At 42.4% G+C, this 288,358-nt stretch overlaps 1 protein-coding gene across 3 annotated transcripts; it reads right to left on the bottom strand.

The window, feature by feature from the left end:
• Nucleotides 1-97,583: 97,583 nt before the first annotated feature.
• Nucleotides 97,584-251,792, bottom strand: LOC126184978 (TBC1 domain family member 22B). Of its 3 annotated transcripts, none has more exons than XM_049927678.1 (11): nt 250,927-251,792; nt 239,534-239,780; nt 219,441-219,571; nt 196,245-196,400; nt 184,077-184,310; nt 167,264-167,403; nt 144,355-144,483; nt 120,020-120,206; nt 118,641-118,823; nt 112,406-112,629; nt 97,584-97,976 (listed from the first exon to the last, which is right to left on the bottom strand). In XM_049927678.1, exons 2-11 carry the CDS (start codon nt 239,593-239,595, stop codon nt 97,839-97,841), a joined length of 1,584 nt encoding a protein of 527 aa, XP_049783635.1. In that variant the 5' UTR covers nt 239,596-239,780; nt 250,927-251,792; the 3' UTR covers nt 97,584-97,838. The 3 variants fall into 3 exon arrangements, with proteins under 3 accessions (XP_049783635.1, XP_049783636.1, XP_049783637.1); XM_049927679.1 differs by having other exon boundaries at nt 251,441-251,792; XM_049927680.1 differs by lacking the exon at nt 250,927-251,792 and adding an exon at nt 250,812-250,916.
• Nucleotides 251,793-288,358: the final 36,566 nt, after the last annotated feature.

The following is a 288,358-nucleotide window of genomic DNA, read 5'->3' as shown; positions in this document are numbered from 1 at the left end:
TTGGAACTTCATTCGGAAATTTGTCCCTGCGACAATAGTTACTCCCATGCTTTCCTAGAAAACATATTCCCAAACCTATCCTCACACGTGAATCGCCTATCGTACTGTCACTATCAACAGATCGAGAGGTTGTTCTGCTTATCTCTCTCGCTGTAGTGCTAATCATAGACTGAATGCCTTTCGAAATGATCGGCTTTCTGGTACCCCTACTCCCCCGAAGCAACTTCCTGGTGCGTAATGACACTGTATCACACAAATTAAGCCTCGGGAGTTTTGTTCGCAGTTTAATTTATTTGTACCTTAACATAGACGAACCTTGCGCCAGTATTTCACTGGCGACTGGTCACTGTTTTACAGAGGTGGAATTTTGTTACTTAATGTTCGACTGTGCGTAGCCGAAAGTTAATTTTTTCATGCTGCTCGGGGGGAAAGTTTATTCTCGGGGTTGCCTCGTACCCAGCACCTGCGTTACGCCAGTCGCGCACGTCAGACTGCAGCTGCATTGTAGACAGCTCGCAGCACGCGTCGTCAGCTTGCTGACCCAGGGCTTGTGCTGCTGTTACATTTCGAACCTCAACGTACACTCCTCAACAGATTCAGCCTTGTCAGCGCGATCACTAACTTAACGAGCTCGTCTCCTTTTCCTTTTCCTATGTTGTTAACATCGAGTATAGATTTAAGTGTCAGGAAGTCATTTCTGAAAGTATTTGTATGGAGTGTAGCCATGTATGGAAGTGAAACATGGACGGTAAATACACTCCTGGAAATTGAAATAAGAACACCGTGAATTCATTGTCCCAGGAAGGGGAAACTTTATTGACACATTCCTGGGGTCAGATACATCACATGATCACATTGACAGAACCACAGGCACATAGACACAGGCAACAGAGCATGCACAATGTCGGCACTAGTACAGTGTATATCCACCTTTCGCAGCAACGCAGGCTGCTATTCTCCCATGGAGACGATCGTAGAGATGCTGGATGTAGTCCTGTGGAACGGCTTGCCATGCCATTTCCACCTGGCGCCTCAGTTGGACCAGCGTTCGTGCTGGACGTGCAGACCGCGTGAGACGACGCTTCATCCAGTCCCAAACATGCTCAATGGGGGACAGATCCGGAGATCTTGCTGGCCAGGGTAGTTGACTTACACCTTCTAGAGCACGTTGGGTGGCACGGGATACATGCGGACGTGCATTGTCCTGTTGGAACAGCAAGTTCCCTTGCCGGTCTAGGAATGGTAGAACCATGGGTTCGATGACGGTTTGGATGTACCGTGCACTATTCAGTGTCCCCTCGACGATCACCAGTGGTGTACGGCCAGTGTAGGAGATCGCTCCCCACACCATGATGCCGGGTGTTGGCCCTGTGTGCCTCGGTCGTATGCAGTCCTGATTGTGGTGCTCACCTGCACGGCGCCAAACACGCATACGACCATCATTGGCACCAAGGCAGAAGCGACTCTCATCGCTGAAGACGACACGTCTCCATTCGTCCCTCCATTCACGCCTGTCGCGACACCACTGGAGGCGGGCTGCACGATGTTGGGGCGTGAGCGGAAGACGGCCTAACGGTGTGCGGGACCGTAGCCCAGCTTCATGGAGACGGTTGCGAATGGTCCTCGCCGATACCCCAGGAGCAACAGTGTCCCTAATTTGCTGGGATGTGGCGGTGCGGTCCCCTACGGCACTGCGTAGGATCCTACGGTCTTGGCGTGCATCCGTGCGTCGCTGCGGTCCGGTCCCAGGTCGACGGGCACGTGCACCTTCCGCCGACCACTGGCGACAACATCGATGTACTGTGGAGACCTCACGCCCAACGTGTTGACCAATTCGGCGGTACGTCCACCCGGCCTCCCGCATGCCCACTATACGCCCTCGCTCAAAGTCCGTCAACTGCACATACGGTTCACGTCCACGCTGTCGCGGCATGCTACCAGTGTTAAAGACTGCGATGGAGCTCCGTATGCCACGGCAAACTGGCTGACACTGACGGCGGCGGTGCACAAGTGCTGCGCAGGTAGCGCCATTCGACGGCCAACACCGCGGTTCCTGGTGTGTCCGCTGTGCCGTGCGTGTGATCATTGCTTGTACAGCCCTCTCGCAGTGTCCGGAGCAAGTATGGTGGGTCTGACACACCGGTGTCAATGTGTTCTTTTTTCCATTTCCAGGAGTGTAGTTTGGACAAGAAGAGAATAGAAGCTTTTGAAATGTGGTGCTACAGGAGAATGCTGAAGATTAGATGGGTAGATCACATAACTAATGAGGAAGTATTGAATAGGATTGGGGAGAAGAGAAGTTTGTGGCACAACTTGACCAGAAGAAGGGATCGGTTGGTAGGACATGTTCTGAGGCATCAAGGGATCACCAATTTAGTATTGGAAGGCAGCGTGGTGGGTAAAAATCGCAGGGGGAGACCAAGAGATGAATACACTAAGCAGATTCAGAAGGATGTAGGTTGCAGTAGGTACTGGGAGATGAAGAAGCTTGCACAGGAGAGAGTAGCATGGAGAGCTGCATCAAACCAGTCTCAGGACTGAGGACAACAACAACAACATGTTCTCTATGTGGCTTGTGGAGAGCAGTTCGACCATTGCAGTCCATTCTTTTTTAACTCCCCACAAACAGTCACTGTGCTAATTCGATTCTGACAGCACTTTGGAAATCAGCTGATTTCATCCGATTTTTTACAACCTTGTCCACCACTACTTGAGGTTCGCTTAGTACTGTTTTAACTGTGGTTGTTCCTTCACGTTTCTACTTCACAATCGTGTCACCGATAGTCGACTTGGCCTCTGTAGAAGAGCTGAAATGTGTTACTCAGGTGTCATCCAGTGACTACACCACGTGCAAAGTCAGTGTGCTCTCCGGACCGACCCATTTTGCTGTCATTACTTCTCTACAGGCAACACAATGCTCCCCGCTTCCTTTTGTACTGACTGGTGCGCCTGTCGTCACAACTACTGGTCAGTTCCGCGCTACATACGGTTGTCCAGATACTTTTGATCAGGTAGTGTACAGGGTGACCCAATAGTCCGCAAACATTTAAAGATTCATCAGTTCACGGAATAATGTAGGTGGAGAGGTAAATATTCACACACATAGCTGAAATGACATGGGGTTTTATTGAAAACGAAAATGAGTGCAAAAACTGGCCAACAGATGGCGCTGGACAGCAAGACGTCAGTGACGCCACATGAGGAACTTGTATAATACTCGCTGATAAACACCTACGGAAGGTGCGAATTTTATGCAGAATGCCGCTCCACCCCATATTGCTACACGTCTGGAAGATCGTTTGGAAAAAAAAAATCGCGTGCTGAGCCATCACGTCCATCGCGCGTGGCCTCCCAGGCTCCCAGACCTCAGTCCGTGAGATTATTGATTGTGGGGTTACCTGAGGGCACAAGTCTACCACGACTGTCCGACCTTGTTAGGGATGCTAAAAGACAACATCCAGCGGCAGTTTCTCACCATACCTACTGATACGCTGTACAATGCTGTTCACAGGATTGCCCCTCAATTACAGGTATTGTTGATAAATGACAGCCGACATGTTGCGGGTTTTTTCTAAGGAACATCGTCTTATTAAAACTCAGTTATGCTAATTATTGATTTTGTTCCTGTGAAGCGCCATAAGTTGGACATTTTGTGCACATCTGTTTGGTTTCGATAAAAACCCATGTCATTTCAAGCATGTGTGTCAATTTTTACCACTCCTCCTACGTTATTACGTCAAGTTTGAATTTTAAAATGTTAAAGGATTTTGAGTCACCTTGTATACGCTAAAAATCACCCGTCGTCCCGCATATACCTGAAACGAAAGATGAACCCATTTCCCCCTGAATACGAGTCAAGTCCTTTGATTACATCATGTCGTTTAGTGGCAAACAAAAACTTGGAGGTATTGTTAGCATCATAGCGGAGACATTCAGCTGAAGACGTGAACGTTTTTTGAAAAGAAATTGAGAACGCGAGACGGGGGTCAGAAACGTATATTCGGACAATGGGTCTCCTCAGCTGTTATATTACATAACATAGGAGGCATCAGCAAGGACGAGAGTGATAAGCTTTGCAGGGGCGTTTGCGGAGGATGATTGGCTGGAAATGGCTGACAATATGCTCCGTTTATTCAAGCCCACACCGCGTGTGTGGTGTACTTCCTTCCAGTCCCGTCGACGGGACGAGGTTCTCCTCACTCGGCTTCGAATAGGCCACAGCCCTATGACGCACGGCTTCCTGCTCCGGCGAGAGGACCCTCCAATGTGTGCTGCTTGTGCCGTCCAGGTCACTGTGTGCCACGTTTTATTGGATTGCGCTTTATTTTCTGACCAGCGGACCGCGGCTGACTTGCCAGCGGACCTGCCATCTCTTTTAGGAAACACTCGAATGAATGTGGTTAAAGTTTTAAACTTCTGTGCCTTGCCAAATGTTTTTACAAAGATTTTAGGGAGAGGGTCTTAATTTGCTCACTGTGTGACAAGCTCGCCCATATTTCACGTAAGTGGCCAGCCAATGACAATTTCCTGTGGCATTCTTGCTGGTACGTTTTCGCTTTCCTTCCGTTTTACTTTCTTATGTAGCATTTTCCTTCTTTTCCTGCTTTCTTTGCATGTGTGCTTCGATTTTGCTAAGTCTGTCCACATTCGTTCCTTTTAATGTGTGTCAGGGCGCTGATGACCTAGGCGTTGAGCGCCCATAAGCCCCAACACACACACACACACACACACACACACACACACACACACACACACACACACACGTAGTGAAGGGGCTGGTAGCGTCTTGTCACCGATATAATTTAAATGCGACCGGAATCTCTTTGGATCTTCTGTGAGATTTCGGGACAGGGATCCGTTGTAGTAACTATTACAAGCAACTCTCATTGAAGTCCGTGCTAAATTTCGAGCTTCGATAAAACATCGCCAAACTTGGAGATTTTGCGTTCTTTTAAACATAATATGCTTTTTTCATTGCTACTGCGACAGTGTCCTGAACTGTTTTGTTTACTGTTGACAACTGTTCCGTCTCTTATTAGTAATTTATGATTGGTTCTCGAGATGTGTACTTTCCCGTCGAGGATGCAGTGTGATGAATTGTCCCTTGGATTACGATGCAGAACTCGGCGACCCATTTGGTGCCGTTCAGGAGGAACAGGGCTACAACGTACCGGTATCATAGTTCACTTTCCCATTCTTTACAAACAATAGAAAATCTACAGTAAAACATACACGTATTCGCCAAAGTCATCTAAACTAAACAGATGCATTCTGTCATAACACACAACGCCCAGAAATAGACGGATGTTCGCGAATGAAGAAATCTTTTCCAGTTAACTGTCAATGTTGTGCGACTCGTCCTTTTGCACTGAAGACATTGACACCTTTCAATGAGACAGGCAGTATTAGACTCCATTTGGGATGTCCTTCGGATTCCTGCCATCGTAGTAGCAGTGGCTGGATGAGGAATAGTCGAAGTCTCCATATAGCTCAACTAGTATGGCTATGCTGGATCAATAGCTTTGGGACATGACAGAGTCCTAGACAGAGCGATTTCAAGGCATGTTCGTATTGACTTATTCTACACTCGTCCACGCGAGCCGCCAGTAACGCTGAGTATGAATAATTGTAGCGAAAGTTAGGGTGACAATAGCTGGAATACTAGTGATGCTTATGACAATGACATTAACGACGCATCTTTGATAGAAGTTGCACAAAATTGATTACGTATTAACTCTTTCTGACGACGAGGTCATAAGAGACGTAGTAGAAATTCGGATTCAATCAGGAAGGGAAACGAGATAAGCCATGTCAATTTCAAAGGAACCATCCCAACCTCTGGAAGGGCATGGAAATTTGTCAAATACTGATTTGAACCTCAAGCCCACGAATCCGAGTCCAAAATCTTAACCACTGTATCACCTATCTCGCTGAAGTACAAACTGAAGCTTTTCACAGTATAGGTTATCATAAACTGAAACGCATGAAGATAACAAATAAAAAAGTTAAGTACAGCGTTGTCCCGCATTTCAGGTTATGAAGTAATGACGACTCGACGTTTCAGTCATCAGAGACGAATGCTCGGATTAGACAAGAACTAGTAAACCCTCGATTCTCTAAAGAATCTAATTCCCCTGTATAAAAAAAGCTTAAAACGTCTGATTGCTTTATAAATGAGTTGCTGTGCTAAATATTTGCCTGTAAGTATGTAAATGAGAAAAAGTTTAGCAAATGTTTCAAGTTACACTTAAAGTTCTTTGTAAGTCGCGAAGTGCTCACATTAAGAAACTCTAGGTGAATATATACTGCGTAATTTGCGCTCGATTGGAAGAAAAAGCTAGTTTTTGCCGAATACATATATTTATGGAGTCATATGTTCTAAACTACGTCTCGTGTAACGATATTACCACATTCTGTGCTACATGTGAAAACTGACTGCGAACTGTGTTGTCACTAGAGTCAGTTGTAAAGAAGTCATAAATTAAAACGTCATAGCTGATTCTGAAATCTGACTTCACGAACAGTGAAGCTGTATTAAGCAGTGGCCGGCCGCTGGTGGCCGAGCGGTTCTAGGCGCTTCAGTCTGGAACCGCGCGACCGCTACGGTCGCAGGTTCGAATCCTGCCTCGGGCATGGATGTGTGTGATGTCCTTAGGTTAGTTAGGTTTAAGTAGTTCTAAGTTCTAGGGGACTGATGACCTGAGATGTTAAGTCCCATAGTGCTCAGAGCCATTTGAACCAGCCATATTAAGCAGTGGAGGTTCGTGCAAACATATACCAATGTGCTACAATGTGGCGACCTATAGCCTTTTGACTTACAATGCTAGTAATTATAACTAAATCGAATGTAGCAATTTTATGTATATAAACAGCACTGTTATTTTTAAATTTTATAATTAATAGTTTAACATTGTGAGAAATAAAATAAAATGAAAAAGTTGGTATTAGCTGGAATGGAACCATGGTCCGCAAACTACCAGTCTATATTTTAGATGACTCGCAAACAGCACCGCCTCGTCAATAGATCTTTAAACAGTAGTCATAGTTTAGATTTGCACAATACGCTACATGCAATTTCAAAGAAATACTGGCCTGCTGCCGTGATCAACGTAGTGCCAAAAGGGATGACGTCACATCAGAGCATGCGCAATAGAAAACAGACGGCTGCGTCCCTTCTCTGAGTCGATCGTAGCGCGCCTGATCGTCGTTTCAGTATTCGCCATTGGTTTCTACTTACCGCAGAGAGAGCGCTGCAAAATGTGTTTTCATTCATTTTATTGGCATGCATTCGAAGAAAAATAGCGTAATTTTAGTGCGATTTCCGGCTCTCATTCGAAGAGAAATGGTGTCATTTTAATGCGATTTTCAGTACGCATTTGAAGCGAAATGGCATAATTTTGATGTGATAGTTACAGTGTGCTGTAGCACATTAGCGCATGATAACCGGCCGCCACTGGTATTAAGAGATAAACTTTATTCCTTTCGTCATTTTGTGGGGGGGGGGGGGCGAGGTGTCAAAGAGAAAAGTGTCGTCAAGGTTTGACATTATGTGTGAAGGTTATTGGAACCTCTTAGTGCTTTCATTTCTAAATACTGAATGACTGAAGTTCGTGTATTTGCGCGCTACCAGTTACACTGTCTCAGGACAAACACACTGTTTCTAACTGTAACACTTGTCTTGTTGTGTAAAACTATTAACATAATAGTATACATCTTAATGAGTGGATTACGACAGCATTTTTAATTTTATAACTTGCCCAATAATTAGCGAAATATTCAAAATCGATTTTTCCCCCCTAAGTTGCAAGTGGTACTGCGTTTCTAGTTCCGTATTCCGGGTTCCAGGATAGCGTTTTGGTAATATGTGGGGCTTATATCATTGGCGTCGATAAATGAAGATACATCGATGGCAGCAACCGTGGACATCGTTCAGTTTAGCGGCTCCCCCACTAGCGGCACTGACTGCGCAAGTCGGCCGCCTGGAGAACTACGAAGCTACATCTCCGTTCAGGGTAATCAGAAACAGTCTGGAAAGATCGTAAGGCTTTTGCAGATCAGGTTGTGCCGAGAAATAATTGTTAAGAAAAAACTCGATACGTTGTGCCATTTCTGAGTTAATTAGCATTTATTTTAGCCAACTAGACCCTTGCAAGCACAAATTCAAATAGTCCGCCAGAGACGGTGCCACCAAACGTGTGCTTTGTTTGATTTCTTAAAACCGAACAAGAGAACGATACAAGAATTAGCCATGGGACTGTAACAAGGATTGAACCCGAGCCAAAGGCTGAGCAGTCTCGTGTGCTATCATACACTCTGTGAGAACAGATGACACTAATTGTATCGTGTGGATTGCTTGAATTTGCGCGCACAACAGCCTTATTGTCTAATTTCAATGCTAATTAACTCAGGAACAGCGCTGCAACACCCTTACCAGTTTATCACAGTGTTCTTACTACCCTGTATGTATCTGTATATTATAAAAGAGGACGTATGTATGTTCATTCAGCATCTCCTCCTAAACTACTGGATCGATTTCAACTGATCATAGTACTCATATCATTTGCTATCTGGAAGGAAAGGGTGATGGATTAAGAACCACCTACCTCTCAATCGTGTGGGAGTGGTGGTGAAAACAAAGCATAACATATCGCGCCAAATACCGACACTTTCTACGCCCATTGTTTGAGAATGAGATCACTTAGGAACTTGAAACATACATAATTTCAAACTTTACGAAACTTTCTCCCGCTGACACCCTTCACAAAATGACGAAAGGAGGGTAAATTTATCGCAATTCATATAGTAAACCTGCCGCATCAGGCACAACCTTTCAATTTATTTCTTCTTTACTACTAACTCTGTTCGCAACATATTTCTCTGATAGTATCCATATATACTACAGAATGTGTCTCCAATGTTAGATCATCGAACGAGACACAGTTCAGAGTAGATACGATGTTCTGAAAAACTGTTTCCTCTTAGAACAGAGCTCAAATTACCCAGAATATATTCAGCCAGTGTTTGATAATGAAAGAACTTGGCAACTGCCAACAAACATTGACCATAATAATAAACTTTCTCTACATTTTTCTCAAACCCATGACTTAATGACAAATATTTAACACGTGACCTCTTTCGTAAAGTAGTCAGAAGTTTGAAATTTTTCGTAAAGGCGAGTTCGATTCTTTAAGGAATAGGTAGTTCGTTATTTACTTACGATCTGAAATGAAGCACTGTGAAGTAAATAACCACCTATATCACACTGGGGTGGGAATGAAAAGGGGTGATATTAAAGCATATCTCAGGAACATCTGGTGCAATTTCAACTAGGTCTGTTACGAACATTACTCATTATTTGCATAAAAATACTGTGGGAGTAGGTTTCCCCACTACCACTAGGAGTGGGGTTTCTATAAGAAGTGGTGACGTAAAACTGTTCGAAAACAGCCTGTAGATATTTATTTCATGTATTTGTTGATTTGGAATACTTTAAAAGTGTGAAGTGCTATTTGTCTTTCATTTGAGCTGTCCAGTGTGTCATTGACGTCACGAGAATGGGTCAACAACTTTGTCAACTTGTTTCGGAAACTAAGATCAACCAAACAGCTGAATACCAGACACAAATTTAGCATCCACTCTGCAGTCGTATGGCGTAAAACAACAGAGAATAAGACAAATGCGTGTGCAACACACTGAGGTGACAAAAATTATGAGATAGTGATATGCACATACAGATGGTGGTAGTATTGCGTGCGCCACATATAAAAGGACAGACCTTTCATTTGTACTCAGAAGATTCGTGTGAAAAGGTTTCCGACGTGATTGTGGGCGGACGACGGGAAGTAACACACATCGAACGCGCAATTTAGTTGGAGCTAGACGCACGGGACATTCTGTTTCGGAAATCGTTAGGAAATTCAATATTCTGAGTTCCCCAGTGTCAACAGTGTGCGGAGAATACCAAATTCAGGCATTACCTCTCACCACGGACAACGCAGCGGCCGACGGACTTCACTTAACGACCGAGAGCAGCGGCGTTTGTAGAATTGTCAGAGTAAACAGACAGGCAACACTGTGTGAAATAACGGCAGAAATCAACGTGGAACGTACGACGAATGTATCGGTTAGGACAGTGCGTCAATGGGCTATGGCAGCAGACGACCGACGAGAGTGCCTCTGGTAACAGCACGACTTCTCCTGCAGCACCTCTCCTGGGCCTAGTGTCCATATCGGTTGGACCCTAGACGACTGGAAAATCGTGGCCTCATCATATGAGTCCCGATTTCAGTTGGTAAGAGCTGATGATAGGGTTCGAATGTGGCGCAGACCCCACGAAGCCATGAACTCAAGTTGTCAACAAGGCACTGTATAAATAAGACTTGTGCCAGTCACTGGGCCGCAATTGTTCGTGACTGATTTGAAGAACATTCTGGACAGTTCCAGTCAATGATTTGGCCAGCCAGATCGATCCAACATGAATCCCAATGACCATTTATGGGACATAATTGAGAGATCAGTTCATGCACAAAATCCTGCACTGGCAACACTTACGCTATTATGGACGGCTATAGAGGCAGCATGGCTCAATATTTCTGCAGAGGCGCCCATGCCGCATTGAGTTGTTGCACTCTGCCGGCCAAAAGAAGGTCCGACACGATATTAGGAGGTATCCCATGACTTTAGTCACCTCAGTGTATACGTCACCTCCTCCTGCGCCTCTAGCTCGATTTCAACCCAACTTGTTACACATAGTTACTTACTACCTGGAAAGAAATACTGTGGGAGGAAAAAATCGGTAACCCACCACTGGAATGAAGGTGGGGGTGGTAACAGAATGGTTGGCAGAGAAGTATGAGAGGAGAAGGTGGACTGAGAGAGGGGCATGAGGAGAGGGACATACATAGAAGGGGGGATGTGGTGGACAAACAGAGAGGTAGAAGGAGGAGATGGAAGAAAGAGGGGAAGGAGAAGATGAACAGAGAGGTGCAGGAGGAGGAGATAGATGGATAGGGGGTAAAGGAGATGGACAGATGAAGGGGGGATGAATAGAGAGGGGGTAGAAGGAGATGCACAGAGAGAGTGGGTTGGAGGAGATGGAGAAAGAGAAAGCAGCAGGAGTTGCACTAATAGAAGCCTGAAATAAGTAAATACCTGGGCAACACTCGGTTTCTAGTCCTTATCTGTTACATATATAAAGTACAGTGTATATGTGTATGTCCGGGATCTCCTCCCGAACCGCGGGATCGAATTCAGCTGAATTTGGAGCAGAAACAACAGACCTCGTGTATAACAGCAGTGTGGTGTTTATAACATCCTAGCTTCAGTAGGAGCAGAGATAAGGGCAAAAACGTGTTTTATCCTACATCTGGCATATAGGCTACCCTGCATGACAGGTATGTTGTGGGGGAACAGTACCGGCCTGACAAATCAACGTGCTTCATAAGGCAGCTTATAACACTAGCCTGCCGTGAAACAAGCTGATGTTACCCTCTGAGAGGACTTTGAGTTTGACAGCGCACATGTCTGTAATGGATAAAGATATCGGATTATAATTTTGAATATGGTGAAATTAACAGGAAGAAACAACAGACTTTAACCTTGGGAGTTAATGAAAGTGATAAAATTCATATCTGAATGAAAAAATGAACGGTCACCAACCCAATTGTGCAAATTAATTTGGAAATATATGTTTAAGAAAATTGGATAATGGTTATTAAAGTTGCTTTCATTAACATTTCCCTTTGAAAAGCGCACAGGATACAAACTGACATAGGGTACTCAGAGCTATATGCAGCAGTTATCAATAACGCACACTCCAGTAATTATGGAAAGCAAATTTGCACTACACTCATACTAATAACAGCTACACGGAAGATCTTTAATTAAACCGAAATGTTACTGCATGAAATTCAGAACTAAATTTGGACGTGTGGGGTCTCAATCTTAACCAACAGGAAAAACACAAATAAAGATAAATAATATCATAATTACACTATTTACACTCCTATATATATATATGGCCATTAAAATTGCTACACCACGAAGACGACGTGCTACAGACGCGAAATTTAACCGGCAGGAAGAATATGGTGTGATATGCAAATCATTAGCTTTTCAGAGACTTCACACAAGGCTGGCGCCCGTGGCGACACCAACAACGTGCTCACATGAGGAAAGTTTCCAACCGATTTCTCATACACAAACAGCAGTTGACCGGCGTTGCCTGGTGAAACGTTGTTGTGATGCCTCGTGTAAGGAGGAGAAATGCGTACAATCACGTTTCCGGCTTTGATAAAGGTCGGATTGTAGCCTATCACGATTGCGGTTTATCGTATCGCGACATTGCTTCTCGCGTTGGTCGAGATCCAATGACTGTTAGCAGAATATGGAATCGGTGGGTTCAGGAGGGTAATACGGAACGCCGTGCTGGATCCCAACGGCCTCGTATTATTAGCAGTCGAGATGACAGGCATCTTATCCGCAAAACTGTAACGGATCGTGCAGCCACGTCTCGATCCCTGAGTCAACAGATGGGGACGATTGCAAGACAACAACCATCTGCACGAACAGTTCAAGGACGTTTGCAGCAGCATGGACTATCAGCTCGGAGACCATGGCTACGGTTACCCTTGACGCTGCATCACAGACAGGAGCACCTGTAATGGAGTACTCAACGACGAACCTGGGTGCACGAATGGCAAAACGTCCTTTTTTCGGATGAATCCAGGTTCTGTTTACAGCATCATGATGGTCGCATCGGTGTTTGGCGACATCGCGGTGAACGCATATTCAAAGCGTGTATTCGTCATTGCCATACTGGCGTATCAACCGGCGTGATGGTATGGGGTGCCATTGGTTACAGGTCTCGGTTACCTCTTGTTCGCATTGACAACACTCTGAACAGTGGATGTTACATTTCAGATGTGTTAGGACCCGTGGCTCTACCCTTCATTCGATTCCTGCGAAACCCTACATTTCAGTAGGATAATGCACGACCGCATGTTGCAGGTCCTGTACGGGCCTTTCTGGATACAGAAAATGTTCGACTGCTGCCCTGGCCAGCACATTCTCCAGATCTCTCACCAACTGAAAACGTGTGGTCAATGGTGGCCGAACAACTGGCTCGTCACAATACGCCAGTCACTACTCTTGATGAACTGTGGTATCGTGTTGAAGCTGCATGGGCAGCTGTACCTGTACACGCCATCCAAGCTCTGTTTGACTCAATGCCCAGGCGTACCAAGGCCGTTATTACGGCCAGACGTGGTTGTTCTGGGCACTGATTTCTCAGGATCTATGCACCCAAATTGCGTGAAATTTAATCACATGTCAGTTCTAGTATAATATATTTGTCCAATGAATACCCGTTTATCATCTGCATTTCTTCCTGGTGTAGCAATTTTAATGGCTAGTAGTGTAGTTTATATTTTACTTTGCATGGGAAAACATTCAACACTGAGCTCAAATAAGTTAAAAAAAAGGAACAATCTGGCACTGTATTCTTGCAAAACTATGCTTTGCAATAAACTGAGAGTACTTTAGCAAAATCCTTCCAGACTTAACTTCTGTGCTTTTAGCTTTAACTTTTGTTACTACTTTCACATTTGATAAACAAAAAGAAACCACTTTGAATCACTTGAAAGCAATAATTGTTCATTTAAAAAAAGGATACTCGGTTTTAGTAGCGCTTAGGAAAGGACCCTGCATAGGTTCGTGATCAGGATAGAAAATATGATTCTGAACACCGATTTATAGCATTTGGATTATTATTAAAACCACTCACACCAGTTAACTGGCCCATGCTCATACACATATGTGGATGTATGAGGTTAGTGAAGCAGTGGCGACGTTTTGGCGGCAGGCGACATGGTTCTTGAGGTTCGAATGCTCTATAAAATCTCTTCTTGGGGTCGGATTTTCAACAAATTAGAGCCATTCCTTTTTTCCGGGAATACCAAGTAATAGCCAGATCCACATCCGAGGAAAAATTCCTTGCAAAGCAACTTCCAATTTTCTCTCTTGGCACCGTCGAAGTGTACCGTGCTATGGCTAGCCACTTACTGCGTACCATTCCCACCAAGGAGCCGCCCAGTTCGACCGTCAAAACCACGTTGTACTTCGCGCCATGCCATATCTGTTGCGAAGGGACTTCACTACTTCTATAACATTTTACAATACAAGTACCCTAAGCATGAACCAGCTTCCAATGAACATTGTCTTTCTTATAAAATACCCATATTGTAAAATTTCATTATTTTAACAAATCATTTTTCTTTTTTCATATATATATTACAAAACTCTAAATTTCCTGTTACAAATCAATGACTTTAAATAACAAAATACATAATTGCTGATACACAGTTACATAATATAAACCTACTTCTAATCGATGTAAGTGTTACACATGCTCCATGTTTCATTGAGGTTTTCCTACAGGAATACATCAATAAAACATCAATAACACTTCAAAACAGTGTTGGGCGATAAAAAGATTTTGCAACTACATTACACACAAACACTTCACATGACAAGCAAAAGAAAATGAAAGTCTGTTGCATTCACAAAATATATAGTTTGTATACATGAGTCCATCTTATATATATATATATATATATATATATATATATATATATATATATGTGTGTGTGTGTGTGTGTGTGTGTGTGTGTGTGTGTGATTTTATATATTGCTTACATACACAGTTTTCAGTACATGTGGTTAATCTAAACCTATTTGTCACTGTGTTATTATTAAGAAACTATGTTTTGTCTGTTATAAAACATTTATGCAGTTTATTAAGAAAACACAATACTCTGTACTCTATGGAAACTTTTCACCCTTTGTCTGCCTATTGACACATTTGGCAGTCCTTCGTTATTTCAACATCAACACTTGTCTACCTATTGACACATTTGGCTGTCTTTCTCATCATGCTGCAGTATTCAATTGATGCAGTCCTTATGTAAGTCATAGCCTGGAGTTTACGTGTAATGTATATCCAATTATGTTATACTGAATCTGAAACTTATAGACAGGTATCAGTAGTCCTATAACAGAAAAGGTCCAACATAACAACGCTTAGCAATACATCAAGAACAAGAACATATATAGTAAAATACTACTTCATTAAATACATATACACTTTTTCATTTTGCCCCTTATTAGTCATTTCTGTGGACATAAGGTTTTAAATCTACAATGTTACAAACACCTAAAGGCTTCTTTGACTTAGGGTAAACAAGATAATAGGCTTTAGTGTGCGGAGTTCCTTGGACTACAAAGGGATCATTATAAATATATTTGAACTTAGAAGTTTCCTGGTTTGTTTCACTAGATTTTTCGTGAGTTTTTGCAAGAACAAAATCACCAGTTTTGAATTTGGTCACTTTAGGCCAATATCGTGCCCTTTATATCTGGCTTCCGCTTTTTCTTTCATTCTTTTTCTTACTAAGTCTTTTTTCTCTTTCAGATCCAATTCTACATACGGCGGATTAAAACTGTGTGCCCGATCGAGACTCGAACTCGGGACCTTTGTCTTTCGCGGGCAAGTGCTCTACCATCTGAGCTACCGAAGGACGACTCAGGCCCGGTCCTCACAGCTTCATATCAGCGCACACTCCGCTGCAGAGTGAAAATCTCATTCTGGAAACATCCCCCAGGCTGTGGCTAAGCCATGTCTCCGCAATATCCTTTCTTTCAGGAGTGCTAGTTCTGCAAGGTTCGCAGGAGAGATTCTGTAAAGTTTGGAACGTAGGAGACGAGATACTGGCAGAAGTAAAGCTGTGAGAGCGGGCCTGAGTCGCGCTTCGGTAGCTCAGATGGTAGAGCACTTGCCCGCGAAAGGCAAAGGTCCCGAGTTCGAGTCTCGGTCGGGCACACAGTTTTAATCTGCCGGGAAGTTTCATATCAGCGCACACTCCACTGCAGAGTGAAAATCTCATTCTGGGAATATTTAATTGTACGAGTTTTTTGTCAGCCAGGATCGCCTCATCCACATTATCGAGGATTTCATCCTCCTCCAGATTCCTATTTATACCGACCATTTTTCTGTTCCTAGCACCAATTTCTCTAACATCGGCAGCTCGCGTGCTTTGCGCGGCGCCTTCCTTTCTCTTACCAACCCCTTCCTCTAAAATTGCTGCTCGCGCACCTTGCGCGGCGCTAACTGCTTCCACCTCCTTTTCATTTTAGGACAACGCCCTTTCTCCAACGTTTCCACTTTCTTTTCTCCCTTTTATTCAATCTCTGGCCATATAACCCTTTTCAAAGTTTTCCTGCTCATATTGCTTTAAACTGTAAAACAAATCATCACGCCATTCTGCGATCCCTGAAGACTCCTTTTCGCACAAATTGTCTGTCTTTTTGCTTTTACTTCATAGGGTATACGATTCCTTTCTTATTTCAGTGATATTCCCCACCTAAACAGGTCCTCTGAATCCCCTCTTCCTACTGCCGTTACTGCAGCCGCACGATGGACAGCTAATCGCTTTACCAAGTTCAATGTACGCTGTGGCTTAGTTCGTACGCTATCGCCTGCAGCATAGCTTCCCGTACGTGACTCATTCGTGCCCGCCCCTGTTGTTCTGCGCGCACCGCCTCGATACACAGCTCTGCTGTCTGCTTGTGTCTTAAATGCACTTTGATTTAGCTGGTATGGTTTCTTTAGTTTGGGCCCATAATATTTGTCCACACAAATCTGGCCCGTAGGACGTGGAGGCCTTAGTTTTGCGCGTCATTTCGATTTTGATAGTTTCGCGGTGCAAATCCTCTACCGCGAAATGACACGTTACCGTGACCTCTGCCGCTACCGCTTTGCATCATATTTACATGGTAATGTTCGTTCTCATTTTTTCCATTATTCTTGTGATTATCCCAACTGGAGAAGCTTTTGTGATTACTTCCCACGTAGTATTTTGAGTCCTCCGGAAGCTTTTCCCGTAGTTCCCACACTATTTCGGATTCCATTCGTCTATTTCTCACGTGTGTCAATTTTCGATACCACATTTCGCAAAACTCTTTCATTGAGTTTCTGCCTCTGTTGTCATACAACCTAGCCATGATAAATTCCCGCCATAGGCAGCCCTATTTTTGTTCCGACCAGTATTCCTCTATAAATCTTCGTTTAAATTCCCCAAATGACATTTGTTCTGTAACCAAATTTAGTCCCCATCTTTTCGCATCGCCAGCTAACGCGCTAATAACCACATTGATCTTTTCCTGATCTGTTATGTAATCAGGAAAATTCCTTTCAGAGTTTTTCAAAAAATCTAATGGGTGCCATCCATTATGTCTTTCTACTGGATCGAATCGTTCTTCGCCCTCCAGCAATTTACTGTAAATTATTCTGTCAGTATCATAATTCGGTTTTTCTCTTATTTTCCGTTCAAGGTCGCTGACTTTACCTTCAATTTGGGAAGTGTTCTGTTCACACTTCTTTTCGTATGTTCCCACTTGTTCACTCAGTTCCTTTTCGGAATCATTCACCTTTTGTCTCAATTGAAAAATTTCGGTTCTACATCTGTTAACTAATTCAGCTTTAAGGGCGTAAAACTTTTTCATCAGCTTTTGTTACAACCAAAGGTTCTACAGTGTCTTGAATTTTCATTATTTCGGTATCGAACCTATCGTTGATGTCATTAATCTGTCCCTGCATAGTGGCGACGTTGTTGATAGTATCTATCTCAGTTTTTAAGTCCTTGATCGCATTACCCACGACACTTACTTTTAAGTCTGCTTCTTCGATCTGTTTACTGATTTTAACACCTTACATTTCAATTTGATGACCTTGTGCTTTAATTTGATGACTTTGTGCTTTCTCAAGTTTTTTAAGCTGGTTGTTAATATAACTACCTTGTGCTGTAATTTGTTTGTTAATATTACTACCTTGTGCTGCAATTAGTGCAGACAACATTCTTTACAAATCAGTCATATTCAGTGGTTTTCCGCTTTCTTGTTCTAAGGTGTCCTCATATTCAGGTTCTACTCCTCGCATTTCGCTCGGCTCGCTTTCGACTTTCGACGAACTGAACATATCCATCGAGTCATTAACATAACCACTGTCTTCGATCGTATCGTCTTTCCTACCTTGTTTTATTTGTGACAAGCTCATCATCCGGATTTGATAGTTAAAGTGCGTATGGTACTCCACGTAAGCCAGTTGCCATCCCGTGGCATCATCTGTGTTCTCGTCTAGTGAACTACTGCCACTTAGTACACTAGGTACTTTTTCGTCTCGCCCGTTCTGACCCCAGTCGTCTTCGTAACCATGTTAATTTTGTTAATACTTTATATTTTATCTTTTAAACATGTGTGAAGTTTTCTGTTAATTATTTTGCCTGATCTATTGCAAGTTCGCGACGCTGGACATTCAGTACTCCGCTTATAATTTTTATGCCTAATATTTACGTTATGAACTGTATTTTAGTGAGTAAAACTGACGAACGTCCTGCCACGCAGCACCACGTATAACACTAGCCTGCCGCTAAGGTTACCCTCTGAGATGATTTTGAATTTTGTGTCTAATGCATAAAGGTACCAGACTAACAGGAAAAAGCTAAACAGACTTTAACCTTGGGACTTAATGAAAGTGATGAAATTCATATGTGAATGAAAAAATGAACGGTCACCAGCCCAATTGGGTACATTAATTTGGAAATATATGTTTAAGAAAACTGGATAATGGTTATTAAAGTTACTTTCATTAACATTTATTTTTGAGTAGCGAACAGGATACAAACTGACATAGGGTACTCTGAGCTATGTGGAGCAGCAGTTATCAATAACACACACTCCAGTAATTATGGAAAGCAAATTTGCATTAAACTCATACTAATAACAGCTACACTCAAGATCTTTACTTAAACCGATACTGAAATGTTACTGCATGAAATGCAGAACTAAATTTGGACATAATGGGCTTCTATCTTAACTGATAGCTAAAAACACAAATAAACATAAATAATATCATACTTACTCTATTTATACTCCCATATATATACATCAGATTTCCTTAGCAGCAGTAATAGTCCAATTATATTTCTAACATGTGAAGAATATGATGGGGGCCCATAAACTAGTATTGTGTCACATTCAATTCTATGATTATTTCATTACAAAAGACTAATACAAACGAAGCTAATCCTTAACTTCACTTTTACTTTGCAAGGGAAAATATTCAACACTGAGCTCAATTAACTTCAAAAAAAGGAATCATTCGTGATAGGAATCAAGACTACATTATGTTTAAAATGAGCTTAACTTATGTACCTTTTTTATCACGTGTGAAGCAGGTATTTTAGACAATAACATTTACACAATCTGGCACTGTATTCTTGCAAAACTATACTTTGCAATAAACTGAGAATACTTTAGCAAAATTCTACATGACTTCACTTCTGGGGTTTTAGCTTTAACTTTTGCTACTCCTTTCACATCTGAGAAGCAAAAAGTAACCACTTTGAATCACTTGAAAGCAATAATTGTTCATTTAAAAAAGGATACTCGGTTTTAGTAGCACTTAGGAGAAGACCCTGCATAGGTTCATGATCAGGATAGAAGATATGGTTCTGAACACAGATTTATAGCATTTGGATTATTATTAAAACAACTCGTGCCCATATACATATCTGGATGTATGAGATTAGTGAAGTAGTGGCGAAGTTTTGGTGGCAAGCGTCATGGCTCTTGAGGTTCGAACGCTCCATAAAATCTCTTCTTGGGGTCGGATTTTCAGCATATTAGAGTCATTCCTTTTTGCCAAGAATACCGAGCAATAACCAGATCCACATCCGAGGCAAAATTCCTTGCACAGCAGCTTCCAGTTTCCTCTCTTAGCACCTTCGAAGTGTACCGTGCTACGGCTAGCCACTTACTGTGTACCGTTCCCACCAAGGAACCGCCCAGTTCGACCGTCAAAACCACCTTTTACATCGCACCGTGCCACTTCTGTTGTGGAGGGACTTCACTATAGCTTTTACGTTTTACAATACAAGTGCCATAAGTATGAACCAGCTTCCAATGAACATTATCTTTTTTATAAACATACCCATATTACAAAATTTCATTATTTTAACAAATCATTTTGATTTTTTCATATATATATATATAGTACAAAACTCTAAATTTCCTGTTACAAATCAGTGACTTTAAATAACAAATAATACATTCTCCATAATTGCAGATACAGAGTTACATAATATAAACCTACTTCTAATCGATTTAAGTGTTACAAGCTGCCCTGCACAACAGGGATGTTGTGTGGGAACGGTATTGGCCTGCCAAATCAACTTGTTTTGCAAGGCAGTCTACTCATCAGGGACAAGAAACAGTTTCCATGGCCCTGACATGTGGGCTGCCCTGCATGACAGGTGTGCTGCAAGAGTAGTATCAGCCTGCTTTATTGAACCGTATTGCAGGTACTGCATGTACCGATGAGCTTGGATAGGGACAGGTTGATATGATAGAGGGGCTGGACAGAGTGAGTGGTCAGAGGAAAAGGATAGAGGGAGGGGAAGAAGAGAAGATGTATGAGGCAGGTGGAATGTGAAGAGGGAGTGTTGGCAGTAGGAAAGAAAGAGTGGGAGATGGAGATGGAAAGAGAGAGAGAGGGATGACAGAAGGAATGGGGAAGAAGAGATGGACAGATACATGCACGATGATGAGGTGGACAGAGGGAATGAGGGAGGAGAGAATAGAGAGACAGAGAGGGGACAGGCATGCGATGAAGACAAAGGGAAGGGTAGGAGAAGGTGGATATAAAAAGAGTTGCATGTGTATATGTCTGAATGTATATCCAGCATCTTCTTCTAAACCACTCAATAGACTGCAATAAAATTTGGCACACGTATTAACTGCTATCTGGGAATCAGCACTGTGTGATTAGAACCTCCTACCTCCCATAGGAATGGAGCTACATGCGAACATGGTTTTCAACACCTAATCTCTAGTCTGCACTGCACAACAGACATGCCGTGTGAGCAATATCTGCATGCAATGCGTGGGCTGCACATGTGAACAGGCATGGTGAAGCAGCGAAAGCAGTAGGGGAAGATGAATAATCAGAGGGAGAGGATGAGATAGACACAGAAGCAGGGAGGAGGAGATGGATAGACAGAGAGATGATAGTAGGACACTGACATAGAGCAGGAGGAGGAGATGGAGACACAGAGGGAGAGAGGGAGTGGGGGTAGAAAGAGACAGGCAAGAGAAGGTGATGGACAGAGAGAGGGAGCAATAGGAGTTGGTCTGAGAGACAGGGGAGGAGCAGATGGCAAGATACAGTGGGGAGGAAGAGATGTACAGAGAGACAGGAGGAGCAGATAGTCTGAGAGAGGGAGAAGAGGAGATGGTCAGAGAGCGGGGGAGGGGGAGTAAGAGAGGGGGAAGAGATGGATGGAGGAAAGGGATGACATGGATGGACAGAGATAGGGCATGAGGAAATGAACAGAGAGATAAGATGGGGGAAGGAAGAGCTGGACAAAGAGAGGAAGGAGAATTAGATGTACAGAAATAGGGGAAGACACAGAGGGTGAGAGAGAATTTACCTGAGAGACTGTGGAGGAGATGCTTGGCAGACAGAGTGGGCAGGAGGAGTGGACAGAGAGAGAGATAGGGAAGGAGGACGCGGTCAGAGAGTGGGGAGGAGGAAATGGTAAGATAGAGGGGAAAGTAGGTCATGTTCAGAGAGAAGGGAGGAAGAGAAGGAGATGTGTGCAATATATGCATCGAATGAGTACGTGGGTGAAACTGCAAGCAAGAGGTCAGTCTATTATAAGATTAGATTGTATATGTACGTGCACCTCTTCTCCTAAACCACTGGATTGATTTCAACAAACTTGGTAGACACATCATTTACTATCTGGAAAGAAGCACTGTGTGAGTAAAGAAGCCTCTACCTCCCACAGGGGTGAGTATGGTGATACATCAGTCGATAGTTGCATAAAAGATATCCAGTTAGCAATTACTGAACGTGTTTATTTATAAACGATTAATAGTACATCTAATCCGTTGTTAATTGAAACAAAACGCAAAATAATACACTTCTTGAAATAGAACAACGATACTTCTGGCAGCTGAAAGCCAGTCTGATTGTCACTGAGTCTAATTTCATTAAAAACACACTTATAATAGTCGACGTCCCAGTATGCTCAGTGTTAAAGTACAAACTGCAGGAAAAAAGTACTGTAGGGAGCAAAACTGTCTAAGTCCAATATGTAGCCATTTGAAATCTGAACAGGAATTAATTTAGAAATTCACAAGTCTGCTGTCATGACAGAGTCACCATATTTTTTCGGCGGAGAGGCCACAAACACTCTAAGTCCACAGCTGGCAGCTTCTGGGATCATGAAATGAGATATGAATGGCAAGAACAACGTGGATGCATCTCTTGAGTGATAATCCTGAGTGATGGAATCATTGTAGAATTGGCGCCTAGCCCACGAAACTCATTCCGAGTGAAATTGGCCCAGTTTGGCCCAAGCACTGCCCTAAATACCATTCGGCACTAGGGTACAGCTGGGCCTATTTTCTGTCACATGCCTTACGGAAGAGAATAGGATCATATTGGACCATGGCCTCTAGTGGCACTTAAGTAGCCTCATGATGGATGGTCGGAGCATAGCTGTCTGTCTTCTGGAAAATTTTCCCCTGTTTGTTAGGCATCTTCAAAGCACTGTTGTGACGTTTGTTGCTGACACTGCAGATATTAAGACTTGGTACACCATCCCAGCCTCTCCCTCCACCTCACCCCTACAGAGCAAAGAAGGTAGTGAAGTTCATCTCGATGTCCCTCAATAAGGCTGTTTCCATGCTGGTGGCCAGGCTGATGATGTCCACATCCACTGGTATCGGTCCTGACGCGATGTGTGCAGATGTTGAAAGCCCATTCAGTGAGCTGGTTGCTGGCAGGGCTTGAGATGGTTCAGCATGTCCAGGGTGGAGACAACGAGTGGCCCTGTCTCTGAAAAAAGGGATGTGGTTGATTCTCAGCGTCAGGAGAAGGACCACAGTGAAGTCACAATTGGTTAACATGGTTGGGGCATAGTGTGCCATCCTGAAGGGTCATGTTGGCCATTGATATTCCTAGAAATTTGGGAATTACTGCCAGAAACCGATGTTGGCGTTCCTTAGTAAAAACAAGGGCCCACACTAGTTCTTTAAGTGAGAAATGGTGGCAGCAGTACAGGGGCTGTGAACTGTGGGGCGAAGGATAGGAAATTGGGACTGATGAGATAGGTCATGAAGTTGCTGAGCAGGAGAGGAGCAGTCATGTAGAGCTGACCTGTTGGATGACACAGAAAGGGTGAGAGCCTCATCCAGAGGATGGTGATGGTGAAGTTTATACATTTGAGTTCTAAAAGTGTGGATGAAGTGTTCTGTTAGTCTATATGAGGCAGGGTGGAGGGCGCTGTGTGTACCAGTGTGATGCCATTTTTATCGCAGAAAGTGAAGAAGTCCTTCAATCGAAAAAGTTAGAGATAATGTTTGTATAGTTTGATTAGCTGATGTGGCAGACACGTGGGAAACATATGGGAGGCCATTGCCTGAGTTTATTGCAAAGAGCCAAGTGTGGCTTAAGGAACGTCCTATGAAGTCCAAATGAAGCATGGCTCAAGGACTGGAAGAGTCTGGCCAAGAGAAGAAACAGCTTTAGGGAGGCCTACTTGCTCAGGCAGGTGGTGCAGGAAGATACCATCTGAGCAATAGCAGTGTCCATGCCACATCTATAGACGTGATGGAGAGCCAGACATTTAGTGAGACCACACCTCAGTGCTCATCGTAGAGAGGCTACAAAATGTGTTTCTGGACAGATGCAGGGAAAACCTCCCAACTGTGGCCATCTTATTCCGCGTGGGATTAGCCGATCGGTCTGAGGCGCTGCAGTCATGAACTGTGCGGCTGGTCCCGGCGGAGGTTCCAGTCCTCCCACGGGCATGGGTGTGTGTGTTTGTCCTTAGGATAATTTAGGTTAAGTAGTGTGTAAGCTTAGGGACTGATAACCTTAGCAGTTAAGTCCCATTAGATTTCACACACATTTGAACATCTTTTTCCTTGGAGCAGCAGCATGAGTTTCAGTGTTGACAACTCATTCCAATGTTGCCAACAGGCCTGAACCTCCGACTGCTGGATCTGTTTGCAGTCTGGTGGCCAACCATGACATACCAGGTGGAGGATCTAGCTGAGGGCGGAGTTGTTTGTGGTGTGACATGCGATGAGCTTTGAGGCCAGTGGGTGGTTTACCATGGCTTCTTCTACACAGATGTCCAGGTGGAAACACATTTTGGGATCCTTGTCGAACAATGAGTTCCAGGGTAGGCAGGAAAGGAGATTCCCCCTGCAGGTTATCCCTGAACGCAAAAAGAACATTTATAGCCATAAGAAAGGGCCATTTGGGTTTCAAAGTCAGGTGTTAACTTGAATTTTTTTTAAAAAAAGGATTTGAGGTATGTGGTCGTACACAATGAGTTGACTGTGCGGGCAGAGTCGTGAATTTCTAACCCAAGTGCATTAAAAATATCCGTGCCTAAGAGACTGAAAGTACTCCAGGTATCCACCACCAAAATCCAGGCCACGATGTTGTGTGACCGATGCCGTACTTTGGCTATGAATTGTCCTTTAATTTTTATAAACTCATTGCTATAACTTCACATCAGGGTATGAAGGGGCTGGAGGGGAGGCGACAGGATGCTATAAAATGATTCTGAATCGATAATGGTCATGGCGGATGACTATCTATCTGCAAGGAGATAAGAACAGTATTTATTTTGACAATGAACGAGAGACTTTATGTACAGTGTGGCAACACTAACTGAATACATCCTACGTCAATGCACAGTTCATCCACGTTGTCTGTCTCCATGGCTCAGGGATCCATGTGGGTGCATTCCACTGACATCTTCAGAGCTGACTCACATACTTCAGCCCTGCATCTGGAGTTCCTTCAGTAGGTGCACTATGCTCTCCAGTAATGGCACCGATGTCACTGATGACCGATAAAACACTGACTGAAGGAAGGAAACTGATGGAACCAACATGCATGCAATTTCGAAGGAACATTGCATCTAACTACACAGGCACCGTAGAATACAGACACTGCCCTACTGTATTGCATGCCAAAGCAAGGCAGTCTGACGAGCAAAACAATGTCCCTCCCTGTGCGGAAATCGTACTGTTTGTATGCGAGCACTACAGGATATAGCCACTAGAAAGTATGGAAGTTTGGCTCGTCCTGGAGCGTGCTCGGGTGTCCAAGGCTGTTAAAACATCGCTCACGTAAAGTGGAAAATCTGGGTTCGAGTCTTAGTCCAGCAGAAATTATCATATGTTACTAGTAAATCATATAGCCATTGTACAATAGTATTCACAATCGAGTCAGGGTCCAGCACACATTTTTATATTTTACCAGTAAATCGTATAGCCATTATAAAACAGTATTCACAATTTGCGAATAGATTTAATAATTTAACACGGCTGTCAATTGTCAATGGTATCTGTTCCATCGGACATGCGTGCATGTCTGAAGGACCATTGCATCGAACTATACGAACACCGTGAAATTCACACACTGCCTTACTGTATTCGATAATGACCAATATTAGTATCAGATCGAAACTGGTGGCAGTCCTGCTGACGTTTCGCCCCTAAATGTGTGTATGTGTGTTTATGGGGGGGAGGGGGGGGAGGGGGGGGGCAAGAGGGTACAGACAGTTACATATCAGCCCATATACTCTGTAATGCTTCCAGCAGTTAGTACCAAACTGGGTAGACGTATCACATGCAGACTGGAAAAATTACTGTGACAGTAAACCGCCTAGTAACCTTACGTTTTAGGATGGTGGTAAAAAGCGGTGATACAGAAGAATAACTCGGGGACGCATGGGACAACGTCAACCCAATTTGGTATGCACACGACTCATATCTCTGTAAAAATACTGTGGGAGGAAAATATCTTTATTCCCTCTAGCGATGGAAATGAGAATGAGAAGGAGGTGATAGGAAAAAATGATGTAAAACGACCTGTTGATATTTATTTCCTGTATTTGGTTGACGTGGGATGCTTTAAACGTGTCAACCAGGTCGAGAGGATGGCAGTGACCCAATTAAATTGTCAACGTGTTTCGAGACCTACGATCGTGCCCACCGCTGAAAATAACAGATAAATTTGACATTCTTTCTCGAGTCTTACGGTTTAAAAGAGGAGAGAATAAGATATACAATGTCCATTCGCATTAATGTGACCACTGCCTACGTTCGATGTCAACATGCGATAACCACTGACTAACGACAGGTCGTAGCACTAGCAGTGCAGGGTATACAAAGCGTGCCGGGAGGACGCAGAAAACAGTGCAGTCGTTGTTGTAGGGAAACGGGGAGATTTATCTGACGTTCAGAAGGGCAAGATCATTGGCTTTCGGGCCAAGGGTGGAAGCATTTCCGACATGGCTAAATTTTTAAACTGTTCACTAGTGCCACGGTTAAAGTATACCGTACAAGGGGAAATGGGTACTATCCAAAACCGGCGGCGAGCCAACTGTGGTGCACCTCGAGCGATAGATGAGCGGGCGAACAACGGAGCGGAGATGTGTACAGACGTGTCTGACTGCTGTTCAGCGGCAACGGAGGGTGGAATCTTCACGCCGGTACAAAAAATTGCAGGCAACTGGTATATTTTGTGATCTGTCAAAGGCATTTGACTGTGTAAATCACAATATCCTTTTAAGTAAACTAGAATATTATAGTGTAACAGGAAATGCTGCAAAATGGTTCAAATCTTATATCTCTGGCAGGAAACAAAGGGTGTTATTAGGAAAGAGACATGTATCAAGCTATCAGGCATCATCCAACTGGGAACTAATTACATGTGGGGTCCCACAAGGTTCCATTTTGGGGCCCTTACTTTTCCTTGTGTATATCAATGACCTTTCATCAGTAACATTACCAGATGCCAAGTTTGTTTTGTTTGCCGATGATACAAGCATTGCAATAAATAGCAAATCAAGTGTAGTCTTAGAAAGATCAGCCAATAAAATATTTGTGGACATTAATCACTGGTTCCTAGCCAATTCTTTGTCACTAAACTTTGAAAAAACACACTACATGCAGTTCAGAACTTGTAAGGAGTGTCCCAAGAGTATATGTCTAACATACGATGACAAGAAGATAGAAGAAGTGGACAGTGTTAAATTCTTGAGATTACAGCTTGATAATAAATTCAACTGGGAGGAGCACACCACAGAACTGCTGAAGCGTCTTAACAAATCTCTGTTTGCAATGCGAATTTTGTCAGACATAGGGGATATAAAAATGAAAAAGCTGACATACTATGTTTACTTTCATTCCATAATGTCATATGGGATTATTTTTTGGGGTAATTCATCAAGCCAAGCTAAAGTTTTCCGGGCACAAAAACGTGCAGTAAGAATTATATGTGGTGTGAACTCAAGAACATCCTGCAGAAGCTTGTTTAGGGAACTAGGGATACTAACTACAGCTTCCCAATATATTTATTCCTTAATGAAATTTGTCATTAAAAATATATCACTTTTTCAAACCAACAGCTCAATTCATGGAATCAATACTAGAAATAAGAATAATCTTCAAAAGGATTTAAAGTCACTTAGTCTCGTACAAAAAGGTGTGCATTATTCAGGAACACACATTTTCAATAACTTGCCAGCAGCCATAAAAAGCTTAACAACCAATCAAATTCAGTTTAAGAGAAGCCTAAAGGATTTATTGGTGGCCAACTCCTTCTACCCCATTGATGAATTTCTTAGTAAAACCAACTGATTTGTATATAAGTACAACATAACTTCTGCACAATTTCAGTGCAGTAATGTGTTCACTGAAAATTTGTGTGTCTGTGTGTGTGTGTGTGTGTGTGTGTGTGTGTGTGTGTGTGTGTGTGTGTAAGTATAATCTAACTTCTGCACCATTTCAGTGCAGTAATGTGTTCATTGTAAATAAGTACACTCCTGGAAATTGAAATAAGAACACCGTGAATTCATTGTCCCAGGAAGGGGAAACTTTATTGACACATTCCTGGGGTCAGATACATCAAATGATCACACTGACAGAACCACAGGCACATAGACACAGGCAACAGAGCATGCACAATGTCGGCACTAGTACAGTGTATATCCACCTTTCGCAGCAATGCAGGCTGCTATTCTCCCATGGAGACGATCGTAGAGATGCTGGATGTAGTCCTGTGGAACGGCTTGCCATGCTATTTCCACCTGGCGCCTCAGTTGGACCAGCGTTCGTGCTGGACGTGCAGACCGCGTGAGACGACGCTTCATCCAGTCCCAAACATGCTCAATGGGGGACAGATCCGGAGATATTGCTGGCCAGGGTAGTTGACTTACACCTTCTAGAGCACGTTGGGTGGCACGGGATACATGCGGACGTGCATTGTCCTGTTGGAACAGCAAGTTCCCTTGCCGGTCTAGGAATGGTAGAACCATGGGTTCGATGACGGTTTGGATGTACCGTGCACTATTCAGTGTCCCCTCGACGATCACCAGTGGTGTACGGCCAGTGTACGAGATCGCTGCCCACACCATGATGCCGGGTGTTGGCCCTGTGTGCCTCGGTCGTATGCAGTCCTGATTGTGGCGCTCACCTGCACAGCGCCAAACACGCATACGACCATCATTGGCACCAAGGCAGAAGCGACTCTCATCGCTGAAGACGACACGTCTCCATTCGTCCCTCCATTCACGCCTGTCGCGACACCACTGGAGGCGGGCTGCACGATGTTGGGGCGTGAGCGGAAGATGGCCTAACGGTGTGCGGGACCGTAGCCCAGCTTCATGGAGATGGTTGCGAATGGTCCTCGCCGATACCCCAGGAGCAACAGTGTCCCTAATTTGCTGGGAAGTGGCGGTGCGGTCCCCTACGGCACTGCGTAGGATCCTACGGTCTTGGCGTGCATCCGTGCGTCGCTGCGGTCCGGTCCCAGGTCGACGGGCACGTGCACCTTCCACCGACCACTGGCGACAACATCGATGTACTGTGGAGACCTCACGCCCCACGTGTTGAGCAATTCGGCGGTACGTCCACCCGGCCTCCCGCATGCCCACTATACGCCCTCGCTCAAAGTCCGTCAACTGCACATACGGTTCACGTCCACGCTGTCGCGGCATGCTACAAGTGTTAAAGACTGCGATGGAGCTCCGTATGCCACGGCAAACTGGCTGACACTGACGGCGGCGGTGCACAAATGCTGCGCAGCTAGCGCATTCGACGGCCAACACCGCGGTTCCTGGTGTGTCCGCTGTGCCGTGCGTGTGATCATTGCTTGTACAGCCCTCTCGCAGTGTCCGGAGCAAGTATGGTGGGTCTGACACACCGGTGTCAATGTGTTCTTTTTTCCATTTCCAGGAGTGTATTTCAGTTGTGGTATTACATGTTTATTACCTTATAAATAAATAAAAATCTTTTTTATTTTAAATTCAGTGCATTAGTATTTGTAAAATGACTCTTAGTGTTCATTAAAAAATGACGATCATTCCACTTGGGACCTGTGGAATGGTACATTAGCTTATTTGTTTTAGTTGTAAATATTTGTCATGTATTGTTGTTTTTCTGACATGTTCCACATCCTGGAGGACCTCCTCACTACGGATCAATTGGAATGAAAGTAAATCTAATCTAATCTAAACCCCAGCTTCACATCCACCAGTGGCGTCAGCCTGCCTTCTCAGATCCATCACGTTTTATGCTGCATTGGAAAGATACAGCCCCGCAACAATCGCTAGATGGGTTCGAGCCGGAGGAGGGAACGTTATGGTCTGGGAAATGTTCTGTGGCATTCCCTGGGTGATTCTCCTCATTCTGCACAATGGATCAACACGAGACTGCATCTTTCCTTGTTGACCGTGTCCACCCCAGCATGCAGCTTGTTTGTACACAGTACGATTGCATCTAGCACAAGGACGATGCAACATGCCACACAGCTAGCAGTGTACGTGCCTGGTTCGGACACGACCAAAATGTGTTTGCTGTACTCCTCTGGCTCCCAAACTTCCCGGATTTAAATCCAATCGAGAATCTGTGGGACTCTCTCGATAAGATTCTACGCGCCACGTTTTCTAAACAGAGTAACTCGGAGCACCTGTCTACGGCACTGGAGTCGACACGGCTCTACACCCCTCGCGGTAGCTTCCAGAACCTCTCTGACTCTTCCTGCACGACCGCGCTGCAAAAGGTGGTTATACAGCCTTTTGAAGGTGACTGGATCGTGTATATGTGTGCAATATACGTGACATTCGTGAACGTGGGCGAAGCCGCGTGTAAAAAGCTCGTGTAGCAATATAATCAGCCGCAGTAACGTCAGAAGTAAGTTCCCTTTAGTCAGCCGCCTCGAGCATATCATTGCCAGTTACGCTAAGCAACCGTCTTCTCGCCACATATACCCCTGGACTCTGAGAACAACATCGTTCCGTTCAACTGGACTCGACCGAATTCGTCGTCTCGCTCGGCTGTATCGATACGGGACTTGGTGTTAAGTAACAGTTGACTTGGAAATATTTCTTCTGAATATCTGTGCTACCGTATGTTGTGTGGAACACTCTGAACTTGCTAGATTGATAGATGCTGAACTTCGTGTATCAGTTCCGTCTAAAGGGTGGGAAAAATATAACACGCAGTTAAATGAAAACGGGACATATGAAAGAAACGTAAGTCAGCTGTTTATTATTTCTAAAATAATCGCCATAGCTGTCGATACGCTTGTCGCACTGTGAGGCAAGACGGTGAATGCCTTCGTGCAAACATGTATTAACCTTTATGGTGATTACTTTTCAAATACAAAATGTTTGCTTACTTTTTTTCCATCTGTCTCGTTTTCATATGACTGTCACAACACTGGCCAGCAAAATATTCTGTGCTTCTTAAAATAGAGAACCCAAGTTACATCATCATCCTCCCCGGGAGTAGATCGTGTAAGTTGGGTTGCATATCTTAATGTTCAGTAAATACACCGACAGAAAGAACCACAACACGAAAAATATATACTGCACAGTAATGAAGTTTCGGGAATACATTTGTCTAGATAACATATATAAGTCATTAACATTGCAAGATCACAGGTTAATATCAGCGCGATATAAGTCACTGCAAATGTGAAACGATGGTAGATTAATAACCGGTGTAACCGCGAGAATCTCGGCTGCAAGCGTGCAACCGTGAATGCAGTGCGCTGTACACGTTTCTAATGTCACCTTGCTGGATGGAGTTCCGTGCCTGTCACTACAGGTACGCTTAATACTGTTTGTGGTCGACGCTGGAGTTATCGTCCGACGATGTCCCGTACGTGCTCGACTGGAGACAGATCTAGTGATCGAGGATGCTACGGCAACATGTCAACGCTCCGTAAATCGTGTTGGGTTACAACAGTGTTATGTAGCCGTGGCGGGTGGGATAACCACGAGAGCGTTCCTGTCAAACTTAGTCACTACAGGTACGCTTAATACTGTTTGTGGTCGACGCTGGAGTTATCGTCCGACGATGTCCCGTACGTGCTCGACTGGAGACAGATCTAGTGATCGAGGATGCTACGGCAACATGTCAACGCTCCGTAAATCATGTTGGGTTACAACAGTGTTATGTAGCCGTGGCGGGTGGGATAACCACGAGAGCGTTCCTGTCGAACTTAGTCACTACAGGTACGCTTAATACTGTTTGTGGTCGACGCTGGAGTTATCGTCCGACGATGTCCCGTACGTGCTCGACTGGAGACAGATCTAGTGATCGAGGATGCTACGGCAACATGTCAACGCTCCGTAAATCGTGTTGGGTTACAACAGTGTTATGTAGCCGTGGCGGGTGGGATAACCACGAGAGCGTTCCTGTCGAACTTAGTCACTACAGGTACGCTTAATACTGTTTGTGGTCGACGCTGGAGTTATCGTCCGACGATGTCCCGTACGTGCTCAACTGGAGACAGATCTAGTGATCGAGGATGCTACGGCAACATGTCAACGCTCCATAAATCGTGTTGGGTTACAACAGTGTTATGTAGCCGTGGCGGGTGGGATAACCACGAGAGCGTTCCTGTCGAACTTAGTCACTACAGGTACGCTTAATACTGTTTGTGGTCGACGCTGGAGTTATCGTCCGACGATGTCCCGTACGTGCTCGACTGGAGACAGATCTAGTGATCGAGGATGCTACGGCAACATGTCAACGCTCCGTAAATCGTGTTGGGTTACAACAGTGTTATGTAGCCGTGGCGGGTGGGATAACCACGAGAGCGTTCCTGTCGAACTTAGTCACTACAGGTACGATTAATACTGTTTGTGGTCGACGCTGGCGTTATCGTCCGACGATGTCCCGTACGTGCTCGACTGGAGACAGATCTAGTGATCGAGGATCCTACGGCAACATGTCAACGCTCCGTAAATCGTGTTGGGTTACAACAGTGTTATGTAGCCGTGGCAGGTGGGATAACCACGAGAGCGTTCCTGTCGAACTTAGTCACTACAGGTACGCTTAATACTGTTTGTGGTCGACGCTGGAGTTATCGTCCGACGATGTCCCGTACGTGCTCGACTGGAGACAGATCTAGTGATCGAGGATGCTACGGCAATATGTCACCGCTCCGTAAATCGTGTTGGGTTACAACAGTGTTATGTAGCCGTGGTGGGTGGGATAACCACGAGAGCGTTCCTGTCGAACTTAGTCACTACAGGTATGCTTAATACTGTTTGTGGTCGACGCTGGAGTTATCGTCCGACGATGTCCCGTACGTGCTCGACTGGAGACAGATCTAGTGATCGAGGATGCTACGGCAACATGTCAACGCTCCATAAATCGTGTTGGGTTACAACAGTGTTATGTAGCCGTGGCGGGTGGGATAACCACAAGAGCGTTCCTGTCGAACTTAGTCACTACAGGTACGCTTAATACTGTTTGTGGTCGACGCTGGAGTTATCGTCCGACGATGTCCCGTACGTGCTCGACTGGAGACAGATCTAGTGATCGAGGATGCTACGGCAACATGTCAACGCTCCGTAAATCGTGTTGGGTTACAACAGTGTTATGTAGCCGTGGCGGGTGGGATAACCACGAGAGCGTTCCTGTCGAACTTAGTCATTACAGGTACGCTCAATACTGTTTGTGGTCGACGCTGGAGTTATCGTCCGACGATGTCCCGTACGTGCTCGACTGGAGACAGATCTAGTGATCGAGGATGCTACGGCAACATGTCAACGCTCCGTCAATCGTGTTGGGTTACAACAGTGTTATGTAGCCGTGGCGGGTGGGATAACCACGAGAGCGTTCCTGTCGAACTTAGTCACTACAGGTACGCTTAATACTGTTTGTGGTCGACGCTGGAGTTATCGTCCGACGATGTCCCGTACGTGCTCGACTGGAGACAGATCTAGTGATCGAGGATGCTACGGCAACATGTCAACGCTCCGTAAATCGTGTTGGGTTACAACAGTGTTATGTAGCCGTGGCGGGTGGGATAACTACGAGAGCGTTCCTGTCGAACTTAGTCACTACAGGTAGGCTTAATAGTGTTTGTGGTCGACGCTGGAGTTATCGTCCGACGATGTCCCGTACGTGCTCGACTGGAGACAGATCTAGTGATCGAGGATGCTACGGCAACATGTCAATGCTCCGTAAATCGTGTTGGGTTACAACAGTGTTATGTAGCCGTGGCGGGTGGGATAACCACGAGAGCGTTCCTGTCGAACTTAGTCACTACAGGTACGCTTAATACTGTTTGTGGTCGACGCTGGAGTTATCGTCCGACGATGTCCCGTACGTGCTCGACTGGAGACAAATCTAGTGATCGAGGATGCTACGGCAACATGTCAACGCTCCGTAAATCATGTTGGGTTACAACAGTGTTATGTAGCCGTGGCGGGTGGGATAACCACGAGAGCGTTCCTGTCGAACTTAGTCACTACAGGTACGCTTAATACTGTTTGTGGTCGACGCTGGAGTTATCGTCCGACGATTTCCCGTACGTGCTCGACTGGAGACAGATCTAGTGATCGAGGATGCTACGGCAACATGTCAACGCTCCATAAATCGTGTTGGGTTACAACAGTGTTATGTAGCCGTGGCGGGTGGGATAACCACGAGAGCGTTCCTGTCGAACTTAGTCACTACAGGTACGCTTAATACTGTTTGTGGTCGACGCTGGAGTTATCGTCCGACGATGTCCCGTACGTGCTCGACTGGAGACAGATCTAGTGATCGAGGATGCTATTGCAACATGTCAACGCTCCATAAATCGTGTTGGATTACAACAGTGTTATGTAGCCGTGGCGGGTGGGATAACCACGAGAGCGTTCCTGTCGAACTTATTCACTACAGGTACGCTTAATACTGTTTGTGGTCGACGCTGGAGTTATCGTCCGACGATGTCCCGTACGTGCTCGACTGGAGACAGATCTAGTGATCGAGGATGCTACGGCAACATGTCAACGCTCCGTAAATCGTGTTGGGTTACAACAGTGTTATGTAGCCGTGGCGGGTGGGATAACCACGAGAGCGTTCCTGTCGAACTTAGTCACTACAGGTACGCTTAATACTGTTTGTGGTCGACGCTGGAGTTATCGTCCGACGATGTCCCATACGTGCTCGACTGGAGACAGATCTAGTGATCGAGGATGCTACGGCAACATGTCAACGCTCCATAAATCGTGTTGGGTTACAACAGTGTTATGTAGCCGTGGCGGGTGGGATAACCACGAGAGCGTTCCTGTCGAACTTAGTCACTACAGGTACGCTTAATACTGTTTGTGGTCGACACTGGAGTTATCGTCCGACGATGTCCCGTACGTGCTCGACTGGAGACAGATCTAGTGATCGAGGATGCTATTGCAACATGTCAACGCTCCATAAATCGTGTTGGGTTACAACAGTGTTATGTAGCCGTGGCGGGTGGGATAACCACGAGAGCGTTCCTGTCGAACTTATTCACTACAGGTACGCTTAATACTGTTTGTGGTCGACGCTGGAGTTATCGTCCGACGATGTCCCGTACGTGCTCGACTGGAGACAGATCTAGTGATCGAGGATGCTACGGCAACATGTCAACGCTCCGTAAATCGTGTTGGGTTACAACAGTGTTATGTAGCCGTGGCGGGTGGGATAACCACGAGAGCGTTCCTGTCGAACTTAGTCACTACAGGTACGCTTAATACTGTTTGTGGTCGACGCTGGAGTTATCGTCCGACGATGTCCCGTACGTGCTCGACTGGAGACAGATCTAGTGATCGAGGATGCTATGGCAACATGTCAACGCTCCGTAAATCGTGTTGGGTTACAACAGTGTTATGTAGCCGTGGCGGGTGGGATAACCACGAGAGCGTTCCTGCTGTTATCGAAGTAGCATTTGACACCATAACTACAGTGTCTAGCACTAGGTCGGTTGCATCCTCCTAAGCAACATAGGCCCGTCACTGGCACCGACCCAGTGTGCATTTCGAGCAAAAATAATTTGCACCTATCCTCATAGTGACTCCACTAGAGCCACTCTTATCTGAATAGATATCATCTTTCAGATGTAGAAACACACCTACTAACGTTCGTTCGTGTCGCACAACCCATTCTTTATGGTGCGATTTTTTTCCGTCAGTGTATTTTCGCGACTGGTTATGTTCTGTCCACCCTCTACTTCGTTTATCTTGTGAACTTCATAACCATTTCCTACATACAAGGATGCAATGTTTTAAGTAATATTAGTGTTTCATAACTAGCCGATACTGTAGCTGTAAAAGTGCTTATTTACTGCTGTAGGAACAGCCAGTGGCAGACCCAGGGTTCGGTTCTCCCTCCCTCCCTCTCCTCCCCAAGACACACCTAGCCCTCCCCCCCCCCCCCCCCCAGATATAATTTGCTGTCACCTCCAGATTTAACACGCCACAAATTCGTAAGATTTTAATAACAACAATAAAATATATAAAATGTTCTCATATAATCAAAATAATTTGCTTAGAGCAGTGATCAGTGCAGCCCTTTTCTAATTTCTTTGAGGGGTGATCCCAAAGCTGGATCCGTACGTGGTACAGCAAAGGTAATTGGCCCCGACCTTCTTTAAAGAACTATAGTGGCATCCGACCTACGTGATTCCGGGAAATCTGTGAAAAGCTAAAGCAGAACTGGTGGAACTCCAGTGCGCTGCCTCTGTGCAGAGCAGACGGAGCGCGGCAAGTGTGCGGAGCGTATTGTTTCCAGCAGCCCGAGGGAGAGGCCGAGAGGGTGCCCGCGCTAAGGGGACTGGCCGACGAATCATCGTCAATTGTGCCATATGCCCTCACTTGATGCGCGCAGGGGAGAGGTCTGGGATTTAACGCACACCTCTTGTGGGCAGGAGACGCGCGCACTCACCCCTCGCAACCTGACAGTTCCCCTACCGCGGCTAAAAATTTCTCCTCGAGTACGTACACAGCTGATCGCTCCGACGGCAGGATGATTTCAGACGTGCGGTCGTAGTACAGCTTTTTCGAGCCACTGAGAGTTACAAACACAGTGTCTGAAAACTTGACACGTCTAACGCAAGATCAGGGACACTTTCGGATCGCCCATCTGGTAGGTTGGTCGATTTGGGGGAGGGGACCAAACAGCGAGGTCATCGGTCCCATCGGATTAGGGAAGGACGGGGAAGGAAGTCGGCCGTGCCCTTTCGTGGGAACCACCCCAACATTTACCTGAAGTTATTTAGGGAAATCACGGAAAACCTAAGTCGGGATGGTCGGACACGGGTTTGAACCGTCGTCCTCCCGAATGAGCGTCCAGTGTGCTAACCACTGCACCCCCTCGCTCGGTGCGCCCATCTGTCGACAACTGGTATTACCAGAGTTTTTAGATATTTCTCCAACACGCCTAGATACGAGGGTCATACTGAAACTCGAGAACAACTCTTTGTTACAACTTCCATTACAATTTTGTAATAAAAACTACTACGTTATCGTAATGGACAGACTTGACATCCTGTGCTGGCACATTATGTCCCGATTAATTCTTATCTCCTGGGCGCAGGCTATATTTACAAAATGGCCGACAACAGTTTTTCGTTCGAACAGTAGGCTGTCATCGAATGCTTTGTTCGAGAGGAAGAAGCTGATACTGCAATTCATCTCAGACTTCAGAGAGGACAAGGAGATATAAGCGGTGGACGAAAAGACGGGACCACCAAAAAACCTTCAAGTGGTCTCAGAAAGGATAATTACAAGTTCTATAGCGTTTCCGAGGGAATCTTATACCATTCTTCCTGCAAAACTGTGGCAAGTTCAGGTAACAATGACGGACGTGGATAGCAATCACGCACCCTTCCTCCAAAGTAGACAAGAAAGGCTCAATAATGTCGAGTTCTACTGGCTTCGGTGGCCAAGGGAGATGCAGCAGTTGATCATCGTGCTCACACGAGCAGTCCTGAACGATTTGAGCTGTGTGAACAGGGGCCCTGTCGTCTCGTAACATAGCATAACCACTGGGAAACAAACAATGTACCGTGGGAACAACTCGATTACCTTTGAAACGTCCCCTTTGCGCAATTTATACACGACTGTGCTTAAACTGACATAGAATATTTAGAGCGCAACGCAATCTGACTATCAAAGATCCCTGCAAAAGAATGGCCCTGAGTAACATTAAACTATACCTTTCACAAGTAACTTACCTCACAAAAATCTTCATTACTCGAACTACTGCAATACAGCGAGCGCCACTACTACCAGCTAAATAAAAGATTCAAACTACGGAAGTCACTAACTACTGATAGGGATAGTTAGCAAATGAAAGATTTTAATAGAAAACAAACACTGTATTTACCTTAATATCATCAAAAGTCATAATATATGTAATTTCAAAACTCCGCCATTTCCTTCCACACATCCACCACTGGCGGAAGTTTCGAAATTGAACTGCTATATATATTATGATTATTAAGGTAAATACAGTGTTTGTTCTCTATTAAAATCTTTCATTTGCTAACTATCCCTATCAGTAGTTAGTGCCTTCAGTAGTTTGAATCTTTTATTTAGCTGGCAGTAGTGGCGCTCGCTGTATTGCAGTAGTTCCAGTAACGATGATTTTTGTGAGGTCAGTTATTTGTGAAAGGTATAGTTTAATGTTACTCAGGGCCATTCTTTTGCAGGGATCTTTGATAGTCAGATTGCGTTGCGTTAACTACTGATAGGGATAGTTAGCAAATGAAAGATTTTAATAGAGAACAAACACTGTATTTACCTTAATATCATCAAAAGTCGTAATATATGCAATTTCAAAACTCCGCCATTTCTTTCCACACATCCACCACTGCTGGCGGCTCACCTCCAACTGCCCAACGCTATGCGCTGTTAACATCCAGCTGCCCAACAATACAATGGCAGACAACAATGCAAACTAGCCACAGACTGCACACAGCACAGCCAGTGATTTTCATATAGAGCGCTACGTAACGTTGCCAATAAGAAAACATAAACAGCCTACTTACACCTTATATGGTCATATAATTCTTCGCAGTAATACGACCTTGCTGTTCACTCTTTCGACGTAAACTCAGCCAGGAGCTGGAAACAGTCTGAAAGAAGACACATCCGACCAAATGACTTACTTCCATTGCTCTACAGGCAAAGTGTCACGGGCATTCGCATCACTGACTGGTGGTTTTGGATTTCCAGTTCGCCCTGCAATTCTCTGCTTATGAAGCTCTCTTCGTGTTGTTTTGATGCTGACACGGTTCGCGAGTGCGACATTCAGTTCTGCAGTGACTTTTGCAGCTGTCGTCCTCTTGTTCTAAATCACAATCGCCTTCGACGACCATCTGTCACGATCATTCGAAACGCACTTTATTCCGCTTAACTGATGATGTTCTTCCGCTTTCCGTGTGTGCGGTATTTTGATACGGAGCCTCTCGAAGCACCAAATACTTCGTCTACCTCGGGTACGGAAGTTCCCACTGTACGAGCACCGACAATTTACCCGCGTTCGAATACACTCAGATCCGATATAATGCACTCGCAACTAAACACAGCACAGTTCTGGCTACGGCTGGCACTTGCAACGTAGTGAGGGCATTGCATAGGTTCTGTACGTGCTCAAACACGACACCGCGATCTGCAGGTTTGGCTATCGTCTCAATTTCTGTTCGAGGATGCATTTCGCTCAGGGTTTCCATACTTTTTTTCCAAACCCTGTTTGTGCGTGGGTGCGAGCAGTGGTAGCATGTGGGTGAAACGCTTCCGAGATGGGAACACGAGCGTTCGAGACGAGCCTGGACGGAATACCGCGAAGTTTGAAGAAGAAAATGTTGAAGAACGATAACGGATAGCCTCACACTGGTTAATGGTAGGACATTTCGGTGGTAGATTCTTCTGTGCCCTCCTTCATCCCAACTTTGTGCCACCTTCTCAGTTCTGTGAAAGAAGCTCTGCGAGGCCAGCGTTACGAAACGGTGGAGGATGTCGAGAAAGCGGTGCGGCAAGTACTGTGGGCAGTCGGAATGGTTTTCTACTGGAAGGTAGTTTTCAGACTTACAAAACGGTGAATGAAATTTGCACAATGAAAAGCATATAGATGAACATGAGGTACACGGTTTCTTTGGAAAACAACAATTAACATTCACAATAATGGATTGCTTGTGATTTTCAATATGACCAACGTAACTGCTTTAATCAATGAAACTGGGTGTGCACTCCCTGCGTTTTTTGTCTCCCTGTCGCCTAGCTCTCAATTTGCTGACTCCCACGACATACTGTAACTATTTCACCAACTGCCAAGGTTAAATAAAATCCAAACGTGATAACCTCGATTGCCGAACATCTCCAATTCCACGTTATTATTTTTCTCATGAATGGTGTTTACTTTGTGGCAATATAGAGGATCTCAAACAATTACCGTCAAAATTATACATATACATGAAATGTATTCTATCGCAGAAGAAACTGAGTAGCACCGTGGGTGTAGTGGTTATCATAAAAAACTGTTGCATGGAGAGTCGTGAGTTCAAAACTGATCTAGACTATACAATTTTAATTTTTACATTCGATCGCGTGCATTTAGAAGTATCCACAAATGTCAAATGGTTCAAGTGGCTCTGAGCACTATGGGACTTAACTGCTGTGGTCATCAGTCCCCTAGAACTTAGAACTACTTAAACCAACTAACCTAAGGATATCCCACACGCCCATGCCCGAGGCAGGATTCGAACCTGCGACCGTAGCGGTCACGCGGTTCCAGATTGTAGCGCCTAGAACCGCACGGCCACTCCGGCCGGGACACAAATGTCAAGAATCACTGCAATGGACTGTTGTAGCTGTATATATACTGTATGTGTTCTGGCCCGAGGCAGTTCGCACCGCGCTATTGTATGTGCAAGTGCTGATTAAACCTTCGTTAAGTGAAATTAGTGTTCGTCATTCGTCTAATTACACCTCCTTCTACGTGAAATTATTCTGGTGGAGGCGCCGGGTATTGGAACTTGTGATAGCGCACATTAGCGACGACACAATGGCTCCAATCAGGCCACGACAGAGCCGCCGTTTACGTGGCGAGAAACACAAGTTCGAGCCATATTCAACAGATCGCAATCTATCGGAGAGAGAAGAAGAACAGGACGTTACGATGACAGCAACTGTGTGCCACCACATGAGACATCTTTCCGGGTTGTCTGGTGACGATGGCCCAGATCCAAACAAGTGGCTGAAGGTATATCAGCGTATAGCCAAATTTAACAAATGGGATGACACAGTGTGTTTGGCTAACGTATTTTTCTACTCGGAAAGGTATGAGAACAACGAGGAGAAGTTCACAAGCTGGGAAGTATTCCAGGCGGAACTGCGCAAGTATTTCGGCGACACACAACGACAGAAGTCCAAGGCTGAATATAAATTAAAGAACAGGTCACAGCGTCCAGGAAAAACAACAGCATCATACAGTCAAGACGTATTGGAGCTGTGTAAAATAGTGGATCCTAGAATGAAGGAGGAAGATAAGGTTGCACATCTCATGAAGGGTGTTGCTGAGGACATGTATCAAGCCCTACTCCAGAAGGAGGTTTCGACAGCAGACGTCTTCGTAAAATCGTGCCAGTATATCGAGGCAATGCATCAAAAAAGAATTACAGGCAAGAGGTTTGAACGGCTTCCATGTCTATGATGGAGGAAGCAACCGATTTCACACGTGTCCTTCGTCAGATAGTGAGACCCTTCAATAAGTCATATGGGAGGAAGTGGAACAGACATTGAACCCAATCTCTCGTCCTTCATTTCCCTTTAAAACGGTGAAAAAGTCGAGACCCGGGCGAAGTTACGTTCCTAAAATGCCGCATGAGGAACCTGTTTGGGCACCAAGGACGACTGAGGTCTGGAGGACTCAGCATAGCCAACAAGTATGTTTCCACTGTGGACGACCAGGACATGTGGTGCGCTATTGTCGAAAAATGCGGCGGATATTTGATGACGCCCGCGCCAGAAGACAGCAGACCGATCTTAGCCGACGCCAACTCCGGGACGACGAGGATGAACAAGAAGATTTGGGTACAGGACGACGTAGGTCACCATCGCCGCAAGCTAGCCGCTGGAGAGGACGCTCCCCAACATGCCGATCAAGGTCTCCATCACCGTTTAGAAGCTCCAGCCGATCACCTAGCCGCCGAAACCTGGAAAACTAAAGGGTGCAACCTTCCTTAGAGGTGAGGGCGCCGAAGAGAAAAATCCTCCGCCGACGATCACTACAAAAATGATAGGAAACTACGTCGATATCCTCATGGATGGCCGACCAGCCCAAGCTCTTGTGGACTCTGGAGTATCATATTCATTTCGGAGAAGTGCCGTCACCAGTTGCAGAAAACCGTGTTCGTCGACAGCAAAACATCTCTGTTGAAGGTGGCTAATGGGAAATATGTAAAACCAACAGGAAGTTGTACCATTCGTGTGGGTATAAGTGTCCATACACAGCCCTTAGAATTCACCGTCTTACAAGAATGTAGTCATTCCGTCATTCTCGGATGTGACTTTTTGATAGCTTCTCAGGCAATTGTAGAATGTGGTCGCTCGAAGATTATGGTAGACGGGGTAAGATACTGTGGACAAGAAGATGCGCAATCGAGTGTGTGGAGACTATGTGTGCTGGATGAAGTGATCATTCCTACAGTCAGCGCTACAAAGGTAACTGTCAGGTGTCACGCCATGCATAAACCCATGGATCTTGTAGAGGAATGTAAGAGAAGCATACCACTGAAGAATAACTTGGTCATCCCAGCCTCTGTCGTCTCGTTTAGGAACGGATTCGGTGAATAGTGGATAGCTAACTGTCGTCGAAAAGCGCAGATCATTCCAAGACGTAAGTGCATAGCAAACGCTGAGCCATTAATTGCCGAACGCCTGAGCCTCATAGGTACCATCCATGCCGAGTCTGTGGACTAAATTGGCGCTACCACTACGAGACAAGATCATCTAGCTCGACTATCACCAGATCTCACTAACGAACAACGGAAAAAGCTAGTTGCCATTCTTCAAGAGTTCTCTGAATGCTTCAATCCACAGGTGAAGAGCAAATTAGACAAATCGACGGTGAAGCACCGGTTTAGCACTGGAGACCATCAACCAATAAGCCAGAGAGCATACCATGTGTCAGCAACGAAACGTCGAATAATTCGCGACGAGGTAGAGAAAATGATGAAGAATGACATCATTCAGCGCTTTTGAGTTGATTACAGGAAGGTTAATAAGATAACTAAAATGGACGCTCACCCTCTTTCACGAATTGACGATACACTAGATTGTCTGAAGGGGGCTAAGTTTTTCTCAACCGTGGACATGTACTATGGATACTGGCAAATCGAAGTAGATGAGGCTGATCGCGAGAAAACTGCATTCATCACCTCTGAGGGACTGTATAACTTTAAGGTAACGCCGTTTGGTTTGTGTTTTGCACCAGCAACTTTTGAACCGATGATGGATAATCTTCTAAGTCACCTGAAGTGGACGATGTGTCTTTGTTGTTTAGATGACATTATAGTGTTCTCAGAGACATTTGATGAACACATAAAAAGACTGAGGGCCGCTCTTAAGTGTCTCCAACAAGCCGGACTGAAACTTAATCCAAGAAAATGTCTCTTTGGAGCAAAAGAAATCAAAATACTTGCACACCTTGTGTCAAACAAAGGTGTGCGGCCAGGCCGAGAAAAGGTGAGATCTATAACGGAATTTCCTATTCCTAAAAGTATTAGAGATGTGAGAAGCTTCCCCGGATTATGTTCTTATTGCCGTCGTTTTAGCAAAGACTTTTGTATCAAAGCCAGGCCACTACAAGAGTTGTTAATAGCTAATGCTAAATTTATCTGTGGTGGTGCTTAATAATATTCTTTCGATGTTGTGCGAAAAGCTCTGACGACTGACCCTGTACTTGGTCCGTATGATGAGAGAGCACTTACAGAACTACACACAGATGCCAGCGGGTATGGGACTGGTGCTGTTCTGGTGCAAATTTCCGATGGAAAAGTGAAGGTTATAGCCTATTTTTCTATGACACTTACAAAAGCCGAGAGAAACTACTCAACTACAGAAAGAGAATGTCTTGCTGTGATGTGGGCCATGTGCAAATTCCGACTGTATCTCTATGGAAGGCCATTCACAGTTGTTACAGACCATCGTTCACTTTATTGGTTGACAGGTCTTAAGGATCCAACAGGATGACTCGCCAGGTTGGCACTACGTCTCCAAGAGTATGACATTACCATAGTGTACAAAAGTGGAAGAAAACACCAAGATGCCGACTGTCTCTCAAGGAACCCTGTGAAAGACCATCAAGTCTTTGATGAAGATAGTCATTGTCTCGCTGCGCTCCAGGATCTCTCTGCTGAGCATAAGAAGGATGCCAAGATATCTGAAATTATGGTTGCCTTAAATCGGTCAGAGGATGTGAAAGGATAATTTAAGGTAGTTAATGGATTAATTTGCAAGAAAAACTTTGATCCGTTTGGAAATACGTAGCTACCTGTGAGTCCTAAACACATGCGCTTAGATGTTCTACAGAAAGAGATTTTTCTGGCCAGGTTTATTTAGGAGTGTTCGTCACTATGTGCCGCACTGTCGAGAGTGCCAGAGGAGAAAGATAATTCCTCAGAAACCACCTGGCCGACTCATACCAATTCCACCAGCCGAAACGCCTTTCCAGAGTGTTAGGATTTATCTCCTCGGACGATTTCCAACGCCTGCTAGTGGCAATAGATGGATTATTGTTTGCACTGATTACCTGACACGCTGCGTCATTACAAAAGCCGAAGCATTCGAGGTAGCCAAATTCATCGTGGAAGAGACTGTATCAAAACACGGTGCCCCAAGGTCGTTAATTACAGATCGAGGGAAAGTTTTTCAATCGAATCCTGTGACAGAGATAAACCGTCGTTGCAACATTACTCAACACATGACGATGGCCTACCATCCGCATACTAACGGGCTTACTGAACGCCTTAATAAGACCTAGGCCGTTATGCTATCAATGTTCGTCAATGTTGAGCAGAAGAACTGGGATGAGGTGCTACCTTTCGGGACGTTTGCCTACAACACCGCCAAACAAGGCACCACAGGATTACGCCATTTTTCCTGGTGCATGGGGGTGAGGCGACTACGACGATAGACACTGTGTTTCCGTTACTTCTGAACGACGTGGTCGACGACTACATCGGCCAGTTGTTAACCACAGCTCAGGAAGCTCGGCAGTTAGCTCGACTCTGCACGCTGCAGGCTCAAGAAAACGATCGCCAAAGGTATGACCCAAGTCACCGCCCTGTTGTCTACCAGCCCGGTGACCTCGTTTGGATCTTCACTCCTGTTGGGCAGGTTGGTCTCCCTGGGAACCTCCTCAGGCTCTACTTTGGACCTTGTAAGGTTGTAAGACCGTTATCTGATGTTACTTATGAAGTTGAAGATTTCGACCCCGACACGAGACGACGAAAGATCAGAGATACGGACCATGTCCTTCAAATGAAGCTCTATGAGGATCCTGCAACCCTGGGTATATTCGATGTTCCAGCGTCAGGCAACAAGCGGAAAGGTGATGAAGAGCGTAGTGGCAAGAGAAGTTCTAAGAAGATCACCGCCAGGGTGAGCATCAGTCACCGGCTGTCGGAGTATGCATGCCCGATGACTCGTTCCCGGACTAGGACGACGTAACACCGAGACGCTGTTCTCTTACGGATCTAGCAGTCTGGCGCATTTTTTGGATCGGTTACTGCTGCTACAATGACAGATTATCAGGATTCAAGTGAGTTTGAACGTAGCGTTATTGTCGGCGCACGAGCGATGGGACACAGCATCTCCGAGGTAGCGATGAAGTGGGGATTTTCCGGTACGACCATTTCAAGAGTGTACAGTAAATATCAGGAATCCGGTAAAACATCAAATCTCCGACATCGCTGCGGCTGGAAGAAGATCCTGCGAGAACGGGACCAACGTCGACTGAAGAGAATCACTCAACGTGAAAGACGTGCAACCCTTCCGCAAATTGCTGCAGATTTCAATGCTGGGCCCTCAGCAAGTGTCAGCGTGCGAACCATTCAATGAAACCTCATCGATATGGGCTTTAGGAGCCTAAGGTCCACTCGTGTACCCTTCATGACAGCATGAAACAAAGTTTTACGCCTCGCTTGGGCCCGTCAACACCGACATTGGGCTGTTGATGACTGGAAACATGTTGCCTGGTCGGACGAGTCTCCTTTCAAATTGCATCGAGTGGATGGACGTGTACAGGTATGGAGAAAACCTTATGAATCCATGGATCCTAATTTTTAGCAGGGTTCAAGCTTGTGGAGGCTCTGTAATGGTGTGGAGCGTGTGCAGTGGGAGTGATATGGGACCCCTGATACGTCTAGGTAGGACTCTGACAGGTGACACGTGTGAAAGCATCCTGTATGATCACAGGCATACAGCCGGCCGCTGTCGCCGAGCGATTCTAGGCGCTTCAGTCAGGAACCGCCCAACTGCTACGGTCACAGGTTCGAATCCTGCCTCGGGCATGGATGTGTGTGATGTCTTTAGGTTAGTTAGGTTTAAGTGGTTCTAAGTTCTAGGGGACAGATGACCTCAGATGTTAAGTCCCATAGTGCTTAGAGCCTTTTGAATCATATGAACCATTTGAACCCGCATCCATTCATGCCCATTGTGCATTCCGACGGACGTGGGCAATTCCAGCAGGACAGTGGGACACCCCACAGTTCCAGATTGCTACAGAGTGGCTCTAGAAACACTCTTCTGAATTTAAACACTTTCGCTGGCCAGCTAACTCCCCAGACATGAATATTATTGAACGTATCTGGAATTCCTTGCAACGTGCTGTACAGAAGATATCTCCAGCCCTTACGGATTTATGGACAGCCCTGCAGGATTCATGATGTCATTTCCTTCCAGCACTACTTCAGACATTAGCCGAGTCCTTACAACGTCGTGTTGCGGCATTTCTGTGTGCTCGCGGGGGCCCTACACGATATTAAGCAGGTGTACCAATTGATTTGGCTCTTCGGTGCATTTATGAAGGCGGTGTACAACTTCTGTTTAGCTATTTTTGGTGAGGTATAATTTTATTGCAGTCTTGTAATTCGATGTGACGGGACATAGTGGGTCAACGGATCAGATTGCCTGAGAGTGTTACATTTGTATGTTAAACTCAATGTACTATCGTGCGCAAAAGTATACGAACAACCTGTGTTGTAATTCGCCTGATTTCCATGCAACCAACATAACGTAGCTGTCTAGCGGGGCCTATAATCGCTTTGCGGTACAGTCGTTCGACTATACAAAATGGATATCACGAGACACCACTAGACAACACTGTCCTTTAACGCAATCAGTGCGATGTAACATCACACCATGGTACTGCAAAAACTAGAAAAATAAGTAATTAGAGATGAGTTAGCCCGTAACGCTTGTACAGGTTACAATGTTTTTCAAATGCTTTATCATCTCATTACAATCTGAAACAACTAACTATGTCACATGCTCTATGTACCAATCGTTAAACAAAGCAAATGTTTGCATGAACAGGATATTCTGAGACAATTTCTGGACTAATAAAGGTCTATGACAGTTCGAAGTATTTGTCCTCTGTATAAGGTTTTCCCGCGCCTGCTAAATGTCCCAGTGACGACTGGTTTTTGCATAAACTGGTCCTTAAAGCATCTAGTTAAAGGAAACGCGATTAACAGCGGTAAACTCTCTATAGAAACCGCAGTATTAATGGAGTATAATCAGTAATGTCACTGTACTAATTATTCATGAAGAATTATTTGCCCACATGTTTGAACTACAAATGACATGACGAAATTTTTTGTTCTGGATATGGACAGAAACCCAGCAGACGTAGCCACTACTAACCAAAATACACTTTCCCACCTGCCCGGGACTTGGTCAAGGCAACGATAATCAATGCTGACTAGCCGTAAAGAGACGTGAAATATAAAGGTTTTCACCAGTATTAGTTAACACATCTGAACTTGAAACGAAATGACGAAATTATTTCTACTGCATCTAAACCATTATCGCCCTGTTGACTAACCACGAAAGACGTTTCATAAACTCTCCTTCAGAAGTGACCAAGTATGCATGTGCTGAAAACTGGAATGCTATGATTTAAAATGTTGTGACCGGATTTTCTACCCAGCACGTTATAGGATTGTTAACTAAGTAAAATCAGATGTTAGAAATAGAATTTATTTACCTGCAGCGATCTGTATCAATACGAGATGAGGGTACAATTTGTTTTGCTTGGCCGGGAATCGAACCTGGCGCGTACTGTCGCTGTTTCCCATTCATAAATAGACGTTAAGTATCAAGTGCTTGCTCACCAGTAGTGAAATGCTCGCACGTTTTACTAGAAGTAACGGTACCTATCATTATTGTTGACTATTCATGAACAGACATTAAATACGCAAATTATTTTTCGGTGGCAGGTCAGTGTGCACATGCTAGGGCGTGAAACGAAATTATGAATATGTTTGTGCTGGACCAGGATTGCAACCCAGATACGTTCTATTCCTAGAGATCCGAATTAGAATTCCAGTCGAGGACCAAAAATTGCAGTGTGTCAAGTTCAATTTAAATATAAACACTGTGAACGAAATAACCATTCCTTAATTAAATGAAATAAACTTTTTATTGCTAGTTCAATGACGACAGGGTTTGTGTCTTCCCTTTGTTATGGCGCCATTTAAACAGACTCTGACGCTGTTGGTAGTGAAGGGATATTGTGTTCAATGCGGATTCTTAACCTCTGTGCAACCTAACATTCTGGACCTGGCGTTTCCATAGGTGAATCAGATCTTTTAGTGAATCTTAAAATGGAAGCCATTAGTGAGAACCGAACCTATACCCCGCAGTTATCAAACCACGATCAACCTAGCACACCACTGCAACGCACAATTAGTAACGTCCTGATTGTGTTGTTGTGTCAGACGATGCGCCTGGAAGCTGTGAAAAAATCCGGCTCCCTCGATTAACTGGTTAATTACCTGCTAGTTTCTAATGCGGGTATTATTCTAATCTCATGACTGCGTGTTATAAGGACCATTCTAGTTTTCATAGCTCCGATTTGATGCCAATATGAAATTTTTTCTATGACAACTAATGTTTTAGTTCGAGAAATACAACTGCAGCGTGTGAGATTGATAGATTATTCGATGATTACTGTCATGATTGTTATTATTATCTTCATGATGCTGCTACTACACATGTGACTGAAGGAAAGGTATATGCTGTTTGTTCATTTTTAGAACCATCTGCCCAAATATAGTAATTATGTAGTTCCTTCCATGTATAGGGAATACTTTTCGATTTAATGTCGGAAATCTCCAATTCTTCGTTAACCACATTAAAATTAAATTAATTGCTGTAACCTCTATTTGAGAGCAGAAATCGTGTTGCTTTTATTTATTTATTTGCGCTTAGCGACGATGCTTGTAAAATGCGAGATATGGAGGTAAAACACTATTCGAAATGCAGGGATGTTAATGTCTGCCGTTAAATGTCAAGTGTATGCTATACAGATGACTTGGTCAGACTGTGGTGAATCACATGGGAGTTACATTGCTGCTGCTTAATATCTCCCTCACTTTTGTGTGTCGTGTTTAATAAACTACCGAAAAGACCATATGCAGTATGCAATATAGTAATAAAAATTGATTACAACTTATCATGATAGCGGTACAAAAAAGTCTGCCTTCTTAAGGCAGAATACGCCAAATCATTACGAATTAGCAAGAAAAAGTTAAAAAAACATTCAGTGCCACACTTAAGTCAATATTATTGACAGAAGCAGCAAGAAAAGGATTAACATGTGTGCATTTCTGTAAATGTTGTGCCTATACATCCACGGACTAGAGAATAGAGGTAGTGATATAATGGTGGAGAAGTTTTCATTCGATGTCTTTACTGATTGTTAATCTGCCTTCGAGATTCTATTTTACAAAGGAGGAAAACATATTGTCGCCACCAGCATCTGAACCGACAGCAAGCACAGTTTGCAATTTCATGTCCAAACACTTTACCCCTACGCTAGAAGCCATCTGCAACATATATGGCCTCCTTGTCTCCTCAATCGTAGATTCGTCTGCTAAACAGCGATGTAAATAGCGAAACCAGCTGCAGTTTCTGTTGGAACGAGCTTCCTGGAATCAAAATTGTTCATTTGATACCTTCTATATCATCCTCTAAGGGAGAATCATTCAGGATATTTAATGAGAATCAGATATTAGTGAGTGAATTTAGAAGGAAACTTTTGCACCAGTCCCGGGAGTAATTTGAAGGTCGCATTGCTGCCAAATGTATGCTGCAATGTTGCCCATTCTCCATTATACTGGTGACAGGCAGAAGCCACATGCTAACGCGAGAAGTCTCTTCAGCTCGTAACCATAGGACGAGCTCGCACAACACAGACGTGCCAGGGCCGGCGTTGGCGCTAGCGCCGGTTGCTACCACTTTGACGGAGGCCTAAATTAACAAACGTAAAAGTCAATTAGCTACCGACTGCAACTAGAACATCAGATATAAATATCGGGGAAATAATTTACGGGGCCCTCCTTTTAAGTAGTTGTCGTAGCAATTTCTGTTATTATGTCTTATAAGAACTGAAAACTAAAAAAAAATATTCTCCAGAAGCGATTAGGTTCTGCAGTATCACCTGACGCCGTTAACAGCATGAGTAAATAATATTCTTTTTGCTAATAAATACGTGAAAATAATTTTTATTGCGTAGGATTTCTTTGGCACTACTGGTGATACATAATAAAACAGATGAAACCACAACATGACACTGATTACAAAACGCAAACGTCAACAAAGACATTTCATAAACTGCGAATAACGCATTATTTCATCTACACCTCACAAGCCGTGTGTAATAGAGGGCACTTTCTACATCACTATCACTTCTCCAATTGTTTGCTCCAGGCACGAATGTTTCGTGGGAAGGACGATCGCTGGTAAGTATCTATGTGCGTTCTAATCTCTCTAATTTTATCTTCATGGTCTTAAAATGGTTCAAATGGCTCTGAGCACTACGGGACTTAACATCTAACGTCGTCAGTCCACTAGAACTTACAACTACTTAAACCTAACTAACCTAAGGACATCACACACATCCACGCCCGAGGCAGGATTCGAACCTGCGATCGTAGCGGTCGCGCGGTTCCAGACTGAAGCGCCTAGAACCGCTCGGCCACTGCGGCCGGCTTCAAGGTCTTTCTGCAAGATATAAGTAGGAAGAAGCAATTTATTGCCCGACTATTCAAGTTGCCTACGGTCTAGGTATTAAACGGCAGACCATACCACCGTGGAGGCTGCCTCTTTTGCAGCGTCTTCACCTGGAATTGAATGAGCAACTCTCTGACGCTTTCGTGCTTACTAAATAATCTAGTAACTAAAGGATTTGTTGAATCTTCTCTATTTTGGCTATCCTACCTGGTACGGATCTCAGAATGATGAGCAGTATTTAACTATTGGTCAAACGATTGCAAGAAGTCAAGATTGTAAGAAGTCAAGGAACATAGCATCTACCTGGTCACCTGTGTCTACTGTTTTCTGGAATCTCGTGGGCGAACAGAGCGTTCTGAGTTGCACACGATCCTTGTTTACGGAAATTGTGTTGATTCTTACAGAGTAGATTTTGAAATGTGCGAGCATGAAACATATTACTAAGTTCTACAACAGACCGACGTCAGAAAAGTAAACCTATAGTTTTGTGCCTCTTTCCGACGACCCTTCCTGAAAATGAGAATAACCTGTGCTTTCTTCCAATGATTAGGATGGCTCATCAGGACATCTAAGGTAAAATGATGTTAGGAAAGGAGCAAGTTCTTTCACATACTTTGTGTATAATCCAGTTGGTATACTTGCAGGTGCAGTGCCCATTCTTCTGATGAGTGATTTCTGTAGCTTCATCATCCCGTGGTCACGTAGTTCTATATGCAGCTGTCTACTGGGTTGATCGTAGTTTGATAACTGCGGGGTATAGGTTCGATTCTCACTCATGGCGTCCACTTTTAACATTCACTAAAAGATCTAAATCACCTATGCAAACGCCAAGTCCAGAATGTTAGGTCGCACAGTGGTTCAGTACCCGCATTAAACACAATATCCCTTGAAACTTCCTGCCAGATTAAAACTGTGTTCCGGACCGAGAATCGAACTCGGGACCTTTGCCTTTCGCGGGCATGTCCACACTGACCTACCACCGAAAAATAATTTGCGTATTTAATGTCTGTTCATGAATAGTCAACAATAACGATAGGTACCGTTATTTCTAGTGAAACTTGCGAGCATTTCACTACTGGTGAGCAAGCACTTGATACTTAACGTCTATTTATGAATGGGAAACATCAACAGTATGCGCCAGGTTCGATTCCCGGCCAAGCAAAACAAATTGTACCATCATCTCGTATTGATACAGATCGCTGCAGGTAAATAAATTCTATTTCTAACATCTGATTTTACTTAGTTAACAATCCTATAACGTGCTGGGTAGAAAATCCCGTCACAACATTTTAAATCATAGCATTCCAGTTTTCAGCACATGCATACTTGGTCACTTCTGAAGGAGAGTTTATGAAACGTCTTTCGTGGTTAGTCAACAGGGCGATAATGGTTTAGATGTAGTAGAAATAATTTCGTCATTTCGTTTCAAGTTCAGATGTGTTAACTAATACTGGTGAAAACCTTTATATTTCACGTCTCTTTACGGCTAGTCAGCATTGATTATCGTTGCCTTGACCAAGTCCCGGGCAGGTGGGAAAGTGTATTTTGGTTAGTAGTGGCTACGTCTGCTGGGTTTCTGTCCAAATCCAGAAAAAAAAAATTTCGTCATGTCATTTGTAGTTCAAACATGTGGGCAAATAATTCTTCATGAATAATTAGTACAGTGACGTTACTGATTATACTCCATTAATACTGCGGTTTCTATAGAGCGTTTACCGCTGTTAATCGCGTTTCCTTTAACTAGATGCTTTAAGGACCAGTTTATGCAAAAACCAGTCGTCACTGGGACATTTATCAGGCGCGGGAAAACCTTATACAGAGGACAAATACTTCGAACTGTCATAGACCTTTATTAGTCCAGAAATTATCTCAGAATATCCTGTTCATGCAAACATTTGCTTTGTTTAACGATTGCTACATAGAGTATGTGACACAGTTAGTTGTTTCAGATTGCAATGAGATGATAAAGCTTTTGAAAATCATGGTAACCTGTACAAGCGTTACGGGCTAACTCATCTCTAATTACTTGTTTTTCTAGTTTTTGCAATATCATGGTGTGATGTTACATCGCACTGATTGCGTTAAAGAACAGTGTTGTCTAGTGGTGTCTCGTGGTATCCATTTTGCAAGTCGAACGACTGTACCGCAAAGCGATTATAGGCCCCACTAGACAGCTACGTTATGTTGGTTGCATGGAAATCAGGCGGATCACAATTCTGGTCGTTCGGATACTTTTGCGCATGACAAATGGTTCAAATGGCTCTGAGCACTATGCGACTTAACTTCTGAGGCCATCAGTCGCCTAGAACTTAGAACTAATTAAACCTAACTAACCTAAGGACATCACACACATCCATGCCCGAGGCAGGACTCGAACCTGCGACAGTAGCGGTCACTCGGTTCCAGACTGTAGCGCCTAGAACCGCACGGCCACTTCGGCCGGCTGCGCATGACAGTACAGTATTTACCAATCATTTTCTGAACATTGCTGATGTATTAAATAAAAACTTAGTTTCCACAGCGAATCATATAACACTCTTGGAAAATGTCTTTCCGAGACTGATGTCTGAAATATTCCTTTGTGATACTGACAAGGGGGAGACTGAGTTAATAATTAAATCACTGAAAACGAAGGACTCTCATGGATGGATATGATGGAGTGCCTAGTAGAATATTCAAGTACTGTGTTAGTCATGTACTTAGCTATATTCGTATCTTTTCCTTTAAGAATGGTCAGTTTCCTGAACGATTAAGGTACTCAGTAGTGGAAATGGAAATGATCGTTTGGCGTCAGTGGCCGGGAATTCCCAGGTGGGAAGTTCGCCCGCCAAGTGCAAGTCTTATTGAGTGCGACGCCGCATTGGGCGACTTGCGCGTCGACAGTGGGATCAAATGATGATGAGGACAGCAAACACCCAATCCCTGAGGGGGACGATCTCCCACACCAACCGGGAACCGAACCTGGGCCCCCGTGCATGGCATTCCAATACGCTGACCGTTCAGCTATTGGGGTGGACTACTCAGTAGTAAAGCCACTTTATAAAGAGGGAGAAAGGGATAATGTAGACAATTTTAAACTTATTTCTATGCCATCAGTGTTTGCTAAACTTACTGAAAACGCTGTGTATATAAGGATATTTGATCATTTTATATCACATAATTTGCTATCAAATGACCAGTTCCGCTTAAGAAGTCGTTTAACAACTGAAAATGCTGTATTCTCTTTTCTCTGTGAGGTACTGAATGGATTAAACAAAAGGTTTCTAACGTTCCTTTGATTTAACTAAGGCATTTGAGTGTGTTGATCACAAAATATTGCTCCAGAAATTGGACCGTTATGGAATACAGGGAGTAGCTTACAATTCGCTCACCTCTTACCTTAACGACAGACAGTGTTGAGAATGGCTATGATATGGGGTCTGAGTGGGGTACAGTCAAATGGGGGGGGGGGGGGTGACCTAAGGATCAGTGTTGGGGCCACTCCTGTTCCTTATTCATATACATGATATGCCCTCTACTATTACGGGTAATTCTAAAGTATTTCTGTTTGCTGATGACACTAGCTTTGCAGTAAATGATGTAGTGTGCAACAATGGCTCTATTTCAAATAATGCGGTTCATGACATAAGTTCATGGTTTGTAGGAAACAAACTAACGCTAAATCACAGTAAGACTCAGTCTTTTCAGTTTCTAACACACAATTCAACAGAACCAAACGTTTTAATTCACAGAATAGGCATATGATCTGAAGAGTTCAAATTTCTAGGTGTTCAGATAGATAGTAAACTGTCGTGAAAAGCCCACGTTCAGAATCTTGTTCGAAGATTTAATGCTTCCATTTTTACTGTTCGAACGCTATCTGAAGTAAGTGATCGTTCGACAGGAAAGTTAATCTACTTTGCTTATTTTCATTCGCTTATGTTGTATGGTATTATAGAAACACCAAAAAAGGTTTTGCGTCACTTCGGTTCCGAGAGTTCCGGAACCTGTACAGAAAATTGGAATAGAGATCAACATAAACATCATTTTAACCCTTGTTATTGCTCTTGAAACCATACATTGCATGTTGTACCACCATACAGCGAGACCTTCAGAGGTGGTGGTCCAGATTGCTGTACACACCGGTTCCTCTAATACCCAGTAGCACGTCCTCTTGCATTAATGCATGTCTGTATTCGTCATACTATCCACAAGTTCATCAAGACCCTGTTGGTCCAGATTGTCCCACTCCTCATCGGCGATTCGGCGTAGATCCCTCAAAATGTTTGGTGGGTCACGTCGTCCGTAAACAGCTCTTTTCAATCTATCTCAGGCATGTTCGATACGGTTGATATCTGGAGAACATGCTAGCCACTCTAGGCGAGAAATGTCGTTATACTAAAGGAAGTCATTCACAAGATGTGCACAATGGGGCCGCTAACTGTCGTCCATGAAGACGAATGCCACGCCAATATGCTGCCGATATGGCAGCACTATCGGTCGGAGGATGGCATTCACGTATCGTACAGCCGTTACGGCGCCTTCCATGACCACCAGCGGCGTACGTCGGCCCCATATATTGCCACCCCAAGACAGCAAGGAACCTCCACCTTGCTGCACTCGCTGGACACTGTGTCTAAGGCGTTCAGCCTGACAGGGTTGCCTCCAAACACGTCTCCGACGACTGTCTGGTTGAAAGCATATGCGATACTCATCAGTGAAGAGAACGTGATGCCAATCTTGAGCGGTTAATTCCGCATGTTGTTGGGCCCATCTATATGGTGTCGTAATTGCAAAGATATATCTCGCCATGGACGTCGGGAGTGAAGCTGCACATCATGCAGCCAATTGCATACAGTTTGAATTGTAACACGACGTCCTATGGCTGCACGAAAAGCATTATTCAACATGGCGGCGTTGCTGTCAGGGTTCCTCCGAGCCATAATCCGTAGGTAACGGTCATCCAATGCAGTAGTACCTCTTGGGCGGCATGAGCGAGGCATGTCATCGACAGTTCCTGTCTCTCTGTATCTCCTCCATGACTGAAGAACATAGCTTTGGTTCACTCCGAGACGCCTGGACACTTCCCTTGTTGAGAGCCCTTCCTGGCACAAAGTAACAATGCCGACGCAATCGGTGTTGGTCGTCTAAGCATGGCTGAACTACATACAACACGACCCGTGTACCTCTTTGCTGGTGGAATGACTGGAACTGATCGGCTGTCGGACCCCCTCTGTCTAATAGGCGCTGCTCGCATGGTTGTTTACATCTTTGGGTGGGTTTAGTGACGTCTCTGAAGAGTGAAAGGGACTGTGTCTGTGATAAAATATCCACAATCAACGTCTGACCTCAGGAGTTCTTTGAGCTGGGGTCTTGCAAAACTTTTTTTGATGTGTGAATTTTGGGGTAACTCTTTGCATACTAAAAGGATATTTTTGGATCAGAAACGGGCAGTTCGCGAACCTCGTGTCGACCCCTGTTCACTAGTCTGAGTATTTTGACATTGGCCTCTCAGTATATATGGCCTGTAGAAAATAAACTAAGGCTAAATCACAGTAAGAGTCAGTCTTTTCAGTTTCTAACAAACAATTCAACAGAACCAGACATTTTAATTCACAGAATACACATATGATCTGAACAGTTCGAATTTCCATATATTCTTTACTGTCGTTTCTGCCAGCCGGAGTGCGTAGCGATTCTAGGCGCTACAGTCTGGAACCGCGCGACCACTGCGGTCGCAGGTTCGAATCCTGCCACGGGCATGTATGTGTGTGATGTCCTTAGGTTAGTCAGGTTTAAGTAGTTCTAAGTTCTAGGGGACTGATGACCTCAGTAGTTAAGTCCCATAGTGCTCAGAGCCATTTGAACCATTTGAACTGTCGTTTCTTTTTGACAATATCAGCTTATTCCCAAGAATTTGCATCTTTCACTCAGTTAAAACTGGGCAGAAATCCAATCTGCATTTAGATCTCAGAAAGGTGTGCAGTATACTGCTGCACCCATTTTCAGTAAGCTACCACAAGAATTCAGAAATCTTAGCAGTAATCCACGCGCTTTCAAACCGAAAGTGAAGAGTTTCCTCATGGGTCACTCCTTCTATTCTGTTAAGGAGTTTGTTGAAAAATAAGCTGATTCTTATGGTATATTGTTGACTGCGCTTACTTAAACTTATGGCTTAACGTTTTTGGATTCATAAACATTTTATTTTATCTGTTATTAGTTTTATGTTGTAACTTCATGTACTGAAACGTTCCACGACCTTGCAAATTTGCTCCTCAATCTGTAAATAAATAAATAAATCCTAACACAGCATCTTGGAATGCATCGTGTCGCCGCCGAGTTCTTCCCACGGCTCGTCAGTCAAGACAGGTAAGACCTGCGCCTCGCAATCTGTGAAGAGCTTTTGGATCATGCAAATGAGAACGAGAAGTTCCTTAAGTGAATCATAACTGTTGATGAGATGTGGGTCTACGGTTATGTTGTTGAGACCTAGGTTCAGGTCGGGATAGGTTCTCCAAGACCAAAAAAAGCTCGTCGGTCAGGTCAGATCAAATGTCAAACCCAAGCTGATAGTTTTCTTTGACTTTGAAGGAGTAGTTCATCATGAATTCGTGCCACGGGACAAATTGTTAATCGATGGTACTGTCGGGACGTGTTGCGGCGACTGCGAGAAAATGTGAGAAGTAAAAGGCATGAAATGTGGCGAGACAATTCGTGGGCCTTGAAACACGATAACGCACCCGCACATTCATCCCTGTCGGTGCGTGACTACTGCACAAAAAACGAAATCACTGTGCTGCCTCAGCCTCCGTACTCTCCAGACCTGGCCCCTACGGATTTTTTTTATTTCCAAAGTTGGAACCCCCGTTGAAAGGACGAAGATTTGCAACGATAGACGAGATAAAAGTAAATTGGCAGACGGCGCTTCGCGCGATCCAGCAAGAAGCGCACCAAGACTGCTTCCGGAATTGGAAACTGGGCCGGGAGCGTGAAAATTGTGGACGAGAGTATTTTGAAGGAGACCGTGCACAATAAGTAAAAGGTAAACGCAGAAAAATTTTGTGGACAAATTTCCGTTTTTTTTTTTTTTTTTTTTTTTTTTTTTTTTTTTTTTTTTTTAAGACAGAGCTCGTAATTCGTAAGTATACAGATCGTGTCTTGGGTTATTGATGGTCGCTTTCGAAGTAGTACACATCAGTATTCGATCCTTCGATGGTCATTTCGGTCCTTTCGTGTTTATTTTGTTTTTGTGCGTTTCTTTACTTATTGTGTTTTATAACACTGGAGCAACTCGGCAACTTTTGTCGTTTTTTTCCACTTCACTGTTGAAGTTAACCTACGTGTCTGACAAACAAGAGATTTCTGGAAACACGAAACACGTTAAAGAAAGAACAAATAAAGAAAATCGACTGAGGATATTGTAACTACGTCGAAACATGTTGAGGCATAGAACAAGTAAGTGCGCTTGTCAAAGACGGCCCTCCATTAGCACATTTCTTAAATTTCTGAAGTTTATGTTTTGATTAGTACGGGGTGTTCTGTGTTTTTGCCAGTACGACGACACGTTCCGAATATTTTTCCGTTTCTTCAGAGTGGAGTTATCAGCTGGAAGCCTGCACGGCCCACCGAAGCGAATGAAGTAATGGCCGCGGACCGCGCGGCGGCTGCGGCTGAAGAATGCGCAGGAAGATGAGCATCTCAGGCGGCTGCGTCGGAAAAGCGGCCCGTGATAAAAGCTTGCTTTAACATCCCCTACCACCACTGCATGGCTGATCGCCGCTCCTGATTAACGCACAATAGACTCTTCTTTTGATGTCAGTTGCCGCGCGTGGCGGATTTCTGTCGACGACCATCTATTCTTTCTTGGCCGGTGGGGGAAAAGAAAAACTTAAAGAATACGGACATTATAATTAAAAGGACTCTAAATGCCCATGTTTAAAGTTTTGGCGTAGTGTTCCTAGGAAAGACCGCAAGACGAGGCGTGTATACATCAAGTCGAAGAAACTGTAGCAAGAAAAAATCAGAAGTTAAATTTGACACACAACTACCACACAGTCCGGTGATACAAAGATGAAAGAATGAAATATTAGAGCATTTTTTAGTCTGCGGTGGAAGCTTCAGCTAAACGAAACTAACACCACGTTTTATCGTGGTCATAAAATGTCGTGATATTCATGGGGACTAGCATGGGAAAGGTAGCTACTTGTAACTGTAAAAGCTGAAATTTCAAATCAAAAATATTTTTTCTTGTATTTAGACTTCCTGTAATAATTTGTAAAAAAATGCTGTATTGTTGTTAATAAATTATCATGACATGCTTTATAAACACCACAGGTTTAAAATATGCATTTTCCTAGGTAACTAAATGTCGCCCGCACGAGTGGCCCTTCTCGTGTATCCTTTGTGTGACTAGGACATGCAAACGGTTTCTAAAAGCGCACATATTGAAATATGAATATGGTGTACACACTAAACGAAAAAAAACCTATTTCTTAATCCTTATCTATACATAGTGACTACGAAGATAACCGAAAAATTTTCGGAGGTTTTTCGAAGATATTTTCTAAGTATTTTGGTATAAGGGACGCGTTGTCTCCGGTGGTTCTTTACAGAACAATAATGTAATTGCGATTTATTCGGTTTGTTACCTCAATTACCTTTGTTACTGTGAAAATAGCTTCGCGACAGAGAAAAAGCTTTTAATGCGCACTCACCAAAGCGCACTATACAAATGCAGAATACTGTAACAACCCTGGGATGAAATAAGTACGTTCTCTGCCTCGTGAGGACTGGGTGTTGTGTGATGTCCTTAGGTTAGTTAGGTTTATGTAGTTCTAAGTTCTAGGGGACTGATGACCATAGATGTTAAGTCCCATAGTGCTCAGAGCCATTTGAACCTTTTTTTTTTAAGTAAGTACACTTTTATCACAGTGTCGTTTACTCTGTTCTGTCAGTATCCATTTCCGTATGCAACAAATGCAGGATTATTTCCTTACAGGTATTGTTCAAAATGTCGATCACCACGATCATGACAGAGTAGACGGTGATTGTCAAAGAAGCAATCAAAACCGCGGGACAGACAAACCCGAGGCAGAATGCAATACAACTTGAGGGCGATGTATAAAGTGGTCATTACACTTGTCAACAGCAAGTTTCGCTAGTGAATGGAACAAGTTTGTTTCCATAAAACGCACATTCTGCACACTGTCGACATTTGCACTGTTGTGCAGATATTTTCAGTGTAGTGTATATACATGGATGAATGTACCGGAATACTCACAAAATATCCCTGAAACAACTCCTAAATTTTGTAGTTCGAATCCGGGTTCAACCTGTTTTATGTTGTGTTGGGAAACAGCATTATTTATTCCCTTGCTCAGAATTCTGATTTTTGGTCCTTTCGAAATTCTAAATAGGTTCTGCCTCTTCTATTTAATTTCATATTTTGTAAATGGCGATCAAATAGTTTCCATTCGAAGGCTGTAAGTAGTAGGGTAAGGGCGGCACTAGCGCAATTTTGATATCAAATGGGTGTCCAACTGATATGTAAATTAATTACACTGCTCAATTAAGCACCCTCACCCCCACCCTCTGACACGCCCCTAGGTGACTTCATGTGTCTTCCTCAGCTGGCACATGGGTCTCTGCCCCCTCCCCCTCCCTCCCACTCTGCCTCCCCCACCTACCCTATTGGTGGTAATTTCGAATTTTCGTGGGAATTTCTTTGTCCCAGGGCTGTGCTCATGTTCCACCCCACCCAGAAATTGGCGGGAAATTAAAAATGGCGGTGCTTTTTCTGGGAGTCGAACTCTGGTCCTTCTGGACAGAAAGCCGAAGTGCATCCGCCAACAAACGGAAACTGTCCAGATCCAGAAGAGGGAGGTTAGCTTAGTGCACTTGATTTATTTTGGTTGGGAAGCTGAAGTGATCGGTCCTAATTACGTAATTAATCATAAAGATTGGCCTCAGTTACACAACCATATGCATAGTGCTAAAAAAGTACTGTCTAAAATCGCAAAACAACTCAAAAATTGACGATGCCATACAACTGATGTCATCCTGCTGGGAAAAAAATGTCACAATATGACTCGAAACTAGTGGCAGACATACACTACTGGCCATTAAAATTGCTACATAAACGGGTATTCATCGGACAAATATATTATACTAGAACTGACATGTGATTACATTTTCACGCAATTTGGGTGCATAGATCCTGAGAAATCAGTACCAAGAACAACCACCTCTGGCTGTAATAACGGCCTTGATATGCCCGGGCATTGAGTCAAACAGAGCTTGGATGGCGTGTACAGGTACAGCTGCCCATAAAGTTTCAACACGATACCACAGTTCATCAAGAATAGTGACTGGCGTATTGTGACGAGACAGTTGCTCGGCCACCATTAACCAGATGTTTTCAGTAGGTGAGGGATCTGGAGAATATGCTGGCCAGGACAGCAGTCGAACATTTTCTGTATCCAGATAGGCCCGTACAGAACCTGTAACAAGCGGTCTTGCATTATCCTGCTGAAATGTAGGGTTTCGGAGGGTTCAAATGGAGGGTAGAGCCACGGGTTGTCACACATCTCAAATGTAACGTCCACTGTTCAAAGTTCTATCAATGCGAACAAGAGGTGACCGAGACGTGTAACCAATGGCACCCTATACCCGGGTGATACGCCAGTATGGTAATGATGAATACACGCTTCCAATGTGCATTCACCGCGATGTCACCAAACACGGATGCGACCATCATGGTACTGTGAACAAAACCTGGATTCATCCGAAAAAATGACGTTTTGCCATTCGTGCACCCAGGTTCGTCGTTGAGTACACCATCGCAGGCGTTCCTGTCTGTGATGCAGTGTCAAGAGTAACTGCAGCCATAGTCTCCAAGCTGATAGTCCATGCTGCTGCAAACGTCGTCGAACTGTTCGTGCAGATGGTTGTTGTCTTGCAAACGTCCCCATCTGTTGACTCAGGGATCGAGACGTGGCTGCAAGATCCATTTCAGCCATGCGGATAAGATGCCTGTCATCTCGACTGCTAGTGATACGAGGCCATTGGGATCCAGCACAGCGCTCCGTATTACCCTCCTGAACCCACCGATTGCATATTCTGCTATCAGTCATTGGATCTTGACCAACGCGAGAAGCAATGTCGCGATACGATAAACCGCAATCGTGATAGGCTACAATCCGACCTTTATCAAAGTCGGAAACGTGATGGTACACATTTCTCCTCCATACACGAGGCATCACATCAACGTTTCACCAGGCAACGCCGGTCAACTGCTGTTCGTGTATGAGAAATCGGTTGGAAACTTTCCTCATGTGAGCACGTTGTAGGTGTCGCCACCGGCGCCAGCCTTGTGTGAATGCTCTGAAAAGCTAATCATTTGCATATCACAGCATCTTCTTCCTGTCGGTTAAATTTCGCGTCTGTAGCACGTCATCTTCGTGGTGTAGCAATTATAATGGCCAGTAGTGTACTTAAACTCTACCCTTCACCTAAAAACTGGCAGGAGAAAAGCTGGGGTGGGAGGTATTATCTTTATTTTTTTTATGGGAATTGCATTCAACTGATGAGACGCTGGTTTGGACAGAGAGGATTTTAATAAGTGTATTACCTGTAAGCATACAGCAGAGGACTTTATCGGTTTCTGATGTCAGAGTTCGCTACAGGCACCTGCTTAACAATCACCCTGCAGCCCAGGTAATAGAAGACAATACACACTATCACAACTGATGGAAAATGCTCCACTGTTCTAATTACACATCGAAACCGTCGTGAAAAATAAAACAGTCATAGTCAACAGGTCATAATGAAACAAAGGTACTGTGGATTGAGTCGGAACCAACCCACCGCCGTATCGCCGTATGTCATTTGGATGCAGTATGGAGGGTAAGGGCTGGCACACTGCTCTCCCCACTGTTGTCGGCTTTCTTCACTTCGGAGCCGCTACTTCTCATTCAAGTGCTTCCTCTACTGGCCTCACCGGGCTGAGTGCACACCGTTCCAGTCCTCCCACCATGGAAAAATCCCTCCCAGCACTGGGAATCGAACCGACGTACCACATATAACAGCCAGACACGCTCACCGCTCAGGTACGGAGGCAGAGGTAATATACACTCCTGGAAATTGAAATAAGAACACCGTGAATTCATTGTCCCAGGAAGGGGAAACTTTATTGACACATTCCTGGGGTCAGATACATCACATGATCACACTGACAGAACCACAGGCACATAGACACAGGCAACAGAGCATGCACATTGTCGGCACTAGTACAGTGTATATCCACCTTCCGCAGCAATGCAGGCTGCTATTCTCCCATGGAGACGATCGTAGAGATGCTAGGTGTAGTCATGCGGAACGGCTTGCCATGCCATTTCCACCTGGCGCCTCAGTTGGACCAGCGTTCGTGCTGGACGTGCAGACCGCGTGAGACGACGCTTCATCCAGTCCCAAACATGCTCAATGGGGGACAGATCCGGAGATCTTGCTGGCCAGGGTAGTTGACTTACACCTTCTAGAGCACGTTGGGTGGCACAGGATACATGCGGACGTGCATTGTCCTGTTGGAACAGCAAGTTCCCTTGCCGGTCTAGGAATGGTAGAACGATGGGTTCGATGACGGTTTGGATGTACCGTGCACTATTCAGTGTCCCCTCGACGATCACCAGTGGTGTACGGCCAGTGTAGGAGATCGCTCCCCACACCATGATGCCGGGTGTTGGCCCTGTGTGCCTCGGTCGTATGCAGTCCTGATTGTGGCGCTCACCTGCACGGCGCCAAACACGCATACGACCATCAAGGCAGAAGCGACTCTCATCGCTGAAGATGACACGTCTCCATTCGTCCCTCCATTCACGCCTGTCGCGACACCACTGGAGGCGGGCTGCACGATGTTGGGGCGTGAGCGGAAGACGGCCTAACGGTGTGCGGGACCGTAGCCCAGCTTCATGGAGATGGTTGCGAATGGTCCTCGCCGATACCCCAGGAGCAACAGTGTCCCTAATTTGCTGGGAAGTGGCGGTGCGGTCCCCTACGGCACTGCGTAGGATCCTACGGTCTTGGCGTGCATCCGTGCGTCGCTGCGGTCCGGTCCCAGGTCGACGGGCACGTGCACCTTCCGCCGACCACTGGCGACAACATCGATGTACTGTGGAGACCTCACGCCCCACGTGTTGAGCAATTCGGCGGTACGTCCACCCGGCCTCCCGCATGCCCACTATACGCCCTCGCTCAAAGTCTGTCAACTGCACATACGGTTCACGTCCACGCTGTCGCGGCATGCTACCAGTGTTAAAGACTGCAATGGAGCTCCGTATGCCACGGCAAACTGGCTGACACTGACGGCGGCGGTGCACAAATGCTGCGCAGCTAGCGCCATTCGACGGCCAACACCGCGGTTCCTGGTGTGTCCGCTGTGCCGTGCGTGTGATCATTGCTTGTACAGCCCTCTCGCAGTGTCCAGAGCAAGTATGGTGGGTCTGACACACCGGTGTCAATGTGTTCTTTTTTCCATTTCCAGGAGTGTATGTACTTACAAGATGAAATAAGCTCCTCCAGAAACAAGGTAAAAATTAATTGGAACATAGTAAAAAAAAATTAGACAGGAAGAATAAAGCGAGGAAATGAAATGTTTGCTGATTAAATTCGATGAAAGTCCGTCCTACTTAAGCATCATTACGCCATGCACACTACCGCTCATTATAGCTGCAACACCATGAAAGTAGCCTGCAACATACGTCAAACTGGCTTGCTGCTCGCGTTGCTCAGGATCCCACGAGTGCCATGCAAATATGGGATCTATGGGTTCAGGAGAGTCATACTCAACGCCATTCGGGCGTTTTTCATTGCGGCGAGATCTTTATACGAAGCTATAGTCACAAATGTTATGCCGAAACGTTTTGTTCGTGTCCACCTTAGGAGCAAGAAATGACTACATTGATAAAATAAGAACAGCGCGGGATTAGCCGAGCGCTCTTGGGCGCTTCAGTCATGGACTGTGCGGCTGGTCCTGGCGGAGGTTCGAGTCCTCCCTCGGGTATGGGTGTGTGTGTTTGTCCTTAGGATAATTTTGGTGAAGTAGTTTGTAAGCTTAGGGGCTGGTGACCTTAGCAGTTAAGTCCCATAAGATGTCACACACATTTGAACATTTTTTTGATAAAATGAGAGGAATTAGGGCTTAGAAATACTTAGGCGTTTGTTTTCCCCACATTGTGTTCGAGAGTGGAACGGTAGGAAAATAATCTGAAAATCGAGCTACGAACCCTCTGCTGCACACTGTAACAGTTCTGACACTAAATGTAACTCGGTTTTCTCTTTTGATGCTAGTCAATTGTCAGGATGAGCATTACTGCAAAGGGCATTTGATTCTAAGGCATTATGTCAGGGTGAAAATACAAAATAAATTAATTTTTCTCTCTTAACAACATGTGGGCAGGGTGGGTTCTTCCTTGGCTCGGGTATGAGGTAGAATGAAACAGCATTTTTACATCAGATAACTTTTATTGAAAGTTTCGTACAACTGTATCTTACTGGATGTTCTGGCTCGGAGAGCGGCAGCTGTGTCGTTTGCGAAGCCTTCTGCTGTGGCAGCGGCGGCAGCGGCGTCTGATTACGCGTAGCGGTGTGTATCTCGTGTCTCCGTCTCGCCCAGTTGACTGGAGACGCGCAGCGCGAGGTGGCCCGTTTAATTATTGGGAGTGAAGTCGTGCATCGGATGGTGATACCTTGGATGTGGCATCCTAGTGTTTCTCTTCTCTAAGCAGCCGCGTGTGCTGTGCGTCAGCCAGCGGAGCGGCGCGGCGGGCGAAGGCCAGTGTCCCGGACTCGAACAACGGACCCCCGCTTGCCAGTCTTCGGCTGTCAGATCTTCATCCCAGCTCACAGGTGACTGCTGATGTGAGGCCGTCTCCTTCCCGTCCTCACGAGTCACCCGAGTACGTAAAAATCAGACTTCAAATACTTTTTAATTTCTGTCTTCTGGCGCCGAGGCTCCTGCTTCCTATTCCATTACAGCGGTGGACTTGGTGCGTCTGTGCATGGTGTAGTCTCTTCTTGCATGACGGTCTTTAGCACCGAAACTGACTGAAAACTACTGCTACTCTTCTCTTCTTCCTTCGTCTTCTTCGTCTCTCGGCTCTCCGGCCCACTGCACCTCGCGTATTTATTCACTTCAGTTTACTGGAGGTGAACGACTTCATGGTCATTGCCTCTTCTGTCATGCTGAGAAGCTTCTCGAAGAATCTTCTTAACGTCAGGCATTGGCTCTTGGAATGTAGGCGAGGGCCTTTGATCACATGTGACGACTGAGAAACACGTGAGCCAGTCATCGCCTCTTCTGTCACGTTGAAAAGCTTCTCAAAGGATCTTCTTAACGTTGGTCATTGGCTCTTGGAATGTAGTCGAGGGCCTTTGCTCACATGCGACAACTGAGAAACACGTGAGCCGGTCGGGCGATGCCCTGATGGCTGAATCGACAGTGCCCACTTATGTGGAAGTTGCTGACTTCACGGTCATTGTCTCTTCTGCTCTGCTGTTCTGCCCGCTGTTTGCCAGTATGTAACTCTCTAAACTAAACCAAGTTTTTATTTATATTCTAATTTCTATTTCACTTTGATTTCACAAATTTATTTACTTAAGTGCCACTCAACAACACGTAAGTGTGAGTTATGGGAGAATCGTGAAGATGTAGCTGTAGATCTCAGAGGCACCACATGACTAGCCTGTAAGGGGACAGACATATTGTTCACTCAACTGTAGAGGATCACTTACCAAGAGTCAGACCGTGGGTTTGTTTTCAGTAAGGCAAGTATCAACACGGAAAGTGCGACAACATCTACAGCACCACGGACAGTCAGCACGGTGGTCACTGTTGTGGCTTCCCTCGACGTGACCAACAACAACACTGGACACACGAATGGTACCACGTCACCACCTCGTCCTTCCAGATGAGTCATCACACCTCTGCACGCAGCATCACAATGTAGACATAGATCTGTAGAAGCACCGAGCAGAATAAACATTGACAGAACGCATTCTCCAGCGTCGTGCGTGCCTGGCTTAATGGTATGGACCCAATTGGATACACAACGCGAACGCATACGGTTCACTTAACCAGTAATTTGGATAGCAGAAGTTAAATTTATGATGTAAGGCCAGCTGATATGCCTTATCTTTGAGGTCACCGTGACATTATCTTTAATCACCGTAAGGTAACACCGCATGTTACCTGTGCTATGCTAACCTAACTCTGTACAGAGGATGTTGCTCTGGTCAGTATGTTCTCCAGATGTCGCCTCCATTGCACTGTGTAATTAATCATATACAGCTGGTGTTCCTGACACATATTGAGTCTCACTTTTACCATTGTTTCAGCCTACATCATTATCATAGGAATGTTTAATGTTACTATCCAGGCATATGCTCCTCGCATTTCGTGCCCCTTCTGCAGAGAATCCACACTTAAATATAGTGTGTAACAACACTTCAGTGTTCCCTTAGACCAGGGCTTCACAACATACTTGCTCGCGGAGCAAGCTGTGAGCAGCAAGGCGTGAGCACGGAGCAGCACGAGCACGCTACCCCCACTACCGGACCAGAGCGGAGAGTGGGGAGAGTCACGTGGGGCACACAACAGCTGCCGCCAGTCAATGTAAATCCGCGGCCACCTGCAGGGATATCACTCACGAATTATTACTGTGGCAAATGAAACAAATAAGGGAGAATGTACACATGCCACATAATTTTATTAGCTTAGTGTATGCCTCTACATTCGTATTAATTTGTGAACTGTTACACAATAAAAGGTGTCACTGAAGTGTGGGATTCTCTGTTATCTTGTACTTTTTCCCTTTACAATTGCGCCTATGTTCGGAGTAATTGTTCTTGTGCATCGTAGGCGCAGCGTGCAGTTTAAATTTCGATCACACAATGCGTTTCTCAGGCGCGTCTTGTTACATTTCATTGCAGAGAACAGTTATTCACAAACATACATGGAACCGAACATTGATATTATTGTAGCCGCCAGTTTTTGCAAATGAGGAAATCTATCCTGAGGGAAGTGTCTGTAAAATTCCAAAATGTTTTTTTTGTTCTGAAATTTGTCTCTGTATTCTCTGTCACACGGCAGGTCAATAATTTCTGGTTGCAGCTCAGGACGAATCTCTTCAATATTCGCTGAATATGGAGAGGAGAACAGATCAGAATCACTGTCTAGTGCTGTCAGATCTTGAAAGCGTTGATCAAATTCTTCCTTAAGGGCAACTAAACTATGTGAATAACGTTGACAGTCTTTGTGAACATCTTGCATGGATGATAATTTAGGAAAATGAGCTAGATTTTCTGTTTCCAGCTGACTCACCCAAAGTGTCAATTTCATTTTAAAAGCTCGTATTCGATCTATGAAATGAGTAATTAGCAGATCTTTACCTTGTAGCGAAATGTTCAAAGCATTCAGATGGCTAGTTAAATCTGCTAAGAACGCGAGATCACATTTCCGTGAAGGCTCTTTCCATTCAGGAACACACATGTTATTTATTTCCATGAACATATTTATCTCATCTAATAGGCAAAAATTCGATTTAATAATTCGCCACGACTAAGCCAGCGGACCTCGCTGTAATAAGGCAGGCTACCATACTGGCTTTCTACATCCTCAAGAAAGCTTTTAAATTGTCTGTGTTGTAGCCCATGCTTCCTTATATAATTGGTTGTACGAACAACACTCATCACATTTTTTAGAGTGATACTCTTTGCACATAAGTTTTCCTGGTGGATCACACAGTGAACTCCCCTTATTTCATTCGGCACGGTCAGTTTTTGCATTTTCTCCTTCAACAGCGCAACGAAACCTAATTTTTTCCCTGTCATCGCTGGTGCACCGTCTGTAGACACTGAAACTAAAGAATTCCACGACAATCCTATATTTTCAACACTTTCTTCAACACTACTTAAAATATCACCTCCGGTTGTAGTGTTCTTCATGGCTACTACATCGAGGAGCTCCTTCCTCACTTGAAGATCTCTATTAACACTTCTAATAAATATGGAAAGCTGCGCTGTTCCAGTGATATCAACACTTTCGTCCAGAGCTAGAGAATACGCCATAAAATCTGTATAGATATTTGCAAGCTGGCTCTGGACGTCGTCTGTCATGTCCTGTATGTGACGCATAATGGTCATGTCAGATAATGGCACAATCCGAAACTGTTCAACTTGAGATGGACACAAATGTTCCGCTGCAACTACCAAACTTCTTTTATTAAATCGCCATCAGTGAAGGGACGCAGGGATTTTGCTAAAAACAAAGCAATTTTGTAGCTCACTCTGAGAGCTGTCTCAGTTGATTTTTCTTCGTCATTCAGATCTTCTTTGGATAGCTTCCTTTTAAGTTTAATAACTTCCTGTGCACGATCTGGTCCATCACATTTTCCACTTCCGTAGTCTTTCGCGTGGTACGACATATAATGTCGCTGCAAATTAAATTTCCTAAAAGAATTCAGAGTTTTATACTAAACATTTTGCAACACCATCTTTTTCTGTAAACAGATACAATTCCTCCCAATGGGGGTTGAACTGCGAAAGCATGGTTGGGGTTACACAACGGCGACTTGACATGATTCTTAACCAGCGAAGTGACTGTTAGAGCTGATCGTAGTACTTTTAACGTTACACAGTCGGCGCGAATTCAATAGGCACGCTGCGGTCCTATTCATACGTGCGCGCGCATTTCCCCTCCCTCCCCTCCCTCCCTTACCCCTCGACCGTGCACCTGCTCGCGAGCACGTGCCTGAGCAGACGCGAGTACTCGCGCTCAAAACCGGCCAGACTGAAGCTGAATTTGGTTGTAAAGTGGTAGATGTGCAAAATGTTATGTACAGGGTGTCCCATATTTTAGGGTCAAATTTATATAGACGACAGAAGGTCATAAAATGATTACTTTTAGGTAAGGAATGTTGTATACATGGAAGAAACCTGGAGGTACTAACAGATTTCCGTGGCTATGTCCTTAATTCCGGTAATAGCTTCAACTTTCAAGATGTTAATACACAAGCGCACCGCGCTAATCTCGTGCAGACCCTTCTCCAAGAGAAAGGAATCAACTGAATGAAATGACCTCCGCTAGCTACTGATCTGAACCTAACTGAACATTTATGATACCAGTAGAAACTTCCCCTTGAAAGTTGTCTATCAGATTTTCTACATCCAGTAGTGCAGACACTCTGCAAAGGTATATTCTCTACCGAGGATCCAGCTTGAAAAGCATGACTATCTCTAATACGCTCTACAGGATGCCATGAGGGAACTCTTATGAGAAGACTCCACGAAGAAATCAGGACGAGCGACGTGTGTAACTCAATCGAGAAGGTTTGGTTTGTATACACAAAACGGTTCAGTTGGTGGCAGATGCTTGACAGGTGCAGGTGCGGTAAACACTGTTATATTTGAGCACGATTTATGTAGAATTAAAGTCAGAGCCTGTCGTACACCCGCAAACATGGTGCTATAAATGTGAGCCTATTTTCTGGCTCATGTTGAAAGGCGTGGCGTGGTGGTATTTCCGTATTTACGTACAGAACTTTAGAGAGCACTTTCTGTTTTGAAACGGTACATTCGTGGTTGCTTCGAAGCAAGGTACAGACTCGAGTTAAATTAATGCATTAGAATACTAGGACTTTTGAATTCATCACATTCCCTTTGAGTGAGCTTTTCCCAGCACATTCTAATACATACAGGTTTTCTTTTGTTCAAATATTTCACGTGTAGAGATCCATTGAATCAAATGTTTTGCAGACAGATGGCTTTATTTAGGCTTTAAATACTGTTATATAGAGTGGTCAGCAACAGTCTGAAAAACTTATAAGGATGTTGCAGGGTAGATGCTAAGAAATGATGCTAAGAAATAACCGTTAAGAAAAAAAAATCGATACGTTACATCGTTTCCGAGTTAATTAGGTCTGCAGTTGACCAATCAGGTCGTTGCGCGTGCAAATTCAAGCGGCCCGCCAGTTACAATTATTGTCAGTTGTTCTCACTGCGTAAACGATACGCTACTAGACTGCTCAGTCTTTGACTCAGGTTCGATCCTCAATACCGTCTCATGCACAATTTCTGTATTGCTCTCTTGTTCGGTTTTAGGAAACCAAACAAAGAACACATTTGGCGACACCGTTTATGGTGGGCCACGTGAATTTTCCAGCGCAGCGGTCTGATTTGCATGCAAGCCACGTGTCCAGCCCACTTTAGACTCTTCCTTCTGATTATTCCTGCGATATTAGCATCTCCTTGCACTTCATGTAGCTCGTGGTTTGTCGTAGTCTCCAATTACTCGCGTTTGAGTTCAACATCAGACTAAAGATAGTGCGCAGAACTTTTCTCTCAAGTACGAGAAGTTTATGAAAGTCCTGCTACTCCACGTTTCACAGCCATATAGTACCACGAGTTGGATCGTGGTTTTATATATAAGAATCTTCAACCGTCTCGAGAGATATTTGGACCAAAGGAGTTTTTTTAGGCTGCAGAGGGATCGGTTTCCTGCCTGGATCATGGATTCCAGTCCAGCTGCCAGGAATCAGATTCGAGGCACGTGTGGAGGTACCATGAATCGATTGGTCAGAATGGCTGTTGAACAGTTGCCTCGATCTACACGAACACATATACTCTGTACGTCGTGGTGCAGTGCATGGCGATGGGTACCTCGTAACAATATTAACGATTTTCTGTCGTAATCGACATTGTCTGACAAAAAAAGTGAAGCATCCAGAAGATACCGGTATGTTCAGATTAAAATGTAACTTTGTACACATGCACACAATCAGCGGGCATGTAAACAATAAGAGTTGCAATTCTCAGTGACTTACAGAACGTTCAGCCTGCAATAGTGTTGATCGTGCTTAGTGTTGTTGCGAGGCCTGATAAGATATGTAAGGGGAGTGAGCAGCGTCAGATCTTGAGTGATCACTGTGAAGGACGCGGAGAAACTCGTGTTAGACAGCGTTATCAACACCTGGAACAATTTGGAAAGGGCCTCACTGTTGGTCTCCATTTGGGACAGCTGGTCGAATCGTGTAATATCGAGATTTGTGGGACATTCAGATGTGACAGTGGCTCGATGCTGGTTTGCATTGCAACGTGAAGGCAGGCATACTCGTCGTCAAAGTTCTGACTGGCCACATGTGATCACCACAAAGGAGAATTGCTCTATTGTGCACCAAGCACATTATAAGCCCTTCACATCTGAACCTGTCATCCGAGAACAAGTAATAGATTTCCTGCTACGCTCTGTGTCTTCCCACACCGTTGGTCTGACACCAGCAGCAAACAGGCCAGAGAATTATTGGTTCAAATGGCTCTGAGCACTATGGGACTTAACTACTGAGGTCATCAGTCCCCTAGAACGTAGAACTACTTAAACCTAACTAACCTACAGACATCACACACATCCATGCCCGAGGCAGGATTCGAACCTGCAACCGTAGCGGTCGCGCGGTTCCAAACTGAAGCGCCTAGAACCGCTCGACCACTTCGGCCGGCAGAGAATTATTGCTCCGTGCGTATGCTGCCACTGATATCTCAACACAGACAGCTACATTTGGAGTGGAACCGTGAGTGGAAGCATGGACTGCTGATGAACGGTGTCATATTGAGCTCAGCCATGAATCGAGAATCTGCACTAAGCCCTGCTCTGGTGAATGTTCCCATTGTTCAGAGTGATTCGCAGTTCCTGCAATATGCCATCACCGACGAATATGGCAATGACATGGGGAGAAGCCACATTCTTCCAACGTTTTGGAGAAGCACAGCAGCAGCAGAAGCACAGCACAGCAGCAACAGGACAATACTTATCCACATACGATACATGTTTCTATGAACTGTCAGTGTGATTTTAGTGACTAATTTAAAACTTCTTCAGTTACATTCATTTGAATTTACTGTATTAGAATTTACATAACTGTTTGAATATCAAAGAGTTATGACTATACTAACCTGGCTGTAAGCCATTTTTGCAAAGAAAAAAAAAAGTTCAAATGTATGTGAAATCTTATGGGACTTAATTGCTAAGGTCATCAGTCCCTAAGCTTACATACTACTTAACCTAAATTATCCTAAGGACAAACACACACAGCCATGCCCAAGGGAGGACTCGATCCTCCGCTGGGATCAGCCGCACAGTCCATGACTGCAGCGCCTCAGACCACTTGGCTAATCCCGCACGGCTTGCAAAGAAAAATTGAATTATTACTTCCATATTCGTAAATTAAGAAACATTTGCTTTTTTGCTAATAATGAAGAAATACTCTTTCATACATTTTAACAGTAGCTAATTTTTACATTCGAATGTTTTAAAAAAATATGTTTGTTTTTGAATTTACTGAGGGTTGTATCGTGTAAATGTTGATAGCTAAAGGTTATAATTGTTTATGGCTAAATAAAATAAATAAATAGAATTTTACTGTCGTTCAACTATTACAGCAATAGATAATGTCAAGTTACAAACGTACACACATCAATAAAAGTTTTGCATCGCCCCAGTTCCCAGAACTCCTGAAGATAGACGTTGACTGTGGATATTGTATCTCAGACAGAGTCGCCTTGACTGTTCAGAGATGTAACTAAACCCTTCCAAAGATGTAAACAACCATGTATGAGCAGCGCCTATTAGACGGAGGGGGTCTGACAGCCGATCTGTTCCAGTAATTCTACCAGGAAGGAGGTACACGGCTCGTGTTGCCTGTAGTTCAACCATGCCTAGACGGTCAATACTGCGGTTCAATCGCATTCGCATTGTTTCTTTGTGCCTGGAAGGGCCCTCAACAAGGGAAGTGTACAGTCGTCTCGGAGTGAATCAAAGTGATGTTGTTCAGTCATGGAGGAGAGACAGGAACTGTCGATGACATGCCTCACTCAGGCCGCCCAAGAGCTATTACTGCAGTGGATGACCGCTACCTACGGATTATGGCTCGGAGGAACCTTGACAACAATGCCACCATGTTGAATAACGCTTTTCTTGCAGCCATAGGACGTCGTGTTACAATTCAAACTGTATACAATCGGCTGCATGATGCGCAACTTCACTCCCGACGTCCATGGCAAGGTCCATGTTTGCAACCGTGACATCAGGCAGTGTGGTACAGATGGGCCCAACAACATGCCAAATGGACTGCTCAGGATTGGCATCACGTTCTCTTCACTGATGAGTGTCGCATATGCCTTCAACCAGATAATCGTCGGAGAAGTGTTTGGAGGCATCCCGGACAGGCTGAACATCTTACACACACTGTCCAGTAAGTGCAGTGGAGGTTCCCTGCTGTTTTGGGGTGGCATTATATGGGGCTGACGTACGCCGCTGGTGGTCATGCAAGGAGCCGTAATGACTCATCTCCTGACTGACAGTGCTACCATATCGGCAGCATATTGGCGAGGCATCGTGCACATCTTGTGAATGACTTCCTTCAGTATAACGACATTGATCGCCTAGAGTGGCCATCATGTTGTCCAGACATCAACCCTATCGACAATGCCTGAGATAAATCGAAATGCACTGTTTATGGACCACTCTGAAGGATCTACGCTGAGTGGGACAATCTGGACCAACAGTGCCATGATGAACTTGTGGATAGTATGCCACGACGAATACAGGCATGCATCAATGCAATAGGACATGCTACTGGGTATTAGAGGTACCGGTGTGTACAGCAATGTGGACCACCACCTCTGAAGGTCTCCCTGTATGGTGGTACAACATGCAATGTGTGGTTTTCATGAGTAATAAAAAGGGCGGAAATGATGTTTATGTTCAAATGCGTGTGAAATCTTATGGGACTTAACTGCTAAGGTCATCAGTCCCTAAGCTTACACACTACTTCACCTAAATTATCCTAAGGACAAACACACACACCCATACCCAATGATGTTTATGTTCATCTCTATTACAATTTTCTGTACAGGTTCCGGAACCGAGGTGATGCAAAACTTCTTTTGATGTGTGTATATAAATATGCAGATTAGTTTATAAAAACTAGAACGACAATAAATCAAATAAATTTCCAATAAAGTACAATATTTAGGTGAAAACAATCTGAAAAAAGCAAGTTGCACTGACAATGTTATAGAAATTGTGGTACACTCTCCAAAGAATTACCACTATGCGGTCACATTTTTTTTCATAAAATTCATTAACTGAGTAGAAAGGATTAATGGATAACCAACTGTACAATTTGTGCCTAAATAAGTCAAACGTAGCTTCTGCACTTTCTAAGAGGCAGTTTGTTGAAAATTCTCATGCCACCATTTCGTAGTTGTTCTGTGATTTAGATAGTCTACAGTAAGTATGTCAATATGCCTATTATTTCTAGTGCCATGACAGTGTTAATCCTGTCTAAGCTGGTATTCTGATGCATTATTCTTTGTGTACTAGAGAACAGAGGAAGTGTACAAGTTTTTACAATTAATATCTTCAGGTCAATAAAAAAAGTCTGCAGTGGGCAAATCTTTCTGAGTTTGTAGTATTCTAATAACTTCCTTTTGAAGTACCAAAATAACCAGAACATGTATGCTATTGCCCCAAAATAAAAGCTCATACGATATAAAGCTGTGAAAAAAGCAAAATAGTTTGATCTTACATAAGCCAAAGGTACATGATTTTTTAACTTTTTAAGAAGTATACCACTCTAGACAACCTTGCACTAACATACTTAATGTGTGGATTCCAAGACAACTTACTATCAATGACAATACCTAAAAACTTACACTACCTAAACATTTTCCACAAGCAAATCTCTTAAACTAAATACAATTTTTTGAGTTCTGTTCTCATTGTGTAAGAATCCATTAGCTCTAAACCAGACTGATATTTGTGATAGAGTGTCTTTAGTTATGGTTTGAAGAGCATCAAAGTCTTAAGTTGACATTTAAAAAAGTGGTATCATCAGTTTAGAGAATGGACAGGGTATTTATATAAAATGGGAAATCATTTATCGATTGAATAAATCATAATGGACCCGAAAGTGAACCTTGAGGCACACCATACATAATTTCAGTTATCTGCAACAGTGTATCCACAGTGAAGACCAAATAAAATAAATTTCACTCTGTAAACGTGTCGACGTATCTTGATTCTTCTTTTGGTTATAGAGTCTGGACAGCCGCTTTTGTTGTGTTTTTTCACTGTCAAAGTGTCATTGAATAGTAAAGGTGTGTATAACACATACAAACCACACACAGCAGTAGATGACAGCCCTCATGCTGTCAATTGCAAAGCCACCAAAAAACAGTTTGAGAGTTGGTTTCATACACAGCTTTTTCAATAGTCATTACATATTTCTTCCAGCAGCTGTAGGCAGGTCTTCTAGTGTCTGGGTGAAAGAAGAAAATACATTTTTACAATCACAAATATGCTTATAAAGTGGCAAATTTGGTGGCGCTCTGTCTATACACGGAATCACCATCTCGCTGACATTGTTATATGACAGAAGCTGTTTGCAGATGTGAGTCATATGTCGGCAAAATGGCTGCAAAACATCAGTTACATATCTTTGTGCAGACTACATGTCTGCAGTTAGCATGATAAATAACTAGAGGACATATTTGGCAGAAAAACGATCTGCATTGAGGTCAGTTATATACGCTATCCACAAATAGGTTCAGGATTGTGTCTTTACACACCACTGTGCTAAATCCTCACTCAGCAATTGTCTGCTCTAAATATGAAGAGCAATACAACGACTCACGTCCTTGCAAGAAGTTATTTCTCAGCTCTATTGATGGTATATTAAATGACCAAGCAGCTAAAGGCGAAATGTGAAGAGAAATATTGTTCATGTACCTCAACATGTTCCAGCAATGTGAGACTTTGTCAGTAGTAACAATTTTTTTCAGTTACATTGTGGTGGAATATTATAAGTCACAGAAACTAAATTTCCACAGCACAGAATGATATTATTACTGGTCCATTCCAGCATCCTCAGCCCATCAAAAGTGTACACTGGCTGATAAAAAAGTGAAATCGGGTCAAATTTATAAAAAAAACTTGGTAGTATGAGCCCCTTTTCAGTATGTTGTTGCACGTCCTCTGGCCGAAATTCATACATTGATTTGCTTGGAGAGGGTGTCAAAAAGCCAATGTATTTTTTCCTGAGGCAAGCTGGCCCACAACTATTGTAAATGCAGCTCGATAACCTGAATGCAGGATGGTTCCAAACACGTTCTATCAGGAGCAGATATTGGGATTTTGCTGGCCACACAAGTACTTCAACATCACAAAGACAGTTCATAGAGACAATGCCACGTATGAACAAGCATTATCCTGTTGAAAAACAGGACCACAATATGTCACATGAGAGGTAACAAGTGAGGTTGCAGGGTGTTCGTATTGTACCTTTGTGCCTACACAATTCCCTCGGTCACTACCAGCCCCGACCTGAAGTCATGCCCTGATGGCTCCCAACACTATGACACTACACATACCACCAATGTGGCTCTCCAGAACATCGGAAGAATGGGAACTGCCCCTCGGTTACCGCCATACTCCCCGACCGTGCTCATCCGGTATAGTGCAGAATTGTGGTTCGTCGTTGAAAACAATATGACACCATTTTCAGCAGTCCGTGCTTCTCAGTCACAGCAATACTCCGAGCACAACCATTTGCGTTGTGGTGTTAGTGGCAGCTTGTGTGTGCAATAGTAATTTCCAGTCTGGCTGCTGCTAGTCTTCAAACCGTGGTGCAGAAAGACACAGAATGTTGCAAGTAGTCCATTATTTGTTCTCAGATGACAGATGTTATGAAATGTTTGCTGCAAAATACAGTAGTCCTCCCTTACGGTGGTCAGATACGGTCAACTGGAACCTTGACGATGAGAATGCCTGCCCTCACATTCCAATGCGGTCCATCTTCGGGCCACTGTCACATCCAAATGCCCCACAAGTCTGAATACTGCACAATTCAACCAGCCAGTCAAATGGAGACCCACTACGAGGTCCCTTCCAAATTCGGCCCGATGTCGATAACGCCGTCTTACGCAACTACGTGGCATCACTGTGTCTTTCACAGTTATTACTCAGCATCTGTGCTGTGCCTGCCCCTTATATACCCTATTGGACCTGGTAACAAAACCAAACGTGAAGAACACTAATGCATTCTGGTGACCATTCTACCTATCACAGAAAACTGTAACACTAATAATTTACATACCTGCCAATGACGTACGGGTACTAAGTCACACTGACATCTGACCGTGTCTTCTAGGTGCTTCACTTTCTTTGTCACACAGTGTATATTCAAACTGAATGAATGGTGGTTAACAGTTTTCACATGACAGAGGCAGCAATCTGTTTATGAAGTGAAAGAAAAGCAGACTCTAAGATGCCTCATAAAGTGCCATTTGATACATTTTTTTTTTATTTGTAATACATATTGGAGATAATGAAAATTCTATGTGGTGTGCATATGGAACACATATGAACATGTCAAAATCGAGGAAATACATAAAAGAACAAATATAATGCAGCAGTACAGCATATTTATCCGTCATCCAGCTGTGATTCAATGCAATGAATTATTTCAGACAAGTTTGGTCACATTTTACATCCCTCAGCTTCATTAGCAATGATACAAGAGGAAATCTGCAGTCATCTCTATTCTGAAAGAGACAAAAATTGCTCTTTAATATACACTCCTGGAAATGGAAAAAAGAACACATTGACACCGGTGTGTCAGACCCACCATACTTGCTCCGGACACTGCGAGAGGGCTGTACAAGCAATGATCACACGCACGGCACAGCGGACACACCAGGAACCGCGGTGTTGGCCGTCGAATGGCGCTAGCTGCGCAGCATTTGTGCACCGCCGCCGTCAGTGTCAGCCAGTTTGCCGTGGCATACGGAGCTCCATCGCAGTCTTTAACACTGGTAGCATGCCGCGACAGCGTGGACGTGAACTGTATGTGCAGTTGACGGACTTTGAGCGAGGGCGTATAGTGGGCATGCGGGAGGCCGGGTGGACGTACCGCCGAATTGCTCAACACGTGGGGCGTGAGGTCTCCACAGTACATCGATGTTGTCGCCAGTGGTCGGCGGAAGGTGCACGTGCCCGTCGACCTGGGACCGGACCGCAGCGATGCACGGATGCACGCCAAGACCGTAGGATCCTACGCAGTGCCGTAGGGGACCGCACCGCCACTTCCCAGCAAATTAGGGACACTGTTGCTCCTGGGGTATCGGCGAGGACCATTCGCAACCATCTCCATGAAGCTGGGCTACGGTCCCGCACACCGTTAGGCTGTCTTCCGCTCACGCCCCAACATCGTGCAGCCCGCCTCCAGTGGTGTCGCGACAGGCGTGAATGGAGGGACGAATGGAGACGTGTCGTCTTCAGCGATGAGAGTCGCTTCTGCCTTGGTGCCAATGATGGTCGTATGCGTGTTTGGCGCCGTGCAGGTGAGCGCCACAATCAGGACTGCATACGACCGAGGCACACAGGGCCAACACCCGGCATCATGGTGTGGGGAGCGATCTCCTACACTGGCCGTACACCACTGGTAATCGTCGAGGGGACACTGAATAGTGCACGGTACATCCAAACCGTCATCGAACCCATCGTTCTACCATTCCTAGACCGGCAAGGGAACTTGCTGTTCCAACAGGACAATGCACGTCCGCATGTATCCCGTGCCACCCAACGTGCTCTAGAAGGTGTAAGTCAACTACCCTGGCCAGCACGATCTCCGGATCTGTCCCCCATTGAGCATGTTTGGGACTGGATGAAGCGTCGTCTCACGCGGTCTGCACGTCCAGCACGAACGCTGGTCCAACTGAGGCGCCAGGTGGAAATGGCATGGCAAGCCGTTCCACAGGACTACATCCAGCATCTCTACGATCGTCTCCATGGGAGAATAGCAGCCTGCATTGCTGCGAAAGGTGGATATACACTGTACTAGTGCCGACATTGTGCATGCTCTGTTGCCTGTGTCTATGTGCCTGTGGTTCTGTCAGTGTGATCATGTGATGTATCTGACCCCAGGAATGTGTCAATAAAGTTTCCCCTTCCTGGGACAATGAATTCACGGTGTTCTTATTTCAATTTCCAGGAGTGTATGTAAACTATCAGTGTAATTGGGGCATTCCATCTCACCAGGCAACAACACTGTATCATAGGATACACTTGGTCATTTAAATTGCTACATAACCTTTATTCACAATATTTCCCTGCAGTGTATCAACTGGTCAACTGCAATATTTTCAAACAAACTCCATGAAACAGTAGCAAATACACAGTTGAGCACATTTCATTGTTTGGATGTTCACTCCACATAAATCACACTTGTTACTGGAAATAAAGTGAATGATGACTCATTAGACAATATTATTCTCTTGTAATCACTACTGACTCATATGAAATGATCTCTGCCTACTTTACATTGTGTTACAACATTCTTGGTGGCAATCACAAATGTACAGTTTTGATGTCACTTTTATTATAGAGGCGGGCTATAATACATGGGGTACACAGCTCTGATTGGCCAAAATAATAACAACCTATATTCGTGCACTCATAATTCTACAATTGCATGACTAATATAGAGGTCTTTATTGGAATTTAGGGTACAAAATTTCCAACCCACTATGTAGCTTATTCATTCTGTGGATACAAAACTAAACTACCAGGCTCAAAGACCTCTAGTGGAACAGCCGTCTCCACATATGGTAGCACAATATCAATACACATACCTGAACAAATGAGAAGAAGAGGAAGAGATTTGTGTTTAACATCCCATTGACAACAAGGTCATTAGAGACAGAGCACGAGATCGGACTACGGAAGAACGGGGAATGAAATCAGCCTTGCCCTTTCAAAGGAACCGTCCCATTATCTACCTGAAGCGATTTATGGAAATCACAGACAACCTAAATCATGATGGTCGGACATGGGTTTCATCCACTGTTCTCCTAAATGCAAGTCCAGTGTGCTAACCACTGTGCCACCTCGCTCGGGAAAACAAATGAGATAGTGGACTGCACTGTAGCACGAGAGGCAAATTCAGGATAATCCCATTCAAAAAGGTTGTACGCAATTTCCTAGAAAACACCGGGAGATTAAGAGTATGTGTGATTATAATTGATAAGTTTATTAAACACAATGTGTACACACGGTTTTATTTCAGTTACATTTTGACCAGTCTTTTGCTGATGTGCTTTGTTGTGAAATTCTGCTTTCACACTATACGAAAGGTGTTTTGGGCATGGCTTGGTGCATAGTTGACAGATGCAGTCCTGCCTGGGGTCACAATATGATACATTTTGCCATATCTTCTCATGGAAACTGCGGGCGGCAAAATGTGTGAACAGGTCACGAAGCTGGAAGTTCGGTCCTTTCCAGGTACCTGAATTCGTCACTTCCATTTCCACGATTTCCTTCGGCACCTCGCTGGGTTTGTTTGGTCTCTTCTCGAGGCAGTTTTGTATGCACAATTATAATTTTCCTAAAGAATGTGAACGCATTGGCTTCAAGGTAGTATATTCCACAATTTACTGTAGAATAGCGTACACTGTGATTTAACGTGCGGAACCGTAGTACTTTGATGTTTGGAAAAAAAAGGATAAGGTTTAACATGTCATAAGCGACAAGTTCACTGGGGGAGATGGACCACTAACTAGCATTGTACACTGGACGAGGAAATCTGCTGACTCTCCTTCAAAGAATACAACCCCCAGAACTCACCTTAACCATTTTAGGGGAACTTACATCTGGGTGGCCATAAGGGAACATGATCCATACCACCCCCAGATGTGAGTCCAGTGCCTTAACTGCTGTATCTGCTTGGTTTTGGTGATTGGCATGTAAGCAGATGGCTCATGTTAATTTGCACCATCTTCCATTTAGCATTTGACCACATTTGTTTTTCAGGAGAGTAATTGTGGTGTCATTTGCTCATGAAATTAGCAAGACTTGTTGCCATGTCAATGTTTCCATTTCTGTCAACAGAATACATAAGGTAACCATTGGTATATCCTCAAAAATATATGGAATTAAGTAAACAGCCCTCAAGCAGCACAGAAGGTGTCTGCCAGATGAGAACCATCTCTAAAATATTTTTTGAACACAAATGGTGCAAGTGGAGACTAAAGTCTCACTTTTGAGAGAAAACATTCAGCAGTAAATTAGAATATATTCAGCATTCAGTTGCACATACACACTCGAAACAAGACAAATTCGAGCCTGAAAGCTGATCTATAATGTTCAACTTCTTATATACGTGCCAGCTACTGTTCATTGCTTCCTGGATCCACCGATTGCCTCTACTCGTACCATTCTTCATATTCCACCCACGAAGCTTCTATTATTTAATAAACAAAAATCTATAGAATTTCTCTTTAACTTAAACTGCTGCAAACAATTACAAAATGCTAAATCAGATTTGTAAATACAGATCACTGGCCACAAGTCATGTACAGTCTGATTAATAATGCATAAAATCACTTGTGACTTTCAAAGATATACTCCAAGAGATAAACTGAATGGCAGTGACTAGGTACACATCCAAAATACTAAAGACTGTTCTTGAATCACGTATTACATTCAGGTTTGCATTATGCCATCAGGTACACATACAAAATACTAAAGATTGTTCTTGAATCACATATTACATTCAGGTTTGCATTATGCCAAAACACACACACACACACTCTCTCTCTCTCCCTCTCTCTCTCTCTCTCTCTCTCTCTCTCTCTCTCTCTCTCTCTCTCTCTCTCTCTCTCTATTCCTGAACTAATATGCGTTCCAGATTCACCAAGAGCATTACACACTAATAAGATCATGTCTTACATTTATTTCCAGAACTATCTAATTTCTAAGAAATGTAAATAGTTATCCAGTATTGTACAACTGTTCATTATCATATTAGAATTTTTGGGACTCAAAGCAATCTACGTAATCCAATGAAGCTAACTTTAGCTTCTAATTTTCTAGATCTGTAAAGTTGAAGGAAAGACATGTTGCAACTGTATGCCACATTCCACAGCAGAATTTTTTTCTTCTTGGTGCTGTCACATCATTTAATTCAAATTTGAAACTATTTCTGACCTTATCTCTTGGTTGGTATCTACAGATATTAAAAATGGTACACCTTATAACACAAAAAATGGTCATGGCTAAAATTTGAATTTCCCATCAAATTACACAGGAGCCAATCATGTGGTAGGTGTACAGATCTGCCCATACAAGAACATTTGTAATTGTGAGCACAGTAGAAGAATTAACACCTTTTGCCTTATTCAGTTAATTTGTTTAACACATTGACTGCCATAAGCATAGAGATGGTTGTTTCACCACCAGCCCGGATGGAAGCCTCGTAGCCATCAACGCATTAATCAATAGAGATCACAAAATTAATAGAATGAACAGTTCGTGGTTCTTATTAAGATATTTTCAGTTCTCAAAAGCATACAGCAGGTGGCTTCTTTATCACTTAATATCCAGTACAGAAGTCATGAACTTCAATGACTGACTGAAATCTGCAAGGAAAGGAGCCTTTGAGATGAGTAACGAATCTCTCATTTTCTGCCACCACCTCCCGGGCAGCTAAGGTGACATTCCAGGGATCATCACAGGTTCTTGGCAAAATGTCCGACCAGTTTTCTCGCATTGTCTGTTCAATCTCTGCGCATGTTTTCGATAGGGTATAGGTCTGGTGCAGAAATATTTGTTTTTGTTTTGAAATGTTTCTTTACAAAGAAAAACTTAGAAGTGTTGTCCTAATTTAATTCTCGTATCACTGAAAAGATGAGTGAAATAGATATTAGTGTGAGTGGCACTGAGAAACAGCTGAAATTATTAAAACTTAATGAAACTCCTGAGCCTGATGGAATCCGTATCGAATTCTATATTGAATTTGTGGTTAAGTTAGCCTCCTTTTAACTACAATCTGCTGTAGATCTCTCAAACACAGAACTGTGCCCAGTAGATGCAAGAAAGCACAGGTCACACCCTTCTACAAGAAGACCCACAAAACTGTTGCCCAGTCTCCTTGACATCGATTTGTTGTACAATCTTTGAACATATTCTGAGCTCAACCATAAAGCAGAATCTCGAAGAGAATGACCTCTGTGTTAACCAGCATGTGTTCTGGAAACACAACTCACACTTTTCTCACATGACTGACTTGGATTGAGGTAGTCACGTAAAAGCTCTATTTCTCGATATCTGAAAAGTATTTGACTCAGTATCACATCTGTGCTGATTATCAACAGTCTGATAGTATGAGGTATCAAGCAAATTTTGTGACTGGATTGAGGATTTTTTGGTTGGGAGGTCACAGGAAGTTATCTTTGATGGAGAGTCATTGACAAATGTAGAAGTAACTTAAGGTGTACCTCAGGGAGATGTCTTGGGACACTTACTGCTCATGTTGTATATTAATGACCTTGCAGACAGTATTGATAGTAACCTCAGACTCTTCGCAGATGATGCAGTTATCTATAATGAAGTACTGTCTGAAACAAGCTGCGTAAATATTCACTCAGATCATCATAAGATTTCAGAAAGTGGTGCAAAGATGGGTAACTTGCTTTAAATGCTCGGAAATGTAAAATGTGTATGTCACAAAACAAGAGTGTTGAAATGGAATGATCATATAGGCTCAGTCATCTGTAAAGCAAGTGCAGACTTTGGTTATTGGTAGAATACTGGGGAAATGCAATCAGTCTCCAAAGGAGATTGCTCACAAATTACTCGTGCAACCCATCTTACAATATTGCTTAAGCGTGCAGGACCCATACCAAATGGGACAGACAGCTGATATTGGACATATACAAATAAGGGCAGCTTGAATTGTCACAGATTTGTTTCATCTATGGGAGTGTTTTACTGAAATGAAGAAGGAACTGTAGTGACAGACTCTTGAAGATAGATATAAACTGTATCACAAAAGCCTACTTACAAAGTTTCAACAACCGGCTTTAAATGATGATGTTAGGAATGTGGTACAAGCCCCTACATATTGCTCCCGTAAGGAGTGTGAGTACAAGATAAGATTGATTACAGCATCCAAAGAAGTATTTAAACAATCATTCTTCCCATGCTCCATATGTGAATGGAACGGGAAGAAACCCTAATAATCAACAGAATGAGACGTACATTCTGCCGTGCACTTCATAGTGGTTTGCATGTCGATGTAGGAGGAAGTCAACTTAGACAAGAAATCTCATTCTGTGTTGCAAACCACTCCTGCATCATCAGTGACGTGTATAGAAGACTGGTCCTGCTGGAAGCAGATTTCTCCCTCAAGATATAGTTGTCACACTGATAATAAGGGTACACTGGACAGCAACAAGTTGACCATTTATCCTGTAAAACATTTCAGTTCCACAGAAACACATCTGGCACAAAACTGATACAAACACATTACCACTGCGAGATGATTCATGGATGTAGCTGTGGTCGAAATTGGCATCTTGCAGACTTTATACTAGTACTAGAACATCATTCCTCAAGAACAGTGTTGATTTGTCAAAAAATATCATTTTCTGCCAGTGACAATTGACACAGTTCTTAGCAAATTCTAATCAGCGGAGTACATTATCATCACAGAGCATCTCTTGGATAGCTGCAGATTTGCTAAGTAGTCTGGTCCCCTTAAGCTGGTGTCAAACCATATCCACCAACCTGGGAAACGGAGTAGTATGTTCAACGGCACTGTGTCTAAAAAGGATTTTACCATAAGATGTTGACAAGTCCATTATCCTGGACAGGTGTTCCCAAATTCAATATTCTTCAATATCTTCAATATCTCAATAACATTTTATCTGTCACCACGCAGTGCCCTCTGGGCTGCCATACACTATATGATCAAAAGTATCCGTACACCTGGCTGAAAATGACTTACAAGTTTCTGATGCCGTCCATCGGTAATGCTGGAATTCAATATGGTGTTGGCCCACCCTCAGCCTTGATGACAGCTTCCACTCTCACATGTATACATTCAATCAGGTTCTGGAAGGTTTCTTGGGGAATGACAGCCCATTCTTCACAGAGTGCTGCACTGAGGAGAGGTATCAATGTCGGACGGTAAGGCCTGGCACAAAGTTGGCATTCCAAAACATTCCAAAGGTGTTCTATAGGATTCAGGTCAGGACGCTGTGCAGGTCAGTCCATTACAGAGATGTTATTGTCACGTAACCATTCCACCATAGGCCGTGCATTATGAACAAGTGCTCAATCGTGTTGATGAAGCAAGAAGATGCTTAAAACATCAATGTAGGCCTGTGTTGTGATAGTGCCGTGCAAAACAACAAGGGGTGCAAGCCCCCTCCATGAGAAACACAACCACACCATAACACCACCACCTCCGAATTTTACTGTTGGCACTACACACACTGGCAGATGACGTTCACCGGCTATTTGCCATACCTACACCCTGCCATCAAATCACCACATTGTGTACCATGATTCGTCACTCCACACAACATTTTTCCACTGTTCAATCATCCAATGTTTATGTTCCTTATACCACACAAGGCGTCGTTTGGCATTTACCGGCCTGATGTATGGCTTATGAGTAGCTACTTGACCATGAAATCCATGTTTTCTCATCTCCCGCCTAACTGTCATAGTACTTGCAGTGGATCCTAATGCAGTTTGGAATTCGTGTGTGATGGTCTAGATAGAGTGTGCCTATTACACATTACGACCCTCCTGTCGGCGGTTTCTGTAACTCAACAGACGAGGTTAGCCTGCACACTTTTGTGCTGTATGTGTCCCTTCATATTTCCACTTCACCATCACATTGGAAACTGTCGATCTAGGAATTTTTAGGAGAGTGGAAATCTTGCGTACAGACGTATGACACAAGTGACACCCAATCACCTGACCACGCTCGAAGTCTGTGAGTTCTGCAGAGCGTCCCATTCTGCTCTCTCACAATGTCTAATAACTAGCGAGGTCACTGATAACAGAGTACCTGGCAGTAGGTGGCAGCACAATGCACCTAATATGAAAAACATATGTTTTTGGGGGTGTCCGGATACTTTTGATCACATATTGTATGTGCCCCTTTCTCCACAAGAGCAATGACAGTGTCATGAATAGCCTTTTGATAATGAGGCATGGCACATGAATAATGTGGGTCGACTGAAGGTGACATGAAGCAGGTATTTTACTTTGCTCGTGTGCTGTCATTGGCAATTATAGAACCAATCATACACTTGTAGACCTAACTTGCCACAATAAACTGTCAATCTATTGCTGTGTAATATCAATGGAACTGTGTGAATGATTCTCGCCTATTTGTGTCACATAGTAGTTGTAAATTTAACTGTTCAGTACCAGGAATGTCATTCTCCACTAGAAGTGACTCTGATAGCAAAAATTCCATTGCATCTTCTGTGGCATCATCAAAGTGTGTTTCATATAATACAGTATAGGGCTTCATAGACAACAAACAGTTGAACCAGAAGGACGTGCCTCTTACATCAGGGGGAAGGAACACCATGGATTCAAAAATGAAAGGCTGTACATATAAAGAATACATTATATTTATTCAGCTACAGTGACAATTTAGGAACTTCTATCTATTCAGTTAACCTGCACTCTATCTATAAATAATACCAACATAGTCCATTTGCAGAAAAGCTTTTGGTCCTTCTTGAAACAGATCTGGAACACTGACAAGATCAGCTTCCCATAATTTTTTACGTAATATTTCCTCCTCTACACTTTCCAATGGTAAATAGAAAAACATGGCACGTTGCATCTCATTCGCATTGGTGCTGTACTGGACTAACTCTGGCTGTCATTTCTGCCGGTCAAATTGTTGTGACTCGCCGATCATTCATTCAAAGCGCCGCCGCGCAATTACGCGCGTCCCTTACGTGCGGCGCTGTCTGCCAGCCATGCAGCAGCTGCGCCACCTATGCGGCCAGCAAAGCAGCGGCCGCTAGACTGGGACTCAGTGCTTATTCGAATGCTAATCTGTACACATGTCTTGCTTGTCAACTTACTCTGTGACTTATATGTGTTGTGTCGCTCTGAAATATATGTGTTAAACTTGACGTTATAACAATTGGCGACGGAGTAGTGGATTTTTACTTTTCACCGTTGACGCACAAGATTCCATGGCTACTGTCGAGCAACTACTGCAAAATCTCCTTGAACAGCAAACACTTCTAACAGCGGCGATTCGCGATTTCGTCGCGGCGTCAAATGCGGGGCGTTTCTCGTCGTTGGCTATATCTCCTTTTCCTCCTTACGACGAGACAGCGGAAGACTGGTCTGATTATGAAAAACGTCTTCGACAGCACTTCTTGGCATTTCATGTCACGGACGAACAACCATGTAAGTCTCTGTTCCTTTCCTGGATTTCACCTCAAATGTATCGGTTGTCGTCGCAATTGGCTCCTTTGAAGGACCCTGCGTCTTTGCCCTTTGCTGAAATGTGCTCACTTCTGTCTGTCTATTTTCAAAATCAAACGCATGTGGTAGCCTCTCGTGTTGCCTTTTATCGTTGTCAAAAACAGCCACATCAATCCTGTCACGTTGGGCTGCTGAACTTCACGGCCTCAGTCGAAAGTGTCAATTTGTTACTGACGTTCACAAAGAATCCTATGCCGATTCCATGGTACGGGATGCTATTGTCCGGTCGGCGCCCGACAAAGAAGTTCGGCAACGTGCCCTTCAGTTGGCGAATCCGACCCTAGATGAAGTTCTCTCCATTGCGCAGTCTTTTGAAATTTCTCGCGCCGCTGGGGCGCAAATAGAGGCGTGGGGTGATGACGGGGAAATACAACCTCGGTGCGCTGTTGACGACGCGTGCGGTGCGTCCCCGCCGGCCAATGTGGCTGCAGTGCACTCCCACGTGCAGCCTCGGCGTAGCCGTAAACAACCCGCTAAGAAACTGCAGCAAAACCCCTGGCAACTTCCTTCATGTCTGCGGTGTTTTACGAAACATTCACGCGAGGATTGTCCCCAACATTGGGCTGTGTGTCACAATTGCAAAAAGAAAGGTCATGTGTCTTCCGTTTTCAAATCCGACCGCATACATGATGTTCATGAACATGACGCTGATTCTGATTATGTGTTGTCTGTCAATTGCACTTCTTCCCTTTCAGGGAAGTTATTCCTCACTGTTCATATCCTTGGGCGAGATGTTCGCATGCAAGTGGATACCGGTTCTGCTGCCACTATAATTAATTCTCACACGTATCTTCATCTGGGTTCTCCACTCCTGTCCCCTGTCACTCGGCAATTACGGACGTACAATAAACAGAAGATTTCTCTCTTGGGACAGTTTAATGCCGAGGTATCTTACAAATCCGTCGTTCGCACTGTTCCCATATTTGTGGTCGACCAAAGCAACGCAGAAAATCTTTTTGGTATTGATGCCTTTCGCGTTTTTGGGTTCTCCATAGATGACTCTGTCAATATTGTCTCTGATGCTATTCCTTATGCTCAACTGGATTCCTTGTTGACGACATTTTCATCCCTTTTTTCTCCTGGGTTAGGCCGTGCAAACAACTTTGAAGCTCATATCATGCTCAAACCCACTGCTCGGCCTAAGTTTTTTCGGGCTCGGCCCATTCCTGTGACCCTTCGTGATCGGGTAAAATGGGAGTTGGATCATCTCACTACTTCAGGGGTCTTACTTCCTGTCACTTCCAGTGAGTGGTCCTCTCCTGTCGTTGTCGTTGCTAAGCCAAATGGTGATATTCGTCTCTGTGGCGATTTCAGAGCCACTGTAAATGCTCAATGCCCCGTCCTGAAGAACTGTTTACGAAACTTGCTGGACGCCAGTATTTTTCTAAAATTGACCTGTCAGAAGCTTATCATCAACTTCCTCTTGATGCTGCTTCCTGGCAGTTTTTGGTCCTTAACACGCCTTTCGGCCTCTATCAATACCAACGCTTGCCATTCGGGGTTGCTAGCGCCCCTGCTCTCTTTCAGCGATTCTTGGAACAATTATTGCTCCCTGTCCCTGGGTGTATCAATTACATGGATGACATTGTTGTCACTGGCTCCACCACTGAAGAACATCTTAAAAATCTCCACACACTTTTTCATGTTTTACAGACTGCCGGTCTTAAGTGTAATCTTCAGAAATCACAATTTTTTCAGGCATCTATCACGTACTTGGGGTTTCAACTCTCTCGGGATGGTATTCGTCCGCTTCAACAAACTGTCGCTGCGATCGATGCCCTTCCTCGCCCTACATCTGTTAAGGAACTGCAGGCCTTCTTGGGAAAAATAGCATACTATCACAAGTTTTTACCGTCTGCGGCTTCGGTGGCTCAGCCGTTGCATCGCCTGTTGCATAAAAACGTGCCTTTTCACTGGTCCGCGTCATGCGAAGCGGCTTTCCAGAAATTGAAGACTATGCTGAAACAGGCCCCGTGCCTGGCTACTTATCGACCTGGCCAACATCTTGTTCTTGCCACAGACGCCTCTCAATATGGGGTCGGTGCAGTCCTTGCGCACCGTTTTTCTGACAGTTCAGAACAACCCATTGCTTATGACTCCAAAACACTCACAGATGCCCAACAAAAGTATTCCCAAATTGAGAAAGAAGCTTTGGCCATTATTTATGCTCTTCATAAGTTTGGTGTTTTTCTCTACGGCTCAAAATTTCATCTTGTTATGCATCACAAACCACTTGTTTCCTTGTTTCATCGATCAACATCACTTCCCGACAAGGCTGCACACCGCCTCCAGCGTTGGACTCTTTACTTGTCTCGTTTCAATTATGAGATTCATTTCTGGCCAACGGCTCAACATGCGAATGCTGATGCACTGTCTCGCCTTCCCATGGGTCCTGATCTGGCATTCAATAGGGACGAGCTTTTGTGTTTCCACCTGAATGTTGCCGAGCAGCGGGTTGTGGACAGGTTCCCCATCACTGGGGACAGGCTGGCGGCTGCTACGGGTTCTGACCCTACCCTCTCCCGGGTTTTACACTGTATTCAGAAGGGTTGGCCAGATCGCCCGTCCGCTAAGACTTCTGATCCATTGCGGAACCACTACACTTTGCGCTACCGCCTCACGGCTAGGGATGGTGTTATCCTCCTCTTCACTGACAATGCTTCGCCGCGTGTTGTGGTACCTGCGTCTTTGCCTGCTTCGGTCTTGCGCCTCCTTCACCAAGGGCACTGGGGTGTGTCTCGCACAAAATCTCTGGCGCGCCGTCATGTGTACTGGCCTGGCATCAACTCTGAAATAGCACACATGGTTGCTGCCTGCAGCCCTTGTGCGTCACAGGCTGCTGCCCCGAAGTCATCTTTGTCACCGTGGCCTTCGCCTGAGAAGCCCTGGGAGCGCATTCATGCTGACTTTGCGGGACCCTTTTTAGGTACTTATTGGCTCCTCGTAATTGACGCCTACTCTAACTTTCCTTTCATTGTCTGTTGCACGTCGCCTACCACCGCGGCAACCACCAGTGCTCTCACCCGCATTTTTTCTTTGGAAGGCCTCCCCTCTACTCTTGTTACTGATAATGGTCCGCAATTTGCCTCTTCCGAATTTGCGGATTTTTGTGCTCGTCACGGCGTTATGCATGTCACGGCCCTGACTTCTTCTGCTGCTAATGATGCGCTTCTCCAGTTTCTGGCGTCTTACCGTTTCGCCCCCATGGGCGACCACAGCCCGGCTGAGCTCTTACATGGCCGACAGCCCCACACGCTACTTCATCTTCTGCGGCCTTCCACCTCATGGCAGCGGGTGCCTTCACTTGGCCGGTTCACCGCCGATGACCTCGTCTGGGTATGGGGATATGGCAGGCGGCCAAAATGGAGCCCGGGCCGCATCTTAAGACACCGTGGCAGACGCCTGTATGAAATCCAGATGGACACGGGTGTTGCAGTGCGTCATTTGGACCAGCTTCGGCCTTGGGTGCCAGCAACGCCTGTTCCGAATGCCGCTACACCACCTTTGGCTCTACCTGACTCTCGAGATCTTGGCATCTATCAATACTCACAACGCAGCCCTCTCACCATCATCGCGATGCCAGCACAAGAACGGACACCGCCAGGAGACGTGCCCATGCAGGAACCGGATGACCATCCTCTGTCAGAGCAACTCTATTCGCCTCCTCCTCCAACGGACGCCGACACATCGCCCATGTCTCCTGTCATATCAACTGGACTTGCCGCAACGGGCAGATTGGTGCATGGGGCCCCAGCAGATTCGACCCCTACGTCTCCTGTCATCTCGACCCGTTATCATTGGGGACACTTCCGTCCGTACAGGAAGCCTCCTCCTCGAGACTTTACGGCGAGTCAAACAACGCCTACGGTCGTTAGCCATCTCCAGGACATCTCCATCAAGAACAGTGCAACAATTTCAAAGGGGGGAAAAGTGTTGTGACTCGCCGATCATTCAAAGCGCCGCCACGCAATTACGCGCGTCCTCTACGTGCGGCGCTGTCTGCCAGCCGTGCAGCAGCTGCGCCACCTAAGCGGCCAGCCGAGCAGCGGCCGCTAGACTGGGACTCAGTGCTTATTCGAATGCTAACGTGTACACATGTCTTGCTTGTCAACTTACTCTGTGACTTATATGTGTTGTGTCGTTCTGAAATATATGTGTTAAACTTGACGTTATAACACAAATTTTGTGCTATCAAGTGTACATTCAGCTACTGTATCATGTAAGCCACCAGTCACTACCAACAGAAAAGATGAGAATAATGAATTATATATACATCCTGATAAGTGACTTCCCAGATATCAGAAGAAGCTACTTTTATATCAAAATTAATGTCATCACCTTGTTTAATACGTTATTGTTTGGCATCCATTTGTTCATACTTGTAATGAATGAAGGATTTTAAACTTAAAACTGTAATATATCACACAAGAGGTAGCAAAAAAGATGTGCAGTTATAACAACACTACATTATATGTTCTAAATTATTTTAATTGTCCATGGTAGAGCATACATAAGCACAACAACTGACATTTAATGTTTAACAGATAACGGCAGTCAACAACTTTTTACACTCACCACATGAAATACAAATTCATATAATACTATTTGCATGTTTCAACAAGTGAAAAATAACATAATTGTGATTATACTGTCTGGAATACATTTCCATTAATACACAGATGCTAATTCCAGATAATAAATATTATTTAAATTTTAACATATAGTTAAAAGACCAAGTTTATGATGGCAGATTTATTTTGCTCAAAACATTTCATGTAACAGTTACTCCTGCATAAAATTCCTGCAGTTTGCCTCACACACACTCCCAGTACAAGTAATGTAAGAAATAAGTTTTTCTTACACGTATTATAATGACAAACAGTGGCTTAAAACATTTACAAATACAATATTGACACATGAGTATACAATAAATGAGGTGCTCAAACCTTAGGTCCTCAACCGTACCTCCCATATCCCATGATCCAACATATTAACATTTTTCCTCTTATGATTTCCTATTCTGACAGGGTAGGGTTCCTACTCCTACAATGCATCTTGAGAATGGCCATATTTTGATATTTCATATCATACACCTCTATTTTATAGCATACAGTTTCACAGGTTTTATGCCATCATGGCCAGCGACATAATTTATATTGTGGATTTATGTTATCTTGTTCATGGGTTATTTCATTAATATCAGCTAGGCTGCTTGACAGCTATAAATATGTTATTAATGGACATTAAAGCTGTTCTAGATTTGCCTGCAATGAGTCACAGTGAGTGTTTATTGTTAATAATTCTATCACAGAACATAAAGTTGACACCTGACAGGTTAGCTCTGTTCCATACATGGTTCTTTCCTACATATTCATTCACTAGTCAATACATACAAATTTTTAAATGAGTCTCTTGTTGTGGAATGCTCTTATCACTTAACACTGAACATCACATTACTAGTAACCAACCCATATGCCACTCATTCCTTATGTTGCTTCCCCCAGTAACCATCTGTATTTTTTACTTTGCTGCTGACAGAGCATGTAGACACTAATTTGCAATAAATTATGTTTATAACAATGAGATTTATTTTATTGAATTGTAAGGAGGTAAGCATACTCCCACACAGCCCCCCCCCCCATACACAGTGTGTGTGTGTGTGTGTGTGTGTGTGTGTGTGTGAATGAGAGAGAGAGAGAGAGAGAGAGAGAGAGAGAGAGTGGGGGGGGGGGGGGGGAGATATGCATATGATGAAATCTGTTCAGAAGTACGATCATTAGGAAAAATCTTCATTTTATTAACAGTATTCTGACATCCATGTGCTGAGGTCACATTTAATAGAATAGCAGGTACCTTTGAAAGCTGTAAAGTTATTTCTTTCAAGGTTCTTTGTTAGATAGGAAACTTTGCTCTGCTGCAGTGACGTCACTAATGTCACTAGCACTATTCTGTAGTTTTCATGTGGCTTTTGCAAAGCTAATTCCTAAAGACATGTCCATGATGTCCTAACAGGATTAACGTTTATGGTTCATATGAGCAGCAGCAACAGCATTCTTTCAAGTGTAACCAACTTACAAAGCCACCAACTACTATGCACCATACCCAGCTCTATTACCTTCCAGTATGTAGTAGTTGTAAGTGATTCGATGGTTGGTTATATGTAGAAATTTGATGCACAGCTATAATTTCACTTGCAGCCATTTCTAGCACCTATTTGGAACTATTTATATTTGGTTTATTCTCTTGCACTCATTTGTATGTACATTGAAACATTTGTTCTTTGTCACAATGTAATACATTTAAATATATTGTATTTTGTCCTTTATTTCCATTTTTTCCTTAACTTTATCACCAATGCCTGTAGTACTGTTACTGACTGCAGCTGTTGCTCCTGTTACTGATGAATTTCATGATTTAGTGGTTATTATTATTCACTATAGTCTTAAAAGACAAAGTGAATAGCGGTCCTCTAACTTCTTTAGTCTGTGAATTTTGGGGTACGGCCAACTCAACCATTAAGGCAAGCTGAAGTATCAGTGATGTTTAAAGAAAACTGTAGCAAATGAAGTTACAAAAGTTGACTGACATGACTGAATGGGCATTTATTCGGTTTCCATGTACTGCCATCCACACGACTGACAAAAATATATTGCATGTCACTAATACTCATCACGTACTCAATAACAGTGGCCCACTGCCAGTAACCAAGTAGTACCAATTATTTAAGTCTAATTACATTGTTCTTAACTCTTCAACCACAGGTCTGCTGCTCTAAAATAGCAGATTTCTGTCACAATAAAGCTGCTGATGTGAAATTAACTGTTCATTTCTGTGGATAGCTATTAAAGCACTTCTGACAGGATCCTGTATAGCAATATAGCTCCTTCATCAGAATTCAAGTGTTTGATAGTTAAATAGCAAAGCAATTATTTTATGCCTAGTATAACACTAAATTACTTCTGTAGTTGTGATTAAAGGTATTGTGCACAATAACACCAGATCTCACATCGCTTACTTTTTCAGAGCCCTATCTACCACCTATTACAAAGCAGCATTTTCTTACTGAACTAATGCCTTCTGCGAACTTACCTTGAAAAAGAGAAATAGGGAGGAAAAAACTAAAATTAATTGCCACACAGAAAATATATAAAATGAAGAGTTCTTTGTGTACAGTTTTAAATATAAAGCCAACAGTGGATCAAACGGAAATGAGGCTCCATTAAAATCTCAGCAAAAGATAGAAAGATGTGCAGAAAACAAGTAATGTAGCAGATCAAATGCTCAATGTTTTATCCAGATGTCGGAAAGTTGAATGAAACACCGAAGTTTTGCCATTTAGACCATCAACATTGTAGTTCAGCCTACAGCTTTTGTGTGTGTGTGTGTGTGTGTATGTGTGTGTGTGTGTGTGTGTGTGTGTGTGTAAAGGGGAAACGGGTGCAGCACTTGCAAGCCTAAGTTGATGTTACTACAGCAGTGGTGAAGTAGTGTGACATGGTAACACTGAGCTCCCATTTGTCCCAAAGACAAATCTGTCAACAGGTCAAAGACTGACTGTTATGGTATGTTACTGCTCCCCCATTTCTTATTTTAGATACCACATTCTTAGCAAAAAAAACTATTGAGTATGCAGAAGTCTTGAAAAACCACACTGACTGGCTGAAAAGGCTACCCTAGTAGATGTTTGTCATGCCTGCTGATTCAATAACATGGAAACATAACATATAAAGTAATTTCAAGCAGTTTTACCTTCTTTCTGGCACTGGAAAAATAACATGTAACACAAGATAACATAATCAGATTGCTTATGAATGCCTATCTATTACAAATATTATGAGAACACGCAAATTTTCTCAGATCATTATCTACACAATATCTTCATGGCAGAAGATTCAAAAGAATACTAGGAAATGAATATTCCCATCATACTTGAGGAGTTTGTTATGGCTTATGAAGAAAGTTTTATTAAAAACTTTTTGATGGTTCTCTCTTCTGTCATTATCTGTTTAAGACATAATGAAAATGAATGTTCCAAAACTCAAGTGTGTTTTCCTTCTCTATGACACTGTCTTTCTATTTGCTCCTCTTATATAACTCATTTAGGAAACTCAAATATATATTAATTACTTTGCTAAAATTACAGTGTAACTGACTTCTTATTCATCATCATCTTTGTAAATTATGGGTAATTTCATTTACTAATATTATATAATGTATCCCAACGATATTTAGTTTCTTACAGTTGATATACGTCAGCTTGACGACAAATCTTTTGTATGGATCACTATGTTGATACAAGCAAAAAATTTCAGAACCACTTAACTCCTTAAGAATATAAAAAGAGTACTCATCTGATCAACTACTTGATCACTGTTAAAACATGCAGATTTATTAACAAAACAACACACTGCTTTTGCTGGTACACCACATTTTTTCAATGTAACTACAGCAGTGGAGTGAAAGTCATTATGCACTAAAAACAATTAAGCTTTTTGACAAATTCTTGATACATAAATAAAAAGGTTTATATGTAGTATCATGATATGAAGAACTAAGCTGGATATAAGTTCACATGAAAACATAAATATGAAGATTAAAAAAAGACAGGTACTTGAGCCACCTAAACTCAATCCACTAATCTCACGATCTGAAATACTTAAAAAGTCTTCCAAAGAACTTGTACATAAAATTCATTACAATGGAACTGTATTCCGGACACCAAGTGTCTTCCATAAGCATATTTAAAACACAGAGTCTTTTCAAGTCATATTAAAAGAAATACTTATTTCAGTTCATATAAGTTTCACATTATTTCAAAACAGAACACTATTTCTTCATCAAAAAAATTATAAAATAAGTCACTCGAAAAACAAGGGACAGTGAAATATTTATGAATCATTACTCTGGGGAAAAAAACCACAAATTTCAAGATTATATGAAATATTTTTTAAATAACTATATGACTTGATACTTTCATTGCTTCTTCTGGAACATATATCTTGTTTAAATTTGAGTTCAATTTCCCTCTGCCTTTAACACAAAACTGAGAACAAGCACCATGTATTAAACATCCATCAGTTTCATTTTCTGAAAGTGTGAACAGAAGCATTTACTCTTTCTTCTGTGAGAACAATGAAAATACCCATCTAATATCATATCAGTTTGAAAGAATTGATAAATACTCATCTAATTTTATCGTGAAAGAATAAATGTCAGGTATTTCTTGTTCACAAAATACAACTCAGTACACAATTTTTATCCTTAGCCTAATTCACATGTGATGTTTTAGTGAATGACTGCATCATTAACAGTCTGAAACTGCAGATAATTAAAACAATAAAGCATAATCAGACCCATACGTTGGGGAAACTGGATCTAAAAACAGGCAACCCAAGAATTTTCCCAATTAATACTCATTAAACAAGGGGCTAACAAGAGCTTGGGGGAAAAAAAACCCCTTGCATGCCCCCCCCCCCCCCCCCCCCCCCCCACACACACACACAGATTACTTTGCTCTCGAGGACTCCTGGTGAATATGTTCCACATACTGACTGCAACTAAATCTATAAATGTATTTTGGCAAAATACCATAACAGCTGATTATCAACAAGAATATACAAAGCAGTGCAATATAAAGGCCAAACTAAATAAAATATTTCTCCGCCAACCTTCTTTCATCCCTACAAATAATATAAAACATAATTGACACGATGCAAGTTCACAGGATCCGGGTGTCATCTTTCTCCACTTTGAAGATGATTTGGTGCATCTGCAAAGGTAAATTTCAGTCGGTATGCTTCTGCCACTAGCATTCCTATTTCAGCATGGGTCCAATTCTGTGTAGGCAAATTCTGCAGCATCAACATAAGGCCCTAGAATGGAGATAAATATGGCAATAAACAATTCCCATATAGGATTAAAAATATCATATTTTATGTTCAGTGGCACTGAACGATTGCGTCTAAAAATGAAAAATAACTAGTCTACAACAATTAAAATGCAACAACGAGTAACTGTGACTAAATGACTGATGGCTGGGACACTGATCTTTGTGTGCAGAAATACCCATAAACAAGTGAGAGCATACAAGTCGATCCTCCCCCTCCCCCTTTCCACACACACCACACACTACAGGTAAATGCATGTTTATGACTGGGAAGCACTCTGGCAACGTCATTTGAGTGATACCTTTGTCTTGCAGCATGCCATTCACAAAATGAGGACAACCCCTTTAACCTGTAAGAAAAAAATCATCAATGGCACCAGCAGACAGCACAAGAATACGGCACAGGATCTGAATCCCATCCCTTGGAGCCATCATTAAAGAACTATTTTGGGTAAATATGGGTATTTATATCTTCCCATGCTTTTTCTTATTTATTCTCAGTTTTCACCATGATACTGCAATATTTAATACACAAAATGGTGTTTTTTCCAAATTTATCACGCAATATAAATCCTTTAGTGTCCATTACACATCTGTTAAAGTGTCCACCAAGGCACACAAAAGTGCAAGGGAAGTCACATGTGGTTAGATTTGCCACAAATCTCATGTCAGTAAACTCTACTGCATGCACAGAGCAAGCTGTCACAGTGTCGTGTGCTGCAAGGATATCAGTAATTCTTACTTTTTCCATGGTTGCTGCATTATATTGCACAGCAGTGCACATCAAAAGAACAACACTGTAACTATGGGTGAAAACGGGATGAGCAGATGGAAGGAAAGGAGAAGCTCGACATTTCTTGGAAAATAACTTCTTTTAGATGATGAATACTCATTTTGAAATTAACTGAAGATGAGCGAGGATAATTATTGATTCCTACTGGACATTGTGCAACAGAAATTAATGGAGCAGGGCACTGTGATGAGAAAAGATTTATTGATTTGTTTATTCATCCGTATAGCAATACAAATTGTATGGATGTCGTCAATTCTGTCTTATGAACTAAAACTACGTGGGTTCTTACAATGTTTACAATTCAATTCTTACAATTTTTGCAGGTCAATTCTTCCACCATTTATAATTATGCCATAGACAGTCACTTTATATAGGCCTATGAACCATGGACCTTGCCGTTGGTGGGGAGGCTTGCGTGCCTCAGCGATACAGATAGCCATACCGTAGGTGCAACCACAACGGAGGGGTATCTGTTGAGAGGCCAGACAAACGTGTGGTTCCTGAAGAGGGGCAGGCAGCAGCCTTTTCAGTAGTTGCAGGGGCAACAGTCTGGATGATTGACTGATCTGGCCTTGTAACACTAACCAAAACGGCCTTGCTGTGCTGGTACTGTGAACGGCTGAAAGCAAGGAGAAACTACAGCCGTAATTTTTCCTGAGGACATGCAGCTTTCCTGTATGGTTAAATGATGATGGCATCCTCTTGGGGAAAACATTCCGGAGGTAAAACAGTCCCCCATTCGGATCTACGGGCGGGGACTACTCAAGAGGATGTCGTTATCAGGAGAAAGAAAACTGGTGTTCTTTGGATTGGAGCGTGGAATGTCAGATCCCTTAATCGGGCAGGTAGGTTAGAAAATTTAAAAACGGAAATGGATAGGTTAAAGTTAGATATAGTAGGAACTAGCGAAGTTCGGTGGCAGGAGGAACAAGACTTCTGGTCAGGTGACTACAGGGTTATAAACACAAAATCAAATAGGGGTAATGCAGGAGTAGGTTTAATAATGAATAGGAAAATAGGGGTAATGCAGGAGTAGGTTTAATAATGAATAGGAAAATAGGAATGCGGGTAAGCTACTACAAACAGCATAGTGAACGTATTATTGTGGCCAAGATAGACACGAAGCCCACGCCTACCACAGTAGTACAAGTTCATATGCCAACTAGCTCTGCAGATGATGAAGAAATTAAAGAAATGTATGATGAAATAAAAGAAATTATTCAGATAGTGAAGGGAGACGAAAATTTAATAGTCATGGGTGACTGGAATTCGTCAGTAGGAAAAGGGAGAGAAGGAAACGTAGTAGGTGAATATGGATTGGGGGGAAGAAACGAAAGAGGAATCCGCCTGGTAGAATTTTGCACAGAGCATAACTTAATCATAGCTGACACTTGGTTCAAGAATCATAAAAGAAGATAGTATACATGGAAGAAGCCTGGAGATACTGACAGGTTTCAGATAGATTATATAATGATAAACAGAAATTTAGGAACCAGGTTTTAAATTGTAAGACATTTCCAGGGGCAGATGTGGACTCTGACCACAATCTATTGGTTATGAACTGTAGATTACAACTGAAGAAACTGCAAAAAGGTGGGAATTTAAGGAGATGGGACCTGGATAAACTGACTAAACCAGAGGTTGTACAGAGTTTCAGGAAGAGCATAAGGGAACAATTGACAAGAATGGGGGAAAGAAATACAGTAGAAGAAGAATGGGTAGCTTTGAGGGATGAAATAGTGAAGGCAGCAGAGGATCAAGTAGGTAAAAAGGCGAGTGCTAGTAGAAATCCTTGGGTAACAGAAGAAATATTGAATTTAATTGATCAAAGGACAAAATATAAAAATGCAGTAAATGAAGCAGGCAAAAAGGAATACAAACGTCTAAAAAATGAGATCAACAGGAAGTGCAAAATGGCTAAGCAGGGATGGCTAGAGGACAAATGTAAGGATGTAGAGGCTTATCTCACTAGGGGTTAGATAGATACTGCCTATTGGAAAATTAAAGAGACCTTTGGAGAAAAGAGAACCACTTGTATGAATATCAAGAGCTCAGATGGAAACCCAGTTCTAAGTAAAAGAAGGAAAAGCAGAAAGGTGGAAGGAGTATATAGAGGGTCTATACAAGGGCGATGTACTTGAGAACAAATTATGGAAATGGAAGAGGATGTAGATGAAGATGAAATGGGAGATATGATACTGCGTGAAGAGTTTGACAGAGCACTGAAAGACCTGAGTCGAAACAAAGCTCCGGGAGTAGACAACATGCCATTAGAACTACTGACAGCCTTGGGAGAGCCAGTCCTGACAAAACTCTACCATATGGTGAGCAAGATGTATGAGAGAGGCGAAATACCCTCAGACTTCAAGAAGTATATAATAATTCCAATCCCAAAGAAAGCAGGTGTTGACAGATGTGAAAATTACCGAACTATCAGTTTAATAAGTCACGGCTGCAAAATACTAACGCGAATTCTTTACAGACGAATGGAAAAACTAGTAGAAGCCGACATCGAGGAAGATCAGTTTAGATTCCGTAGAAATATTGGAACACGTGAGGCAATACTGACCCTACGACTTATCTTAGAAGCTAGATTAAGGAAAGGCAAACCTACGTTTCTAGCATTTGTAGACTTAGAGAAAGCTTTTGACAATGCTGACTGGAATACTCTCTTTCAAATTCTGAAGGTGGCAGGGGTAAAATACAGGGAGCGAAAAGCTATTTACAATTTGTACAGAAACCAGATGGCAGTTATAAGAGTTGAGGAACATCAAAGGGAGGAGGAGGAGGAGGATATTAGTGTTTAACGTCCCGTCGACAACGAGGTCATTAGAGACGGAGCGCAAGCTCGGGTGAGGGAAGGATAGGGAAGGAAATCTGCCGTGCCCTTTCAAAGGAACCATCCCGGCATTTGCCTCAAGCGATTTAGGGAAATCACGGAAAACCTAAAGCAGGATGGCCGGAGACGGGATTGAACCGTCGTCCTCCCGAATGTGAGTCCAGTGTGCTAACCACTATGCCACCTCGCTCGGTAACATCAAAGGGAAGCAGTGGTTGGGAAGGGAGTGAGACAGGGTTGTAGCCTCATCTCTATATTGAGCAAGCAGTGAAGGAATCAAAAGAAAAATTCGGAGTAGGTATAAAAATCCATGGAGAAGAAATAAAAACTTTGAGGTTCGCCGATGACATTGTAATTCTGTCAGAGACAGCAAAGGACTTGGAAGAGCAGTTGAACGGAATGGATAGTGTCTTGAAAGGAGGATATAAGATGAATATCAACAAAAGCAAAACAAGGATAATGGAATGTAGTCGAATTAAGTCGGGTGATGCTGAGGGTATTAAATTAGTAAATGAGACACTTAAAGTAGTAAAGGAGTTTTGCTATTTGGGGAGAAAATAACTGATGATGGTCGAAGTAGAGAGGATATAAAATGTAGACTGGCAATGGCAAGGAAAGCATTTCTGAAGAAGAGAAATGTGTTAACATCGAGTATAGATTTAAATGTCAGTAAGTTGTTTCTGAAAGTATTTGTATGGAGTGTAGCCATGTATGGAAGTGAAACATGGACGATAAATAGTTTGGACACGAAGAGAATAAAAGCTTTCGAAATGTGGTGCTACAGAAGAACGCTGAAGATTAGGTGGGTAGATCACATAACTAATGAGGAAGTATTGAATAGGATTGGGGAAGAGAGAAGTTGTGGCACAATCTGACTAGAAGAAGGGATCGGTTGGTAGGACATATTCTGAGGCTTCAAGGGATCACCAGTTTAGTATTGGAGTGCAGCGTGGAGGGTAAAAATCGTAGAGGGAGACGAAGAGATGAATACACTAATCAGATTCAGAAGGATGTAGGTTGCAGTAGGTACTGGGAGATGAAGAAGCTTGCACAGGATAGAGTAGCATGGAGAGCTGCATCAAACCAGTCCCAGGACTGAAGACCACAACAAACAACATGTGGTATCTGTGTCTACTAAATAGCTATCTACAATTATTCAAAATACTCATTTACCTTGTAACAACTTTTACTTAACAAATATGTTTTTAGCTTTTGGCTAAAGATATGAAGTTCGTTTACACCTTTCCTGTGGCGGCATGTTTTACAGTTTTAGGCCATTATATAGCAAACTGTTCTGTGTTTTGGACTTGTTTTTCCTGTTTAGGTATAAGTACTGGCTGGATCTAATTTCACTGTCATGTACTTTAGATGTTTGTAGCATACAGATGAAAATTTTTCATCACATACATTACAGTCTGGAAAATGTATTCACATGGGACAGTCAGAATTTCTAGTTTTTTTGAATAAATCAGTATAATGTGCCCTACTGCTGATATTTGTTGTTATCTGTACAGCTTTTTTCTGGATCTTGAAGGCACACTGAATATCCCCATCACTTATTCCCCAAAAAATAATTCCATAACTGAGGATTGAGTGTATGTCTCCACAATATGTCATTTTGAGGCATGAAATATTTCACACTGGTGCAAGTATTCATAGAGCATAACATGCTGTGGATAGTCTTTTTGTTAAAGCTTTTACATGTTCTGTCCATTTAAACTGACTATCTGCCTTCAACCCTAAAAATTTGGTATCCATCACACATTCTATTACATCATCATTAATTGTTAATTTACCATTATTGTGTCTTTTATTCAACTGGGAGTAGATACAACTAGTTTTCTTTACATTTAAAGTTACTTTATTTTTCAGTGAACACTTGTGAACATCTTCGAGGGCTGCATTTGCCTTTTCTGTCAACTGTGTTGGATTTTTGGCTGTGATCTCATCAGCAAAACCAATTACTTTTTCCAAGACATTATCAGCTACTCTAACATTCCATGCTACTGTTGAATCAAAGACTGTCAAAAAACTATACTTCTGGTACATAAATATCACCACTGTCTGCACTACTTCTCTTCAAGGTCTCAATTGCATGTCTCTCTCAGCAGTACCATGAATGCAGAGATTTTATTTGCTTTTTAATTTGTTCCACTGTTATTTGTGGCCAACACTATTAATGTACAACAGATTTCGTTTAATGATGTGTGATGTTTGTTCCTGTTGTGATAATCCTTACTTACACAGCTTCAGTTCATACCGTCAATTAACACACTCGTCGGTTCTTTGCACCAAGTTGCAATATTTTACCTTCATTCTTCTTATGATTACTCATCAGCATGTAGCAGGAAGTGTGAAGCGCATAGCTGCAGATGTCTTCACCACTTGGAAAGCACACTTGTGGTAGGAACTTAGTTGTCAGGATGGATATTAGAATTATTAGTTGTCACAAAACAATATACATTTCTATTCAGTGTGGCTCTGCTGAGTCCCTGCTGGAGAGCAACAGAAAAAAGGCAATGAATGTGCTGGCCAGCATAGATTATACTGCTACACCAACAGTTTATGCAGTATCCACATGAGAAATGCATGGTGCTACTCACTATTCAAGTGTGATCCTCATCACAGTCACGTTAGTTTGCTGTATAACATAGCAACTATGTTACATAGTATTGTATAAATGACTCCCCCTCTAACTTCCAATTACTTTAAATGAAAGTCGTAAGTAACATTTTGCTAATAATAATAATAATAATAATAATAATAATAATAATAATAGTAGTAATAAAGTAAAACGCTTCACCTAAATTGAAATATAAGAATTCAACCACCGAGGAGGTGACATGAATAAACTATTTATGTTTTAATTAAATTCAAGTAAAGGAGAGCACATGAAATAACATCAGCCAGTCATTTACAAAGAGGTTATGTACAGAAGACACTTGTTGATGTAGTGGCAAAGTTCTGTAGTTAATGCGGGTGTTGGTTGGATGGGCGTGTCATTTGCGTGGGAAATCGGATAGTAACTACATTGCTCTAGGACAATCTTCACATAGGTAGGCCTTATGTGAGCTAAAAGGCACATGAAACAACTTTGTTGAAGGTCAATGCCCCTTGCCGATCTGCTATGCATTGTAACTCTTCAGTTTATGAACTATTTACTTTACAAACATATGGATGACAGACTGTAATCGGTTTGTTTCCTCTGTTAGCGTGAGTGTACATACATTCATTTATGAAATTGAGTAGGTCTAATACAACTCACAGGTCAGAAGCATATGTCTTGTGGGAAAGAGTTCCAGCTCCAGTGTTGGCGCACTTGTAGCTACAATTTGCTTTCACACAGCTTTGGAGCTAGATCACATATGTGAACCCTCCAGTAAAAATGTTCATTTCTGTGTTAGTATTGATTGTATTTTTCAAACTACAAATGCTTTCCAGACATTGCTCCAAGTATTAGAAACAGAATCTGAATAGTGGCAGGTCATTATTTTGCTCTAATTACATGAAAGTAATTTGTCAGATACGGAGCAACTATTAACTGTGTGTGCAAGTACAATTTTTGATTGTGATGATCTTCAGAATGACAGTGGGTCCACATTCTCGAGTCAAAATGTTGCTTCAACATAATGAGCAAGTGATTCCAGCACATGGCTTTGAATTTGTGAGGATTTCTGATGTTTTGTCTTCATTATTCAGTCACACAGATGGCTGAAGGGCCATGTGTTCAGATGCCAAGATATTCCCATTCAGCAAATTTATTTTGAATGGCTGTCAACCATCAGTAATGTCTTTTCTTTCAGACATGCAGATATGCATAGCTTTTTTTCTGTAGTGAGTACCAATTATGTGCTAACGATAATGATTAACATGGATCACTGAAGTATCTTTAAAGGAGCACGAGTCAATGCGTTTGCCAAATACAGATGTTTCTCGTGTGCTCTCATCGCGAAATACAACTGTAATTATCAAGCCCTTGCTAATGTGAAATGCATATCCAGAGAGAACTGTGTGCCTCTGAATTAAAATTGGTTGTTCATTATAAGTTTGATCTTTTTATTTGTGGCTAACTTCCAACTTCCCAAGCCACGTCATTTTATTAAGATTAGTTCTAAATTACTAAATCATGTAATAACAAAGGCAGAAGAGGAGAATTATCCCTGAGTGCAGAATCGACGAGATACTCACAGCGTCCTACAAACTGTAAGATTGTCACTGGCACACAGGCTGTCATGACTGATTAATAGTGTTGCACCTATGCACCCAATGAATTGGACACTATCAAAATAAAGTGTAATCCCTTAAGATTTAGGTTTCATTTAAAGGGATGCATCCTTCCAGTTACAATGCTCATAAGATGTAATTCATTAATATTTTCAACTTCCCATCTAGCCTGCTATCTTCCAGCTGCAATATATGTCGCTTACCATTTTGCTTCCTACACTGTTTGCTATGTAACTACTTGCTGTTAGTTTGGTTTTTCACACTGGATCTGTTTGTGCTGTTCTCGTTACCTAACAACAAATTTAGCTTCACTCAAACTTCAGTGAAATATAAGATTAAGATTTTGGTGTTTCTCCCACTTTCTTCAAAAATATAAGGTTTGAACTTCATAACATCTCTACTGTATATTACGGTGTCATACACAATGAAACGTTCTTGTGTATCTGCAGAAAGATTAAAGCCTCAGCGCCAAATCGTAAGACAGTATATAAGTCATTTTCAACTTCTCACGGCGTAATGAATATTCCATTAAATTTTGGGCATGCAGCAACGCAAATAAAATATCCTCCACTGATATTAGACAACTGGTGTCTTACAGCCTTAAGTAATGCCACACCTTCTGGCAATTCAATATATTTTATTTTACCAGAGCAACACTTGACAATGCCTGGTAAGTTATGTACCAACCTTCTTCAAAGAACCGATGTACCATTTCTCTAGACTGTCAGTTCATTTGGGATATTTTCCATTAAACATGTCTGGGATAAAGTTGGTCAGCAACTTGTTTGACAAAGTCCTCTGGCAACCACTGTTCATACTTTATGGACTGCATTCAAACAGCACAGAAAAACATTTTCCAATAAAATACCCGGGCACTTCCCATTTCCATACAACAATTTATACATGCTTGGGTTCAGCATATTGGGATCCCACACCAAATTGAATTTTCAGAGTCAGAGGTCATGAATTGTTTTCTAATTTGCATTCTCAGAAACCTAATCTGTGGTATAATATTCATTTCAAGCACGTGAATCCTCTGTGGTGTTGCAATTTCCACAATTTAATGAATGCACACTGGTACTACTAACACAAGACACTGCTTGCCATGTACACAACATTCACCCAAAGGGATTGGCAACACCTCAGACACTGAAGCATCAAAGGGTTGCATATACCGACGGCATTGCCTCCCCAGACTACGTCGACCACAACAAGGACAACAGACAGCAGGACAAATGCCACCAGAGGTCCTCCGTGCCAGGGATCTATTTCCTCTGCTGAGTCACATGTGCGGAACTGGATCGGCACAAATTCCTCCTCACCCCTGCTACATAGGGCAGTGCAAGCCAACATGTCGGCAGTACGCTCCACCGAGGTGGTGTCTTACTATTGCTTATTAAGCATCTTCCCTTGGGAGGTATAGCACTGCTTCTCTTTCCCCCTCTCCCAACCCTGCACATATTCCAATATAAGTAACATAAGTAAAAGTAATGTGCAAGGAACACAAATGCTATGCTTGGTCAGAACAATTTTAAAAGGTCTGCCACTGTTCAAGATGATCTTAACATAAGGCAAAGTAAGAAATACAAAAATAAAAAGATTCTCTAAGTTTCTGCTTCATAAAAGAACTTCATAAGCAAAGAATCAGTTATGATATGCATCTCTGATAATTTGATCCATACATACTTGAGTTAACAAATTTTTAAAATTTGGAGCTAAGAACTGCAGTCACTGACACAAACAGAAGATATGACAACAATGGAGTATGAAGTATCATGGCCACAACATACACCTGAAGACTTTATCAGCCTGACCAACAGCTATACCGCAAAAAAACTGAAGCACCCAGAAGGGGAGGAGAAAACAAAATGAAACTTCCCAAGTCAGAAAGGTATGTGATGTCATTAATGAGAACACATTTACAAAGAACTTGGCAGTATGATGTTGCACCCCCTCTGGACTGAATGTATGCACTGATGCCACGAGGCAAGCCACAACTCAACTGTTGTAATAAGGTCCTTGGTATACTGAATATGAGCACTGGGACTGAGTTGAGTCCAAGCTGATCCCACACATGGACAGATCTGGAGATCTTGCTAGTCATGAGAGTACTTCAGCATCACACAGGCAGTTCATAGAGCCACATGCCATGTGTGGACGAGCATTGTTCTGTTTAAAATGGCACCACAGTACTGTCACATGAGATATAACACACAAGGACATAAGATGTCCATGTCATACCAATATTCTGTCCGACAGATGTCATACCCAATGGCTTTTCACACCATGACATGAGGAGTAATATCACTGTGCCTCTCCAAAGCAATTGAAAGATGGAACCTCTTCCCAAGTCACCACCATACTTGCCAACAACGGTCATCTGGTGTTGTGCAGGAACGCGATTCATCACTGAACACAACACAACACCACTCGTCAACAGTCAGTGCTTCTCGGTCATGGCACCACTACAAATGCAACCATTTGTATTGTGGTGTTAATGGCAGCCTATGTATGAGACAGATCCCAGTTCGGCCACTGCTAGTCTCCATCCAACACCGTGGGATGACACATAATATTCCAGGCCGTCCTGTATTTGTTTTCAGATGTTAGGCACAGGTGTAAGGGATTATGATGTGCTTAGGGCACAAGTAATGATCCTCCCTTATTGTGGTCAGAAATGGTCAACTAGAACCTTGATGACCAGTATGCCAGCCCTCTCATTTCCTTGCAAGCCAACATTGGGCTCTTATCACATTCAAATGTGTCACAAATTGTGATATTGTACAATTCATCCAGAAGGCAAAATGAGACCAAGACACCAACAATGTGGCCCTTTCAAACTCTGTCAGGTAATGATAACACTGTCTTACAAGCGTTCACAGCATCTACATGTTCCTTACCATGGCCACTCAACATCTGATGATGTTCATGCCCCTTATGTAGCCTACCAGACCTGGTAATAACACTACACTGGAACAACACTAATGCACTCCGATGGCTGTTCTACCCATCACAGAGAAATGCAACTGCAATCATCTACATACTGGCTGGCGGTGTGTATGTGTACAAAGTTACATCGATGTCCAACCATGTATTTTGGGTGCTTCACTTTTTTCTGTTAAGCAGTGTATTTATTCACTTGAACAAAACTTGTGGGCACAATTCTTTGACACGTTTCAGTCAACTGTCAGCTCTCCCTGGTGAAGTCTGTGCAATTCACACTTGTTACTATATAAATCTTCATTTTGGAAAACTCAGCAGCTGCATCACCTCTCTTGATCTATGATAAAAAACTGCCTCATTCAAATATTGTGGAGTTTTTAAAAATATTGCATCTGACATTACATCTGGATAGATTTTCAAAATGTATTGGCAGAGATGGCCTCAAATAACACTAAGTTCAAAGGAAAATTGTCCACAATAAAAGCAGCTTACGACATAAATGTGAGCTTCTTCAAATATACCTACTGTATCTATAACAGCGTATTTTATTTACTCAAAAGCCTTCGCACCTTCTGTGAATAGGTTTAGAATACAGACATAATCATTTTTGCATAATATTTCAAGTTAACTCTTCTTCCATATGGTCTCAATGTAATCTAAAAAAATATTGTACTGCCTTTCATTCGTATCAGTCCTGTATCGGACTTTGACTGTGGCTGCTTTTCCCACCACTAATTTTTGTGCTTCCAAGTGTACATAATGGTATCTTCATCATGAAGCTCATTCTGTGAATTTTATATGCACAGTATTGTCTACACACTCATTCTATGATTACTGATCTTCAACTTCAATGGTACCATGGAAACAGAATAATAAATACAAAATAAATGACAGAAAGGTTACTTCTGAATAAGTTTGCACAAAGAATTTTCACTTTGCAGTGAGTGTGCAGCACCAATGTGAAACTACCCGGCACATTAAAAAGCAGTATGCCAGACCAGGACTCTAAGTTGCTTGGAAACAGTGGTTAACCACTGTGTCACCTCGCTTGGTCCTAATTTAGACATCTTGGATTTAACTGAAAGTTACAAAAATTTCATGTTTGAAGCTACACCCAAACGTAAAATAATTGTTCTGTTTTACTGGCTTCCTGCTTTGCTTAGTGTTTCCATATGTGACACATTCATAACGTCACTTCCCTTTGGATGTTTTGCACAGTGTATGAGCCAAAGGCCTTTAAGGGAAACTAAAAGTTCAGAAAGTTATATCCAAGTGCTAGAGTCTACTTACATGTCACCATACTCTCAGACTAAGTAACTGAACTTTTAAAATACAATATTATATTATCAGAATGACAAAATTGGTCTGTAAGACAGTTCCAAGCAACAAGGCTCAGTCTTGGACCTACTATTGTTCTCCTAGTATGTCAATGATATCTCGTATCATGAAATGACCACAATGAAAAAATTCAAGAAATTAGATCCAATACATTCTTCCCAGGAGCCATACACTAGTGGAACAGTGAAGGGAGGAGAGGGGGGAGGGGGTTTCAGTTAGTGGTACCAGAAGTACTCTCCACACACGCAGTCAGATGGCTTGCAGAGTACTGATGTAGATGTATATCACACGAGTTCTAAAAAGACTTCGTTAAACTTCAGTTACACAATAAATCAATCACATGTAAAGGCTGTAAATTCCACTAAATACCTAGCAATTCCAATTACGAACACCTTAAATTGGAAAGAACACGCAGAAAATGTTGTGAGGAAGGCGAACCAAAGATTGCATTTATTGGCAGAATACTTAGAAGATGCAACAAATCTCCTAAAGAGACTGCCTATACTACACTTATCCATCCTGTTTTGGAGTACTGCCGCACAGTGTGGGGTCCTTACCATATATGATTAATGGAGTACATCAAGAAATTTCAAAGAAGGGCAGCATGTTTTGTATTACTGAGAAATAGGGGAGATAGATTTTCATGGACATGGATCAGAGTTTGGGTTGGACATTATTAAAACACAGGCATTTCTCGTTATGGCTGGTATCTTCTTACGAAATTGCAATCACAAACTTTCTCCTTCGAATGCGAAAACATTTTTTTGACACCGATTTACATAGGGGAGACAATCATCATCAAAAAAATAAGCAAAATCAGTGCTCGCATGGAAAGATATAGGTGTTCATTTTTTCCATGTGCTGTCCGAGAGTGGAACAATAAAGAATTATTGTAAAGATGGTTCAATGAACCCTCTGCATGGCACTTAAGTGTGATCTGCATAGCAGCCATGTAAATGAAGATGGTAGATCTATTCTGCCCACCCGTAAACATCACCATTTCTATGCTGAAGACTTCCACCTTCATTTAAGAGCCAGACTTGAATGTAAGTCTCATCAGCGATTAATTAATTCCGTATAATATCAGAAAATAGTAAATGACTGGATGAGTACCTCAACTGAGCGCAAAAAATATCATCGTAACATGCCCAAAGCTTTCCCATTGCCTCTACACTGTCTAGAAATTTTGTGAAGTATTTTCACAGGACACGAAATGTAAACTTGTGAAATGACTCATTCCGTCAAATCTCCACTACTACACTGTAATCTAACATGGCGTGCATAGTGAAAACTAAGGAAACGCTTAGCCCCGACCATAAATGACTGTGTGTGTTACTTCTGCAAAGTCCATTTATTTGACCATCTCAGTGCCTCACCCACCCTGTTACTATGATTGCAGCCAGACAAGTTATGTGACTATCATATCTACTTCATCAGCTTCTTAAGAGAGCAAGATTCCTGGTATTTCACATCCGAAACAAAGTACCTGTCATATCATCATAATCGCAACACAAAGCCTCACACTTATCAAGTTTACTAGCAGTGGTCATTCATGAAACAAAAACATTTGCGAAGTCCTCCTCTGTTGTTAATTATCCTGCATTCTATGAATAATGTAATGCCCTTTCACAATTAAGAAAAAGCTGAAGCATTTCCTTTTGTCAACCTCATAATTTTTTATCCAAAAATTAACATATTATGCTAAAGAGTAAAGCAGAAGATCTTATGTTCTCTTTTTGTTTCTTAATCTTGTCACACCATTTCCTTTTCCCCTCACTTTATAATTTATGTTCTATCATGTTCCTCTTTCTCTCCCTCTTCTCTGCAGGCCATACCTGCCAGTGCTCTCAGGTTAAATCTAACTATTCTTCTCTCTATTCTTATACTTGTCGTTAGCTACTAACTACTGTTTCCACTACTTATGTCATAGTTATTTCTAAGTGTTATATCTCATATAGAATGTAAGACTTATTTTCTTATAACTAGTGTGTTGTAATGAACAAAGGGTAAATATGTTCAACGCTTTGTTAGAAGCAAGACTGGACCGTTTGGTCCTTATCTTCACAGGATAAATATATAATTATTGTTTTTAAAAATATGCACTATTTATGGTAACTGTACCCTGTAAACACTGCAGCACAATTATGTATTTGTTCAAGACATTATTTCCTGTATTGTTGCCTGCTGGCAGTAAGAGATGAAACAGAATAATTGTAAGCCAATAATAGGACATTATGTACAGAAACTGACTTAGCAGAAGTATTAGTAATAATAATACCTGGAAATCTCTTTCAAGCAAGAGTTCTCTTCTCCAATGCAAGAGAAATGCAGCACACACATATAACTGGAACGAGGCAAATCCATCGGACTCTGCTAGATATGTATCCCATAGGCGAATTGTACAGTGTAATGGCAGTTCACGGGTCAACAGATTGTTCATCCACCGGAAAGAAAACTGTAAATAATCCACTCCATGATTCTGGAGATGCCTATGCAGCTGGCCTGAAAAATCAATATTTGTTGGTTTATAGTTATGGAATGTGTGCTGTTTAACAAACACTGCACAGTATTTAAATATGAGTATAAACCCAAAATAAACTGCTCTGTCTGTAGAAACATAAGTGCTTAATAGTGGCAACAGTGAAGACATTTTGTGAAAATGATTATCAACACAGACAAAATTTTAATACTGATGATGTAACTTTTTAAAAATTACTTTATCATCAATAAAGCAGAAGCAAAGTTTCCCAACTTCTAGCTTAATACAAAACCATAATAGACAAACTAAACTCCTTCACTCCTTTTTCACACTTTAGAACAGAAAATGCTGTGAAAATGCAACCCTGAAGTGTCCTTCAGCATGTGTCCTACAGCTTGTCCTAATATTTATCTCAATTCCTAACAGACTCAAATCATCATCTATCTGAAAACTTCTGTCACTCAGTTCTATAAGATAAATACGAGCTATTCTACAGAAATTAGGTTGCATGTAAGATGTCTAATTCATAGACTCCTAGACTTTGTTTCTGTGAAGACTACTGATAAGTTCTTTCCAGGTATGTATCTTACCAAGTGCTATGGTATTTCCTAAATGCAGACAGTTTTCACTTTTGTTTAAATTATTTTACTACAAACTTAATTTTTCTCAACTTCTGTTGCTGCTGATTAGGCATGACATATATTCATAAATAATAATTTTGTGTTTAGAATTAATCACAAACAACTTTTACAGCAATCAACAGTAGTTTCATGTTCAGATAGTCAGGCCTATTGTGGCTCTTGATCTGTTTCGGATCATCATCTTACAATAACTTTTCGCATCTGAACAGATGCTGGTCAGCTGCAAAAGATTACTCAATTATATGCTTATTTTAAATTTTATACTAAGTACATTACAAATAATTACACAACATTTACATATTTTGCATGATATGGAAGAATGATGGAAAATAGCTGAAACAGTTTTGTTTCAATGTACTTTTATCAGTTCCAGGTTTAATGCAATGAAATTATTTTGAAACAAGGGGAAAGCTTTGTGCTATCCATTATGTCTTGAAGGACATCTTTGTTTTTGTTTGTAGAACCACTGTGTATTTTTATTTCAACTAAGTTCCTCACAAGAAATCGTACACATCTTTTATTTAAATTAAAAACTGAGTACACTTTCAGCATTTGTACCCAGTCCAGTCGCATCAATGTGACCACCACCTATGTTCGACGTCTACATGCAATAACCAATCACTGACAGCAGGTGGCAGTACTAGAAGTGGAGGGTATATAAAACATGTCGGGGGGACGAGGGACACAGTGCAGTTGTCATCGTAATTGGGGAATGGAGCGATTTATCTGACGTCCAAAAGGGCAAGATCATCGGCTTTCAGGCCAAGGGTGGAAGCACTATCAAAACAGGTAAGTTTGTAAATTGTTCACACGGAGCCACAGTTAAAGTATACCATGGATGGCAAAATCGCCACATCCAAAACTGCTGCCGAGGTAACCACAAGCCATAGATGACAGAAGTATAGATGTGCACGGGCAAATAGACGTGCAACTGTTGAGCAACTGACTGTCCACATAAACCAATGGGCTACCAACAGTGTCTACTCAACAATCTTTCAGAGAACATTATTGCATATAGGAATCCACAGCTGGTACCTGGTTCATGCTCATGCACCCATGCTGACTGCTGCTAATCAGTGACGATGGCTGGAATTTCCACGCCAATACTGCAACTATTGTGCCAATGTACATTTCATGTAAGGACCGTGAAGATAAGATTAGAGAGATTAGGGCTCGTATGGAGGAATACAGACAGTCGTTTTATCCTCACTCTATTCAAGAGTGGAAGAGAAAAGGAAATGATGAGTAGTGGTACAGAGTACCCTCTGCCATGCACCATACAGTGAGCTGCTTGCAGAGTACATATGTAGATGTAGAACTAAATGTACACCGAGTGGTGACAGATGGCCTTTTCAGGTGAATCAAATTTTATGCTTCATCGGACAGATGACAAATGGCGAGTATAGCACGAAACGTCCAAAAAGATACACCCTGTAACAATTGTCGGAAGGGTCAAGGTTGGAGTGTTTTCCCTGTGTGATTTCAATATTCTGGAAGGCACAATGGGTCAGCACAAGTACACATCTATCCTTGGGTACCATGTACACCCCTACATGCAATTTGTTTTCCCTTGGCACAATGATATCTACCAGCAGGACAATACAATGTATCACACAGCTTGCAGTGTACTTTTGAGGTTCAAAGAGCACAAGGATGAGTTTTCCGTACTCCCACGGTCACCAAGCTTCTCGGATTTAAACCTAATCGAGAATCTGTGGGACCACCTTGTTTGGGCTGTTCGTAATATGGATCCTCAACCGAGAAATCTACCACAGGTGGTCACGGCACTGGAGTCGGCACAGCTTCTCATCCGTGTCAGTACCTTCCAGAACCTTACTGACTCTCTTCCTGCACATCTTACAGTGCTAAGTGCTGCAAAAGGTGGTTATTCAGGTCAGGTGGTCACATTACTGTGAGTGGACAGTGTACATTAAGTTACCAACACCACTACAATAACTTCCAAATTATTGCCAGAGTTTGCAGTCACTTTATCACCACAGGAAATCAGGGCATGGGGACAGCCAATTGCCACTACAAAATGAGATCAACGCAACAACTTTTTGCTGAAGTTCAGATGTACACAATATTTTATGAGCTTTTGCTAGTGTCTTCTTGCATAAATCTCTGAGCAGAAGCTTCATTTAGTTGTGGAAAAAACAGCTAGTCTCCTTTAGTCCACTATTGACTTCAACCATACCAGACTCTGTCTACCAGCATCAAGTTTCATCAGATGAAACAAGAAAAGCATTTGAGTCTACTATGATTTTCTATGAAACTTGAATACATCCTCTTGTGACTTAACGGTGAAAAAAATTAGCTTACTTAATTGCAAGTTAATTCACCACAACTTCATGAAGCAAATGAGTTTGAGAGTTACACTAAACAGCCTAGTCAAATTCTTAACCTTTGATTGTTGGTATGAGTTAGTAAAAGTATAATTTTTGGTTCTTCACCACATCACTGTCATTTCCCCTGGATGATACTTTTAGTGCAAATGAAAGTTTTTTTTGGCATGTCATTGCAGTAACTCCTGTTGGGTTTCTTGCTGCTAGAAAAGTGGCAAGAAAAACCAGGAGAATTTTATTGCACTGACACGCCATCATTTGAATATCAACCCTTTCCACTCCAAATGTGAGTGGTGCGCTACACTGCAAATTTCGGTTTCCGCTCTGATGCTGAGCCTCATTCAACATGACTTTTCATAGCTCTTACATGCTCCAGTCGGAAATCAGACTGTACTAGGTATCAATGCTGCATGGTGCTGCTACCTGGGGAAGCCTGCATTATCTCGGTGTCGAACTGTAGCAGTGGTGTTGAGAGAGAGAGAGAGAGAGAGAGAGAGAGAGAGAGAGAGAGAGAGAGAGAGAGAGTGTTTATAATTATTATGTTTGAAGTTAGTAGGCACAAAATGGATAGTTCTTCATGCACAGTCCTTTCAGAGAAAGAGATTGCAGTGCTTTTAGAGGAATGTCTAAATGAAAGTGAGAGAGTGAAAATGAGTTTCATGACAATGATTTTGATGGTGACAGAGATTCATTTCAATACAATTTGAGCAAAATGATGGAAACAGCCCACTCTGAAGAGTTTCAAATAAAATCACACATTGAAAATTTTTGTTTTGTAATGCTTGTGTAAATGCATTTGAATGAAAGCACGTTTTGTTTTGCTGTATATCCGAATTGTTGGTCAGTGGCCTCTCATTGTTTCCACAAAGACTTGCATAATTCTCTGTGATGCACTTGCCACCTGGGCAGCAGTGATTTAAATATGAGTACATGGAGATGCCCTGTGTCTGCATTACAGAGTGAAAAGGGTCAATCACCTCTTGGGAATGCTACCAAATTAAACTCTTAGTATTTTCTTTGTTTCTTGTCTTTTCTTTTTTTGTTGTAGTTCGTGACAGGGTTTCGTTTCTATGTGCTACTGACGTACTCTTAATTTCTTGAAAAATATGACGGCACAAATAAATGACTTTTTCATTTCTCTGATAAAATATTTTTTTAACTTGCTCTTAACTTATCAAATCCTCTGCTACAATATCTTTTTACTTCAGCTCTGTTTCCTGGCTACAATTGTAGCTTCTCATTCATCTCACGGAACTAGAATATCTGCTCCTTGTACTTCTGTTATAGGGATGATTTCCACCATACTGCAATATATTGTACAATCCATGTTTTAAGACCTCTCTTTGTGCTGTTGAAGTTCCTTCATTATTTATTTATAACTGAAGGTGGATAATAAGAATATAGTCAAATTCCATTTTTATCAATAGTATGTAGCTCAAAACAAAAATACTACACAACAATAAAAGATAATAATGAAGTATCAGAGTTTGAAACAGCACATTAGTCTGCTTTAAGCTTTCAGCATGTACTAATAGCTTCTTTTTTAATTAAGCTGTAAAAACATTTAATGAGATTGCCAGTGAGAATGCTATTTTCTTGAAAAACAAATTTCTCTCTCTCTCTCTCTCTCTCTCTCTCTCTCTGCACTTGAGTTGTACTGGTCAGCAGTCTGAAACTTTGCCAACATTGGCCAGCGAGTTCTTGCTCTGACGAAAAACAGTAAAGTTCCAGAGCAGCCAGAAGGAGAACACTTCACTTTAAAATTTGGAAGAATAAACACTTTGTTTTAGGTCTTTGTAAAGTTGTGACTTCACTGTAGGATTTGTAACAGTACACTTTAGAGTTACAGCTTCAGGTTAGGACATGAGAGATGAATGGTGAAACGAGCCTTGCTGCCTCTGGAAGGATGTCCGTACTCAAGTACTAAATACAAACAGAGGACAGAAATCATCGTCTCCAGCTGCTTTTGCCGGCAGTTACTTTAGTCATGTTCTGAATGCTTTGGTAAGATGGGCTATCGCCACACGTGCAGTCGTCGCTATGACACAAAGTTAATTTGCTGTCTTCTGTGATCTTGAAGTCACAAATCCAGCTTGTTGCTCTCAATGCAGATTTTTGTCAGTCTTATGGTGTTTGCTCCAATCTTTCCACGTACTTTCAGCTAATAATTTATGCAGTCACTCATCATGTACACGAATTATTAATGTAAGTTTTATTCTCTCCACCCACTTGTACCAAGGTTACACTTCAGTGTTATTACCCCTTGTCCACTTGTCAACCGTTCTTTATAAACATCGGTGGGTAATTCTAATGTTTAAAGATAATAAATCAAATTGTTATAGTGACCATTTGTTTCCAGTCATAGCTAGAAGCTCCCTCATATATGTCTATATGAGTGGTGTGGGACTCATTTGTTTCATACTTAATTTGTCTGTCCCTATTAATATTCATTTAAATAAAACACTTTCTATTGCACAGGAGTATCCTTATTTTTAATTAATTTGTAAGAGGAGGAGGAGGAGGAGGATATTAGTGTTTAACGTCCCATCGACAACGAAGTCATTAGAGACGGAGCGCAAGCTCGGGTGAGGGAAGGATGGGGAAGGAAATCGGCCGTGCCCTTTCAAAGGAACCATCGCGGCATTTGCCTGAAGCGATTTAGGGAAATCACGGAAAACCTAAATCAGGATGACCGGAGATGGGATTGAACCGTCGTCCTCCCGAATGCTAATTTGTAAGATCATTTGGGATGGTTCCTCAGTCTGTTGGTCATGAGAATTAGATCATGTGCATCCTAGAGATATGCTCCAACCATATCCAACACCCCACAACAGGAAAGATTAAAAGAAACCACTTAAGCACGAAACACAATGACACCAAAAGAATTATGATAAATTACCTTCTCAAATAAAATATTATTGTAGGAAATAAAATACCGCCTCTAGATAGTGGAAAGATATGCAACTGACAAACTGAGGTATCTGTAGAACTACAAGCATTGTTTATAAATTCACTGACTTCTAACATTGATTATATTTCTATACTTACCATCAATTCGTTGAATAAGCTCCTTGAGTTGATTGACTTTATGCTGAATACCAAGTTGTGCAAAAATGTAATTATCCTGGATGCCATCCAGAAATTTTGAAAGGCACCAAAATGAGTCTGCTTCTATTATGTCTCTATGATCTTGTGGCAAACTTTCAACATCATAGTTGTCAATATCACCATCTACAAAAATTAAACAACAATTACACTTCAGGTTGTCAAATAAATTTACAGAAAATCAAAAGTTGTAGCTATAGCTCAACTGAGTGAAGTGTGTGCTTAGCTAATAGAGCAGTACAGTATAAGGTTGTTTTTCATGGGAACAAATATAGCTGTTCACGTACTCATGGGAAATGAAAAATAAAAATAATAAATGGGAACAAAAGTATAACTTTTTGCACACTACATTATTTTACTCTCTTTTAAAGGAATCTTTTGTCATTTATATAAACATGACATCCTCTTTTAATGCAATTCAGACTATCAGCTTTATTATAGACAGATTTTATTTGTACCAGCAGTATAGGATAAAAGCTAAACACAAAGCCAAAAAGATTATGTTTTACATGATGTATGTAAATAGCTCTAGAACAATTTAAACTAACAAAGTGACCATGCTTTAAAAGCAATGCCTAATATTATCAAATTAAATACATCCACAGATTCAAAGGAATCGCTAATTAGTTGACAGGCCCTACATTCAACTTAGTTATGCTATTCAATACTGACAACAAGAATTATCTGGTTTCAAAAAACAATGTAGATAGTTTAGAATGATGAGAGATTAAAAGTTATATACTTTCTCTAAAAATTCTCTACATATCTGCAAAAATTTGGAAGAGGCCTCCGATAACTTTTCTCTCCACTGCAAGCAATGATTTGCAAAAGAGAAATGATAAGTTCACAAAAAACAGATGTGACTAATAAAATAACAAATAGTTGTGCAGTATTTTGGAAAAATAAGAGAATAATGCAACTTTTATTCTTGCCAAATTAATGTTAATCCCAGGTTTACATAACATACATGAAGTAGGTGAAACTCAGTACAACAGAAACATATGTACCATGGAAGTAACTTGTCAGGTTTCTATTTTACAGACTGATCGATGGACATTACATAGTCTACCATCTCTACTATAGGCAGTTATGAGGTCAAGCTTAGCAATACACTTTTTTTTTTTTAATAAGTTCTTATAATGCTCTCAAAGCTTTTAGTATTTTGGACAACATGAACATACTATTCAGAAACATATGTATTTTGGTAGCCCTACATGCAAATTCATGCTTATTAAAAACTTAACAAAGTGTAGCCCTTGAAGCAACAGTGAATGAACATATATATATATATATATATACAACCATCAAAAAAGTTCTCTCACCTTCTGGTATCACTTCCTGCAGGAAAACTACATAAAATGGTGTGACTAAATCATTTATGCCCTGAACATAACCAGATGCTGGATGTCGAATTGCCCAGATAAACAATATTCTTTCGAACATTTCTTGAACAGTCTTTTGTTGAAACAAGGCAATCAGTGGGCTCATGCGAGGGATGTCTATATGAATCTAGAAAGATGATAAAATGTAGAAATACCACATCAAAAAGAATTGATTTTCATACATACCATTAAAATAAAACACATGTATTTATCTTTTTTGTTAGTCTGCTTGGAAAGTCACTATTACACAGTTTCCTTGGAGGTTGGATAATTGAAACAGCACTTTTCATTTTCCAAATACTGTAAATGCTGATTAAATGTGTTTAAATTACTTTTTTCTGTTTAACTGTTGTGGCAAATATCAGAACCCTAATGTGTATTTGTGAAAGGTGTAACCCAACAGATTCGTTAACAGGTAGATTGGAAGAATTAACTTAAAAACATCAATACATTGTAAAAGAAGCCACGATATTTTCCTTTAAAAAGTAAAAAAATCATAAACCCAAAGTTTGGTTTGAACATCACAGTGCTTTAACAGGTCTATTGGAGATTCTACACCTTTGTGTGTTACTGACATTTGTTGGACCTCACTTAGCCATTTATATCAGACCATACTGACTGGTATGGAACCTGAACCACAGAAAGACTTTCTTTTTACAACATACAAAAATCACGGAAAAACAGAAAAAAAAAATAAAGTAGTCAGGCATTAAGCTGTTAAACTCACAAGATATGTATACAGAAGATGAATTAATTATAAACAGGACATAAAACTTTTTCAAGCTTGAACGACACACAAAGAAATAACTTTTTACTTTATTTCATATATACATAAACTCAATACGGGGTATACAGGGGTTGTAAAAATTGTATTGTACTTTTAATATGAGAAGGCCACTTTAGGTCTAAAAAGCAGCATAACTTCTCCTGCAGATCAGTGTATATAAACACTGTATGACAGTACAACATTCTTCGCACCAAAATGGTCCAATTTTCCCCACTTATTCTGGAGACATGGCAACAAGTTCTTACATGTTTTCCCAGAGCAGAAAGAAAACTGTTGTTTCATTTCATGCTCATCAAATTAATTTTGGGCATTACTAGCATTGTGTGTGAAGATATGAGCACAAAACCAAGTTAAAACCACATTATAAACATGCGGAACTTAAAAGTACCTTCAATGTGGATTGCAGCTGAATGTAAGCGGTCTACATTGTACATTTCCATGGTATCACACATACGTAAATATGTCTTGTGCTTCGGAGGGAGGAGGGTGGGGGGGGGGGGTGGGGGGGAACACCCATACTTGTCAAAAGCACAAAAGCAGTACAAGTTGCTTGTGGTAGGAAGCGCAATTTTTCAGCTCCTTACACCACTGAAGCCTTTTCTTTGTGTTCACTTGGTTTATAAGAGGTTTGGCAACATCAGTTCAATCAATAACACTTGGTGCCATTTTTACTACACTCTTTTTCACTATCATTGTATTTTATAGATTCATGTAAAGCTCAGCAACCACTTTCATAGCAGTTCTTTCCTTATTAAAGCTCAGAGTTTAATGCTTTTTTTTTTTTCAATTCTGAAGACAAATTTTTCTTCTAATACTATGTTTAGTATACTACGTTCCCATGAAATCTGTATACTGTTATAGTGGTATATATATTAGATATACACTTTAGTTTTACAACTGGTGTCTGTGCCGGTTCAGTTCAGGCACCAATGACACTCTGCCCACATAGGAAGCTGTAAGCTCTGACAAGACTGTGGATCACCACAATACTCATTGATCACACATGTTCTGATGGTTCAGATGCTTGCAAAGATGTTAGTGTATAACTGAAAGTGAATAGGCAATGCTAGTTTGTTACAGTTAAGCCAGAAACAACCTTATTTAAGGATTACATTCTTCAACAATTAAATTTTTACATGAAGAAAAATACCAAATCTTTATAGATTTTGGTATGATGAATTAAAAAAATGACAATTTTTGTTTTTTAGCTCCCATTTTCATGATATATGATGTATGTTACATGCTTATTTCTGTTTTTTAGCTTTCATTTTCTTGATATATCAAGAATACTACTGAAATCACATGTGAATGCTGTGTTTCATGCAGCTATAAGAGACGCAAATGGTAATGTGAGGCAATGACCTTGACCACATCCTCAGATATATCGACTGCTGAACACTCTGATATTACATCAGTGTTTTGTTTCTAGCTAACAGTCTGATGACATTCCTGGCCTTCCGGAATGCTCCAGCATGTATTGTGACTTTTGCGTGAGTTTCTGAGTTACTGTGTGGAATAAAAATTGCTGTTATACCCCACAGGTGTGTTAGTAACCCAAACAATTTTTGTTGCACATGTGGAGATGCAATTTTTGGACAAAGGACGATAACATTGTCAGAAGCAGGGAATGATGGCTCTGAGCACTATGGGACTTAACATCTGAGGTCATCAGTCCCCTACAACTTAGAACTACTTAAACCTAACTAACCTAAGGACGTCACACACATCCATGCCCGAGGCAGGATTCGAACCTGCGACCGTAGCAGTTGCGCGGTTCTGGACTGAAGCGCCTAGTACTGCTCGGCCACCACAGCCAGCTTAAGCAGTGAAAGAACCTTATTTCCTATACTTTGGGTGCCATGTAGGAGACTAATCAAAAACATGGGCTCCTCATGTTTGTTATATGTCATGTTCATCAAGTCTAAGTGCAAGGATGAAAGGAAAAAAGTTTTCATAAATTCTGCAGTGCCAGCCATTAGGCGCGAACCTACAAACCACGTAACAACTGGCTACTACTGCTCATTGCCTCCACCCAATACAGGATTTAACAAGAAAAGAAAGAGTATAATGCAGTATCCTAATATACCAATTGCAATGCGACTAGTGCCTCATGGAGTGGGTCTTACGAGTTCTATACCCTGCAGCAGCCACAACAATAAACTTTTATAGTGACAGTGAAGAAATGAAGACCAGTCAGATACATGTCCTTGTTCCACATCTAACAATTCCACCTTTAAACCAACATGAAATGCAAAAAAATCACATAAGCTGAATTCAATGATCTTGTTATTGACTTGAACCTTCCAAAATATAAAGCCAAAGTATTAGCTTCTTGCTTCAGAGAGTGGAATTTTGTGGAAGATACAGCTTGAATATGTACAAGTGAGTGCTGAAAAGTATGAATTTATAATGTGAAAACTCCTAAAACTTTTTAAATAAAACAAATGTTATTAACATTCTACATCTTTATTCTTCATGTCTACATATTTACTTCTCACGACAGTCACCCTGGCAACGGACACATTTCTCCTGACGAGACACCCATTTGTTAATATTCTCACTGTAGATGTCACTGTTTATGGAGCCACAGCCGTAACCTCACCTTTGTTTGTACCACTTCACTCACCATCAAAGTGAAGTCCTCAAAGGTGTTCTTTAAGATCTGGAAACAGATGAAAATCGGATGGGGCCAAATCAAGACTGTATGGAGAATGATCTATGACAGCGAACCTGAGGTGTTGAACTCCTGCAGATGTCACTGCACTTGGGTGTGGACGAACCCCTCGAGTTCGAAAGTCTATTACAGCATGTCATTTCCTGTATACCAACATAGTTATGTTACACACCGTCATGTTACATGCTATAATTCGGAGCCCTCTAGCAGCAGAGGGCTGCAAATACGCAAACACGAAGAAAAAGGTGTAGATTGTTAGTAATGTCTGTTCTGCTTATAAAGCTTTAAGAGTTTTCACATAAAAAATTCAGAGGCATTACTTTTCAGCACACACTCATACTATTTGCTGATGTCAAAAACCACTCGACAGATTTTTCGACACAACAAATATAATGCCGTAGTGTACATATATTGAAGCTCTGATGCAAGAATTCAATATCTTATACAAACAAGACTACAGAAGACTCTTCATAAGTGGTTCAAAAACTAGTTTGAAATCCACACTGTTACATTATGGCAACATGCTTCCTTCCATTCCAGTGGAACATGCAGCCTTAGCAAAGGGAAGTTACATCATGCTGAGAGATATTTTACACAACACTAACTCTGATAAGCATCAGTGGCTCATATGTGCTGATTTAAAAGTCACTGGTATGCTTGTGGGCCTACACGGTGGGTACACTAAGTACTGTTGCTACATTTGCGAGTGGGACAATCATGCTAAGGACTTATGTTACAAACAGAACTGGCCACGACGAAAAGTCTTTATGTGCTAAACATGTGGCAATAGTTTCAGAAAAGTATGACATTGTTTCTGGTCAATAGGAGGGCTGAAAATTACATTGAACTTGTGACTAACCATGTAAGAGAGTGGTTTGAAAAGTTCTCAGAATCACCATGAGAGGTCAGCGCTAGCACAACGAGTTGTTCACGTGATATTCATTGGATTGTTGCCTGTAAACACATGCCACGTCAGTGGTCTCGGAAGAGAGCTGTGGTGGTGATGTGGTTCTGTTGTTGTTCCTCTGTAGTGATTTGCGAAGATGGAGAGAAAGAAAAGAAAAGAAAAAGGGGGGATGGGGGGAAATCGAGATTCGAGCAGCAATTAAGTACTTCGTAAAGAAAGGTATGAAAGTGAAGAACATTCATGCCAATTTCCAGAATACACTGCGGGACTCTGTTCCTTCATGTTCAACTGTTGCGAAGTAGACAAATGAATTTAAATTTGGTCGGGAGAGCTTAGATGATGATCCATGCAGTCATCAGCCAAGATGTGTCTCTACTCAAGAAACCATTGTAAAAGTGCACAAAATGGTGATGGAGGATTGTAGATTGAAAGTGCGTGAAATTGCTCATGCTTGCCAGATGCCATCTGAAAGGGTATATCACATTTTAACTGACGAATTAGAAACGAAAAAATTATCTGCAAGACAGGAGCCGCGACTCTTGACGTGTGCCCACACACATGTTCCGTCGCAATGGCAAAATTACACGAACTAAGGTACGAATTGTCGCCATATCCGCCTTATTCACCTGATATGGCTCAGTCAGATTTCCATCTCTTCCCAAAACTGAAAATTTTTCCTGGTGGACGAAGATTCACTTCAAACGAAGAACTGATAGCCAGAGTTGACAACTATTTAGCAGGCCTGGAGGAAACTTTTTTTCGAGATGGGATCAAGGCACTGGGACACCGTTGGACCAAGTGCATTAATCTACAAGGAGATTACATTGAAAAATAAAAAAAAAGTTTCAGTGATGTAAGTACTTTTTTTCTATTCCATTCCAACAACATTTCAAACCACCCTTGTATGTGCCTATGACCATGTTATGTGCCCACGAGAGACTGCACTGCAATGTATCACTCAAAATGCACTTCATTCACTCACATATCAACATTTTCCTTGAAGACTGAAGCATGTTTAGTGATAAACATGACGATAGATTTTACCAACATGTTTCTGTAATGGAATATCGCTACCATGGAAGATTCAGTGCTTCAGTGTTGGCATATTTCTCTACATCTTCCCCGTAAGCGACAGGTAAGGAGAAAGTGTGTGTTGTACACAAGGTAGCTGTTAATAGTGTATCTTTAACTGACTGTAGTTTTTCGTGTACTTAGTCTGAAGCACTTATTTTTCAACATGATTTGTGAATAGGGTAGACTTTACGACTTTGCATTGCTCGTATGTTTCAGTGATATAGCCTACCAAATATCTAAAACAAACTAGGGCCTATCTGACAAAAATAATGTGTTATATGGATTCAGCACCCCTTAAATTGTTTAAATCCATTTAGATATTTTCATCATTATTAAAGTTTTTGAACAAAATTTGAAAAATATATGTTTCAATATTTCAGTAAAAATATGAGCCTCAACACCCTGCATCTAAAAAGACTAGAATCATTCTAGAAAAAATGGTCATATTTGTGATGAGTGCATCAAATTAACACCAAAACCACTGTCAAATAATTTGTAAGTAAATGTGTGTTGCCCAGTGCTAGGCTTGATTGACTATGTCGCATTATAATATGTAAAGAACATAAAAGTTTCAGTAACTTCCAAACCTGAGCTGATCTTGATTTTTAATTGTCATTTTCAACTTTAACAAACTCAAATCCATGTAAATCAACTATTTTGGCCTTTTGTCGAAAGCAAAAAGTTAAAATTTGTTGTCTTATATAATCACAGGATTCTTGTTTAAGTTTTTCACAATATGGGAAACAAATATTTTGATAAAAGTTATATAAATGATGTCCTTAATTTATATACCTGCAATGATTATTAAAATAATGAACTATTTTCAACTCATCTAACACAGAGCTCATTCCGATTTCGAAACAGTCACATTAGTTTCGTGCTTGCTTTTGACTGTTCACGAACTTTTTATCTGGCATTGTATGTGTCCTGTTTTTAGGAAGATGAGCTGGACAAATCTTATGCAAGATAGAGAGATGCTGCTTGGCACTATGTATCTCATACAAGTAAGATCTGGTGAAATCTCAGTATATAAAGCTAAATAAAATTGGGGGAGGGGATAGAGCAGACTGTATTTTGAAGTTTGTTCCTCAAATGAGCCTGTTTCTCAGTAGCTAACAAGCCTGTTTCTCAAATGAGCCAAGGATTTCATAAAAGCTCTACACTTAACACAATGACTTTACGCATTTCATATTTGGTTCGACAACTTAACTGGCAGCGCAATCTGGTCATTTTGTGTTCTACCATATGGTAACCTGATATAAGCTACAATGGAAAACCGTGTTAGTTGACTTACAAAGTTAATTCAATGTGCTCCGTGATTTTGTTAAGCTCTCACACATAGAGAAAGAATTCCAAATAACACATAATTATGTAAATAGCCTTCATGCGTGTGCCGCCAGATGACGTTGTGCAAATCCCACAATATTTCCTCGAAGCAACTGTCCGACATCATCAAGTGGTTAAACCTCACTGGTGGCTAGGTACGACTGACAAGATCCGCATGTCGACGCTGCTGTATATAGAGCACGCGCGTGAAGATTTCGCAGGCGCAGGAACCACGCATGCGCAAAAATTTGCAGATAGATGGCGCCAGACTCAAATGCCCTCTGCCGGGAAATGCTGATGCTGTGTTTACTAACATGATCCCAAAGTTATGACTGGTCTATTATCGAAAGCTCTTTGCTTTCTCGTCATGATTTAACAGCAGCCAATGCAGGGTTCCAGGTTGTACTCAATTGAAATCCCGCATCCCTGTTGATAAGGTTATCAGCTGTACGGATATGTATTGCTTCTTTAATGACGCAATCCCAGAAAGAGGATGCTGGGGATAAAACTTCCGTCTTTTCATAAATCATGTGATGTCCTGTGTTCAGACAATGTTCTGCAATTGCCGAATTCTCCGGTTGGCGTAGGCATGTATGACGCTGATGTTCATCGCAATGTTCTTGTACTGTGCGACATGCCTGACCTACATAAGCCGCCCCACACTGACAAGAAATCTTGTACACACCACATTTCCTCTGACCGAGATCATCCTTAACCGAACCTAACAGGTTCCTTAGTTTTTCAGATGGTCGGAAAACACACTTGATGTCATATCTTTTGAGGACTCTTCCGATTCTTGACGACATGGCACCAAAGTACGGCAAGAAGGCCGAGGTGGTGCGTGTCTTCGTATCTTCATTCTGCTCCATAGATTGAACTTGCTTGGGCCTGTTAGTAAACACAGCGTCAACGCACGCACAGAACGGCCGCTCTGCATTTCCCGGCAGAGGGCGTTTGAGTCTGGCGCCATCTATCTGCAAATTTTTGGGCATGCATGGTTCCCGCACCTGTGCAATATTCACGTGCGTGCTCAATATACAGCGGCGTCGACATGCGGATCTCGTCAGTAGTACCTAGCCACCAGCGAGGTTCAACCACCTGATGATGGCGGACAGTTGCTCCGAGGAAATATTGTGGGATTTGCACGTCATCCGTCAGCACACCCGTGAAGACAATTTACAACACATCCGCCGGGAAAGCTTGAAGAGTCACAACACATAATGTATAAAAATGATATGCTGCATTTCAAATTACACACACATACAGGGTTATTACAAATGATTGAAGCGATTTCACAGCTCTACAATAACTTTATTATTTGAGATATTTTCACAATGCTTTGCACACACATACAAAAACTCAAAAAGTTTTTTTAGGCATTCACAAATGTTCGATATGTGCCCCTTTAGTGATTCGGCAGACATCAAGCCGATAATCAAGTTCCTCCCACACTCGGCGCAGCATGTCCCCATCAATGAGTTCGAAGGCATCGTTGATGCGAGCTCGCAGTTCTGGCACGTTTCTTGGTTGAGGAGGTTTAAACACTGAATCTTCCACATAACCCCACAGAAAGAAATCGCATGGGGTTAAGTCGGGAGAGCGTGGAGGCCATGACATGAATTGCTGATCATGATCTCCACCACGACCGATCCATCGGTTTTCCAATCTCCTGTTTAAGAAACGCCGAACATCATGATGGAAGTGCGGTGGAGCACCATCCTGTTGAAAGATGAAGTCGGCGCTGTCGGTCTCCAGTTGTGGCATGAGCCAGTTTTCCAGCATGTCCAGATACACGTGTCCTGTAACGTTTTTTTTCGCAGAAGAAAAAGGGGCCGTAAACTTTAAACCGTGAGATTGCACAAAACACATTAACTTTTGGTGAATTGCGAATTTGCTGCATGAATGCATGAGGATTCTCTACCGCCCAGATTCACACATTGTGTCTGTTCACTTCACCATTAAGAAAAAATGTTGCTTCATCACTGAAAACAAGTTTCGCACTGAACACATCCTCTTCCATGAGCTGTTGCAACCGCGCCGAAAATTCAAAGCGTTTGGCTTTGTCATCGGGTGTCAGGGCTTGTAGCAATTGTAAACGGTAGGGCTTCTGCTTTAGCCTTTTCCGTAAGATTTTCCAAACCGTCGGCTGTGGTATGTTTAGCTCCCTGCTTGTTTTATTCGTCGACTCCCGCGGGCTACGCATGAAACTTGCCTGCATGCGTTCAACTGTTTCTTCGCTCACTGCAGGCCAACCCGTTGATTTCACCTTACAGAGGCATCCAGAAGCTTTAAACCGCGCATACCATCGCCGAATGGAGTTAGCAGTTGGTGGATCTTTGTTGAACTTCGTCCTGAAGTGTCGTTGCACTGTTATGACTGACTGATGAGAGTGCATTTCAAGCACGACATACGCTTTCTCGGCTCCTGTCGCCATTTTGTCTCACTGCGCTCTTGAGCGCTCTGGCAGCAGAAACCTGAAGTGCGGCTTCAGCCGAACAAAACTTTATGAGTTTTTCTACGTATCTGTAGCGTGTCGTGGCCATATGTCAATGAATGGAGCTACAGTGAATTTATGAAATCGCTTCAATCATTTGTAATATCCCTGTATATAATGTAAACAAAGTGCACCCTGTTTGTTGGTGAGTAAGTTAAGGTGACTGTTCAACAGTTTGAAACTAGTGCAACAACAGTAAAGAAAGCTTATTATCTGCCAGATTATTGTCTTGCTGTTTTGTTGGTGACAGCAGTCTCATTTCAAAACCACCAGACACTAATGAATATCCGCCCAAACAATTTTTGCAAATAATACAATAAATGGAATTTCGCAAGATGAAATTACAAAACCGAGTATCAAAATTCCTGTGCCAACAAACTTTCACACTGCATCAAGTTTGGAATGAACTGAGCAACACCAAACCATAACTTGTTCATATTCAAACAATGAGGTATAACTACCATATCACTGTAGCAATTAAATCTTTTTACGCAACTGTATTGTAACAGTTCCTCTATACCTGATCCTGATATTCTGAATGCCAAAATTTTATTCTTTAGCCTACTTTTTCTTTTAGGCACAAAAGATGCATTTTCTGGTGTTGAACTATGAGTGCCACCAGAAGCCATTTTTGTTTTCTTGTTTCCGTGAAGCATTCAAAAAATGGGCGAAGTCTGAAGAATGATTTTGAAAAAGCTGGTTGCTTTGATTTCAACATTACTGTCTTTAACTAATTCAGCCTTGTCATCAGAACCTTCCTCTCATTTGTTGACACTAACCTAGTTTAATTTATTTTCAATTCCTACAACCATATGTAGATAAGCCAATGTCAATTTAATTTTAAAATATTCCAATTAATAATTACTTCTTTTACGTCTTTCTAATCCCTTACTTGCGGCTACTTTCTTGTAACATTTCTTACATGTTAGCAACCATATACATCTTTAATACTGTGGTGTCACCGCCAGACTCCACACTTGCTAGGTGGTAGCCTTTAAATCGGCCGCGGTCCATTAGTATACGTCGGACCCGCGTGTCGCTACTATCAGTGATTGCAGACCGAGCGCCGCCACACGGCAGGTCTAGAGACACGTCCTAGCACTCCCCCCAGTTTTACAACCGACTTTGCTAGCGATGGTTCATTGACAAAATACGCTCTCATTTGCCGAGACGATAGTTAGCATAGCCTTCAGCTACGTCATTTGCTACAACCTAGCAAGGCGCCATTACCAGTTACTATTGATGCTGTAAAACATGTACCGTCAAGAGCGACATTCACCATTTATGGATTAAAGTTAAGTATTCCACCAGCTATGTCAGTTTTTTCTACAGTCTAATTTCCTTGTCTTGTTCCAGACCTCACGCCAGCCTGTGTGAGCTAAAACGCGTGCCTTTCGGCTTCCTCTCATACCGGTGTTGGCTCTCCTGCCAACCCACAACATTTGGCGATGAGGCCAATCCGCATTCGTATCGATATTGCCCTGATTTACTTGTGTAATGGCTTCGCCACAATCTCCAGATGTACTGTCCGAATTTTATCGCTTACAGAATCAGGAGACGCAGGCCTTACTGGATGCCCTTGGACAGCTCATCCAGGGTCAACGTGCAATGCATAACGATGCGGCAGCCGCCGCTCCACCGCTAACGCGGCCACAACACGCCGTTGCGCCCACCTTTTCGTCCTTTTGATGCTGCACTGGAAAGCTGGACGGAGTGGTCACGCAAATTGGATTCCATCTTGCCGCCTACAGAATTCAAGGTAACGAGCGGCAGCCTTTCTTATTGTCCACCATAGGGGTACACACGTACCGTGTGATAGTCAAATTATTTCCCCAACACGACGTAACAACTCTGTCCTACGACGAAATTTTGTCTGTATTAGATGCATATTTCAAAGAATCAGTCAATGTAGTTGCCAAACGGTATACCTTCTTTCGTACAAAACGTACGGCAGGTCAGACTAATAGGGAGTGGGTTGCAACCTTGCAAGGCCTTACTAGGGATTGTGCTTTTGAGTGTCAATGTGGACTCCCTTATTCAGATACTATGGTGCGTGATGCAATTGCACAGAAAGTTTCTGATGTTTGTATAAGGGAGAAACTAGTCAATCCCTCCCTTCAACAAGTGATGGACATATTGGATCGGCAGGACACACTTGTCTTTGCTCAGGAATCATTTGAAACTTTGCCATCCGTGTGTCAGGTTGACCGACCCGCCGGGCAAGCTGCACGGAACAGTTAACAGTCCTCGCGCCCGACTGCGCCACTGACGCCAGGCTCTCAGCCACATGTTCCGCGCAGGCAAGCAAATGCAGTGCTAAAATCATGCCCGCGGTGCGCTACTAGACATTCGCGTGAGAATTGCCCATCACGCCAGGATATTTGCTTTTACTGTAATAAAAAAGGACATGTTCAAAGAGTTTGCCAGAAAAAGCTCAGATCGGAAGCTCAAAACCATTCCAGGCCTTTGCTTCGCGCCGGATTCGGAATTGAACCGAGGATACTCAGGCTCGCGACACTTCACCCATGGAAATTCATATAGTTCATGCCACTCCGCCCAGTGCCACTATCTCTAACAGTGGCTGTGTTCGTCCCAAAAATAGTGTGCGTCGACATCGCCGGACCTCCCGTCAAGTCGCAAGTGATTTGGTACCAGTGTCAGTTCACGTTGCACGAGACAGTCGCTCTTGTCGTCAGCAGGACAATAAACTTTTTGTGGACTTGAACATTAACGGCAAAGTGATACCATTCCAGCTCGATACTGGGGCTGCAGTTACACTGCTCAATCAAGACACTTACAAACTGCTGGACACACCTCCGTTGCGTGCCACAAATGTTAAGTTAACTACCTATACAGGTCACGAGCTCCCTGTGTTATGACAGTGCAGCCTTCTTGCAACATGCAAGGGACAAACAAAACTTGTGTCATTGTACGTCCTTCGTTCTTCTTCTGCAGTGAACTTGTTTGGTTTCGATTTATTTCAGTTGTTTAACTTGTCTATAGTAAATCAGGTCCTATCAGTGAACCAGACTGTGCCTTCAGCCAGTGTTTCTCGTCTATGTGAAGAATTTGCAGACGTTTTTGCACCGGGCCTCGGTTGCGCTAAGAACTATAAAGCACATTTGGAACTGAAAGTAAACGCGCAACCGAAATTTTTCAGAGCACGCAATGTTCCCCATGCATTGCGTGATGAGGTCGCAAAAACATTACACGATTTGGAATCACAAGGTGTAATTGACCGTGTGCAGGCTTCTCTCTGGGCATCACCCTTAGTAATTTTGCCAAAACCTTCCGGAAAATTGAGACTTTGTGTGGACTTCAAGGCAACAGTGAATCCACAACTAGTGATTGCAACTTTTCCTTTACCCCGCCCGGAAGATCTTTTTGACAAACTGTGCCCGGGTAAATATTTTTCGAAGTTGGACCTCGCAGATGCGTACTAGCAAATACCGGTGACGAAGAATCCCAGCGCGTTTTGGTGGTTAACACGCATCTTGGTTTGTATCGATTCAAACGACTGCAATTCGGGTGTGCATCCGCCCCTGCATTGTTTCAGCAATATCTACGAACTGTTTGTGCGTCGGTCCCTACTGCAGCAAACTATCTGGACGATATTGTGATCTCCGGAAAGACAGAAGAAGAACATTTAGCCAATCTCAGGACATTATTTCAGGTCTTGCGACACAATGGTCTTCGCTTGCAGAAGGACAAATGTGTGTTTTTTGCTCGTGACTTACCCTATCTGGGACATGTACTCAATGCCCAAGGCATACATCCCAGTCCAGACCACCTCCGTGCCATACAAGACTTGCCTTCGCCGCAGAATTTGAAGCAGCTACAGAGTGTGCTGGGAAAAACCAACTATTATCATAAATATATCCCACACGCGTCTTCCATTTCAGCTCCGCTTCATCGCTTCCGCCGTAAAGGTGTTCCGTTCGTCTGGACGACGGAATGCGAAAGCGCCTTTCGCCAGTTGAAATCGGCGTTGGTTTCCAATACTTGCCTTATGCCATTCGATCCCCAGAAGCCCCTTTTGTTGATGGTGGATGCATCGGATTTCGAGATCGGTGCTGTGCTTGCGCACAAAGATGGTTCGCACGATCGCTCTATTGCCTTTGCGTCCAAATTGCTCTCGTCTGCACAAAGAAATTATTCACAGATCAAGAAAGAAGCATTGGCTCTCGTCTTTGGTGTTACCAAGTTTCATGATTTCTTGTATGGTCATCATTTTCCCATCATCACAGACCACAAACCTTTGACATCGCTTTTTCATCCCACCAAGCCTGTACCTCCAAGTACAGTGCAGAAATTCATTCGCTGGTCTATTTTCCTCTCGCCGTACCATTACGATATCTTGTATCGGTCCACTGCTAAGCACGGAAACGCCGATGCGTTGTCCCATTTGCCTGTTGCTGAGGATAGAGCATTTGATTCCTCCGAACTTGCTTGCATGTTCATTGATTCGGAAACCGATGACGTGGTCGAATCGTTTCCGATTGATTTTCGTCGTGTAGTTACAGCCACAGCTGCCGACCCTGTCCTTGCTACCATTTTGTGTTTTGTTGCTATGCAATGCCCCTTGTCAAAGTCACGGATCGGGGATCCGTTGGTTCGCTGATTTTTTGCTCACAAGGAGAGACTTTTTGTACGACGTGGTGTTTTGCTGTTGCGTTCTGATAATGATCAGTCCAGGGTCGTGGTACTATGTTCGTTACAGTCCTCTGTCTTATGGCTTCTCCACCAAGGACATTGGGGTATAGTGAGAAAGAAACAACTTGCTCGTCAGCACTGTACGTGGTTCGGAATCGATGCCGCGATTACGAATATGTGCTCTTCTTGCATGGTGTGTGCCGGACAACAATCAGCACCACCGCGGAAATTCTTTGCATGGCCAAAAGCCACTTCCCATTGGCAACGCTTACACATCGATTTTGCTGGTCCATTCTGGAATTCTCGATGGTTAGTTGTGGTAGATTCATTCAGTAATTTTCCTTTCGTTGTCCGGATGTCTTCCACGACGTCATCTGCCACCATCCAAGCGTTATTTGCTATCTTTTGCATTGAAGGTCTTCCACAGAATGTTGTTTCCGACAATGGCCCACAATTCATGTCCGCAGAATTTTAGTCATTCTGCAAGGCCAATGGTATTCAACATCTGACATCCGCGCCGTTTTCACGACAGTAAAACGGTGCCGCTGAACGATTGGTCAGGACTTTCACGTCACTGATGTTGAAGTTGAAAGAGTCGCATTCTCGGGAGGATGCGTTATTGCTCTTTTTGTCCTCGTATCGCTCTCAGCCACGAGATGGTCGCTCATCGGCTGAGTTGCTACACGGTCGCCCTCATCGCACCTTGATGTCTTTGCTACATCCACCGCATCAGGTTCCTGTGCAGCGGCAGACACCTGTTTTTGCCCCAGGCGACGTTGTCTACTACCGCAACTATCGAGGTTCACAGCGTTGGCTCGAAGGGCGCATTATTCGCTGCCTCAGCCACGCTATGTATCTGGTTTTGGGGGGCCTCTGGTGAGGTGCGTCGGCATCACAATCAGCTGCGCCTCTGTCGTCGCACGGGATCTACCGCTCCCCGTCTGCTTTCAGCGACGGTGCCGTCCGGTCAGCGCCCTGGGGACCCATCTACTGGCTCGCCTCAGCCCCAGGTGTTAGTGATGCTGCCTTCCATTTTGCCCCATGGCGACGCGCCGCCGCCACCACCGCCCGCAGTGGACGCGTCGCTGCAACCGCAGGGCGCACCCCTGGGTCACGTGCCGCCGATCGCTTCCCGTGACCAGTTGTCGTCCGCCATGGAACTCTTGCCAGCTCCGGACCTTATGTCGTCTTCGCCCGTCGGGTGCCCCGGCCCGATGGAGGTCGACCCTTCGGCCCCTCCTGTCTCTCTCCGGGCGCATACACCGCATGTTGGCGTGCACCCTGGAGCAGGTTCTCAGGCGTTTCCTAGCTCCTCTCGGTCCGAATGGCAGGATGCGGGTGGCACAGCCTCGCCTGTTGTTAGGCTCCCAACCTCGTCGCATACGTCAACATGGGGTCCTCCCCACGGCGGGCGGAAGCCTTATGCCACAACCATCCGCCGATTTGCGGGGGAGGAATGTGGTGTCACCGCCAGACACCACACTTTCTAGGTGGTAGCCTTTAAATCAGCCGCAGTCCGTTAATATACGTCGGACCCGTGTATCGCTACTATCAGTGATTGCAGACCGACTGCCGCCACACGGCAGGTCTAGAGAGACTTCTTAGCACTCGCCCCAGTTGTACAACCGACTTTGCTAGCGATGGTTCACTGACAAAATACGCTCTCATTTGCCGAGACGATAGTTAGCATAGCCTTCAGCTACGTCATTTGCTACGACCTAGCAAGGCGATATTACCAGTTACTATTGATGCTGTAAAACATTTACCGTCAAGAGCGACGTTCACCATTTATGGATTAAAGTTAAGTATTCCACCAGCTACATCAGTTTTTTCTACAGTCTAGTTTCCTTGTCCTGTTCCAGACCTCACGCCAGCCTGCGTGAGCTAAAACGCGTGCCTTTCGGCTTCCTCTCATACCGGTGTTGGCTCTCCTGCCAACCCACAACAAATACATTCTAGTCGCTGCCTGTAGAAACTGAGGGTGCGTTGCGATTTGCCTAATAGACAGCACTCGAAGAATCTCCGAGTGCTGTTTTCCTGATTGTTTACTTCACTATGCATTATTGCCGAGCAGTGATGTCCTGAAGTCAGTTGTTTGCTCTTTTAGTACTATTACAAAGTGCTACATGACTTGAAAAACATATTAAAGGCATAACCAGTTCCTGCACATCACTGTTGCGGTGTGCTTCGTTAGTTGTCTTGATTGCGAAAGTTTGTTGTAAAATGGAGACAGTTTGACTGAGGGAGAAATTCAGAGGCTGCTCGAAGAATCTCGTACTGAAATTGATGATGATGATTTTAAAATCTATAACAGTATTTCTGAAACATATAGCAATCTGCCCGAATCCTCCCTCTTGTAAGCAGAAGCCACACAGAGAAGTCGATAAACTTTACAATGTCTTGGGGAATGCAGCAGTCACTGTGGCCCAAATGGAATGCTTTAAACAGTCATGTTAAACTCTCAGACTGTAATGCCACCAACACTTCTCGGTGCTACAAAGTTAAAAAGCAACTCTGCCACAGCTGTCACAAGCAGGCCACAGATCAAACCACCATTCCATCAGATGCAGCAATACTACCATCAGATTTCCACATTGGTGGCCAGGGTCCAAAACTCACCATATCAACAACGTGGGCACCGAATCTGTATAAATACCCATCGTGCACTAACTACGAGGAAAGATCCATGCCGGGCAACAAGGCAGAACAGGTTTGCACGCAGCCACGATAAGACCCGGATTCCACCACTGAGGAGCCTGCTGTATGTTCCCAGTCCACTGCCTTGGACTCGGTGCCGATCAGTTGGTCAGTTGGTGGGACAGCTGGGGCTAACTGCACCTGGACTTCTGCCTAGGAGGGCAGCCACTTACTGGTGGCACCACTGGACAACATCTCGATGACAACCCACTGCCTCAACTTGACGCCGCAGCTGTAGAGCCCACCCAACCCTGACCTCCACATTTTGGTGTCATAAGAATTTCCGAGACGAACACTAGCAGCCAGACCCAGCATCACGTAGCAGCCACAGCGGTTAGCATCTGAGAGTTACAGTGGCACGGGTGGACAACTGTTTCGTTTTCTTCTCCTACTTTCACTTACAGACGATGAGATCTAGGTCGGATGATCATTGTAAATTGAGAGTATTTATGAAGATGGAGGAACCAACAGATTTGTCACAATTTCATGGTAACCCCAGGCAGTGATATTTCCAACCAGTAAGGTGCTCGCAGTGCAAGTTATTAGAGCACCATACGCTGAATCGGTATCAGTGGAGTGTTTCACGTGCCACCATTGTGGCCATACTGCTGGGCAGTGTAGCGAGTCAATTTGGCTCATGATCAGACATAATGTGTAAGCTAATACTCTATGACTGTGCTTGGGCATTGTCCCAGTGTTGTTTTCAAAAAATGGTTCAAATGGCTCTGAGCACTATGGGACTTAACATCTTAGATCATCAGTCCCCTAGAACTTAGAACTACTTAAACCTAACTAACCTAGGCACATCACACACATCCATGCCCGAGGCAGGACTCGAACCTGCGACCGTAGCAGTCACGCGGTTCCGGACTGAAGCGCCTAGAACCGCACGGCCACCGCGGCCGGCAGTGTTGTTTTGTTATACTTTTTTGTGTACTAGGGATTAAGCTTCCACAATGACAGAGTCCAGGATACAGAGTGCATCAAGGGAGGAGGTGTTGAGTCATTAATAAATTAGGCAGCACAATTATCTGTGGACAAATCAGGTGCACAGTCAAATGTTTGCTATGAAAGAAGGTGGGCCATCATACTCTTTTACCAGTGGATCCAGCTGCCACTAGTTTGATTACCCCCTTTTCTGGCAAGACAACTGAGGACGTATTGTCATTTCTGGTTGATCTGAAGGCAGCAGCAAAGATTGGGTTTTGGAAAGATGATGAGCTATTACAAATCGTATGTTGCAATTGATGAGGAGGCAAAAGGATTCGTGTGTCGAAATGAATAACTGAAAACTGCACTGATGTTTGAGCAGTCTGGACAAAGGCTCAAGCAATGCTACAGGGAACAGATTACCATGAGGCTTTTTGGGGCAGCTGAGTAGAATGTCACAGAAGCACAGTGAGTCAGTGGTAACTTTCAGTGACAGGATAAGAAAAGTGAAGCAAATAAGATTATTCTCCAGAAAGCAGAGCATAGGCTCCAAGTGCTTTACTAAAGATGCCTGCTGCATGATGTGTCTAGGAGGGTTCAGGCAAGTACCGTAAAAGACTTAAGCACTGGAGTGTTATTGAGCAAGAGGAAACAGACCTAGCAACAGTGTTGTGCAATAGATTAAGAGTTATATCTACTGACAAAGTGGTACAGATGTGGGTGTGCAGGGAACCTATAGTGGCAATGCCGTCAGTCACTATGTGACCAGCAATGGGATTGCAGAAGCAAGGTGCAGAATCGGCAGGGGCGAAATGTTCAGGCGTTAAATACAAACGGGAACACCAAGTCTGAGAGATGACGTTCCCATTAAATTTCATTGCTGAAGAAACATATGCAAGGTGGAGAACGACACAGGGGTAAGAAGCATGCATTGTTATTGGACACAAGTGTGTATGTGTCATGTGTCAGTGGTGCGCTTGGACCTCATAGGTAGGAAAAGGTTACATGCACTGCACTATACTTTGCATGGGGTGGGGGATAATGATGTGAACTCATTGGGCTTAGCAACATTACATTTTCAGGATGGGGCAGAACAATCTCAGGAGTGCGTGGTAGTCATACCTCATGTACGTGAACATTACTGCACAATACTGGGGCTAGATTTTCTGTTCAAGCATCAAGCCATAACTGACCTTTGGTGACATATGGTAGAACTTAAGGAGACAATGCTCCAACTGGGGGAAACAGCCACCAGTTAAATACTGCCACAAATTACACCACTGGTCATTAAAATTGCTACATCACGAAGATGACATGCTACAGACGCGAAATTTAACCAACAGGAAGAAGCTGCTGTGATATTTAAATGATTAGCTTTTCAGAGCATTCTCACAAGGTTGGCACCAGTGGCGACACCTACAATGTGCTGACATGAGGAAAGTTTCCAACCGATTTCTCATATACAAACAGCAGTTGACTGGCGTTGCCTGGTGAAACGTTGTTGTGATGCCTCGTGTAAGAAGGAGAAATGCGTACCATCACGTTTCTGACTTTGATAAAGGTCAGATTGTAGCCTATCGCGATTGCGGTTTATCGTATTGCGACATTGCTGCTTGCGTTGGTCGAGATCCAATGACTGTTAGCAGAATATGGAATCGGTGGGTTCAAGAGGGTAATACGGAACGCTGTGCTGGATCCCAACGACCTTGTATCACTAGCAGTCGATATGACATGCATCTTATCCACATGGCTGTAACGGATCGCGCAACCACGCCTCAATTCCTGAGTCAACAGATGGAGACATTTGCAAGACAACAACCATCTGCACGAACAGTTCGATGCTGCTTGCAGCAGCATGGAGACTATGGCTGCAGTTACCCTTGACGTTGTACCACAGACAGGAGCGCCTGCGATGGTGTACTCAACGACGAACCTGGGTGCACGAATGGAAAACTGTCATTTTTTCAGATGAATCCAGGTTCTAGAATGAGATTTTCACTCAGCAGCGGAGTGTGCGCTGATATGAAACCTCCTGAAGATTAAAACTGTGTGCTGGACTGAGACTCAAACTCGGGATCTTTGACTTTCGCGGGTAAGTGCTCTACCAACTGAGCTACCCAAGCACGACTCATGCCCCGTCCTCACAGCTTTACTTCCGCCAGTACCTCGTCTCCTACCTTCCAAACTTTACAGAAGCTCTCCTGCGAACCTTGCCGAACTAGCACTCCTGAAAGAAAGGATATTGCGGAGACATGGCTTAGCCACAGCCTAGGGGATGTTTCCAGAGTGAGATTTTCACTCTGCAGCAGAGTGTGCAGTGATATGAAACTTCCTGGCAGATTAAAACTGTGTGCTGCAGAGTGAAAATCTCATTCCATGCAGTCATCATTTACCTCAAACAATGGAAATTTCTGGGTGGAATAACAATAATATGAAGAGGATAGATTGCTACTCATCATATAGAAGAGGCACTGAATCACATATAGGCACAATGAAAATGGCTGCTACGATATTAAGGCATTGCAGCCTGGCAGCACCAACTACGAAGGGAAATCCATGTCAGGTGATGGGGTGACAATTCTTGTAAGTTGCCACTACAAGACTTAGGCTCCACTAGTGATAGGGCTATTGCATGTTCTAAGTCCACTTCCATTGACTCATCACCTCTGGGCTAACTTTAGCCACAGCCGGATTTCTGTCTTGGAGGGCAACTGTTCATGATTGGGGCAGTGCAGCTATCCAACCACATATATGTGTGCAAGCAAACAGATACTGTACACCTCCACTCATAAGAGCAGACACCATCATGGAGAGGCTGGCTGTCTTCCTCTGCAAGAATCATAATGGGATTCAGCATCTGCACAGGTGTGGACTCGTGACGGGACAGTGCACATTCTACTATGGATGCCAAACGTCAGCATTCTATCTTGACCACCAGCCATGCCGCTGGCAGTTGTTGTATCAGCACCACTGACTTCGCTGCTGACAGCACACTTCGAGGGAGCATTGCTACTACAGGACAATGGTACGAAGACTGTAGCTTGTAATGTGTGCAACTGTAATGATGTTCTCTTGAGCCACCATCAGACAACATCCTGACGACAGCCCATCACCTGAACTCAACCCTGCCACTATAGAAGCCACCCATCCCGGACCTCTATGTGATTGTTAGTGTTCTCTCTATCCTCTACATGTACTTCTTTGGCACTATATTTTTATATCAGTATTTCAATACATTTACTTTGGTGGCTCCATGTTCTCTACACACTCCTGCAAAGTAACATGCATCTAAGACCTCGTACACATACTTGACTGGAGTCCTTTGGCTGCGTAATTACGATTTTTATGTCATATTGTTGGGTCCTGTGCAAAGATATGGACCAAATTTTTAATTTATTTTGTTTGTTCGGTGCAAACCACAGTTGTACCACAGTAGCTCTTGAGAGCATTCCAGGCAGGCAGGGTACTGTTCAATTTAGGATCACCAAATCAAATTTTATGAACAGTATGGAGATTTTAAAGGAGCCCAAGATCTGGTTTTAAAATTTAGTTGAACTGCAACACAGCCTGTTTCACACACCAAAAGTTTAACTGTAGCCCCTCTGGGGGGAGGGGGGGGGGGGGGGGGGGGGCAGCATGTACGCTTCGACATTTTCGTAATTACAAAATCATAAATTCGAATTCCACCAAGCACAGCAAGTTAGTATCTAAAGCATTGAAATAGAGATTGCGATGCCCTTTTGTAAGCCAATCATTGTTCATGTCATGTGACCTCGTCAGCCGATGACAGCAGACATTCAGAGTATATAATGTGATGTTGTCAGCCAGTAGCAACATCACTAAAGTTAAGCGAGCACACAAATAGGAAAAGCTAATGGCCTAAATTAACATATGTAGTGTAGCTAAAAAAAAAGCTAAGGTTTCACATATAATATTGATCTTGAAGATTAATAAGCTACAAGAGAAGTTCCACTTTCGCATGTAATACTAGTCTTTTTTTAGTGAGTGTTACACTTTAAGATACACCACACAAATGTGCCAGTAACATTTAAAATAATGATATAAATGTCTGCTCTTCTGGGCTCAAAATTCTTCTAAGTGGCTGGTCCTCAAAGCGTTAAGCTTTAAAAGAGAGTCAAATGTTCTGTGATTTACGAAATTCATTTCACATTCTCATGTGTAACAAATTTCATATTACATAAAAGAAAATTTACTTTGAAAGAAACGCTTTTCGAACCACCATCCGCAATATTTTCCCCAAAACCTGTTAGAAATAGGTTTGTTTCGGTAGTTGACAGAGAGCGCCAGAAAGAAGGCATTACCACATGTGCGTAGCTACAATGATGTAGGAAGCCTATAAATTCGTACATATAAAGCATTACGAGATCTTACATTACGTCATAAAAGAAACAGAACACCAGAGGATACTCCAAGAGCAACAGAATTTCGTAAACCATACTAAAATATATAATTTGGTTTGAAGTGCACATTTGTATGTCCATATTCACAATGATGTAGGCACAAACCTCATATCAAGCTTTTCACTGTGGTTTTCAGGGTGCAGATTTCTTGGAGTACCAGAACTGCACTATCTCACATTTGGTTGTTTATTATGGCAAAAAGCCGTACTTGCCAGAAGATGAAAACGTGCACTTGAAATTCAGCAGACAGTTGGAACTAGCCATACTGTGGAATGAAACACTTCCTTTCAAATAAATTGACTACCTCAGCAGAAAATGTTAATTAAAGCCAAATTTCTTTAGAAAACCGACGAAAATAACTTCATCATTCTGCAAGACTATTATTGCTCGACTGCCAAAAACACAGAAATAACATAAAACCAAAAAACATGAAACTAATAATAGATTTCAGCTTTCCGTAATTATGTGAATGTATTTTCATTCACTTCGTATCTCCCAGCCACAGAAATCTTTTTTTTTTTTTTTTTTGATGTGGGAGCTGTAAACTAAGAGGAAACAGCAAAATCAATAAACGTAAACATAGGTCACTACAACTAAGACTGCTCAGCACATGCACGAATCTGGCAGTTTGGGCACTCCAGAAAAAATTTTTCCACTTAGCATCTGCCTTCAGGTAGCCAGAAGCAGGAGAAGGTACTGCTCATATGCGACTGAACGATGAATGCGTATGAGCCCACTGGCAACTGCTTGAATGAACCTAATGTAAACAGTTTTGATTTCACACTCATCAGAAGTAATTTGTTGTTAAGAAATATTGCATAGTCTTCGTCCTAAGGCCTTTGAAACATTTTGCTGTTGGAAAGTGGGATGTTGTGAAGGGCACATTTCTTTTGCAACTAAAGTTTTATTTTTTTCTCCTCTCATTTATGTTTTACTGTTGCAGTATTATTTTGCTGTAGCGGGATACAGTAATATTCTTTCGTTAGCGTACCAGTTTTTACCAGTCAATATTACAAAAATTTAACTGAAAACTAAAACAATGAAAAATTCCTATATTTTTCCTGGTTTTCTCCCGGATGAAAAAATTCACGGGTTTTTCCCAGATTTCCTGGTTGTCCCGGAGCGTATACACTCCGTCTATTGTTACTCGGAACCATTTGGTGAAAGGAACAGAATAAGCATTCACGTAGCATGACACTACTTGGGCACTTCTTAGCCTGAAATTGGTTGTCAATTAGTATTGTTTTCATCAAAAAATCTTTTAGATATTAAAACACTAGATTCATGTGGTAATCAGAACCAGACACAGTTCTGCTAGAGTAACACACACCTTGTTACAAAATCCTATTGTCATACATCTTTATTTACAGTCTTGTACATTCTGACTTCATGACAGTATCTGCTACTGAGACTTGCACTTAACATTAACCAATTTATGGCAACATCAGGAAGAAGAAATACACAGCTCAGTTCCTTGTCAACAGCAAGGTTGTTAGGGGCAGAACAAGCTTGGATTAAAGGATAGGGAAAGAGATCTGCTGTCTGTTTTCAAAGGAGCCATCACGGCCTCTCTATTAAGTGACTTAGGGAAATCATGGAAAATCTATATTTGGATGACCAGACAAGGGTTTGAAGTGCCATCCTCCCAAGTGTTCAACTGTCATGCCAAAGGCAAATGCAAGTTCAGAAAACATCCCAATCATGTGAAATTAGAAAACCATTCCACTCACAATGTTGACAGGAGCACTTTGTTTTCCCAAGACAGATGCTAAGTCTAATTTAACTGGGCATGGAACATAAGGTTACTGTGTGAAATATGAGTCCCAGCACTTGAAAGTCTTAAAGCTGATGATTTAATTATTCTGAGGTAAACTGTTAAAGAGCAAGAAGAACAATAATAACAAAGTAGTAGTAATGTCAAGGTGGAAAATTAAGAATTTCTGTTGACTAGCTTGTTTACCATGGCAAATCAATTCCTTGAAAACAAACTCGTCCCTCACAGATTTAAGAGGAAATGGAGGTATGCAGTAACATTTATTTTTACTAATCCCACTACCTATATTTATAGACAGCAATTTTTGTGCCACAACAACTAATACTGATTTCTGGTCACAAGACTCATTCCACCTGGCCCACAAACAAATGCTCAATAAAAATTATGAAACAATTTTTAAATCTGTCACGGTATCATCATAACAAAACATACATATTTCTTTTGCCACTTACAGCACAACAGCTAATTCTAATGACATCACAATGAGCTCTAAAACAACTGCACTAATACTGAATAAAAACAATCAATTGTACCCAACCTGCCTGTATGTATCTTGGTAAGTTTCATCTCTCTCTGTGTTATAATACTGTTTCACAAGATTCCAGTAGTCTATTCGTTTGCGTTCCAACACTTGCTGCCTTCGTTCTAAGCTTGCTGGTAAATAACCCTGCAACAGAGAATAATTAATTTCAAAATGAGGATGTCTAAGACAACTGAAATTAAGAAATGCTCAATATATAACTGTGGCTCATACATCATAGCTACAAATGCCACAATTTCATCAAATGAATGCTTTCAATTTCCAGCTATTTATAATACATAGCCACTGTGCTTGTGAACTCTGCAAGTCCTTTGTTTACAAATACTGAATGTATTATTCACAAATGTAATTATGGACTCCTGCCTGCCACTGAGTGGTCAACGTAATTAAAAAGTATGAAATAGTTGTTAAAACAGTTGCAATATGACTACTGAGGCACAAGAATATGTAAATAGAAGGAGAAGTTAGCAACAAAATCTTAACATACAAGCAGAGAATATTATGGAACAACATTACATAGCAAAATCACAGAAATATTCCAAAAAATTTAAGTATAAAATAAGAAAAAAAAAAAAAAAAAAAAAACAACAACAACACAAGCAATCTGAGAACTTCAGAAGATGATTTCAGTACAAACCTTTCTATATTAGAAGAATGCACACCACCAGATTTTAATGCCAGCTTGAACTCTGCTGGGGACATTTTCAACAAGGTGTCTGAATGTCTGTATAGGGATGGCAGCCCATTCTTGCTGAAGAGCCATAAGGAGAAGGTAGTGATGTTGGAAGCTGGGGTCTGGAGTGAAGTCAACCTTCTAATTCATCCCAACAGTGTTCCATTGGGTTCAGGTAGGGACTCTGAGCAGGCCAGTTCCTTTTAGGAATGTTATTGTCCACAAGTCATTGCCTCACAGATGCTTCTTTATGACAGGTAGCATTATCATCTCGTTACAAACAACCGTAATCTTTGAACTGTTCCTCTACTGTACGCAGTACACTACGTTATTAAATGCATTCATATTCTTCCACATTTAGCATTTTCGTAATATTAATAGAGCGACGACACCATAACTACAAAAAACATCCCTGCACCGCAACACCACCAGCTCCATACTTTACTGTCGGTACTACGCAAGATGGCTGGTAACATCCTTCAAGCAGATGCCAAACCCAAACTCCGTCACTTTCAATCACTCATTTCCAGTCATCCATTGTCCAATAGCATCACTTCTTACACGACCTCATGATTGCTTTGCATAAACTACAGAAATATGTGGCTGATCAGGAGCTGCTCAACCATTGTACCCCATTCCTTTTAACTCCATACGCACAGCCATTGAGCTAGCTGAACTGCATTACAAACAATTGTCCACATACTTTTGATCAGTGTATTTTTAATAGTCAGAAAAAAAGCACTGATTACAGCTTGCACACTGCCACCTATGAACAATGTAATACCCCAAGAAGTGGGACAAGCAGCTATATCTCACAAGATAATTTATGAAATTGTTAGAGCTATACAAGCACAATTCAGTGCAGAAATCAGCATTTGTTGAAGTCAGTATTTCTAACACCACCACTTTCTACATGAAAATGAAATTTATAATTAGGACACCCAGTAATAGTGTTATTCACATCCCCATAATTACTAATATTTGTACAACATAAACTACTACAGCTAGACCTGCCAGGGTAGCCGAGACGCCAAATGCGCCGCTTCCTCGACTCGGGTAGGCACGCCAGCCCCGGATCGAATCCGTCCGGCAGATTAACGACGAGGGCCGGTATGCCAGCCATCCTGGGTGTGGTTTTTAGGCAGTTTCCCACATCCCGCTAGGTGAATACTGGGCTGGTCCCCACGTTCTGCCACAGTTACATGACTCGCACAAATTTGAAAATGTTTGCACTATATCATGGCTTACACTAGATGCAGACAGCTGGGGTACACTAATTCTGTACCGGGGGGTTCGGGGTGGTGACAGGAAGGGCATCCAGCCATCCTCTGCCACTAACATTGCCAAATCCATAGTAACTCGGCCTACCCCATGTTAAAGTGGGACAAAGGCCCAAAAGAAATGATGATGATAAACTACTACAGCTAATTAAGGTTTTCTCTCCTACACACACACACACACACACATGGAGAAAAAATATATATATATATATCTAAAAACAAAGATGATGTGACTTACCAAATGAAAGTGCTGGCAGGTCGACAGACACACAAACGAACACAAACATACACACAAAATTCAAGCTTTCGCAACAAACTGTTGCCTCATCAGGAAAGAGGGAAGGAGAGGGAAAGACGAAAGGATGTGGGTTTTAAGGGAGAGGGTAAGGAGTCATTCCAGTCCCAGGAGCGGAAAGACTTACCTTAGGGGGAAAAAAGGATGGGTATACACTCGCACACACACACATATCCATCCACACATATACAGACACAAGCAGACATATTTAAAGACAAAGAGTTTGGGCAGAGATGTCAGTCGAGGCAGAAGTGCAGAGGCAAAGATGTTGATGAATGACAGGTGAGGTATGAGTGGCGGAAATTTGAAATTAGCGGAGATTGAGGCCTGGTGGATAACGGGAAGAGAGGATATATTGAAGAGCAAGTTCCCATCTCCGGAGTTCGGATAGGTTGGTGTTAGTAGGAAGTATCCAGATAACCCGGACGGTGTAACACTGCGCCAAGATGTGCTGGTCGTGCACCAAGGCATGTTTAGCCACAGGGTGATCCTCATTACCAACAAACACTGTCTGCCTGTGTCCATTCATGCGAATGGACAGTTTGTTGCTGGTCATTCCCACATAGAATGCATCACAGTGTAGGCAGGTCAGTTGGTAGATCACGTGGGTGCTTTCACACGTGGCTCTGCCTTTGATTGTGTACACCTTCCGGGTTACAGGACTGGAGTAGGTGGTGGTGGGAGGGTGCATGGGACAGGTTTTACACCGGGGGCGATTACAAGGGTAGGAGCCAGAGGGTAGGGAAGGTGGTTTGGGGATTTCATAGGGATGAACTAAGAGGTTACGAAGGTTAGGTGGACGGTGGAAAGACACTCTTGGTGGAGTGGGGAGGATTTCATGAAGGATGGATCTCATTTCAGGGCAGGATTTGAGGAAGTCGTATCCCTGCTGGAGAGCCACATTCAGAATCTGATCCAGTCCCGGAAAGTATTCTGTCACAAGTGGGGCACTTTTGTGGTTCTTCTGTGAGAGATTCTGGGTTTGAGAGGATGAGGAAGTGGCTCTGGTTATTTGCTTCTGTACCAGGTCGGGAGGGTAGTTGCGGGATGCGAAAGCTGTTGTCAGGTTGTTGGTGTAATGCTTCAGGGATTCCGGACTGGAGCAGATTCGTTTGCCACGAAGACCTAGGCTGTAGGGAAGGGACCGTTTGATGTGGAATGGGTGGCAGCTGTCGTAATGGAGGTACTGTTGCTTGTTGGTGGGTTTGATGTGGACGGACGTGTGAAGCTGGCCACTGGACAGGTGAAGGTCAACATCAAGGAAAGTGGCATGGGATTTGGAGTAGGATTCACCTGGTCCTACTCCAAATCCCATGCCACTTTCCTTGATGTTGACCTTCACCTGTCCAGTGGCCAGCTTCACACGTCCGTCCACATCAAACCCACCAACAAGCAACAGTACCTCCATTACGACAGCTGCCACCCATTCCACATCAAACGGTCCCTTCCCTACAGCCTAGGTCTTCGTGGCAAACGAATCTGCTCCAGTCCGGAATCCCTGAAGCATTACACCAACAACCTGACAACAGCTTTCGCATCCCGCAACTACCCTCCCGACCTGGTACAGAAGCAAATAACCAGAGCCACTTCCTCATCCTCTCAAACCCAGAATCTCTCACAGAAGAACCACAAAAGTGCCCCACTTGTGACAGGATACTTTCCGGGACTGGATCAGATTCTGAATGTGGCTCTCCAGCAGGGATACGACTTCCTCAAATCCTGCCCTGAAATGAGATCCATCCTTCATGAAATCCTCCCCACTCCACCAAGAGTGTCTTTCCACCGTCCACCTAACCTTCGTAACCTCTTAGTTCATCCCTATGAAATCCCCAAACCACCTTCCCTACCCTCTGGCTCCTACCCTTGTAATCGCCCCCGGTGTAAAACCTGTCCCATGCACCCTCCCACCACCACCTACTCCAGTCCTGTAACCCGGAAGGTGTACACAATCAAAGGCAGAGCCACGTGTGAAAGCACCCACGTGATCTACCAACTGACCTGCCTACACTGTGATGCATTCTATGTGGGAATGACCAGCAACAAACTGTCCATTCGCATGAATGGACACAGGCAGACAGTGTTTGTTGGTAATGAGGATCACCCTGTGGCTAAACATGCCTTGGTGCACGACCAGCACATCTTGGCGCAGTGTTACACCGTCCGGGTTATCTGGATACTTCCTACTAACACCAACCTATCCGAACTCCGGAGATGGGAACTTGCTCTTCAATATATCCTCTCTTCCCGTTATCCACCAGGCCTCAATCTCCGCTAATTTCAAATTTCCGCCACTCATACCTCACCTGTCATTCATCAACATCTTTGCCTCTGCACTTCTGCCTCGACTGACATCTCTGCCCAAACTCTTTGTCTTTAAATATGTCTGCTTGTGTCTGTATATGTGTGGATGGATATGTGTGTGTGTGCGAGTGTATACCCATCCTTTTTTCCCCCTAAGGTAAGTCTTTCCGCTCCTGGGACTGGAATGACTCCTTACCCTCTCCCTTAAAACCCACATCCTTTCGTCTTTCCCTCTCCTTCCCTCTTTCCTGATGAGGCAACAGTTTGTTGCGAAAGCTTGAATTTTGTGTGTATGTTTGTGTTCGTTTGTGTGTCTGTCGACCTGCCAGCACTTTCATTTGGTAAGTCACATCATCTTTGTTTTTAGATATATTTTTCCTTCGTGGAATGTTTCCTTCTATTATATATATATATATATATATATATATATATATATATATATAGATGGCAATGATTTTTTATTGAACTCCTGGCCCTTATTTTTACAGTGATGACCACGCCCAGTTTCATAGGTAGTGTGTGGGCACAACAGTTCTGTTAAGCTTGAAGTAGAAATATCTTGAAGAACAGTGATTCCCAACCTATCTTAGATCATTACCTCTGAGTGCAATCAGACATCAGCTAGTACCTCCCCCCTCCCCCACCTGCCATCTACTGTCCCCCCTCCCCCACATTTTCACCAAGTTACTTTTATTTTTAAAATGATGAAAAATGAATGATACTTTGTGTGTGTGTGTGTGTGTGTGTGTGTGTGTGTGTGTGTGTGTGTGTGTGTAGGGTGGGGGGTGGGGGGGGGGGGGGGCTACCCACAACTCCTCCTCAGAAAAGAAAGCTAACAGTCCACAGTGAGGTTCAACATTTGTTAGAAAACATGCTTCCTTTGCACTAATTTTCCCCACTGTGGTGCTTGACCTGCATACTGAGACCCCATTTTTAAACCAAATAAATTCAGATGTGTCCACTATAGTTACTGTTCATAAATCACTTCACTACTGCCCTCCTTACTTCTGAACTGGCAGAAATTTGACAACTTTGGGCTGTTAATGCTTTGTGTCTAACCACTCTAATAATAATTATTATTATAACAATAAAATTATGTACAATAGTATAGTAGCCCTTCTGTAGTTGCTGCTGTGTTGCCATCAGTGATGTACGGGACAAAGCACAATGTGTGTGTAGTGGGTGGACTATGTGAGGAACCTGTAACCTCCTCTGCATTAATACCACTAATTGAGAAAAAGTAATCATTGATAACTTATATAATCAATATTAGAGTCCTACAAAATTGTGATAATAGTAATGATCTTTTGAAAATAATTTAGTTTTTTTTTTTTTTAATTTTTAACCCTCAGAAAATTTCATTTTACCCCTCTAGAGGTAATTAACCCAAGGCTGGGAACCGCTGTTGTAGAAGGTGCAGAGGGGCATCCTAATAAGGTTTACTGTACAATATGGAAGCACTGTAGTAGAGTCACTGCTTGCAGTTTTAGGCACATTCCCAATAAATACAATAAATATTACTACCAGGTATTTATCTACTTCATATTTTATCAAGAAGGGCAAGCTGGACAACATACAGATGTAAATCTCTAACAGAATCTGCAAAGAAAGTCCTGCTAAGGCACAAGTGAATGAATACCTGCCAAAGCAATTGTGACTGGCTCTACAAAACCTTCCCAGACATCTGGGAAGGGCTAAAGCTACAGCATGTCTCTCTGAAGCAAGGCAGGACTCCTCTGTTAACTGGGAACAGCCATGGTCCACAGCATCTCTATTTTGAATTCAACACTGCCAAAGAAGAATTTATCGAAGAAAACGTGTAGAGTGCAACCCGTTTTAGATAACAAGACAATGGGTTTAATAAATACAGCAATAAACAAATAAAAGCAATAGTGACTCAAATTCTTTAGCACTGAGATAACGGGAATCATCCGACCCTTTCTTTGTAACAGCATAATTTGATAGTTTAAAGTATTTAAAGCATCCAGCCAAGACAATCTGAACATATTAGGAAACTGCCATAAGGATGAAACCTCTGATGACCTGGAGGGTCAGAGGAAAAGGCCGACATCCTGTGACACCACATATGTTCGTGCAGCAACATGTAGTCATGCATAATCTTGTGGGAAAATGATGTATGGGGTGTTGTGCACAAAGGGCATGGCTATGAGTTGCAGGATATCATTCATATAGGTCACACTGGTCACAGTGCCCTGTACACACACCAGGTGTGATTTGTGATTGTTCTCAATAGCATCTCACACCATAAGGCTTTGAGTTGGCACTCTGTGTCTTGTGTGAATGAAGTCACTGTGATGCTGCTCTCCCTGTCTGCAGTGAACCAAAATGCAGCTATCATTTTCAAACAAACAGAACCTGGATTCATTCGAAAACACTACCCTATGCCATTCCTGTCGCTAGTGACGTCATTCCACACACCATTGCCATCTAGCATGTTTCTGCACATTCGTCAAAGGTAAGCAGAGAAATTGACGACGCGCAGGTGACCTATGCCTTAATAAATGGTGACAAACTGTCATCCCTGATAGTGTATGATGTGTTACACTGTTGCGCCAGAGGCAAGGAGGAAGCAGATCTGTCCTGCAATGCCATTCGGATGAGGTGCCGAACTTCTCGGGGTTGGTCGAGTGGTGTGACTTGACACATCTTGCCATGTTCTATGGTCTTCCCTGAAACATTCTGCATACACCCGTTGCACTGCTGAAACACTAGGTCCCACACGAGCAGCAATTTCCGAGATGGATGCATCACATTCTCTCATGCTAATGATCTGTCCTCTTTCAAACCCACTGATTTGACATCAGGGTCCACAGATACATATGTGACACATCCTGCATGTCTGCTCAAGTCACACTGATGCATTACTTTCAGTTTATAGTGACAAGAAGAGCCGCAGGCACAGTTTATAGGTAGGTAATGTTGCATCGCAATATCGATGTTGACCTTGAACCCGAGGGCCGACATGGTTCAAATACTAATAATTTCTACAGAACCTACTAATGAACACATCTTGTGAATAGTCATTCAAGGTGTTCTGTTTTTTCTGAACATGAGTGTACAAGTATGACATTAACTTTGATAATATTAACTTTAATGCAAAAAAAAAAAAAAAGGAAGAACCCAAGTACAGTAGAACCCCTCTGATCCGACCTTGGATGGTCCGTCACTCCAGTTAGTCCAACCACGCTCAGGCTCGCGAGCCTGTGCCGACTTGTACTGACTGGACACCTGTCGGGCCATTGTTGCGGTGTCTATTGCTGTGCATATTGTTATACTGTAAGTTATTGTGCAGTTTTATCCTTTGTTGGAATTAAAAAACGCCGTTGCTTGCTTTATTCCATGTTCTCTACAGTACTTATTACTGTAGATTCATTGTGTGTACAGTTGTCGGTTTTTTAACATGTCTGGATTCAAATGTATACACGTAACTCTTTCACTAAATGAAAAATTAGCAGTGCTACAAAGACTGGACGAAGGAGAATCGCTCCAAAAAACTGCAAAGGAATTGAATGTAGGTGTTACGACAATTAAGGATTGGAAGAAGAATCGGAAAGACATTGAATCCTATACATTTACGATTTATGGTGAAAACACTCTGAAGAATCGCAAATTATTAAAAAAGCCTAAACTGGAACTTGCTTGGTAACGCATTGTGGATGTGGTTTTGTCAAGAAAGAAGGAAAGGAACTCCAATATCTGGGCCAATTCTCAAAGAAAAAGCGATAGTTTTGCACAAAAAACTGGATGCCGAAAGTAAATTTGCTGCTAGTGAAGGCTGGATTAATCGTTGGAAAACTCGTCACGGTGTCCGATTTGTTTCTATTTCCGGTGAAAAACTATCTGCCGATGCCTCAGCTGCTACGGACTTTTCTGTTAAGTTTCAAGAAATTTAGAAGAAAATGAACTGTTACCCTGCCAAGTGTATAACATCGACGAGACAAGGCTGAACTTTAAAATGTTGCCAACAAAAACGCTCACAGCTCCAAATGAATCCGTGGTAGAAACGAAACTTATAAAAGACATAACAACAGTCATTCCTTGTAGCAACGCAGATGGTACCCACAAGCTGCCCTTCTTCGTCATTGGCAAATCTAAGAAGCCAAGGGCATTCAAAAATATAAACGTATCTTCCTTGCCGGTTTATTACTGCAATCAAAAATCTGCTTGGATGGACTGCAACCTTTTTAAATCCTGGTTTTTCGACGAGTGTGTGCCATCGGTCGGGGGGGGGGGGAAAAAAAGAAAGAAAAAAACTGCCTGTTCACGCTCTACTACTGTTGGACCATTACATCCATCTGAGGAAGATTTAGTGAAAGGGGACATAAAAGATCTCTTTCTGCCTCCTAATGTGACCTTACTCATCCAAACAATGGATCAGGGCGTTATCGAATGGTTAAAAAGGCGATATCGCAGAAAGTATATCAGCTAAATCTTGGAAAAATCTGAAGGAGGTCATAACTTACTTGAGGCAATGAAATCCCTGAACATCAAAGATGCTATCTACACAATCACTGCAACATGGGATGAACTGAAACCTGACACACTGCGGAAATCATGGCGTAAGCTTTGGCCACAAGTTATGACTGAAAATGAGCATACCGAAGATGAGCAAAACAACGACGCACCGGAAATCGTTAAGGATCTACAAACTCTGGAGCCGAACATCCCTGCCAATGAATTTGAAGAGTGGATCAACGAATGTGACAAAGACTGTGACACTTGTGAAGAGCTCAGTGAGGACCAGATTGTTGCCGCTGTTAGCCAGGAAACTGTGAATGAGGACTTGGACGGCGAAGACGAAGCCCCCACCCATATTTCACACAACGATGAAAAAAACGCTTTTGACATCGCCCTTCAATACATCGAGCAGAATCCAACTTCAGCTCCAATGGACGTTTTGTGGATAAAAAAAATGGAGGGACACTGCAGCTAAATCTAGAATAACATCTGCTAAACAAAAATGTATCACTGACCTTTTTTTTCAAGTAATCTGTTTTCGTTTTTACTGTAAAAACAATGCATACAGTATAATCATTTCAGACCAATACATATTATAATGTGTGCAGACGTTTTTTAGTTAATATGTTGTTTAACACTGTGTAAAAAACATCTTTTATATTGCTGTAGACGTCTTTTAGTTCTTAAATCATTTAATTTTCTATAATTAATGTCTTTTTATATTTTTTGCAATAAATATTAGATTTTTCGGATAATCCGACTTTTTTTTCCTTCTGACCGTGGTCCCGGTCCCGAAGACGATGGATTAGAGGGGTTCTACTGTAATGCACAAAAAGTTTGACACTTTGGGGAACAATACAGAAAACAGAGATTATGGTGTACATGGCAATAATGGTACAGATAAGCGTACCAGATTTGACGGACATCTACAGCCCTCCAGACTAAAATACTGTTCCTAATGAGAGGCAGCAGCCTCTCCACTGGCTGCTGGGATAAAAGTCTAAATTGGGCACGGCTCGTCGTTTCCATACCGAGGAAGGCTGAAACATTTATCTACCAGAACTAATCTAGACCTCAGGCTACACTACACCTCGTTGGTGCAGGGGGGAGTAGGGGGTAGGGGCACAATATTGCACTCTAGCCAAAAGGTTACAATTTTATCTTGCTTCTGTTTCAGTCAACTACTAAATAACACCAAAATTCTTTTTGTTTCATAACCAACTCTTAAATAACACCAAAAGATAACTTCAAGATACAATCTATAGGTAGTATATTTATCCACCATCACATTTCCCAACACTTTTATCACAACAAACTGTACTAAAAGATGCATTTTGGAGAGATATTTAATATTGTGTATGTTAGCTTTGCTGCATACCTAACGTTTTTGTGTTCTCAATTCTAAACCTGAAACATTTAATGTTTTGTGTGTGTTCCATCTGTAACACTTATGAGTTCGCGCAACAATAGAGTGATGTTTCCATGAGATCACAAGTCTTGTGTTGGGATTGTAATTTTGGGTGAATAAATAAATAACGCATCATGATGGAATCAAGCAGTGACATAGGAAAAAATCTTCATGGACCCATATTTTCCAGCACATTCACACAATGGAACAAGCTCTCTCAAGAGAAAGAGGGCTCTTATATGTATATAACGTCTAATATCACAGAACATACTTATATTAAATTAATAAGAAAGTCTCAAGATATTCTAAAAAACATAGAGGCGAATAAAAAAAAACTGGAGGGCAGTAGTAGGCAAACTCATGAACTTTAACTATGTATCTCCACGGTCTTGACTATATCCACTACACTACCTTGCTCTCGCAAGTTTAAGTGCCTTATATTGCATAATGCCCTAGCTACTGATGTGTCTAATGGATATTTATTTACAATTAATCATGCCAAGAACAAAGCGTTTTTGATACACCTTCAGTGTGGCATTACCTTGTAATGAAATACTTCCCTAACACTCTAGTCATAATATCAAAACAACAAAAATTCTTTGAGCACTAATATGACATTTCCCATCATCTTCTTACAAAAAATGGTATCAATAATGATGCCTTTTTGGGAGACCGTCAACATGCTAGAGCTTTGAAGCAACATTTATTCCTAGGACATAAAAGTTATAATATAAAGCCACGGACAAAACCCACCAAATACAGGCCTCAATCAAGCATAATAATGCGTCTCCCTAGTTCTGCTTGTGATATTTACATGGCACAGACATGACAAAGGGCAGCTAAGCTGAAGCAACTGAGCCTTCAAGAGGACCATAAGAGCTGTACTTTGCAGAAGCCATTCTCCCAAAACTTTGCTACATGCAGCTTGACTAGCATTTAAAGGCACAGCCTTAACTAATGTGTTTTCGAAATATATCAGTCAATGTCAACAGTTTCATAAACTGTTGAATGTAATTGGGTAAATTCATGAGAGATATTCAAAAGTTTCTTTATAATTTAAATTCATAATCCATTATTGAGGGATGTATTTAAATATATATTTTGGGGCAGCTCAGTCTTAGAGCCTGTAACTATCAGCCGTGCCTGATCCAGATGATTGACTTATCTGGCCTCATAATATTAAGCAATAGTGGCTTCCTATGTTGGTAATGCGGACAGCTGGAAGCAAGGGGAAACTACAGTCATGATTTGAAACTTCCTGGTAGATTAAAATTGTAGGATGGACCAGAACTTCACAATCTATATCCACTTCACGGGTGAGCCGCTCACAATGCAGACCAGTGAAAGCCTTGCTTCAAGACTTGGTCAAATGGAACACAGCCTGGTGACACGTCTCGGGCCACAGCAGATGGCCAGTGTTTACAAGACAAGGGATGCCACACAGGCAAGATCTGGCCTCAGCGACTGGCTGTTGCTGCATCAGCTGTCACTGTGGAAGCAGCTGATACCTCATTAGCACCTTGCATGTGTAGCACGGTACAGTGCAGCCTCCTATGCTGCTGCAGCACAGCAGTCAAATGTGCACATTATTTACGGCCTACGTCTGCACTAAACATTGATCCAGTGCAAACACTTTTTTAGTAGGCAACAATGCCACTAAAACTACCGACTGCCCACGAAATGTGTTGACTTCAGCATCGGCAGCACGTTCCACTGAACAAACAAGTTCACTGTTGTCAGTTTGTACATGGAGTTCTATGTTAGTTGTTTCTTAATTTCATGCAAGTGTCTCCGAGTGTCGAGTTTATTCACAAAATGTCTGGCTTTAAGAAGAGGAAAGTAAATGCTGAATGTCGTCAATTCCAGCAAAAATGGACTCTTCACTATGTACATCAATCAACCTGTTTGCTCGTAGTGTAGTGAATCATTATCTGTAGTGAAAAAATATAACACGAAAGGGCACTTTTCTACAAAACACACTGCTCAACAACAGCTTACAGGGCAACTGTGGAAAGACAAAATTAAGTTATTAATTTCCAATTTGGACAAGCAACAGCAAATGCTTGCCAAACTGAGGGCACAGTGCGAAAATTTGTTCAACTCTAGTTTTATAGTGAGCAGAAACATTGTGAAGTCAATAAAGCCTTTTTCTGAAGGTAAATTCATGATGCAGATTGCAGATGTACTAAGTCCTGGTAAGAAAACGTGTTTGAACAAATACGTTTGTCACAACGAGCAGTGGTTCAATGAACTGAGATGATGGTTGGTGACAGTAAAAAAGTTTGTGTGATGGTGCTGCCACATTCGAAGCATTTTCCATTGCTTTGGACGAGAGCACTAATTTGTCACACATGGCTCAATTAGCGATTTTTGTTCGTGGTGTAGATAAAAAATGGCTCTGAGCACTATGGGACTCAACTGCTGTGGTCATTTTAAGTCCCCTAGAACTTAGAACTACTTAAACCTAACTAACCTAAGGACATCACACACATCCATGCCCGAGGCAAGATTAAAACCTGCAACCGTAGCGCGTGGTGTAGATGTGTGCTTCAAAATAATGAAAGAATTATTAGCATTACAGCCATTAAAAGGAACCACTACTGTTGAAGATGTTTTTCATGAAGTTGAAAAAATCATTGAAACCTTCAACCTGCAGTGGAGTCAACTCATTGGAGTTTGTTCTAATGAAGCACTTGCAATGGTCGGTTCACAAAAAAGTTTTATTGGCAAATTAAATGAAAAATCTTCTGAACTAAATATTGACAAAGAAAGTTAAACAATTCTTCACTGTATTATTCACCAACAAAATTTGTGTGCTAAATCAATTAAAATGAAACAGGTAATGGATGTGGTTACCACAGCATTAATTTCATTAAGTCTCATGCACTAAATCACCACCAATTCAAGCAGTATTTGGACAACCTGTGCTCCGAACATGAAGATTTAGCTTACCATTGTGAAGTGAGATGGCTGAGTAAGGGCAAAACGCTAAAACGTTTTTATTATTTTCAACAAGAAATAGCCGATTTTATGGCTATCAAAGGGAAACTACTGGCTGAAATAAATGATCCCCAATGGATCTGTGATTTAGTATTTCTGGTTGACATCACAGCTCATTTAAAGGACTTAAATTACAAACTCCAGAAACAAGGACATTTAATTCATGAATTATACAGCCATCTGAAAGCTTTTCAGACAAGATGCACTTGTGGGAAATGCAAATGAGAGCTGGAAAACGTTACCACTTTCCTACAGTGTCAACTCACAAAAATATTGATTATGTTACTTATGCTGATGAGCTGAAATCATTATTAGTTCAGTTTACCACACGGTTTTCTGATTTCAGGAATGCAGACAGCATGTTTGCTACATTTGCTAACCCAATAACATGTGATGAAGAAAAGGCCCCTGAAATCTTTCAAATGGAACTTATTCAACTTCAGGAAGATCTGTCTTTAAATTCAAAGTAGTAAACCTAGTTGAATTTTGTAAAACTTATTTGACCGAAGCGATCCTTTGCAAGAAGGAAAATTTGTCTTTTGGAAGTGCACAGAGTGTGAACAACTTTTTCTCTAATGAAGACAAATAAATGATGCAACACACGTACAAAGTTAACAAACGACAACCTGGAAAATACCTAAAGACTCAGTATCAGTGACATAAATCTAGATATCAACAATCTTGTATTAAAAATTCAAACTCAGAGCTCACATTATTCTGTAATTGAATATTTCTTTAAATCAATGAACTACTGTAAATACATTTATTAAGTGTAACTTTTCAGCTTTCATAATGCCTGACAGCAACATTTGTGTGATCAGCAAATTGGATTTTGACAATGTCGCCATGTTTCTCATGGGTTTCTGTGCAATTACATGAACTTTAGAAGTTTTATTTTGGGGTATGAGTTATTATGATGAATTGTAAGGAACCAAGATGCTGAGTTAAAGTATGGTGCAAAAATAAATATAAACATCTGAAGATGGGGTGTCGTGTATTGTCACAGTCATGGATGACAAAATTCCACCTTATTCTCTGGGCAAGCTGCTGTCAAGCCAGGTGAGTTTCCTTTTGGCTGTGTGGCCATTTTTTGGATTTCACTTTGTATGATAATGTGCATGTTCTCTTGAAAACCTTAGGGGTGAGTCCAAATATGTTATCTGCAAACCTGCATATCACCAGATGTCTTCGAACTTGTATATTACACGTGCTGCTATCGCGTCACGTGAGTACTGTCTTTTTCTTGTTTTATTGACTGTACAGGCTTAAAGCCTCTGCTGTCATTTCTGTGAGCAGTTCTGTCCTTTTTGTGCAGTGTAAACAACTTACGATTTGTGCGTACCATTAGCAGTGATACAAATTTCACACCGAAGTCAGAAGGCCCTCACACATTCAACACTATTGTCAATACATCAATATAATGCCGGCCTGAGGGCGAGTGTTATTTTATTGTTAAAGCTAGAAATATCGAGGAACAGTACTGACGCCACCCAAAATATTCAGTATTACCAACGTGTACCGAGTATGTGAGGACAATTATCAGTCTGACAAACTGACATTCAGTTCAAAAGCTTACAGTTCTTTCTCATATAAACAATTAGTAACTAATTTTCTTGTCTGTTGTGGACATGTTAGAACACTGCAGCTGTTGAAATTGTGGGTAATTTATAATAAATTAGCTGCAACCAGTTACTTTATTTCTCCATGACGACATTTTAAGATGCCTGGCATCCCATCTACAAATAATTTCATTTATTTACATGTCATGAGCATAGTTTCTTTACTAATGGTGTTGCAGAATTTTCCAATGGAAGTTTTATGCCAGCTATTGCAATAAGTCGTAGGTAAAGACACATTGTTTATGACACGCAAATAAATGAAAACTTGAAGATTGGACAAATATAAACCAACGTCAAGATTGGACAAATATGAACCTACTTAGTTTCGAGTCATAATTTGTTGGGTTGGCTTGTTGGGAAAGGGATGTCATTCATATCAGTCCGTTATCCCATTAACATTAACATCACAGACCCATTAGTTTTGACTTTGTGTGTTACAAGCACTGCTGTCACGTCATGTGACAAGGCAGCCCTGAGCAAAAATATATATGTGAAGCCAGCCCGCAGGTCATCAAAGGTTGCCCGTGACTGATCTACATCTACATCTTCATCTACAAACATACCCTGCAAGCCACCATATGCACTCACTAACAGAGCAAGGGAAAAAACAACTGTCTATATGCCTCCTTATTAGGGCATCCCGTCTCTGAATTGCTTCAATATCTTCCTTTAATCTGAGCTGGTGCAGATACCAAACACACTAACAATACTAAACAATGGGTCACAAGAGTGTCCTATACGTGGTCTACTACAATCCTTATATGCTCACTCCATTTCATATTGCTTTGCAACATTACACCTAGATATTTAACCAATGTGACTGTGTCAAGCAGCACGCTACTAATGCTGTACGCTAACATTATAGGTGTCTTTTTCCTACTCACCTGCATTAACTTACATGTTTCTGTATTTAGAGCTAGCCAACATAGAGAAGGAAAAATATTACACTAACAGGCTGTTGGGAAAGGAATGAAAGGGGAAGCTGGCCAGAGCACAATTTTATAATTGCTAACACCCATTTTAAGAACTATTAAAGAAGGGTGAATATTTATTTATTGTTCCGTGGGACCAAATTAAGGAGAAATCTCCATGGTCATGGAACGAGTCAATACAAGAAATTATAACACGATAGTAGAAACAGATAAAATGAAATATAAAAAAATATTCAGGCGACAAGTCGCAAGTTTAAATAAAGAAAATCAACAATGTAATACTGGAATTTGCTTAATTTTTTAGCCCTTCCAGGAACTCCTAGACAGAATATAAGGAGTGAGCCATGAGGAAACTCTTCAGTTTCGACTAGACTTTGGGCTACTGCTAAGATTTTTGAGTTCTTGTGGTAGCTTATTGCAAAATGGATGCAGCAAAATACTGCTCTCCTTTCTGCACAAGAGTCAAGGAAGTGCATTCCACATACAGTTTTGATTTCTGCCTAATATTAACTGAGTGAAAGCTGATAACTCTTGGGAATAGGCTAATATTGCTAACAACAAACGACATTAAAGAAAATATATACTGCGAGGGCAATGTCAGAATTCCCAGACTATTGAATAGGGGTCGACAAGAGGTTCTCGAACTTACACCACATATAGCTCGAACAGCCCGTTTTTTAGCCAAAAATACCCTTTTTGAATCAGAAGAATTACCCCAAAAAATAATACCATATGACATAAGTGTATGAAAATATGCAAAGTAGACTACTTTTCGCATTGAACTGTCACTTATTTCATATACTGTTCTAATGGTAAATAAAGCAGCATTTAGTTTCTGAAAAAGATCCTGGACATGGGCTTTCCACAACAGCTTACTATCTATCCAAACGCCTAGGAACTTGAACTGTTCCGTCTCACTTATAATATGCCCATTCTGTCGGATCAAAATATCGGTTCTTGTTGAATTGCGAGATAGAAACTGTAAAAAATGAGTCTTACTGTGATTTAGCATCAAGTTGTTTTCCACAAACCACGAACTTATTTCATGAACTACATTATTTGATACTGTTTCAATATTACACACAAGATCCTTCACTACCAAGCTGGTGTCATCAGCAAACAGAAATATTTTTGAATCACCTGTAATACTAGAAGGCATATCATTTATATAAATAAGAAACAGCAGTGGCCCCAGCACCGACCCTTGAGGAACGCCCCACTTAACAGTGCCCCATTGCGACTGAACATTACTACCACTCTCAATATTGTGGAGAATTACCTTCTGCTTTCTGTTCTTAAAGTAAGAGGCAAACCAATTATAACCTACTCCCCTTACTTTATAATGGCCCAACTTCTGCAGTAATATTTTGTGGTCAACACAGTAAAAAGCCTTAGTTAAATCAAAGAAAACACCTAGCGTTCGCAACCTTTTATTTAATCCGTCCAAAACCTCACAGAGAAAAGAGAATATAACATTTTCAGTTGTTAAACCATTTCTAAAACCAAACTGTACATTTGACAGCAAATTATGGGAATTTAAATGCTTCAGCAATCTTGTATATACAACCTTCTCGATAACTTCAGAAAACACCGATGGCATGGAAATAGGTCTAAAGTTGTCAACATTATCCCTGTCTCCCTTTTTATAAAGTGGCTTCACTACAGAGTACTTTAATCGGTCAGGAAACCAACCACTCCTAAAGGAAAAGTTACAGATATGGCTAAGTACTGGTCTAACAAACACAGAACAATACTTCAGTATTCTGTAGATACCCCGTCATATCCATGAGAGTTCTTGGTCTTTAGTGATTTAATTATTAAGTCAATCTCCCTCTTGTCAGTATCATGGAGGAGCATTTCAGGTAACAGTCTCGGAACACATTTTTCTAAGAGCGCTATATGATTCCCTGTTGGGACTAGGTTTCTATTTAGTTCACCTGCTATATTCAGAAAGTGATTATTAAATACTGTACATATATGCGACTTATCAGTAACACGGACATTCCCACTACGCACTGTTTCTACATCCTTGACCTGTCTCTGCAGACCAGCCACTTCCTTTACGACTGACCATATGGTTTTAATTTTATCCTGATACTTAGCTATTCTATCTGCATACCACTTACTTTTTGCCTTCCTAATAACATTTTTAAGCACCTTACAATACTGTTTGTAATGGGCTGCTGCATTTAGATTTTGACTGTTTCTAATGTTTTGATATAATTGCCACTTTGTTCTACAAGATATTCTTATCCCTCTAGTCAGCCACCCAGGCTGCCTGTTTGTGCTAGTACCCTGTTTTGAATGTTCTAACGGAAAGCAACTTTCAAAGAGCACGAGAAAAGTCTTGAGAAAAGCATTATATTTATCGTCTACTGTATCAGCGCTATAAACATCTTGCCACTCTTGTTCCTTAATAAGGTTACAAAGGTCTCTACAGCAACTGGACCAGCTTTCCTACACAGTTGATAACTATATTTAACATGTGTTGCAGCACAAAAATCTTTTAGAGTTAAAAATTTGTGCATCATGATCTGAAAGGCCATTCACCTTTTTGCTCACAGAATGCCCTTCTAGTAATGAGTAATGAACAAAAATGTTGTCTATGGTTGTTCTACTGTTCCCTTCCACTCTCGTTGGAAAGAATACAGTTTGCATAAGATTATATGAATTAAGGAGGTGTACCAGCATCCAGTTCCTTGCACAATCACTTATACAATTAATATTGAAGTCACCACATATAACTAACTTTTTGTATTTCCTATAAAGTGAACCAAGAACCTCCTCTAGCTTTAGCAAAAATGTTGTGATATCGGCGTCTGGCGATCTATAAATAACAACAGTTAGAAGTTTAGCTCCACTAAATTTAACCACATCTGCACAACATTCAAACACCTTTTCAGTGCAGTACTTTGAAACATCAATTGACTCAAATGGGATGCCGTTTTTCACATACATGGCTACTCCCTCACACCGCAAAGAGCTCCTAGAAAAGCTGCCAGCCATCCTGTATCCTGGTAAAGGAAACCTCTGAATTGTCTCCTTAATTAAGAAGTGTTCAGATATACCAACAATTTCAGAGTTAACATCTATAGGCAGTTCACTAACTTTATCTCTAATACCTTGTATATTTTGATGAAATATACTAATTCCTTCATTACTCGGATACCTAGGCTTTGTCAAAAGTGGTTCCTTTGTTAGACAGACTTCCCTTAAGCAGGAATACCTATCAGCTGACTTCAATCTAAAAAAGGTGCAGCTCTAACACCGACTACTGCAGGAATTTTCCCACGAGTGATCCCACCACCCCCACCTATGCTGTCACCTATAAGCTTTGCCAACCTCCCCTTCCCATACCTGTCGAGGTACAGGCCATGTCTAGTGAAACCCGTCCTGCTGATTAGACTCCACCGACACCACTGAAATGTGACCCATGCTTTCTGTCATCAGCGCACCCCCAAGTCTCATGTTATTACGCCTGATGGCTGTATTAAGATGAGGCCGATCGTGACGCTGAAACAGTTCCACGAAATGCACATTCGTGTTGCCAGTCTGAGTGGCTATCTTGTCCAGGTCACCATCTATGTCATACTCCCCATCCCTATCAATACTATTACCAGCCCCAACCACAATCACTACCTGATCCTCTTTAGTAAAATCCCTACATAACCCCCCTATGTTAACAGTCACCTGAGCCAATCCTGCATTAGACTTCACAATGCTGGTGGCCTGGTACTCACTCCCCAGCACTTCCTGCAACTGCTGGCCTACACCTCTGCCATGAGAACTACCTAACAGCAGAACCTTCTTCTTCCTCTTCGACTTTGCAATTGTCCTAGCCACCGTAACTGCTGAGGTCTGCTGCATACTTCCTACATCTACAGCTACTAGAGATTCCTCTCCACTAGACTCTGATATGTGGAAGAGACCTGGAGGTACTGGAGGGTTTGCACATATATTACATACTGGTAAGACAGATATTTTAAAATTAGATTTTAAACTGCTAAACACTTACACAGGTGAACTCTGACCTTCATTTATTGGGTATGAACGGCAGAAATTTCAGAAAAGCAGGAAACTGAGGAAATGGGACCTCGATTAATTCAAGAAACTACTGGTTGTTGAGAGTTTCAAAGAGAGAATTAGGTGACTACTGACAAAAACAAGGCAAAGGAATACAGCATAAGATGAACGGGCAGCTTTGAGACATTAAATAGTGAAGGCAGCAAAGAATTGAATAGATGAAAAATAAGACACAGTAGAAATCCTTGAATAACACACAAGATACTGAATTTTATTGATGAAAGGTGACAGGAATAAAATCTATAACTTGTTCAGAAACCTGATTGCGGTTATAAGGACCAAAGGATGTGATAGGGAAGCAGCGATTGACAAGGGACTGAGAAAGGGTTGTAGCCTATCCCCAATGTTATTCAATATATACCCTGAGCAAGTAGTGATGAAAATAACAAAAAATTCTGAAAAGAAATTAAAGTTAAGGGAGAAGAAATAAAAATTTTATGGTTTGCCGATGACATCGTATTTCTGTTGGAAATGGCTAATGGCTTGGGGCATCAGTTGAATGGAATTGATATCTTGAAAAAAAAAGATAAAATGAACACAAACAAAAGTAAAATGAAGACAATGCAACGTAGTAAAATTAAATCAGGTGCTGCTAGGGAAATTAGATTAGGAAATAAGAGACTAAAAGTAGTAATGGAGTTTTGCTATTTGAACAGTAAAATAATTATGACGGTCCGACTACAGAGGATACAAAATGCAGATGAGTAATAGCAAGAAAAACCAACATATTTGTTAACTTCGAATAGGAATCTGTCAGGAAGTCTTTTCTGTAATCTAATGTGTAGAGGAGGCACTGAAGAACATGAAAGGAGGAAAGGCAGTGGGGTTGGATGAACTAAATGTCGAAATACTGAGAGCAGCATAGGAGGTGGCCTAGTAGACTTATGAGAGTCGGAAGGAAATGAAAACTCAAGAAAAGTGGAAGAAGGGAATAACACCGTACCTGTCTTCAAAAACGGAAGCCAAAAGTATATAAAAAAATTATAGAGACATTAGCCTTACATGCCACTGTTCAATTTTTTATTTTTTTTATTTTTTTTATAAAATACTGGACTGATGAATCTGGAGAATAGTGGAGAATCAACTCAGAGAGAAACAGTATGACTTCTTGCTGTTGTGGTCTTCAGTCCAGACTGGTTTGATGCAGCTCTCCATGCTACTCTATCCTGTGCAAGCAGGGAGGGGGGGGGCGGGGGGGAGGGAAAGGTCCATAGTTGAACTCATATTTGCAGTGAGACATCTGCAAGAATGTAGTGTCTGACAGTGATCTGGGTTACCCAGCCAGCCAGCCAACCAGAGTATGGATATGGAGAGCAGGTCAGAGTATCGGTCATTATACTCCGCCACAACCACAGACATATCACATGGGCCTGTCCACTGTTGCGAGTGTAGTAGTAAATACCACGGACCAACTTGCATGTCTGTCTCACTAGTTCCTTGATGCCTTTCATATGCACAATCAATTACTATAGTGACTGGCCTTGCCTGTACTGCATTTGGATCCAGATTGCTCCCTGGACTGTTTGTGCACACTTACGATGACACTCGCTACACTCTGGACTTCATTTATGACTAGTTGTTCACTTCGTGAACTCCTCCATCATCGACCTCATGAACTGCTTGTTTGTTTGACCGGCCACCATGTTGCTACCAGTCTGATCATAAATTGCATTTTATCTATGAAGAGTAGGATAGAAAAAGGAACAGCACAAAGGTCTCTTGGAATCAGAGAAAGCATATGACATTGCTTTCAGAAGTAAAGTTGGGGAGACACAAGAAAGGAAAGGGGTAGAGAAGCAGACAATTCTGAGGATAGAAGAACTGTGCCAGGGAAGTTTACAATGCATGAGAATGGGAGGAGAGAGAACAGGATGGCTGAATCAGAGAACTGGTCTGAAGCAATTAAAGAAGGTGATATACTAGATATATTAAATAGCAATAATGACATATACTGCAGGAACTTGGATCATGAAGGCAAGGGAGGAAAAAAGGAAGGTGGACGCAAGTTAAATTAAGTTTGTGGGATGACAGATTGGAAGGGAGAGGAAAATTTTGCAAAAATGATAATGCGAAAAATAGTGTGAAATTGTTGGTTTTTAGTAATATCACATAAATTTGACAAGTGTTACAAAATATTGTGAAATCAGTGATTTTTTTTAAATATTGTGAAACCTGTCATTTTTCCATGAAAAAAGTTATGAATCTGAGGGGAAAAAACATCTAAGTTGGCAAAAAAACAGTGAAATTGCATAAAAACAACAGCAAAATTTGCTAAGAATTAACACCGAAATTGATTAAAAAATAGTACTGAATTTGGTCATAAAATAAAATGACTTTTTACTTGCTCTACAGGTAGGTGTAACAAAAAATGGAAAAGATGATAAATGAAAGTGTTAAAGGGATAATACACAATGAATACCTGTTTGTAGGAAAACAGTATTGGTATGTGCAGATAATTTTAGGGCAGAGGAAGCATAGGAAGACACAAGACAGACATGGAAAGCAATAGACCAGGCAAAGAGCAAGAGAGAAATGGTTAAAAGAGAAAGAAGAAACCATTCGGAAAAAGGAAGACTGCACTAGAGCAATGACAGAGGTGGTTGGAAGGCATGAGAAGATGGAGAGGCTTGTGTTCCAAGCAGACCTTGCCAGTGGCAGGAATCTGCAAGATGATGATGATGATGATGATGATGATGGATATTAGAAAAATAGGGAAAACATTTTAAGCTAATTTTATTTTTATTAATCTGAGATAAGTACATCCTGGAATAATAACATTCAAAATACTGAACAAAGTAATATTATCAGTAGTTTATATCCTTTAAACGGTACTTACAGATAGGAGGCGCCACGTGATTGGTCTCACTTTTACTGGAATGCCAGACCAACTAAGGTGTCTGAGGTCTTCTAAATTCAAAAGAGAACTTTCCAGTAATGGTTGAAACCTTTCTAGCTTACTTCCTTCTGAATCTGAGCCTGTAAAACAACCGAATAATAAGGCAAATACAAACTGAGAAAGAAAACAAACTGTTGAAAAGGTAGCACTGAAAAAGAAATTGTTTTCATACACTTTTTGTAACACGAATTTGATGAAAATTTGGTTACTCTTAATTACTACAGAAGACACAGATTTAATTTCAGCTGCAAGTCCTTTAGTTTCATAAGTTATTCTGTTTCTTTCTATCAACAACCTCCAAATCTATTTTTAAATTATATTACAATCTCAAAACACTTACTTTTGGAACAAACAACTTCAGAAAGTTTTTCACACACTCATTATCCACGGACAAAATTAAAAAAAAACACAATATTTCACAGCCACCAAAAGCATGTTATATATCTCAATACTTTTGCATTAATATCCACAAATTTTACAGGAGAGCTTTAATTATGTGAAGGTTGAATTACAGTCTAGTGACGTATCTGTACACAACAAGCATAACTAGAACCAATGCTATATTCTTCATGAAAAAATTATTTTACACACAGGATACTTTTTGAACAAATTACTATTCCATTTGAACACTATAGTTCCACTCTGACCTGCAAGTTACAAGTCAGTTATTAATTTGCTTCTAGTTCTTTCTACTGAGAAAAAGACTTAGCTGCAATAGATGGACAGATGGAGTAGCAAACATGTGTCAGACAAAGAGAGACAGACAGAGATGGATACAGGAGGTGACACTTTTAATTTTCCAATTTTTAATTAGGGACCAAGTAACACATTTTGATAAGAGATACAAAATTACGGGCTTGATGGTTCCAAAATGGGATAACTGACTGAAAATTATAATAAGTCAAACTTCAGTAAGAGACACAAAATAATGGGTTGGACGGTTCCAAAATTAGGGAAGTGGCACAGTGGGGGGACGAAAAACATACGAAATTCATTTTATTTCCTCCTGTAACACTTAGATAGAAACAAGAAACTCTGCTTATAGGATATACATAATTGATTGGATAAGGAAGGCCAATTATATGACTTTAAATCTGATTGTAGTACAAAAACATCCAGTGAAAATATGATATACTATCACACCGTGGCTGGTTTTCCAAAAAGAGTGAAATGGACACAGGGCAAGGCACACAACAATAGCCCACCATGCATCAGTAATTGAAAGTAACCACTCCACAGATGATTAATACACATCATTAAATAAATGCAAAGAGTTGTATGGGGGGAAAAAGGAATGGAAACTTACTTCAGTATGTACTACTATAACCTGACTAAAATTACTTGATAGTTGGCACTTCGCATGTTGGAGGTATCTTCTTCCAAAAAGTGTACTCAACGTCACGCCTGAACTGTTCACCATTGCCAAACTGCCACAGCAAACTTCCAATCCCTTGTCTGTTTTTTTCTTTTTTCTTCTTCTTCTTGTGTTTTGATCCCAAATCCTGGGTACTTCTCTTTTGTTTCACATTTCATCACAAACAATACACACACGCAAAACAACAGTGACAAAATAATGCACATTTCGTACACACCACTAGGCAAAGACTACTGGATTCTTTCACACAAGATGCAATTCAGCTCCACATCATCACAGAGATTGGCTTACAGTAGGTAAACTTCATACGAAATGAGGTAAACCAAACTTTTTGAAGGCAGCAAATGATTACTGCAACTGGTTCTACACATAACCACTTATAACAACATAACCCAAAGTTCTTCTGTAGCACAGTTGTAATGTAACAGTTTGAGAAGCAAAATGTGGTGGGTTCAAATCTCTTCTGGTGACAATTTTTAAAAGTTTTTAAGTCTTCATCAAGAATACTCTATTATTATTTTCAATTAAATGGTTTCCGTGTATTTTTTATCTTTAATCTTTTGTTGCATCATTTTCATCATCGTATTGACTTTTTTATTTGCTGTTATTTTTCTTTCTATCTTTCCTTTTCGTTTGGAATCTGTCGGTGTCAAGTATAATCTGCAAATGGTTTCCAACAAGGACTGCTCATCGCTCAGTATTGCACCAACTTGTGCAGCAAAAGCAATGTGTTACATTACGCTTTTCATGCCGAAACTTATTATTTTTTTTGAGTTTGCTCATGTATGTCAGCTTTAAATGCTGTGAGCAAAGTGAGAGTCTGCAGCGAATTGACGTATGGTGCAGGGAATGGCAATTGAATCTCAATGTAGACAAGTGTAATGTGCTGCGAATACACAGAAAGATAGATCCTTTATCATTTAGCTACAAAATAGCAGGTCAGCAACTGGAAGCAGTTAATACCATAAATTATCTGGGAGTACGCATTAGGAGTGATTTAAAATGGAATGATCATATAATGTTGATTGTCAGTAAAGCAGATGCCAAACTGAGATTCATTGGAAGAATCCTAAGGAAATGCAATCCGAAAACAAAAGAAGTAGGTTACAGTACGCTTGTTCGCCCACTGCTTGAATACTGCTCAGCAGTGTGGGATCCGTACCAGATAGGGTTGATAGAAGAGATAGAGAAGATCCAACGGAGAGCAGCGCGCTTCGTTACAGGATCATTTAGTAATCGCGAAAGCGTTACGGAGATGATAGATAAACTCCAGTGGAAGACTCTGCAGGAGAGACGCTCAGTAGCTCGGTACAGGCTTTTGTCAAAGTTTCGAGAACGTACCTTCACCAAAGAGTCAAGCAGTATATTGCTCCCTCCTACGTATATCTCGCGAAGAGACCATGAGGATAAAATCAGAGAGATTAGAGCCCACACAGAGGCATACAGACAATCCTCCTTTCCACGAACAATACGAGACTGGAATAGAAGGGAGAACCGATAGAGGTACTGAAGGTACCCTCCGCCACACACCGTCAGGTGGCTTGCGGAGTATGGATGTAGATGTAGATGTAGATGTAGAGTCATTAATGGTTCTTCTGCAGGATCCTGACCATTATGTTCTCAGATACATTGCATATCAAGGAGTTGTGATTATCTTAGTAAATGAGTGTAAGTTCAGGGCTACAAAACATGTTTTCTGCTACAGTTCAGCCACTGGACATTTAAAATCAGTTGTGGATAGAGCATCTCATATTCCCACCATACCTGATGGCAGCAACCTCCAACATCGCTCTACATTACACAAACCGCATTTCAGCACCTGTGAAGTGATCTGCTGTGTTGGTATGTCACCTTTAACTGAGTGGTAGCCGATGTGGCAACACTGCAGTACCGCATGACAGTTGTCAACTATCAAGTAATTTTGAACAGACTATAGTTACAGTTAATACCAGTTACACGGTATTTCCTTTATCATCACATACTTCTTTTAAGTGAAGCTACTTGTAACAAGACTAAGCCTGCACACATTTACATGGTTGTCATCAACCACCTCTTAAACATCTTGCTCATATGTAAACATATTGGACAAAAATTAGTTACCCCAAGAGACATCATGCTAGTACCCTATAAAACCGTCTATAACCTTGATAATTGCCTTAATTCAGCATGGTCAAGGACTCACAAGTTTTTCCAGGTATGTAATGTCCAGCTGAAGCCACTCATTGATTATTATAAGGGCCAGTCAAATAAACACAAGGCAAATGTAAAATTTATACTATAATTTTACTGACTAGTTTTTTACCTGGTTACACATGTTGTACATAGGTTGGTGTAAGTGTTTGTCTTACACCATTACATCTTTTGTGAAATTACCCAGCAGTGTATGTTGGTTCCATATACTTATTCCAAGATTTGTTGGATGACATAAGTATTATCTTCTTCACATATCCACGCCATATTTCACTGCATTCGATATAGGGTATCTGGATAGATCACGTATATTTTTGTGTTTTGTGGTTGTTGACCGCTTTGTCTGGATAGGGTTTTTTCATCTTTGATATTACTGGTAACTTATCATATGATTTATAGATACTATATGTTATGTGAACGTACATTATTAGTTTCTGATGTCTACACGATTTAGACGGTACTTCTCATTTGATTTTTGTTTTATGGCAGTACACGATACATGGATGCATTCACACATAATGTTCTTCGCCTTGAATAGTATCTTATGGGGATTTTTCATATATTCTATAGATGTTATGTCATAGGTGCTTATCTACATTTGGTCTTTTGACATGTTTTGGACACTCATTTTATACATATGATTTAAGACTGCTCCACTATGGTTTCCACCTCAATATCTTATTGTGACATGACATATAAATATATTTATATTGTCATTTTGATAGTTATACCTATAGTGACTTAGATTTTGTCGACACTGTCCTTTTGCAAATGCTACTTGCATGTAACTGTATATATGCTGTTCGTTCTGAATATTATTTTGAGTTTTGTACATTCTGTGTATGGTATGACATAGGTGGTTTTCTCTATTTGGTTTTTTGACACGTTCTTGGACATTCATTTTTTGCATATGACAAAAATATGCCCATACACAGTTTTCACCTGTGCATTTCATAATTTCAATGTGACATGTAGACATATTTCTACTGCCATTTTTATAGATTTACCTACATTGACACTCAGATACCATTGATGCTGTCCATGCAAAGACTACTTGCACACGTAGATTAATATTTATTTGGTTTATTTATTTCTGATGTTGTTGTTGTTTCTTTCATACATCTATAATTCTGTACAGTTAGTTTTGTAGTTTACTTCATGATTTTGCAGTTTAGTGTATCACCTAACTTACCACTTTTTAATCATGGAATATTTGACTAGTCATTTTATTAATAAATAGTACATTTGTACAATGTATAGAGTGGAAATTCATCATGGTATACTATATATAATTCTATTTTAGGTACGTGACAATGGATGTGTGTGTTGGTTTGTATCAAATTATTACTGTACATTCACAAACATAGTATATCCTTGACTTCCACTCTGTTAAAAAAAAAAAAAAAAAAAAAAAAAAAAGAAAAAAGAAAAAAAAAAAAAAAGGGGGGGGGGGTTCAAATGGCTCTGAGCACTATGGGACTTAACATCTGTGGTCATCAGCCCCTAGAACTTAGAACTACTTAAACCTAACTAACCTAAGGACATCACACACATCCATGCCCGAGGCAGGATTTGAACCTGCGACCGTAGCGGTTCCAGACTGAAGCGCCTAGAACCATACGGCCACACCGGCCAGCGTTTATAAACAGTCTTTGCATTGTTGGTAAGTTGATGATGCGATCATTATTGTTTATACATACATGCTTGAAGATAGTGTACTGAGTCACTGAAACTGGTTGCCATATAATAAAATAACATAAAACTGATGCCTGCAGCTACATTTTTTTATTTTTTTTTTTTTTTTTTTACATAAGTGAACTGCCAAAGTCCTCCAGACCATCAGTCACATGGATGGCCATGCAAAAACCAGATGTAAAAGGGGTAAGTTAACTGTTAATTATTTCAGAAATAATCCCAATAACTTTTAATATATTTATCCCACTGTGAAACAAGATGGTCAATGCCTTCATGGAAACACACACTCACCCCCCCCCCCCCCCTTTTCTTTTTTTTAAAAAAGGAGGGGGGAAGAAGAAGAAGAAGAAGAAGAAGAAGAAGAAGAAGAAGAGACACCATGAAGGAATTATACGAATGGGACAGAAATCGGTAGGTGTAATGTACATGTAGAGACAAACACATGATTTCAGAAAAACTGGATAGTTTATTCAAGAGAAAGAACTTCACACATTCAGCATGTCAGTAATACATTGGTCCCCACCTCTAGCCTTCTGGTAAGCAGTTATTCAGTTTGGCATTGACTGATAGAGTTGTTGGAAGTCCTCCTGAGCGATATCATGCCAAATTCTATCCAACTGGTGTGTTAGAAAATCAAAATCCTGAGATGGTTCCAGGGCCCTGCACACAATGCTCCAAAAATTCTCAACTGGGAATTGGGAAGAGATCTGGCAACCTTTCCGGCCAAGGTAGGGTTTGGCAAGAATGAAGACAAGCAGCAGAAACTCTGGCCGTGTGCAGGCAGGCACATTATCTTGCTGAAATGCAAGCCCAAGATAGCTTGACATCAGGGACAACAAAATGTAGTATAGAATATCATCTATATACCAGTGTGCTGTAAGGGTGTTGCAGATGAAAACCAAAGGGGTGCTGCTGTGAAAAGAAATGGCACCTCAGACCATCACTCCTGGTTGTCAGGCCATATGGCAGGCTACAGTCGGGACGGTATCCCATCATTGACTGAGGCATCTACAGAAATGTCTCGGGCTTGGTTTCTCATTTACTGAAGTAGAGTTGTCTTCAGTGATGAGTCTCATTCCGAACTCAGCTTCAACGATCAGCTAGGATGTGTCTCTAGTCGCCCTTGACAGAGGTGAGATACCAACCTGACTATCACCCAATATATGGCTTCACAACCAGGAGTGATGTTCTGGGGTGCCATTTATTTTCCTAAGAGAGTGCTTTTGGTTGTCATCTGTGGCACCCTCACAGCACAGCGGTATGTCAATGATATTCTATGCCCCATTTTGTTGCCCTTAATGGCAAGCAATCCTTGGCTTACAATTCAGCCCAATAATGCCCACCTGCACATGGCATCCATTAGTTATAGGTGGATACTTTAATCTGGCATCCATTGACTGGGAAAATTACATGTTTATCACAGGGGGCAGAAGCAAAGACTTGTGTGAAGTTATTCTAGCAGTGCTCTCAACATACAACCTTGAGCAATTGGTTGGAAAACCAACTCCAGATGGGAACATATTAGATATCTTGGTGACAGACAGACTTGATCTTTTTGAGGAAGTTAATCTAGAAGAAGGTATTAGTGACAATAATGTCATTGTGGCTTCTATGTCAGTGGCAGTTGCAAAAAAAATCAGCGTAGAGTTTCCTTGTTTGGGAAAGCAAATATAAGTGTCATTAATGAATATCTTCATAGTCAGCTCCAATCATTCACCGCAGGACACAAAGATATTGAGCATCTTTGGTTGAAATTTAAAGGTATTGTCTACCACTTGCTAGAGAAGTATGTGCCTGGCAAAAATATAGGGGAGGGAAACGATCCACCTTGGTACAACAAACAAATTAGGAAGTTGCTGAGAAAGCAGAGAATTTTGCACAGTCGTTTTAAACGTAGTCACTGCCCCACTGACAAACAGAAATTATGCGAACTGAAAGCAGTTGTCAAAAGGTCAATGAGAGATTCTTTTAACAAATTTGAAAGCAATATTTTATCTGCAGATTCTAAAAATAACCCCAAAAAATTTTGGTCGTACGTAAAATCTATGAACGTTACAAATAATTCAATACCTTCTCTTGCTGACAGTACGGATAATGTAACTGATAATGATAAACAGAAGGCCGAATTTCTAAACTTAGCTTTCAAAAACTCGTTTACAGTAGAGAACTGCAGCACCATTCCCCCTTTCAATAATCGAACAAACGCAAGGATGGCTGACACAATGTTTAGTGTATCTGGGATTGTAAAACAGTTAAGGTCCTTAGAAGCCAGGAAGGCATCTGGCCCAGACGGTATCCTGGTAAGATTATATGTTGACTACGCTACAAATATAGCACCATTCTTAACCATCATCTATAAGAGATCATTGGAACAGGGAAAGTTCCATGGGACTGGAAGAAGGCCCAGGTCACAGCAATCTATAAAAAGGGTAGAAAATCGGATGCACATAGTTACCGGCCAGTTTTACTGACATCGATTTGTTGTAGAGTCATGGAACATATTTTTTCTTCAGACATAATGACCTTTCTCGACTCTGAGAAGCTCATCTGCAGAAACCAGCATGGTTTTAGGAAACAGTGGTCATGCGAGACACAGCTGGACCTCTTTGTGCATGATATACAACAGGCTCTAGATACTGGCTCCCAGGTTGATGCCATATTTCTCGACTTTCGAAAGGCATTCAACTCAGTTCTGCACTGTGGCTTGCTCCATAAAGTGCGTGTTAACGGTCTATCTGATGACGTATGCAGTTAGACAGATAGTTTTCTAACAGACAGAGAGCAGTATGTTGTCATGAATGGGGCGACTTCAACAGAAACAAGCGTAACTTCAGGTGTGCCCCAGGGCAGTGTAATAAGTCCACAGCTTTTTATGATTTACATAAACGACCTGGTTGATGGTACTGACAGCAGCATTAGACTTTTTGCCGATGATGCTGTAGCCTACAGGAAAGTAGTATCGCACAAAAGTTGTGAACAAATCAATAAGGATCTGGAAAAAATAAATAAGTGGTGTAATGACTGGCAGTTATCTCTCAATATTTGCAAGTATAACCTACTGCGTATAACAAGGCGAAAATCCCCATTAATGTACAAGTACAAAATAAATGCCCAGTCTCTTGAAGAGGTAACATCCGTCAAGTATCTGGGTGTGACTATTCGAAATGATCTCAAATGGAATGATCAGATTACACAAGTAACGGGCAAAGTGAACTCTAGATTGCGGTTTATTGGTAGAATCCTGAAGCGATGCGGTCTTTCTAGAAAGGAAATAGCTTACGATACGTTAGTTCGTCCAGTCTTAAGAGTATTGTTCGTCTGTATATGACCTTTACCAGTTGGGTCTGATTCAAGAGATAGAGAAGGTCAAAGATGAGTGGCAAGATTTGTGACTGGTACATTTAGCCATCACAAGATAATTCCAAATCTCGTAGAAAGTTTGAAGTGGGACACACTTGCAGATAGACGGCACACTAAGTGAAAGGGGTTGCTCACTGAATTCCGAAATCTGATCTTCACCGAGGATGTAGAGCATATATTACCACCTCCAACTTTCAAATCGTGCAGTGATCACCATTCAAAGATAAGGGAAATTAGAGCTTGTACTGAGGTGTTCAGACAGACGTTTTTCCCTCGCATGATCCGCGAGTGGAACAGATGGGGGGAAATATGACTTTGGTGCGAATTGTGCCCTCCACCACACACCACTTGGTGGCTAGCAGAGTATATATGTAGAAGTAGATGTAGATGGCAAGAGTTTCTACTGCTTGTCTTCACACTTGCCAAAACCTACCTTAGCCAGCAAGATCACCACATCTCTCTCCAATTGAGATCATTTCCAGCATTATGGGCAGAGCCCTCCAACCAATGCAGGATTTTGAAGGCCGAACGTGCCAACTGGACAAAATCTATCACACTATGCCTCAGGAGGACATCTGACAACTCTATCAATCAATGCCAAACCGAACAACTGCTTGCTTAAGGGCCAAATGTGGACCAATGCAGTATTGACATACTCAAATTGTGAAGCTCTTCTCTCAAATAAATCATCGAATTTTTCTGAAATTGTAATCATTTGTTTTTCTGTACACATGCATCACATCTACTGATTTTTGTTGCAATTGTATAATTCCTTTGTAGAGCATCTTTTTTTCCCTTAGAGTGTATTTATGGTTTCTTACAAAACAACCACTGTCCGAGGCAAAATTGAAGGCAGTGAATATCTTCTTTCTGGGTGCTTGAACTCTATGACATGCTTCAATTTTTACCAAATGTTCACGTACTAATGTGTGTTAGTTGTAGTGCTGCATTCCAGAAAGTCAATGAGCATCAGGCCCTTGCAGTCAATGAAAAACGTATCACAAGTTTCCTGGAGTTGGCATGCCTGTTATTTCAATTACAATGTAGAAGTTTTGCTAGGAAGCCCTTACACACCCTCTGTACATTCCCAATGCCCCTCTCATGCAATTTCAATATTTTTGGAGCTCTCACAAAAGAAGTACGTGACCATCGATTTGCTTCAGATGAAGAGGTGCACACCAGGGTACAATCTTCATTCTGTAGACAACTGCAAACTTCTTTTCATGAAGGCACTGACCATCGTATCTCACAGTGGGATAAATGTATTCACAGTTATGGCACTCACTTTTGAAATAATAAACAGTTTACTTACTTCTTTCCCATCGGTCTCATTTTGATTTGACTGTCCCTTACAGATCCTGTGAAGTTACCAAATTTAGAGAATTCTGACTATTTTGTTTCAACTGATGTTTCAAATAGTCCCAGATATTTTCTATGGTATTAAGAATTGAGTGAATTTGAGGGCCAGCTGGGATATGATAGGGTGCCCTAATGTTCATCAAATCAATGTATGCGTACAACCCTGTGAATATGGCGGTTGAAACCTTGGAAAAGAAATCTGTCTGCAGCATATTCATCATGAATTTGGTAACTGGCAATGTTGAAATAAACATCCCAGTTCACTTTTACAGTAACCTGAATGAGTGAGACTTAGTCATGGTACAACAAACAGCCTAAAATCAGCACAAAACCATATCTGACAAAAATTACACTCTTCACACACTGCACATTAAACGCCTCAGTGGGCTATTAGTGAGCTTGACATGTCGCATAATTTTAAAAGAGGAACACACTATGCACCTCCAGTCAGCTACTGCTGAGTTTTTTGGCTTTTTTGGCCCACTGAAGACGCACAGCTTCATGTGCTACTGTAAGCTATGGCTTTTTGCAATGTACCTGACCCCAAACTGGTTGATACTAACCTACATTAACTGGCACTAACCTACATTAACTGACACTAACCTACATTGACTGACAGCTACAATTCCTGTCAGCTATGAAACTGACTGTCACTGACAAAGCATGACAGTTATCTCTGATCCCGTCAGTTGGCATCTTTTTACCACTCTCCTTACGCCATGTTACATACCTGTGAGTGGTACGACATTCCTCGTCGACACGTTCGACAATTCACATTGATACACTGACAAATCGGGCAAATTAGTACACACCGTGTGGTCATGGGGTGGTCCTAACATGTGAGCTACTTTCTGTCATTCTGTCACATTTGCACACTGACCCATTTTACTCTGTTGATTCAGTACAACTGGCTGGCACATACTCAGCACTTCACAACAAAGACTGAATCAGTGGTTGTGGGTCACGCGAGAGCCTGATAGCCATTCTACACCATCTACAGCACTTAAGTGACCATTATGCTGTTATAAGGGAGTTACTACTACTATTTTGTCTAGTGAGCTTGCGTACCATTAAGTACACTAAGTTACTGCATTATTGCAAGTGTAAAAAAACAAAACACTGAAATCTGTAACCACTCTTGAATTATTTCATTAATACCATGCAACACATTTGGTCTACATTTTCTCAACAAAATTTAGCTTTGTATCCATCTGATGTTAGGATAGGAAGCAATGACTTTTCATTGCTAGAATACACCAAGCCATATGACTTGCAGCAAATACAGCACAGAAGTGTCAAACAGAAAGTTATGAACGAGATTTTGAAACTAGTAGCACAATATTTATAAAATCATTTGTGACTGGTTACAGAATTCTTTTTTCACACCTCTGTTTTACACATTCAGAGTAAGCATAATCTCAAACTGTCGACATTATTACTGCATAATTCTTGTTTGCTGATGAAACTGTATTTTAGTATGACAAAGTACTACCTTATTTTTCTTCTTTTACCTTCTTATTTTATATCCAAAATTTTCTCTTTGTTATTTCTCACTGTTATATAACTTTTACATCACTTAAACACATTGTGTTTGCACTCAATGAGAAGTACTGTGTCCCAAAATTATACAATGCCTTATGTTTAAAACTAGTTAGTATACTCTGCCACTACGGTCACAGATAAGATTTAACACAAAAATTATTGTTCATTTTGAAACATCAGCATTAGACATGAAAGTGCAGAAAGCACTATGAATAGCATCAAGCAAATAAAACTGTATTCAGCCTGACCTGGAATGAGTAAATAACAAAAGACTTAATTTGCTCCCTCTACCGTATTTACTCAAATCTAAGCCGCACTCGAATCTAAGCTGCACCTGAAAAATGAGACTCGATATCAAGGAAAAAGAATTATCCAAAATCTAAGCCGCACCTGAAATTTGAGACTCGAAATTCAAGGGGAGAGAAAAGTTTTAGGCTGCACCTCCAAATCGAAAAAAAAGTTGGCCCATTGTAATATGAGACACAATTTAGGTCAAATGAATGATGATACAGCTACAGTAGTTTGGTTCGAGTCGTAAGCTTAGCAGTTAAGCTTTACTAGGTAGCCATTGCTATGCGTCAGGCGCTCCGTCCATATTTATACGGATACCCTTCCTTTTTCACGTGCTTCATCTGGTTTGAACTGATTGCTTATTTTTCTTTGATCTGATAAGTGCCGTTCTCTTTGTTATAGGTGTTTACGTCACTCTAAGCTGAAAATGCATTATTGTACTGTGTCATGCATTGTTTGTTGCATACTGAGAGAGAGAGAGAGAGAGAGAGAGAGAGAGAGAGAGAGAGAGAGAGAGAGAGAGGAATCGTCTCATTAGCGAAACAATGGCAAGAGACTGCTATTTGTTGTTACTTACACTGCTGCTTTCTTTGATAATGATCAACAAGAACCAAATAATAGACTGCGTGTGATAGAAGACGTTGTGAAGGAGAGTTTAGCGAAAAATTTTCTGCATTTGAAAATCTTTGCAGACGCCTCTTTAGTACATTACATTCTGCACAGAAATTAGAGTCATCTTAGATTTAAAAATCTAGTCAGTTGTCATGCTTCATTTCTGACTGTATCACTATTCGGCGTAAGAATAATATGAATATAAACATGGCATGAGGTGTACATTCTTCCACGTTTGCTGTTGTCTCTCTCTAGTTTCATAGTTTATTAGGCAGACAGGATTTACATGAGATGGCAGCAAACACGAAAGAATACATGGCAAAATGTTTATATTCGTATTATTCTTATGGTGAAGAGAATTATGCATGTGATTCACAATTCATCAAAGTTCCTATTAGCAACCATCTCTTGTCACAGGTAGGAAAAAATTCAGAATGTTGAGTTGGCCATACTGACAAACATCCCAAACAGTCTTGCCAGCCAGATTTTCGTAGTACAATGAAAGGCTGCTACATTCGAAGGTGAACAATATGGAATTTGTATTTACTTCGTTGGATAATGTATGAAAATGCAGTGGTCGAAACTCGGGGCAGAGAAAAAAGCTCGTCTTCCACCTTTTTTTTTTTTTTTAATTTATTTACTGATGCAGAGGTTTTGGTGCCAGTATTTATCTTTGTGCCTGTAAAGCATGCCTGTGTAGCACTACATATATTCTATGGCAGAAGTTAGTTGTGGCGGCACCTACCAACATTGTACAGAACTTCCGCTTACTTTGCACTCGATTCTAAGCCGCAGGCGGTTTTTTTGATTACAAAAACCGGAAAAAAAGTGCGGCTTAGATTCGAGTAAATATGGTATATTGCAACTCGTGTAGCACTTCCACTGAGCAGGTTGATACTTTGCCATAAAGCCAAAAATCAAATGCAAAGTTAAATCTGCTCTACTACCATCAACAGGAAACTACAGCACACACATTATGACAGAAAAGCTGAGAAGAGTAATGCAGTAGTAAACACAATCAATCAAGATTATATTTACAACACATTACAAATACTTGAACAGAATAATACCAATGACATTTTAGATGACCCAACTTTCCAATTCCAAATCGAAATTAAGAAAAGAACTTTGTTTTCGAAAAGAAGTGGTTCACCTCCGAGTGTTACTGAGCCCAATGGTCCCAGTTAAAGCCCCAGGCAGTAATACACAAGAAAGCTGCACTAACCAGTCGATAGTAAATTGAGTTCAGAGCCCCACTCAGTTTATTATGGAGAAATGACTGCAGATGCTCTCAAATGCACACACATTTGGAAGTAAAAGGTTTGTCTGGAAAGCAATGTCATCAGCTCTATTTTAACACTCCTACTGGTCAGATCATGGCCTATCCGTCAACTAGTAGACAGGGTTTGTTAGCTTCCCAACTCAACCAACACCACTCTGGGCTCCCAGAGTGTCAAAATATGTCCCTAATGCAAACCTGTTAGGTGATCTGCTTTGTTCACTTGCATGCAGTCAAATTCAGCATGAAACTTGGGAAGTCTACTGCTGAAACATTTCCAATAACTGAAGAGGCAGTTGTAAATGAATTTCTGTCAACATGGCAGATATTTCTGTGGCACAACATGTTTCTGGAATGCCAGGATAACATCTACAGTGGAAGTTGCTCTGGACCTCTTCAGTGTTGAAAGGTGAAGACAGTATAACTCGTGTGCATGAACTTTCTAATACATGTCATAGAATGAGTGTTTGTCCAATAGATCAGACTCTGGGGAGACTGTAACCAAACAATTGAACATGAAGAAAGTGTATGCAAAACTGGCCTCAAAAATTCTGACCAGCTACCGCAAGTCCAAGTGAGTGCTTACTTGTGAAGAACTTCATGAACTGAGCAGAAATATGGCCCTTAAATGAAGAGAGATAGCTCCAAGTGGTACATTTCTGTGCATGAGCAGATCCAAAGTGAAGACAATGCTCACTGTCTCTTCATATGCAGGTGATTTTGTCCACCATGTGTTTATACCTGCCAGACACACTGTCAATGCTACTTTGTACGTTGAAGAGCTCAAACAGCTGGAAAGAAAGATAGATTTTCATATCAGACCCTACATATTCTGTTCCTGGAAGCTCCACCAAGACAATGTGCCCAGTCACACCCAGCCTTCTTGATGATGGATTATCTCATCAAAGACAATTTGGCTATGCTCCCCCAGCCCCCTAGTTGCAATCTTGTTCTGGCAAAGTTATGTTTCCTTGGCTCAGGACACCCTTGGAAGGACCATTTCGAGACCAATGACAATGTGAAAGTTGCTCTTACCCATGCCCCAAAGGACATTCATCCAGACCTTCTAGGGTGCCTACAACACTTGGAAATCGTGCTGGCAAAAATGTAATGATGCAGGTGGGTCCTATTTTGAAGAGTTCTGAGGTATTGTAACACAACACATACATTCTCTTTCATCTGATCAAAGCGAGAGTAAAATCACAAGAAATCAGATAACAAAAATTACACACGACCATTAGCTTCAGGTCAAGCAGGACTGAAGGACTAGCAGAAAGAGGACTACAAAATGAGATGTTGGAAATTGTTTTACGACAGAAATATTGAAAGGATATCAATTCTATAATAATCACATCATTCAACAACTGGAACATTTTTTTTTTACTTGCATAGAATACTGATGAAATACTTAAAACTATAAAAGAAAGCATGTAACATTATATTCTTGCATACCTGGGCGACACGGCCATTAGAGATGGTGTATAAGAAACTATAAGTGTACCTTGGTGCCAATTGTAAGTTTGTGGTTCATACAGTTGCTGCTAGGGTGTCCTTGATGCAGTTCGTTCACTCTCTTGCTCATTACCCAATGTGTTCGAGATGGTGGAAACACAGCAACAAAAGGTGTTCTATGTCCTCAGTTGCAACAGGTAAAATTATGTTACAACTGTGTTGCATGATTTTAGAATTGGTCATTACTTGTGTGTCAGTCTGGCATGCTCTGCAATGACATTTATGTTTCGGGCCTTACAGTATTCAGTTGCTGCAACCCTTTCATGGCAATGATCGACAACTATGTGTATGGTTTTGTAAATACATTCTAGGTATGGAGATGGGCAATAACAATTTCCCTCCATGTTTAGTGTACAGTGATGAGCGTACATTCCCTTTAAGTGATGAAGGGAACAACCACAATGTAAGAATATGGAGAACACAGCTATCACATTTAGTTGAGCACAAGAAAGACTCTACGAAGTTTTAGGAATTTATAGCTGTTTCCTGAAGAAAGACTAACAATACATTCATTTTTGCAGAAAATACAGTTACACAGCTCACATACCTGAACATACTCGATATTTGGCTGTTTCTAAAACTGCGAGAACATGCTGAAAGTTCCATTTTTCAACAGGAGAGAGTACCAACACAATGACACCTGCATGTCAGAGCATTTCTTAAAAATGAGCTGTGTCACTGAGCGAACAATGCAAGAGACATAAAATTCTCATATTGCACCACTGGCTTCCAATATCACCTGTTCTCATGGTATTCGATTTTTGGTGTGGATTTTTAAAAGACTCCACCTATGTGCCTCCCTTTCCAACAACTTTTGATGAACTCAACACCTCATAACAATTGTGGTGAACACAGTAACTTTAGAAATGATCACAAAAGTATAGTGAGAGTTTGACTATCATCTGTATGTTGATTTGCATCTAGTGGAGAGGACAGTGAACTTTTTGTGAAAGGTAAATTAAAACCTTAATCCTAAACATAAATGTAAAATGTATTCCTAGATGCGCAAACATGTAAAAGATATACCCTTGTAAAATCAATTGATTCTTTTGAAAACAAAGACCTCGCCGTCCTATGCACAAATTAAAATTCAGCCAAAATTTCTACCTTCAGTCACTTACAAGACACAGTCTTGTGAAATTGGGTGAATTTTTTTAGAAACAGCCTGTATTACAACTGAAAATGATTACTGCAGTATGGAGTCATATGAAATAGGAAAATACATTACAGTTTAAAAATGCAAGTAATGCCATACTCACTAATATAGGTAATTTGGACAATTACAGCACTCCAGACAAATGTTAAAATTGTAACAACAGAATACTCCAAGTAAAGGAAAGGGCAGCAGTAACAGGGTGTGGAGCAAGGACAGCGCAAAGGCAAACTCGCTAAATGTATGTAAGCCTGACAAGGAAATTGTACACTGACATGTCCTACAGTACTGCAAACAACTGCTTGAAGCAATGGAAAAAGATGAAAAATAACTGGACAATTACAATATTGCCAAGTTTAAAAAGAACTTAAGCTGACAAACACACCTTCCTTAGAGGAAAGACAAATCTTTGAGCGACCCTGACTTGAAAGCATGGGTCGTGGTCTTCCAGGATAGTTACGAGACACTGTTGGAGAACAGTGTTGTGGCAGCGTAGAACTTTGTTGTTGTTGTTGTTGTTGTTGTTGCTGCTGCTGCTGCTGCTGCTCCTGCTGGTGTTGTTGTTGTTGTTGTTGTTGTTGTTGTTGTTGTGAACTTCGCACAGGTGACAGTGAGGATGCTAAACAACACAATAATTTACACATTTAAAACATAAACTTATTTTTCCTATTATCACAAGGTATTTTGAAACTGCAATAGGTTTTTCATGCAAAACAACTACCCTGTTCATGCATACAAGTCTCTCCGTACCTCACAGATGCGCTGATATTTGCTTAAAGCACAACTCACTAGTTTCAATTTGTAGTACATAAATTTTAATTTTTTGTGTTTACATATGCGTGTTTTGATAAATCATCCCATTACTGATGGAGTCATCACAAGCCTGACAGTTACTCAGACTGACCCAAGACAAAAATTGGGGACGACCATTGTCTTTTTGTGTGGAGGGAAAAAAATTCTCTATATGAAACTTCCGGGCAAATTAAAACAGTGTGCCGAACTGAGACAAACTCGGGACCTTTGCCTTTCACAGGCAAGGGCTCTACCGACCGAGCTACCTGAGCACGACTCACAACTCATCCTCACAGCTTTACTTATATCAGTACTTCATATCCTACCTTCCAAACTTCACAGAAGCTCTCCTGCGAACCTTGCAAGACTAACACTCCTGGAAAGAAGGATATTGCGGAGACATGGCTTAGCTACAGATTGGGAGATGTTTCCAGAGTGAAATTTTCACTCTGGAGCAGAGTGTGCACCGATATGAAACTTCCTGACAAATTAAAACTGGGTGCCGGAACGAGGCGAGGTACTAGCAAAAGTAAAGCTGTGAGGATGGGTTGTGAGTTGTGCTTGGATAGCTCAGTCAGTAGAGCACTTGCCCACACAAGGCATAGGTCCAGAGTTCAAGTCTCAGCCTGGCACATAGTTTTAATCTGCCAGGAAGTTTAATATCAGTTAACATAGTTCCAGAAACCTATGAAGGACTGCCCTATTGCAGATCTGCAGCCCTATTGCACTCCAAAGGTGGACCAATATACTACTAATCTGGTGGTCAGAATTTAATGGCTCATCAGCATATTAGGCTGCATAGTAATGTACAAGAAAACTTTCTTGGAGTAATGAGGAGCGAATTAGCATATGAGAATCCACCCAACATTTTTTCTTATTCCAACAGCTAAATGAATAATTAATATCACCACATTTTGTTTGTAGGGCTGAGCTTCGGAATCATATTGTTTTGTACAAATGCTGAATTTCCTGATTGATACTGATATGTGGCAACTGATATAGTACACAGCACTGCACAAGCAGGTGGTAAATGCAGATTTGCAACTCTAAGAGAAAATGTAAGAAAAGACAATAATTACTATATTACAACACATTAAATAGTGGATTTTTTTTGCATTTTCAAATTAAAATATTTAAAGGAAACTAACTAGGAGTTATCTTCTTTTCACAACATTTTTTAAATGTGTGATATAATGAGGAACAGCTGCTATTGTGAGAAACAGGAAACAAAAGTACAGACATGAACCTATATATGAAAGCAATCCTCTGACAGAATAGTAAACATTCACAAAAATGAGTTTGGAATGTTTCTGTCTAATCTGTAGATATGTTCCCACTTATCCTACAGAAATGCACTCTCACCAAAATATGTCAGTATCTTCATGAACTGATGTACACACATGGTGTGTGCTTTATTGTAACTAAACAGTTTTTGCTATTTCTGTCTTGTGCACCCCATGTTTTAAGTGGTCCCAGAAAGAACAATACTGTAACCAAACTCACATCATCTTCCAACAGTTCTTGCAACTTCTGCATTAAAAAGACTAGAGGTTTCAAGTGAATACCAAGGTTGTGACACATGAAGTTCAATAAACTTGCATGTACTAATATGGAACCAAAGATTTGCTGAAAGATTGCTATTGACAGCTCCATTCTATATCACGAGGAGTATCTGTCAATTAGATTTGAGTATTACATATCTTGGAAAAGCCATCACATGAAAATCAATTTTGTGAATAAATAAGACTTTTCCAGAAATGTGTCAACATCAACTTGGTTATATCCACCTGCACAAGTCCATATAATTATAATAGTTTGAAGACACTTTTCTATTTTTTTTCCTTGCAATGCATGTGATATCAGGGAGTACTTTGTTTCCTTTAGAGAGCAACAAACGCAACAGCATGACCTTTATTCCTACAAGCGTTTAATTCATGACTCCCTTGACTGCCAACTTCTAGCCCGATGACTTACTGTCACAGACATCTTTGGATGCATATTGGACAATGTAACTATCTTGTATAGTCTCCTCTAGCTAAAATGCAGTCCCAAAATGGTACACAGGTGCGATCATGAAGCTCTGGGATGTCATCTCGGGACACAGTGTTCCATTCTACGTCCACCTGTTGTCATCGAACGGTCAAATTGACAGAAATGCCAACTGAATCTGACACCTACTTATCATATCCCAGACATGTACAATGAGAAACAGGTCTCAGGCTTGTGCCAGCCCAGAGACTTGATGAACAGCTGGGGGTGCATGTTGCAAAAAATAATATTTGCACTGCTACTACCCTGCTTTGTGTCCACATCTTGCCAATTTCACAGGTATAACAATAGAAAGTATCCCTGGATGTATCCTGCATTGTTAAGGCTAAGTTCAACAAATGTTAGATGTGTACAGGCAACGTATTCTATAGCACGTCTGTTCCGGAGACAGTTAGGCGGACATGAGTGCTCATGCTAACTGGCTGCCTTGGTAGTGAGCACTTGAAGGAAAATGTGGCTGTCAAATATCACTATGTAGCACAGAGGAACTGCAAACTGTGCTCTGTCTTCAGAGGAATGACAATATGTTAACTTCGCCATAGTTTTAAACACAAGCATATATACTTGTACTTAATAGTGCAGTGCTTAAAAGTGAGAGTAGCTCTTCTAAAATTAATAAAAAGCAGCCTTACAGCTGGGTTAGAAACTTCAAAGTGAAGATCAGACACACCCATATCAATTTACAAGATGTCAGTGCTGGGTGCCTGGCTACAATTACAACTTATAGATCTGCAATGTGACAGGCAGTTGAGTGTTAAGTTTCATAATAAGATAAGTCTTACAGACATGTGCAAAAAGTTTCTTCAAGACAAATTTCCAAAATTTCACAAGTTCTTAGCTACTTATGTTGATGTCTGGACCTACATAACTGTGCAAGAAACTTTTTTCCGCAGTGAAGAGATTGAAAACTATGCACAGAATCTCACTGACACACTTCAATTTAAAAGCTATGTTCGAATTTGGATTGCTCAGAAAGAGATCCCAGACACCGATACTTTAGTGAAAAGCAAAATTAGTAGTTTTCATCCATATGCAGCTTTTTCATGTTTAATGTGTGAACAAAAGAGCTGTGAAATACATGTGGATGACAATTTAAACTTTGTCTGAAAACGACATTCATCATCATAAGGTGGCATCCATAGAAAAAAAATATCACTACCTCATATTATTTCCGTCACCAATTAAATGAAATGTAACTATCGAATCATTGTCATTTCTCATCAATGCAACTGTTTCAGGAAATAAACGTGCCACGAGGGCATTAATTAGCCACTATAAAGTAATACATCTCCATAGAACTATTAGCAGCCATAGAATAGACTTCTTGATAACATTTCTTGTGCCGAGTGGCCTTGTTTCAATCACCTCCCCCCCCCCCCCCCCCCCCCCCACACACACACACCTTTCCCCTTCCACTACTTGCCGAGAGCTGGCCAACTGCTCACTGCTGATGTGTGAGTGTAAGCCAGCTCACACGAGGAGACTTCCACCCTGAATTTGTTGCTGCACTATCGCAGATGGGCTGCACAGCGATGCGGTGTGAAGGCATTCCTGGCAGGTGGAATCCTTGCTCACAGGCCAACTTCCAGCAAACAGTTCTTGGCGGTCCTAACTGGAATTCTGGGTGCAATATTGGCTCTGACTTGCGCTGATGTTGTCATGCCAGTACTAGTTTCTGCTGATATGATGGAACAGTCCCGCCAAAAATATGAATACCATCAACTCTGTATACCATCAACTCTGTATACCATCAACTCTGTATACCATCAACTCTGTATACCATCAACTCTGTATACCATCAACTCTGTATACCATCAACTCTGTATACCATCAACTCTGTATACCATCAACTCTGTATACCATCAACTCTGTATACCATCAACTCTGTATACCATCAACTCTGTATACCATCAACTCTGTATACCATCAACTCTGTATACCATCAACTCTGTATACCATCAACTCTGTATACCATCAACTCTGTATACCATCAACTCTGTATACCATCAACTCTGTATACCATCAACTCTGTATACCATCAACTCTGTATACCATCAACTCTGTATACCATCAACTCTGTATACCATCAACTCTGTATACCATCAACTCTGTATACCATCAACTCTGTATACCATCAACTCTGTATACCATCAACTCTGTATACCATCAACTCTGTATACCATCAACTCTGTATACCATCAACTCTGTATACCATCAACTCTGTATACCATCAACTCTGTATACCATCAACTCTGTATACCATCAACTCTGTATACCATCAACTCTGTATACCATCAACTCTGTATACCATCAACTCTGTATACCATCAACTCTGTATACCATCAACTCTGTATACCATCAACTCTGTATACCATCAACTCTGTATACCATCAACTCTGTATACCATCAACTCTGTATACCATCAACTCTGTATACCATCAACTCTGTATACCATCAACTCTGTATACCATCAACTCTGTATACCATCAACTCTGTATACCATCAACTCTGTATACCATCAACTCTGTATACCATCAACTCTGTATACCATCAACTCTGTATACCATCAACTCTGTATACCATCAACTCTGTATACCATCAACTCTGTATACCATCAACTCTGTATACCATCAACTCTGTATACCATCAACTCTGTATACCATCAACTCTGTATACCATCAACTCTGTATACCATCAACTCTGTATACCATCAACTCTGTATACCATCAACTCTGTATACCATCAACTCTGTATACCATCAACTCTGTATACCATCAACTCTGTATACCATCACCACCCTATACCAGTTAAATGAGCTGCTGCGTCTCCTTTGATTTTACAGACCTTCGCCTAAGAAACATTCAAAATTCCTAAGGTACGGGATTATTAAGTATAAACAGGCACAGAAGCTATAAATTGAAGTCAGAGCAAGAATTTCATTCTCCTCCTCCTAGGTAGCAGTTTTACCAACATTCACAACATCAACTGCCGTAACCAAATCGCAGACCCATAAACTGACAAGAAAGAAATTTCAAAATTTTATGTCATATAATAGACCAATTAGGAAAAAAAGTGGGTTCTGCCATTAGTAATACTGTGGGGTACGTAACTGAAAAGACTGTCACTTTGCTAATGATATCTGAGGTAATTGAGCCGTTTCCCAACACACTATGGCCACAAATTATACCTTAAAAATGCAGTTTAGAGAGTTCTTTCCTTTTATGTTCAATTCAAAAATAGAAAAAATTTATGGCCTACATGGTGAAATAAACTGAAAATTGTGAAATACAGTGAAAACTGCCAGATTACAACATATCGGTTGTTTGTTTTCCGCCTGCAGCCAACAGCTGTATAGCATGGTGATGTCACAGTAATGCAATGAGCACTATCTGTTTAATTGCAGTTTGAAGATTGCTTTTTTCTCCTTCAAAGACCAAATAATTTTTCTGGTGGTACACAACAAGTTTTGCTGAATGAATCAGTATGATTAACACTTATGAAAACTTCACATAAAAATAAGAGTTCACACCACACACATTATCCTGTGAAGACATAAGCTACAGATATTTCCTATTTTTCAGTCATTTTGTCAAATTAACAAATACACTGAAGCACCAAATAAATTGGTATAGGCATGCGTATTCAAATACAGAGATATGTAAACAGGCAGAATACAGTGCTGCAGTCAGTAACACTTATATAAGAGAACAAGTGTCTGACACAGTTGTTAGATCAGTTACTGCTGCTACAAAGGCAGGTTATCAAGATTTAAGTGAGTTTGAATGTGGTGTTATAGTCGGCACACGAGCGATGGGACACAGCATCTCAGAGGTAGCGATGAAGTGGCGATTTTCCCGTACGGCCATTTCACAAGTGTACCGTGAATATCAGGAATCCGGTACAACATCAAATCTCCGACATCATTGCGCCCAGAAATGGATCCTGCAGGAACAGGACCAATGATGACTGAAGAGAAGAACTGCAACCCTTCTGCAAATTGCTGTAGATTTCAATGCTGGGCCCTCAACATGTGTCAGCGTGCAAACCATTCAACAAAACATGTACCCTTGATGACTGCACAACACCTCGCCTGGGCCTGTCAACGCTGACATTGGACTGTTAATGACTGGAAACATGTTGCCTCGTCGGACGAGTCTCGGTTCAAATTGTATTCAGCAGATGGACGAGTACGGGTATGGAGACAACCACATGAAGCCATGGACCCTTCATCTCAGCAGGGAGTGTTCAAGACGGTGGAGGCCCTGTAATGGTGTGGGGTGTGTACAGTTGGAGTGATATGGGACCCCTGATACGTCTAGATATGCCTCTGACAGGTGACATGTACGTAAGCATCCTGTCTGATCACCTGCATCCATTCATGTACACTGTACATTCCGACAGACTTGGGCAATTCCAGCAGGACAATGTGACATCCCACATGTCGAGGACTGCTACAGAGAGGCTCCATGAACACTCTTCTGAGTTTAAACACTTCCACTGGCCACCAAACTCCTCAGACATAAACATTATTGAGCATATCCAGGATGCCTTGCAACGTGCTGTTCAGAGATCTCCACCCCCTCGTACTCTTAGGATTTATGGACAGTGCTGCAGGATTCATAGTGTCAATTCCAGCCAGCACTAATTCAGACATTCAGCTGATGCATGCCACATCATGTTGTGGCACTTCTGCGTGCTTGCGGGGGCCCTACATGATATTAGGCTGGTTTAACAGTTTCTTTGGCTCTGCGGTGTAGAATGCAACAGTATAAAGGGTATCAAACCCAATCTGTTTAAAACGAACTGAAGATATTTTGTCATTCAAATATATCTGTGGTCTCATGTTTTGAAAAAGCAACATTTAAAAATAGACTTCATTTTAGAAATTAAAGAATTTCTAGCAGATTCCTTCCTTGTTGTACACAGTCTAGTTTAAGTTACACTTGTAGAACTCAATAGATGCTATATAAGAGATTTTATGCAATAGTAGATCAAGACACATAACAGAAAACAAAGATAGTAGGATAATTTTTTCTGGCCACTGCTTACCTTCAGGAGGCAAAATTTGTATTACTACTGACAGACATATAAAAGAGAAAGTTATACACATCCTAAACTTTCGACCTACGAATTCTTCACTCAGAGGGGAGAGAGGGATAGGTTGGTGAAGGTTAAAAGGAAGGACAGATTACTCACACCCCAGGGTGAGAGGGGCCCATGTATAGGGAAGACAAGGATAAACAAAGACGCAGGGGAAATGTTAGGGAGAATAGGTCAGAGGTGGACATTAGTAAGTACGGTGCCAGCTTCAGTCCAGAGATGATTAGGTCCGAGTGAGAAGTAAGATTCGGGCTAAGAGAAACATATAATGCAATAAAGAATTACGATGGCGAGTCAAAAATTGCCTACAAATTTTATTTTAACAATGTATTTACAAAAATTTGTGATTTGACATATACATTATTTTTCAACATATTCTCCTTTCTTTTCAATGCAGTGTCCAGCAGTCCACAAGCTAACATATTCCCACCAAGAAGGTTTTCGGTTGGTAGCAAAGTAATTTTTGCACCGATTTCTGCACTTCCACATATGAAGAAACTCTATGAACTAATAGCATATCCTTGAGTGGTCCAACTTGACAAACGTTGGAGGATGCTAGATCTGGGCAGTAAAGATGATGTCCCAGCAGTTCAAAACCCGATTTCTTGATGGTTTCAACAGTGCAGTGAGCCATGTGCATGTGGGTTTGTTGTAGAACAGCAATACTTTCTATGAGAACAGACCTCATTGTTTGCTGTTAATCGCGGGATTGAGCTCTTTTCTGACAATTCACTGAAAACTCTTTGTAGATGGCTTTTCCCTCTGTTCTGTAGGGGAGAGTGTTGAAAAGAGGATAGTGTACCTAGACCCACATGATGTTTTCTGGTTAGTAGTTCAGTCCAAGCAGTTTCTGCAATTTTCTACAAATTTTATTTTTGTTAGATATGAGGTTTTGTTTCGTGCAGCATTTGTAAACGTTCTGCATACTACACATTTAAGTACTGTATAGTACATTAAAACTATTTGGAATGTACTGTTAATTCTTTAGGTACAGAATTTTATGGAGAGTAAAATAATATGTATTTTTAGAGCTACTTATATAACATGTGGACAGTTAAGCCATACTCTGCAAATCATGTACCATCTTGTACCTTGAAACATGAAAACATCTTTTACCATGGAACACATGATACTTCCAAACTGACTTTCTTTAATGTCCAAACAATTTTACCTGTCATGAAAATGGAAATGTGTGTGTTACATTTCAATAGTTTCCACCTCAAAATGTATTTAACTTGTAACTGGTTTTTGACAATGCTTCTGCTTAAACTGATTTTATTACTGATTATTGGTTTGCAGTAGAGTAATAATGTAACAAACAGACAAATATAATACTGACAAGATTTTTTTGATTGCAATGCTTTTAAATTTTAATAGAATATTTGTTCCTTGATTGCAACGGTTTTAAATTTCAGTAGAATATTTGTTCATAGATACACGATCAAGTTGTACCTCAGAACATGTTGTTGTATCTGGAAAAGCCTTAATTTTCTGGAGTAACTTTTGTGATTTCACAAAAAGACTGCAGTACTTAATAAGTCAGTGCAATCATTTACAAATGGAATATATTAAACTTCTAGTACAGGGCTCACTAGAGGCAAAAGTCTGAAAAGTGTACCAAGACACAACACTCTCCCCTACTCTTGCAGCATATGCCAATCTGCATCCCAAAAAATAGTTAGTATAACCTCTCTTTATCCAATCCATACTCTGGTGGTTTGATTCTAGCTCACAATGCTGCACTCATGTTCCATCACTGATAACTATCCTAGTCAAAAATGGACCACCTTCCCTGTAGGAATGATCAAGCAGGCATCAGCTGAAGTCAACACATGTGATCTCAAGTTCTTTAGGAAGTCATCTCGGTACCTGTCGTGCAGAAACCTTACAGAAGCGGAGTTGGTCGTGGATGTGTTAGGAAGAACCGTGACTGATGTCCAAAAGGACGCGACTAGACTGATAGTAACTCGCATGTCAACTAAAATCATCTCTCGAGCTTACTGAATCTTTTGGACTATGGTGGACATTGACAGTCGTCCTGTTCCTCTTCACATGTCATACTCGTCTAGGCACTTTCAAACCACTTAACAGACAAATAAAGAGTTTTATGTGACACACACACTGTCCCCGTATTGTGATGAAAATCTATGATGAATTGCAGTCTCACTGCTCGTTGTTACTTCTCAGTGAAAACTAGCAGTGGGGCAGACAGGTTTACACCATCGCTGCCAGACTGCAACTGAAGTGGTTGGGGTCACGTTATACATGTAAAGGAGGGTTGATTATTTACACATTCATCATAAAACACCTTCACAATTCTCACACTGTATGGGTGTGTGTGTTAAAGAAGATTTAGTACAAGAATGTGCCAGGATGAACAGATACCGTATTTACTCAAATCTAAGCTGCACCTGAAAAATGAGACTTGAAATCAAGGGAAAAAAATTATCCCAAATCTAAGCCGTACCTAAAATTTGAGACTCTAAATTCAAGAGGAGAGACAAGTTTTAGACCGCACCTCCAAATCGAAACAAAGTTGGTCCATTGTAACATGAGACACAATTTAGGTCGAATGGATGAAGATAAAGCTATAGTAGTTTGGTTCGAGTCGTAAGCTTAGCAGTTAAGCTTTACCAGGTAGCCAATGCTATGAGTCTGGCGCTCCGTCTGTATTTATACGGGTACCCTTCCTTTTTCACGTGCTTCGTCTGGTTTGAATCGATTACTTATTTTGCTTTGATCTAATAAGTGCCGTTCTCTTTGTTACAGGTGTTTAGGTCACTCTAAGCTGAAAATGCATTATTGTACTGTGTCATGCATTGTTTGTCGCATTCATTATAATGAGTGTTTACGACCTGTCGCCACTCGCGGCATGGCTTGCTTTTGTGCGCGCTACCGCCGCTTACAATAAAATGGGAGGAATTGTCTCATTGGCGAAACAATGGCAAGAGACTGCTATTTGTTGTTACTGCAGTGGTTACTTACAATGCAATGCAGGGGTCAAAACTCGGGGCGGAGAAAAAAGCTCGTCTTCTACCTTTTTTTTAAAAAAAATTATTTACTGATGCAGAGGTTTTGACGCCAGTATTTATCTTTGTGCCTGCAAAGCATGACTGTGTAGCGCTACACGTATTCGACGGCAGAAGTCAGTTGCGGCAGTGCCTACCAACATTTTTCAGAACTTCCGCTTACTTTGCACTCGATTGTAAGTCGCAGGCGGTTTTTTGGATTACAAAAACCGGAAAAAATGTGTGGCTTAGGTTCGAGTAAATACGGTATGTTCGAGGGCAAGCTTTTGTCTCCAAAGTTCAGGGTAACTAGTATCAGGTGGGCAGATCTAAATAGCCCATTTGGTGTAGCAAGCACTCAGGTCTGTTGAGTCAAATTGGCTAAGAGTATGAATGGGCAAAGAAGAACTGTCTGCCTTGAGGACACCAAGTACCTAGCTGCTAAACATGCTCAACAGTATAACTGAAGGGACCCGAGTGATTCCTATCCTCCCACCGATACTAGTTTTCCTGAACTCCGGAGATGCAAATTTGCCCTCCAACACATCCCCATACCTCTACATCCTCTTGGACTTAATTTCCATTAATACATCCCACCCTCTATGACTACTTTTTTCCTGTCTTAATTATTGATTGCACTATTCATCCCTTTTCCCCCTTGTCTACCTTTACCTCTCACTCTGACCTTATCTCTGGACTAAAGTTCACACTTTAGTTACTAATGCACCATCTCTGACCTACTCTCACTGATGCTTCTCCCTCGATCTTTGTCTATCCTTGCCCTCACTACAGATGGGCACCTCTCATACTGGGACCTAAGTGACATGCCCTTCCTTTTTAACTTTCGACAACCTAACCATCTCTCCTCCCTGAGGAAGGGACTATGGTTCCCAAAGCTAGGCAATGTCTCACTTTTACTTTCGTATGCATCTATCAGCAGTACTAAACACTCAAATGTAAACGCCATTTGGTACTGTTGGCTGGGATATCCCACGAGGTGTGTTCATCCATCTGTAGGAAAGGGTGTTCTTCCACGTACACTGGTCTCTTTCCTTGTGGTTATATGAGAGTAGTGTTGTACATTTATTTGTAGAGTGTAGGTGAATTTCATGGATGTGTGCGTAGTATAGTGTCATGTTTGTGTTGTACAATGATGATCAGTGAAGAGTGTGGTGAAACTCAGCACTAGCACATAGCCTACTCCTCTCTAATAACACCTAGGGGGGCTGCCGAACTTAACATGTGCATCCGACAGAAGGATAACCATCAACACTTCATGAGACAATGCAGAGGGGTTTGGAATTTAATCCAGAACATTGGTGCAAAGACTGGTGACCAGGAACTTTACACTACCACCTCTCCCCCATTTCCTGACCACATACTGGCAGTGAAAATTTCATCCACCACCAGGATTCGGACCAGGTTACCTCAGAGTCAACTGCCACCACACACAAATGCATCAGCAATCTTGGATACAGAGATGGGTAGTGCTACACATTTTGCCTATTGAAGGTAACGGATGGCCAACAATTCGTCTCATAAAATTGGTTTTCTCGACTGACTTTTTCATTGATACACTGGAGATTTTTTTATATAGATCTTACCTCTTTTTGCAGAAAAGGTAAGCACATTTCCCTCAGATTTGAAATTCTGCGTATGTGGAGAAATATCAGCAAATGCTGCTTCGGAGGAAGTATGGCGATGACTGTTAATCACAGTCATTGCAGCTGATTGTGCCACACGTTTAGAAATCTTTACATCTGGAAAATGAAGAACAAATTCATATTAAGACACCCATAAAATGCAGAACTACTAAGGTATGGAACACAGAATTACTAATACTACCGCCCACCACCACCACAGTCACAATACAGCTTAAATGTAAAATTCTTATGAAGTGGCTGATGTCTAAAGTTACTTCAGGGCATATTCACAGCAGTTAAATTGTGATCTAATTTTTATCAAGCAGTTTATTTAAGATGTATCTTAGCACGAGTCACGACCAATCTGTGATGGAGTATGGACATATTTCTTCCCTGTTGACCTATAGATCTGTTGAAAAGAAGTTTTCTCAATTATCGTAGATTTATCACCGATAAGACTATCGGTTTATACACAGATACTGGAAATAAAGATGACAGCTGAATTTTTAACAAAAGTAATACTGGGAAAAAATAGTCAGACATGGTGATACAATTCCTTTTCTCCTTGGAAGTTGCCAGACATTATGACCTATGTTTTTGTCAGTAACAACATTATTTTAGTTTTACACGTACATATGGTTTCACTTTGTGGAAATGAGGAAGCTATTTTTAATTATAGGCATTTTAAAACTCATGGAGCTTAAAAAAATGCTTTTGGTCTTGCAAATAAAGAATTTTGCATTTTTAATAAGCCAATCACTAGTATGCTCCAGAGAAATGCCAGTATACGGCAGCTTGCTCTTTATTCAACTTGCTCTGAGGTATATTCTTAGGAAGCAGGAAGCTACATCAAGGTGTATACTTGGACAAGGAAAAAAATTCCCGGATTTTTCTCAGATTTGCCGGTTAAAAAATACACTTTCTCCCAGGTGAAAATACACTTTTTCCATGTTAAGCGACAGTATACTTTCCCTCAGATTTGTAAAACTTATCAATCCCTTGAATGGTTAAGGTTTTATAAACCGGTGTAGAACCTCCCGCCACTTTAGGAAGCAAACCCCAGAAAAAAAATGCATTTTTGAAAAATCTTTGATTTGTAGCAACACGTACGCTGCATATTTTCATATTACAAAAGTACATAGTCGAATTCCACCAAACACCGAACGTTAGTTTCTGAAGCAGTGAAACCGAGATTGCGATGCGCTTTTGTAAGTCAATTATAGCTCAAGTCACGAAATCTCATCACCCGATGACAGCAGATATTCATTGCGTTTATATGGGGCTCCCAAAAGCGGATTTAGTAAACCGAATACAGCTTCTGGGTGGTCATGTAAACACTGCAAAATCAATTCTGGAAATCCACTTCCTGTTGCCAGTTTCCCAAGTCCGCAATCGATTTCCGCTCCCATGTAAACGGAACCAGTACAGAAATGTGCTTGGACTGTCAGGTTTTGTCTTGTTTTCTAAAAATTTCACCTAATATTGATGGAGCGGCTTTTTGTATAGTGAATTGTAAGTAGAAATATTAGACTGAAGCTGTTTACATCTCGTCTAACTGAAGAGAAATTGCGACTGTACTGACTAAATCATAAACTATATCAACTGATTTCCAGGTGCCATAGTTAACTGGGTTAGCAAATCCGCTTCAGACCTTAACATATAAACATGACAGATTTCCCAAACACTGTTTTTGTCCTTCCGAAGATGTGTCGCATGTAAATGTAGTGATTCAGAGCATAGGACACACGACGTAGGCCTATTCAGCCTACAGTAACATCACTGTTAAGTACCGCGAACACACAAATAGGAAAAGTTAATGGTTTCAATTAATGTACATAGTGTAACTACAAGAAAAACTAAGCTTTCACATATAATATTTGTCTTTTTGTCGATACATCACACAAATGTGCCAGTAAAATTTTAAGTAATGGCGTAAATGTCTGGTCTTCTCAGCTTGAAATTCTTCTAAGTGACTGGCCCTCAAAGTGTTAAGCTTTAAATGAGAATCAAATGCTCTGTGATTTAAGAAATTCAAAACATGTTCACACACATAACATAACTTGTATTGCATAAAATAAAATGTACTTTGAAAGTAACACTTTTCAAACAACTAACCGCAATATTTTTACTGTGACCTATTACAATTCGTTTCAGCAGTTGTCAGAGAGCCAGAAAATGGCGTTACTGGGCCTGCGCACCTACAATGACGTAGGCAGCCCACATACATCATCTACATCTACGCGTACATGAATACTCTGCAAATCACATTTAAGTGCTAGGCAGAGGGTTCATCGAATCACCTTCACAATTCTCTATTATTCCAATCTCATATAGCAGGCAAAAAGAACGAACGCCTACATCTTTCAGTACGAGTTCTGATTTCCCTTATTTTATCGTAGTGATCGTTTCTCCCTATGTATGTCAGTGTCAACAAAATATTATTGCATTCGGAGGAGAAAGTTGGTGATTGGAATTTTGTGAGAAGATTCTATCACAATGAAAAACGCTTTTCTTTTACTGATGTTCAGCCCAAATTCTGTATCATTTCAGTGACACTCTCTCCCATATTTCGCGATAATACAAAACGTGCTGCCCTACTTTGAACTTTTTCGATGTACTCTATCAGTCCTATCTGGTAAGGATCCCACACCGCACAGTAGTATTCTAAAAGAGGATGGACAAGCGTAGTGTACGCAGTCTCCTTAGTAGAGCTGCTACATTTTCTAAGTGTCCTGCCAATAAAACACAGTCTTCCCCCACAACTCTGTGTTCCTTCCAATTTAAGTTGTCCGTAATTGTAATTCCTAGGTATTTAGTTGAATTTACGGCTTTTATATTTGACTGATTTATCGTGTAACCGAAGTTTAACAGTTTCCTTTTAGCACTCATGTGGATGACCTCACACTTTTCGTTATTTAGGGTCAACTGCCAATTTTCACACCACTCAGATATCTTTTCTAAATTGTTTTGCAATTTGTTTTGATCTGCTGATGACTTTATTGGTCGATAAACAACAGCGTCATCTGCGACCAACCTAAGATGGCTGCTCAAATTGTCTCCCAAATCGTTTATATAGATAAGGAACAACAAAGGGCCTGTAACACTACCTTGTGGAATGCCAGAAATCACTTCTGGTTTACTCGATGACTTCTTGTCAATTACTACGAACTGTGATCTCTCTGACAGGAAGTCACAAATCCACTCACATAACTGAGACGATATTCCATAAGCACGCAATTTCACTATGAGCCGCTTGTGTGGTACCGTGTCAAAAGCCTTCTGGAAATCCAGAAATACGGAATTGATCTGAAATCCCTTATCAATAGCACTGAACATTTCATGCGAATAAAGAGCTATTTGTGTTTCACGAGAACAATGTTTTCTAAACCCATGTTGACTGCGTATCAATAGACAGTTTTCTTCGAGGTAATTCATAATGTTCGAACACTATATATGTTCCAGAATCCTGCTGCATATCGATGTTAATGAAATGGGCCTGTAATGAAGTGGCTTACTCCTACCACCTGTCTTGAATATTGGTGTGACCTGTGCAATTTTCCAGTCTTTGTGTACACATCTTTCGTCGAGCAAACGGTTAATATGATTGTCAAGTATGGAGCTAACATATCAGCATACTCTGAAAGGAACCTAATTGGTATACAGTCTGGACCAGAAGACTTGCTTTCATTAAGTGATTTAAAATGTTTTACTACTCCGTGGATATTTACACTTCTATGTTAATCATGTTGGCAGCTGTTCTTGATTCGAACTCTGGAATATTTACTTCGTCTTCTTTCGTGAAGGCATTTCGGAAGGCTGTGTTTAGTACCTCTGCTTTGGCAGCACTGTCTTTGATAGTAACTCCATTGCTATCGCACAGAGGAGGCATTGATTATTTCTTGCTACTAACATACTTCACACACGACCAGAATCTCTTTGGATTTTCTGCCAGGTTTCGAGACAAAGTTTCATTGTGTAAAGTGTTATAAGCATCTCACATTGAAGTCCGCACTAAATTTTGAGCTTCTGTAAAAGACCGACAGTCTTGGGGATTTTGCATATTCGTACGTATATAGCATCAAGAGATCTTACATTATGTCATTATTGAAACAGGACATCAGAGGATATTACAAGAGCATCGGAATTTTGTAAACTATACGAAAAGGCATAATTTGACTTAAAGGGCACATTTGTATTTCCAGATTCACAAAAAAGTAGGCCCCAACCTCATATGAAACTTCCCAGTGTGGTTTTCGGGAATGCAAATTTTCTTGGAGTACCTGTACTGTATTATCTCATGTTTAGTTCTTTATTATGGCATAATGCCACATGTCCCAGAAGATAAAGTGTAGACGAAATTCTGCAAACAGCTGACACTAGTAATAGTGTTTCAAATAAATTGACTGCCTCTGCAGAAAAGATTAATTGAAGGCAAATTTTTTTAGCAAACCGATAAAAATAAATTCATTGTTCTGCAAGGCAATAATGTGCAACTAAGAAAAACCTGGAAATATAATAAAATCAGAAAACTGAAACTAACAACATATTTTAACCTTCCATAATTATGTGAATGTATTTTAATTCACTTTATAGCTCGTGGCCACAGAAATCCATTTTGTTTTCATTTGATGTGAGAGCTGTAAACCAAAAGGAAACAGCAAAACCACTAAACGTAAACACAGTTCACGTGGAGACTGTCCCCTAATCCCACAACAACTCAGACTTCTCTGCACATGCACGAATCTGGCAGCTTGGACGCACCAGAAAAATTTTTCAGGTAGCATCTGGCTGCTTGTTGCTACAGCTGCACTTCACTTCAAGTAACCAGAACTCGGAGAAGGTACTGCTCATATGCAACTCAACTGTGCATGTGCATAAGCCCGCTGGCAACTGCCCAAACGAACCTAATATAAACTGTTGTGACATCTACATCTACATTTATACTCCGCAAGCCACCCAACGGTGTGTGGCCCATCGGAAGCAGTTTGTTGTTATGAAGTATTGCATCGTCTTCATCCTAAAGCTTTCAACACATTTTGCTGTTGGCAGACGTTTGTGTGTAGACTGTGTTTTGTTGTTGTAAATTGTACATTTCCTCTGCAACTTAAGTTTTTTTTTCCTCGTTTATGTTTTATTGCTGCAGTATTATTTTGCAGTAGCAGGCCAAAGTAAAATTCTTTGTTGGAGCATCAGCTCTTACCAGTCCAAACTACAAAAAAACTAAAACAATGAAAAATTCCCGGAATTCTAAAAAAGTCCCAGTTTTCTCCCAGATGAAAAAATTCCCTGGGTTTTTCCGGATTTCCCGGTTGTCTTGGAGCGTATACACCCTGCACATTATTATTAATAATTAGATTCAAATGAACCACGACCACTGAAAAAATCTCTCATCTTTTGTTACAAAGATTATATTGCCTTATCAACTGATTTTTAATTTTGCATGCCCTCTAATGGGACTATTGTAAGCTATAAATGGCAGTAATATACCACTGTCTTGGGGCAGTGTCTCTGACTACTAATCAAAAGGCCCTGGGGTCAAAATTCTGATCCTAGTCACAGCTTAGATTTTGAAGAACAATTATCAGCAGCAGCAACAGCTGAAGACTTCTGGTGCAAGTAGTCACCAAATTTCTGCCAACAGCCTTGTTAAAGAAGGTGGAGGTGCAGATAGAGTTCGTGGCAGCCTTTTGCCCTTGTGGTGTGAAACTGCTCATAAAGGCAAAAGAAGCAGCAATTTTCTATGACATGAGGATGCAGAAGGCAATGGAAACCACTGTATTAAAGAAAAATAATGTGAATCCACAGGAAAAACAAACTGCACTGAAGAAGTGTCATGATAATTTCTGCACTTGTCTCCCATTCAGATCTCCTGGAGGGGACTGCTAAGAGAGAGGTAACATGAGAATAATATTGAAAAACCAACAAAAGCACTACAAGTCAGAGCATGGGATGTCAGAAGTCCAATGACGTAGGGAAGTGAAAAAAAAATCTGAAAATGGAAATGCAATGGCTCAGTATAGATACAATAGGAGTCATTGAAGATAAATGGAGAGAGAATATCAACAGCAACAGAAAATGGTACCACAGGATGTAATGCATACATGCATTCCCTTCACATGTTTAAGCCAAGTATTAAGCACATTTATGCGATCGGGAATGCTCAGTAGCAGCCAGGCTGTGTGTACATTTGACAATTAAGTGTCAGCAAGGAGCATTGGTGATGAAATCAAAGGAGGCAATGTAGTGCAATCTTAGTAGGGACAAGATCCGACTATTCGGGAGTAGGATCTTACAATATCATGAGTATGGAAAGTGAGAAATGTGTTAATGTGTTGTAAAGAGTTGAATAACGGGGTAGCCAAGAGACACCATACTGGAAATTCTTTGAAGTGTGTTTCAAAGTATTTTCTTTATTAAAACGAGTATAGTACAAAATGTTGTTGACATTTAACAATTGGCATCACGAAACACTCCACTTCACTTCAGTAGGATCGCAGCCTACATGAAACCTGGCGCCTGAGCACTACTACTGTGCAACGAGGGACTACTGAAGCAGCAAGAAACCAGGTTAGTGATAAATCGATCAGAGAAGTACTTCCTTCTCGCTAAAATGCCTCTGAGGGCATTGTAAGGAGTGGGATTCATTACCAATAGGGAGGCGGGGCTAAGGGCAAGTTCCTGTCAAATGTTCAGTAACGGGATGAATATCATCAGAATCGAAAGCACACAAGCAACAGTAGTTCAAGTGCACATGCAGACATCACAAGCACAAAATGAAGAGAGATAGGGATGAGTTGTGAGACAGCCACTGGAAAATAAAAGTACCATGAAGCATATCTAAGTTCTCACAAAGTTAGAGTTGGTTCAGTTGAAGAAAACTGAAAGAATAAAATACACACATCAGAAAAAGTTTTGCATCATCCCAGTTCCCAGAACTCCTGAAGATAGATGTTGACTGTGGATATTGTATCACAGACCCAGTCCCTTTGACTGTTCAGAGATGTCACTAAACCCATCCAAAGATGAAAACAAACATGTATGAGCAGCATCTATTACACAGAGGGGGTCCGACAGCCGATCAGTTCCAGTTGTCCAACCAGGAAGGAGGTACACAGCTCGTGTTGTCTGTAGTTCAACCATGCCTAGACAGTCAGTACCGCGGTTCGATAACGTCCACCTTGTTACTTTGTGCCAGGACGGGCTCTCAACAAGGGAAGTGTCCAGGTGTCTCAGAGTGAACCAAAGCGATGTTGGACATGGAGGCAATACAGAGAGACAGGAACAGTCTAAGACATGTCTTGCTCAGCCCGCCCAAGGGCTAGTACTGCAGTGGATGCCCGCCACCTACGGATTATGACTCTGAGGAACTGTGACAGCAATGCCACAATGTTGAATAATACTTTTCATGCAGCCACAGGACGTCGTGTTACGACTCAAACTGTGCGCAATAGGCTGCATGATGCGCAACTTCACTCCCAACATGCTTGGCGAGGTCCATCTTTGCAACCACATCACCATGCAGTGCAGTACAGATGGGCTCAACAGCATGCTGAATGGACCGCTCAGGATTGGCATCACATTCTGTTCACCGATGAGTGTCGCATATGCCTTGAACCAAACAATCATCAGAGACGTGTTTGGAGGCAACCCGGTCAAGCTGAACTCCTTAGACACAACGTCCAGCGAGTGCAGCAGGTTCATTGCTGTTTTGGGGTGGCATATGTGGGGCCACAGTACGCCGCTGGTGGTCATGGAAGATGCCATAATGGCTGTACGATATGTGAATGCCACCCCCCAACTGATAGTGCAACCATACCAGCAGCATATTGGTAAGATATTCGTCTTCGAGGACAACAATTCGCACCCCATCGTGCACATCTTGTGAATGACTTCCTTCAGAATAATGACATCGCTCGACTAGAGTGGCCAGCATGTTCTCCAGACATCAACCCTATCGAACATGCCTGAGACAGATAGAAATGGGCTGTTTATGGACGACGAGCTCCACCAACCACTCTGAGGGACCTACGCCGAACTGCCGTTGAGGGGTGGGACAATCTGGACCAACAGTGCCTTGATGAACTTGTAGATACTATGCATCAACGAATACAGGCATGCATCAATGCAAGAGGATATGGTACTGGGTCTTGGAGATAACGGTGTGAAAGCCATCTGGACCATCACCTCTGAAGGTCTCACTGTATGGTGGTACAACATGCAATGTGTGGTTTTCATGAGCAATAAAAATGACAAAATGATGTTTATGTTGATCTCTATTCCAATTCTCTATACAGGTTCCGGAACTCTCGGAACCGAGGTGATGCAAACCTTTTTTTGAGATGTGTAGCTAGATCTACGGGATGTTGTCAAACCAATTGCACCTGGCAGCCCAGACAGCAAGATCAAACCAACAACCACAATCCAGTCAGAACATCTGACAATGTTGAGAAACAACTGGTTAAAATATCTTTATTAAATCATCTACATAAGACTAGAAAACAAAATTTAATAACTCACCTGACAAGTCTCCACTTCTAAGCATTGGTATACCATTGTTTGTCTACAAACAAATGGCACAATTGTTGAGGAATGACGGCACTAATGGCACATTCCATTTCTAAACTTTCTTGGCACTAGGTGGGGAAATACTCAACCTACTGATACCAGCCATCTCCTTTGAGCTATTACCAGTTGTACTAGTATGAAATGCGGACTTTTTATCTCAAGAAACATATTAAATTCAGAAAAATGATAAACAGTGCTTTATTCAAAATATGCTCCATCATTTGTTATACATTTTCCCCATCTTTCGGGTAATTTGTACCCACTAAAAATTTTCCACTTTAGCTGCAAACCATTCATAAAGCCATTTTTTCACACCTTCATAAAACTCAAAGCACTGCTCAGCAAGTGCGTGATCCATCAACGCAAACAAATGGTAATCGGAAGGAGCCAAGTCTGGTGAGTAAGCCGCATGGGGTAGAACTTCTTAGCCGAGCGCTTCCAACATGGTGTGCCTTGGTCTACCCATGATTGGTTGCACTTGGGATTCTCAAAATGAATTCACTTTTCATTCTCTGTAACTATGTGATGCAAAAATGACTTCCTTTTGTACCGAGCAACCAAAATCCCACATGTGTTTTTGCAGATGATGTTTGGTTTGTGGGGCGCTCAACTGCGTGGTTATCAGCGCCCGTACAATTACCCAATCTTTGCTCAGTCCAATTTCGCTACTTTCCTGGATGATGATGAAATGATGAGGACAACACAAACACCCAGTCATCTTGAGGCAGGTGAAAATCCCTGACCCCGCCGGGAATCGAACCCGGGACCCCGTGCTCGGGAAGCGAGAACGCTACCGCGAGACCACGAGCGGCGGACATGTGTTTTTGCACTTTTCCATTTGGCTGTAACTCAACTCATGTTGTACCCACCTACCGGTCTTCTGAATCTTCCCAATCTCTCGCAGCCAATTGAAAATACTTTGTTGATTAATGCCCAATTACTCAGTGAGTTGATTCTGTGTTTGAGAATCATCTTCATTCAACAACGCTTCCAATGTCACATCTTCATATTTTTTGTGGTTTCCCATGTTCCTTGTCAGCAACATCGAAGTCACCATTTTTTAAACACCGGACCCATCATTCATATGTATCTTGCGATGGAGCATGCTCACCATAAGCTTCTCGAGGTAATCGGTATCATCCAGTGGCAGTTTTCATCAAATCAAAACAAACAATTATGCGGTCCATGAATGCTCTTTCTTCCATATAAATTTCGACATACTGAACACAACACTACGCACCCACTTTTCCAATTTATCACACATGCGCAGCTGACACTTGTTAATGACACAACAAAATGGTGCACTGTCAAATGTATATTGCACAAACTGCATTGCTGCGACATCTGTTGTCTGAAATCCACATTTCGTGCTTGTACACCTGGTATGTCATCAAAACAGCAGATGTAAGTTACCGACCGAAATCCAATATGCATAAATTAAACACCATAGCAAAAATTATAGTGACTTTCATGACTTCAGATTTGTTGGCTTCGCCAACTCGCAAACAAATTGCTATCTTTCAGCTTAACATAGACCTGCTGCTACACTACAGGTCAGTATGTCTGCACCAAAAATATGGAAACACCAAAAATACGACACATTACCATGCCTATACACTCAAAGAGCCAAAGCAACTGGTACAGCTGCCCAATATCATATAGGGCTCCCAAGAGAAAGCAGAAGTGCCGCAACACTACGTGGCATGAACTCGACTAATGTCAGAAGTAGTGTTGGAGGGAACTGACACCATGGATCCTGCATGGCTGTACATAAATCCCTAAGAGTATGATGGGGTGGAGAGCCCTTCTGAACAGCACATTTCAAGGCATCCCAGATATGATCAATAATGTTCATGTCTGGGGAGTTTGGTGGCCAGTGGGAGTGTTTAAACTCAGAAGAGCATTCCTGAAGCCACTCTGTTGCAATTCTGGATGTGTAGGATGTCGCATTGTCCTGATGGAATGCCCAAGTCTTCCGGATGAAGGGATGCAGGTGACCAGACAGGATGCTTACGTACGTGTCACTTGTCAGAGTTGTATCTAGAGGCATCAGGGGTCTCATATCATTCCAACTACACATATCCCACACCATTACAGGACCTTGACAAGCTTGAACACTCCCCTGCTGACGTAGGGTCCACGGATTCATGAGGTTGTCTCCATACCCGTACATCTACCCACTCAATACAATTTAAAATGAGACTCGTTGGTATAGGCAACATGTTTCCAGTCATCAACAGTCCAATGTCTGTGTTGACGGACCAAGGCAAGGCATAAAGCTTTGTATCATGCAGTCATCAAGGCTACAGGAGTGGGCCTTCGGCTCCGAAAGCCCACATCGATGATGGTTCACACATTGACACTTGCTGATGGCCCAGCACTGAAATCTGTGCAATTAGCGGAAGGGTTGCACTTCTGTCACATTGAACGATTCTCTTCAGTCACCTTTGGTCCCATTCTTGCAGGATCTTTTTCTAGCCACAGCGATGTTGGAGATTTGATGTTTTACCAGATTGCTGATGTTCACGGTACACTCGTGAAACGGTCGTATGGGAAATTCCCCACTTCATCACTACCTTCGAGATGCTGTGTCCCATCGCTCATGGGCCAACTATAACACCACATTCAAACTCACTTAAGCCTCATAACCTGCCATTGTGGCAGCAGTAACCAATCTAACAATTGCGCCAGAGACTTGTCTTACATAGGCGCTGCTGACCACAGCGCCAATATTCTGCCTGTTTACATATCTCTGTATTTGAATAAGCATGCCTATACCAGTCTCTTTGGCACTTCAGTGAACCATTCTTCCTGCAAGACAGAGCCCAAGTTCAGGTAATGATGAAGGTGAATGATCACACACCCTTTTCTCCAAAGTAGACCACAAAGCCTAAGTAATACTGAGATCTGATGGCTGTGGTGGCCAGGGGAGATGCAAAAATTCATCCTTGTGCTCACAAAGCCATTCCTGGATGATGCAAGCTGTATTAACAGGCCCCTGTCACCTTGAAACATAGCATCACAACTGGGGAATAAATACTGTAACGTGGGATGGAGCTGATCAGCCAAAATCGTTATACAATCTTTGGCAGTAACGCAACCTTGCAGAGTAACCATGGGGCCCATGGAATACAATGATAAGGCTGCCCAAATCATTACTGAATCCCTGCTATATTTCATTCTCGGAAGCAAGCAGTCTGCATCACTGGCTTGGGATGGTGTGCCAGATGTAACTTGGTCATAAGTTGGAAACTGTGAAACAAGAATCATCCAACCAAATTACTTTCTACCACTGCTCCTTAGTACAGGTTTTATGAATTCGGCATCACATTTGCATCAATGATGTATGGTTTTGGAATTCCAGCATGTCTTGCAATTTGCAGCTTATGGAGCTCCCTTCGCGTTGGTGTTGACAGGGTTCTGGGGTGCAACATTCAGTTCTGCAGCAACTTTTGCAGCTATCACTACCTTACTTTTCTTCACAATGCTTTTCAATGACTGTACATTACAGTCACTCAACACACAAGTTTGTATGTGTTGTGGCTTAGAGGATGATGTTCTTCCACTTTCCCTGTATGCAGTATAAATCTCTTAAAACACCAAACAATTCAGTTGGTTGGTTACAGAAGCACCCATCACATGAACACCAACTATCTGAACAAATTGCAACTACACAGGACACTGGCCAAGACTGATACTTGCAACATACTGATGGAATTGCCGCAGGTGCCATTTGTGGTTAAATACAATAATGCCACCTGCAGGCTTGGTTAGCAGCTGCATTTGTGTTCAAGCATGCATTTCTCTCAGTGCTTCAAAATTTTTGTCCAATCTCTATGTCATTCTGTATTCACATTTGTAGGGCTCACCTACTCCATGACCAAATTGGTTCAAATGGCTCTGAGCACTATGGGACTTAACTTCTAAGGTCATCAGTCCCCTAGAACTTAGAACTACTTAAACCTAACTAACCTAAGGACACCACACACATCCATGCCCGAGGCAGGATTCGAACCTGCGACCGTAGCGGTCTGGCGGTTCCAGACTGTAGTGCCTTTAACCGCTTGGCCACTCCGGCCGGCTCTCCATGACCAAACTATCACCTTCTACTGTTAACACAGACATCACACTATACTACAGATCTGTCATCATTACCAACATTCCAAAAATAGTATAAAAACAAATTCAATTTTGTATGCACATCTATGACATCACACACGACGTCGTCGTCGTCATTATGTAATGAATCGATATCGTCGTCCGATATTGATTGGTACAACCAACCCATAGCTGCAATAACAGAGTGTATATCATACAGCAGTTAAGTTTACAGCATTCTTGTATTCCTTAACGATAGCCCTTCAAATTAAACACTAAACAGCACAGCACTAAATATTAATTTTATAGTAAACACGATATGTAGATTGTACATACTACTTTTAGTACACGAAACATGTTAAATGTATGTGACATGCATGTATTCTGGCAAAGCCATATGTAAAAAGCTCCTCTTAAAAATCCGGATCTATTTCAACCAAACTTGGTACACATGTTACTTCTTATCTGGAAAGAAATGCTGTGGGCTTAAGAGCCACCAGCCTGGTGTTGGAGTGGGGGTGATACTTTGATGATGGTGAGAGGAGGTGGTGAAGAGCAGATGGAAAGAGAGGTGGAAGGAGGAGATGGAAAGAGAGGAAAAAGGAGGAGATGGAAAGAGAGGAGAAAGGAGGAGATGGAAAGAGAGGAGAAAGGAGGAGATGGAAAGAGAGGAGAAAGGAGGAGATGGTCTGAGACTGAGTGATTGATTGACTGATTAAATGAGAGGGGTTATGGGACCATACGACAAGATCATCAAACCAGCAATTAGAAAGTGAGTCACAGAAGAAAGAGGGTCTGCTAAAAGCGGATGGATCCAGTCAAAGGAGTCAAATTATAAAATAGTGATCATTAAACACACACAGTAAAGGCATAAAAGGTGGGACCAAATCTTAAAACTGGGAAAGAAGGGGGTGGTCATGGGGTCTCAGACCAAGAAGACTGTAAAAGAAGTCCCAACCACAACCAAACTACTCCTGCTCCAAGACTAAAGTAGAACTTTATATCTGGAAATTATATCTGGAAATAAAAACCACTTTCACACAGGAAACTGAGGACCAGTTCCACCATCCATGGATCGTCTGCTAATATCAAATTTACAGAATAGGGAAGACTATACTTAACACGAAGGGCTGAAAGAAGGGGACAATCCACCAATATGTGAGATATCGTCAGTCTGTCTCCAAAACTACATGTGGGGATGGGTCGTAATGTGGGAGGAAACAATGGGTGAGCTGCATATGACCAATGCATTAATGGCATAAAACAGTGGACTCCTTCTGAGAGCAGCGGAAGGAAGAGTGCCAAACTGCTGTAGACTCCATGATTGTGCGGAGTTTATTACTATGAGCAGCAGCACTCCAGATAGCATTCCACTTTTGGGCAAACAGAGATTTGACATAGATCTGTATATCCGCAGCTGGAATCACAAAAGGGAAAGGGGGTAAGTAACTGCTTCTCTAGCCAAGCAGTCAACCAGATCATTCTCTTGGGTCCAATAGAAAGATGACTGAACAGGCGGCACGCGCAAGGACAGAGAGGTGGTCATGGATAGCAGATACCAAAGGGTGACAAGAGTAGCACTGGTCGATAGCCTGCAGGCTGCTCATGGAGTCTGAACAAATTAAAACACTGTGAGGGGAGGCCTGAGAATCAACAAGGAGGGCCCTGTGAATGGCTAGAAGCTCTGCTGTGAACACACTACATGATGCCGGCAATAAATGGTGTTCAAAGCCAGTAGGAAACTTGAAAGCGTATCCCACCTTATCAATTGTCTTAGAACCATCAGTGTAAAAGATAGTGGCACCCTGGAACTCTGCGAGGATGGCACATACAAGACGCCGGTAAACCACAGGAGTGACAGAGAGAGACCTTAGGACCCTGGAATAGATCTGCTCCAATCTGTGGTCTAATCATCATCAAAGGGGGGGGGGGGGGGTTAATGGGAGGAAAGACACAGGGTGCAGTCCAGTAAGTGGAGATGGAGATCCCAACAGAGGGATGTGAGACTCATGCCAACCGGCAATCCCACCAGTGGGCGAGTGTTAAAAGAGAGACATCCCTCATTGGCGAAGAGCACAGGGTACACAGGATGGTCAGGGAATTGGCGAATGGCGATTGCATACGAAAGAAGGAGCTGGCTCCATCAGAGGTGTAGAGGGGGAATGCCCGCTTCTGTGAGGAGACTATCAATAAGACTAGTGCGAAAGGCACCAATAGACACACACACACACACACACACACACACACACACACACACTCTCTCTCTCTCTCTCTCTCGCTCTCTCTCTCTCTCTCTCTCTCTCTCTCTCTCTCTCTCTCTCTCTCTCTCTACAATGATGGACAGGGTCAAGGAGTTTCAAAGTGGAAGGAGCTGCTAAGCTATAAACCTGACTACCATAATCTAAACTGGACAAGACCAGAGCACGGTAAAGATGAAGAAGCGTGGAACAGTCTGCACCCCAAGATGTGTGGGCCAGGACGCAGACAGAACTATGCTTCCCCATACATGTAGTCTTTAGGTTGCAAATTTGGGGCAGCCATGTCACCTTGTTATCAAAAATAAGGCCCAAGAAACGGGACTGTGCTACAACATCGAGGAGCTGGTTGCCTAAATAAAGTTCTGGATCAGGGTGTACTGTGGGTTGATGACAAAAATGCATAACCCACATTTTGAAGGGAAAAAACTGGAAGCCATGGGCAGTGGCCCACACAGAGGACCATCGAATGGTGCCTTGGAGCTGGTGCTCAGCAGATGCTACTGAGTAGGAGCTGCACCAGGTGCAAAAATCGTCGACATACAATGCCGGGGTAACAGAGGTCACAAGCCCATTGACGGCAAGGAGGAAGAGTGCGACCCTTAGTGCAGAACCCTGTGGGATACCATTCTCCTGAATCTGAGGGGAGCTGAGTGGAGCGCCAATTCAAACCCAAACATGGAAGAGCCGGTGAGATAAAAACTCGTGGATAAAAACTGGAAGGGGACCACAGACCCCTCAGTCATAGAGGGTAACTAAAATGTGATGGTGCCAAGCCACGTCTTACACCTTATGTAGGTCAAAGAAGATAACAACAAGGTGCCGGCGGCGAGTACAATCCTGCCAAATGGCCGATTCCAATCGGAGTAAATGGTCAGTCGAAGATTGCACTGCCCGGAAGCCACAATGATACGGGGACAAAAGGTCCCGAGATTCAAGTACCCAACATAATCTGAAGCTGACCATCCTTTCAAGCAGTTAACAAAGTACATTCATCAGGCTAATTGGGTGGTAGCTGTCTAGAGATGTTGGGTTTTCCCCAGGCTTAAGGACAGGGATAACTATGCTGTCTCACCATTGTGACGGAAAAGCATTCGTGAGCCAAATGTGGCTGAAAACCCTGAGGAGCTGTTGCCTCTGGGGAACATCCAAGTGTCGGATCATCTGGTTGTGGATGAAATTTGGACCTGGGGCTGTGTCTCATGAAGAGCTAAGAGCCTGCACCAATTTCCATTCAGTGAAGGGCGCATTATAGAGCTCAACTTAGTGCAGGACGAAACAGAAGGGGGTCTGTTCTACTCTGTGTTTCTGCCAGAAAAAGGAAGTAGGGTAGGAAGACGACAGAGATGCCATCGCAAAATGTGTCACGAGGTCTTTTGTGAGGACCAATGGATCAGTGCACAGAGCACCTAGGAGGTTCGGGCCCTGGACAGTTGACTGTAGATGGTGGCCCAGAGAGCTACGGCGCTCGGACCAAACCTGCATTGAAGAGGCATACATCCCTAGGGAGGAAACATGGCACTCCCAGCATTCCTTTTTACTCCGTGCCTGTGAAGAGTGTCGCTTAAATCGATGCAGCGCCTGTCGGCTGTTGTGGACAGTGACTGTGACATCCTTAGTCCACCACAGTACCGGTCAATGAAGAGGGGGACCTGTAAATAGAGGGACAGCAGTGCCAGCAGCATGAGGAATAGTGGCAAAGATGCTTTGCACAACTACAGAAATAGAATTAGAGAGGAAGGTGTCAAAGTTCACAGCAGACGTATATAAAGGCCAACTGGCCTGGCGGAATGCCCACCGTGGGGGCCTGTCTGACTGGTGGCAGCAGGGGAATGATAGAATCAATAGAAAGTGGTCACTGTCAGAAAGGTCATCAGGGGATGACCAATGTAGGGAAGCCACAAGAGCAGGGAAGGAGATCGTGAGACTGATAGAAGAGAAGATGCCACGAGTGGCACTGAAGTGGGTAGGGGAACCATCATTGAGGAGACACAAATCGAGGTCCACGATAAATTGATCAATTAGGATACCCCTACACGTTGAAGTGACACTCCCCCACAGTGGATGGTAGACACTGAAGTCACCGAGGAGGAGAAACAAGGCAGGAGTTGCTGGATTAAGGTAGACAGTGCAATGTAAGGAAGTGGCCTACCTGTAGGGAGGTAGACATTGCAAATGGTGATAGCCAGAGTCCTATGCACTCTAACCACTATCGCTTCCAAGTTGGTACATATGGGGATCCAGTCACTAATGACATCGGAGCGAACCAAAATGCAGATCCCACCAGATACTACTCCGGGGCCAGCACGTTTCCGACAGGATGCCCGATGACCATGAAATGTTGGAGAGTGGTCATCATGAAAATGAGTTTCTTGAAGAACAAGACAGAACACAGAATAGGAGGAGACAAGACCTTGCATTTCTGGTAGGTGACGATGGTATCTGTTGCAATTCCACTGGGTGATCATGAGGCAAGAGTCCAAAGTAAACATGAAGAAGCCAAGGAGGAGGTCAGGTCACTATCAGTAGTTGTCACCGACAAGGATGGCGTGACATCAATAAATAAGATATTAGACTCAGGTTGTGAGGGGGGAGATGGCACCACCGGGGGCACCTTGTCTTGGGATTTATGTTTCTTCTTCTTCTCTTTCTGAGGTGGAGCAGGGCAGGGCATAGGGGGATACAGGCTTCTACAAGATCTAGAACCAGAGCAGGTGACCTGGGGGCGCACAGATGGTGCGCCTCATGGCCGAGTGGTGGTAAGAATCTTCTGGCCTGAGAGACACCAAGGAGAGGTGTCCAAGGAGGGAGCCCAATCACCGTCAGATGCTGAAGAAGGGGACACTTCTTTGGCCGGGGGGGGGGGGGGGGGGGGGGGGAGGCTCCCTGATGGGAGATCATGGGAACTGAGGGGAGGTGGAGAGGAGAAGGGGACAGGGCTGGGGTAAGGACGAGGGAGGAGGAAGAAATGGAGTAACAGAGGCATAAGTTGAAGATAGAGACACTGGATGGAGTCTCTCATACTTTTGGTGAGCCTCAGCATAAGACAGGCAATCCAGGGACTTGTATTCTTGGATCTTCTTGTCTCTCTTGCAAGCCGAGCAATCCAGCGAGCGAGGGGAGTGGCGGTCAGCACAATTCACACACACAGGTGGTGGAACACAGGGGCTTCCCTCATAGAGTGGGAGGCCACAGTCGCCACACAAAGGGTCCGCCGTACAGTGGGAAGATGTGCCCAAAATGTAAGCACCAAAAGCACCTCATAGGTGGAGGAACATACGGCTTCACATCACATCTGTAGCACATAACCTTGATCTTCTCTGGGAGGGTGTCCCCTCGAAAGCCAGAATGAAGGCACCAGTATCAGTATGGTTGTCTTTGCGACCCTTCTGCACACGTTGAACAAAATGAATGCCACACCGCTCCAGATTAGTTTGCAAGAGGAGGTCCCTATGAAAAATTACTCCCTGGTCCATATTCAGATATTTGTGAGGAGTGATAGACACCGAGACACTGCTAAGATGATCACAGGCATGAACAGCTGCGGATTGGGTGGCAGAAGAAGCTTTGAACAACAGGGAGCGCAACCACATCTTACTAAGAGACTCCACTTCACAAACATTTTCCTCGATATTTTCCACAAAAAACAATGGTTTTGTGCCACTGAATGTGTCCCCATCTGTCCTAGTACAGACGAGGTAATGGGGAAAGGGTTTCGTCCCAAGATGGCGAGCCTGGCCCTCCTCCCACAGTGTAGTCAGGGGAGGGAAGGTTGCTGGGTCATACAAAGCAGCATTCGATGATCCTTCACCATTCGAAGAGATGGCCATTTGAGAATGGACAGATTTTTGCAGCTCGATACGCTTCATGTGCCAAGCATCTGCCCTGATACCATCCACTCCGACTAGGGGTTCTCCCCATGGGCACCATCCAGCCACAGCAAGGGCCATCTGGCATGGTAGCCATTGCCGGGAGTTCCAATGCTCCAAGAAGATAAGCAACCACTCCTTGGCATACATGCGGAGGGAACAGCTCAGGTATCAGTAGTGTGATCCCTGTGTTGTCATGGTGGGGGGGGGGGGGGGGGTCATCCATATGGGTACATAACAGCCCCACCACATAGAAAGGGAGAGGGGATGGAAGGGGGCAGAGGAATCCACATCGTAGATGCTAGGGAAGGAGTTCTTCCCCATTTGGCTCACACTAAAAACAGGAAATTTTGAAGTGGAGGTCAAACCTCAAGTCAGGACCTAAATGCCAAAAAGGATGAAAGAACAGGCAAAAGGAACAAAACTGCAACCAATACAGGAAACCAGATGGATAGCCAGGTCGACATAAATCAGAATACCGAGAGAGGGGAAGGAGACGGAAACGGCGAAGGAGCGAGGATAGGGAGGGAGAGCAGGGTGAAGGAAATGCAGCCATTGAAGGAAGAATTGACTGCAATAGCTCGGGGCCCCATGTGTGCCATGCACGAACTCACGAAAGAACCATGTGCCCCCTTAGGGAGTCAGAGAGTGAGGGGAGGAGGAGATAGGCTAACAAAAGATGGAAATAGATACCTACTCAGCATATTTTGGGTAGTCAGCTAGTTATCTAGATAAAACAAGTTCTCGTTTACGGTTTCACAGTTTACACACAATCCTACCGAAGTAGTTTAAGCTTGCATTCAAGTGTAAATATGCAAACACAACATTTCTGCTTAACAAGGGGACCATGCCAATTTGTCATTGCAGATTTCTTCCAAATTTATGTTATATGCAAGACTTGGCCAGAAATGAAAGCTCCACATGGCCAATAATTTAGAAGAAAATAGTATTTCTGGTGCAGGTCAGGTGAGGAATGAGCAATTTATGTTAGCGTAATTTCCAGGTAGCGGTAAGAGTACAGGGTGGTAATCCGAGGGTTGTGAGATCGCGTCCCTCAGCGGAAACTTTCATGCTACTTACACTGCAAATAAACCAAGATAATGCCTAATTTTATTTGATGAAACCCTATGTGCAGGAGAACAATTGACTCACGGGGCAGGCAAGCAAATCCACAATTATATGACAACATTTTTCCAAATGATGAAGGATAGCCATCATGCAGTATTAAAGTGATCTTCTCTCCCCCCCCCCCCCCCCCCAAAAAAAAAAGCATTACACTCGTACAATACTGCGATGTTCAGTTTCACTGTCAGCTAAAGAATTTGACCAAGAAGCTTCAAAACTACTCTTATCCCATCAAGAGGAAAAAAGAAATCACACCCCAAAAAGACTGTGTCAAAGTTTATTCCATTGTACATCACCATATATCCAAGCCTTTCTTTTGCGAAATGATACATTGTGTGTGGTTTGCTGTGAAACTGCAGTAAGAGAGAACCTTTTATGAATACAAACAGTTTGCTTTATATAGAAACTTTTTAAAACAATCATGTAAATGAAAAATGCAATGTATACAACACATGCAAAATGGCGGGAAAAATAATGTTACCATCTGATGTGAAATTTAAAATTTTTCCCGGCGAACTAAATATTCAAAAAGATTTCGGGCTTGCAGCCGGTCGTCGTTAGCTTCCATCCACAATATTTTGACTGGACAACTGCCAGCCATCTTCAAGTGGGTCATCGAAGACTGACGAAGATGCCCTCCGTTCCGCAATATATAGTGTGCAGCGAATATTCCACACATGCGTCAAAATCGTATTAACAGATGAACCACACCACCCACCAGCAGCGCCCTCACTGGTGGAACTGCAGAACTTAGCTGTCTTTGGCGTTGTCAATTGCCACGTCCATCGGAGTAGTGAGCAATATTGGGGGCCCCACTTACGATTTAGCCAATCTTTGCTGAGGCCATTTGTATGCAAATGTCCACATCACATACGAAACTCGGCCAATTTTATCAACAGACTGGGGGCTCTCTGTCTAAGTACTTCTGATCTTTTAGTTAGTTTTAACGTGGTGTCTCTTTTTACAAAGGTACCCCTTGCAGACTCCTTGGCACTGATTGGCAATAAGTTTCAGGTGGGAATCACTGCTTTGTTTCGCCACGCTCTCTCCTCAATGTATTTTATGTTCAACCAAGAATATTTTGAACAGATTGATGGTGTCGCCATGGGTAGCCCCTTGTCTCCCTTGGTGGCCAACCTTTTTATGGAGGATTTTGAGGACAGAGCACTTGAATCAGCAGCCCTCAAACCAACTGTTTTTTGGAGGTACGTGGATGACACTTCCGTAGTGTGACCTCATGGAGAAGAAAAATTAATGGAGTTTTTAGATCACCTCAACTCCATTAATGAGAACATTTGGTTTACCATGGAATTAGAGGAAAATGGTTGCCTCCCTTTCTTGGATGTGCTAATTAGACGGAAGAGTGATGGCTCTCTGGGGCATTCAGTTTATCGAAAGCCCACACATACTGATTTGTATTTAAATTCGTCCAGCTGCCATCACCCATCGCAAACAGTGAGTGTACTTAAAACACTGGTACACAGAGCTCATGTAGTGTCAGATGCAGATAGTTTGCCTGAAGAGCTTGCCCACCTGAAGAGGGTTTTCAAACAGAATGGATATTCTACAAGGCAAATTAGCAAGGCACTTGCAATTAAGCCAAAGAAACAGGGAGTGGAGAAAGAAGAGAGCACGTCTACTAAATCTTTAGCTTTTCTTCTCTTTGTTGGCAACATTTTCTTCAAAATTGCAAGAATCCTCCACGGTTTCGAAGTGAAAGTGATTTTCCATCCACCATCGAAGATTTCTGACCTGCTGGGATCAGTGAAAGACGATCTGGTATTGCGGAAGGTGGGAATTTATAAAATACCTTGTCAGTGTGGCACGTCATATACAAAACAAACATTGCGAACAGTAGAAGAACGTTGCACTGAACATCAACGCTGTACTTGCCTTTTGCAACCTAGCAAGTCTGCAATTGCTGAGCATTGCATTTCCACTGGACACTCAATGGAGTATGGCAAGACAACAATTTTGGCCACAACAACATCCTTTTGGGACTGTGTCATAAAAGAATCAGTGGAAATTCACATGACAGACAATTTTATGAACCGTGACAATGGCTACCAGCTAGATAATGCGTGGAACCCCATCATCTCTAAGATCTGCTCCAGATGAAGACGTCAGAGTACTCTGATGACCGCGGCAATTGACAACGCCAAAGACAGCTGAGTTCTGCAGTTCTACCAGCGAGGGCGCTGCTGGCAGGTGGTGTGGTTTGTCTGTTAATATGATTTTGACGCATGCGCAGAATACTCGCTGCACGCTATATATTGCGGAACGGAGGGCGTCTTCGTCAGCCTTTGATGGCTCACCTGAGGATGGCTGCCAGTTGTCCAGTTGAAATATCGTGGATGGAAGCTAACGACGATCGGCTGCAAGCACGAAATCTTTTTGAATAATGTTACCATCGTTTTTACGATGAATACTGTCCAGCATGTATAAATCATCAACTGTAAAATTATATATTGAATTTTATATATGAAGTTCTTGAGTATCCCTCACGATCCTTAACTATAAATTTACTTGCAATTCCAAAATTTCCTTTGCATTTCCTTTTATGAAAATATTAATAAATACAGTATCCTGAGAACTACTACGGTTTATTTGCAGTGTAAGTAATGGAAAAATTGAAAATAAAGTTTTCCGCATAGGGACTAGATCCCATGACCTATGAATTACCATTCTGCTCTCTTCCTGCTGTGCCAACCGCTAACATAAATGGCTGATGCCTCCCTGTGCCAACCGCTAACATAAATGGCCGTGCCTCCCCTGACCCAAAAATGCTATTTTTTTCTAAATGGAACTTTCTATATGGAACTACTGCTCGTCACTTTTTTTTTACCAATCCTTGCATATATCATAAATTTGGATGAAATTGGTGATGACGTGTAGGCGTGGTCCCTTTGTAAGTGCACACAGTCATTGCAGTACATATGATAAAAGAAGCATTTTCAAAACAAAAACAATATCATTCAGCATACCTGCACATGAGTAATCAGGTGGAAATGTCATTTAACATACAGGTCCTAGATTTGATTTATGGGGAGCACCACAGATTTTTCTGTTTAGAAGGATCAGGAACATTATCCAATAATCATTATGAGGCCAAATGAAAAGCTTCTTCAATAAATAATGTCACTTACATGCAAGCAGACAAACTTCTGTCCAAGAGGAAGGCTTGGCAACAAGGCATACAGCCTCTTCTTACTTGTTTGTGGTGTATAAAAAAAAATTCAACAAACCTGATATAACACAAAATTCATCATCACCTATATCCCATGCATCACTGACGCTTTCTTGGAAATCTTGGAATGAAGTTGAGCTTGATGCACCTCGCTGCCTCTGTGGTCTGGACTCCCTTTTGGGGCTTGGTCTGGAATATGTCATAACCAGATTTTCACAACAGTACCATAAAAATTTAATCATACTACAATACTAAATACAATTTTTAAAACTCAGAAAATGAATGTCAGACTCCTTAACATTATTTTACGTTTATTTTACAATTTTTGTAACTTTAGTATCATTTTGACTAGTTAACCAAGAAAGTCATCACTGCTACAGCAATTTTCTCACAATCCAATTAGTATAGTTGTCAAGCACATGATCCTTCGGCACGTGCTTGTCACTTAGCTAAAACTATAATATTTTCTATGAATTTAACTAGAAGAGGGGATGAATACGTATCTCAAGAAGGTAAAAATAAAATAAAATAAAGAAAAAAGAAAAAGAAAGCATACGAGCAGCAAAGACTGAGTACCAAGACATGTATTCAAAAAACAATTTCTCTAATATAACATTATGGGCAACAACTAAATAACTCTAAGTCTCAGAAGATGCTACGTGGTGGTAATTGATGATTCAAAAATGTTATGTGCTAGGTGAAGAGATAAGTAAATAGCTGTCCAAGTAGAATATGTCTTTGGACATTCAAACAGTAATTACCATATCATCCCCATGATTGCAATGTGAACGACAACCTTTGCATACATTCCTTTCACAAAAAATTTGGGAAAATGACATACTGAGAGACAAAGGATGGTAGGTATTGGCTTCTTTGGAATTCCTGTTCTTGCATTGGCATCTAACCAAAGCACACATTAATCTATCAGGGAAATCACACATAATTTATTAGGTTTTAAATATATGACAAATGAATGAACTTTTCACTCTGCAGTGGAGCGTGCACTGATATTAAACTTCCCAGCAGATTAAAACTGTGTGCTGGACCGAGACTCAATCTCAGGACCTTTGCCTTTTGCGGACAAGTGATTCACTGACTGAGCTACCCAAGCACATCTCAAAACCTGTCCTCACAGCTTTACTTCCATTAGTACCTCATCTCCTACATTTCTAACTTTACAGACGTTCTCCTGCAAACCTCACAAGCATAGCAGTCCCAGAAGAAAGGATATTGCAAAGACATGGCTTACAATGAAATTTTTACTTTGCAGTGGAGTGTGCACTGATAAGAAACTTCGTGGTAGAGCACTTGCCCGTGAAAGGCAAAGCTTCTGAGTTCAATTCTGAGGCCAGCACATAGTTTTAATCTGCCTGGAAGTTTCATGTGGTAACGGACATTACATATTTTAGAGTCACAACTTTTCTGTGCCTTGCATGAATTCTGGATCAAATTTTATGCTTGCAAATTACGATCTTATGAAGTGAAGTATGGACAACAAACAATTCTGACAAGAATAGAACAGAAGATTTTGAAATGATCTGCAGGATAGTGCTAAAGATTATATGGGTGGACTGGATAACTAGTAAGTAGGTACTGTATCAAATTGGGGAGACAAGAAATTTATAGAACAACTAGACTAAAAGAAGGGATTGGTTGATAGGAAACATCCTGAGGCATCTAGGAATTGTCAGTCTGGTAGTGGTGGGTGTAGAGAGAGAGAGAGAGAGAGAGAGAGAGAGAGAGAGAGAGAGAGAGAGAGAGAGAGAGAGAGAGAGGGGGGGGGGGGGGGGGGAATTGTAGATGGAGTCCAATGCTTGACTACAGCAAACAGGTTTAAATGGACATAGGCTGCAGCAATTATGCAGAAATGAAGAAGCTTGCCCAGGACAGACTAACGTCTTTAGACTGCAGACCGTAACACCAACATTATGACCTTTCTGAAGATCCAAAATCTCCTCTGTAAGCATCAGCATGGAGCCACAATCATATAAAACCCACCTTGCTCTATTAAGCAACAAGGCCCAGAAGGCAGCAGATACCAGAGCATAAGTTGATGCTGTCTTCCTTGAATATCACTGGGCATCTGATACGATTCTGCACTGTGATATTACAAACACAATTTAAATTTACCAAAGTGGATGGAAGAGTTCCTAGCAACAGACCATTGCATGTCAGTCTTAATGGAGGGAAATCTTTGGGCATAAACGTAGTTTTGTGTACACCACAAATGAGTAATACACAACTATGACCGATTTTTGTGCAACACACATCATAACTAATCCTAGCCACATGAAGTGACATCTCACTGCAGATTACTTCAACAGCCTAGAGTAACACACTGCATTCTGTTTCTTAAATAAGAATTACATTAGTTATGTACTGCAAATGAATATGGAGCAATGTTAGTGGAACAACGAGCTATAACTAATCATACAAGAAGCAGAAGTCAGACAGATTCTTTGGAAGAATCCTCAAGAAGTGTTAGCCACCCATGAAGGAAGTAGCTTAAAAAACCCTTGTTCAACAGATATTTAAGTACTGTTCTTCAGTGTGGGACCCTTACCAGGTATGACTGACAGAGCAAAGATCCAAAGATGAATAGTGCATTTTGCTCCAAGCTCATTCCGTAAAAGCGAAAGCATGAGAGAGATGCTCATCTAAAACCAGACACTACCAGACAACCATTCTGTATTACAGTGCGATTTGCTGTTACAAATCTGATAGCATATATTCCTGGAAGGGTTAACCAACACACTGCTTCCGCCTACGTACTTCTCATGAGAAGGCCATGAAGGTAAAATCTAAGAGATTCAAGCTCACAAGGAGGCTTACCAACATTTGTTCTTTTCATGCACCCTGTAAGACAGGAACATCAAAGGGGGGAGTGATAGGAATACAGAAAGTACTCTGTCCCACACACTGTAAGGTGGTTTGCAGAGTACAGATACAGATATATGCTTACCAATAGTTGTCTTTTTGTAATCCTGCCAGAAGTATAAATGAAGTACCTGATATAATTATACATAAATCTGATGAGGCCCTTGGGTGCAATGTGGAAGGATACATCAACTGGCGCCAAGTTACAAGGCAAAACACCCTCCCAGCAGATGTAAGGTCTGCCACATACCACCAGATTCTCATATGTCAACCAGACAATATTCACAGGAAGCTCTCCGGTACCTATTTATGACCACCCAGTGCTATACAGTTTTCTCCTGGACTGTGATTCGGACTTTGTTGTTACCTACTGATGACTTTCGGCTAGCATTCTGATCTGCCTTACGTAGGACTGTCTTCTCTTACCATTTCACCAGTCATTATGTTTTTGGAGAACGAACTGATAACATATAGGTACAATGAGAGTGTGGTTCATACCCGAGTGTTTCCCAGTCGTAACTACAATCAGTGTTCTCCATCTGTCATACATTATTAGGTGGTTTGTGGCGTATAGCTGCAAATGTGGATATATGCCGATGGGCGAGGGAACACGCCCGCACACACGCCCCCCCCCCCCCCCCCCACACACACACACACCCCAAGAAGTAACTCTGCAACATAAACAAAAGTTGTTAGGCATGTTTCTACATCTGAAAGATAATGGCTATTCAAATTACCATCAATTGCATGAAAGTGGTCCCAGTAGCGTCACTATGAGCATGCAAGTTAGGTTTGCTTTAAATACATACTGTGACAGTCATGAGCGTTACTTCCTTAGAGACTGGAGGTGGTGAGTTGACGGTAGTCAAAAATGCCTTTAAGGTGACAAAGATGGCATTATCAACACCTCACAGAGTTTGAATGAGGTTGTGTAAATGAGCTGCAAGAAGCTGGATGTTTCTTTGGCTATGCTGTGGTAAGTTTTGCAGAAATGTAGCCACTGCACACGATTGCTGGCAGCAGTGGTCACGAGAATGTACAGATGCAAGAAGATCGGACTCCGGACAGCCCCGTACCGTAGCACTACCGAGAGGGAAGACCATCATGTTCGAGATATAGCTCTGGGACATCATACTGCATCTGCTGCAGCAACGTGTACAACAGCTGGCACTACAGTGATGCAATGAATTGTTACAGATCGGTTACTTCAAAGGACAGCTCTGAGCCAGATGCCCTGCACTGACCCCAAACCACTGTCATTTGCGACTTCAGTGGTGTCAAGTGAGAGCTCATTGGAGGTCTGCTGCATTTCCTAATGAGAGATTGTTCTGCCTATGTGTCAGTGATGACCATATGTTGGGTAAGGAAGAGGTCAGTTGAGGGTTTGCAACCAACCATACAATGGACCTACACCTTGAGTTATACTCTACAGTGCGTTTTCTTAAGACAGCAAGAGTACTTTTGTGGCTATCCCACACACCCAGACAGCAAATTTGTACGTCAATCTGGTGATTTGACCTGCTGAGCTGCAATTCGTGAACAGCATTCCAGGAGCTGTTTTCCAACAGGATAATGCTCACCCACATATTGCTGTTATAACCCATCCTTCTCTACAGAGTGCCAACATGTTGCCTTAGCCTGCTCCACCACCAGACTTGTTTCCAATCAAGCACATATGGGACATCATCAGATGACAACTCCAGTGTCTTCCACAAATAGCATTAACCATTCCTGTATTGACTGACCAAGTGCAACATGCATGGCACTCCATCCCACAAACTTATATCAGGCACCTGTACAACACAATGCATGCGTGTCTGTAATCACATTCTGGCAGTTACACTGGTTATTAATGTACCAACATTTCACATTTGCAATGGCTTATCTCACACTTACATTAACCTGTGAGCTTGCAATGTTAATCACTGAAATATGTTACCTAGACAAATGTATTCCCAAAATTTCATTACTCTACATAAATTATTCTTCGTGTTGAGATTTTTTTCCAGTCAGTGTATTATTAATGCTGTACAAACTTTTGACAGTACTCATGCTTTAACATGCATTAGGAAGTGCTACTTCATTGCATGTACATAGTGTTTCAGTTCAACAATACCTTCTGTGCCATCAAACAAAGTACAAATTATTTATTGTTGTGTGAAAAATCGGTATGTTACACCTGGAGTAATTGAAGGTTTTTCTGATAACATTTGATTTAACTTTCATAGCTGTTTACTAAAACTAATACTGATTTACGAGGAAGTATCTCAAATTTATGACTGGTACTTAGCTTCAGTCTGGTCAACATTTTTAAGATTTCTCCAAAATCTATAGTTTAGCCATTACTCACACTCACTGTCTGCAAAATGTTTCCCTCAAATGCACATGTATCAAAGATATGTAAAGTAATTAATTGTACATCACGATTTGGCAAGCCATTTACCACAGGATAGTCATGTGTTTCTTTAGTTTCCACTTACTGACAAAAAAATTATCAACGATGCTAAATTGTAAATAGCTAGCATCTCAAAATCACTTTTTTTTACAAGACTGTGTTACAAAATTTTTATTAAAATCTTTACCAATCAACAATCATTTCTTTCTGTATTTCACATGACACAATAAAATGTCAAACCCATTCATAAAAAATCCACCCATTTCCCAGTAGGGTAGTTATACAATTACAAGTGTCATATTTCACAACATTAACAGACAAGTATTGTTTACAAGCATTTGTACTTGGATTCTCTATCCATGTGATTGTGCAGTATTACAACAGAAAAAATCTACCCATATCACTGTGTCGTATCCAGACAGACAAATTACATCAGTTCCCATCAATTCTTAAAGTCTTTCAAACACAGTACAACTCATTTACTTTTTTTACCTACTGACATAACAACAGAGAGCTACAGACACTATCTACATGTGTCAGTGTATGAACTTTTAATTAGTGGAAGAGAAAAAGTACTTGCAAGAAATAGATCAGGAGGGAGAAGTATTTTTGGACAATATGTTCTCAGTTAACTACAGCCTACATATTCATCATGAGAGAATGCAGCATCAATACGAAAAAATATACATGCATCATTTATTGTTCAGTCCCAGCCGCACATTTTTACAGTATGACTGGTTTCAATCTCCCTGGATCATCTTCAGATCTACATAGTTGCATTGGCAACATACAATCTTTATTGGAACTACATATCAGTTAAATTTCCACAACAGATTTTATTCTAATCTTAAACTTTGATGTTTTAATTCTTAAACATCACTAGTGGACCTGGCAATGCTTTGCAATTGCTACATATGTATTAGAACTGAAAACTGAAAAAACGTCCTAATCTGCCCCCCCCCCCCTCTCTCTCTCTCTCTCTCTCTCTCTCTCCCCCCCCCCTCCTCCTGCCCCCCCTCCCCCGACCTAGAGTCTTGTTTATTATTATTGCAAACAAAACCTTGACTGGGAACTGAAGTCACTTAAGATGAGTTGGTAAATCAGTTGGAATCATTGGTATACAAGCTATGGGAGAGACCTCTCCAGCTGTTGCATCTGTGAGGATAGTAGCTTCAACGACAGCATTTCACACAGTTTTAATCTGTGAAGGGGTGTTTTCTGTTAAAATTGACTGTGATGAAGAAAACAAAACAGCACATTGTTGTGTATCCAAATTTTATTTAAAATTATATATGAGTTGAAAGGGTATACATGGGAAAAACAATTTGTCAAATGGTTTAAATGCCCTGCTTTCGTAGCTAAAACTGACTGCAAGAAAGAAAACTGAAGCATTGTATAAAAATCTGAGGTAAATCAGTCAAAAATGTTTCAAGGTATTTTGTAACATTTCTCCTTTTTATACAGGGTGAAAAGTATTTAAACTGACAAACTCTGGGAGGTTGTAGGGGACATCAAAACTAATAATTTTCCCTAATGTCATTTTTTCCTATGAGGAGTATTAAAACCGGTAGAGGAAGATTTCTCTGGCGGCAGATTAATTAAACCAACAAACCAACAAACAAGATTTTCACAAATGCCTCCATTGACACGTAAACAAAGATTACACCGTTGGATCATGTTCTGTCTGACACGGGCAAAAACCCCAGGGGAATCCTGAATTGTTCCTGCTGCTGCTACTATCCGGGCAACCAGATCCTCTTCTGATGCAACAGGAGTTGCATAAACAAGTTTGCGCACCTCTTCCCACACAAAAAAGTCCTGAGGGGACATATCTGGGGATCGAGCAGGCCACAGTACAGGACCACCTCTGCCAATCCACATTTCTGGGAACCGTCAGTCCAGGAATCGACGCACACAACGACTGAAATGTGCCGGCACCCCGTCATGTTGGCACCACATGCATTGTCTTGTAGGGAGCGGGACGTCTTCCAGCAATTCTGGCAAAGCTCTGGTGAGAAAATTGTAATAGTGCCTGCCATTTAATGGCCTAGGTAGCAGATACGGCCCAATTAAACAGTCCCCAACAACACCGACCCACACATTAACGAAGAACCGCACTTGATGAGCGCTAGTAACTGTTGCATGTGGGTTACCCTCACTCCAAACATGAGAACTGTACATGTTGAAGACTCCATCACGCCCGAACATTGCTTCATCACTAAACAACACAGAGGATGGAAATGTAGGATGCATTTCACAATGTTCCAGGTACCACTGCGAAAACTGTGCTCTGGGTGGATAATCAACTGGTTCCAGGTTGTGGACACACCGTAAGTGAAATGGACATGACAATTGCTCTCAAAGGACTGTTCTTACATCCGTCTGATTTGTCCCCATGTTACATGCAATTGCACGAGTGCTGATAGAAGGATCCCACTCCACATGCTGCAAGACAACTTCCTCAAATTGCAGCATTCTTACCGTGTGACAGCGTCCCAGTCAAGGTAATCTGCTAAGTTTTTTTTTTTTTGGTTTGTGGTTTTAGGGCGCAAAACTTCTATGGTCATTAGCGCCCAGCCCGTGACTTAAGACAGTAAAAAACCGAAATTGAAAACCAGCAGCAATGGGAACAAAGTCAGAAAATTGGAGAAACTAAAAATAGAAGAATGCTTAAAAATCTGCTACAGAAAGGGGGTGGTTGTCCCCAAAAAAAGCTTCAAATGACTGACGTCATTTCACTGTCACTAATAAACTGGAGAACGCGGTCGACTGAGCGCGTGTCATCTGCTAAAATCGACGATAAATCAGGCGATAGCTGTAGACGGGAGCGTAACGGATTAAAATAGGGGCATTCAATTAAAAGGTGTCTTACCGTCCACAGCTGAGAGCAGTGGGGACAGAGTGGGGGAGGATCGCCGCTTAAAAGATGTCGATGGCTAAAACGACAGTGCCCTATCCGGAGTCGAGCTAAAATTACCTCCTCCCGACGACGCGTTCGGGAGGAAGAGGTCCAAGCGCAAGGAAGGGCTTTCACTTCCCGCAATTTATTACGGGGAAGTGCCGACCAATGCGCATGCCATAAATGAGCAACTTGGCGATATAAACCGCTCCGTATATCGGTGAAGGGAAGCGACTGAATAGCTGGCCGAGGAAGAGAGACTGCAGCCTTGGCCGCCATATCGGCCGCCTCATTCCCACAGATACCAGCGTGTCCCGGGAGCCAGAGGAACGCCACCGAGACGCCCCCCAGGTGGAGCAAGCGCAGACAGTCCTGAATCCGGTGGACCAGAGGGTGCACAGGGTAAAGAGCTTGGAGACTGAGGAGAGAGCTGAGAGAATCTGAGCAGATAACGTACTGTATCCGCTGATTGCGGCGGATGAAGTGGATAGCCTGGAGAACAGCGTAAAGCTCCGCAGTATAAACCGAACATTGGTCGGGAAGCCGAAAGCGATTTGGGGTGTCGCCAACAATATAGGCACTCCCTACACCTAACGATGTTTTCGAGCCGTCGGTGTAAATAAATGTGGCGTCCGTCATTTGTGCACATAGAGCAGCAAATGCCCGATGATAAACAAATGTAGGGGTACCATCCTTGGGAAATTGACAAAGGTCACGGAGCAGGCAGATCCGGGGACGGAGCCAAGGCGGTGCTGTACCCCAAGTTGTCAAGAAGGTTTTAGGAAAGCGGAAGGAAAGAGAATGGAGCAGTTGACGGAAGCGGACTCCCGAGGGTAGTAGGGAGGAGGAGCGGCCTGCATACCCTACATCAAAGGAGGCGTCGAAAAAAAGGTCGTGGGCTGGATTAGCAGGCATGGAAGACAGATGGCTAGCATAACGACTCAGGAGGACTGCTCGCCGATTGGACAGCGGAGGTTCAGCAGTCTCAGCATAAAGGCTTTCCACAGGGCTAGTGTAAAAAGCTCCAGACACTAAACGTAATCCACGGTGGTGGATAGAGTCGAGACGCCGAAGAATAGACGGCCGAGCAGAGGAGTAGACTATGCTTCCATAATCCAATTTCGAGCGCACTAAGGCGCGATAGAGGCGGAGAAGGACCACTCTGTCCGCTCCCCAGGAGGTACCATTCAGGACACGGAGGGTGTTAAGCGATTGCAGACAGCGAGCCGAAAGATAGGAAACGTGGGAGGACCAGCATAGTTTTCTGTCAAACGTAAGACCCAAGAATTTAGCGACGTCTGAAAACGGAAGGTTGACAGGACCTAGATGTAAGGAGGGCGGAAGAAACTCCTTACGTCGCCAAAAATTGACACAAACGGTCTTACTGGGTGAGAAACGGAAGCCAGTTTCGATGCTCCACAAGTGGAGGCGATCGAGACATCCTTGAAGACGTCGTTCAAGAAGGCTGGTCCGTTGAGCGCTGTAGTAGATCGCAAAATCGTCCACAAAGAGGGAGCCCGAGACATCAGGAGGGAGACAATCCATAATTGGATTTATGGCGATGGCAAACAGAACAACACTCAGCACGGAACCCTGGGGTACCCCGTTTTCTTGGGAGAAAGTACGGGAGAGAGTAGTGTTCACCCGCACCCTAAATGTGCGCTCTGCCATAAATTCGCGAAGAAAAAGGGGCAGCCGGCCTCGAAAGCCCCAAGAGAACAGTGTGCGGAGGATGCCTGTCCTCCAACAGGTATCGTATGCTCTCTCCAGATCAAAAAATATTGCTACCGTTTGGCGTTTCCGGAGAAAATTGTTCATGATGTAAGTGGAGAGAGCAACAAGGTGGTCAACTGCAGAACGATGCTTTCGGAATCCGCATTGGGCAGGTGTTAAAAGACTGCGGGATTCCAGCCACCAAGCTAAACGGTAATTCACCATACGCTCCAAAACCTTACAGACACTACTCGTGAGAGAAATGGGGCGATAGCTAGAGGGGAGATGTTTGTCCTTTCCAGGTTTCGGAACGGGAACGACAATAGCTTCCCGCCACCGTCTGGGAAAGGTACTGTCGGTCCAAATTCGATTATAAAGGCGAAGGAGGTAATGCAGACTATGGGTTGATAAATGCAGCAACATCTGGACATGGATTCCATCCGGTCCTGGGGCGGAGGAGCGAGAAGAAGAGATTGCATGTTGGAGTTCCCGCATGGAGAAAACAGTATTGTAGCTTTCGTGATTTGGAGAGGAGAAAGCAAGATGTCGCACTTCTGCTGCACGTTTCTTCGGGAGAAACGCTGGCGGGTAATTTGAAGAGCTCGAAATCTCAGCAAAGTGCTGACCCAACGAGTTAGAAATTGCGACGGAGTCCACTAAGGTATCATGCGCGACAGTGAGCCCAGAGACCGGGGAGAAACTAGGCGCGCCTGAGAACCGTCGAAGCCGACTCCAAACTTCCGAGGAGGGAGTGAAGGTGTTAAATGAGCTAGTAAAGAATTTCCAGCTTGCCTTCTTGCTATCGCGGATGACGCGACGGCATCGCGCACGGAGCTGCTTATAGCGGATACAGTTGGCCAAAGTAGGATGGTGACGGAAATTGCGAAGAGCACGTCGCCGCTCACGTAGTGCGTCACGGCATGCCTCGTTCCACCAAGGAACTGGGGGGCGCCGGGGCAATTCGGAGGTGCGTGGTATTGAACGTTCCGCAGCTGTAAGAATAACGTCGGTAATATGTGTGACCTCATCGTCGACGCTGGGAAAGCGACGGTCATCGAATGTCGCGAGAGACGAAAAAAGTGTCCAATTGGCTTGGGCAAATTTCCAGCGTCGCGAGCGCATATATGGCAGTGGAGACTGCAGTCTCAGGACACATGGAAAGTGGTCACTCGAGTGTGTATCATCAAGGGCGAACCATTCGAAGCGCCGAGCTAGCGGAACAGTACCGACCGCAAGGTCCAAATGAGATAAATTTGTCGTGGAGGCAGACAAAAATGTGGAGACCCCAGTGTTGAGGCAAACTAGATCCGCTTGGTGGAAGACGTCTAGCAATAGAGAGCCACGTGGACAAGGATGTCGAGATCCCCAAAGCGGGTGGTGGGCATTGAAGTCCCCAACCAGCAAATAGGGGGGTGGAAGCTGACCAAGAAGATGAAGGAGATCAGCTCGTGCCATTGGTGTGGATGATGGAATGTATACAGTACAAAGAGAGAACGTGTATCCAGAAAGGGAAAGACGGACGGCGACAGCTTGGAAGGAACTGTTTAAGGAGATTGGGTGATAATGGAGAGTATCATGGAGAAGAATCATGAGTCCTCCATGGGCTGGAGTGCCTTCAACAGAGGGGAGGTCATATCGGACGGACTGAAAGTGAGGGAGAACAAAGCGGTCATGGGGACGCAGCTTTGTTTCCTGAAGACAGAAGATGACCGGCGAGTAGGAGCGTAAGAGGACCGACAATTCATCCCGATTGGCTCGAATGCCACGGATATTCCAGTGGATAATGGACATAGGGTGAACAGAAAATGGAGGAATGTGACCAAAGTTGCTGTCAACTCAAAGACTGCTCAGAGCTAGCAACCGACAGCATGGAATGGCATTCAGCCGAAGGCAGAAGATCCTGATCCATAGGTTGGTCAGGAGCAGTCCCTGCCACCAGCGATCGGCCGGTTGACCGGCCACCAGCAGTGCGCCTCGGCGACACTGAAGACGGCCGAGGGCGATTTCCGCCAGGTGGTGCTGTAGATGGGACACGCCTTGGTGGAGAAGGAGAGGAACTGGGTTTCTTTGTAGCCTTCTTGGAAGAATGTTGTTTAGATGAAGGAGGAACCGATGGTTGTGAAGTTGCGGTACGTAAAAACTCTTCACGAGTATGCTCTTTTTTCGAAGACTTGGCGTCCGACTTTTGGGCTTGAGATTTAGCAGAACCCGACGAAGGGTGAGCCATAGAGTGGGCAGGCGAAAGTGGTGAGGTTGAACGAGCGATCTTTGCGCTGGCCGATCTGACGACCGTGGCACTAAAGGTGAGGTCGCAAGTCTGCATGGCCGCCTCCTTTGTTGGCCGAGGAGAAGCAAGGACAGTGCTGTATTTTCCTGTCTGAGGCACGGTGGGCTTGCGACTGGCGAATAATTTTCGAGCAGCAAAGGTCGACACCTTTTCCTTCACTCTTATTTCCTGGATGACCTTTTCGTCCATAAAAACGGGGCAATCGCGAGAGGAAGCAGCGTGGTCACCCATACAGTTGATGCAGCGAGGGGATGGAGGTGGACAAGCACCCTCATGGGCATCCTTGCCACACGTAACACATTTGGCTGGATTGGAACAGGACTGGCTGGTGTGACTGAACCGCTGACATCGATAGCAACGCGTAGGGTTTGGGACGTAAGGGCGAACGGAAATTATCTCATAGCCTGCTTTGATTTTCGATGGGAGTTGAACTTTATCAAATGTCAAGAAGACAGTGCGGGTTGGAATGATGTTCGTGTCAACCCGTTTCATTACTCTATGAACTGCCGTTACGCCCTGGTCAGACAGATAGTGCTGAATTTCTTCGTCAGACAATCCATCGAGGGAGCATGTATAAACGACTCCACGCGAGGAATTTAAGGTACGGTGCAGTTCCACCCGGACAGGGAAGGTGTGGAGCAGAGAAGTACGCAGCAATTTTTGTGCCTGGAGGGCACTGTGTGTTTCTAACAACAGGGTGCCATTCCATAATCTGGAACAAGACTTTACAGGACCGGCAATTGCGTCGACACCTTTCTGAATAATGAAAGGGTTGACCGTGGAGAAGTCTTGACCTTCATCAGTCCGAGAAACAACAAGGAACTGTGGCAACGATGGAAGAATCGTCTGTGGCTGAGACTCAGTATACTTACGTTTGTGAGCAGACATAGTGGAAGGTGAGGAAACCATTGCGGAAGAATCCCCCATGATTACCGGCGTCTCCGATGGCGCGCTCCTCCCTTGTGGGGGCCCTCTCTGAGGGCACTCCCGCCTTAGGTGATTGTTCACACCTCAGGTCACACCTCCCGACAAACGGACGGAGGGACCAATCGGCAGTTTCGGAAGGTATCAGCTCGGGTAATCACCCCTCCCTGGGCCTGGCCGTTACCAGGGGGTACGTACGTGTCCTACCTGTCTACCCGGGGCGGGGAATTACCCGTTACCCCGTCACCGGCTACGCACGAAAGGCGTGGGTCGGCCTTCAGACACGCACAGGGAGGAAGAAAGAGAAAGGGAAAGGAAGGAAGAGAGGTCTCAAACGCCGCAGCGGAGGAAAGGGAAAGAGAAGAGGTAAGGAAAAGAGAAGGACAAAGGAAGGAAGAAGACAGAGAAGGACAAAGGAAGGAAGAAGACATAAAAGCAAGGAAGGCGAAGAATGCAGTACATTTACGAGCGTCCGTCTCCGGACGTAGGCACAAACCATACTCCCAGATGGGGAGAAAGGGAAGGAAAGAGCCAGAGGTGAGGGGAGGAGGGGCGAAGATAGGGATGGGGAAGGATGCGGAAAGAGAAGGTATGCAGCCCAGAAAGGAAGGAAGGCCACATTAGCTCGGGGTCCCGTGCTCGCTACGCACATATCCACAAAAGAGTTGTGGACCCCCTAGGGGGGGGGGGGGGGGGGGGGGGGGAAATCTGCTAAGTGACCTGGTCTCACGCAAATGTTGGTACACAGCAGCAATGGTCGTATGATGCGGGATATGGCAATTAGGATATTGTTGTTGATAAACCCACAGTGCAGCTCGTCTGTTGTGGTGAGCTATGTAGTACGCACCAACCATATCAGTGTACTCACTCCAGGTGTATCGCTCCATTACTAAACAGAGAAAATGCACTACGACATTGGTGGATAGCAGTTGCCTACAACTGAAGGGCGTAATACCGCCTCCACCGGTTTAAATAATCCTCATAGGAAAAAATGACATTACGGAAAAATATTTGTTTTGGTATCCCCTACAACCTCCCAGAGTTTGTCGGTTTAAATACTTTTCACCCTGTATATCTGTCCATCCAAGTGTCTATTAGAGCATTGTGCAAAAATGAGAAGTAGATCAGTGAAGAACTTCAAGATTTTTGATAACAACATAAAACAATGTCTTGTCTTTATATAGTAGAATAGACTGGTAAGGTTTTTGTAAAATACCTACTGTAAAATTACACAGTTTTCTTTCATGTAAGTCCAGGATGAATAAATTTTATTTGATTTTTATTTTCAGTCTGAATTTGATGCAGAGAGTTTATATTAGACAAAATCTTCCTGCTTCTTGAGACTGTTACATAGATGAGATATTTTGTGGTAGCTGCAATTGGAATGGATATATCTTTTCATTATATTTTGTTAAATCTCTTGTATGGAAATGTAAAAGAACATGTGACTGCCTATAATGCAATCAAATAGCTCTTGAAGCTTTAGTTAGCCTATACACTTGGATAGATTACATCCAACTTCATGACCCTTCAAGATGTAAATAAGATGAATGCTACAGCGAAGACACAAATGTGGCACACGGTGTGAGCATTACAGACTGGGCTTGGTCGAGAGCTACGGGCTAGTCAAGCAAGATGGGCTGATGGCCCAGCTCAATGTCGAGGTCAGACAGAGGCAGGCTGGTGAGCTAGTAAGCAGTGACCCTACCGTGGAAGGTTGAGGAGCACTAGCAGTCTGCAGTGCATGGCTCTGACTGAATGGCACATAGAACTACATTTATAACAAATTTTTTTTCTGATGGCAGGCAGCAAGATTTTTAAACTCACTTATTTTTAGTAAACTCTAAATATGAGATGCCTGTATCAAAACTGACCAAGTGACTGAAGGCATGTTCCTCAATATGGATGAAAAACCTCCAGAGACAAAATAATACTGATCACAAACGTTTTTCTTCCGTAGTTACATTCTTTATGGTTTAATATTAAAGTTCTATTGTTTTGTGAAATCTGATTCATAATGAACCTGGTTTTCTGTTAATTTAAGTCTGGACTTGAAGTTTTGTTACAAATTTATATAATTTTAATGTCTTTTTTTTATATAAAACTGGACTATTTTTAAATTCTAAAAACTTGTGACATAAGGAATGGAATGAAAATAGAGTGATAACATTATCAAGAACAACAACAGAAACCTGAGGAGAAAATATAACAGGATTTCTCTCATCAAAAGTTTGTAGTCCACTTAGATCTTGACCACAATAAAAAGGAAATGATCTGCAAATAATCAAGTATGTTTAGAGAATCATTATAGTAAACACTGTTCAAATATACTGAGTAATATAGCTGTTTTAAGTTTTCAATTTGCTCTCATCTGTGTTATAGCATCAGGCATTTCATGTGCACCACTGATGCAGACTTTGAGGATTGTGTTGGAATTCTCATCACCAGTGTAAGCTGTTTCACAAGCTAAAGTTACCGTTTTATAAAACTGCAATGATTGAAGATCTTCCCATGTTAGGCCAAAGTATTCCTGCAGGAGATTTTTTTTATGTCTTTTTGTTTTAGATTCAGGAAAAGTAATGCCTCTGATTACTGTGTGAGAAACAATATACAAGTCACACAACAAAACAGTGTCAAAATGAAATGAAAGTGCTCTATAACATGAAGACAAGGCTGGTTTTGATGCATATTGTTGTATACACTGCTTCATGAGGAAGGTTTTTTGTATATAAATTAAAACATTTAATACAAATTTTCTGAAGCATAATTAATATTAAGCTGTGAAAATGATGCTATTGGCACCTAAAGAAGAGCCACCGTCATCCAAGAGAGCAGCTGTGCCTTGAGGCAGCAGAAAGCATGACTATGTTCACGTCAGAGAGAGAGAGAGAGAGAGAGAGAGAGAGAGAGAGAGAGGGGGGGGGGGGGGGTTTCCAAAACCCGTGGTTTTCAATTATTTATGCAGACAGTAAAACATAGCATGGGATGCAGCTTTACTTAGTTAATGTAAAGAAATTTTTGCAGCACTGCAGCAGATGACTCAGCTTTCAACTTTCCTGGAATCAAATCTACAGGTGGACATGATTCTTTGCTTCACACAGCAGATATACCTGCCATAAAGCGTCCAATACCTGCAGCCATGTGTCTCAACAATGTATCACAGCGTGTACTATGCTTCATATGAGGAGTGCTGTAACACGGGCTAAATATGTAGATCATGCATGTTTCTTTTTATTTCTTCTTTTATTTATGCTCCCTCAGCCAGCCTCCAATACGTACTGCATCAATCACATACACATACACTTATGATTCGCATACAATAGTTACATTGGTTGTAAATATATTTCTTACATCACAACATGCTCTCACCATTGCCATATGTTGCTCCAAACGCAAATTAAATATGGAACACAGAACATTCATTCCTCTAGACAACTTTAATGGCATGTGCTGCTTACATCACGTAAGTTACACGAAAGTGATGATATTCACTGACTTAACATTGTTCTCTGAATTTTATTCATGGCTCCCAAATAAAATATGCAACACAAGTCAAGTCGTCTGGTCATAGATACTTAATGCTACCTGTGCAAAGCCAGGTTGGGTCACCTGTATGCTATAATTATACAGATGACTGAAAATAAGTGTCACACTTTTCTACTGTAGACCTGGAATTTCTGAATTTCTCTTACAACTTTTAAGGGTTTAAGTTATTAAACACAGAAGCTCTTTTTGATGAATGTGAGAGAAACAGTTGTTTTCTACCAGGCAGTTTCTTTAAAATCAGTTGAGAAAGAATGCAGAGAGCTGGCTTACATGTGCTGTCACAGAGAAATATAAAAACAATTCAATTTGCAGAATCCTTGCTTTTTTTCCTTCAGTAAATCACCATCAGTGCTGAGTTTTTGAGTAATCCCTAACTTCTCTTCTTCTTGTTCTTTTTCCTGGCCTTATCCTGTCACTTCAAAGGGTCAGCATGTTAATCTGGATTCAGCAATATTAGTCATAGAAGGTGGCCGGATGCCATCCCTGTCACAACCCAGGAATTTGCGTATCACATGTCTCCATCTAGTGTTAACTCATGTCGAAGTGTGTGAACATTTTCAAAATGTTTGCAAATAGTGTAACTGTACCAGGACATGGGTATCAGCCTGTTATTTACCTATTCGGTTGCAGTAAACCATCTAAAAACTGCATCCATGCTGATCAGTACATCAACCCTAGTCATTAATCAGCAGGGCACATTTGATCTGGACCCAACACGCATCCCAAATCCTGGAAGCGGCATTTAACATGCACAGCTATCCAGGAAGGTACATAAATTCACTTGTTGCCATGTTAAAATTTGCTGCTTTTGTAAAAACACAGAAGAGTTTACAAAGATTAATTTCACTATTATCTAATGCAGTTGAAATTGTGACAATCCTCAAACAGTGTATTTTTAAACAAGCAACTGACAGCAAGACAGGTCAATAGTTTGTGTGAAAGCCCATTATAGGTATAAGATGTTGCAAAACACACAGAAATTCTTATTTCACCAGCTTTTGATGGCTCTTAAAAAATCCATTACTTCATTAGTACATTTGTAGTTACTTGCATACTGCAATAAATACTCTCCTCATAGGGAGCAACCATTTGATAAAACCTCATTTTGATATCTCATACCATTTATGAGATACGAGGTGTAGTGTTGGCAGAAGAGCCAACACCGTGTAGCTAGAGGAGGCCGAAATGCACGCGTTAAAGCTCACGCAGACTGGCGTGAGGTCTGGAAAATGACAAGGAATTATAGTAGCCAAAAATAGTACATAGCTTCTGGAATACTTAACTTTAATTCATAATTGGTGAACATCGCTCTTGTTGATTCTTTATATAATCTCAATATACACTGGTAATGGCGCCTTGCTAGGTCGTAGCAATTGACGTAGCTGAAGGCTATGTTAACTATCGTCTCGGCAAATGATAGCGTATTTGTCAGTGTACCATCGCTAACAAAGTCGGCTGAACAACTGGGGCGAGTGCTAGGAAGTCTCTCTAGACCTGCCGTGTGGCGGCGCTCGGTCTGCCATCACCGACAGTGGCGACACGCGGGTCCGTCGTATACTAGCGGACCGCGGCCGATTTAAAAGCTACCACGTAGCAAGTGTGGTGTCTGGCTGTGACACCACACGAGGAATGTTATGATATTACTTCTGGCTTTATTGTTGCCACATGTAAGCAGAACCGAGGGTGCTACATAAAATCCATTTTCTTATGACTGGAGATAGAAATGGATTTGCTCCAAAATTTAAAGAGTAATTCAAAATGTTAGCTACACTTTATAAGCACCAATGTATGACCTAACATGTACCAAGTTCAACTAATAGCAATCCCAATTTTTCATTGCAAACTATTTGAATTTCTTGCAGTAGTTTACTTACTTTTGAAACATCACAATAACTATTACAATTTACAAAATGATAGGCAGTTCATCTTGAATACTGAGTAGTTTCTTTAAAATATTTTGAGAAACATTGGAGAGTTGGCTTTTGTGCACTGCTGTTGACACAGTCTAGCAAGCCTGCTACCTGTCACATCAAGTATTACACCAGGCATGCGACCTAGCTTTCTCCCCACTCTGCAGGCAAAGTCAAGTATACTACCTAGCAAACTAGTAAATTTTCTTAAGACCAAGAAGCTTATGTTCAAAATCAGCATTGTTCTAGCAAGCATCACTCATGCGAAACTCAGCTCGCCCTTTTCTCACACGATATACAGCGAATTACGGAGAAGAGCAACATATTTCTAAATTTCTGGAAAGTATTTGACACGGTGCCCAACTGCAGACTGTGAATGAAGGTACAAACATACGGAATCGGTTCCCCAATACGAATGGCTCGAAGACTTCTTAAGTAATAGAACCCAGTACGTTGTCCTCGATGGCGAGTGTTCGTATCCTCAGGAGCGCCCCACGGAAGTGTGATTGGAACGCTATTATTTTTTTACACACATAAATGATCTGGCACACAGGGTCAGCAGTGATCTGTGGTTGTTTGCTGATGATGCTGCAGTGTACAGGATTGTGTTTAAGTTGGGTGACTGCAGGAGAACAGAAGATAACTTGGACATAATTTCTAGTTGGTGTGATGAATGGCAGCCATCACTAAACGTAGACAAATTTAAGTTAATGCAGATAAGTAGGAAAAACAAATCCATAATGTTCAGATACAGCATTAGTAGTGTCCTGCTTGACACAGTCATGTTGTTTAAATATCTGGGCATAACGTTGCAGAGTGATATGAAATGGAATGAACATGTGAGGATTGTTGTAGGGAAGATGAACGGTCTACTTCTGTTTAGTGGGAGAATTTTGGGTTCGCCTGTAAAGGAGACTGCATACAGGATGCTAGTGTGACCTATTCTCGAGTACTACTCTAGTGTCCACGATCCGTGCCACGTCGGATTAAAGGAAGACGTCAAAGCAATTCAAAGACAGTTGCTGGATTTGTTACTAGTACATTTGAATTACATGCAAGTGTTACAGAGGTACTTCAGGAAATGAGATGGGAATCACTGGAGGGAAGGTGAAGCTCTTTTCAAAGTACATTATTGTTGAGAAAATTTAGAGAACCAGCATCTGAAGCTGACTACAGAAATGATTCTACTGTCACCGACATACATTTTTCGTAAGGGCTATGAAGATGAAATATGAAAAATGATGAGTCATACGGAGGCCCGCAGACAGTCATTTTTCCCTTGCTCTATTTGCTAGTGGAACAGGAGCCAAATTGATTAGTAGTCTTAAGGGTACCGTCTGCCACACACTGTACATTGGCTTGCAGAGTATATATGTAGAGGCAGAAACTTAAGAGGGACCTTACTCCGTGTGAGACAGGATTTAGCCCAAGTCTGGAAAGGACAGAGAAACAAATCAAAAGCTCTTCCTCTCATTTAAGGCAAATAAGTTAAGTGTCACCTAGCTTAGATTTTTAATCAACGAAAACACTGAAACGAGCTTCATTTGCAATAACAATATAATTTACGGATAACAATAATGTTGCACTTAGAACGGTTTACCTTCCTGGAACAGCTTTTGCATTTTTCTTCCAAAAAGATCTTGCATCTGTGTCTTCTTCCATATTCCACTCAACTCAGCATCATTAGGAAGGTAGTAGGAAACCAAGCAATCTTGTGATTGCCAACCACGAACTCAGCTGTCAGCAACGGATAACTGACATAACCCCTTTTTGATTCCATTAAATAATTATTTACACATATTTTAAAGTGTACTCAAAGGGAAAGTAGCAGACACCGATGCAGAAGCCTGAAACATGGAAAGCAGTAAAGTGTCATTTAAGAATCGTGACAGAAAAAAATAAGACAGGGCAGACTAACATGGTGGAAGGACAGGAGCATAAGAATTGAATAGGTGGTAGGTAATGGCAGGGTGAGGAAAGTAACAACATTCCTAACACAAACAGCAAAACAGTGACAAAGAGGATAGAATATTACAGTGTGGTGGCAGTGAAGGATGAGAAACTGATAAAAGCAGTAAGTTTCCTGCAATCTAATCAAAATTATATAAAAGAAGTTTGGATCATTTAGAGTCAGATATAAATTAAATATAAATTGCAGAATATATTTCACTTGACAAACAGATAAGCTTCTACTACCTCCAACTTTGGCTCCGACGGTAATGAAGTATACGGCCTTAATAGGCAGCATAGTGAAGTGCACAGTCCAGCGAACAGTAAAAATGTGTCTAAAAGAAGATTAATATTGTTTCTACCATACAATTTCCCATATTATACATGAGTTCTTGAAAAGAAGCAACTAATCACTTACATATTAGTATGTGGTCAACATGTAACAATATATATTAAACTGCTATACTAAGATAGATACATGAGATTGAAACAAGCATTAAACCATACATGAAGAAATGGCATTACATAAATCAATACAACAATGACTGATACTGAAGATTCAGTATGGTGGGAAGCACCCATATGCTGCAACCAAAAACTCTAAAACAACACAGGATTGAACCAAGGAATGAATGGAATTCTTCTTGGGGCATATACACAGCTTCTATGCAAGCCCACATAGCATCAACAGTGGTTGCTTGAAGATCACGTTTGTGGATGTTGCATTGTGTGCTGATTTTGGGAACAACTCACGAGATGATTGATTGAAATTGAATATGATGATTCATGGGGTAGTTGTCAGTGTACATAATTTCCTATGGTTATTAAATAAAGTTAGCTGGTATTTTGTTCTATTGGGTTAGAATTTTACCACATAATAAGAATTTTTTGCAACATCGGAAATAAGACACATAAGCAGGTTACTGCAACGGTGAACCTGCGCTACACATGAATCTATTACAGAAATTGTATTTTCATGTGGAGATTTGTTGGCTTCACCAACTCACAAGCAAACTGTCACACTCCAATAAAACCTATGCCTCAGGCTATATTAAAGGTCAGTCTGCCAGCACATTTAGTTTTCTTCCTGCTCTCCATATCGAAAACAAATGTAGCCAATTTGTAACTTCTGCAGAAAGAAATAATTAGATTCAGTGATTCTTACTGACTACCATGTACTATGATCCAACTGGTTACAATCATCAACAACGAATTGCCAACAGCAGAATGCAACAGAAGAGTTGCTGACAATATAAGTGTACTTCAACTTCAATCATACCCCAGATATGTGCAATGGACAAAATGTTGGGCAAAGTTACATTCCACAAAAGCAACGACACTGTCATTATTTGAGGAAGGTGGCACACTCCTTGCACTGATGAAATATAGTATGTGGAATACTTAACACAGCAGATCAGGTTGAAATGGGCTTCATCTGAAAATATTACCTCACATTCTGCAGATGGAATTTTTTCTCTGTCCAGCCATCTTGATTTAGATTATCCTAAATTATTTCAGGCAAATGTTGGGATGGTTCTTCTTCAAAGGCCCAGCTGATCACCTGTCCTACCCTCAAAATGCATACTTATTTATTTTGTGTTTATGTATATTTTTTGCAATATTTATTTTCATTCTATTATGTGACAAATCCAGTATCACTCTAAAATGATCCCCGGATGAGTAAACAAAAGAAGGAAGGAATTTTGCCAATCAACACAACACTGCTTTCACATGCTGCTACACGCCCACTGCAGTTCAAGAAACAAAAGTGTTTGTGGTTTTTGAACAAATAAATTGAGGTTCATTACAATGTCTGTCCTCAGGCCATCCAACACAAACTGCATTGAACTGCTGATACCTGCAGATTTGTGTCCACTAAAAAGCTACAATATTGTACGAACACTGTGGGTGAAGTCGTATAGCATCTTACAAGGATGTGGACAAAACAACTATAAACCTGTGTACGTGGCAAACTTCAAGATGGCACCGAATGAAAATGACGAGTGCAATAGCTTTGTAAGTAAAATTACAAATTATGATGAAAAGAGCATAGTGTGTGAAAAAAATCAGTACTTATTGTGATAATACTTGTCTGGCTTGTTATATTATTAAAAAAGTCAATAGAAGAAGAAGAAGAAGAAGAAGTGTGAACACTGAAAAATATGAAGATTAACTTGTGTGTGCAGCATCAACGACCAACACTGAATATTTGCAAGAAAATGGGACGTATCCCCACTGCTATTATGAAAAAAACATGCTGACAAAGGAATAATGTGTCTAAAATGTGAAACAGTTTAGCACTATAAGGGTGCAAATGTAAGTCCAAAATGAAAGACTTGGTACTGTTTCAATTGTTGTAAAGACAAAATGCATGAAAATGTAAACAGCAAAGACACTAAAGATGATATTATCACGTTTCTATTACATAACATTTGTGGGTTAAAGCTAAAAAAAAGATGAACTTAAACAACAGTGTGAATATCCATTGTACAGTGATGTGGTAATAGAAAATTTGACTAGTAAAACTACAGGCGACAGGACCAATCAACATTGTTGAAAATACCAGAAAACTGTGAAAAGCAGTGTTGAGTGCTCGGAATGTGGAAACATATTCCATTTTTGATGTGGGAAAGTACATCCCTCACTAAACAAACAGCAGATAACTATAAAAAACTGGAACTGTGATGAATGTAGGATGAAAACTATTAGGCCAAAAATATGTAACGTACCCGATTATAAAGGACTTGAAGATATTCAAATTCACATAATCACGCCAAATAAAAGAAACAGAACAACATGGATTGTGGCACAAAAAGTGCATAAGTATTTAAATCATCTAATAAAAACTATAGCAAAAAATCAAGCAGCAACCCAGATTTAAAGGTGCCCATTTTGAATTTGGGTAACACAAACAATGTATCAAATGCAACAGAAAAAGTACAAGATGGAACAGTGTGTCAAGAAATACCAAGGGAAAAAACAACACACATCAGAATATACTCTGATGGTTCTAGAAGAGGGATGGCTACAAAAACAAAGACCCTGACAATTAAAAACACATTAAAATTGAAGGCATAGCGAAACCTGGAGCAAGATTCAACCAGATCCTCGCCAACACTGCAGATTGCAGTAATCTGTCAAAGAGTGACTTTGCATTTCTTATAGGTGGTTCCAATGATGTATACCGTGATGAAGCAGCTGCAGCAACAACAGCTTTGAAGAAAACTTTGGGCAAGTTAACAAACACAAATGTTATATTATTTAAAATACCTCATCACTACAATTTAACTGAATTATCATGTGTAAACAGAGAAATAACCAAAGCTAACAAGTGTTTTGAAACAATCTGCAAACAGTTTAAAAATGTAATGCTTTTAGATATTAAGGAATGTATCAGTTGTAACCATGAACCCTCTGACAATTGTAACTCCTCAAGAACTTGTCATACAAGACATGGTCAAGGCCTAAGTGGATTAGTAAAGACACTGCTGGGCCAAAAAATACTCAGTGTGGTAAATAATAAATTATCCTGTATCAGCAATTTAGAACATGTCTCAAAACTCAGAACCAGATCAAGGAAATTTATAAGGCTGACCAAGCCTGAAATGTGTCAGACTTGGTCAAAACAAAGAGCTTCAGAACATAATACAAAAAACACACTTAAAGTAAATAATCAAATTAAGCCCAATGTAAGCAATGCACCACCTTGCAGCAAAAATGAACTACTTTTGTTACAAATAAAAGTACAATCCTTAAGACACGAAGTCAGTGAACTACAGCACTACCTGGAAGAAATTAAATGTGGCATTCTCTGTGTGAATGAACACTGGATTAAAAGTGCAGAAATAAGCTTATTTGTACCATTTAGCTACTCACTGGAAACAAGCTACTGTAGACCAAACAATGCCCATGGTGGAATGTCCATTTGTATCAACAAAATTTTGAATCTAAAATATTCAATCATAGACCTCATAAGCCTGTCTGTTAAAGAACTTTTTGAAGCATCTGCCTTGATTATACACACTCATAAACTCATGATTGGAACAGTTTACTGACCACCAGCTACTGATGAGGAGAGATTCACAGAAAAAGTATCTGAATTAATCTAACTCACTGCCAAATATAAGCAATATAAAACATTTATCACAGGAGACATTAATATAGATGTAAGAGTAAAGAGAAAAACTGTGGTACACATCCTAAATATCTTAAGATCAATGAATTAATGCTGCTTAAATGAAAAACCAACCAGAATGGAGGCATGCCTTGACAATATAATTAGCGAGGTGTGCAGGAATCAAGTAGAGTGAGAGACCATCAAATTAGGACTATCTGACCATGATGGAATATGGCTCAAAACTGGAAATCTGACACTTGATGATACATGATGCTAACTACATATAGAACTCTCAAGGATGAGAAAACTGAAATAATGAGAAATGAACTGAGTAGAATAGAATGGGCACCATTCCATCGACAAAGATATAAATTAAAGCTTTTCTGCATTCATATCCAATATAAAAAATACATTAGACAGTAAACTGCCCTCTCATTACTAAGAGATATAACCCCAGCAATATGCATAAACCACAACATACAAAAAAGTGGTACACCCCACACCTCAATAAAATCAGAATCCTTTTACTCATGATGAAGAACAAAATTAAGAGAGGTCAAGAAAACAAGATTAGATATATAAACTTAAGAAAAATATACAAATCCAAAATTAAAGCAGCAAAAATGAAAGCAAATGAAGAGTATATTTTAAATTCTAAAAACAAATGTACTAAAGCTACACGGAACATAGCTAAAAGTGAGACAAACATGGGAAAGGAAGAAATCAGTAACCCAATTAATTGTAACACTCAATGAACATTTCATAAACTCAGTAAATGCCCACATACCAAAAAGTGACGATTTAACTGATGTGGAAGCTTTTCTGTTGCAGTCACAAAATAAAACAGATAAAAGATTTAATTGGAGTAGAATAACTGCAACAGATATAAATAACTCTGTAAACAAGCTGAACAACTCTAGAACAGAAGACTACTATGGATTCAGTAACTTTGTAATAAAGGCCATAATTAATGAAATTGGAACTCCTCTACTCTACCTTGCAAATAAAATCCTTGATGATGGCATTTTCCCTGATTGTCTTAAAATTACAGTTACACTCCCCATATACAAAAAGGGTGAGAGACAAATACCAGATAACTATAGACCAATATCAATTGTCCCTTTACTGGCCAAAATCATTGAGAGTTGTTCACACACACACAGATTTACATGTATTTTGAGAGCAATAAATTTCTTAATGACAGACAGTTTGGATTTAGAACTAATCAATCAACCATGAAAGCTATTGAAAGCTTGATAACTGAAATCCACAATGCGTTTGAAAGGAAACTGACCACCTGTACAACACTCATAGACTTAAGCAAAGCATTTTATTCAGCATCACACGAGATAATTGTTAGAAAAATTAGGATATTATGGTACCACTGACAAACCACTTAATTTGATTAAATCATACCTAAATAACAGGTGACAGTTAGTGTATATGAACAATGAAAGGTCAGAACTAATGAAAATTAAGAGAGGAATTCCACAGGACTCCGTTCTTAAGCCCTTCCTTTTTATTGTCTATGTTAACGACTTCTCACACTATATAGCCTGCAAAAGTGTCTTATATGCTGATGATATGGCCATGATCTCCACAGGTGAGAGTATGCAAGAGGTGGTAAACAAAAATAATGAGCTTTTTGAAAAATGTAGCGTGTGGTTTATTGCTAAGCAGTTACACTATGTGATCAAACGTATCCGGAAACCTGGCTGAAAGTGACTTACAAGTTCGTGGCACCATCCATCAGTAATGCTGGAATTCAGTATGGCGTGGGCCCACCCATAGCCTTGATGACAGCTTCCACTCTCACAGGCAAATGTTACAATCAGATGCTGAAAGGTTGATTGGGGAATGGCAGGCCATTCTTCACAGAGTGCTGCACTGAGGAGAGGTATCGATGTCGGTCGGTGAGACCTGGCACGAAGTCAGCATTCCAAAAAATCACAAGGTTGTTCTATGGGATTCAGGTCAGGACTCTGTGCAGGCTAGTCCATTTCAGGGATGTTATTGTCGTGGTACCACTCCGCCACAGGCAGTGCATTATGAACAGGTGCTCGATCGTGTTGAAAGATGCAATCGTCATCCCCGAATTGCTCTTCAACGGTGGGAAGCAAGAAGGTGCTTAAAACATCACTGTAGGCCTGAGCTGTGATACTGCCATGCAAAACAAGGAGTGCAAGTCCCCTCCACGAAAAACACGACCAAACCATAATACAACTGGCTCCGAATTTTACTGTTGGCACTACAAACGCTGGCAGATGACATTCATCAAGCATCTGTCATACCCACACCCTGCCATTGGATCGCCACATTGTGTACTGTGATTTGTGATTCCACACAACGTTTTTCCACTGCTCAATTGCCCAATGTTTACACTTCTTACACCAAGCAAGGCGTCCTTTCGCATTTACCGGCGTGATGTGTGGCTTATGAGCAGCCACTTGACCATGAAATCCAAGTTCTCTCACCTCCCGCCTAACTGTCATAGTACTTGCAGTGGATCTTGATGCAGTTTGGAATTCCTGTGTGATGGTTTGGATAGATGTCTGCCTAGTACACATTTCGACCCTCTTCAACTGTCGGCGGTCTCTCTCAGTCAACAGAAGAGGCCTGTACGCTTTCGTACAGTACATGTCCCTTCATGTTTCCACTTCACTATCACATAGGAAACAATGGACCTAGGGATGTTTAGGAGTGTGGAAATCTCGCGTACAGGCATATGACGCAAGTGACACCAATCACCTGACCACCTTAGAAGTGCATGAGTTCTGCGGAGTGTCCTACTCTGCTCTCTCGCGATGTCTAATGACTACTGAGGTTGCTGATAGGGAGTAACTGGCAATAGGTGGCAGCACAATGCATCTAATATGAAAAATGTACGTTTTTGGGGGTGTCCAGATACTTTTGATCACATAGTTTATGTATAAACAACACAAAAACAGAAGATATTTATTTTAATCTTAAGGTACGGAAAGAAGAGAATCACAGTGTCAAACTATTGGGGCTAAAAATAGACCAAAGGCTCTCATAGGATGACCATATAAGCTACCTGACAGGTGAATTTGCATGGTTGATATTCCTCCTGTATAAACTAAGACATTCTGCTGTGTAAACTAAGATATTCTGTCAGTAAAAGTTTATTGATAATTTGCTACTATGCATTCTTTTAGTCACAGCTACAACAAGGAATTCTGTCATGGGGTACTTCAACAGGCACAAACTGTGTATTCAAATGGGGGGGGGGGGGGGAAACAGTAATTAGATGTATACAAGGATTGGGTCCAAGAGAAATCCGCAAGGAGCACTTCAACCTATTAAAAATAATGACCCTCCCAAGTCTCTACATGTATAACTGCTTAATATACGTAAAAGAAAATATACAATTTACACAGAGAATGAATTTACATAGCACTAGAAATAACTGCATGCTTGATATACCGTATTCTATGCTGTCACTGACACACAACAGTCACAAACACCTAAGTCTAAAGTTATATAATAAACTGCCACAATCAGTCAAAACCCTCATGCACTTTAAATTTAAGGACGTACTAGAAACATGGTTTAAAAATAAAGCACAATACTCAACTGAACAATATCTTGGAAGTAATCTGGAAGGAATGTATAAACAATGAAATAATATAATTATCATTAACTAAATGTGTAAAACAGTATGATTAATTCTTGAATGTAAACTATATAATGATTATTACTGAAATCTTCTGATTAGTAAGAAGTTCATGTATATATGTACAATAAATATAAAAATTACTAACTACTAAAAAGGTGTGTGTGTGTGTGTGTGTGTGTGTGTGTGTGTGTGTGTGTGTGTGTGTGTGTGCGCGCGCAGCGCGCGTGCGCGCGCGTGCATGGTACACATGCTGAATGGCTAATAAACAAACATGGTGCAATATCCATTCATCACTACATACAACATTCTTCTATCCAATGATCTGAACTGTAAACATCAGAGGATGGGGGGGGGGGGGGGGGGGGGGGACTCTTCTTGGGAGCCAATTATTCTACCCCTGATTCATCATCCTCACAAGCTGGTACTTGCTTTCGCATTGCCAGGTTGTTTGTTGCCTCTCCAATTTCTGGTACTGGCATAAGACAAGTGTCTGCTGCTAGACTTACACGGTATGTTCTTCACGTCCCTTAAGTCTGAATTCATTTGAGACATTACCTTTTGTGTTCTTCTGAAGACACGTAGTGTATAAACTTAATATGGTATTAGCTTGGTCACTCATTAACAGTACATATAAGGAAACACATTTCTATGGGCAGTCACTGTAAGTTCATAACTGTGAATTGGTGAATTGTGTACTGTTGGTCTAATGCATACTCTGGGAAAAGAATGTGTATAGTTACTGTTACAACATGGAAAAAGGAAAATTATACTCTGTCTAGACAGTGTTGGGATCATTACAGGCAAAGCCCAAGCTCAGATTGGACAAGGGTGGAAAGGAAATTGGCCATTGCTTACTCTAAGGAACCACTCTGGAATTTGGTATAAGTGATTTAAAGAATTCAAGTGATTTAAAGAAGTGACAGGAGATCCAGATGGCAGATTAGAATTTGACACCTGCTCCTCTCAAAGATGAATTGAGTGTTTTAACCAGTACAATGTTTCAATGTTCCAGTAGTGTGTACAAATTAACTGATATAGTTAATTTCTGCACACTACTGGAATATTGAAACATCTAACGGCTATTCTATAACAGGCTTAATGCTATGCTTAGTCATATGTATGAATAAAGTTCCCAATTGGCAGTATGGTCACCATAGATGTGGCACTGAATTGGACAGTGATGGACACTAACTACAGTCCTGACCTTTGGAGCAGCACGACTCCCTGTTCACTTAGATTGCTGCAAAGAAATCGGTAAAAATGTAATTCCAGAAATCTGTTAATTTGAATTAACAAATCGTACCTTATTTTTGTAACAAAGATAGGGAAAAAATAATTTCTGGTATACGCCTACTGGGCTACTCGAAAGTACCAGGCAATCCTCAAATATTTTGAGAGTTGTGATGAAATGTGTTTCCGATAACCATTTTTCAGAATAACACAACCAACCATCCATCCCCACCCCCACCCCACTCCTGGGTCCCTCGTTATGAGCCTGGAAGCTACAGCATGTGCAATCCCCTCCCCCTCCTCAAACTGTCAATATTATCTTGGCCCCACATCCTTTAAGTAAAATAGCCAGAATCACATCTTGTGTACAAGCACAGTGTAGAGTAGGCCTACTTAAATTTTATATCTGCAAGATTACAAAAACTCTGTGTGACCCATGATGCTAAATTCTGGGACATTAAGTTACAATGTAGATATTTTGTAATGTGAATGTATATGTCAACAGAAACCTCTGCTCATCTGCCTTTTCTTTTTAATATGCAACACCTGGGAACCGACCTTACCACTAAACCAACATAAGTTGTAATAAATAGGTTATATATTGCAAGAAAATAGGTTTGAGTTGACTTATATATTTTAAGTACACGCTTTGTACAAAATGCAATCAAAAGGGACCAAACAAAAATCAATCAATCAACTGCATGGCGCCTGTGGCAGCAGCAATCTCACAGAACAACAATGGAGCTAGTGACATGAATGTACATAGCATCAGTAAAAGTTTGCTTTGTTAGTATAACAAGATTAATCAGACAATTACTTATCGAATTCAACATCTAGAATGTCTGCAGCCTACTAGGTTTAACCCTTTAAAAAAAACTGAAACTACAAACACAAAAATCAGAAACTGAAGCTACAGAAAACATAACCACGTCCTGACCATTTTTAGCAAAGTCCTCTGAGCAGAGCTTGTTTCTGTTTGATAATCATGTGCTAAATAGTCCTTGAATTGTTAATATGTATGACAAATCATTTGAGGCAGTGTATGTAGGGCCCTACTGGAAAACCAATGTTGCAGTTATGATCTGCTTAACAAAAAGCAGATGGATGGAATCACAACTTCTGGTTGATCTAAATCAAGGAGGACTGTTAAATTTTAATGTATCACTAACATCCAAGTCATAAGGATACATCAACAGCATTACAATGGTGAGGAAATAAAATTGCCCTCAAGGAAATTACCCAGCAAGGGGTGGGAGGGAGGGGGGGGGGGGGGGGGATTAGTGAAACCATGGGAAATCTAAATCATTATGATTCTGGTAACATAAATTCTGTTGCTCCCATGTATGAGGTCAATGCCACTGTGTTACAGCAATGCAGTGGAACTTTCTTTTTTAAATGGTGGGCTGTTAGTTTGCCAAACTTGTTTAAAAATAAACAACAATTTGAATTTATTCAATGACTGTGAATTACCCTCATCAATGTCTTCACCATGACATTTATTTGTGCCAAATCTTACAAGACAGATTCCTGCAAGATTTTACATATTAAGAGTCAGAAGGAGGCAACGCAGCTGAGTGTTATGTGAATACCTTAAAGCTAAGTTGCACTATGACTCTGTCACTCTCAAAACAAGTAATACTATTTTCACACTGGACGATGATACACTGAAAGGCTTCTGGGAAGTGTTGTCTTCCAGTTTTCATAAATACACAATTTCCTCAGTTTCAGTTAACATCACAACTGTTTGACGAAATTTTACGTTTATGCACATTCATTCAAGTTTGCAAAACATTATGGGGGGTTTGTATCACACAGTTTAAACTACCAACGTACATATTCTAATGGAAGGATTTGGGAAATTTAATCGTATTCAAAAAAATATCCAAGCTGTCACGTAACATTTCAGTATAATATTTAGAGAATACTGTAATTTGTTCCTATTACCATAAAATACTGTCATGCTTAATATCTTGCGGTAACAACGCAAACATAGTCTTTATAAACCAACAAACAGGAAACTGTCTTCCATTCCATTCACATCTTCATCATCCACACTTACTTTTAAGGGCTGGTTACTGTCATTGCAGCAGTACTGCACGGAAACTGGAGGTTTCTAGGGCACCTCGAGTTTCTTATACGACACCCCGGACTCCTAAGTTTATTTTATAAATTTTCATGTTCTTCCAGTAGCACTGTTTTCCATAACTGTCTCTTGGTATGGTTTACCGACATTTACACCCTCCAGTAAATGAACTCAATCAAAGTTTACATTCATTTCAAACAGCACTTCACAATTGTTGCAAATACTCCACTTCACTATAAACTGTAAGTTATACTCTCATCGCGTTTTACTGGTTCTTCTGTGTCTATTCGCTCTCTCTCCTCTAAGTCTTTAATTGTTGAGATCTATATCTTCAAAAGCCGAAATAATCAGCTAGTCTCATGTCAGCTTTCTTGTTCTTCAGTGGTTTTATCCGTATTTATGCGACATAGACGCTAAACGTAGCATATTTTCTTCCAGTTTAAATAAATGAAAAATACATGCAATCATCAACACAGGCATTTAAACGTACCGATAGCACACGTTTCACATGCCGAAACCACGGTAACCGCTATCCCTACTAAACATTTCAGAGGTTACATACTGCTCTTCAGTAGTCCACACCTCGAAGTTAAATTGCAAAGGCTGTGGGATTATTTTAATTCCGAACAGTCATTAATTCGGGTAATTTACCCACAGTGAACCCAGCCTATTTTCTGTTGTCACAGAATGTTTTAACCTTAGATAGTTGCGTTATCTTCGGTTATGTGCTACAGACATTTCCCCCCACCCCTCCCACTTACATACACATCCGCATAAATGTTGAACGACTCACTCACACACAATAGCCACTAGCCAGCGTGCGCGCGCAAATTGCATCTTTTTCCCTGAGTGTTGACCTATACCGACGCACGGTTGTGTTTGTTTATACTGCCATCTATAGGTAAGATCAGAGGAATTACGTAACAATGTTTTCTGCTGCGTGGAATAGGTGAAGGTTGAATTTTCATAACCAGTTTAATGTTATTGCTACACGTGCAAGTTGCTGAAGTGGGTTGGAATTGTAGCTCCTGAACTATAAGTGTTTATTCAGTTACTGCGTATGCAAGAAGAGGGACGCTTTATTAAGCAGTTCTTCAAACGTAACAGGTGAGCATCGTAGCAGACAAGTTTCATTTTTGGCACTTGTAAGTGTTGTAGAAGTGACGATAACTTACAGGAGTACATTTGTGTGTTTGCGAGCGCGCCCTTGCTTTGTTACGGTTTTCTCTCATTTTTCATTTATATTCGTAGAGTCAGTGTAATTCGGGTGTTAGAACGGTGGTTTAGAAATGAAGCGCATCTTCTTTCCAACAGTTTTTTTTTAAATTATTATTATTATTTCTCATGCATAGTTGTGATGAACTATATCATTAGTGCTTATAAGTATCAATAAGTTGTCAGTTTGACTAGCAAAACAGCAGAACAAAATGCTTCATACTTTTTGCTATATTTGGGGATTTTTTGTTACAACACCTTTTTATAGTAAACAACGACTGACTTCAGTTCTTATTGGAGTAATTTATTGCCGCATTGACGACCATAGTACACATTGTGGAACGTTATTGCCGCATTAACGACCATAGTACACATTGTGGAATGTTTGACAAAATCGCATTCACACTCCTTGCTCAGTCTTATACTTCATCTGTGGCTATCTGATCTGTGTTACTGCTGATTTCGCCTGCTAGAAGCCCCTCGCGGAGAAATTGATTGCATGGCAGTTTTTCCAAAAGAATAGAATTTCCCATTTTTGTAAGTTTATCAGTGGTGACACTCGTAATATGTCGCACATCATCAACTCTTATAATTAATAGGAAGATATGTGCTCAGTTGACTATACCTAGATTATGGATGAAGTGGTCATATCCTTGATGCTGTGACAGTCCGGCCACCGTATACTGAAGAACATTGTTACTCAGGTTGTTATATAACTAACTGTTCTTTCCATTAAATCTGCACATGAAGGAGCAAACATTTATGACCTATCCTAGAAGCGTAATATATAAGTTGGGAAGACAGCAACTTTCACTAACTGAATGTTCAATCTTACATTTCTTATTTCATCTGTAATTTAAAAGCAAGAGCCATCAACTACCCCTATTATTGTTGTAGGCCTACGTAGTCCAGATTAGACAGCATAAAATTTTTAAGGTAGTGGAGAGCATTTTTTATTTCTTCAGTCTTTGTTTGTTGTATGTTTCTGCCGTAGTGTAAGGTGTTTCTTTTAATAAGTTTGTGATTTACTTGGAAAAACAAAAAACTCTCTTCATAAATGTGCTCAAGCCAGACATTGTGATTACATTCTGCAGAATAAAGAAACTTAACATGTATGTGAAATTGTATCCACATATCTAATATACCATGTAATATGAAGCACAATTTCCTTATATTTTTACCTTTAAAAAACTGTCTGGTCAGATGTCATGACCTTGGCCTTTTACAAGAACTACGAACTAGCTCTTTATGTAGATAAATGTAGTGATCTGCTTTCCAGTAACTGTAAAAATGTGATAAGTTTTGACTGCAGAATTGATGAGGATGTAATCTTGTAATTGCACAGTTTTATGGTGGCAGTGCCATTCATTTGCAGATGAGGTACCAAAATTTTGTATACCATATACGACCTTAAAAACTGAAATTATCCTAAATGGTAAAAATCACTTTCTTGATTCTCAGGACATAACTGGGTAGTAATGGTACATGATACTTCTGTTTTCAAAATAAATATCGTGTGTTTCACATAAACACCTGTACTCTGCAGTGCACTGTGAATTGCATGGTGGAGGACCATCCCATTGTACCAGCTATTAGAGCTTTTTTTCCACTCAGTTCATGTATGCATTGTAGGAATAACGATTACTTATATGGCTGTGTGCTTGCTGTAATTAGTTTAATCTTGTCTCCACTATCCCTGTGGGAGTGATATGTGGGGGGCGGGGGGAGGGGGGTTGTAATATATTCCTAGATTCACCACCTAAAGTTGCTTTCTAAGTTGGTTTTCATGGGATAGTTTTCATCTGTCTTAGTGTCTGCCAGTTCAGTTGTTTCAGCATCTTTGTGACACAGCATGCCCCTTGCTTTTTCAGTTCTTAGAAATTGATGACTTAAGTTTCATTGATTATATTTTGTCATTGTCATTTATTGGTTCATTTTGAGCTTTTGTATACTGCCATAGTGTATAGGATACAGTGCAGAAAGTGGCTGCATAACAGACTGTGAGATGTTGAGGAGGTTGGGTTCCATTGAAACTGAGCCAATATGTGACCAGTTTGCACGTTGTGCTGTCTGATTTAATACATTTCTTGTGCATTTAATAAGTGTACTTAGATTATATACACACAGGCTGAGCTTTTGAATTTATTATTACATATTCAGATGAACTAGTAGTTTCTAAGAGGGAAAGGAACCTTGATTGGCCTGTTCTTCCCCTACCGTTTCTTATGGTATAGTTTCCCCATGATCCCATAATTGTGTAATTTTGATATTGCAATCTAACCTAAATGTGAGCCATACAGCCCTTAAACTGTATCATTTCTCATGGGAAATCAGTGCTTATAGGGTTTTAATAACAGAGTTCTAAGGTTTGTTAGAAAGAAAGAGTAGTAGTGCCCTATTGATCAGCCATTTATTTATTTACTCATCTGTAGGCTATTTTGGCAGATATGTCAGATAAATATATAAATGATAAATAAAAATATATAAAATAAAGATATGCTCAGCGTACCTCCAAGAAGGTTGGCCCCTTGTGCAATGAGCGGAAGTAATTTTAGTGTTCTGCGGAGCTTGTAAAACTAGACCACCACGCAAAACCTCAGCTGTGGATACAATCGCCACTTTACCACCGCAAACTAGATCCATAGTAACCCAACAATTACCATGTGCACTAGCGTCTACATTAGTAAGTGTAAGTGTATAAAGCTGTTGATAATATAGCTATTACTATGAAGAGTGGAGTAGGTGCACAAATTATTCTGCTTGGCCCTTCAGCATTTTGTGGATGCGTACTGAATTTTACACTTACTAAGGTTGACGCTAGTGCACATGGCAGTGGTTGGGTTACTACATGGCAATGGTTGGGTTACTGTGGCTCTAGTAAATGGTCATAAAGTGGAGACTGTATCAGGGCTGGAGACTTTTAACAACTGAGAAGTTAGTGCTTATCACACATTTCAGATATGTGAAGTGTATAACAGAGACAGTTGTTCACCTTGTTATATGTCTACAATGCCCTTGGTTCTTAGGATGAGGAATCGTTGTTACTGTCCTTCAAAGTAGTCACCAGTGTTGTGTATAACCCATTGCCAGTGACGTGGAAAGTGTAGAGTACCGTTAGCAGAGCCTGTTTTGTTGATGGCGCAAATGGAGCGGTCTACTGCCTGTCGAATCTCTGGAACAATTCGGAAGCGAATTCAACGAAATGGTTCCTTCATCTTCGGAATCAAATCAAAGTCGCAGGGACTTAAGTCCGGGGAGTATGGTGGATGGTACAGTACCTCCCAGTCCCATTGATTGAACAGAGCAGCCACAGCTTGCGCTGTCTGCACCCGTGACTTTGTACAACAAAGTGATGGGTGGGTCGTGCAGAAAGTGTCGCAGCTTCTTTCGCAAAGCTGGTCACAGGTGATGCTCCAACAACAGTTTGCCATGGAGGAACATAATGTGTTAGGGTAACACTGTCACAATCGTACACGAGAATCACCATAACTTTAGACCGCTCCATTCACACCATCAACAGAACAGGCTCTGCTAAGAGTATACTACACCTTCCACATTGCTGGCAATGGGTTCTACACAACACTGGTGACTACTTTGAAGGGCAGTAACAGGTGCAAACATGTAACTCTTTTGTATCAGTTGTGAATAAATAGTTGCCACTATTTAGGTTCCAACCCTCGTATATAAATAATGTCTTACCTCTAGATATGTCAGGAACATAACATGGCCTAATCAAAGGGACCATCCACATTAGCAGCAAGGGGAAACCATAGAAAGTTCGGGTCAGTATAGCCAGATGGGGAATACACCCTGATCCTGCTGAATGCAAGTCCAGGGCATTAAAACTGGAGGAGCCACGTCGCAGAGGAAGAGTAATCACTAAATACATTGTGAGTGCAGTAGGCATAGTAAATAAATCAGTGAACGAGAAATTTTTGAAATAAAAACACTACTGAAAAAGTGAAAACTCATGAACAACTTATATAACTCTGTGGAAAAGTACAAAATCCATGGCAAGTCAATCAGTGATATAGGTAAATTGTGAGACTTTGATTTAAAATGCCCCATCAAAAATAAAACATCAGAGCACAGTATGTAGCACCGCTAAAAAGTATAATGCTCAAACACATGAAAAACCTGCTGACACTGTCAGTATCAGTAACTACGGCATGAATGCTGTTGCTCTTCTTTTGTTGAAAGCTGATTACACAGTGTCTAATAAGCATCGTACTACATAGCGACTTTCCTTCAGTGAGAGTCGTTGAATGTACAGTCTGATTTAGGTTTGCGCATATTGTTGATGAGACAGTAGAAAAATACGAAAGTATTAAGCTGTAGAAACTCATGTGAACTGAATTTGAAGCTGAATTAGCTAATCTGTTAATAAAGTGTTTTTGGAAAACTCTTCAAAAGAGAACTTAGTGTACATATAACAACTGCGTAGAAATAAGATGACAGAATTAGTTCAGAATTGAGCACGTGGTCAAAAGCAGTTCAGTTGACATTTTTGTTGAAAGAGTACAGTGATTATAATTTTGTTTCATTTTTGTTTGATCAGGACAGGTCATTGGTTATACCACATGACATATTAGTTAAGTCAAAGAAGGAGGGTTTGAGGAATATAAGAACAATTTCCTACAAAATAAATCCATGTTGTTGTTGTTGTTGTTGTTGTTGTTCTTGTTGTAGTAGTCTTCAGTACAAAGAATGATTTGATACAGCTATTTACACTAGTCCCTCCTGTATGAGTCCATTCAGCTGTATATGACTTTTTCAATCATTTAATCATGTTTGCTGTAGTCAGTGCTTGGTCACCATCTACAACTTTTTCCTCATACAGTTCCCCGTCACCTAACTGATTATTTCTTGATGATGCCTCAGGATGTCTCCATCATTTAAATTTTCCATAAACTGCTCTTCCACCTGATTCTATTCAGTACCTTTTCACTAGTTATCCTTTCTACCCATCAAATCTTCAGCATTATTCTAGTATAACATCGAATTTCAAAAGCTTCTGTTTTATTCTTTGCTAGATTGTTTATCACATGCAAGTCAGTCCAGACAAATACCATCAAGAAAGAGTTTCTAACAGTTAAATTTGTTAAAAAAATTGTTGTATATTTTATATAAGATTTGTTATTAATGCGTATTATTTTAGTCTCGCACAGGTAATGTTCAGATAGATGTGAATGATTTCTAGATTGACATGATTAGTATTTTTTGACATTGGTATGTAACTTGAGGAGGAAAAATGCTATGAATTGAGGATACAATACTACTAGAAGCTTTTAGAACCCAAATCCACCAGACCCAATTTTCAGTTGCAAAGAGGTGAGTGGTGAATGGCAAAATAGTTTTAAAGTTTCATGACAAATAGCACTGGGGACTCTTGTTACTGGTCAGTATCCATGATATGTTCTGACTCTTTAAACATATACCGACTGATGCATCTGCCTGTGCGGAGAGGCATGCTGTGAGTTCTGCAGATGCATTTCACAATTTTTTATTATTGTTTGGGGGAGGGGGAGGAAGCTGCTGTCCCTATCTCTTGCTAATACGCCCTTGATCTAGGCACTTCAAGATCTTACGAGAGCTGTTCAATAAAGAATGATCATATGTTTTGTTTTTTGACAACCTACCTTTACTCATCCTCATAAATTTGATGGTCTTTCTCAAAGTAGTTTCCCATTAATCTGATGCACTTGTCCCATCGTTTCTGCCAGTCTTCAAATACATGCTAGAAACCATTTTTTGAAAGGTCCTTCAAAATCTCCTCCACAGCCTTCACCACTGCTTCTGATGATTGATAATGCCTCCCACAAAGGCTTTTCTTCATTTTAGGGAATAGAAAAGTCACTGGGGGCTAAATCTGGACTATAGGGAGGGTGAGGGATGCACTTTGTTGATTTCTGCAAGATATTCAGCAACAACATTGGCAATATGTGGCTGCGCATTATTGTGGTGCAGCATCCACCCTGCTTCACGGAACTGTGGTCTCTTGTGCCTGATATGTATTTGCAATGTTTATAGGACATCCCTGTAGTATTGTCCAGTTACTGATGTGTGTGCAGGTACAACCTGCTGATAAACCATTCCATTGAGATCAAAGAATGAGATGACTGTAACTTTCCCAGTAGAAGCAACCAGTTCTGCTTTTTTGTGGGTTGGTGATGGAGGAGATTCCCACACTGAGCTTTGCTGTTTGCTCTCAGGATTAAAATGATGTCACCAAGTTTCATCAGCAGTGATTACGTTTGAAAGACACTCCGAAGCTTCCTCTAACATTAACTTTAACTGTATGCAGAACTGCATGCGAATGTCCTTTTGTTCAGGAATCAACAGTCCTGGAATCCATTGTGCACAAACACGTGTTGTGAGTAATTTTTCTGTCACCAATGCGTAGGTGGCTCCCAATGAAATGTTCAGTATTTTAGAAAGTGATCTTAAGGTAATTCATTGATCCTCTCTCACAGTGACAGCAGCAGTGTTGATGTTTCCTTCCGTAATAGCAGTAACTGGAGCACCGGATCCACCGTGCTTTGAAGTTGATTGTCTTCCCTCTTTAAACATTTTAAACCACCTTCGGGCTGTGCTGTAGGGAAGAACAGACTCTCCATAGGCCTCCTGTAACATTGTATAGGCCTCAGCTGAAGATTTGTTGAAACAAAAGCAGAATATTAAAGCCGCATATTGTTCCTCGCATGTTACCTCCATTGCAGCAGTAGGCGATTCTGAACGTGTCTGACCTTGCGTGCCTCTCAACAGGCAGGAACCAGGAGTCCAACAAGGAAACTACTACAGCATGTTTGTTGCACATTAAGCTAACAGAATATCATAATATTAACTTTTAGTGTGAGAAATTATGACTATAAAAAAATTATGATCATTCTTTACTGAACAGCTCTCATATTACATTTTATTGTTTGTGAATTTGTCTAGAAAGAATGCCCTATTCCTCCTGCAGAATAGGCCTGAGGTATTCCTGCCTGTCATAAGAGGTGACTAAAAGCAGTCTCTCACATTTCAGACTTTGTGATTTTCCCCTGTAGGATTTGAACTCCATTTTTCAAAATTTTCCCAAAGAGCAAGCTAATTGGGGAAGGGCGCCTTACATGGTGCATCGTGTCCATCATGCCTCAAGATCATTGGCCCACTTTCTCATTGTCACACTGCAGTCCAGCTCATTCTCCATTTGTTGGGCGTGGACGCCTTCCTGGGTGTGTTTTCCACCATGTACTATGCAGTGTTGCTTTTTGCACTGGTGATGACCATGGACTTCTTTGCACCTCATATCCAGCACAGTAGCCAGTCCGTTGTGGTGGAGCCACCATGTACCCTATTGGTTGAGCCACCATGTACCCTGTTGGTTGTAGCTCCCTGACAACACAGGGATCACTCTGCTGATGCCTGTGCCATTAACTCCCCACGTATGCCAAGGAGTAGGTCCTCGTCATCCTGGGGCATCGGGACTCCTGGCAATGGCCATTCTGCCGGGTGACCTTTGCTGCAGCTAGGTGCCGCCCGTTTGGAGGGCCCCTGGTCGGAGTGGGTGGCATCATGCTGGATGATGTGCGATGAAGCGCACCACATCATCACTTGCTGGTGATCACACACCAGCAGTCTCTAAGCGTTCCAAGTCTCAGTACAATGCAAGAAAGTACAACCCTAAATTGGTCCCCTCCCAGGTCACTCCATTGGAGGAATGCCAGGATAAGGATGGCAGCCAATCTTATTCACTCCGGTGCCTCATATGTACGAGAACTGGTGGGGACTCCTTTGTTTCGATGAAGCCACAGTTTTTTGTAGAGCATTTAGAGGACAAGTTTGGGGAGGTGGAGGGCTTGTCCAAAATTCAATCTGGGTCAGTCTTGATCAAAACAGCATCCTCTGCCCAGTCACGGACTTTACTCACTTGTAACAAGTTGTGGGACGTTTCTGTTACCATCACGCCACATAAGAGATTAAATATGGTCCAGGATATTATCTTCCACAGGGACCTTCTTTTGCAGTCTGACAACGAGCTGCATGCCAATGTAGAGCGGCGAGGTGTTCATTTTGTGCAGCGCGTCCATTGAGGTCCAAGGGATAATCTGGTTTCCAGTGGTGCCTTCATCTTGGCCTTCAAGGATGACACCTTACCCGAGAAGGTCAAGGTGATGGTCTACCACTGTGATGTCAAGCCATGTATCCCTCCCTCAATGCAGTGCTTTAAGTGCTGAAAGTTTGCCCATATGTCTTCTCGCTGTACTTCCAGCATCACATGTCGAGATTGTGGACGTTCATCACATCCCAATAATTCATGTGCCCCGCCTCCCATCTGTGTCAGCTGCAGAGAGTATCATTCACCATGCTTGCCAGACTGCAGGATTTTGATTTTACAGAAAGAGGCCGGCCGGGGTGGCCGAGCGGTTCTAGGCGCTAGTCTGGAACCGCGCGACCGCTACGGTCGCAGGTTCGAATCCTGCCTCGGGCATAGATGTTTGTGATGTCCTTAGGTTAGTTAGGTTTAAGTAGTTCTAAGTTCTAGAGGACTGATGACCTAAGAAATTAAGTCCCATAGTGCTCAGAGCCATTTGAACCATTTTACAGAAAGAGAGGAAAATCATGGAATAAAAGACCCTTGACCGACTGACCTACTCTGAGACTAAGAGAAAATATGAATGCCTACATCCTGTGGCTCTGACCTCCTCATACGACATCGCTACGAGAACAGTTGTAGCGCCATCAGTTCCGTGAATTCCAGTCAGCTCTCCTTGATGGTGGGGGGCACGTACCCCCAAGTTGCTCCCGCACCACCTACCTCGGGAGCACTGCCCCGCCAACACCAGTCCCCACTTCTCAGCTGGAGAACCCCTCGCCAGCAAGGGGTCACTTGGGTCACCCCCTTCTCAGGTTTCTCCTAATGGGAAAGATGACGCCCGCCTTGCCCGCCAGTGGCTGAAGTGCCCAAAAGCAGCTAGTCGTAGGGCTTCATGATAATCCTGTCCCGCAGACTGAACCAGTGAAGCCCTCCCAGCCAGAGAAACCAAAGACCCAAGGAGTAGTCGGAAAAGTCGAAAAAGAAGACCCCTAAGACCAAGGAAATTGCGGTGGCACCCACACCATCACTACCTAAAAGCTTTGCGTGGGGATAATGTGTAGATTCTGGCATCCGCTGAGGACCTAGATCTCGCTGGACCCTCAGACACAATGAATATAGATTGCTCAGGCAATAAGTCGGTGGCAACAGGTGACCCTGAGGCGTAAACTGCCTCAATGAATGTTCCATGCCTTCCCAGTCTCACGATGACGTCATCCTCCAGTGGAATTGCGGCAGTTTTCTCCACCACGTGGCTGAGCTATGGCAACTATTAAGCTTTTCACCTGCTTTCTGCATTGCCCTCCAGGAAACCTGGTTCCTGGCAATGCAGACCCCTGCCTTTCGCAGCTACAGGGGATATTACAAGAACAATAGTGAATATAATAGTGTGTCAGTTGGAGTTCGTGTTTATGTCCTGAACTCAGTATGTAGAGAACCTGTGCCCCTTCAAACCCCTCTTGAAGCTGTGGCTGTCAGAATAAGGACGACACAGGAAATAACTGTCTGCAATATATATCTTCCTCCAGATGGTGCAGTATGCCTGAACGTATTAGCTGCACTAATTGATGAACTCCCTAAACCTTTCCTACTTTTGGGAGTGTTTAATACGCATAGCCCCTTGTGAGGTAGCACCATGCTTACTGGCCGCGGCAGAGATGGCGAAACTTTACTGTCTCAGTTCGACCTCTGCCTCATAAATATTGGGGCCGCCACACATTTCAGTGTGGCTCATGGTAGTTTCTCGACCATTGACTTATCAATTTGCAGCTCAGGACTTCTCCCGTCTATGCACTGGAGGGCACATGACGACCTGTGTGGTAGTGACTACTTCCCCACCTTCCTGTCACTGCCTCCGGTGTCAGGCACACGGATGTCTGTCCAGGTGGGGTTTAAACAACGCAGACTGGGAAACTTTCACCTCTGCTGTCACTGTTGAATCTCCCCCACATGGTAACATCGATGTGATGGTTGAGCAGGCGACTAAAGCAGTCGTCATTGTGGCGGAAAACGCGATCCCTCGCTCTTTAGGGTACCCCCGGCTAAAGGTGGTCCCTTGGTGGTCACCAGAAGTCACTGAGGCAAGTAAGGATCATTGGCAAGCTCTACACCGGCATAAGTGGCACACTTCCCTGGAGCACCACATAACCTTTAAGCGACTCAATTCCCCCTTTCACCAGCTTATCAAAAGACGGAAGCAGGAGTGTTGGGATAGATACATCTCGACCATTGGGTGCCATACGTCACCTTCCCAAGCGTGGACAAAGATCAGACTTTTTTTTGGGTACCAGACCCCAACAGGTGTCCCTGGCATTAACATCAATGGTGTGTTATCTACTGACGCAAACGCGATTGCTGAGAACTATGTTCGAGCCTCTGCATTGGATAACTATCCCCAGCCTTTCGCACCCTCAAACGACGGATGGAAAGGAAAGTCCTCTCGTTCGCTACACGCCATAGTGAGCCCTATAACGCCCCATTTACACAGTGGGAGCTCCTCAGTGCCCGTGCACATTACCCTGACACAACTCCTCGGCCACATCGGATCCATGGTCAGATGATTAAAAATCTCTCATCTGACTCCTCATCATCTTCAACCAGATCTGATGGGATGGCATCTTTCCATCGAAATGGTGGGAGAGCACCATCATTCTGGTGCTTAAACCAGGAAAAACCCGCTTGATGTGGATAACTATCGGCCCATCAGCCTCACCAACATTCTTTGTAAGCTGCTGGAACGTGTGGTGTGTTGGCTGTTGGGTTGGGTCCTGGAGTCACGTGGCCTACTGGTTCCATGTCATGGCGGCTTCCGCCAGGGTCACTCTACCACTGATAATCTTGTGTCCCTTGAGTCTGCCATCCAAACAGCCTTTTCCATATGCCAACACCTGGCTGCAGTCTTTTTTGACTTCTATAAAGCATAAGACACAACCTGGCGACATCATATCCTTGCCACATTATACGAGTGGGGTCTCCAAGGCCCACTCCCAATTTTTAATCGCAATTTCCTGTCACTTCGTACTTTCCATGTCCAAGTTGGCGCCTCCCATAGTTCTCCCTCCCCCCCCCCCCCCATATCCAGGAGAATGGGGTCCTGCAGGGCTCTGTATTGAGTGTCTCTCTATTTTTAGTGGCCATTAATGGCCTAGCAGCAGCTGTAGGGCTGTCCGTCTCACCTTCTCTGTATGCAAATGACTTCTGCATTTCGTACTGCTCCACCAGTACTGGAGTTGCTGAGTGGCACCGACAGGGAGCCATGCAAAGGCGCAGTCAAGGACTCTAGCCCACGGTTTCCAGTTTTCAGATGTAGAGTCGTGCATTATGAACTTCTGTCAGCATCGTACCTTTCATCCGGAACCAGAACTTTACCTTAATGATGACCCACTCACCATAGTGGAGACATATCGATTCTTAGGACTGCTTTTTGATGCCGAATTGACTTGGCTTCCTCACCTGCATTGGCTTAAACGGAAATGCTGGCAGCACCTCAGTACCCTCTGCTGCCTGAGGAACACCAACTGGGGTGCAGATTGCTCTACGCTGCTGTAGCTCTACAGAACCCTTGTTCAATCCCACATTGACTATGGGAGTGTAGTTTATGGTTCGGCAACACCCTCAGCATTGCGTTTACTCAACCCAGTGCACCACTGTGGCGTTCGCCTAGCAACAGGAGCTTTTAGGATGAGCTCGGTGACCAGCGTCCTTGGGTCAGCTGGAGTGCCTCCATTGCAGGTTAGGCGTGCACAACTGCTAGCCAGTTATGTTGCACACATTGGTAGTTCTCCTGCGCATCTGAATTACCGTCTCCTTTTCCCGCCCACGGCGGTTCATCTCCCTCATCAGAGGCCCACGTCAGGGCTTACAGTTGTATTTACTTCTCTCCGAACTGGAATCCTTGCCTTTACCACCTATACTTGAGGTTCATTCACGAACACCCCCATGGTGTACGCCTAGGCCGCGGCTTTGCCTGGACCTTTCACATGACCCTAAGGACTCAGTTAACTCTGCAGCTCTGTGCTGTCACTTCCTCTTGATTTCCGATGGCTGACGGTCACATTGGCTTTGCCTATGTTCATGGAGGACATATGGAACAGCACTCCTTACCAGATGGCTGCAGTGTTTTAACTGCCGAGCTGGTGGCCATATCTCGTTCTCTTGAGCACATCCGCTCATGTCCAGGCGAGTCATTTCTCCTGTGTAATGACTCCTTGAGCAGCCTACAAGCTATCAACCAGTGCTACCCTTGTCATCCTTTGGTAGCGACCATCCAGGAGCCCATCTATGCCCTGGAATGGTCCAGTCATTCAGTGGTGTTTGTCTGGACCCCAGGTCACGTAGGAATCCCAGGCAATGAACTTGCCGACAGGCTACGCGGAAACCACTTACAGAAATCAGCTTCTCTGAAGCTGACGTGCATTCAGTATAACACTGCAAGGTTTTGCGGCTTTGGGAGACAGAATGGCATAACCTCAGTACACACAACAAGCTGTGTGCCATTAAGAAACCTACGAATGTGTGGAAGACTTCCATGCGCCCCTCTTGCAGGGGCTCTGTGGTTCTCTGTTGGCTCCACATTGGCTATACATGGCTGACGCATAGTTTTCTCCTCCGTTGCGAGGACCAACCTCAGTGTCATTGTGGCTCACGATTGACGGTCATCCATATCTTGCTGGACTGCCCACTTTTAGCCGCTCTGCAGTGGACTTTTTAACTTTCCCAGCTCCCTACCCTCAGTGTTGGACGACAATGCCTCAGCAGCAGCTTTAGTTTTACGTTTTATTTGTGAGGGTGAGTTTTATCATTTGCTCCAAGTTTTAGCAAATGTCCTTTGTCCCTATGTGTCCTCCATCCTAGTGCTTTCAAGGTGGAGGTTTTCATGTGTTACAGACCGGCTGGCTTTTCTTTTTATCCTCATGGTCAGCCAGGCATGGTAACCTGCTTTCTTGTTTTAACCTCTTCTACCTGTTTCTTGCATCTGTGGTTTTCTTGTCCCCTTTTGTCCAGTAAATTGTTTGTTACCCTTCAGTCGTTCTTGGGATTTTTTCCTTTCATTCTGTTTTGTGTTGTAAGTCTCATTCTCACCCTTGTGGCATTGTTTTCTTCAGAACAAGGGACCGATGACCTCGTAATTTGGTCCCTTCTCCCCCTCTTTTAAACCAGCCAACCAACCAACCAATGCCCTATTCGTGAGTAACAATATGTATACATAGTATATCAAATTTTTACATATTTTCTATGATGAACACAAATGTGCTGTCTGATTTACATCTTCAGTTTCTTTAAAGATTTTTGGTAGATATTAATGCAGCAGTGACAAGGCATTAAGGATTTTGACCTGAAACATTAAGCCATAGGGCAGTTAATTTTTAATGTCTGGTTCACAGTAATATAAAACTTTCTGAAGCTGTTGAAACTATTTATTCATAAAATTTACTATTCCACTTTTGTTGGTATGTGTAAGTATCCATTGGTATCCCTAAGATGAGTATCTGATGTTGTTGAAATCTTTTACATAAATAACATTAAATGACTGCATGTGTTGGATATTTAAAAATAATCTGTGACATATGCAAAATCACAAATTTTTTTCTGTGCTCCATCTGAAAATGGTTACACAAGATGAATTGTAATTATGTATTTTATTAATAAATCATTACAACTGTCATAGGTGATAATCTCTTGCAGAAATCATAGACCAGTGATTTCAGTGTTTTTCACCTGATGATATGATTCCTTTACAATAAATTGTGTGGACATGCGTTAGGAGTGATCAGCTAGAAAGTATTGGGGGCTAAAGTGATCTCTCTCCCAAAGCTACACTCCTGGAAATTGAAATAAGAACACCGTGAATTCATTGTCCCAGGAAGGGGAAACTTTATTGACACATTCCTGGGGTCAGATACATCACATGATCACACTGACAGAACCACAGGCACATAGACACAGGCAACAGAGCATGCACAATGTCAGCACTAGTACAGTGTATATCCACCTTTCGCAGCAATGCAGGCTGCTATTCTCCCATGGAGACGATCGTAGAGATGCTGGATGTAGTCCTGTGGAACGGCTTGCCATGCCATTTCCACCTGGCGCCTCAGTTGGACCAGCGTTCGTGCTGGACGTGCAGACCGCGTGAGACGACGCTTCATCCAGTCCCAAACATGCTCAATGGGGGACAGATCCGGAGATCTTGCTGGCCAGGGTAGTTGACTTACACCTTCTAGAGCACGTTGGGTGGCACGGGATACATGCGGACGTGCATTGTCCTGTTGGAACAGCAAGTTCCCTTTCCGGTCTAGGAATGGTAGAACGATGGGTTCGATGACGGTTTGAATGTACCGTGCAATATTCAGTGCCCCCTCGACGATCACCAGTGGTGTACGGCCAGTGTAGGAGATCGCTCCCCACACCATGATGCCGGGTGTTGGCCCTGTGTGCCTCGATCGTATGCAGTCCTGATTGTGGCGCTCACCTGCACGGCGCCAAACACGCATACGACCATCATTGGCACCAAGGCAGAAGCGACTCTCATCGCTGAAGACGACACGTCTTCATTCGTCCCTCCATTCACGCCTGTCGCGACACCACTGGAGGCGGGCTGCACGATGTTGGGGCGTGAGCGGAAGACGGCCTAACGGTGTGCGGGACCGTAGCCCAGCTTCATGGAGACGGTTGCGAATGGTCCTCGCCGATACCCCAGGAGCAACAGTGTCCCTAATTTGCTGGGAAGTGGCGGTGCGGTCCCCTACGGCACTGCGTAGGATCCTACGGTCTTGGCGTGCATCCGTGCGTCGCTGCGGTCCGGTCCCAGGTCGACGGGCACGTGCACCTTCCGCCGACCACTGGCGACAACATCGATGTACTGTGGAGACCTCACGCCCCACGTGTTGAGCAATTCGGCGGTACGTCCACCCGGCCTCCCGCATGCCCACTATACGCCCTCGCTCAAAGTCCGTCAACTGCACATATGGTTCACGTCCACGCTGTCGCGGCATGCTACCAGTGTTAAAGACTGCGATGGAGCTCCGTATGCCACGGCAAACTGGCTGACACTGACGGCGGCGGTGCACAAATGCTGCGCAGCTAGCGCCATTCGACGGCCAACACCGCGGTTCCTGGTGTGTCCGCTGTGCCGTGCGTGTGATCATTGCTTGTACAGCCCTCTCGCAGTGTCCGGAGCAAGTATGGTGGGTCTGACACACCGGTGTCAATGTGTTCTTTTTTCCATTTCCAGGAGTGTATTTAATGTTGTTTCGAGACTTGGTAGGGTAAGAGGGCGTCCTGAAAAGTAATGCCTCGGAGTTTATGTGAAAACTCTGAAAGCTTTTTAAATAAAACGGAATCTATTAAAACTTGTATTCTTCATGCCTTCACATATTTCACATCATAATCATCCTGGCGACGAACACATTTCTCCCAACGAGAGACCAGTTTGTTGATACTGTCACTGTAGAAGGTTTGACTTTGTTGACGGAGCCACAACCTCACCTTTGCTTGCACCGCTTCATCACTATCAAGGTGAAGTCCTTGGAGGCGTTCTTTGAGTTTTGGAAGCAGATGAAAATTAGATGCGGCCACGTAGATACTGTATGCAGGATTCTCGACAACAGTGAACCCAAGACGTCGCATTGTTACATATGTTGCAGCGATCGTGTGTGGTCTCGCATTGTCATGCTGAAGGTGATGTGTGGACGAACTCTTCCAATAGGAAACTCGATTACAGCGCGCTATTTCTCGCTTACCAACATCGTTACGTTACACACCGCTATGTCACAAGCTACAGTTTGGAGCCTTCTAGCAGCATGGAGCTGCTAATGTGTACACACGAAGAAAAAGCTGTAGAATGCTAGTAACGTTTGTTTGACTTCACTTAAGAAATTCGGAGGCCCTGCTTTTCAGCACGCCCTCGTATAGGAGGTTTATTCAAAAATTCCGGAACGTTCTTAATTTCGCCCCATGGTATGTTGGAGCGAAATGCGATTGGCATCCCTGCACACGCCTGCGTTCAATGTGTAACTGGCGGGAGTTTCATTGTTGTATGTCTGTTAGTTGTTATTCAGTGGTGTATTGAGTAGGACGTTGTATCGCACAGTTTGCGTGTTTCGAAATGTCAGAGTCAGTGGAACAACGCGTCTGCACTAAATTTTGCGTGAAACTCGAGAAAACCTTTACAGGGACGCACGAAATGTTGCAGAAAGCCTACGGAGATGAGTGCTTAAGCCGTACTCGGTGTGAAGAACGGTTTGCACGGTTTTAAAATGGCCGGAAGGAAGTTAAAGATGACCATTTCTTAGGACATCCTTCGACGTCTACCGACGACGCTCATGTCAGGAACGTCAATGAAATTGTGTGTGCCAGTCGAAGCTGCCTGTCCGAGAGATTGCAAAAGAATGTATCATTTCAGTTGGATCATGTCACGAAATCTTGACACGTCATCTAACGCATCGTGTTGCCGCCAAGTTCGTCCCACAGCTCACGAGTCAAGACCAGAAAGACCTTCGCCGCGCGTTCTGTGAACAGCTTTAGGATCACGCGAATGAGAAAGAGAGATTTCTTAAAATCATAACTGTTGATGAGACGTGGGTCTGCAGTCATGATGTTGATACGTTGAAAGGACAAAGATTTGCAACGACAGAAGAGATATAAGAAAATTCGCAAACTGCGCTTCGCGCGATCCAGCAAAAGGCGTACCGAAACTGCTTCCGGGTGTGAAAACGGCGTTGGGAGCGGTGTGGAGGAGAGTAATTGTAAGGCGATTATGCAAAACAAGTAAAAGGTAAGTTTAGAAAATTTTTTTGTGGAAAAAGCTCTGGATTTTTTTGAACAGACCTTGTATAAGTGATTTGAACAGCGTCAGATATTTTGTGATCACTATAAATGACATGGAGATGCCGTGTACCAGCGAGAGTTTGAAAGTGTCCCCATTGTGGGTCTCATTTGGCCGCTGGTCGAAACGTGCAGTATTCAGATTTGTAGGACATTCGTTTGTAATAGTGTCGCGATGTTAGACAGCATGGGAACGTCGTCAGTGTTTCGGGCGATGACGTCTGACGGCTAAAAGGGAGGATCGCATTACTGAGTACCACGCACATCATAATCTCATATCTGCGCCTGCTATCAGAGTACAAGAAATAGGCCACTTGCAACGTTGTTATCCCGCACCATTGGTCGGAGACTAGCAGCAGTTTTTTTTCCCCTTAATTTATATCTAAAAATTCAGCCAATGAGGAGGAGGAGTTGTCATCTAGAAATTCGTTTAATTTATTTTTAAATGTTTGTTGGCTATCTGTCAGGCTTTTGATGCTGTTTGGTAGGTGACCAAAGACTTTTGTGGCAGCGTAATTTACCCCTTTCTGTGCCAAAGTCAGATTTAACCCTGCATAGTGAAGATCATCCTTTTTTCCTGGTGTTATAGCTATGCACACTGCAATTACTTTAGAACTGGGTTGGATTATTAACAACAAGTTTCATAAGTGAATATATATACTGTGAGGTTACTGTGAGGATCCCTAGATCCTTAAATAGATGTCTGCAGGATGACTGTGGGTGGGCTCCAGCAATTATTCTGATTACACGTTTTTGAGCAATGAATACTTTTCTACTCAACGATGAATTACCCCAGAATATGCCATACGAAAGCAGTGAATGAAAGTAGGCATAGTAAGCTAATTTACTGAGATTCTTATCACCAAAATTTGCAATAACCCTAATAGCATACGTAGCTGAACTCAGACGTTTCGGCAGGCCGTCAATGTGTTGCTTCCAGTTTAACCTCTCATCAATGGACACCTAAAAATTTTGAAAATTCTACCTTAGCTACAGACTTCTGTTCAAAGTCTATATTTATTACTGGAGTTGTGCCATTTACTGTACGGAACTGTATATACTGTGTTTTATCAAAATTTAAAGAGAGTCCGTTTGCTGAGAACCACTTAATAATTTTGTGAAAACATCATTTACAATGACATCACTTAGTTCTTAGTTTTTTGATGTTATTACTATACTTGTATCATCAGCAAACAGAACTAACTTTGCATCTTCATTAATGTGGAATGGTAAGTTATTAATGTATATCAAGAATAGTAAAGGACCTAAGACCAAACCCTGTGGGCCCCCGTACTTGATAGCCCCCCCCCCCCCCCCCCCAAGTTTCAGGAATCAGCTGTTGTTTTAACATTACATGAACCACTTATTTCAACTTTCTGCATTCTTCCAGTTAAGTATGAATTAAACCATTTGTGCACTGCCCCACTAAAACCATAATGATTTACCTTATCTAAAAGAATTCCATGATTTACACAATCAAAGGCCTTTGAGAGATCACAAAAAATACCAATGGGTGGTGTCCGGTTATTCAGAGCATTTAATATTTGATCGGTGAAAGCGTATATAGCATTTTCAGGTGAAAAGCCTTTCTGAAAACCAAACTGACATTTTGTTAGTACTTTATTTTGACAAATATGGGAGGCTACTCTTGAATACATTACTTTCTCAAACATTTTTGATAGAGCTGTCAGAAGAGAGATTGGGCGGTAGTTGTTGACATCCGACGTATCCCCCTTTTTATGCAATGGTTTTACAATGGCATATTTCAGTCTATCGGGGAAAACACCCTGCTCTAAAGAGCTATTACATGCGTGGCTGAGAATCCTACTTATCTGTGGGGAACAAGCTTTAAGTACCTTGCTGGAAATGCCATCAATTACGTAAGAGCTTTTACTTTTCAGTGAGTTTATTATTTTACCAGTTTTCAACTGTTTCGGAGAGGCACAGCCGTGTTACTCCTGATGCAATGGTGGGAGGAGCCATCGTATATGATTTCAGGTCACAACTGGTAGTGATTGAGGGAACACGGTCGACACAAACGGGACAATACTCGTCCACACATGGCATGTGTGTCTGTAAACTATCTGCTTGATGTTGAGGTGCTCCTATGGTCAACAAGATCCCCAGATATATCATCGTCCTAGTACCTTTATATAGGCTATCAAGGACAAGTTACAACAGTTGTTGGCCAGTTTCCTCAGAATAGAATCGCTTTATGTCACTCTCCTAACCGAATCGATGCACGTATTAGGACCAGAGGGAGTACGACGTCATGCTGATAAATGAACTCATACTGCCAAGTTGTAGACCTTACACTTGATTTTGTAATTACTGGAATAACATCACATACTCTTATCAACCTGTGAAGCCTCGTAGCCTCGTTTCTTCTACCATTTTTTTTGGGGGGGGGGGGGGGGGGGGGAGCGGCAGTGCAGCATCACAGTTATATATTTTATTCCAGTGTAACTATATAGCGTGGCCAACATTGACAAAGGCATATTTTTATGGATGATTACGCGTTTTAAATGGAGGCAGAAAGTGAACCCTGTTGTCAGCACACTGGTGGTTTTACCTAGAAATCCATCGTGGAGTTGCTCTCAGATTTTAATTCTCCCCCCTGCGGGTCCCGGGATTAGAATAGGCCCGAGGTATTCCTGCCTGTCGTAAGAGGCGACTAAAAGGAGTCCATCCCCCTCACGGGGGTAGTTAGCGCCCGCGTCCGGAGACGGACGGTTCCACGACCTACAATTGTGGTCTTTTTGGTTTTTCACTTCTCGTTTCTTCCTTCCTTTGGTTGGTTCCTTTCTTTGCTATTCTCCACCTCACTGTCTTCCTTACTCTTTCCCTTGACTTCTTCTCCTTGCCTCCTCATTGCCTTCTTCTCCTTGCCTCCTCATTGCCTTCTTCTCCTTGCCTTCTCATTGCCTTCTCCTTGCCTTCTCATTGCCTTCTTCTCCTTGCCTTCTCATTGCCTTCTTCTCCTTGCCTTCTCATTGCCTTCTTCTCCTTGCCTTCTCTGGTCTCCCTCTCTCTCTTCTTTTTCCTCTTCTTCCTTCCTCCCTGTGCGTGCCTGAAGGCCGACCCACGCGTTCGCACGCGTAGCCGGTGACGGGGTAACGCGTAATTCCCCGCCCTGGGTAGACATGTAAGGCACGCACGTACCCCCTGGTAAAGGCCAGGCCCAGGGAGGGGTGATTGCCTGAGCTGATACCTTCTGACCATGCCGATTGGTCCCTCCGTCTGTTTCTTGGGAGGTGTGACCTGAGGTGTAAACATTCACCTAAGGCGGGAGTGCCCTCTGAGAGGGTCCCCACAAGGAAGGAGCGCGCCATCGGAGACGCTGGCAATCATGGGGGATTCCTCCGCAATGGATTTCACTCCATCTCTCTCGACTTCTGCCCAAAAACGGAAACATGACCAGCCAACAGTGACAAAAGTCCTACCGCCTGCCCCACAGTTCCTCGTCGTTTCTCGATCTGAGGACGGAAAGGATTTTTCTTCTGTCAACCCTTTCGTTATTCAGAAGGGCGTAGATGCCATAGCCGGATCTGTCAAATCTTGTACCAGGTTGGATAACGGTACCTTATTACTAGAAACTGAGAGCGCCTTTCAGGCACAAAAACTGCTTCGGGCCACATTCCTGTACACGTTCCCTGTCCAGGTGGAGGCTCACCGAACTTTGAATTCGTCTCGTGGTGTGGTCTATACTAGATCCCTCGACGGATTGACTGACGAGGAGATTCAATCTTTCCTCGCTGAGCAGGGCGTGACGGCTGTCCATAGGGTCATGAAAAAGGTCAACAATGACCTTGTACCGACCCGGACACTTTTCTTGACCTTCGATAGTGTTAAGCTGCCATCGCGCATCAAGGCGGGCTACGAGGTTATTTCTGTTCGCCCCTATGTCCCGACACCTACGCGCTGCTACCAGTGTCTGCGTTTCAATCACACTCGACAGTCTTGTTCAAATGCGGCTAAATGTGTCACTTGTGGCAGGGATGCCCATGAGGGTGACTGTCCACCTCCGTCTCCTCGTTGTGTGAACTGTCAGGGTGACCATGCCGCATCCTCCCGCGACTGTCCTGTCTATAAGGAAGAACGCTGTATCCAAGAAATTCGGGTCAAAGAAAAAGTGTCCACCTCGGCTGCTCGCAAGCTATTGGCTAGTAGGAAGCCCACGCTGCTCCCAGCGGGGAAATACAGTACTGTCCTCGCCTCTCCTCGGACTACCAGGGAAGTGGCAACCCAGACATGCGATCTGACCTTCAGCACCACGGTTGTCCGTTCGGCCAGTGCTAAGATCGCGCGGTCGACGTCTCCTCTTCCTCTCATCACCCCACAGACACCAGCCCCTTCATCAGCTCCTGCTAAGACGAAGACCCCGAAGTCAGATGCACGGGCCTTCAAGAAGGAACCGTCCCGTGCAGACTTCCTACGTCCCTCGACCTCCCAGCCTTCGACCGGTACTTCCACCAAACGACCTTCCAAGAAGGCTCATAGGAAGCACAGTTCTCCTTCTCCGCCACGGCGCATTTCTTCTCCTGCGCCACCCAGCGGTTGCCGCCCCAGGCCGTCATCCGTTTCGCCTGGCCGCACCGCTGGTAGCCGAACATCTAGCCGTTCACCGGCGGCGGAAGCTTCCCCTCCCGGCCATCTTCCCGAGATGGCCGATGAACCTATAGACCCAATGGACGATGACTGTCCGCCTACTGATAGCGGCGGCAGTGCTCGCTCGAAGTCAGGCCCTCAGCGGCCTTCGAGGTGACCCCTTCTTTCATCTTCCTTTTCTTCTTACGATGGCACTTATTCACTGGAATATTCGCAGCATTCGCTCCGTTGCTGCTCCGCTTGCACCGTCCGCTCGTCGTAGCCCTCCAGGAAACGAAGCTACGCCCATGCGATCAAATTGCCTTGGCACACTACACCTCTGTGCGTTTTGACCTACCCCCTGTGGCAGGTATCCCGGCTCATGGAGGGGTTATGTTGCTGGTCCGGGATGATATTTACTACGATCCCATCCCGTTGCACACCGGCCTGCAGGCAGTTGCCATCCGCATTACTCTCCCCACTTTTACATTTTCCATTTGTTCCGTTTACACTCCATCGTCGTCTGCCGTTACCAGGGCAAACATGATGCAACTTATTGCTCAGCTACCTGCACCATTTTTGTTAACTGGAGACTTCAATGCCCACCATCTCCTTTGGGGCTCTCCAGCATCCTGCCCGAGGGGCTCCCTGTTAGCAGACCTTTTCAACCAGCTCAATCTTGTCTGCCTCAATACTGGCGCCCCTACTTTTCTTTCGGACACATCTCACACCTATTCCCATTTAGACCTCTCTATATGTACTCCCCAACTTGCACGCCGGCTTGAGTGGTATGCACTTTCTGATACATATTCGAGCGACCACTTCCCGTGTGTTATCCATCTCCTGCATCATACCCCCTCTCCGTGCTCATCTAGTTGGAACATCTCCAAAGCAGACTGGGGGCTCTTCTCTTCCAGGGCGACCTTCCAGGATCACACCTTCACAAGCTGCGATCGTCAGGTCGCACACCTCACGGAAGTCATTCTCACTGCTGCTGAATAATCCATCCCTCACCCTACTTCTTCTCCACGTCGCGTACCGGTCCCCTGGTGGACCGCAGCATGTAGAGACGCTTTACGTGCTCGTCGACGTGCTTTACGCACCTTTAAACGCCACCCTACAGTGGCGAATTGTATCAATTATAAACGATTACGTGCACAGTGTCGTCGTATTCTTAAAGAAAGCAAGAAAGCCAGCTGGGCTGCTTTCACAAGCACCTTCAACAGTTTTACTCCTTCTTCTGTTGTCTGGGGTAGCCTGCGCCGGCTATCTGGCACTAAGGTCCACTCACAAGTTTCTGGCTTGAAGGTCGCGAATGACGTCCTTGTGGCCCCTGAGGCTGTCTCCAGTGCCTTCGGCCGATTTTTCGCAGAGGTTTCGAGCTCCGCTCATTACCACCCTGCCTTCCTCCCCCGCAAACAGGCAGAGGAGGCTAGGCCACCTAACTTCCGCTCCTCGTATCGTGAAAGTTATAATGCCCCATTCACCATGCGGGAACTCGAAAACGCACTTGGCCGATCACGGTCCTTCGCTCCAGGGCCTGATTCTATTCATATTCAGATGCTGAAGAACCTTTCTCCTGCGGGTAAAGGTTTTCTTCTTCGTACTTACAATCGCATCTGGATTGAGGGACATGTTCCCGCATGCTGGCGCGAGTGTATTGTTGTCCCGATTCCTAAGCCGGGGAAGGACAAGCACTTGCCTTCCAGTTATCGACCCATCTCGCTTACCAGCTGTGTCTGTAAAGTGATGGAGCGAATGGTTAACTCTCGTTTGGTTTGGCTGCTCGAGTCTCCACGCCTACTTACCAATGTACAATGTGGATTTCGCAGGCGCCGTTCTGCTGTTGACCATCTGGTTACCTTGTCGACCTTCATTATGAATAACTTCTTGCGGAAGCGCCCGACCGCGGCTGTGTTCTTTGATTTGGAGAAGGCTTACGACACCTGTTGGAGGGCGGGCATTCTCCGCACCATGCATACATGGGGCCTTCGCGGTCGCCTCCCTCTTTTTATTCGTTCCTTTTTAATGGATCGACAGTTCAGGGTACGTGTGGGTTCTGTCCTGTCGGACACCTTTCGCCAGGAGAATGGGGTGCCACAGGGCTCAGTTTTGAGCGTCGCTCTCTTCGCCATAGTGATCAATCCAATAATGGATTGCCTCCCAGCTGATGTATCAGGCTCCCTTTTCGTGGACGATTTTACCATCTATTGCAGCGCGCAGTGTACACGTGTCCTGGAGCGCTGTCTTCAGCGTTCTCTTGACCGTCTTTACTCCTGGAGTGTCGCCAATGGCTTCCGTTTTTCTGCCGAGAAGACGGTCTGTATTAACTTCTGGCACTACAAAGAGTTTCTCCCACCGTCCTTACGACTCGGTCCCGTTGTTCTCCCAATCGTGGAGACAACCAAATTTTTAGGCCTTACATTTGACAGGAAACTTAGCTGGTCTCCACATGTGTCATATTTGGCCGCCCGTTGTACCCGTTCTCTAAATGTCCTCCGTGTTCTCAGTGGTATGTCGTGGGGAGCGGATCGAACCGTCCTACTTCGCCTATATCGGTCGATCGTCCGCTCCAAGCTGGATTATGGGAGCTTCGTATACTCCTCTGCACGGCCATCCATCTTACGCCGCCTCAACTCCATACAACATCGGGGTTTACGACTTGCGATCGGCGCGTTTTATACTAGTCCCGTCGAGAGTCTTCATGCTGACGCTGGTGAGTTGCCACTCACCTACCGGCGCGATATACTGCTTTGTCGGTATGCCTGTCGGCTACTGACAATGCCTGACCACCCGTTTTATCGTTCATTTTTTGATGACTCTCTCGACCGTCAATACGGGTTGTATGTCTCTGCCCTGCTACCCCCTGGAGTTCGCTTTCGTCGCCTCCTTCAACACCTTAATTTTTCACTCCCTGCAACCTTTCGAGTGGGCGAGAGCCACACGCCACCTTGGCTCTAGGCTCAGGTTCGCGTCCACCTTGACCTCTGCTCGCTCCCGAAGGAGGTTACCCCCGGTTCAGTCTACCACTCCCGTTTTGTCGAACTTCGTTCGAAGTTCATTAATATGACCTTCATTTATACAGATGGCTCTAAGACCAATGACGGGGTCGGGTGTTCTTTTATTGTCGGGGCACAAAGTTTCAAATACCGGGTCCATGGCCATTGTTCGGTCTTCACAGCTGAGCTCTTTGCCCTCTACCAGGCTGTTCTTTACATCTGCCGCCACCGACATTCTGCATATGTCATCTGCTCCGATTCCCTGAGCGCTATCCAGAGCCTCAGTGATCCGTACCCGGTTCACCCTTTCGTGCACCGGATCCAACGCTCTCTTCAGCAGCTGGTGGACGTCGGTTCTCCGGTTAGCTTTATGTGGGTTCCTGGCCATGTCGGTATCCCTGGGAACGAAGCTGCAGATGCCGCGGCCAAGGCTGCGGTCCTCCAGCCTCGGACAGCTTCTTGTTGTGTCCCTTCGTCCGATTTTAGCAGGGTCATTTGTCGGCGCATTTTATCGCTATGGCATGCCGATTGGGCTGCACTTACAGACAACAAGCTTCGGGCCTTGGAACCTCTTCCCGTGGCTTGGACGTCCTCCTCACGCCCTTCTCGGCGGGAGGAGGTAGTTTTGGCCCGGTTACGAATTGGACACTGCCGGTTCAGCCATCGCCATCTGCTGACGGCTGCGCCGGCACCGTTCTGTCCATGTGGGCAATTGCTGACGGTCCGCCACATTTTAACGTCCTGTCTGGATTTTAACACACTGCGTCTTGATCTTGGCCTGCCATGTACTCTAGCAGCCCTTTTAGCGGATGACCCACGAGCAGCTGCTCGCGTTCTTCATTTTATCAATTTGACAACCTTCTCTAAGGACATTTGATTATGCTGTTTTCCTTTTTTTTAATCCTATGCCTCAGTCTGTCTTTTATCGTGTTTTCCGTTTCGTTGCTGTTTTAAACTTGTGACGCGCGGTGCATTCCTAACATAGTCTGGGCGCTAATGACCGTTGAAGTTGTGCGCCCTAAAACCACAAAAAAAAAAGATTTTAATTCTTTATGGACAGTATGACTCGGAAAGGAGTACTGTCGACAGTGAAATACACGCACGTGTTTTATGTAGCGCATTTACTGTGGCATCACTACATGCAGTATTATTATTTCAGTTCCAGTTCAGGTGACATGAGTTGGCTTCAATTAATTACGTTGGTTAGTTAGTTGGTCTAGGGGAGGGGACTGAACAGCAAGGTCACCGGTCCCATTGGATTAGGGAAGGATGTAAGGAAGTTGGCAGTGCCCTTTCGAAGGAATCATCCCAGCATTTGCGTTAAGCGATTTAGGGAAATCACGGAAAATCTAAATCAGGATGGCCGGATGCGAATTTGAAGCGTCGTCCTCCCGAATGCGAATCCAGTATGTTAACTATTGCACCACCTCGCTCGGTATTTAATTACGTTAAGATAGCATACTACAAAGGGTGATTCTTATTCACGTTTAAAAAACTCCGAAGAGACGGCTGAGACATATGATTTAAGACAAAAGGGGTCTCAAATGTCGGGAAATACCCCAAAAGAGGATGACAAATGTTGACATGTGACGTTGGCGCAGTGCAGCAGTTGAGCCTATCGGTCTGTCGCCCGTGGTCGTCCCAACACCACGTCAGTGTGGCTCCGGGCCTGCGTGCGCTACTTCAGCGCGTGGGGCTCAGGGTTCAAGCCTTGCTTCTGAAAGACAGTATTTTTTCTTTCACTGCATTAGACAGTTATGTGGCTACATTGAGGTAAGATTTTCCGTTTTATTTACGGGTCTCCGCTAGTTTATTGTGATGTACAGAACAACAAAAACCTAATGTGTTGAGTCACAAGTAAACGAATATAAGTTTCCGAGTTCCGTCGCCACCAGTAAATGATCTATGTGTTCTTTGCTAAATGTCTGTAAACAAAAAGGGACAAAAGAAAAGAAACACAAAATTAGGACAGCTTTTGCGTGGCTACAGCGAGAACAATAATTTTGTAACTACTACTTTTACAGCAGATTGCAAAAATTTGCAGCGATGTGTAGCGCTGCCCCTACTGGCTCGTGTAGGATCGACAAGCCGAAGCGCTGGTGACGTCATATGTTCAAGATTTGTTACGAACTTGTGAGGTATTTCCCGAAATTTGCGGCCTCGTTTGTCTTTAATTGTCGCAGCGGCATCTACGTTCATTCGGGTGTTTTTAAACGTTAATAAGAATCACCCTGTGTATTACTACTACACCAGTTAAATTTTGGTAAGTTTGTAAAATGACAGAGAATTTTGTCGTAAGACGCTGTCATTGATAGGTCTAAGAACGATTCAGTTAACCGTCGTAAACGAAGTTTGAACTGTATGTGTCACGTTGTGAGAAATAAATGCGAACTCCTAACTGAAGTGGCTAGTATAACACCTGCTACGGAACATTACACAGTGTGTTTAACAATTCGGTTGACACTGTTGTAGAGGTTGTAGAAGGGACTTAATGGCTCATGCTTTACGTAGGACCCTTTTCCGGAAACTGCGCCTATAAATGTATATACAGGGTGATTCTATAATAATGATGATGATGGTACTACAGACTTTCAAGGATGATAAAGGATCAATGTATCAATTTGAGGTAAGGGTTCCTGATTCGGAAACGAACGAGTCGAAAGTTGCAGGCGAAAATCATTCTGATACCTCTGACACTGGAATACATATACTGGTACTGTTGTTGATAAAATTGTAGAGTAGGCAGCTTTCAGAGGTGGTGGTATGGACCAAAACAAGGTAAAAAGTTTATTAAACATGGGCTGTAAAATGCACACCTTATGAGCTACGAGCACTTGTCTAATACAGGAGATGTGTTTCACACCAGCGAACATGAGCAAGTTCTCATAGCTCCTCAGCTAAGCATTTTAGAGCCCATGTTTATTTGACGTTTTTTCCTTGTTTTGGTCCAAACTGTCACCTCTGAAAGCTGCTTTCCGTATAATCTTGGCAATAGCAGTACCAGTGCATGTATTCCACTGATAGAAGTATCAGTTTGGTTGCAATTATAACTCGTTCCTTTCCGGTACAGGGACCCTTAGCTCAAAATGATACATTTATCCTTCTCAATCATCTTTGACAATTTGTAATATCATGGAATCACCCTGTATGTACATACATTTACAGGCGCTGGCACCTACAACTTCGACGATCTGTACCGTCGTTGGATGAAGTTTCCAAAAAATGGTTCAAATGGCTCTGAGCACTATGGGACTTAACTATTGAGGTCATCAGTCCCCTAGAACTTAGAACTACTTAAACCTAACTAACCTAAGGACATCACACACATCCATGCCCGAGGCAGGATTCGAACCTGCGACCGTAGCGGTCACGCGGCTCCAAACTGACGCGCTTAGAACCGCACGGCCACACCGGCCGGCTGAAGTTTCCAGACTTGGGTTCTCATGTAACACTTCATCTACTAAGTCCCCTCTGCCAGCTATAGAAGTGTGTAACATGAATTGTGGGACACCCTCCGTATATAAAGATTCGTGCTGTTAAATACACACATCAAAAAAAGTTTTGCATAACCCCAGTTCCCGGAACTGCTGAAGATAGACGTTCACTGTGGATATAGTATCACAACACAGTCCCTTTGACTCTTCAGAGATGCCACTAAACCCGACCAAAGATGTCGTGTATGAGCAGCGCCTATTACATGGAGGGGGTTCGACAACCGATCAGTTCCAGTCGTTCCACAAGGAAGGAGGTACACGGCTCGTGTTGTCTGTAGTTCAACCATGCCTAGACGGTCAGTACCGCGGTTCGACCGCGTCCACCTTGTTACTTTGTGCCAGGAAGGGCTCTCAACAAGGGAAGTGTCCAAGCGTCTCGGAGTTAACCAAAGCGATGTTGTTCCGACATGGAGGATATACAGAGAGACAGGAACTGCCGATGACATGCCTAGCTCAGGCCGCCCAAGGGCTACTACTGCAGTGGATGACCGCTACCTACAGATTATGGCTCATAGGAACCGTGACAGCAACGCCACCATATTGAATAATGCTTTTCGTGCAGCCACAGGACGTTACGACTCAAACTGTTCGCAATAGGTTGCATGATGCGCAACTTTACTCCCGACGTACATGGCGAGGTCCATCTTTGCAACCACGACACCACGCAGAGCGGTAGAGATGGGCCCAACAACATGCCGAATTGACCGCTCAGGATTGGCATAAAGTTTTTTTCACCAATGAGTGTCGCATATGCATTCAAGCAGACAATCGCAGGAGACATGTTTGGAGGCAACCCTGTCAGGCTGAACGCCGTAGACACACTGTCCAGCGAGTGCAGCAAGGTGAAGGTTCCCTGCTGTTTTGGGGTGGCATTATCGGCGGCCGACGTACGCCGCTGGTGGTTATGGAAGGCGCCGTAACGGCTGTACGATACGTGAATGCCATCCTCCGACCGATAGTGCCACCATATCGGCAGCATATTGGCGAGGCATTCGTCTTCTTGGACGACAATTCGCGCCTCCATCGTGCACATCTTGTGAATGACTTCCTTCAGGATAACGACATCGCTCGACTAGAATAGCCAGCATGTTCTCCAGACATTAACCCCATCCAACATGCCTGAGATAGATTGAAAAGGGCTATTTATGGACGATTTGATCCACCAACCACTCTGAAGGATCTACGCCGAATCGCCGTTGAGGAGTGTGACAATGTGGAGCAACAGTGCCTTGATGAACTTGTTGATAGTATGCCACGACGAATACAGGCATGCATCAATGCAAGCGGACGTGCTACTGGGTATTAGAGATATCGGTGTGCACAGCAATGTGGACCACCACCTCTGAAGGTCTCGCTATATGGTGGTACAACATGGAATGTGTGGCTTTCATGAGCAATAAAAAGGGCGGAAATGATGTTTATGTTGATCTCTATCCAATTGTCCGTACAGGTTCCGGAGCTCTCGAAACCGAGGTGATGCAAAACGTTTTTTTGATGTGTGTAATTAATTTTTAAGGACTTAATTGCTTGTCAGACTTGATGAAGTACATGGAAACTCTGCATAAACAATTAAGGCAGATTACGTTGAGTGAATGAGTTCAAACGTGACCTGTAGAAGCACAGAAGACGAAAAGGGATTCTCCGCGCCTCCTCCCCCCCCCCCCCCCATAAGTCATTTGAGGCCACTACTACAGGGATCGTTGGAAAAAGTCTTTGTTTTAAGGCTGAATGTAAACTAGCTATGATATCGTGCGGCCGTAGTAGTAAGACTTACTCTGACGTATTCGTCAGACTGTCCCATGCTTGACAAACAACATATTGTACCTGTTCCCTTACCTTTATAATTCTCTTTTTTTAGACGAAGACTAAGGCGGCGCAGAAAAAGGAAGAAGTATTGGACGAATGTGCTGCATAAAAGGAGAGGACAACTTACTGTATTGACACTATACGTGGGATTATGTAAATAACAGTCGTGATAGGTTCTACAGTTAACTTGACTGGCCGAGCGAGGTGGCGCAGTGGTGACAGACACTGGACTCGCATACAGGAAGAAGTTGGCTCAGACTCCCGTCCGGCTATTCAGGTTTACGTTTTCATTCGCTTATCTTTTAGGAAAAGGTACGTTCAGTTTCTTTTCCCACCTTTCCCCGATCCAGGCTTGTGCTCCGTCTCGAATGATCTCGTCGTCGACGGGACGTTAAACTCTTTCCCCCTTTCTGCTTTAGAACAAAAAAATAGAAAAATGTGACTCCATTCTGGCAAGTATGTAATTCCAATTAGGAAGTTCAACAAGCATGTGTCAGAGGCTAAAAAATTTTAAGAGTGTGTGTTTGCTGTAATGTCCAGCAAATTGCGGGTGTTATTGAAGGCTTTTGAAGAAATCTCTTATCGTGCGAATATTAGAATAAAATATATATGTTTACTGTATAACGTAATAATTGATAAGGAAGGGTTTGCAGATAACAACACAGCCGCCTGTGTGGGTCCTTAGTTATTGTCAGACAGCTATGCAACCCACGTGGAAACCGAGGTGTTAGGATATAGGTTAAGAGAGATACATTCAAAACTGTAGTTCATGAGAACTGATTCGGTTCAACAACAGTGCAAGAGTGTGAAAGAGTCCCTGGTGAAGTGTCTTGATGAAGATACGTTGCAGTGTCTCTTATTTAACGGTTTGAGTACCACTGGTTTCTGCCTCAAACCACCATTTTATTAATCTTCTGTTTGAAGTACCAGTGTCTTTCACATGGAAACTGACGATGCTATTGCAATACAGACATCTAGTTGCATACTGAGGTACTTCTACGAATGTAGTGCATTATAACAGTCATTTACAGTGTTCAAGGCAACAGTCGGCGCGGAGATTGTGCTGCATGATTTTAGGAGATTTTGACATATTTTTTGTATTGGTCATACTGAGATCACTGACAGTGAACGTATTTGTATCTAAAGTTATTGTAACATAAATTTTTTTTACTACTGGTTTTGAAATGGAACCATGGGGTCAGTATTTACTTCTGATATAAATTTATTAAATTTTAGACCAATTTTTACTTGTTATTTAGGCCTGTAATTGTTTTAGGCGCTATGATTTCATCGAAGTTTCGAGATGTGGGATTGTTTTCAAATATATCACATTAAATCATGGGCGTGTGGAAACTGTATATCCCGGTGGTTATAAAGTGGAACCACCTCCTTAAAAAGTTGATTATTTACTTTTTGCAAATTTCATCTTGTATTCGTTGCTTATTGTGATACTAGAGATTACTTTTGTAAAAAAAAAAATATATTTTTTTCATATTGCTGGAATTCAAAACTGTTAAGAGCGCTATTTTAGACTTTTTCGGAAAGTGACATGAATAACGGCGTAATTTTGAAATTTATCACTGTAAATACTCCGTGTTGTTGACGCTAAAAACACTGCGAATAATTTATATTATCATCTTACTAAATCAGCATAACAGTCTAATGCCATGTAATAAAATCAACTTTCAAAATACTCCCGTTAACTTGGAGGCTATGTTAATAAGACATACAGAGCAAGTTCATTTCTGAGGAAGTTTCCAACCATTCAGCTCTTTGCTGGTCAGGGCAGTGATATTTGGAATCACTCTGGGCATAATAGTTTGTGTTCGTAAATGAAGCTAAACGGCTTTTCCGTCTCGATTGCGCGTAACTGAGGCGTCGTACGACTTCGCTTAAATATTCCAACATAATGGAATGTGATTGCACGTCGGATGTATAGGCCCGCAGGCGTACAACATATTGTTGGTATCGATGGTGCGAAGGTGTGAGACTTTGGGCAACTGAAAGTCGTACGACGAGGACGACGACGCAGAGGAGCACAGAGTGAAAGTACGACGCAGAGGAGCACAGAGTGAAAGTGTATTAGTTGCCTAGGGCTGCAGACACAGCATTACTATCAGAACCCCGAGAGCCGATGTCAAGGCTTGTCACGTAATCAACACGAACGTAATACTAGATAACTTGGGGTTTATACAAAGAGATGCCGACAGTCTTTTCTACCGTGCACCATCCACGGATGGAGCGAGGAGAGGTAAATTATTTTGTACATCCTGCATCCTCCGTCACACACCGCACAGATGTATAGGGGTTGGAGACAAACATGGAAACACTGCGAGAAATGTGTGCTTGAACATAAATGAAGATGCTAGCCAATCCTACACGTTGCGCTGTTTATTTGGCCACCAAGAACAGCATACGTTGTGTGTCCTTAATACGAGTATGTTGCTAGCGTCAGTCGTGATCAGAACAGTGTTGTGTGTAGTTGAGTGCATTGTGTCGGAACTAAGTTGGTGCTCGTGTGGTGGGTGCTTCCGTGACCGAGGTAGCCGCAGTGTCTGGTGTTTCACTAGGCGTCATGTCGAAGATTTATACAGCGTCTACAGGGAAAGCGGGAAAATACAACCGCTAAGTCACAACGCGGACGGAAGGGTATGTTGACTGCCAATGACGGACGGTCGCTTAAGAAAGTAGTAGTAGTAGAGGGGTTTGTTGGGCGCACGACAGCAAGGTCTTCGGCGGCTTAAGAAAGGCAAGTCTTTCGGTCCATATGGTATACCAATCAGGTTCTTTTCAGAGTACGCAGCCACTTGATGAAAGGTATGTTCCTAAAGACTGGAAAGTAGCACAGGTCACACGAATATTCAAGAAAGGAAATAGGAGTAACCCATTGAATTACAGACCCATATTACTGACCTCAATTTGCAGTAGGATTTTGGAGCATATACTGTACTCGAACATTATGAATCACCTTGAAGAAAATGATTTATTGATACATAACCAACACGGATACAGAAAGTATCGTTGTTTTGCAACACAGCTAGCTCTTTATTCCCATGAAGTAATGAGTGCCGTCGACAAGGGATCTCAGATCGATTCCATATTCCTAGATTTCCGGAAGGCTTTTTATACCGTTCCTCACAAGCGACTATTAATCAAATTGCGTGCATATGGAGTATCGTCTCAGTTGTGTGACTGGATTCGTGCTTTCCTCTCAGAGAGGTCACAGTTCGTAGTGATCGGCGGCAAATCATCGAGTACAACAGAAGTGATATCTGGCGTTCCGCAAGGTAGTGTCATAGGCACTCAGCTGTTCCTGATTTACATAAATGATCTACGTGATAATCTGAGCAGCCCCCTTAGATTGTTTGCAGATTGAAGTGATATCAGGTGTTCCCCAGGGAAGCGTCCTGGGACCTCTGCTGTTCCTGATCTATATAAATGAACTGGGTGACAATCTGAGCAGTTCTCTTAGGTTGTTCGCAGATGATGCTGTAATTTATCATCTAGTAAGGTCATCTGAAGACCAGTATCAGTTGCAAAGCGATTTAGAAGAAGATTGCTGTATGGTGTGGCAGGTGGCAGTTGACGCTAAATAAGGAAAAGTGTGAGGTGATCCACATGAGTTCCAAAAGAAATCCGTTGGAATTCGATTACTCGATAAATAGTACAATTCTCAAGGCTGTCAATTCAACTAAGTACCTGGGTGTTAAAATTACGAACAACTTCAGTTGAAAAGACCACATAGATAATATTGTGGGGAAGGCGACCCAAAGGTTGCGTTTCATTGGCAGGACACTTAGAAGATGCAACAAGTCCACTAAAGAGACAGCTTACACTACACTCGTTCGTCCTCTGTTAGAATATTGCTGCGCGGTGTGGGATCCTTACCAGGTGTGATTGACGGAGGACATCGAAAGGGTGCAAAAAAGGGCAGCTCGTTTTGTATTATCACATAATAGGGGAGAGAGTGTGGCAAATATGATTCGCGAGTTGGGATGGAAGTCATTAAAGCAAAGACGTTTTTCGTCGTGGCGAGATCTATTTACGAAATTTCAGTCACCAACTTTCTCTTCCGAATGCGAAAATATTTTGTTGAGCCCAACCTACATAGGTAGGAATGATCATCAAAATAAAATAAGAGAAATCAGAGCTCGAACAGAAAAACGTTTAGGTGTTCGTTTTTCCCGCACGCTGTTCGGGAGTGGAATGGTAGAGAGATAGTATGATTGTGGTTCGATGAACCCTCTGCCAAGCACTTAAATGTGAATTGCAGAGTAATGATGTAGATGTAGATGACGCTGTAATTTACCGTCTAGTAAAATCATCAGACGATCAATTCCAATTACAAAATGACCTAGAGAGAATTTCTGTAAGGTGCGAAAAGTGGCAATTGGCGCTAAACAAAAAAAAGCGCGAGGTCATCCACATAGGTACTAAAAGAAATCCGATAAATTTTGGGTATACGATAACTCGCACAAATCTAAGGACTTTCATTTCCACTAAATACCTAGGAATCACAATTACGAGCACCTTAAATTGGGAAGACCACATAGATAATATTGTGGAGAAGGCGAAACAAAAACTGCACTTTGTTGGCAGAACACTTAGATGATGCGACAATCCCACTAAAGAGACAGCCTACATTGCATTGCCCGTCTTCTGCTGGAATGTTGCTGCGCGGTGTGGGATCCTTACCAGGTAGGATTGACTGAGGACATCGAAAAAGTGCAAAGAACGGCAGGTCGTTTCGTGTTATCGCGCAATAGGGGGTGAGAGTGTCACTGATATACGCGAGTTGGGGTGACAGTCACTGAAACAAAGGCGTTTTCTTTTCCGGCGAGATCTATTTACGAAATTTCAATCACCAACTTTCTCTTCCGAATGCGAAAATATTTTGTTGACACCCACCTACGTAGGGAGAAATGATCATCATAATAAAATAAGAGAAATCAGAGCTCGAACGGAAAGATTTAGGTTTTCCTTTTTCCCACACGCCATTTGAGAGTGGAATAGTAGAGAAGTAATATGAAAACGGTTCGATGAACCCTGTGCCAGGCACTTAAGTGTGAATTGCAGAGTAACCATGAAGTAGTAGAAGAGGATTGTGCCAAAAAGTAAGACGACGACAGCTGTAGAAGTCACTGCAAAATTGAATGTCGTACTCGCGTATCTTGCCAGCACCAAAACAAAACGATGCGATTTCCATAAGCTGGGAATTTCAGTTTGAGTTGTAATTTCAAAACCACACATTAGTGATGAAAATGCTTGTAACAGGAAAACATGGTGCCGAAACAATAAAACCTAGACTGTAAAGAAATAGAAGAATGTCATTTAGTTGCACGAGTCTTGTTTTTCAGTTTCTGTCTTCTAGCCTGGTTTACGTCCCAAGAGTGAAACATGTTCCGCGTTCGGTGGTTATTTGGACAGTCATATAATAGTATTCCATGGGCCCCAGGGCTGCTCTGCAAAGTTGCATTACTGCCAAGGATTATGTGACCAGTTTGGCTGACCACGTCCATCCCAGGGTACAATGTTTGTTTCCCCAACGGTGATGCTGTGTTTCAAGACGACTGGACCCCTGTTTACACAGCTCACATCGTCCAGGACTGGTTTTGTGAATATAAGGATGGATTGTCGCATGTCCCCCAGCCAGCACAGTCATCAGATCTCTGTATCTGTGGTCTACTTTGGAGAGAAGGGTGCGTGATCATTGATCCCCCATCGTTGCCTGAAAGTATCACTATTTTGTAGGAAGAATGGTATAAGACTCCCCTGAAAATCATACAGGACCTGTACTTATCCATTCCGAGACGACTGGAAGCTGTTTTGAATACCAGCCGTATATCTACACCGTATTAGGCACGGTAATGTTGTGTTTATTTAGTATTCTATATTTTTGTCCATCTCTTCTAGACGTACAGTGCTGAAAGGTGGAATGCCTTCAGTTTGTGCTGTTAGTTTGCAGCGAACCCCTTTTCAGTCGGAGCTTTGGAATTTCCAGACAGCGATAGGCAGAAAAGGTCTCGTCTGCCTTCTTCCTGACATTCCGTCCAAAATCAACGAATGCTCTTGCCACTTGACGCCATTATGTTTTCTTGTGTAGCATTTACATATCCTACAAGGGAACTACATAGCAGATCGTGCTACACTTCAGGGGATAATTTGTTCCCTGTCATCTTGACAGTTCTCAGGGCCAACTGCGACGTATTGTACCGTGTGCCGATGAGCAGCAGCAGAAGTAGTAATGAAAACTACCTAGCAGCTTAAAACCGGGGCTCTAACCTGGGACCTTGTCTTTCACCCTGTAGGCTGTGGCTAAGCAGTGTCTCCGCAATATCCTTTTTACCAGTAGTGTTAGAGCGGCAAGATATGAACGACAATTCTGTGAAGTTTTGAGGGTAGGA

Source organism: Schistocerca cancellata, chromosome 4 (genome assembly GCF_023864275.1).
Source record: "Schistocerca cancellata isolate TAMUIC-IGC-003103 chromosome 4, iqSchCanc2.1, whole genome shotgun sequence".
Lineage (NCBI taxonomy): Eukaryota > Metazoa > Arthropoda > Insecta > Orthoptera > Acrididae > Schistocerca > Schistocerca cancellata.
This window is presented reverse-complemented; position numbering and strand designations above follow the sequence as displayed.

Bases quoted from the DNA above. Each gene is read 5' to 3' on its own strand.
- LOC126184978 (XM_049927678.1), bottom strand. From the start codon at position 239,595: ATGGAAGAAGACACAGATGCAAGATCTTTTTGGAAGAAAAATGCAAAA. The intron at 196,401-219,440 runs GTTTGTTGAATT...TTCATTTTCCAG, and splicing joins TGAATTTTGTGTTATATCAG to ATGTAAAGATTTCTAAACGT. The intron at 120,207-144,354 runs GTTGGGTACAAT...TCATCTTTCTAG, and splicing joins ACCAAGATACATACAGGCAG to ATTCATATAGACATCCCTCG.